Raw genomic sequence first — 285,254 nt, 5'->3', positions numbered from 1 at the left:
AACCAAACAGCAATAGCCAGTCTTTATTGTGTCTGCTGCTGTGTGTGTTTTAGGAAGTTGGGCGGCATCCCTAGCTTCAACCCATTAAAACCAGAAGCATCCCCCACTTCCCCAGTTGTGACAGGCAAAACTGTCTCCAGATATTCCCAAATGTCTCCAAGGGAAAAAAATAGTCCTTCCCTGTTGACAACTACTGCCTTATTTCATCGTGTTAAATGTACGCATACCCGTCTCCCTTTAACTGTGGGCTACCTGAAGGCACAGGCTGTGTTGTCTGTACTCACCTCTCTAATCCCCCAACCTGGCAGCACACAGCAGAGACCTTTCAATTCATGGCAGCCACTTAAAGAACTACTGTTCCTAGGGTTTGTACTTCACAGTCCTGGTCCCTTGGTGGTAGTTCATTAGAGAAAAGATGACTCCTAATTCAAACTCAGCCAATCAGATTCTCCCTTGTGTTGGAACTGAGACCAATGGACTCTATGTCAGCACCAGGGCTCATTTTTTACACAGATGAGTTGGGAGCTGGGAGCAGCCTTTTGCATTATCACGTGAACTGAGACACAGAGAAAGCCAATCCTACAAGAAATAAGAATTAAACACATTCAAGCAGAGACTAGGGAATAGAGGAAGAACTTCTGGGTCCATGATGGTTTTGTCAACACTGCCTGATGGTTTTTACAGTCCCTTCCCAAAGCCTGGCTGCCTTCCTGCTCTTGGGTTCTAGGAAACATCCCTCCATCGATATGACGAACTGCTTTTTTGGAAGTAAAATGACTTGACTTGGATTTTGAAACTTGCAATCAAAGAAACCTTACTAATACAGGCGATCTGGTACTGGGTAGGTAGTCAACAAACTTTGTTTAATTAATTGATGAATTAATGAATGGGCCAGCAGCCAAAAATAAAAAGTAGTAAAAGCAGCAAAGGCTTTCTCAGTAGCAGCAGCACCACTGGTTACCTGAGTCCACTGGAATGGAAAAATGGCTCATTTCCCTAGATGGTGCCTGGCCCTGCCTGGAAGCAGAGGCAGATGTAGAAACTGGAAGAGAAGGAGTTCCATGGTAGAGGGAGATGTGCAATAATAAGACTTGATAGAGTGTTGACAAGAACTCAGTCCTCTGGGATTCTAATTTGAACCATCTTTGAGTCTTTCCAAGCTGGGCCCACCCTGGGGTAACAAAGAACTGGCCTACAAAGAATCTAATCATTCACTCAGCCAAGCTGCTGCTCCTGAAGCATTTCAAGGGAACTCCCATTTTTTTAGTCATCCACAGCACAATGCAGTTTTGTTCCCAGATCCCTGAGGGTCTTCCAGGATGACCTGAGATTTCTTCTGGATGTGGGTCTGCTGCAGACTGGGATCGAGGAAAGTTCTCTCGACAGGATAACATGCAGCTCTAAAAATCTAAGGGCAGTCAGTGAGGGGACAAAGCTGAGGTCTTATGTGACACTGAAGTCAAGCCACACCCCTGCATGAAGTCAGGCAGGAGAGACACAGAAGATCCCTGTCCTGCTGAAAGACCAGCAGGTGAATCTGAGTGGTGTGACAGATTCCAGCTGTAACCAGCAAGGCTCCACATTATTAAGTAACAGGAGCTACTGACTGTGGCATCAAATAAGTGAAGTCAAAACCACGATGGCTAACATAGAAAAAGGTGCTCAACATCACTAGTCATTAGGGAAATATAATTCAAAACCACAGAGAGATCTCGCTTCACATCCATTAAGATAACTACTATTAAAAAAGAAAGAAAAATAGAAAATAACAAGTGTTGTTGATGTGGGGAAATTGAAACTCCTGTTCATTGTTGGTGGGAATGTAAAATGGTTCAGCCACTATGGAAAACACCATGGCAGTTCCTCAAAAGTTAAAAATAGAAGTCAGTATGATCCAGCAATTTCACCCCATGGTATATATGCAAAAGAACTGAAAGCAGAGTCTCAAAAAGATATTTGGACACTCATATTCACAGCAGCATTATTCGCAATGTCCAAAAGGTGGAGACAACCTAAAATGCCTATCGGCAGATGAACTAATAAACAAGTGTGACAGAGCAGCAATGGAGACACAGACACTGAGAACAGATTTATGGACACGGCTGGTGAGGGTTGGGGGAGAAGCAGAGAGTGAGATGCGTGGAGGGAGTAACATGGAAACCTACATTACCATATGTAAAATAGATAGCCAATGGGAATTTGACTCAGGGAACTCAAAGTGGGGCTCGACAACAATCTAGAGGGGTGGGATGGGGGGAGAGCTGTTTAGAAAGGATATAGTTTCTGTTTTGTAAAATGAAAAGAGTGCTGGAGATTGGTTGCACAACAATGGGAATACACTTAACACCACCAAACTGTACACTTAAAATGGTTAAGTGGTCAATTTTATGTTATTTTATCACAATTTCCAAAAAACAACCACAGTAGCCAAGGGTGTCACCAACATGCCAACGCTAGAGAAAGTAGAGAACTGACATCTGCTCACTGAACAGATAGCTCTTTGTGAAAGGCTCATAGCATACGGCAAACAACTGCCAGCTCAGAGTTCCAGGAGAGAGACTTCTCTGCCTGGGTAGTCTCTCTTGGACAATGTTTTCTCTGTAAAACCTCCAAGGCATTTGTGCAGCATGTTTCTGAGTCCATGCTTGCTGATTTATTGTACCATCTGAGGCTATCTCGGGAAGCCGTGACTCAAAGGCAACCCCAGAGGGTATGTAATCCTCTGTTAGTCTTGTAGGTATAGGTTATCTCTATCAACAGAGGATCCTAGGAGTTGGGGGTCACGAAGACAGATAAGCAAACTTTGACAATAAAATTGTGGACACCATGAGATCCCAGGGTATCAAGGGAGATGCTACCATTTCTGTACATTAAGGAGATAAGTTTTGGTTGTGAAAGCAATCTTTGGTGGCTTAAAAGAGTTACCCATAGGAAAGTGGATATCTCCTTAATAGGGACTACCACCCAGAACCAATGATGGCTGGAAGCCAGTGGAATACGCAATCACCCACAGCCCCACTGCACCTTGGGCAGGAGGATCCCTCCAGGAATTCCTCCTCTGCTCAGTCTTCCTGGAACGGAGAGTAAGTCACTCCTTCCCAGGGATCCCAGCACTTTCAAATTCAACAGCATCTGGCTTTTTCCTCAGGAGGGCTTCCCACATGCAGACACAAGTTCTACACATGTCTGCTGCAGAAATGAAACAATGAGGAACACAGGTCCTCGCAGTGAGGGACACATGTTGAGGGTGGGGAGCCTCAGCTCCCACAAAGGGAATCACTCCAGCTGACCACAGTGAAAGCCTGGGGGCCACAACACAATTTTGAAATAAGCATCTCTAGTAAGGCAAGCAATGCAGTGGTAAAGAATCTACCTGCTAATGCAGGAGACTTATTGCAAGAGATGCAGGTTTGATCCCTGGCTTGGGAAGATCCCCTGGAGTAGGAAACGGCATCCCACTCCAGTACTCTTGCCTGGAAAATCCTGTGGACAGAGGAGACTGGTGGGCTACAGTCCATGGGCTCACAGAGTTGGACAGGACTGAGCACACACAGGTGAAGTGATCCATACAATGTGGCATCTTCACCCCAGCATCGAAGCCAAGAACACCAACCGTTGAGCCACGCATGGCACAGGAAGCCCCCAGCGTCCAAAAGAACTACATCCCCAGCCTTTCTGCCTCCATTCTGTAGTACTCTCCACAATATAAACTGAGTGTATGGCAGATACTGTGCTTGATGCTAGGAAACCAAGGGCAAGAAGGAGAGAAGGTCCTTGTATCACGGAGCTTATACTGTTAGGTAGAGCATATTTCCCCAAGGAAAGGTAACTGAATAGGGGACAGAGATGCCCGATATCATTACACAGAGTGTTCACAGTCCCCTTCAGTTTTCTGATTAATAAACCTGAACCTGAGCACAGTGCCCTATTATTAAGAGGGTTATACCAGTATCATGCTCCACACATTGAGGGTTCCTGGTAACGAAGACTCGACATCCCTTCCTAAAGGCCTGTCTTCTCAATATAGCATCCTAGGAGCCTGCCCTAGGGAGAAAAGTTGAGTTCCCCATCCTTGTCCACAAAGAAGCTAGTCTTTTAGAAGAACGATCACAATAACTCAAATCAGTGTTAATGTCACATTAACTGAAAGCAATGACTTTTAGAGTCAGACAGCTTGATTCCCCCACTTACTGGCTCTATGAACTCAAGCCCCATCGTGACTCAGTTTCCCTATTCGTAAAATGAAGATAATAACAGTAACCTCCCAGAATTTCTAAGTACATTGAAAGAGGGCTTGTATTTAAAGCCCTTGCATCAAGCCCACCATACAAGACTCTCAGCAAATTCCAGGTTTCCCCCAACTCCTTGGGGCTGACTCTCCCTCCTCTCACCCCCGTCTTGTACCCCATATGGTCTTTGAGAGCACCCTACACAGGCTTCCTTCCCCTACCAGTATAGTAGTTGTTTCATCTGAATTAAAATTTCCCCAGTTTCTGTCCACAGATAACCATCAGGATCCACAGTATCCTTTTGGCCACAGATCTATGAGTCCCCATTACTTACCAGTAGACTCCACACATAAAGAGGAATCTCCCAGAGGAGGATGCAGGTAGTGTGGAACTTGATAAAAGAATACTGGGGCTAAGGAGACCTTCAGAATCTTTCAGGAAGGGAGATGCCCACCCCATAAGCACAACAGGACAACTTTAGCAATGAAGTCACAACGCAAAACCTTCCACTGCCAGGCCAAAATGATCAATTTTCCCTGAATTTCCTCTCTGTCATCCTCCTTCTTCCAAGGCAGCACTTGAAAGTGGATGAGCTGCCTGTTTGTACAGTAGTGCCTCCCAGTTTTATTGCAAATTAAACATGCACACATTATAAACAAACAATAGATGTCTCTAGAGCAAATATACAGCTTTCAGACCCCTCATAAATTCTTCAAGAGGAGCTCCTTGCAGTTTATAGCCTCAACACAATTTTGAGTGAGTTACAGCCCTAGGAGGAATGTCAGGAAGGAGACTGTTCACTTAGAACTGAGACTAAGACTGTCCAGTCTCCCATCTTGCTGCAAACTTATTCAGGGTTACAGTGTGGTGATGTTCCAGCCCCACCCTGGCCCACACTCACCTCCCCATGCGTTTTGATTTCTTATAAGATTCTCCTTCTCTAGTAAGCTCAGAATTCACCTCTGCTCACCAAATACGAGAATTCTGGAAAAACTGTATCCACTCAACTACTTACTGCTTTAAAGTCTCATGTTGGAAGACCAGGGCCCAGGGAGATTAAGAAACTGACAAACAAGCAGCAGAGCCAAGACCAGAACACAGATCTTCTGACTCCCAGCTCAGTCCTCTTCCTAATCCACTGTGGGTCTAGGAATCTGACTTAAAAGAAGGAACTTGGAATACTCAAAATTCTGGATGATCCTGTGCTGTAAAGGGTAGGGAATCAGGAACTTCCCTGGGGGTCCAGTGGTTAAGAATCTGCCTTCCAATGCAGAAGACACAGGTTTGATTCCTGGCTGGGGAATTAAGATCCCACTTCCCACAGGGCAACAAAGCCCAGGCCCTGCAATTACTGAGCCTGCACTCTGGAGCCCATGTACCACAACCAGAGAGCCCGAGTGCCACAACTACGGCGCACGCACACCACAACCACAAGTAGAGAGTCTGTGAGCCACAAGGAAATTCCTGTGTGCTGCAACTAGGGCCTGACACCGCCAACTAGACAATTAAATCAATTTCTTTTAAAAAAAGGAAAAATCAGGAGCCAATTGGAGGGAGCTGGATGGGATCAATGTAGCCAGATACTCATTCCTGGGGGAGGACAAAGGAGACCCATGCAGGATCAGTCACAAGTAGGGAGCTGGCCAGGAAGCACAGGGAACTTCCAGCTCTGAATCCACACAGTGGACAAGCGGAGCATCCGTCACTCCCACTGAGTGGGTTTCGTGTCCTTATAGAATCTCTACCTCACACCAACAATTTGTTCTCCGCCATACAGCAAGTCAACAGAGGTACCACTCAAGCAGGTACTAAGGAAGCTCAAGTGGGTGATTTCCATCTCAGGACATTCTGGGAGATTGCCAATCTCACACAGAGGAATGGGGCAATCTCGAGGTTTCCTGTAAGCTGCATGCGACCCTGGCAGGGGCAGTCTCCAACAGTAGACGTTTGGATATTATCTCTTGCCCTACCATGTTCAGATGAGGAAACTGAGATTGAGAGGGGCCAACTTGCTGAAAATGGCACAGGTGGGAGCAGGAAGACTCCCTACTTACTGCTGGCCTTCAGATCCCCATTCCAGTGTTCCTGCACCCTATCAATCCTCCCCTACACTACCCCCATGGCCTTCCTGCTTGCCCGAGTTACATGTTGTCAGTGATGATGCTGTTTCAGTTCATTCAACTTTACTTTCTGCGGATGTTGTCAGTGTTACCGTACCCCTGGAAATCACTGCCAACACTCTAGAAAATGTCTCTCTCTGGTCTTCATGTGCACAGCATCTGTGGAGGGGTGAGAGAAAAGGGGCAGTGGTAGAGAGCAGAGGTCAAGGCGAGCCAGCAGAGGTCAAGGCGAGCCAGCGGCTTTCCATGTGCTGTGGTTGCCTGGCGCTTCCCCCGCTGCTTGTGGGAGACAAGCAGCACCATGAGCTAGTTCCTTTTTGTCTCCTTGTTCTCTCCCTGGGTGTCCCTGTTTGACCCTAGACACTAGGACTCTCTTTTCCATAAGGAAATAACCTGTAATAGGGAAAAAAGCAAAAAGAAAGAAAGGATTCTAAATGACCAAGAGTCAAGAAAATCATGTCGTGTTATTACCTAGGATAACATGTAGCTATTATAAGTGGCATTTGTCGCATTTATAAAGTTCATAGGCAGGAAAATACAGTCTGCAATGTCTTCAGTAGAGAATGTAGCAACCACATGAGAACTAGAAACTGAGAACTTTGAGTAGGGAAAAGCCCTGATTAGAAGTGTACCTAGGGGGCTTCACTAGTGGCGCAGTGGTGAAGAATCTGCCTGCCAGTGCAGGAGACATAGGTTGCATCCCTGACTCAGAAGGATCCCACATGCCATGGGGGAACTAAGCCCGTGTGCCACAACCATTGAGTCTGTGCTTTAGAGCCCATGAGCCACAACTACTGAACCTGTGAGCCCTGGAGCTTGTGTTTTGCAAGAAAAGCCGTGAGAAGCTTCTCATTGCAATGGGAAGCCCCCACACCACAACTAGGGAATGTCCCCCACTTGCCACCAGAGAGAAGCCCGTGTAGCAACGAAGAGCCAGCACAGCCAAAAATAAACAAAATTATTTTTACAAAAGAAGTGTAACTAAATAGTAACTATGGATTGTCTGAGTAGTAAGACTGTAAGACATGGTCATGACTTATGTCCTGGCTGAATGTTTGTATCACCCCTTGCCCTGCCTCCTTCAAATTTATATGTTGAGATCCTCATGTGATCTAGTAAGAGGAGCCTTTGGGAGACGATTGGGTCATGAGAGTAGAGCCTTCAGGAATGGGATTAGTGCCCTTTTAAAACAGACTCCAGAGAGTTTTCTCATCCCTTCCTTTATGTTAGGACACAGCAAGAAGATGAACCAGAAAGCAGGCTCTTTCCAGGCTCATCCACCAAATCAATGGATGCCCTGATCTCAGACTTTTCTGACTCCAGAACTGTGAGAAATAAACATCATTTGAGCCACTCAGTTTATACTATTTCTGTTATAGCAGCCCAGCCATATTTTTCTCTACTTTCTGTTTCTCTAGTTATCAACTTTTTATAATAAATGTGAATTTTATAACAGAAAAGAGTAAACTTTATTTTTAAAAACTGTCTATTCAAATGGTGCCAAAATTTTAGAGAAAATAGAATATAGTGATTAAGACTTGGGCTCAGATAGACTTGTCTGACTCCGTGGGTTAATTGTTTGTTGTTTATCCCTCTGTGCCTCCGTTTTCTCTTTTGTCCAGCTTGGATTAAGAAAATGCCTGCCTCACCTTGTCATCATGAAGATTAAGTGGGAAGAAATATGAAAAGCACCTTCAACAACACCTGGCACATAATAGATGCTTCATAAATGTGTAGCAACTATGACTGTTGTCAGTGTTGCTACGGTGCTAAGCCAGTGCACGAGTGCCAGCCCAGTGCACGAGTTGGGGGTCAAGAGCACACAAAGGGTCAAGAGCATCCTGGGTTCCGCCTCTGGGTGGACTAGACCCCAAGGATATCAAGTGAAGAAGCAGTGCTAGAACGAGCTTTGAGCATTTCAATTCCTAAAGAGCTACCAGCTGGTCTGCAGTGAGAAAAGGTTCCTGTGCAAAGGACATTTGGTCAGTTAGCAAAGTCACCATTCTGCTTCACTGTGAGTTTCCTGACTTTAGACCTTCTCAAGACCAAACTAGACTTTCTGGGAGGTTCAGCTGTATGTAAACTGAGGGAGATGCATGCAGACAGGTTATGGCAATTCTAAGTGATCCTTCCATTCCCAGCGGGATTCAGCCAGTAACTTGGGAGGAAGGAGATTTCAGCATCTCTCCACCACCATCCCCGGCTGAAAGGGGGGAAAGGAACTGGGGGTAAGTCCCCGCCACAGGGGAGTCTAAGTCATGCACCAGCCATGGAGAGAGACTATAACAAAGGGCATAACAGCCAGGTCACTACATCCAGTACTGAATCAGAAGTGTCAGGACTGGTGGCCCCTCAAACAATCAGAGCTCACTCTTGGCCCTCAGACATCAAGTCTGGGAGTGTGACAACTCCAGGACCCCAAGCAACGGATGTCAGGTTGCTAATGCAGACTGTGTCCTGGTCAGGCATGGCTAGGGATTTATGAGGCCCTGGACCTGCAGGTAAGAGGAGCTGAATGAGGCCAAGACACAAGCGGTGAACAACTTGCAGGCCTTCTCTGACCAGTTTCTACCAAGGATTCAGAAACATGGTAATTTACGCTCAAATTGACCAAAACAGTACATTCTGGCAGAATGATATTACAGGATGGTCTTGGCCTGATTTCTTTTCTTTGTCATTTGAAGGAGAAGAGCAGGTTGTACAGTATCTTCTAGGCAGCAGATCTAAGATCTTGACTCCTTAAGGGTCTAACACATGGTTGTTGAGTAGGCTGGCTGTGTCTTGCTTTGGAAAATCATGCCCAGTGTCAGCTATGCTCCCTCAGTGTAACCAGGCAACCAGAGGATTTTTTCAAGACGGCAAAGGCAGGGAAGCTGGTCAAGTTCCACATACCAGTGCTCAGGAAAAGGTATGTTGGTGGCTTCTGGGAGTAGGTGAGGAGAGGAAGGGGGAAGGAAAACACTCGCAATGTGCACGGCACAGAGAGTAGGAGAGAGGGAAAGAGGAAAAGAGACATTCTCATTCAAGACCACAAATGTCCAGAGATTAATGATGTGTACGTGTCCCGCAGCCAACTGAAGTCTAAAAAAGGACACAGAATCGTTACCCGTCTCTCCTTCCACCATCAACCAACGCTTGAGTTCTTAACGATGATATTCTACACCCACTGTATCAGTTAGGGTTCAATCAGAGAAAGAGAGTTCTCCCAGTTTTCCAAATAGGGAAGCTTTTAACATAAGGAAATAGTGTGCGTGCCTGCAAAGTTGCTTCAGTCGTGTCCAGCTCTTTGCGACCCTATGGACTGTAGCCTGCCAGGCTCCTCTGTCCATGGGATTCCCCAGGCAAGAATATTGGAGTGGGTTGCCATGCTCTCCTCCAGGGGAACTTCCTAACCCAGGGATCAAACCCATGTCTCTTATGTCTCCTATATTAGCTGCCTGGGAAGCCCTGAAAAGGAAATAGACACATAAAAAAGAGCAAAGATCAGGGTAGCAGCTGCCAGAGTTCATGAAATCAAAAAGTGACCACAGCAGGGAAGTAACTTCAGACAATTTCTGTTGTCCACAACTCAAAGCAAATGACATAGAGATTACCAAGCGTGCTGCTAACCTCAGGAGTTGCAGAGAAGCCTCAATCTTAGCTACCTGCAACAGGTGGGTCACGAGAATTCATTTGGAAGCTTCTATATACCTCACCTTTGCCCTCCTCCCATCTACCATGACTGTGCCAGAGAATAATGACTTCTCCTGCCTTGCCACCTTTCAATTGCCACATGAATTTACAGAATCTAACCTAGAACCATTCCAGAAAGGAATTCTGGGAAATGTACTTGCAGACTTCTCTGTAATGATAGGCAATACAAAGATAATGTAGAACCAGAGAAGATGCAGGGTGAACTGCAAACAGTCTGGCACACCCACTGAGGATGGGGGCTTTGCCGGTTTCTATATCCTTGGCGTGTAAATTATAGATTTGAAATTTATTATTGATTCCATTTTGACTCTTACCTCCTCCTATATGGAGTGCTTGAAAAGTGTTAGATATGGTTAGCTTGTTTATTCACTTGTTTCCTATTTGCTGGATTTTCACTCTGAGCCAGGAGCTGGTCTAGATGAACTGGTGAACAAGACAGGCAAGGGCCTGGCCCTTGGAGGCTTACACTCTAATTAAAGATTACATGATCATAATAAAGTATACTGAACTTTACTAAAATACACTGATCAAGGTCATTTCTTTCTTCTCACAGCTCTATTGAGGTATGTTACATATCTTAAGATTCACCCATTTTCAGTGCATAATTCAATGACTTTTAGTAGATTTACTGAGTTGTACAACAATCACCATAAATCACTTTTAGAACATTCCCATAATAAGATCCCTCATGCCCATTCCTACCTCCAGCCCTGCGCCACCAAGAATCTATTTTTCTGTCTGTATAAATTTGCCTTTCCTGAACATTTCATATAAATTGAATCACATCAATCATTTTAATTTGAGGTAAATATGTGATTTAAGTAAACCAGAGAGATGTGATAGAGTAGCTGGGCAGTAGAGAGGAGCATCTTCATTTTGGATGGTGAGAGAAGGCCTCCTTGGAAAGACGACAAGAGTCAAGACTGAGTTGAGATATACTTTTTCAGATAAACTAGGCATATACTGTCAAGAGCATGAAGTAGAGACTATGTTAACTGTTATAAAATATACTAAATATATTAAAATACACCGATACACTAAAATCGTGGTTCAGACATGATGCAAGTATTACATAGCAAAACTCATGCCCAAGGAGGGTGTTGAGGGCACATTGCTGGTGGAGAGAATCAGGAAGAGGTTGGGCAACTCAGAAGAAAGGGAACAAAGTGCTCTATTTCCTCTATAAATGACATGGTACGCAGATTTCATTAACAAATGGGCCCAGTGCCTACTAGAATGTTCAGACATAGAAAGAGATGGAACCAAACAAGGGCATCTGCCTCAGCTCCTCCCCTGCCTCAGGAACTAAGCCAGGTACAGAAAACTTTCAGTCCTTGGAGACACACGGGTTACGATTTGGGGACCAAAAGTGTTTTTACCCTCAGTTCCTACACTTCCTTTGAGTTGTTTTTTTCCTTGTCCACAATATGGGAATAAAAATTAGTCTTTTGGACCTTTGGCGGTATTAAATGTGATAATATACATAAGCAACCAGCCCAATGCCTAACACATCATAGTGAAAGTGTTAGTCACTCAGTCATGTCCAACTCTTAGTGACCCCATGGACTGTAGCCCACCAGACTCCTCCGTCTATGGAATTCTCCAGGTAAGAATACTGGAGTGGGGTTGCCATTTCTTTCTCCAGGGGATCTTCCCTACCCAGGGATTGAACCTGGGTCTCTCACACTGTGAACAGACTCTTTTCCAACTGGGCCACCAGACTCTCTTAACACATCATAAGTCCTTAATTAATGATAGAATTTGTTATTCTGAAGGGACGGGCAGCAGGCTCAAGATCCAGAAAAGGTGATGTGAGGTTATACACTACTTGGTAGATCAATTTGATTTAACCACTCTAGCCATCACATATACATAAAAAGACAGGTACTAGTGCTGCCACCAGGCAGAACTAAGGAAATGATTTATCCCTCAGAAGTAGCCACGGACAGGTGAGACTGAACACAATTCTGCAAACATAGGAGCTTGGAACATAACATGATCACAAGGGTGAGTACCTCAGCCCACCTAGGAAATGCACTAGAATCTTGGGGGAGTCTACTGGATACCTACTGAGATGAAATGAGGATAGAGTCAATCCTATCTTACGGATAAGAGACCCAACAGATGTCAAGGTTAAAGCAGTTATTATTATTACTTCTCCTTCTTCTCCTCCTCCTACTATTAATATTATTATTACTTGTTATTATCATTCCGCTACCCCAACCCAGTTTGGCAGATGAGAAAACTAACCAATAAGAGCTAGGCAGACAAGAAGATTGAAAGTTCAGGGAGTTTCAGGAGGACTTCCCTGGTGGTTCATTGGTTGAGAATTCACCTTACAATGCAGGGAACAAGGGTTTGATCCCTGGTTGGAGAATGAAGATCCCACATGCCACAGGGCAACTAAGCTCACATGCCACAAGTACTGAGCCCGTTTGTCACAGTGAAAGATCTCGCATGATGTAAGGAAGAGCCCTCATCCTGCAAATAAAACCCAACACAGCCAAATATATAAGTAAACATATTTTTTTAAGTTCAGGAAGTTGCAGGCTATGAAAGGCTAAGAAATGAGGTAGGAGGAGCAAAAACCAAGAAGGCCCATGACCTGGAGAGTCTGGGGCATATTCATCACCACATTCATCACCACTTCCCCAAATTCCCTTCCAGAAAACAGAGACAAAAACCTTAAAAGGATTGTCCTCAGCTAGGAAAACCCCAAAACAGGATGAAAATAGTACTGATGGTTTTTGCAGTAGGTCATTGTTCGCATAGAGTCTTACCTCAGAATTCTGCTCAGCAAACAATTCAAATGAAATAAATACAAGGAAATAGCTATCGCTTCACCCTAAGGCTTTCCCAAGGTGATATTAGTTAGTACTGACAAAGAAAAACTAGCCACCAACTATCTTTCTCCTCCATCTTCCAAGGGGGTTGTTTTCATTTCTGTTCCAAGTCTGGAGAAAAGACTTTTCAGGAGGCCTGCCTTGTAAGATGGTGCCCAACTGAGTCTAGCTCTACAGGAAGACAGCCTTGCCTGGCCTCCTCTGAGAGGGGAAATAATTGGGAAATGATCCATGATTAGCAGGCACAGAAGAGCGTCTTATCCCTTTTCAGGAACGAAGCCTCCAGAGTCATCAGAACCAGGTTTAAATCCTGGTTCTGTCACTTAATCAAGTGACTTGATTTCTCTGCTCCTCAGTCTCCTTCTCTATAGACTGGGACAAATAAGAGTTCCTGTATTATAGCGTTGTAGTGTTAAAAGAGATAATTTGTGGAGAGTTGTGGCTAAGATGGCAGAGTAGGAAGGCCCTGAGCTCACCTCCTCTGATGGGTACACCAAAATCACAACTATTCACAGAGCAGCTATCAATGAGAATGGCATGAAGACTACCAGGAGAGATTTTCCACAACTAAAGAGATCAAGAAGGAGCCACAGCAAGACATGTAGGGGGACGGAGATGTAGTAGAGTCAAGACTCACATCCCTGGGAAGGTGACCCACAAATAGGAAGATAATCACAGTTGCAGGGGTCCCCTCCAAGAACCAAGGGGCACAGGCCCTACATCAGGCTCCCGAATCAGGAGTCCTATACTGGGAAGATGAGCCCTCAGAATGGCTGGCTTTGAAAGCGAGTGGGGTTTGCATTTGGGAAAGCCAGAGAACTGTAGGAAACAGGAACTTCACTCTTAAATGCATACACAAAATCTCACATGCTCTGAGTCCCAGTGCAGAGGCAATAATTTGACAGGAGCCTGAGTCAGACCCACTTGCTCATCTTGAAGAACCTCCCAGAGAGGCAGGGTCTCCCCCTGGGAAACAGACACAGGCAGTAGCCAATTATGGCAGTTCATTCTACCACGAGGACACTGATGCTGGCAAGCACTATTTTGGAGTCCTCTCTCTAGCCTATTAGCACTTAGTCATCCATTAGCAATTGGTACCAGTCTTGGGCCCCCCACCCAGGCCCCTCAGAAGCTTCCCTGGAACCAAGCCTCATTACTGGTGGGCTGGCACCAGCCCAGGACCCCACAGGCCATTCAGCCAGCCATGATGGAACCAACCCCCACCCCCATCAGCAGGTTGACAGCCACTGCACGAGGTGGGCCCTGGAAGCCAATGGGGCTGAAAACCAGCCCCACCTGCTAGAGCACCCACAGGCCCTACCTACCACAACAAAAGGCCCACTGAGCCAATGGAGGGGGAACTCACTCCTACAGCATACAGCTCTGGCAACCAGAGGTGAGTGTGCTTCTGTTCCCACAGGGCATCTCCTTTGTAAGGCCACTTTTATAAGATCAGGAAATGTAACAAACTTATCTGATTCATAGAAATATGCACAGAGAATTAGGCAAAACTTGTTCCAAATGAAGGAACAAGACAAAACCCCAGAAGAAGAACTTAACAAAGTGGAGATAAGCAAGATACTCAATAAAGAGTTCAAGATAATGATCTAAAGATGCTCAGCAAACTCAGGAGAAGACTGGATGAACACAGTAAGAAGATTAACAAAGACTTGGAAAATATAAAGAAGAACCAACAGAGCTAAAGAATTCAATAACTGAAATTAAAAAATACACTAGCAGAAATCAACCATAGATTAGATGATTCAGAGGAAAGGATTAGCAAACTGAAAGAGAGAGTAGTCCAAATCACCCAAAGTGAACAGAAAAAAAGGTAATTTTTAATTGAGGATAGTTTAAGAGACCTCTAGGAAAACATCAAGTCTACTAACATTCTCATTACAGGGATACCTAAGGGAAAAGAGAGAATAGGGTCGAGAATTTATTTGAAGAAATAATAGCTGAAAACTTCTCTAACATGAGAAATGAAATTACATATCCAGGTCCATGAAGAACAAAAAATTCCAAACAAGATGAACCCAAAGAGGTTAAAAGCAAGATGTATTATAATTAAAATGGTAAAAATTAAAGAGATGAGAGAATCTTAAAACAAGTGAAAACCTACTAGTTACATAAAAAGAACTATCATAAGGCTATCAATTGACTTTCCAGTGAAAGCTCTGCAGGTCAGAGGGAGGGGCACTATATTTAAAGAGATTAAAGGAGAAACCCTACAACCAAGAATACTCTACCTGGAAAGGCTAAAGATAAAGAATTTTACAGATAAGCTAAAACTAAGAATTCAGCACCCAAAATGAACTTCACAAAAAATGTTAAATAGATGTCATTAGGCAGAAAAAGACCACAACTAGACATATAAAAATTACAAAAGGAAAAATCTCATTAGTAAAGGCAAACGTATAGTAAAGATAGTAGATCAACCACCTGTGAAACTAATACAAAGGTTAAAAGACAACAGTAGTAAAGTCATCTACACCTACAATAAGTAGTAAAGCGATACACAGAACAGAAAGGTGTAAAATATATCAAAAATATTAAACGTGAGGGAAGGGAGTAAAAGTGCAAGATTGTTGGAATGCATTCAAACTTCAGTGAGATAAATCAGAGAAAGATAAATACCATATGATTTCACTTACATGTGGAATCTAAAAACCAAAGCGAACAAACACAACAAAACAGAAAGAGACTCACAGATAGAGAACAAACTGGCGGTTGCCAGAGGAGAGGAAGATGGATGGATGAGCGAAATGGGAGAGGGAGGCTGAGAGACACAAACTTCCAGTTACAAAATAAATAAGTCATGGGAGTATAATACCGTAGGGAATCTAGTCAGTAATATTGTAATAATTTTGTATGGTGAGATGGTAACTAGACTTGTGATCACTTTGTAATGTATAAAATATTGAATCACTATGCTGTACACCTGAAACTAATATAATATTGTAAGTCAATTGTACTTCAATTTTTTAAAAAAATGTGATTTATGCAAAGCACTTTGTAGACTATCACATTGTAAACTCAATAAAAAATGGATTATTCTTATTATCGTTCATGTATTCAAATATAATTGGTTGCTATGTGCTGAGCTGTGAGCTGGGGTCTGGGCACACCTGGTGCAGGGGAACAAAAGTGGGTTTGGGAAAATGAACACCGAGTGTCAATTCTAGCTCTGCCTTTTAGCAGTTGTTCCAACATAGTCTAACCCCTTAATTTTCCCAAGCCTCAGTTTCTCACCTAGAAAATGAGCCATAGTATGTATCCCCAGCATGGTTACCAGAAATAAACAGAGAAATGTCTTTGGAAAGCACATTGAAGGTACAAAAGGAGACACTGCTAGTCATTTGTGGGTTACTTGGGCATTTTGCTTCTCTTTCTGGCTGTATTTGGCCCACTCCTTTGGGGTCTTTTTTTTTTTTTTTTTTTTTTTCCCTATCTTGGTACCAATCAGAAGAGAAGGAAAGGAAAGGGGGCAGATTGACACAAACCTCAGTCCATTTTATCAAGTATTATTCATCCTATAATATTTCTGATGAGGGAAAGCTGAAGATGTGATGGATTCATACACAGGTCTTGAAGAGGTAGTATATTTCCACGGTAAGTAAAGGTTTGTACAAAGAGACCAGGTTTTAGAATCATATCTGCGTTCCAGATCTTAGAAAATTCGTATTCCACTCCCTGTACATTTGCGTGACCATGGATGAATTACTTAACCTCTCTGAGCCTCAATTCCTTCATCTATAAAATAGGGGTAAATATACCTAACATGTAGAGTCGTTAGGTTTAAATATAAAATAGGCCGGATACATTGTCTGCGCACTGTTCAATAAGTGGTAGTTCTTCTAAACTGAAATGTTTATTTCAAGTCTTTCAAGTTCTAACTATGGTAATGCTTTTTAACACCACTGAGATCTTTTTATGAAATACAGTCAAATTCCACCAAGCTAACATCGTCAAATGCAACTTCTTTATCCTCTCCTTCCCTTCAGAACTGTGACTCTTGCCTCCTCAGACATCACTCTCCAGGATCAATGTTCTGTCAATAAAGGCATGCTGGGACTTCCCTGGTGGCCCAGTGGCTTAGACTTTGAGCTCCCAATGCAGGGGAACCAGGTTCAATCCTTGGTCAGGGAACTAGATCCCACATGCTGAAACTAAGAGCTTGAATGCTGCAACTGAAAGACCTCACAGGCCACAACTAAAATTCAGCACAGCCAAATAAAGAAAAGGAATAAAGGCAAGTTGAGTGGTACTGTGTGCAAGCAAGCACTCTGCAAGGCTCCTGGGATCAGTCACCATGGAATGCAGAGTCCCTGGCTACCAAGGGAGACAGACTGTCCACTGTGGCAGTGGCATGGGCCAGGAGCCTGATGGCACAGTGCCCAGAGCTCTGTGGGAACCAGCCCTGGACAGTCAGAGAAGGTGACCTCTAGAGGTCTTGAAGGATAGGGAAGCGTTTGCAGGTGGTCAAGGGAGGGATAGGAATGATACGTGTGCAAAGGCATGGAGAGAGGAATGGCAAGAAGCTGGGGTTGACTGAAACATGGTAGAGCGGGAAAGGGGGAGAAGAGATTGGAGAAGCAGGACAGGAAAAGATCAGAGAGACTCGAATGAGAGCAGTAGTGCTAAAGGTAAGGAGGAGGAAAGGCCAGGACAGGGGACTTTCCTGGTGGTCCAGTGGTTAAGAATCTGCCTTCCAGTGCAGGGGACAGGGGCTCAACCCCTGATTGGGAAACTAAGATCCCATATGCCGTGGAGTAACTAAGCCTTCATGCCACAGCTAAGAAACGACACAGCCAAACAAATTAAAATTCAAAAAAGAAGGTAGGGGATATTTCTGAGTTTGTATCATCAGTTCTTAGCAACCAAAAGACATTGGTTAGCAATCAAAAGAGGGACGAGGTGGAGCACCAAAGAGGACTCTCTATTATCAACCTGGAGGACCGAGTGAGTGGTGGCTCTATCGACGGAGACTCAGTCTTAGTAGAAACAGCATTTAAGTTTTCAGCTCCTCTGGCGTATGTTGAATCTGAGAGGCATGTGGGGACTTTCCAAGCCAAGGTAGGTTCCCGGACAACGATATGTCTAGTATGCTGGCTGAAGTGTGCATCCTTCTTTATGATGATTGACCATGTCCAGTAGCTAATAAATCTGCAGACATGTCTAGGATGGACGGAGCAATCATCTTCAAAACGCAGTTGCTGAAGTCTGCATTTGGGAAGGGGGCGGGGGGCACTGCTTGTACCCATAGCCCCCAGCTGAGGGAAGAGCTTGATGAATCACAGCTACTGTCTTGGCTTGGTTGGCTGTCTTGGCACAGCTCTCCTCCTTACCCATGTCATCTTTTCTATCGTGTTCACATCTTTCTTCATTTCATCTCCTCCAGTTTCTCCTTTGCAGCTCCCAGTGAATGTGTGATGAATCCTGGCTTAGCAAGTAGGCTAAAACCTCCACTTAAAAAACAAGCCTTAGCTTTTATCTTCCTCTGTGGGTTTGGGTTTGCTAGAATCAAAGTAACATTAGCATGATTTGTTTGGATTAGCATGAAGACTTCTAATCCGCTCCTTTGCAATATTCCATATTTTAATAACTTTAATAATTACTCCTTCTTTTTTTTAATTAAGAGCTTAGAGACAGAGACCTTGGAGAGGGACCAAAACAGTGGCATTTAGTATTGTGGAGAAGAGGATGAAACGTTTGCATAGCAGAATCAATATTCACAGCCAGCTAAGAAGCATTTGGATTTTACTTAATTCTGCAAGCATCACTGTGGACAAAGCCCCAAATGCTAGAGATACAGATGTAGCAGGAGATTCTTTCATCCTCTTTGGGGTCCAACTAGAATGCCCCAGGTCCACTCTGACAACAACAGCATAAATTCCAAGACCATATTTCCCTATAATGTTCCTAGCAGTCTTTAGAGCTTAGAAGGGCAGACCACCCAGGCTGACCTCACTGTTTCAACTTCAGGGAGGGGCACTGGTGGCTGAGCAGAAGTTCCTGTTGAGGAGTTCCCTTCTGCCCACAGAGGTGGCTTCAAGTCCTCAGCTCCTGTAGCACCCATGTGTTTCAGGGTGTGTCCTCTCCACCAGAAGCTAACCTAAAGGGCCCAGCTGAACCCTCGGGACCCTCAGGCAAACCTTTTCCCTTTTCCCAGTTCTGCATGGATGTGGAAGCCATAATGAAGGAATGCTCTTGCTTCTGGGCATGGAGAGCCTGGAAGCTCAGCAGAGGAGGGCCTCCAGTAGGGCAAAGTGCTGTGCCTCCAGGCGCAGGGCGCCCTCCTGAAGCCTGGCTGGAGCTCAGAGGTGGAGGTGGGCCTTCTGCTCCTGCACCAGTGTAGACACCATCCTTACGTAGCATGTCTTTCTGTTTGCAGCCCTGATTAGGAATGAGCTGCTCTGGGATGGGTTCTGGGGTTTCCCACCTCTTGGACCCAGAATTAACTCTCTTCCTTCCTGGGACCTGTCTTCCAGAGCTCAGCAGGTATTATTTCAAATCCTCACACACAGGGCTGTGTTAAGACCTTTTCCCTTACTCTTCTAACAAAATCTACCTTGAATGATTTCAGGGGGCTTTGCCTTTCTCAGGGGGACCCTCCAAGGGATTCCAGTGCCACCCTGCTAAGGAATGGTGCCTCAGAGAGTCACAGGTGGCCTTCTGCAACCCTCCCACTGAAGAAGAGGAAAAAATGCACAAATAAAATCCCTAGTGAGCCATTTTGGGGAAGGCAATGGCAACCCACTCCAGTACTCTTGCCTGGAAAATGCCATGGACGGAGGAGCCTGGTAGGCTGCCATCCATGGGGTCGCTAAGAGTCGGGCACGACTGAGCGACTTCAGTTTCACTTTTCACTTCCATGCACTGGAGAAGGAAATGGCAACCCACTTCAGTGTTCTTGCCTGGAGAATCCCAGGGACAGCGGAGCCTGGTGGGCTGCCATCTATGGGGTCACACAGAGTCGGACACGACTGAAGTGACTTAGCAGTGAGCCGTTTCCCCAGCAGGGATTCCAGAGATAAATTTGATGCACCTCTGCCTCAAAAAATCAGGGTCTTTTGAGGAATATAACATGGGAAATAACACATTTATAAGGTAGGAGAGACTAAGTGCTAAATATAGGTTCAAAAAGTACTCACGGGGGTTCTCTGGTGGTCTCGTGGCTAGGATTTGACACTTCACTGTCACGGCCCTGGGTTCAATCCCTGGTTAGGGAACTGAGATCCCACAAGCCATGTAGCACAGTCAGGAAAAAAAAAAAAAGAAGTACTCATTAATTCTGACTTACTGAATTGGGGAGAGTTTCACAGAGGAGGTATTTGACCTCGTTCTTTCAGGATAAGAAGGATTTAATAGATAATAAGGGAAGTGGCATTCCAGGAGGGGGTTGCAGAATGAGCCAGGCAGGAAAACTTGGAAGTGTAAGCTTTACTTAGGGAACAATGAAGGGCTCAGTATTAATAAAGAGCAGAGTTCATAGCAGGTGGAATAGAACATGAAGCTGAACTATATAATGACCCACAAGGCCTTTAGAGTTGTGGGAAGAAGTTGGGTTTTCATTCTGGAGGAACTGGAAAAACCCCATGGCAGGTTTCTCAAGAGAGGAATGATCTGATCCTTCCCAGGATGAAGAAGCTTTATGAAGATCAAAGTTCATGCATGGGAAGGATGGAGAAATTAACAACAGGTCACCAGCTTGGTAGCTACTGCTACTGGCTCAGAAATGAGAGACAAAGGAGGATAAGAGCAGATACACAAAGTTTGGCATATCATTTTGGGAAAATTTATAGGCTCCCTTGAAACTCAACGAAGGTCACCAAGTTAAGACTTCCACTAAAATGGGAGCCATCTGTGCTCAACAGTAAGGCCACAAAGATGAATAAGACATTGTTCCTGCCCTCAAGGGCAGATGCACTCCAGTGAGAGGGATCAAATATATATTCAGACAGTGATACCTCAGCTAGCCAGTTACAGGACCTGCTGTACCACCTCTCCTATACCACATCCTCAAAGGGCTCTGTGACCAAAAAAAAAAAGGTTTTAAAAAGCTGCTCCAGGAATTTGTCACCTTCATAAATGCTTCTTACTCTTGGTTTCTGTTTTCATTCTTTCTCTCAGTACCAACTTCCTATTTAAAAAAAAAGTCAACAACATTAAATGGACACTGGATGTTTTACATTTTATACGTAATAAAAACCCAACATATAAATTCAGCTCTGGGTCTAACTTACGCTGAAACTCCAAAAACCATTTTTCTTGCCCACCCCTGACCTCATTCTCTGGTAATGCATGCCATTTCAGAACCGACTCTCTAATAGCTGATGCTTCTATGCGGATGTGAATCAATTTTAATTTGGACTTTAGCTTCTGCAGCAAGTGCTTTTGAAGACGCTCCTTCCGGAGAATGCCAGCTTGCTCCTTTCAATTACAGCCAGATAATTAGGATGGAGGCTCACCTGCCGCCATTCCATTTCTATGTGGGCAGTGGGGGCCTGATGTGGTATTTCTGAGCAACTGAAACTCTCACCAAACACTGAGAGGGATCACCACCTGAAAAGACTATAATGTTAGACATCAATTATATCTGGTTTTTTTTTTAAAGGACTGTATTGTACAAACAGAGGCTGAAGAAGATCGGGCCAATTCTACATACCAGAGCAATCTGGGACACATGGCTTGGATGCCAAACTGGATTTTCCATGATATCCCAGTGTTTGTAGGGTCTACATAACAGAATATTTAAAGATGAGCTTGGTCTGGAAAATCTAGACCATGTGTTTGCTAGAAGAAAACTGCTTCTGACCTCAAGAAAACATGCAGTCTGGTCATAGAAAAAAGAAAAAGAAAAAAAAGAACCTACTTGACAAAGGAACAAGGAAGTGAATTCTCAAATCAAAGTAAATTATTTAGATAAAAGGAAGAGAGGTTATAAGGAATCTGAGAAAAGAGCTGCTGCCGTGTAAGGCGGGGGGGCATAGATGAGGGGGCAATGGAAAGAATTAGCATGTCAGGCACCACAGACACTCACGTGGAAGGTCATTTCTTTTCTTCTAATAATTAAAGAGTGTGCCAGGTACAAGACCAGGTCATTTCATACATATTTTCTCTCAATCCTCACAACTGTAATTCAGGTAGGGATTATTATTCTCATTTCATCAATGAGGAGGACAGAAGCTCAGAAAGAGTAAATAGCTTTCCCAGGACACGCAGCTCTAAAATGACTGAGCCAAAGCTAAAGCCTAGGTCTGTCTGAACCTTAATGCTAAATTCTTTTCATACCACACATTGTCCCTAACAAAGCTATTAGGACACTGTAGATGAACCTCAATTATTGCACTAAGTAAAAGAAGCCAGGCACAAATGTCACATATTAACTCCTTTTATATAAACATCCAGAACCAGTAAATCTATTGACAGAGAAACCCAGTGGTTGCCAGGTGCTGGGGGAGAAGGGAATGGTGGGCAATTGCTTCATGAATACAGGGTTTCCTTGGGGATGATGAAAATGTCTTGGAACTAGATGGAGATGGTGGTACAACTAATGAATTACTAAGTGCCACTGAATTTACACTTTAAAATGGAGACACATTCATTGTACGTTATGTGGATTTTACCTCTATTTTAAAAAGCCACTGGGAAAGAGAATTCAAGGAGACTAGACTAAGGAAATGAAAACCCACTCAGCATATCTGGGGCAGTCAGCTACCTGAGTCGAGTAGAATATGAGCCAACATTCCATGATGGACCAACATTTTCTTCTCAGTTCAAATTAAAAGATCTGGAAAAAGGTTTGAGTCCCTCCTTAGTTAAGAGTTCCCAAGCACAGACATCTATGTTTCTCAATCATGGTAGACAAAGGTACCCCAGATGATCCAAAATTACCCCAAAGCATTTTGGTGTTACAAAGGGTAAAGTCCACCCCTCGATTGGGTGCCCTGAATTCAAAAGACACAATATTCTGTTTGATCATTCTCAAGTGACCCTACAGGTCCATGAAATATGGTCATTTCTAGGTTGCTTAGGAAAAACTGAGTCTCTGTGAATCTGAAATCCATGGAATCATCTCTTAGCTGGTAACCCAGCCAGTCACCTAACCTCCCAACTCAACTGGCCTTGTTCTTGGCATTGATGGTATAGAAACTCTCATAAAGAGCTGCGGGGGAGAGGGGGGTTACTTGAGATACTTGATTTGGCTTTACTGTCTTTTATGTAGGAAGTCATGGGCACTAAGGCCACCCATGAAAGTGGGGGCTTCAGACACACCCCCTGGCAGTGGTCACTACTAAGCAGCAGAGTGCCTGGTGGTACAACTAGTGAATTACTAAGTGCCACTGAATTTACACTTTAAAATGGAGACTCATTCATTGTATGTTACATGAATTTTACACAGGGCCGCTCTCAGAGCTTCGCCGCTCTTTCAGGCACTTTGGGAATGTTTGCCTTCACTTCATGTTAGCCTCAGAAGTCTTTGTACTATTGACAGGGACTTCTGTTGATCTGGAGTTTCACATGGCAAACTGACCCTTTCAAACCCTTGCAACCTCTCCAAAAGCCAGAGAAGGTGGGGAGTGTGATGGTTCTCCTCCCTTCCCCAGTCTCTGGCCTGCCTTCCTCACTGCTACAGCTAGCTCAAGGAGCCCTGGTGGAAAAGACATGTTTCCCTGGTGGACTTGTAGCTGAGATTCCTCCACAGCACGCGCTCTGTTTCTCAAAGGACTATTGAGAGGTGCCGGATGCAAGAATTAAACTCTGCAGCTACCCAGTTCTATCCACAATCGGGGTCATGAAAGTACTCAGGAAGGTGCTCTTCCTAAGGATCAGTTCAGAGTTCTGCATGCTGCCAATTGTGACACTGAAAGTCACATTCCAGTAAGAGTGCTATAGATTGTCCAACACAGGGGCACACAAACGATTCCATCTAGGGACTTCCCTCGTGGTCCAGTGGGTAAGAATCCACCTGCTGATGCAGGGGACACAGGTTTGATCCCTGGCCTAGGATCAAAGCCTAGATCCTACATGCTGCAGAACAACAAATGCCCCTGCACCACAACTACTCAGATCGCATGCCTCAGAGCCCATGCTCTGCAACAAGAGAAGCCACCACAATGAGAAGCCCAAGCCCTGCAGTGAGGAGTAGCCCCAGCTAGAGCAAGCATACGTGCAGCAGTGAAAACCAGCACAGCTAAAAATAAATAAAAGGATTCCACTAAAGCTTCGTGTAACCTAGTCAAGTGCTCCTTGCAGTATTTGTCCTGTGGCTGAGTGGTAAAGAATTTGCCTGCAGTGCAAGTGATGCAGGTTCGATCCCTGGGTCAAGAAGGTCCCCTGGAGAAGGAAATGGCAACGCACTCTGCAGGCTTGCCTGGGAAATCCCATGGACAGAAGAGCCTGGTGGGCTACAGTCCATAGCGTCACAGAAGAGTCAGACAGGACTTAGTGAATAAATAATAAAAACAAGGTATAATGTGCTGCAGCCTGGGCAACACTGTTCAAGGGTTCTATGCCATGCTCTGCCCAACTCCCCCTGAAATGCTCTGAGCAGCACCCAGTGAGACGTCCAACATGGTGCTACGCATAATGCCTACAGTCCAACAAATGCCCATTTCATGGCCTGCACGGTGCCCAATAAATGGCCTTCAAACCCTAGAGGAAGCCTCTCTCCTGCCCACATTACCCCAAGCAGTCCCCTAGGACTGCCTTGGTAGCCTCTTGATGATTCCAACCCCACTGCAGCCTCTCTATAGGATCCTGGAGTCAGCAAAAAGCCACATAATATCATTTAATCAAAACAAGCAACTTGTTCCAAACCTGAAGACAGCCAAGAATATGTAAAACCCCAGATACTAATATAACAGACTTTGGTTTTATTTTGAGATTCCTTTTTACATTGTTTTAAAAATAGCATGCAATAAATACTCATTGTAAAATAAAACAATACAAGCACAGAGTACAAAAAATCAAGGATAAAGTGAAATTCTCTGTTCTTTTCCTCTCCCTTCCATCTCCCATAAAGCCCTCTTTCTAGAATTAGCCATTGTTCATTTGGCTTGTGTCCTTTCAAATGCGTTCCATGTACTGCTCAACATATATATTTTACGCATATAATTCTTTTCTACACATACTAGATAACACTGATTCACTCTTCTGAAACATTTTTTATTTAATATAATGTGATCATCTTTCCACATCTGTGCATAAGGGTTTACATCATCATCTCCGATTAATGCACATTATTCCATAGTACAGAGATATGATTATTTATTTAACTGGTCCTCTGTTAATGGCATTTACAGCATTCCCCTTTCTCACTGCTACAGACAACATTGAAATGAACATCCTTTAAATTTTGACAATATCACATTACTCTCCAAAAGAGATGATAAGAACCTACACTTGACACAACCGACAAACACGGTGCAAATCTTTCCATTTCTTCTAGAAGGCCGTCAATCAACTTCACTTAACAAGTTCTAGGAGGCAAAAGGTTCACAGCTCAAGTTTCAGGCTGAGTGGGAGGCCCGTTCTCACTGGGATCGGCTGTAGTTTCCATGTCTTACAGCTTGTAAGCTGGAGGCCAGTTCTTGCCACTTGCTCTCAGGCTGGGGTCCGACCCCTCCTAGTTGCCAGCAATGAAGACCTGCGGTCAGCACATAGGAGGCAGGCTTGACCCACATGGCCATCAGGGTCTGAAGTGCTTCTGTTGCCCCCAGGTCTGTCTCCAGAGACCCTGGGAGTGACAGGGCCTCCTCCAGTTCCCACAGAGCAGTCTTTCTGACCAGGGCTGATGTCCTGGTCCGTGGATTTCTCTTCAGTTCCCACTGGGACCCAGTGGCCACGGCTCCTCCCTCTTTTCACTGCTCCTCCCAGCCCTGCTTCCTCCAGCTCAGCCCAGCCCTAGCCCCAGGATCTTCACCACCAACATCGCTGAGATTCTTGAGATGTCCACTTCTCTACCTGCTGTTTTGGGTGAATAAGAATTCACCTCATCCTTTAGAACTGGGGATTTGGACATTTGACTCTAACTCATATCATAGCCTCCCAGGCATCTCTCTGTGTTCCCCTCCCTCCTGCAATTCCAGGGCCTCATGTGTCATTCATTCATCAAACAAATATTTATTATGTGTCATGGACATTTTCTACCAAATTGCAAAATTCCTAAAAAGAACTTATATACACAGGAAGCTCTGTATTTTTATTGCAATATGGATGGCAAGATATTGAAATTTTATAAATGTATTATGATAGCCTGTGTATAACCAATCCTTCTTCTGAAATAGATGCAGTCTGAGGCAGTTACCATTATAGTCCTCCATCCCATTCCATTGAAACTGTAATAATAGCCAAGATGTATTAAGTGTGTTGGTCAGCATATGTTGGTCTTAAATGTACTTACATATCAATAATTCCCCCAACAATAACAACCCTGTGAGATAAGTACTATTGTCATCCTCATTTTATAGGTGAAGATTAAAGCCTGAATGAATCACCTAGGCTTACCCAAGCTATAATTAACAGAGCCAGGGTCCAAACCCAGGTATTTGATACCAGAACCTGCACTCTTAACCACTATGGCTTTCTGCTTCTCCATAGCGGTTTTCTGCAAAAGATCCTTGGGCAAAAGTCCAAAAAGTTCATCAATGGCAGCTTTGGGAGGGCTGAAAGATAAGGGATCTGGGCCTAAAATGAAAGCTACAGCCATGGGCTCTGGTCAACAGAGCCCCTAAGCAGATTTGATGATTTCCTGGCAGTAGGCACCACTGTATCTAGCATGTTCCAAAGATATGATATGATGAGAGAGATCCTCAGAGGCTGATGCTGAGGACATAGAGCTCTCTCTTCTGTTCTGCTTCCAGGGGTCCTGCTGATGAAATGTGGCCATTCACATTTATTTTAAGCCTTGTCATCTCCAGGCTTTACTGCATGGCAGTTAACATGCACTTAAGTTTTAAGGGCAAGGACTCTGGGGTCAGAGTGTCCTGGTCTATCCAAGCCCTGGCTCTATGACTCTTCAGATGTATGACTTTGGGATAATTTACTTAACATATCTATGACTCCATTTCCAATGTGCAAAATGGTGGAAATAATATCTTTCTCAGAGAGTTGTCACGGTTTATGTGATGATGGAATGCATATAAAGTACTTGAAATGTACCAATAAATGTGAACTATTTCCATATGATCCTGAAGACTGGCTGACCATTTGGAACAGCTGAGGCTATGAACACAAAGCCACAACAAAAATATTTGTTCTTGGGTAGGTGTGATGCAAGGTGCCCTCAGAATGGGGGAAGACGGCAGTGGAATGGCAATCGGAGTGAAAATAACTGTATTTGTGTACTAGGGCTGCTTACCAATCACCACAGACTGAATAAACAGCAATAATTTATTGGCTCTTATTTCTAGAGGCTGGAAGTCCAAGATCCAGGTGTCAACAGGGTGGGTTTATTCTGAGGTCTGTGAGGGAAGGATAAGTTCCACAACTGTCTTCTAGGCAAAGATGTATCTGTATATCACCCATCCTCAATGTATGCCTCTGTAACTAAATTCCCCCTTTTTATAAGCAAACCAATCCTATTGGATTAGGGTCCATCTTACTGACCTCAATTTTAACTTGATTACTTCTGAAAAGACTGAATCTCCAATGAGGTCACATTCTGAAGTCGTGAGAGCTAGCATTTCAACATATGAATATTCAAGTGATATAATTTAACCAAAAAAAGCTACTAATGAAAAATGTTACCATTTATTGAATGACTGCCATGTCGCATTATAAATTCCGACTTATTTAGAACCAACAGCAATACAAACAGTTAATGCAGCTCAATTAAAAAAAAAAAAGTGAACAACCCAAACAAAAAATAGGTGGAAGCTCTAAACAGACATTTCTCCAAAGAAGACATTCAGGTGGCCAAAATGCACATGAAAAGATGTTCAACATCACTGATTATTAGAGAAATGCAACAAAACTACAGAGATATCACCTCACAGAACGAGCCTCAACAAGAAGCCTACAAACAACAAATGCTGGAAATGTGGAGAAGAGAGAACTCCCCTACCCTGTAGGTGGGAATGTAAGTTGGTACAGTCACTATGGAGAACAGTATGGTGGGTCCTTTGGAAAACTTCAACTACCATATGACCCAGCAATCCCACTCCAGGGCATATCCTCAGAGAAAACCTTAATCCAAAAAGATACACACACCCATGTTCACCGCAGCACTACTTATAATAACTAGGATATGGAAACGACCTAAATATCCACTGACAGAGGAATGGATAAAGAAGACATGGTACACACATACAATGGAATATTAGTCACAAAAAAGAGCAAAATAATGTCATTTTCAGCAACAGGTTGGACTTAGAGACTGTCATATTGAGTGAAGTAAGTCAGACAAAGACAAATATCACTTAAATGTGGAATCTAAAAATAATGGTACAAGTGAACATTTTTACCAAACAGAAATAGAGTCACAAATAGAGAAAACAAACTTACAGCTGTGTGCGTGCTAAGTTGCTTCAGTTGTGTCTGACTCTTTGCAACCTTATGGACTATATAGCCCACCAGGCTTCTCTGTCCATGGGATTCTCCCATCACGAATCCTGGAGCAGGTTGTCACGCCCTCCTCCAGGGGATCTTCCCAACCCAGGGATTGAGCCCATGTCTTCCACATCTCCTGCACTGGCAGGAGGGTTCTTTACCACTAATGCCCACCTGGGAAGCCCCCAAACTTAAAGCTACCAGGAAGGAGAGGGGGGAGGGATAAATTGGGAGATTGGGATTGATATATACACACTAATATATATAAAACAGATAACTAATAAGGACCTACTGTATAGCACAGGGCACTTTACTCAACATTCTGTAATGACCTACATGGGTAAAGGATCTAAAAAAGAGTGAATATACATATATGTATAACCAATTTACCTTGCTGTACAGCAGAAAGTAACACATTGTAAATCAACTATACTCCAATAAAAATTATTTTAAAAAATTCATAGGAAATCTTCAGCTATTTGCTAAGAAAATCAAGATTCAGATTTTATCCAAGATTAAACACCTAGCTAGTCACCAGTAGATGAGGATTTGGATCAGGACTGTCTGATTTCAAGCTTGTGCTCTTTAATAAATACCATGTAATACTATTCCTTTGCATTGGTTCCTAACTAGCCAGTGACTTGGGATCATTCCTCTGAAGGTGGAAGGGCTTATCTAATCCTGTTCCCACTTCTGGAGCTCCTTTGCAAGAAAGCGGACTTAGTTCTTTTCCCACACAAATCCATAGAGACTTCAGAAAGTCATAGACTAGCAGAGCACAAAGAAGCCTGTGATGTCATTCAATCCATCCCCTGCTTTATCAGTGAAGAATGAGTTACTTGCACAAGGTCATACAGGAAGAAAGGGACAGTATAGACTCTGTTCTCTACCTAATACTGCCTTAGCCATAAAAAATTCTGAACTTTGTTAGATGATCTAAATTATTTAGCAAATTGTTTAATAGATTTAAGCCATTTATACAAAATCAAGAGATGAATCAATTTTAATCAAACAATCTGATACTGTACAAAATAGCCAGGGGTAGGTCTGTATTGCAAACATCCTCCAGCTTTAATTACCAAATTAAATGGAATGATAGCCAGCCCCCCTCATATTTGTCACAAGAAATATTCAGTTTCTTAGATAGTTTATTTTCTATGTCAATGCTTTAGATAATAAGAAAGGGAAAAGGTAATCTGTTCTTGTCACAGGAATTGTTACATAAAAAAATGAAGAAACACATCAAATTTCTATATCCATCCTCCAGACTGTAAATCTGGTGTTTTTCCATAATAGCATCCATCGTCTCTCAATCAACAGCTCTGGGGCACAACCACCTGGCCGGGTTCTGAGGCAAATGTCCTCTGCCATGCTGGCTTTCTCTGTGCCAGAATACAGTTTGAGTTTCTTAAGAACATCAATCAGACAAAATATCAACAGATTTGAGACAGCAACACGACTATAAGGCTGGTGGGGACAGGTGTGATTCCATGAAAAGAGTCAGAGTTCTAGTAGTTCCAGACCCAGCTTCGCCTCTTAGAAACAGTACAACTTTCAGATCCTTTAACTTTCTAAAACTCAATTTCCCCATCTTTAAGATGCGAGAAATATTAATAGTTGCCCACAGGACACCTTGTGAGGTTTAAACAAGATGACTGTTGAGAAAATGCACAGCACAGGGACTGGCACTTAGTAGGAGCTTAAATCTTTTTTTTTTTTAATTGAAAACATATGGCAAATATCTTTGTTTCTTCTAAAACTCATCTGGGGTAATCTATTTCTTCCTTTCTTCATATACAAATAGGAAGGAATTGAGACAATCATGGGTTCTAACATGACCAATCTCTGTTCTAATGCTGCCACCTGCTGCCAAACAGCCGACATCCCATGCTGTTATTTCAAGGGTTGCCCTGAAATAATGGGATGCGACTAGATATATTCCTTGCCAGCATACTTCACTTCATTTCCATCCTTCAGACCTGGACCAAGGACACACTGGTCTTGAACTTCCTTAGCAGGAAGGACTTTTCCGACAGAGGCAGACATTTCCCAATACGTCTCATTTTCCAACACTGGGAACATGAGGACAGCCCTGGGCTGAGCCACACTGAAGTCAAAAAGTTGTGTGTGGGGACTCCCCTGGTGACCCAGTGGTTAAGAATGCACCTCGCAATGCAGGGGACACAGGTTAAAACCCTGCTTGGAGGACTAAGATCCCACATGCTGTAGAGCAACTAAGCCTGTGAGCCACAACTATCGAGCCCACAGGCCCCAACTAGAGAGCCGGTGCACAGCAACAAAAGATTCCACACGACGCAACTAAGACCCACTGCAGCCAAATAAATACATGATTATTTTTTTAAGTGGTACACACCATGCATCTTCTGCTGAAACTGCATAATGTGACCCACACTGGGTTCTATAAAATTCAGATTATCTACCAATGCTTAAATATCACAGTTCACCTGAAAATGTGGACTTTCAGATTGTTAAAAATCTAAGGTTATGGCAACACATGACCCACAGTTAGCTAGAGCTGAGTAGCAAATGCCCCTTTAGCCTGAGCAGGCCTCGACAGTTTGGCACTACCCATCCCCACTGGATCTTAGGCTTGACCCATCTCACTTGGTAAGATTACCTTGTTGACCCCTAGTCCCAGCTCTACCCAAACTGTTGTCTCCCTTACCTCCACCACAAAGTCTTGTGGAGAATAGAGGGGCTAAATAGAGTAGGACTGATTTACACTTTCAAGTAATCATAATGATTAGTAATTACTAAGTATTTTGTTTACATCAGGCACAGAGAAGAGCATTTTGACCCTAACTTTTGACCTCAAAGATATTTTCATCCCATTATGTATTTAGATCTGATGAAATATAAAATCACTAACATCCAATTCATAATAAATAGTACTTGCAGAAATTATCTATCGAAAACAAACACTGCAATGGCAAAAACTTCAAATAAGAAAATATATTATTGATTTTTAAATGACTAAGAGAATCACATCCTGGTGGTCCAGTGATTAAGATTCTGTGCTCCCAACACAGGGGCCCAAGGTTCAGTCCCTGGTCAGGGAAGATCCCACATGCTGAGTCCATAACCCACCTACCCACGAAAAAAAGAATCACTTCTTCTAGGTATTATTGAAAACAATAAAATATGAACTCAAAATTTTATGTGAAAAAGTAGAATTTTCTTCACAAAATGTTAATCTGATCATTTGACCCATGGGTATTGTACTTGTGAAAAGTAATGGCTTTGGAAATTCCCTGGTAGTCTAGTGGTTAGGACTCAGGAATCAGTTTCCATCCCTGGTAGGGGAACTAATCCCATAAGACATGCTATGTGGCCCTCAAACACACACACACACACACGCATACACACACACACACACCCCAGACCAACCAAACAAACAAAAAGCAATGACCAAAAAGAAAACTCACAGTAACAAGTTATAACCAGTCAAACTCAGTAGAAAAAAAAAAAGGGTAATTAGTTGAGTCTTTGTCAAAAAATCTCGATGGAAAAAAATTTACCTTCATACAAATAATTTCAGAAAAATTAAAATTTAACTGGAAAAAAGTAAATATACACCATAGAAAATTCTTAATGCAATATTTGGCTTATTAACTGCCCCCTCTATCTGATATCACAGAAAATTCATGTCAATAACCCAGCACAAATCTGTCCATATATTTCTCCATATTTATATAATGTCACATTCATATTCTCACTGGGGGAAGCTTTTCACTGTTTCTCTTATAGAAATTGGATTTGTATTATCTACATTTCTGGCTAGAGAGAGCATGGAACATTTCATGCAAACATGGGCCCAATATAGGACAGAAACGGTATGGACCTAAAAGAAGCAGAAGATATTAAGAAGAGGTGGCAAGAATACACAGAAGAACTATACAAAAAAGATCTTCATGACCCAGATAACTGTGATGGTGTTATCACTCACCTAGAGCCAGACATCCTGGAGTGCAAAGTCAAGTGGGCCTTAGGAAGCATCACTATGAACAAAGCTAGTAGAGGCGATACAGTTCCAGTTGAGCTATTTCAAATCCTGGAAGATGATGCTGTGAAAGTGCTGCTCTCAATATGCCAGCAAATTTGGAAAACTCAGCAGTGGCCACAGGACTGGAAAAGGTCAGTTTTCATTCCAATCCCAAAGAAAGGCAATGCCAAAGAATGCTTGAACTACCGCACAGTTGCACTCATCTCACATGCTAGTAAAGTAATGTTCAAAATTCTCCAAGCCAGGCTTCAGCAATACATGAACCATGAACTTCCAGATGTTCAAGCTGGTTTTAGAAAAGGCAGAGGAACCAGAGATCAAATTGCCAACATCCGCTGGATCATGCAAAAAGCAAGAGAGTTCCAGAAAAGCGTCTACTTCTGCTTTACTGACTATGCCAAAACCTTTGACTGTGTGGATTACAACAAACTGTGGAAAATTTTGAAGAGATGGGAATATCAGACCACCTTACCTGACTCCTGAGAAATCTGTATGCAGGTCAAGAAGCAACAGTTAGAACTATACATGGAACAATGGACTGGTTCCAAATTGGGAAAGGAGTACATCAAGGCTGTATATTGTCACCCTGTTTATTTAACTTATATGCAGAGTATATCATGTGAAATGCCAGGCTGGATGAAGCACAAGCTGGAATCAAGATTGCTGTGAGAAATATCAGTAACCTCAGATATACAGATGACATTACCCTAATGGCAGAAAGTGAAGAAGAACTAAAGAGCCTCCTGATGAAAGTGAAAAAGGAAAGTGAAAAAGCTGGCTTAAAGCTCAACTTTCAAAAAGCTAAGATTATGGCATCTGGTCCCATCACTTCATGGAAAATAGATGGGGAAACAATGGAAGACTTTGACAGGGAAACAATGATGCAAAGAACTGACTGATGCAAAGAACCACCTGATACAAAGAACTGACTCATTGGAAAAGACCCTGATGCTGGGAAAGATTGAAGGCACGAGGAGAAGGGGATGACAAAGGATGAGATGGTTGGTATCACCAACCTGATGGACATGAGTTTGAGTTTCCTTTGATGGGGAAACAATGACAGACTTTATTTTCTTTGGCTTGAAAATCACTGTAGATGGTGGCTGCAGCCATGAAATTAAAAGATGCTTGCTCCTTGAAAGAAAAGCTATGACCAACCTAGACAGCATACTAAAAAGCACAGACATTGGTTTGCCAACAAAGGTCTGACTAATCAAAGCTATGGTTTTTCCAATAGTCATGCATAGATGTGAGAGTTGGACCATAAAGAAAACTGAGTGCCAAAGAATTGATGCTTTTGAACTATGTTGTTGGAGAAGACTCTTGAGAGTCCCTTGGACTGCAAGGAGATCCAACCAGTCAAACCTAAAGGAAACCAGTCCTGAATATTCATTGGAAAGACTGATACTGAAGCTGAAACTCCAACACTTTGGCCACCTCATGCAAAGAACTGACTCACTGGAAAAGACCCTGATGCTGGGAAAGATTGAAGGCAGGAGGAGAAGGAGATGACAGAGGATGAGATGGTTGGATGGCATCACCAACTTGATGGACATGAGTTTGAGCAAGCTTGGGAGTTGGTGATGGACAGAAAAGCCTGGCATGCTACAGTACATGGGGTCACAAAGAGTCAGACACAAATGAATGACTGAACCAACTGACTGACATTTCTGGCATCTTGTTTTTCTCACTTTATGTTATCCTACAGTTTACAGTGTGCTGGATGGTCCCTGGCTCTGTCTCTTGCTTCAGTGGTGTTTTACTAGAACAGACCCAGCAATGCCCCATCCTCCATCCTCCAGCCCCCCTCCAAACTTTCTTCCAGTCTCAACCTTGGGAACCAACCACTCAGCTCTCCTTAGCCTCCAGGAACAGCCAACACCATTTTTTGAATTTAACTTATTACCAGTCAACCATGAGCTCCCAGATTCCTGAGAATTATTCCACCAAAATGAAGGCTGCTGTCAACCACCTGGGTCAATATGCACCTGCCAACCTTCTACACCTACCTCTCTCTGGGCTTCTATTTCCGTGATGACAGTGTGGCTCAGGACAGCATGTGTCACTTCTTCCATGAATTGGTGGAGGAGAAGCTCAAGGATGCTGAGCCTCTCTTGGAAATGCAAAACCAGCATGGTGCCACATCGTCTTCTAGGACATGCAGAAGGCATCGGCAACGTGAGCAGAAAAACCCAGGATGCTATGGAAGCCGCATTCTCAGGGATAAGAACCTTATCCTTCCCAGGCCCTTTTGGATCTGCATGCCCTTGGTTCTGCCCAGGCAGATCCCACCTCTGTGACTTCCTGGAGAGCCACTTCCTAGATGAGCAGGTGAAACTCATCAAGAAGATGGGCAACCATCTGACCAACTCAGGCTGAGCTGGGTGAGTATGTTTTCAAAAGGCTCACCTCAAACGTGACAGGAGACTCCAAAGCCCAGCAGCCTTTGAGGAACCCCTCTGGTGTCAGGGCTTCTACTTGAAGCTCTTCTCTGTGCCGTTCGGCAGCTTTTTAACCACCCTGGAGCCCTCTCCCAAGCCTTGGACCAAAGGAGAACAATAAATGTTTTGCAGCCACCCACCTCCAAAAAAGACAAAGGGAGAGAACAAAAAAGCACAGTGTCTTACAGAAACCCTTCCAAATCAGAATGAGTTCATTTGTATAAGAGAAAGTCTTTAGGAGGGATTGCTAGATTAAAGAAAAGATTTTTTTTTTTTTTAGAAGATCTCTTTACAAACCGACGGATGTAATTCATATATCTCTTGGCAAAGTGTGCAAGTACCTTTTTCTCTGTATCTCACCACCAGTAGCTGGCACTACTCTTTCTATCAGGTAAAAGTAGTGAATAACCTCATTGTTATTTTAATTTGCATTTCTCTAACTTCTAATGAATTTGAGCGCCTTTTCATATATTTACAGGCAACTGAATTTGTTCTACCACACAAATGCCTCTTTATATGACTAGGCCATTTTTTATTGGATAGTTCATCTTTGCCCTGCCATTGTTAAAGTGTTCTTGGTGTATTTTCATTACAAATTTTCTACCTATCACTTGCATTATAATTATTCTTTCCAAATTTGTCGTCTATTTACTTTGCCCATGATATCTTTGCCATATAAGAGTGTGAATTTTTATATAGTTAAATACAGTTAAGCTTCTGGTTTAAAAGATCTTTCTTCATCCAACTCTCAGAAAATCTAAGAATGAAACCTCCCAGAGTATCTTGCAAGATATTATAGTTTAATTTTTATAGTTAGTTTTTACATCTATCCTTATTTTAAAATATACATAAGATAGGGGGTCCAAATTTTTCTTCCAAATAGATAGTCAGCTTTGCCAAGATCATTCATTATAGAATGAAGCCTTTCCCAGGGAACTAAACCATCAGCTTTCTAATACAGAAGCTGCTTATACATCCCAGGTTCTATTTTTAGAGTATTTATTCTATCTTACTGATCTAACTATCTATTCCTGTGCCACTAAAGAATTTAATTTATAGTATGTTGGGGTGGCACAGAGTCGGACGTGACTGAAGCGACTTAGCAGCAGCAGCATGTTCTATCATCTTGTAAATCCTTTCTCAGTAGTCCTTTTATCATATTTTTCTGGGTCATCTTTGGGCATTTATTTTTCTATATAAACTTTCATATCATTTTATTGAATCCTCCTCACTCCAAAGCCACTGAAATCCTAATTACATTTTTTAAAAATGCATTAAATTCATACATTAATTTTGGAAGAATTAGCCTTTTAATTGTCTTCCCTTTCAAAACCATGGTATTTCTATTTGTTTATATCTTATTTTATGTCCCTCTATAAGACACACAACTTTTTTTTCTAAACATTTTATTTTGTATTGGTGAGTATAGCCTGTTAACAAACCATGTTGTGATAGTTTCGGGTGAACAGCGAAGGGGCTCAGCCATACATTTACATGTCTCCATTCTCCCTCAAACTCCCCTCTCATCCAGCCTGCCACACAACATTGAACAGAGTTCCATGTGCTATACAGAAGGTCCTTGTTGGTTATCCATTTTAAATATATCAGTATGTACATGTCCTTCCTATCGGTTTCCTCCATTCTTCCCCCACTCCCTAGGCAACCATAAGAGACTTCATTCTCTAAATCTGTGAGTCTCTTTGTTTTGTAAGTCAGCTCATTCCTATCACTTCTTTTTAGATTCCACATATAAGGGATGTCATCCAGGATTTCTCCTCCTCTGTCAGGCTTACTTCATTCAGCATGACAGCCTCTAGGTCCACGCATGTTGTTGCAAATGGCATTATTTCTTTCTTTGTAATGGCTGAGTAATAGTCTATTGTATATGTGTAGTATATGTGTCGGAGAAGGCAATGGCACCCCACTCCAGTACTCTTGCCTGGAAAATCCCATGGATGGAGGAGCCTGGTGGGCTGCAGTCCATGGGGTCACGAAGAGTCGGACATGACTGAGCATCGTCACTTTCACTTTTCACTTTTCACTTTCATGCATTGGAGAAGGAAATGGCAACCCACTCCAGTGTTCTTGCCTGGAGAATCTCAGGGACGGGGGAGCCTGGTGGGCTGCCGTCTATGGGGTCGCACAGAGTCGGACACGACTGAAGCGACTTAGCAGCAGCAGCAGTATATGTATACCTTATCTTCTTTATCCATTCCTCTGTCAATGGACACTTAAGTTCCTTCCATGTCTTGGCTACATAAGACACACAACTTCTAATGAATTATTTGCTTCATATAAGTCCTGTACCTTTCTTGTTTAATTTCTTTTTATTTTATAATTTTGTTGTTACTAATTACTTTTTTACAATCCCATTTGTAGTTGTTTATTTTTATAATGGATTAAACTTGCTGATTTTTATATATTTATCTTGTAGCTAGAAGCCTAGCCAAATTATCTTATTAATTCTAAACAGTTTTTTATTACAGCTTCCTGGATTTTTCATGTATATAATTATATGTTCAGAAAAAGAGATTTTTCTTCTCTGCTTTCCCACTGTTTTTACCATTTTATTTATTTATTATATTTGCAAGAACCTCCAAGTCAATGTTAAACAGTAATGGTGAGAGTAGGCATTTTTGTCTAGTTTTTGGTTTGAACTGAAATAATTTTACTGTTTTCCCATTTAGGATAATATTTGGTGTTCATTTCTGGTAAATGATCTTTATTTTATTGAGAGTTTTTTGTTTTGTTTGTGTTAGGAATAGTTGCTAAATTTTCAAATGTCTTTTCAATCGATATGTTAATTTTTTCTTTAATTTGTTGATTAATGGACCATGCTGATAGATTTCCAGAACTGAATGATATTTGCATTCTTGGAATAAACTGTACTGATTTTACTACACTTAGATTAATAATAAATTCTTGCTAATATTTTAGAAATTTTGCATCTGCATTCACATGTGATCATTGTCTATGACCTAAACTAGTTTATAAAACATTTGCACTATATATCCTTTAAAAATGAAGGAAAAAAAAAAATACTTGCTTGTAAATCTGTCTGGTCCTGTTGTCTTCTTCCATCATAGCTTTTTAATTACTTTTCAGCATCTTGTATGGTAGTTAGTACATTCATATTTCTCACTTCCGTTTATTACTTTTGTGGGTTTATGTGCACAGTTACTTTAATCTCCATCATTTCCAATTTTACATATTTTGGGGGCTCTTTTTTCTTTAATCACAGAATCAGGTTTGAACTCGTCTTTCTGCTTCCAGTCTGAGTCCTCAAGCCCCAGCACCATACTACACCCTTGGAGGTTAATTAAGGCTGAATCTGTAAATGATTTTGACTTATTTGATTAAAACAATCAGTCAATTGCAAAAGTTAGATTCCTGCGAAGTTTGAATTATTCTAATTTTTACCTAAAATAGCTATCTTGGCATAAGCAGAATCATCAATAATATAGTCATGCTTGGCAAAATCTTGGAGGATTTGAATCACCTTCATTTGACAAGTAAACTCATTGTTTTTTTCATGCTAAAACTAGTTATTGTTTTTTAAATAATTTTACTTATTCATTTATTTATTTTTGGCTGTGCTGGGTCTTCGTTGCTACGCGGGCTTTCCTCTGGTTTTGAAAATTGGGGCCTGCTCTCTAGCTACAGCGAGCAGGCTTCTCATTGTGGTGGCTTCTCTCGTGGAGCACAGGCTGTAGGACGCACAGGCGTCTGTAACTGCAGTGCGTGCGCTCAGTACTGGCAGTTCCCAGGCTCTAGAGCAGAAGCTCAAGAGTTGTGACTCATAGGCTTAGTGCAACTAAACACCAGAATGGGCTTAGTTGCTCTGGGGCACGCGGAGTCTTCCTGGACCAGGAATTGAACCTGTGTCTCCTGGATTGGCAGGTGGATTCTTTACCACTGAGCTTCCAGGGAGGCCCCTAAAACTAGCTTTTGACCAGCACAAATAATTTCCATAGAAGAAAGCAAAACCCCCTTTATCTGAGACTATGATTACTATTTAATTCTTGAAAATTATGTTCAAACTAGCATGAAATTCCATTCACTTTAATAAAATGCTACCTAATTAGGAAGAAACTTTACTGTTATCTCTAGGGAAATATTAACATCACTAAAAAGAACATACAGTTGAGAAAACTGCATGTACATTTATAATTTTGTTCCCTTCTGAATATGAGAGACTATTTAATTAAGATTATTACTATCTTTAAAGCTTTCTCTCAAAGGAAATGTTCTTCATTCTAAGCTACACATCTTCTTAGGAGGGTTTAAAAAAAAAAAAAAAGGAGTCTTAAAAGAAAGCCTGAAATTCTCTGAGTGCATATGCTCTGGTTACATCTGAAGAAGGACTTCCTTCCTCTTTTCCTCATTATATTTCTATAGTATAACACAAATCAGGGCTGCTTGATCTGCCTGCTTTCTTTCTCTCTGTGACAATTCTTTTCATGAGCAAACGAGAAATAAACCAACTCGTCATACAGTTCAGGCAAAAACAAAAAAGAGTGTGGGGCCAGGCAGGAGGGTACAGAAGAGTCCACCCTCTGCACTTGGGCATGGATACATGCTACTGCTCAGACGTCCCTTTTGCTTTGCCCTCAACACAAACATTTCCTCTGCCCTTGTGGTCCATCTATTTCAGTTTGTCCCATGCTCTTCTATTTCCCTTCCACCTCAGAGTTCCACTTTCTGATTCTGCTGTCTTATGTATAATCTGGTCTCTGCTGAAATGGTTTCCCAAAGGTCAGCTTCCCTATTGCACGTGGAATTATGTCCCCACAGAATTCGTATTTTCCAGTACTAACCCCCAGTAGAACTGGGGTGACATTATTTGGAAATAGGGTTGTTGCAGATAAAATTAGTTAAGATGAAGGCATACTGGAACAGAATGGGCCCATAATCTAATATGACCAATATCCTGATAAAAAGGGAGAATTTGAACACAGCACCCACACAGGGAACACACCATCTGATTGTATTTACAACCCAAGGAATGGTAAGACTGCAAGCAAATCACCAGAAGCTAAAGAAGAGGCATGTAACAGATTCTTTCTCACCTGCTCAGAAGGAACCAACAATGCCAACACCTTGATCCTGGACTTCCAGCCTCTAGAATTATGATTCACTACATTTCTGTTGTTTAAGCCATCTAGTTTGTGGTACTGTTAAAGAAACCTCGAACACATGCGTGCTAAGTCACTTCGTTGTGTCCAACTCTGTGCGACCCTATGGACTGTAGGCCCCCAGGTTCTTCCGTCCATGGGATTCTCCAGACACGAGTGGGAGTGGGTTACTATGTCCTCTTCCAGGGACTCTTCCCAACCTAGGAATCAAACCTGAGTTTCTTACGTCTCTGGCAATGGCAGGAGGGTTCTTTACCACTAGTGCCACCTGGGTAAATCCAGAAGCCTTAGCAAACTATACATTCTCCTTCCAAATTTAATGGGTTTGTTTCTCATAATATTTTTTATTCACCTTTGTCCCTCTATTTTTTTTTATGATTATCTGCAAAGTTGTGCTAATTTCACTTAAAACACCTACCTAAGTTGACCGTAGGTTTCCCAGGTGGCTCAGCAGTTAAGAATTCACCTGCAACACAGGACGCGTGCGTGAGTGCTCCATCACTGCAGTCGTGTTTGTGATCCCATGGAGTGGACCCCCAGGCTCCTCTGTCCGTGGGGTTTTCCAGGCAAGAAAACTGGAGTGAGTTGCCATTTCCTCCTCCAAGGGATTTTCCTGACCCAGGACTTGAACCCACTGCTGCAATGCTCACCGCCTAAAGAACAAGATCCTAACTTCCTACACAGACCATAAGGACCCCTATGATCTAGTTTCTATCTATCTGACCTCTTATGGGCACTGAACAAAACTTGTGGCAGTCCTATACACACCCAGGCTTTTCTGCCACTTGGCATGCCCTCTACATCTCTAATCCTTTAAGTTGAATGCAAATAATTCTTGCTCTAAAAATTTACTTCAGATGGTTTGCTGATTAATGAATCACTCTCCCTATTCTGAATTTACTTTACAGTTTATTTATATTTATCTTGAATCATTATCATTTTCCACCATCTATTTCAGTTACTGATCCATATGTCTCATATCTCCTATAGACTATTAGTTCCTAGAGGGCAGGGATCATGATTTTTCTTAGAATTTCCCATAGCACATAACACAGTATTTAGCAAATTGGCTTAATTTTTAAAGTCTCTAAGTGAATCAATGTATTCACCTAAAAGACAACTAAACTTCACAAAACTCAGAGCAGGTAAACCTTGAAAGTAGATAAAAATCACCAGGAGGCCCAGCTCAACTGTCTCACATCCCGATCCCGTCAAAGGTTGTCATTAGGCACAGCCATCCTGCTTTATGTTTCTGTGGAACACTCCAGGCTAAATCACCTCACCATTCCCACCACACCCTGGAAATTCACAACATGTCATTATCCTTCAGGTCTCAAAGTCTACAAGATGCTAGGTGGATGCCTAAACCCCTTTGCAGTGATAACAAGATAACTGGTGCCAAAGGGCTTTGAACTCAGCAACGTCCATTTACCTAACAGGGTTATGAGCATTCCCTCGCCAAGAGGCCGACTCTGGGAGACTTCTACAAGTTCCTGAAGCCTGGATGTTTAGCAAGTCCTCAGGAAAGATGAGAGAAAAACTTCAAAGTCTTGATTTCCAATTCCAAGACACGGGAAAACTTGGCCATCTCAACTGACCATTCACCTGGGTGTACAGCCAGGGACAGACTCCCAGGGCCCAATGAGAAGTGAGTGCTTTATCTTGTGTCTGCAGATCTGAGAATCACTGGAGTGAAAATTATGTGAATGGCAATGTTTCCAGGAAGGAAAAGGGCTAAAGCAGAGGCTCAGAGAATCAGCTGGTAGTCTGACTTTTTAACCAGATCTGGTTACTTTCTGAAATGCAAGCAGTCAAGAAGCTATCAGAAATCCTATACCAGCTTTACAGTATTATTGTGTAATGTTGTTAATATTAACTGGGCTAATAAAAATAAGTAGTTTGTTGTTGTTGCTCAGTCACTATGTTGTGTCCAACTCTGCAGCCCCATGGACTGCAGCACAACAGGCACCTCAGTACTCCATCTCCCAGAGTTTGCTCAAATTCTTGTCCACTGATTCAGTGATGCTACCTAACCATCTCATTCTCTGTTCCACCCCCTCCGCCCCCCATCCGCCCATCTCCTCCTGCCCTCAATCTTTCCCAGCATCAGGGTCTTTTCCAATGAGTCGGCTCTTCCCATCAGGTGGCCAAAGTATTGGAGCTTCAGCTTCAGAAGCAGCCCTTCCAATGAATAATCAGGGTTGGTTTCCTTTAGGATTAACTGGTTTGATCTCCTTGCAGTCCAAGGGACTCTCAAGAGTCTTTTCCAGCACCACAATTTGAAAGCATTCTTCAAATTCTTCAGCACTTAGCCTTCTTTATGGTCCAACTCTCACATCCATACATGACTACTAGAAAAACCATAGTTTTGACTACACAGAACTTTTTGGCAAAGTGTCTCTGCTTTTTAATACACTGTCTAGGTTTGTCATAGCTTTCCTTCCAAGGAGTGTCTTTTAGTTTCACGGCTGCAGTGACCATCTGCAGTGATTTTGGAGCCCAAGAAATTAAAATCTGTCACTGTTTCCACTTTTTTGCCTTCTATTTGCCATGAAGTGATAGGACTGGATGCATGATCTTAGCTTTTTTTTTTTTTTTTCTCTTGAGCATACACTACATACCAGACGTGTACTTTATTGTCTATATTTTACACCAACGGATCCTCATGCTGCCCTGGTCAAAGATTATGATTATTAGGAAACTAAGGTTCAGAATGATAAATAATGTCCAAAGGTCACACAGCTTCTAAGTGTCAGACATTCCAAGGTGGAGTGTCTATTTCGAAAGAAACAGCAAGGCCAGAGAGGTGAAGGAAAGCAAGGTATTTACAGGGACCTACAAGCACCCAGGTGTTCCTGGGGCATAAAACATAGTGCCAGGAGAGAGGAGTTGCCCTCATATTCTGCATTAGGCAAATTACTATCTTGCAGACAAGCAGGAGAGTAACACATCAGACTTAGGTCTTGGAAACTGAGGGGAAGAATGGATTGGAGGGGACAGATGGAACACAGGGGGATGCACTGAGAAACTGTAGAACTGATTCTGGAAAGAGACGATGACACCTTTGTGACTTTTCCATCTTTTTGATGATGGAGGGAAAGCACTGGAACAGAGAAATACTTGCAAGATAAATTAGTAGCATTAGGGAAGTATTACATAAAGTTTCAGCTGATGACATCATAACCTCTTCTACTGTACTTCGCACTTACATATCCAGTGTCTTATGGATGACTCATGAGTATTATGTCAAATTATGCAGGAGACACAAGAATGAACAAAACAAGGTTTCCAATCGCTTTCTAGTTGGGACAGATAATGCCAATCAACATAAAATTATCTGGTAGATAAAAATGTTATGGAAACAATTAAAATAAGGTGATATGATAGGCACCTTTAGAATGATTGATCAGGGAAACCTCTGTGAAGAGATGCCATTTAGGCTTTCTAAGACCACATGAAAAGTCAAGGGAAAGAAATGGCGTAAGTTACTGAGCTGGAAGAATCCAAAGCAGGCTAGTGCAGCTGGAACAGAATGGGCAAAGGAGAAATGGAAACAAAAAGATATCAGAGAAGTAGACAACATAGGACTTTAAAAGTAAGGTTAAGAAATTTAAGTAATCAAATATCAAGGGAAGCTGATACTTCCCATGATAGGTAGAAGATTTTAATCAAGGGAATTAGCAAGCATGCATACATGCTAAGTCACTTCAGTTGTGTTTGAGTCTTTGCGACTCTATGGACTGTAGCCCTCCAGGCTCCTTTGTCCATGTGATTCTCCAGGCAAGAATACTGGAGTGGGTTTCCATGCCCTCCTCCACGGGATCTTCCCAACCCAGGGATCGAATCTTCTTAATTCTCCTGCATTGGCAGGCGGGTTCTTTACCACTAGAGCTACCTGGGAAGCCCAATCAAGGGAGTATTCTTACCTAATTTAAGTAGCTAAGTAAGCACTCTGGCTTCTATACAGAAAATATAGGCAGGACAAATATGAAAGTAAGGAAATTTTGTTGTTCATTGAGAGATGATGGTTTGGAGAAAAGAGAATAAATTGAGGATTTGTTCTGATAGATTAAACATGGAAGGTAAGAAAGTAACAATCAAAAATGACTATTCTTTGCTTAAGCAAGAATACAGAAGACTGTGACAGAGCAGTTTGACAAGAAGAAATCAAGAGCTGGGTTTTCAACATGTTGAGTTTGAGATTTCTTTTAGAGACCCAAAGGAAAAATTCTATGTAGGCAGCTGGAAATACAAGTCTGGAATTCAGGAGAGAATATGAAGATAGAAATGTACATTTCAGAATGATCAGCCTACAGATGGTATTTAAAGCCATGGGACTGAATGAGACGTCTTAGTGAATAAGAGTAGAGGAGAGGTCAAACTGAGCTTGGAGATGCTCATTTAGAAGTCAGAAAAAAAAAGAGGAGAGGCAGAGGAGGGAGATTGAAATGGAGGAGCCAATAAGTGGCAAGAAACCAAAAGAGTGTAGTACTGAAGCCGAGGAGCACCCCCTGCGGCCCTCCTGGGTACAAGTGTCCCCCATTTCTTGCTTGTAGGCAATAGGTTTCATTCAGCCTCCTTGACCTTCCCTGAGTATCAAAGGGCAGATTCTAACAGTTGCTAATAAAGGAAGGGAGGAGATACAGAAACAGGGCAGGAACAGTCAAGAAACTAGAATGTAGCCTCAGAGCAGAAGCCTGGCTCCTCTTCAAGGAATATATATAACAATACCTTTGACTTCTTCTGCAGAACTAAGGCCCCCAGGGGGAAGATGACTTCAGGCTGAGCAGAGGATTTCTGGAGTACCACCCTGTTATCTCACCACCAACCAATCAGAGGAAAATCACACATTCTGCAGCCCTCACTCCAAAATTTTGCCTACAAAATAAAACCAACAGGGAGTCAGGTTTTTGAGCACTAGTCACTCGTTTTCCTTGCTTGGTTCTGCAATATACTTTTCTCTGCCAAAAAAAAGAAAAAAGAGAGAGAGATTTCCCTGGTGGTCCAATAGTTAAGACTCTGAGCTTCCAATGCAAGAGGCACAGGTTTGATCCCTGGTCAGGGAATGAAGATTCCACATGCTGTGTGGTGCAGCCAAAAAAAAGTGATAGGAAGAATTACTTTCCCTGCATATCTTTTTATATCATTTGACTTTTTATTATGTGCATACATGACCTCCATTAAGTGAGATCCAACGGAATACAGATCCAGAGAAATCTGTATGCAGCTCAAGAAGCAACAGTTAAAACTGGACCTGGAACAATGGACTGTTTCCAAATTGGGAAAGGAGTACATCAAGGCTGTATATTGTCACCCTGCTTATTTAACTTATATGCAAAGTACATCATGAGAAATGCCGGGCTGGATGAAGCACCAGCTGGAATCAAGATTGTTGGGAGAAATATCAATAACCTCAGATATGCAGATAACACCACCCTTATGGCAGAAAGTGAAGAGGAATTAAAGAGCCTCTTGATGAAAGTGAAAGAGGAGAGTGAAAAGGCTGGCTTAAAACTCAACATTCAAAAAACTAAGATCATGGCATCTGGTCCCATCACTTCATGGCAGATAGATGGGGAAACAGTGGAAACAGTGGCTGACTTTATTTTGAGGGGACTCCAAAATCACTGCAGATGGTGACTGCAGTCATGAAATTAAAAGACACTTACTCCTTGGAAGGAAAGCTATGACCAATCTAGACAGCATATTAAAAAGAAGAGACATTATTTTGCCAACAAAAGTCCATCTAGTCAAAGCTATGGTTTTTCCAGTAGTCATGTAAGGATGTGAGAGTTGGACTATAAAGAAAGCTGAGTGCTGAAGAATTGATGCTTTTGAACTGTGATGTTAGAGAAGACTCTTAAGAGTCTCTTGGACTGCAAGGAGATCAAACCAGTCAATCATTAAGGAAACCAGTCGTGAATATTCATTGGAAGGACTGATACTGAAGCTGAAACTCCAATACTTTGGCCACCTGATGAGAAAAACTGACTCATTGGAAAAGACCCTGATGCTGGGAAAGACTGAAGGCAGGAGGAGAAGGGGACGACAGAGGATGAGATAGTTGAATGACATCACCGACTCAATGGACATGAGTTTGAGCAAGCTCGGGGAGTTGGTGATGGACAGGGAGGCCTGGCATGCTCCAGTCCATGGAGTTTCAAAGAATCACCCATGACTGAGCGACTGAACTGAACTGAAAGAAATACTCTGCCAAAAGGCCATATACGTGGAGTTTCTTGTGGCACTGCCATCTCCCCAGCAAGGAGGAGAGCCATCTCACACAGAAGGGGTCCTCTGGGTAGCCACAGAATTGAGCAAGGGGTGATTCTTGTGACATCCACACCCTCTCCACATCTCCCCCAACTCTGCTTCTCCCCCAAATAGTCTTAGATCATCAAGGGCTGCAGCTATGATCTTCCTAAACTGATTGATGACACTCAGGACCTGCGGGGCTATCTGCACTGAAACTTTCCTTTGTCCAAACTAAATAAAAGTAAGACCACTTCCCAGTGAGACAGGAAGGGAGCAGACAACCTTTAAAAGAATGACATAGCCCAAGGACAGGATATAAATTGATTAGAACCAGCTGGGTTCAAGATGGTGGATCATTTGGCTTCCAGCAAAACTTGAGCCTCAGTATACGCTCACTGTAACACATGAGCAAGCTAAACGACATACCCAGAAGTGCCATGACAGTCCAATGCCGATTATAAACAGTCAAAAAGTGGGCAGTGGCCCAATCCCTGGAAATCCCCACTGCTTCCTCAAAATAGCTGGAATTCTCCTCTCACTCATTAGCATATGAAATTACCCAGCCCTATAAAAACTGACAACCCCATACCCTGGTGCCTCTCTTAACTTCCAAGATGGCCCGCACTCTACCTATGGAATGTGTATCTCCCTGAATAAACCTTCTTTCTCTTTGCTATGCTCACTCTTGAATTCTGTCCTGCAAAAAGCCAAGAACCCACACTTGGCTGCCATCCAAGAGACTCACCGGAGACCTGGGACGTGACCATTATCTCATACCCCATCTTCTTTCCTGAAACACTAAGACTCAACTATTCTTCTCAAAAGAAAAGAAAAAAGCAATCCCCAGGAGACCTTACTTTTATTCAGACACATGGCACATTCTTACGCCTATTAGCTTCATACCTTTTTTGCCGCATCCTTCTCTATTGTTTTCTAGTTTGGTTCTGTGGCCATGCCAATCCAGGGGGTGATTTGTAGGGGATGATACAGCTTCTCAGAAGGAAAAGATCACCTCCTCCTCAAATGCTATTTAGCAAGCTTCTGCCAGCAAAATAAACAGGAGGGATAAGACCTACCTGACACGTGCAAGAGGGGCCTGTGAGGGCCCACCATCACTCTTGCTTCTGGCTAACACACTGGCCAATCATCCCTGCAGCACAGAAAGAGCCTGTGGGTGCCACTGCTCGGTGTTCACAGCACATGCACATGTGGCCAAGGACTCCCGCCAAAAGTGTTCTTTGCTGATTGCGGCTTTTCACTTTTCATACAGGCCGAAGGACTCAAAGCCTCTGTGAGCAAACGGAAATCCAGGCATAGTAAGTGCTACCTTGAAATGACTGTAGAAGAAAAGAAAAGGAAAGACCCATAACTTTATCTCTTTCAGAAGCTTCATTTCAAAGGAGGTGTGACAACAAAAGTTATTATCAAGTTTTTAGAAATGAGTGTTTAGCATAATCAGAGGGTCCCTTCTAAACTGTATTAACAGCCAAAAACATCTGACAAATAGTACATTCTACAAATGGAAAGTGCTTTAGTCAGTTTTCCAGTGAGTTCCCAAAAAGAACATTTGTGCACCCCTCTAAACTGTCTTAGTGTTTATGAATGTAAACAGAAAAGTATTATATATTATGGAAAACATAAAATAACATTTTAAAAAAATAATAACTTCCCTATAACAGTTAAGACTATGTACGATGATATATCTTGTTGTCAAAGGTAGCTGTAAAATATTGTTTATTATAACACATGAATAATGTACGTATAATATTTAAGATACTACATTCCCAAACAGTGAGTTTTAAATCTTTAAAGAACTATTTGAAGTAACATAAATTTTACTGCTTAAACAACAGCGAAAAAAAAAAGCCTAGGCAATATAATCATCAATTTATGCAACCATCTATTTGTCTAAAAGTGCCCATATTTCTAAACTGCATAATGCTTTCAAATAAACACAGTATTTAATTCAATAGCTAAGGGCCAAACTCTAGATTTTGATTAACTATTTCTCACATGGTAAGGAAACCTAAACCCAGAGTGTCTATAAGACACTGAAACTTCTGGAAAAAATAAAATATGGTCATTTTTACATTTGCCAAACTCTCTCTTTGTAAGCCATCAATGAATAACTTTTTACTATTCATTTAATTGTGTCCTAGGAATAAACAGTCACACTGGAGATTATTACATTTTAAAAAAAGAAAACTTCTTTCCTGGGAAAGTGGCAAGCAACATTACTATTTTCTAATCTTATTCAAAATGGAGTTCAGTTGACATTGCCTTATCTAAATTTGCTGATAAGTCAGAGCTAATATCCTAAGAAACTGCTGTTTCCCTGTTTCTACAACCGATTTTCTTCAATTTAGAACAACAACAAAAAAATGCTAAAATTCAAAATTATGTAAATATATGTATGTGCATGTGTGTATATCATAAGAATTCTTTTATTTTCACAGTACAAAAATAGCATAAGCATAAAAGCTGAAAAACTGCTTTGCACTTTGGATTAGCTCATGAAAGTGTTAGTCACTCAGTCGTGCCCAACTCTGCGACCCCATAGACTGTAGCCTGTCAGGTTCCTCTGTCCATGGGATTCTCCAGGCAAGAATACTAGAGTGGGTAGCCATTCCCTTCTCCAGGGGATCTTCCTGACCGAGGGATCAAACCCAGGTCTCCTGCATTGCAGGCAGATTCTTTACTATCTGAGCCCCCAGGGAAGCCCACCAGGATTAGCTCAGGTTCCTAGGTAATTTCTGGGTTTAAACATTTCTCTTTATCTCGATTTCTATTCTCACTAAGGGATCGTCAGGAATAAAACTGCTCACTTTCCAAGAAAAAAGAGTGAATTCAATTTTGTCTGAATCTATTTTATCTCATTTGTTTCTTGCAACTTGTTGCAATCATTTTTTCCCAACAGGCTATAATCACCAAAGACTTCAGTCACTATACCTGAGTCCCCATTACTGTCTTCTTTAAGGCTCACAGTCTCCAAGACGTTTCTTAAGAGTCATGTGAACTCCATCGCTAACATCTAGCATGTTACAAAATACACTCCCAGATCCTTTCAGCCAAGATTTGCTTCCTCTAGTCAAACAAATCCAATGTCTGTCCATCTAAACCTACTTTCTTTCTAAAGAGCAAGGAGATAACTATGGCTGAGGAACTAAAGAAAATCTTTATTCTGCATTTGAGTCAGTTCTAATGAGGTGATGAAACTGAAATCTATTATACAGAGTGAAGTAAATCAGAAAAAGAAACACCAGTACAGTATATTAACACATATATAGAGAATTTAGAAAGACGGTAATGACAACCCTATATGCAAGACAGCAAAAGAGACACAGATGTAAAGAATACTTTTGGACTATGTGGGAGAAGGAGAGGGTGAGATGATTTGAGAGAATAGCACTGAAACATGTATATTACCGTATGTAAGATAGATGACCAGTGCAAGTTTGATGCATGAAGCAAGGCTCTCAAAGCTGGTGCTCTCGGACAACTCAGAGGGATGGGGCAGGGGGGGAAGTGGGAAGGGGATTCAGGATGGGGAGCACACGTACACCCATGGCTGATTCATGTCGATGTATGGCAAAAACCACCACAATATTGTAAAGTAATTAGCCTCCAATTTAAATTAATTAATTAATTTAGAAAAAAGAAAACTTTTGTTTTGACTGGCCTTCTCTTGGATGTTGGATGCCTACAACACTTCTGATTCTCTTGGAGAATTTTAAATTCCTCGGGGTGAGATGGCTCTAATTTGAACTGTTTTTCCATGTGAAAATCTCTGGCCAGTTTCTATAGAATCACCAAATGCTGATTCCCTTCTCTATTGCTTTCTCTGACATGCTGAGGAGTTGTTAAAGACAAGTAAGTCCAGTGACTGCTGGGGACAAGTCCAGAAAGAAATGTTTAAGTCTTTTGAGTTAGAAAAATCTCTTGACTGTGATCAAAACTGCTGCCTGTTTTTTGAGAACTTGAGAAGCCCTCTTATCTTGCAGGCTCTGCACCCAAAATTCATCTTCTGAATTACATGTTTTCAATTCCAGCACAGATGGATTGGATGACAAAGGAAGCTCTATGCTTTGAGGACAGCTGTTTATTTCAGAGACGGCAACTCCTAATACAAACCCAACAATGATTTCCTTGTGTGCCTTTTCTGCTTTTTGGAATCTGCTAGGATCCCATTATCAAAACAGTATGAGGCAGTTTTAATATCTTCATTGCAATTATCTCTAGAAGTACTGGCTACCTGGTGGTAACTATGTTCTTCTGGAAAGACAAACAGATAAACATTTACACAGGTCTTTTGGCTTTGTCTTGATTTCACTTTTGTGGGGAGAGACGAGGTTTCTATGAAAGCTTTTACAAGTTATGCCTAACAATGAGTCTTGGCAAAGACTTTCAGAACATGTTTTCCTCTTCTTTGTTTTCTTGTCAACAAGAGACAAGGATAAAGATGAGAGAAAAGGTTGGATCCTGATAAATACAATCTTTTGTTAGTTTGATGTTGCCTAGATCCTTTATTCAGAGAATGGCAACCCACTCCAATACTCTTGCCTGGAAAATCCCATGGACGGAGAAGCCTGGTAGGCTGCAGTCCACAGGGTCGCTAAGAGTCGGGCATGACTGAGCGACTTCACTTTCACTTTTCACTTTCATGCATTGGAGAAGGAAATGCAACCCACTCCAGTGTTCTTACCTGGAGAATCCCAGGGATAGGGGAGCCTGGTGGGCTGCCATCTATGGGGTCGCACAGAGTTGGACACGACTGAAGCGACTTAGCAGCAGCAGCAGATCATTTTTGGCATATTTAAAATGTTTATGTCTAGGAGTTTTACTCTTTTTACAAGACAAGGCCTAGGAAATGTTAGAGATGTTTTTCAAAACCTTCAGATTTCCTGAATGTAGCATCGTATATTCATTTTTCCTTACATAGCTGAAACATATTTTGATGAGTCATGGGCATCTTCCATGTCTTATTTGATTTTCTAGCTGTATCTTTTCTGTAATGATGACTTGTTCTGAATTTTCCTTTATAGTCACCAGTTTTCACACTGGTGCTCATCTGGTTACAACTGATGATACTTAAAATAAGACAGACAACAGTAACTCCATTCGTTCATGTAATAAACAGTTTAAGTGATCACCTATGCTAGGTATTATCTATGGTCATACCTCAGTGAGGTTTGTTAGGGAAGGGGAGACATAGGTCCTTGAAAAGAAAACAGTCAGCACTAAATGAGCAAAGCATAATAGGTGGTAAGACTGAATCTGTTCATCTCAGACTGGGACTTGAACCCAAGTGACTGAGTGTCAAACACGGCCAAGACCCATGGTCTTCCAGCTGGAATCACACACCTGTTTTCAGGACCTAATGAAGCCCAGGTTATTGATGGCTCATGCCAGAAAGAATTCAGTGGGAAACAAAGTGATAGGTAAGAAGAGGATTTATTTAGAGAGAAACACACTCCACAGAGAGAATGTGGGCCATCTCAAAGGGTGAGTGGGGCCTCAAAATGTAGTGTTGTTAATGTTTATGGGCTGGGTAATTTCACAAGCTAATGAGTGGGAGGATTATTCCAACTATTTTGGGGGCGGGGCAGAGATTTCCAAGAATTGGGCCACAGTCCATTTTTGGTCTTTCATGATCGGCCTTGGAATTGTCATGGCTCACCTGGGTGTGTGATTTAACTTGCTGACATGTTACAGAGAGCATAAACTGAGGATAAAGGTCTAGTTGAAGTCAACTCATCCATCGTCTTAGAACCTAGTTGGTTCTAATCAATTTACGGCCTGCCCTTAGGCTGTGTCATTCTTATATATAATACACATTACAGTAATTTGATTGCAGTAAAAGTGGTATTAGGTGCATGCATGCATGCTCAGTTGTGTCCGAATTTTGCGACCCCACGAACTGTAGCCCTCCAGGCTCCTCTGTCCGTGGGATTTTCCAGACAAGAATACTGCAGTGGGTTGCCATTTCCTTCTCCAGGGGATATCCTTGACCCAGGCATTGAAACCATGTCTCATATATTGGCAGGTGGATTATTTACTGCTGAGCCACCTGGGAAAGCCCAGTATTAGGTGGCACAGTGGTAAAATAATCCACCTGCCAATGCAGGAGGTGTAAGAAATGTGGGTTTGATCCTTGGATTGGGAAGATGGTTTGGGAAAGGAAATGGCAACCCACTCCAATTTTCTTGCTTGGAAAATTACAAGGACAGAGAAGCCTGACAGGCTACAGTTCATGGGCTCGCAAAGTGTCAAGACACGACTGAGTGACTGAGTACACACATTAATCGTATTGAATTAGAAAGCATCACTATGAACAAAGCTAGTGGAGGTGATGGAGTTCCAGTTGAGCTATTTCAAATCCTAAAAGATGATGCTGTGAAAGTGCTGCACTCAATATGCCAGCAAATTTGGAAAACTCAGCAGTGGCCACAGGACTGGAAAAAGGTCAGTTTTCATTCCAATCCCAAAGAAAGGCAATGCCAAAGAATGCTCAAAGTACCACACAATTGCACTCATCTTACACGCTAGTAAAGTAATGCTCAAAATTCTCCAAGTCCTGCTTCAGCAATATGTGAACTTCCAGATGTTCAAGCTGGGCTTAGAAAAGGCAGAGGAACCAGAGATCAAATTGCCAACATCTGCTGGATCATCGAAAAAGCAAGAGTTCCGGAAAAACATCTATTTCTGCTTTGTTGACTATGCCAAAGTCTTTGAGTGAATCACAATAAAAATTGTGAATAAAAACTGGAAAATTCTGAAAGAGATGGGAATACCAGACCACCTGACCTGTCTCTTGAGAAACCTATATGCAGGTCAGGAAGCAACAGTTAGAACTGGACATGGAACAACAGACTGGTTCCAAATAGGAAAAGGAGTACGTCAAAGCTGTATATTGTCACCCTGTTTATTTAACTTATATGCAAAGTACATCATGAGAAATGCTGGGCTGGAAGAAACACAAGCTAGAATCAAGATTGCCGGGAGAAATATCAATAACCTCAGATATGCAGATGACACCACCCTTATGGCAGAAAGTGAAGAGAAACTAAAAAGCCTCTTGATGAAAGTGAAAGAGGAGAGTGAAAAAGTTGGCTTAAAGCTCAACATTCAGAAAATGAAGATCATGGCATCTGGTCCCATCACTTCATGGGAAATAGATGGGGAAACAGTGGAAACAGTGTCAGACTTTATTTTTTGGAGCTCCAAAATCACTGCAGATGGTGACTGCAGCCATGAAATTAAAAGACACTTACTCCTTGGAAGGAAAATTATGACCAACCTAGATAGCATATTGAAAAGCAGAGACATTACTTTGCCAACAAAGGTCCATCTAGTCAAGGCTATGGTTTTTCCAGTGGTCATGTATGGATGTGAGAGTTGGATTATAAAGAAAGCTGAGTGCCAAAGAATTGATGCTTTTGAAGTGTGGTGTTGGAGAAGACTCTTGAGAGTCCCTTGGACTGCAAGGACATCCAACCAGTCCATGGTAAAGGAGATCAGTCCTGGGTGTTCATTGGAAGGACTAATGCTAAAGCTGAAACTTCAGTACTTTGGCCACCTGATGCAAAGAGTTGACTCACTGGAAAAGACCCTGATGCTGGGAGGGATTGGGGGCAGGAGGAGAAGAGGACGATAGAGGATGAGATGGCTGGATGGCATCGCCAACTTGATGGACATGAGTTTGAGTGAACTCCGGGAGTTGGTGATGGACAGGGAGGCCTGGCGTGCTGCGATTCATGGGGGTGCAAAGAGTCGGACACGACTGAGCGACTGAACTGACTGAGCAACACAGTAAGGTGATAAAGCTATAGGGGGCAGTGAGTTGATGTACTTTAGGTAGAAATGGTTAGTTTCCTAAGCATGTGCTCTCCAAAGTGCAAAGAAAAGAAGGGAAAAGAAGGTTTCTGTTGTCAACTTGCGAACCTAGTGAAGTTTAAGAAGGGAATGTTTGTTTCTGTTTTGATAAAGTTTATCAACATAATATGTGATGTTTTGATTTTTTTTAAAAGAATGAAATTTATTTACAAAACAGAAAAAAGATGCACAGACTTAGAGAATGAACTTACGATTGCCAGAGGGTGATGATAGGGAGAAGGGACAGTTAGGGAGTTTGAAATCGACATCCACACACTGCTATATTTAAAATGGATAACCATCTTACTGTATAGCACAGGGAACTCTGCTCAGTGTTATATGGCAGCCTGGATGGGAGGGGAGTTTGTGGAAGAATGGCTACCTGTATAAGTATTGCTGAGTCCCTTTGCTGTCCACCCGAAACTATCACAACATTGTTAATCAGCTATACTCAAATATAACATTATTTTTTTTTTATTTCAGTGAAAAAACAAAAGCAAAGGATCAACGATGAAACTTCATCTGCATCTAGGAGAAAAGCCATTTTAAAACTATAGACATTTCAGGTCACCAAAACTTAACAGTGCCAATACATAGTAAGAGGCTCTATCCATCTAACACTGTATCATAAAACCAACAAAGCCATGTTCTGCTGCTAAGGTATTGAAAGTATCTACATAAACTTCCCCCAAAGAACTGCATATTATCCATAATAGCAGTTTACACTGGCATAGTGTGTTTCTGCTTTCAAAATACTTCACATCTTAGGGCAATAAATGAGAAAGGATGCTATGCGATATACCAGATGCAGCTGTAATGTAAATCAAATAGGAGAAATGTCTGGACCATTAGGCACTGGTTGCATGCAGAATAACTTTGTCTTTCGCACATTATATTATGTGAAGATAAACCCCAGGCTATGAAGCTGGGCTCTAATCAAAACAAAATCAAATAACAAATCCAACTCAAAGACAAGTCAAGACAAGCACAGTGGGTATGCGAATCAAACCTCTACCCCTTGACCTACACAATAATAGAGAAGTAATGAAAATAGAGCACAGGTCTAGATTCCCCTGGTTAATTTAAACTGCTCATCAACCCATCTTTAAATCTTCCCCTCCAACTCATGAGGTTGTTGTTGTTGTTGTCCAGTCTCCCAGTCGTGTCCGACTCTGCAACCCCATTCACTAGAGCACACTAGGCCTCCCTGTCATGGGGTTGGCAACATGTAGAGTGTGGTTTACAGAAAGGACCAGGTAGGAAGAGGAGAGAGAACAGGCTAAGAATTGACATACTCACTAAGTCACATGGCACCACTCCATAAACAGAACTGATTCCAGAAGAAAATAAACAAAACCCTGTGAAGAGGGTTAAGGCAATCTCTTTCTTGGGTTCTTTTTCACCCTTATTATCCCCCGTTTATAGTTCTTTAGTCTCCCCACCTGAACTTCAATTGTTCATACTTCCCCGTCCCCAACTCCCATGCCTTGGAAACATGAAAAGATCTTTAGTCAATCAACTGAAGTTAGATATTCTTAACGAGAAGTTAACACAGAGAATCAAGTGTCTGGAAGTCACCTTAAAAGTCTTTTCCCCCTAATTTTCCACCCTCTGCCTCTATTCTCCTATAATAACCCCCACACACAGACTCCAGTCTCTAAATAAACACCTCCCCTGGTTGTAAATCAAGACCTCCTGGAGCAGCTCATTCCATTTCTGGACTGCTGAGATCATTAAAGTTTCTCAGTCATGCTAGCCCAAATTAGCCCCCTACAGTTTCTCCTGACTTGAGAAATATGAAACAAGTCCTCTGCTCCGGGCAGCCTTTCACTTGGTTTGAAGGCAGCTGTCACTTCCCCACTGAGTGCGATGCCCCTGCAGTTGGCATATGCCTAAGTGCTCCTCCTAGGACATGATTTTAAAGTGTCTAATCATCTTGCTCATCCTCTCTTGGACATGCCACCGCTTTCAATAAAGTCCCTCTTCAAAAGTGTTTCCCAGAATGGAACTCAGTATTGCAGGAATGGCCTAAATATGGAATGAGAATCTTTGTCTATGTTAGATCTAAAGACAGCAAGGATCATATGAACAGGAGAAGGGCTTCTGTTGTAACTACCAAAGTTTGGTTTGGTTTTTCACCTTGGGTTTTGTTTAGTTGGAGTTTTTTGTTTGTTTGTTTTGGAGAGGGGTGGTTGTGAGACAGGTGGGGAAGAGTTCACCATGCTTTTTATTTGATGATTCTAGAACTCAGTTTAAAAATACAGAGGAGACTCTGCTACATGTGTGGCTTTCTGCTAGGGACTTCTGGAGAAACAAATGAGTAAGATCCAGCCCTGAAAGAGTCCACATATTATTGCCTGACCCTTGTCATCTATCTTTCAGGCAAATCACAAGTACACAGCGCTTTCTGATGAGGTGGGCTTGTATTAGTCATCCATGTTAGAACCCTGGTTGGGAGTAGGGGACCCTCACAAAGACGTATTTGACCTGGCCTCAGAATAGTTGTTGATAGTTGTCAGAATAGTTGTCTGTTCCCTGGAACCACGGAAGTACGTCATATACTTGCATCACTAGTCCCAGTGACACCCTCACCACACCAGCCTGGCTCTTTTGCATACTCTGTCCTTTCTTCCCAGTCTGAGAGCCCTCCCTGCCTCTAAAAACACAGCCTCCTCCTTTTTCCTCTGCTTAGATCCTGGGATACTACATTCTAGGATCCATTCTCCCTTACTTTGAGGTCAGGAATGGGCTTCTCCAGTCCCTGCCAATGAGAGCTCCTGAACAGAGAGCAAGTCTTGCCACCACACTGGCCCAAACACCTCTAAATCTCTTTGCCACAGTAACTGCTGCCAAAGGAGTGGGAGGTTTGCAGCTATCACGTGTGATTAAGGGTACACAAACTGAGGCTGTTCAGTGCTACTAGACTGCCTTTTATAAAATCACAGACCTGAAAAGTCTTGGAGATCATCCATTCTACAGTTGACAGAATGGGGGAAGCCCAGAAAGTTCCCTGACGTGTTTGAAGTAACAAAGGGACCCTATATCTGAGAACGTGGACTACCTTGACTCCTGACTCAGTGCTCTTTCCACTGGAGGATGGTTTTGAAATCTAAATACATTCTGTGTATTTAAAGTGGCCTAGGAGTGGATGCAACCCTATCTCTTCCTCTTGATATTTTAATAAAGACATTAAAAAAAAAACTGAACACCCACCACACTTAAAAGATATTTCCCTTCTTTGCTGTGTATCAAAAGCTGTGACAGAGTGCTGGTCTACCACCTCTTCCTTGGCCAGAGAGCAGGGAATCGTAGCAGAGAATTTGGTTGTCTTAGATTTTCTGCTCACTGGGGCCAGCCAACGGCCTGGGCTCACTAGCCCTAAAACCAGGGGAAAGAGTTAGAGGGGCAAAGTTGGGTCTGACAGCCTGTGGCCATGCCCTTCTTGCTTACCCGAACCAGGCTTTCTAGGGATAAAGGAACACACTAGTTCAGGAAGGAACTTGGAGCTCTGACTTCACCAAAAGGACACGCACTGGGTAAGGGGAAGAGGCTGAGCCAAAGGACCCAGGACCAAAGGCCTCCTGCCATGCCCATCCCAAGCCCCGTCCCCGAGTCCAAGCAACCTGACCCTCTTTCCCCCACTCACCCAGCTGTCCTGCTCTTGCATTCATTCCTGCCCCATCCTTCCTCCCCCAACCTGCAGTACTCCCCTCTCCCAGTGTTACCCCACAATCCCCAGATACTCCCTGGCCTCCCCTTCTGCCTCCAGGCCCAACAGAAAGGGTTAGAGAGCCCCACCATCACTACTGTACTGACAAACCGGAAGTCAAACTCTGCTCTGAAAGTTTTTGGTTTGAGCCCCTTGTGATAAAACATTTGTATCACTGTGAGTAGATAAATATAATAATATGAGCTAAGACTCTGTTCTAAGTAAATTGCCAGTATTATGCCCACTTTACAAACTGAGAGACTGAAGAACAGCATGGGTTAAGCCGCAGCACTGACAAGCCTGCATGTCACAACTAAAGAAAAACCCATGAGGCAACGAGGATCCAGCACAGCCAAAAATAAACAAAGAAAGAAAAACACTTCATATTTTAAAAAATGGAATATTTGGCTCATTTGTGTTTTTTCTGTTTACACAATACATCATAGTTTTTAATCTATTTTATTTATTTTTTAGGCCATGCTGTATGGCATGCAAGATCTTAGTTCCCCAAACCAGGGATCAAACCTGTGCAAACCTGTGCCCCTTCCATTGGAAGCGTGGAGTCTTCACTACTGGACTGCCAGGGAAGTCTTCCTCATAGTTGTTTAAATGTTTGAAATATTTATATAATACAGTTCAGTTATAAGAAAACAGTTTGAAGTATTTTTAATACTGCTTGACCAGTGGCTTGAAAAGGGAGTTAACAATGATCAGTCCCATATGCTGACCTTTTGTGAGACAGGCTCAAGGCCTTTGAAGAGTAGCGATCAGAGAGTCCATGGCCTCTGTGGTGTGACGTTCCTAACACCGGTTTGCATAGGTAGGAGAACTGTGTGTTGTGGTATTCAGCAAAGCCAGCCCCCAGTGTTGGCTTTCCAAACCCCATACTCTGGCTTGCAGGACTTGAATCACAGTGACTGATGGAAAGAGGGTGTTGCCTGAAAGTTAAGGGCTGGTAGGCTAATTAATGGCCTCAGCATGAAGCTGTGGACCTCTAACCCTGACAGATCATTAGCTCCCAGAAAATGTTCAGCCTCTGGAGGTCATGGTTATTATTACAAACTAATAAATACATGAAAACATAAAGCAGAGCAAATGGCCTTTTTATATGCTGGGGATATTTAAAAGCTAAGCTGCATATTTCCATGCGTACAGATTCCTGTTGATAGCATAAATCCAACCTTAGCTTTCACAAAGCAGGAGCAGGGACCATTAGAAGAGCCATACCTCACCATTAATGTTGCATTAAATTTTAACCATTACAGTCATGGTTAAGAAGGTACTGTCATTATAATCTGGTATTCTCAGGACTTTACAACTTAACCTAGTTCAACACTGTTTTTTAGCAAATTGATTACATGCATGTTGATTTCTCACTCAAAGGATGTCTTAACTTTGATAAAAATAATCAGCCTTTAAGATTATTTAAATGATAAAAATGATAAAAGCCTCAGATGCAGAATAATAAATATCATATGGGAAAAATATTAAACCCCTGTAGGAAGGAAACATTATTTAGTCACTGTTTCCTTGTTATTAAGTACAATATGTTCCAGTGAAAAAAACATAAATAGTACCTCTATAAGATGATAGTATAAAAAAAGGAAGCTAGTGAAGGGCATCATGGTCTAGTTCTTTAATTTCTGCTTTATATCGTCTTGAAAAAGAAATATAAATGGGCTAACATAAAAGCACAAAGAGTAATGGGGAAAAGATCAAGGAAAAAAGGGGCAGAAGGCAAAAACCACCACAATATTGTAATTAGCCTCCAATTAAAATAAATTAATTTTTAAAAATTATTCCAATAAGAGGGCTCACTTCAGTTATTGAGATGGGCCCAGGGATCTGTACTCCCTGTACTAAGGCCCAGAGGGAAACTAGATAGCTGCGCAACTGTCACCAGAAAGAAGAAAATGTGAGTGGAGTCCTCCAGAAAAACAAGCGATTAAATTTTAGAAACCTGTGAAACGTGAATTGTGTCTCGTTCTCTTTGGCCATTAAACTGTGTCTCCTTAGTGACACTCTGCTATGAACTGAATTGGGTAACCCCCTCCCCCTGATCAAATTAATGGGCTTCCTGGTGGCTCAGACAGTGAAGAATTTGCCTACAATGCAGGAGACCTGGGTTCCATCCCTGGATCAGGAAGATCCCCTGGAGAAGGGCATGGCTACCCACTCCAGTGTTTTTGCCTGGAGAATTCTATGGACAGAGGAGCCTGGCGGGCTAAGTCCACAGGGTTGCAAAGAGTTGGAAACAAATGAGCAACTAACACTTTCTCTTTACCCAAATTAATATTCTGAAGCCCTTACCCCTAATGTGACTGTACCTGGGTAGCGTCTTGAAAAGGTGCATGTATGTGATGTCACTTCAGTTGTGCCTGTCTCTTTGCGACCTTATGGACCATAGCCTGCCAGGCTTCTCCGTCCATGGGATTCTCTGGACCAGAGTACTGGAGTGGGCTGCCATGCCCTCCTCTATGGGGTCTTCCCAACCCAGGGATCAAATCCCTGTCTCCAGCATCTCCTGCACTGGCAGGCAGGTTCTTTACCACTGGCACCACCTGGGGAGCCCCTTGAAAAGGTAGTCAAGGTTAAATGATTTAATAAGACTGGGGTCGAATTCCAAAGGACTACGGCCTTATAAGAAAAGAAAGAGATTTCCCCCACCCTTCTGTCTCTTCACCATGTAAGACACAGCAAGAAGGCAGCTGTCTGCATGCCAGGAAGAGAGTTCTCACCAGCATCTGACCATGATCTCAGCTTCTAGATCTATGATAAAATACATTTCTGTTGTTTAAGTCATCCAGTCTATCATATTTTTGTTATGGCAACCCAAGCTGACTTTGGCCCTAACCCACGCTATCACCCTAAAGACATGAGAACACAGTATGCAATCAGGTGTCAGGAAAACTGGATCTGATCCTGGTTCCGTATCTCCTTCCAAGACTTGTCAGTGTTGAAGACAGTTAGATCAAATCAGGCATTTTCACTTGTCCAATAAACTGCAAAATATCAATAATTGATAAAAAATTTGACTCTTCCTCAATGTCATGTAGTGAAGTCATGAGTTTCTTTAATAAACTATATGGTAAGTCTATTTGTATCAGTCTGTTTTTAACAAGTTAAGAAAAGAGCAGGGAATCTAAATAGATGTTCAAAAATAGGAGACTGGTGAATTAAATTATGGTGCTTTGACTACATAACTCTGAACTCTTGTTTTAGGAAATTTTGAAAAATATTTGTGATGTAATATTAAGTAAAAAATTAAAATAAAAAAGATATTATGATTAGAATGACATTAAAACTATAAGGGTAATGTAAAAATGAGAACAGTAATAGAATAGTAACAGGTGATTGAAACATGAATCACTTTTGCCCTACATTTTATTTTCTGAAATGTTGCTAAATTTATTCTTTTTTATTATTTACTGTTTCAAAAGTAATTTGAAAGCACCTATGGAGAAGGCAATGGCACCCCACTCCAGTACTCTTGCCTGGAAAATCCCATGGACGAAGGAGCCTGGTGGGCTGCCATCTATGGGGTCGCACAGAGTCAGACACAACTGAAGCAACTTAGCAGTAGAAGCAGATGGGTTTCTTCTGTGGGGAACTGATTGTGCCTTTTGTTAGTTATTGAAGATTCCAATTGTGATTAAAATTCCATTTGATTGATAGGAGTACTATTATTTTAAATAAAGAGTCAAAAATTACTAAATTGAAACAACCAAATATTTTGATTTTAATGAGTCCTGAGAGCTCTAATTTAGCTAAAAGCTTTCAAAAGACAAAGTCAAGATGAATGTTGTGGTGATTAGATATATTCATCTCACTATAAATATCAAGACTGACCAATGTTTCAAGATGAAAATGAGATGGTATTCTTGGAAACATTGAAAGCATTCAACCGCCACCAAAACTGGATTCTGTTCACTAAGCATGAGTGAAAAACAAAGGCCTGTTATGATTTATTCATTCATTTAGTCAATTAACATTTACTGATCACTTATAGGGTAGTGATTTAAGGCAAGGGCTTTAAAACAAACTGTCTGGTATTAAAGCTTCACTCCATTACCTGCTAGAATTCTGATCCTGTATAATAGTCAGGGTAAGTTAGGTTTGTTACCATGTTTGAGCCTCTTTGGGCTGTTATAACAAAAATACCATAGACTGGGTGGCTTATAAACAAAAACTGTGTCTCAGTTCTGGAGGCTGGGAAGTTTAGCTCAAGACACTGGCAGATTCAGTGTCAGATGGGAGACTGCTTTCTAGTTCACAAACAGCTGTCTTCTTGCTGAGTACATTGAGGTACAGAGCCCTCCTCTGCAAGGGCAATAATCCTACTCATAAGGGCTTTGCCCTCATGACCTAATCATTTCGTAAAGACCCTACCTTCATATAACATCACCGGGGGATTAAGTTTCAATATATGAATTGGGGAGGCAGGTACTCTACCAATCTCAGTCTGTAGCAATTGTAACAGATCAAAACCAAAGTCTCAGTGGTGTAAATCATGAGGATTTACTTCTCATTCATACTACACTTCCATTGTGAGGTAGAGAGAGCTATACTCACATAATCACTCAGAGATCCAGAATGGTGGGGATTCTAGTGTATTGTAGCTGTGTATGCACTTCAGATTTTGATCCCTGAAGAGACTCATGTTGTTGTTGTTTAAGTCACTAAGTCAAGTCAGATTCTTCTGATTCAGATCCATGCCGTGAACTAGCCGGCAAGGCTCCAAGGTCCGTGGATTTTCCAGGCAAGAATATTAGAGTGGGTTGTCATTTCCCTCTGCAGGGGATCTTCCTGACCCAGGGATCAAATGCACCTCTCCAGCACTGACAGGTAGATTCTTCACCACTGAGCCCTCTGGGGTGCCCACACCACCTGGGAAAGGTCTCATGCCAGGAGTTAAATGCTTCAGCAGACGAGTGACCCACAGCATATCGATTCTATTCTTAGCATACTGACCCTTCCTAGTCACAAAGCTATGTAACTGCAAGAGGATAGGAAAATGATTTCCCCACAAGCTTAGACAGGTAAGAGACCAGGGAAAGTGGCCACTCAGCTTCTATGACATCTTGGGTAAACTGCTTCACCTCTTTGTGGCTCTGTTTCTTCATCTATAGAATGAAGATAATGATAGAATCTTGCTTATAATGTTGTAAGGATTCAGGTAATACACAAAAAGCACATTTAATACCTAATATTCCACAAATACTATTATTAAGTACCAATCATTGTGCTAAGAAATAGAGTGGAACGTAGGCTGTGGAATCAAATTTTTCTTGGTTTGACTCTTGGCTTGGCCACCTACTGGATGTGACTTAGACAAGTGGCTTGACGTCTCTAAGCCTCAGCGTCCTTCCTATAAAACCATGAACTCAAAAACATTCACCTGCAGGTAGTCACAAGGATTAAATGTGAAGCAGGTAGCATAATGGGTAAAATACATAGTTCAATTAATAGGAATTATTATCTAGAACATATTCTTCAACATCCTAGACAGAAACTGTTTCTACTGTTCTATTCATTTCATCAATAAACATGCACAGGGTACCTATGTGCTTATCTAAACTCACTGGGGAAAATTAACTTTTTCAGATTACATCAGTTTAAAGAAAAAATGAAAAATGAAACAAACAAAACCTTACATTATCCAGAGCAATACATTTCTTGATCCAACCCTCCCCTTTCTTTTCTTGCACTCATTCCCTCCAAAATCTAGCCCCACTCAGATTCTTCCCAATCATTTTTCAAGACCCCAATGGGCATATTGTGGTTTCCCCAATAACTAGTGGTCTTTCCTTCATCTCTTTTCATCTTCCTGCTTTGAACCACTAGAGAGGGCTCCCCAATTCCCACCAGCTTCATTGCAAACCGAGAGAAATGAATAAGATGGTGCACAGAGGGGATATTCTGTTGTAAATCAGCTGTTGAGCACCTCTTTTAACTAATTTTTAATTTGCAAACAATAAATTCTCAAGCCATACACCATATTCCTATGACTACCTGTCTCTGGTCAAGAATATTCACTATAATCAATCTTTTCTTTTACATAGTAGTACAGATCTTAACACAATCAGGATTAGCATTCACTGTTAACTAAAAGTTAAGTTACAAATCTGCCCAACCAGCTGACCCCACTTCTACTACAGGTTCAGAAAAACAACTTCAAGTACCACAAAAAGATAGACAGTTGGTATTTTCCTTAAATGTGAATTCCTAATAATTATCCATATACTTTCCTACTGTTCTAACTCTAATATCCTACAGACAACCAATAAATACCTGCTGCTGCTGCTGCTGCTGCTAAGTCGCTTCAGTCGTGTCTGACTCTGTGCGACCCCATAGATGGCAGCCCACTAGGTTCCTCTGTCCCTGGGATTTTCCAGGCAAGAACACTGGAGTGGGTTACCATTTCCTTCTCCAATGCATGAAAGTGGAAAGTGAAAGTGAAGTTGCTCAGTCATGTCCAACTCTCAGCGACCCCATGGACTGCAGCCTACCAGGCTCCTCCATCCATGGGATTTTCCAGGCAAGAGTACTAGAGTGGGGTGCCATCGCCTGTGACAGCTTATATATAGTGGTGGCTGAGGGAGAAAAGTTTATAATCTCCCCTAGCTCTAACCCTGGGCATTGATACACAACAAAAGACCCCACATGTTGCTTCTGCCTGATGTCCTTGGCCACTCCTCCACAGCACAGTGCTGCTCTGGGGCTGCACTGTGCTTAATCTGGAGAGAACCCCAGGCTTTCCTGGTCTCAGAAATCTGATATGTCCCAGGAAGGTTTATCTGCCTCTCTGCCTTTTCAGTGTCAGCCAAATTCACAGTGACTCTCTTCTTGTCTGTGAGAGGCAGCTGGAGGACCCTCTAGGAGAGAGGAGCCCCAGTGTACTTGGCTAGGATGAGGCTGTGTCTCCTTTAGTTAGTTGCTGACCAAGTCTTCAACTACTCAGCCACCTGATCTAAGATATTTTCTGCTTCCTTCCTAAAAAAAATCTCTCTCATTGGGCCTGCAAATGTTTTCTTTTCATCTTGTGTGTGTGTGTGTGTGTGTGAGAGAGAGAGAGAGAGAGAGAGATACAGAACATGTGTGTGACTGTGAGGTTCTATGTGCATGTGTTTTAATTTAGGGTGATGTCTAGTTCCTGTTTCTCAGTATTTGTATTATGTTCACTTAAAATGTGAACTCATGATTGAATTTTCCCTTTTATAACACACACCTTTGATTTTTAAAATTATTCTTATTTATCCATTCAACAGATATTTATTCCTGCCAATACTGTGACAGTGATGGGTAGAATAGCTCTTATAGAATTTATATTTTATTGGGGTTAATAAACATTAAATGACTAAACATAATTATTTAATTATAGTTATGGTAAATATCAAAAATGAAAATGAATTGCTAAGAGAGAATATGACACAGCACCTATAAGGGAGGAAAGTCTTTCTCTCATCAGGAGAAAGTCTTTCCTAAGGGATGTACTGATGGAGCTGGACTCTGAAGGGTAAGCAGAAAATAACTGGGCAAAGAAAGTGTGTGGGGTGAGGAAAAGTGCAGCAGCAGAAAGCATATTCAAGGAAGTTGAAACAGCGTGTGCAAAGACCCTGGGGGAAGGGAAAAGCTGGCTCATCTCAGAAACTGAAAGAATGTGGCTGAAAGACAAAGATTTAGGAGCAGAGTGCCCAAGAGGAAGCTGGTAAGCAAGGGCCAGATCATGAGGGGCCCTTACTTACACTAAGGACTCTGGTCTTTACCTTATGGGCTGTGGGGAGTATGAAAAGATTATAAGCAAAAAAAAAAAAAAGTAGCATGATTCTTTTTAAAAAAGATTATTCTAACAATTGGGTGGGAAAGATATTGCAGGAAGGGAGTAGAATTAAAAAGCTATTTCATTAATTCTCACAGAGATGATAGCCTGTGACAAGGGAGATGAAGAAAACTGAGGTGTTTTGAGATATATTAGACAACAATTAAGGCTTGAAAACTAAAAGTAGTAGATATTTAATTTGAAATTTAAGTGCAGAGTTTAAAAGGGGGTGGGGAAACAAGTTTCAGGATGTCCTTATTTAGAAAGGGTGGCTAGATTACTTCAAGAGAGTAACATTTATGCAGAAGTTAAAGGGTACAATGGCAAGGTCAAACTATATATATATATAATATATAATCATAGATATATATTATATATATATCTATATATAACATAATCATAGATTATACATTCATATTATATATCTTCATATATACATGAAAATCTATTCATATTATATTGAGAATATATATATTCAAATATGCCCTTAAGAACAAATAAGGAACTCTGAGATGTTCAGGTCATACTCCTATAGAACACTGGGCTACACAGAATGGATCACTCAGCCCAGCTGGTTTGCTTGAGAAATAATGGATGAAGTTAGAGTATGCATTTATATTACATAATTTAAATTGTGCCTACAGACTTAATGTTACTCCCCCTCTTCTTCATTCCTGAAAGAAGGACTTATAGCCATTGAAACCACTGCTTTTGGGGAAGCCGGGCACATACGCAGCAGCTGGAGAGAAAAACCTCTAGCTGTCTTCATTTCCTTCAGGCTTCTGGAATCAGAATCTTTCCTGGCTCGTGAGAAGGTACGAATAGTGAAAGATGATTGTGACCATCTGCTAATTCTGGGAAAGTGCCATCGGATTGTGAAGAAAGCACTGAGCTAAGAGTTAGGAAATTAGAGTTCACATTCCAGTTCTAGACCTGGCCCTGGAGTGCCTTGGGCAAATTACTTGCCCTATCTGGCCCTTGGTTTTCCAGCTATGGAATTTGGACTAGTTTATATCTGGGGTCCCATTCTCCAAGCCAGGCTTCAGCAATATGTGAACCGTGAAATTCCAGATGTTTAAGCTGGTTTCAGAAAAGGCAGAGAAACCAAAGATCAAATTGCCAACATCCGCTGGATCATCAAATAAGCAAGAATTCCAGAAAAACATCTACTTCTGCTTTATTGACTATGCCAAAGCCTTTGACTGTGTGGATCACAAAAAACTGGGGAAAATTCTGAAAGAGATGGGAATACCAGACCACCTAACCTGCCTCTTGAGAAACCTGTATGCAGGTCAGGAAGCAACAGTTAGAACTGGACATAGAACAACAGACTGGTTCCAAATAGTAAAAGGAGTATGTCAAGGCTATATATTGTCACTCTGCTTCTTTAACTTATATGCAGAGTACATCATGAGAAACGCTAGGCGGAAAGAAGCACAAGCTGGAATCAAGACTGCCGGGAGAAATATCAATAACCTCAGATATGCAGCTGACACCACCCTTATGGCAGAAAGTGAAGAAATAAAGAGTGATGAAAGTAAAAGAAGAGAGTGAAAAAGTTGGCTTAAAGCTCAACATTCAGAAAACTATCATGGCATCTGGTCCCATCACTTCATGGTAGATAGATGGGGAAACAGTGGAAACGGTGGCTGACTTTATTTTGGGGGGCTCCAAAATCACTGCAGATGGTGACTGCAGTCATGAAATTAAAAGACGCTTACTCCTTGGAAGCAAAGTTATGACTAACCTAAACAGCATATTAAAAAGCAGAGACATTACTTCGTCAACGAAGGTCCATCTAGTCAAGGCTATGGTTTTTCCAGTGGTCATGTATGGATGTGAGAGTTGGACCATAAAGAAAGCTGAGCACAGAAGAATTGATGCTTTTGAACTGTGGTGTTGGAAAAGACTCTTGAGAGTCCCTTGGACTGCAAGGACATCCAACCAGTCCATCCTAAAGGAGATCAGTCCTGGGTGTTCATTGGAAGGACTGATGCTGAAGCTCAAACTCCAATACTTTGGCACCTGATGCGAAGAGCTGACTCATTTGAAAAGACCCTGATGCTGGGAAAGATTGAAGGCAGGAGGAGAAGGGGATGACAGAGGATGAGATGGTTGAATGGCATCACTGACTCAATGGACATGAGTTTGGGTAAACTCCAGGAGTTGGTGATGGACAGGGAGGCCTGGTGTACTGCAATTCATGGGGTCGCAAAGAGTCGGACACAACTGGGTGACTGAACTGAACTGAACTGATGTCTGGGGTCCCATAGTACTCGTTTTATGATTTGAGTAGAGAATATCAAGCATCCTACCTAATATTTCACAGTTTCTCTAATCATTCATTAATTCATTTGACAAATGAGAACCACAAAGACCTGTGGTATTATCACAAGTAATATAACATCTTCAGGGAAACATGCTCATAGGATTTATATTCTAGTGTCTGTAGTGGCTTTATACAAATCCTAGGTCATTGGCAATAGCATCTTTAATAAACAGTTCAGAGAACTTTCTTGTTTGTTTTGTTTTTTAACATTAATGGAGGAAGGTTTGTTCTTTCAATACTTATTTCGGACTTCACCTCCTTACTCCAGGAAGCCTTTTCTCTGAAGACTCAAATGGGGCTGAGTAGCTTCTTCTTCTGTAAGTCAGAGCATTTTGTGCTGTGGAATTTATACATAACTTGTACACGTATTCATATATTAATAGACGTCACACCTATTGAAATTTTACATTGGTGTAAATCGTCTCAATCAGACTATAAACCCCTTGCAGAAGTGACCACTTACCTTCAGACCCACAGCACAGTGCTGGGCCCCTGAAGGTGCTTGGTGCACACTGGCTGGTTGGCTCTGAGCTGCGGAAATACAGACGGGCTGAAACACTGAGGCCTCACTGACTTGCTCAGAGTCCTTAGACCAGGATTATGCCCCCAGTTCAAACTTGACTTCTAGGCTTTTGCTAGGTTTTCTTGCTCTTCCTGATGCTTTCCACCATCCCAGGGCTCAGCCTTGCTAGGGTCTTGCTTGCACCACTGTAAGCTCTCCACCGGGTCAATGCCTCTATTCCTGGAGATGCAGCCCCAGCACAGCTGGCCCCAAAGTGAGAGCATACATTCCAGAGAATACCCTAGAAAATGCCCTGAGGTGTGAGAAAAAATAGAACACACACACATACATATTTACTTTTTATCCAAAAAATAAGAAAAATTAAGATTTACTAACATGCTATGTGTGGGTGACATCCAAACTCGCTCTTGACTCGCATCTCTGATGGCCTCTCAGCAAGTACTGTACCTGGGTCACTTGGAGGGGTTGATAGGGGAGCTTCCAAGCAGAAAGGGTCACTGAAGGTTCAATAAGGTAGCAGATTATGTCATTGGTTTTAACTAATCCGCCCTCACAAAATAGAAAAGTGGCTTCAAAGGATTCCTACAAAAAATGACAGTGGGAATATAATGTCAATGATATCAAGTACTTACATGGCATTTACTACACACCTAAGTGCTTTATTAATGCATTTAACCCTCACAAAACCCTGGGAGGAAGGGATGACTTTGTTCCCATTTTAAACTTGAAAAAAAAAAAATACAAGGTCACAGAGAGTTTAAGTAAGTTGCTAGTCGACAGCAGAGCCTCAAGTCACCCCACGCAATCTCTAGTACCTGTTTTAATGTGATGGTCCTTGAAAACATGACCACACAAGAGGATGGCAGATCAAACATATTTCCTCTTCCTGGTACAACACTTCAGACATCCTATGAAGCTAGAAGACTGACCAGTGTAATCATTAAAGGTATTTGAAATACAGATTTCCATTGACTATCCATCTATTTCTGCTTTATTGACTATGCCAAAGCCTTTGACTGTGTGGATCACAATAAACTGTGGAAGATTCTGAAAGAGATGGAACTACCAGACTGCCTGACCTGCCTCTTGAGAAACCTATATGCAGGTCAGGAAGCAACAGTTAGAACTGAACAGGGAACAACAGACTGGTTCCAAATAGGAAAAGGAGTATGTCAGGGCTGTATATTGTCACCCTACTTATTTAACTTCTATGCAGAGTATTTCATGAGAAAAGCTGGGCTGGAAGAAGCACAAGGTGGAGTCAAGATTGCTGGGAGAAATACCAAAAAACTCAGATATGCAGAAGACACCACCCTTATGGCAGAAAGTGAAGAGGAACTAAAAAGCCTCTTGATGAAAGTGAAAGAGGAGAGTGAAAAAGTTGGCTTAAAGCTCAACATTCAGAAAACGAAGATTATGGCATCCGGTCCCATCACTTCATGGGAAATAGATGTGGAAACAGTGGAAACAGTGTCAGACTTTATTTGGGGGGCTGGAAAATCAGTGCAGATGGTGATTGCAGCCATGAAATTAAAAGACATTTACTCCTTGAAAGGAAAGTTATAACCAACCTAGATAGCATATTCAAAAGCAGAGACATTACTTTGCCAACAAAGGTCTGTCTAGTCAAGGCTATGGTTTCTCCAGTGGTCATGTATGGATGTGAGAGTTGGACTGTGAAGAAAGCAGAGCACTGAAGAATTGATGCTTTTGAACTGTGATGTTGAAGACTCTTGAGAGTTCCTTGGACTTCAAGGAGATCCAACCAGTCCATTCTAAAGGAGATCAGTCCTGGGTGTTCTTTGGAAGGGCTGATGCTAAAGCTGAAACTCCAATTCTTTGGCCACCTCATGCAATGAGTTGACTCACTGGAAAAGACTCTGATACTGGGAGTGATTGGGGGCAGGAGGAGAAGGGGACGACAGAGGATGAGATGGCTGGATGGCATCACCAACTCAACGCACATGAGTTTGAGTGAACTCTGGGAGTTGGTGAATGACAGGGAGGCCTGGTGTGCTGTGATTCATGGGGTCGCAAAAAGTCAGACATGACTGAGCGACTGAACTGAACTGATCCTTAGTGATCAACTTTGCCTTAAGTTGTTTATTATGTCTTAGGATATCAGTCAATAATACTAGAATGTCAAGGAGCAACAGTTAGAACTGGACATGGAACAATGGATTGGTTCCAAACTGGGAAAGTAGTATGTCAAGGCTGTATATTGTCACTCTGCTTATTTAACTTATATGCAGAGTACATCATGAGAAATGCCAGTTTAGATGAAGCACAAACTGGAATCAAGATTCCTGGTAGAAATATCAATAACCTCAGATATGCAGATGACACTACCCTTATGGCAGAAAGTGAGAAAGAGAGCCTCTTTCTTATCAAGAACTAAACAGCCTCTTGAAGTGAAAGAGGAGAGTGAAAAAGTTGGCTTAAAACTCAACATTCAGAAAACTAAGATCATGGCATCTGGTCCCATTATTTCATGGCAAATAGATGGGGAAACGGTGACAGATTCTGTTTTTTTGGGCTCCAAAATCACTGCAGATGGTGACTACAGCCATGAAATTAAAAGACGCTTACTCCTTGGAAGAGAAGTTATGACCAACCTAGACAGCATACTAAAAATCAGAGACATTACTTTGCAGACAAAAATCAATCTAGTAAAGGCTTTGGTTTTGCAATTAGAGAAGGAAACGGCAACCCACTCCAATATTCTGGCCTGGAGTATTCCATGGGCTATCCACAGGGTCACAAAGAGTCGGACATAACTGAGCGACTTTCACTTCACTTCATGGTTTTTCCAGTAGTCATGTATGGATGTGAGAATTGTACTATAAAGAAAGCTGAGTGCCGAGGAACTGATGCTTTTGAACTGTGGTGTTGGAGAAGACTCTTGAGAGTCCCTTGGACAATAAGGAGATCAAACCAGTTCATCCTAAAGGAAATCAGTCCTGAATATTCATTCAAAGGACTGATGCTGAAGCTGAAGCTACGATACTTTGGCCACCTGATGTGAAGAACTGACTCATTGGAAAAGACCCTGATGCTAGGAAAGATTGAAGGCAGGAGAAGAAGGGGATGACCAAGAATGAAATAAATGGTGGATGACATCACTGATTCAGTGGACATGAGTTTGAGCAAGCTCTGGGAGTTGGTGATGGTCAGGGAGGCCTGGTGTGCTGCAGTACATAGGGTTACAAAGAGTCAGACAGAACTGAGTGAGTGAACTAAACTGAAATATATAAATAAATAAATATCAACACATATTAGTGCTTTATTAAATAAGCACCAGGTCAAAAGGAATTTGGAGATCACTGCCTTATAGACTAGCAAATAACTACTTGCTCTGAGGACCCAGAAGCTTAGAGTCCACATTGTTCATTATAGTTGCTTTCTAGGAAACGAGATTGTATACACAAACCACTCATAAGATAAACTTTCTTTCTATGTATTACCTTTAGACTTAAATATTACTGGCTTTTCCCAAGCTATCATATAATAATGTATAAGGAAAAGTTAAAGAACAAAATTTATGTCTTTACCAACAACCCCAAAATGCCTAACTTCTCAGCATGGGGTTTGATCTTCCATGATGTTTGTGACACACTTCTCCAGCTAGAAATGCCACCTCTTGCTTTTGCTTTCCAGGAATCTCTTCTCCCTGAAGTCTCTATTGGGCTCTCAGCACTCAGCTTCCTCTTTGGTCATTATATTAGGCATGTGACACAGTCTGGGCCAATAGTAGACAAAGGGGTTCTTTTTCCTTCACTTTTTTTCTCATCCTATCAATCAACTGAGGTCAAATGCCATGATCTGGGGGAATCTACTTCCCTAATCACTCAGGACTTTATGCATACTCTATTATATCTTTTTAACATTTGTTTTAATTATGAACAGGGCTGCCACATACAATTATGCAATTGTATGCAATTATTGTATGCAATTGTGTGCAAGTTATGCAATTCACAAAGATGTCCAGCTAAGGGTGAATGGAGGCTGAAGTCTGCCCATGCACTGCTCACCAAGCTCTGAGCCCCAAGAAAACTCCCCAGGAGTAGAGAACATTCTTGTTCATCTCTCTAGCACAGCTCCTGGCAACACGCCTTGTCGGAAGACTCTCAATAAATATCTGTTGAATTGAATTTCAGAGTACATTTTCAGACATAAAACCCTTACATGCCCCATCATTTTTAATCTTCATTACTCAATTATGCAGGAAATCAGTCACCACACTGACTGTATGCTCTCCTAAGCATCTATCATAATGTCAAGCACCTTAGGGATATTTAGTAGAGGTTAATTTATTATGATAAATGACACTTGCTCATTTTATGTTCTTTTCATTACATTAAAAAATCTATTTTATGATCTACTTTCTAGGTTTTATTTATTATATTTTATCCCCCAAAGAGACTTGTATGATTGTAGTGCTCAAACACATCATAAATTTTTAAGTTTTTGTGGTTAAATCAAATGAGACATGGAGCCTGATAAGAATTTTGCATTCCTCATAAACTGCTTTGTATAAAGCAGTGCCATGTACATTGCAGGAACCCAATAAATGTTGATTATTGACAAAAAGTCTGATGATTATTGAGGTTAAAAATTTACACTGTCTGCAGTTAAGTAAATGAGGTAATAGTTGAAGTTTCTGAATTGTTTTTAAGTTAAAAAAAAAAGTGACCTAATCCATGCATGTAGAAAATTCTATGAACAACTAACATCCAAGTATCAATTTTAATTTTCCCTACCAATGGGCTCATGTAAAGCAATGAAAAAATATTCCTTTACTCACTTGTACTGGTCTTTGAAAGGTCTTGGTAGACAAATCTTGATGAAAAACTACCTCCTGTATAAAAAGAGAAAACAAGAGGAAAAGTAGGAAAAGAATAACTGCTTTATATCTTTATTTGGGGGCCGGGGAGAGGGATGCGGGGGAAAGCAACGAATCCTAACCACTGGATCCACCAGGGAATTCTACTTATCTTTTTAAAGAAAAGATTCACTTTTAGTATTTGTAGAAAGAGATTGATAATCTTTAATGAAAGAATAACTACAAGGATTAAATAGCTAAATTTTAAAAAAAAAGTTTAGAAAGTGGAATAATCTAGTGAAAAATCATTAAATAATTGAAAGACCAGTTTAAACATTTAAAATGTGAAAGATCAAGCAGCAAAAATTATTTGTTGGAAAAATTTTTTAAAGGCCCAGAGATTTTGAATTACTAACTTAGTTAAAAATTAAAAGCAGATTGAGATTCCCTGGTGGCTCAGTGGTAACCATCCACCTGCCAATACAGGAGACACAGGTTTGATCCCTGATCCAGGAAGATCCCACAAGCTGTGGGGCAACTGGGCCTGTGCTTCACAACCATCAAGCCTGTGCGCTAGAGCCCGGGAGCCACAACTACTGAGTCCACGGGCCACAACCACTGAAGCCCACACATCTAGAAACCATGCTTCATGACAAGAGCCTCCACCACAATGAGAAGCAGCTATCCATTAGCCCCCAACTGCCACAACTAAAGAAATCTGCCTTGTGTAGCAACGAAGACCCAGAGCAGCCAAAACAAAAAAAAAAAACAGAAAGGTGGTGATTCATTGCTTTGTTCCACTGAAGGTAAATTATACTTATTACTTAATCAGGAGCAAAGTTAAAATATATTCTATTAAAATATTTTTCTGTGTTAAGATATACTCTATAGTATCTATAGAGGCAAACTTTACCTGTAATGAATGACTTTAGAGTCAGACTTCTTGGGTTGGAATCTTGGCTCCACCATTTATTAAACTAGCGACCTTGGCAAGTTACTTAACTTTCTGGTTCTTTTTTTAATTGTTTGTAAAATGGGGATGGCAGTTGGACCCAACTCAGAATGTTCTTGTAGGGAGTAATGCGATGTTAATACTATGTGTAAAGTATTTAACACAAAGCCTGGACCATGATAAATAATCAATAACAATTTGTGATTGTTATAGAGATATAGTAAAGGATTCATGAACTAAAGCAGACAATAAAAGATCATAAAAGTTTTCAAGCATTGAGCATCTACAGTGTTTTAGTCACAATGTTAATCAATTCCATACCTTATTTTTAATTTAGTTGTATTAAAATTATATAAGGCAAACATGTCCCACCCTGGTAAAAGAATTAAAAGAACACAGTGATTTAATGTGAAGGTGAAAAATAAAAGATCCCAGCGAAACCTGACATTGCCATTGACAGCCTTTACTCTAGGCACTCAGAGATAACTAGTATAAACTTCCTTTTTGGTGGGGTAGGATCATATGCTACTAGAGATTTTGATGTCTAAATAGTATATACATACATAGCCCCCATCTTTTAGTATACAAATGCTATATGTATTATCTGCAACTTGTTTTTTTTTCATTTATTTGATCTTGATTTTCATTCTATTCCACTTTTTTAAAAACATGAACTTTTCATTTTGGATTTGTAGAAAGTTATAATATGAGCTTACATGAAGCATGCGGTGTTAAACATGAAGTATGAGATATTATATAACCCAGGTACATTTGTCAAAAATAAGAAATTAACATTGGTACATTAATATTAACTAAACACTAGACTTCATTCAGATTTCACTAAATTTTTGCTAATGTCCTTTTTCTGTTTAGGATCTAGGCCAGTACACCATGCTGCATTTTCCATATCAGTTTAAATTTTCCACCCTACTCTATTTTAACAACTACATAATATTTTACAGTATGGGTATACCATAATTACATATCCTACAGGCAGATTTTCATATTGCTTCTCATTTTGAGTTATTACAAACAATACCACAATGAACATTATTATGTGTATAGCTTTAATAATTTGTGCTGTAGGAAAATCTTACAAATAGAATTGCTGAATCAAAAGATGTATACATTTTGTGTATAATATATATGTATTTATAGAGCCATATTTCCTTCAAAGAAGTTTACATTAATTCATATTATACAAATTTAAGAGAATTCTTATTTCCCTATAAATCTTGCTCATCTGAGAGTAAAGATGGCAGTTTGTTACATTTGCTATTCTTTAACGATGAGTAAAGTAGAATATCCTTATGGACGTTTATTGGCAATTTGTATTTCATTTTTTATTACCAATTTATCTTCTTTATGCATTCTTCTGTTGGATTGTTCACCTTTTCCTTATTGATTTATAAGAACTCTTTTATATTAGAGAAATTAGCCATTTGTCATATTTGTTGCAAATATTCTTCAAGCTTATATTTTGTTTTTTTGACTTTATGTTAGTATTTTGTTATTCACAGGTTTAAATGTTTAATGACCATCTTTGTACCTCTGAGTTTTTTGTTTCGTGACAATATCATAAAATATTCACCTTTGTATCCATTATTCGTAATCCTCACAATTCTGTAAATTACAACAATGAACCCCTGAGATTCTCAAGGAATACTGAGATCTATTCAAACACCAAATTTATACATACTACTCTGTCGCAAAGATCTTGTGAAACTGATGCCTAAAGCTCAGCTTCTGTGTTCATCAGTGCCAAATCAAATTTCAGTGAAATGGAAAAGGATAGCTTTATTCCTTTGTCAGGCAAAGGGGGACACTGTGGGCTCATGCTCTCAAAACCATGTGTCCCAACTTGGAGAAGATGGTAAGAAGTTTTATACTAATTGTCCAAAGAGGGCATGATCAGTTCATGGACATTCTTCAGATGGGTTGGTGGTATCGTAAGTAGGAGTCAGCATCATCAACCTTCAGGTCCAACTGATTGGGGGTCTACATGTTTGTGGGCAGCATGCCATTATTAACTGCTAACATCTCCCACCTGGAGGGGGTTTCCGTATCTGCTAAATGGCTCAAAGATATTTTTGTGTGACGCCTTTGATGGGGAAACAGGACCCTGCCCCAAGGCTTTTTCTTCTTGGTCTCCCAATCCCTTCCTTCTCTAATTAACAACTGTTTGAATCTGCCCATTGGAACTCAGGGAAGGTCATGGAGTCTGAGTGAAGGTTGTTTCCTATAATCACAGAAATGGGGGACACAAAGGCTGTGTGCCCAGGAAGCCCCATAGTGCCCAACACACCTCCAGAATCACTTCAAAAGATTAATGCCATGGCTTCAGCTTCATTAGATTCCTCCCTTTTCTTCGACCTTGAAATCTGAGCATTTGCAGAGCCCTAGAGAAAGCTTCAGAGAAGGCAATGGCACCCTACTCCAGTACTCTTGCCTGGAAAATCCCCTGGACAGAGGAGCCTGGTAGGCTGCAGTCCATGGGGTCGCTAGGCGTGGACACAACTGAGCGACTTCACTTTCACTTTTCACTTTCATGCATTGGAGAAGGAAATGGCAACCCACTCCAGTGTTCTTGCCTGGAGAATCTCAGGGACAGGGGAGCCTGTGGGCTGCCGTCTCTGGAGTCGCACAGAGTCGGACGCAACTGAAGCAGCAGCAGCAGCAGAGAAAGCTTGGATGTATCACGGGCAATTTGTTTTTGCTTGTTGTAAGCTCTGATATTCGTGTCTCCACCTTCTACGTGTTTGTCAGGGTGTTTTCTGTTGATGTGAGTCTCTTTTTATGCTGTTGAACACACTGACCTATAAACCTTTTCTTTCATGAACTTCTTCAACTTAGAAAGAAGCAAGCACTTCTGTGGCAGTAATTCTTTTTTAGTTTGTGTCAATGGAAAATGCTACTTCAAGCCCTTGAACAAAGCTTTCTTTGAGGTCGAGGTAGGTTGAGAGCTCCACTAACGTCTTTACACTATTGCTTAATAGAAATATTTGTACAGCTTCCTAGGTTTTTTTCTGGGTTACATTTTCTAGAGCATCATGTTTTCTGCTCTCTTTTTATAATAAGTTTATTTTATGCATTTATTTATGGCTTGTGCTGGGTCTTTGTTGCTGCGCAGGTTTTTCTCTAGTTGCGGAGAGCCGGGGCTGCTCTCTGGTGTGGTGCACAGGCTTCTCATTGTGGTGGCTTCTCCTGTTGCAAAGCACAGGCTCCAGGGTGCACAGGCTTCAGGAGTTGTGACTCCAGGGCTCTAGAGCACAGATTCACAGGCTCAGTAATTGTGGCACACAGGCCTCGCTGCTCTGGGCATGTGGGATCCTCTTGGATCAGGGATCAAACCTACATCCCCTACCCTGGCATTCCTCACCACTTCCCTGAGCCACCAGGGAAGCCCACCTGCTCTTATCTTTACACTAAAAGTTATCTTTTCAGTGTTTACTACATTTCTTACTTAGTTAATGACTTTTTCCCCACAGTGGTGAAAACAGTCACTGAAATAAGTTCCAAATTGCTTTTTCATGTTTCTTTAGTGATGTTGTCATTTCCATTACAAATATAAGCCCTGGACATGGAACAATAGACTGGTTTCAAATAGGGAAAGGAGTACATCGAGGCTGTATATTGTCACCCTGCTTATTTAACTTACATGCAGAGTACATCTTGAGAAATGCTGGGCTGGATGAAGCACAAGCTGAAATCAAGATTGCTGGGAGAAATATCAATAACCTCAGATATGCAGATGACACCACCCTTATGGCAGAAAGTGAAGAGGAACTAAAGAGCCTCTTGATGAAAGTGAAAGAGGAGAGTGAAAAAGTTGGCTTAAAACTCAACATTCAGAAAACTAAGATCATGGCATCTGGTCCCATTATTTCATGGCAAATAGATGGGGAAATGGTGACAGATTCTGTTTTTTGGGGCTCCAAAATCACTGCAGATGGTGACTACAGCCATGAAATTAAAAGACACTTACTCCTTGGAAGAGAAGTTATGACCAACCTAGACACCATCTTAAAAAGCAGAGACATTACTTTGCCAACAAAGGTCTGTCTATTCAAGGCTATGATTTTTCCAGTAGTCATGTATGGATGTGAGAGTTGGACTATAAAGAAAGCTGAGTGCTGAAGAACCGATGCTTTTGAACTATGGTGTTGGAGAAGACTCTTGAGAGTCCCTTAGACTGCAAGGAGATCTGACCAGACCATCCTAAAGAAAATCAGTCCTGAATATTCATTGGAAGGACTGATGCTGATGCTGAAACTCCAATACTTTGGCCACCTGATGAGAAGAACTGACTCATTTGAAAAGACCCTGATGCTAGGAAAGATTGAAGGCGGGAGGAGAAGGGGATGACAGAGGATGAGATGGTTGGATGGCATCACCGACTCAATGGACATTAGTTTGAGCAAGCTCTGGGAGTTGGTGATGGTCAGGGAGGCCTGGTGTGCTGCAGTCCATGGGGTTACAAAGAGTTGGACATCGACTGAACAACTGAACTGAACTGAACTGACTAGTTTTACATTTCACTCTCTAACTTAGCCAGAGAACCTAGTTCATGGCTAAGATCCATCACTTTATTAGTTTCTTCAATCTCATTGCTAAATGTTGAATTTCTTTTCAGAGTTTGTTTTTTTTTTTCTCCCTACACCATGCAGCTTGCAGGATCTTAGTTTCCCTAACAGGTATTGAACCTGGGCCATGGCAGTAAAAGGGTTATGTTCAACCACTGGAGTGCCAGGGAATTCCCAAGGTGGAGCTATTATTATCTTTATTTTACAGATAAGAAAACTGAAGCTTATGAATTTAAGAGATTTAGCCAAGGAAGGCCATCAGTTAATATTAACAGAAGTAGGATTCAAATTTAGGTAAACAATTTTCAACTTCATTCTTTCAATCATACAGCTATAGTGTCTCCTCTCCTTGGCTAATGTATAAAATCCAAATTTTCTCCTTGGCTCAATTATAGAGTGCCATATGTCATGAACTTTTCTGGTCAAAACTGCAAATGTTACATTGGTAAATGCCAAGAGTCTTCTTTATTCTCTCATTTTCTAATTGAGAACAGAGATTCCAGGAGGTTTTATATGGAGAAAGTGACAGAGCTGAGTCTCAAAACAGATCAGTGTGGCTCCAAAGTCACATCACACTGACTAAAGATCTTTTTACCCCATTAAAACAGAATCAAGGCGAAAACCTCCATTCACATTTACAAAATATATTTAACAGTATTACTAATGGTTCCAGTTATAGGGAACATTATCACTAGCTCTTAAATTGTATCATATGATTTTGACCTTGGGGCTTTTTAAAAGTCATTTAAAACAGTCAATGTATGGCAAAACCAATACAGAACTGTAAAGTAAAATAAAAAATAAATAAATAAATAAATAAAATAAAATAAAATAAAAACATAGAAATGCTCACAAATGGTCTTGAAATATGAAAGAGGACAGAAATACCTGAAGTATTACCATGAACATTTTTAAATACACTTTTTATCTTGGAATAATTTTAGAATTGCCGAAAAGTTGCCCGGACAGAACAGAAAGTACACATATACCTCTTCCAGCTTCCCCCCTGGTTAACATCTTATGTTACCATTGTATATTTGTCAAAACTAAGAAACTGATATTAGAACATTAATAACCAAACTACAGATTTTATCTGGACTTCACCAGGTTTTCCATCAATGTGCCTTCGGTTCCAGAAACCTATCCAGGGTACCACATTGCATTTAGTTGTGATGTCTCCCCAGTCTCCCCTGGTCTATGACAGTTTCTCCGTCTTTCATTGTTTTTCTAGAGCTTAACTGTCTTGAAGAATGCTAGCCAGATATCCTGTAGAGTGTCCTCCCATCTGGATTTTTCTGATGTGTTTGTTATGTTTTGACTGGGGTTATATGAATATTTTCAAGTGAATAGGAAAAGAAAAATAATCCAAAAAATGTTATAAAGAAAAGTCTTAGTACATTTTTAAAAACATGAATCTCATGTAAAAAATGTTATTAATTCAACAAAAATTTATGAAGCATCTATTATGTGCCAGGCACTGAAGAGTGGTTGTTAAAGCCCTCTTTGAGCAACTGAGAGAGCCCCAAATAACAAAGCAGAACTAGATAAGAGCAAAGACTTGGGGGAAGAACATCTTAGAGAAAGGAAATAACAAGGCAAAGGATTTATAGCAGAGGTAAGCAATGTATTTAAAAGTTTCAGTAAAGGCAGAGCAGCTGGGTCATTGGTGAAAGCAAAAGAGTGGTAGATGAGATGAACAAGGAAGACAGGGCTAGATAACATTGGGTTTTACCAATGACCATAGCAAGGAATATGGATTTTATGCTGAGCGAGATGGGAAGAAAGAGATACCATCTAATAAATTTTTTAAAGACCACCACTGTGGAGTGCTGCGTGGAGTATAAACTCTTGAGGGAGTGGGGGCAGAGTAGAAACCAGGAGCCAGGAGTTAGGAGACAAATGCATTAGTTCAGGCAAGAAAAGATGGTGATTAGAGTGAGATGGGCAGCAGTAGATATAAAGAGAAGCCGTCAGAGACTTCAGTGGCTGAGACTCCATGCTCCTAAAGGAGGGGGCCTGGATTCAATCCTTGGCTGGGAAACTAGATCTTACATGCTGCAATGAAGACACACACAGCCAATTTAAAAAAAAATGGTTGGATTGGGATATATTTTATTTCAGAGTGAGAAGCAACAGCACTTAGTAATGAATTGAATGTAAGATGAAGATCCTCAAGATTTTGGTTTGACAGACTGAACTGAGGATGGTGTAGGCTATTGAGATGGGGAGAATTGACAGAGTAAATATTGCAGGAGGTAGGTGGGAGACTTGGAAATCAAATGTTTTACTTCATTCAAGCTAAATGTGAGACATTTTGAGTCATCAAAAAGGTAGATGAATGCATGCATTTGGAGCCCCTGAGAGAAGTCAAGGCTGGAGACATAAAATCTATACGTAAAATAAACACATATACATGTAATAGTAATAATTTTATTTACTAGAAAGGTAGCCATACCTATTTGTTCATTTATTAATCAATTCTGCATTCATATATACTTATCCACAAATGTTTATTGTATACATACCAAGACATCAGGCTCTAGTACATTCATGCCAATGGCATTTAAAGAGAAGGGTGCAACCAGAGATGGTGGGTGGTGGAAAGAAAATAATAAAACTTTTAAAAATATTTATTTTTTATCTAAAAACAAAAAAGTTAAGTCTTTCAAATATTTAATATATAGATTGACACTGGCATCTCACTACTGAGTGAAAAGTGTGAGACAACATGGAAAATAATTTGGAGATTTCTTCATTTTCTTTTGTCTTAATATATTGTGATTTCCTCTAGTTTAGGTGTGCTGGGTTAAGCAGATTTACCAATTATATTGTTATTTCATTAAATTAACCCCCACAAAAATGAAAGTAGCTAAAAAAGATTTCTGGAAAGAAAACATGAGTTGGAGATAATAAAGCAGGCGTAAAGGGGAAGATGATAGAGATGACATACCTGCTTCTAGCATGAGCTCTACAGAAGCCATCTTATTAAGTAGTGGGCATGACATTTTGAAATCAGAGGTTTGAGAATATTTCCATTATGTGATTTTGATGTAAAATGACATATTGGGTGCTATCCAAGACTGGATAGTGAGGCAAGTGAGGCATTCACTTCAGGCCCAAAATTTAAGAGGATGCCCCAAAATCAGCAATCAAGATGAACATCTACATGCAATATTTTAAAAAGTCACAATGGATGCAAAAATCTATGATACACAAAAATCAAAAATTTAAATACAAGATCAGTATTCAAAAAAAAAAACACCTTATACATGTATACTAAAACTTGAAGGCAGAATTTTCCAACCTGTTAGAAGAAATCTTCCAAGCAATGCATTCCAAAGAGTTTTGAAAATATATAAAAATGCAACATCTTCTGACTGACATCAGGGAAGATAGAAAGTTACTAGCTGAGTTTCAAACAAAAACTTTTCATGGTTGGTGGATGGAAGTGACAAAAAGGGATACTTGCATTAGTAAGAGCCGCCAAAGATGTATTTCTTCCATTAGGATTTACATACCTTGTGAGTTATCTTTTTCAGCTTATGACAGCCGTTAAATCGAAGTACAGAAATAACCTGAACGTTGAATCACATATTTTAATAACTGTTTCATAAAGTATTACAGATTTTTTAAATCACTGAGACTTAAGTCAATCATATTGCTTTCACTAAATATTTTTAGTGAAAATAACACGGATTTTTAGAAGATAATGAATATAGAAAATAACTCTTAGCTACTTTAAATGTTTGTTTCATCTTTATCCTTTTTACACTTTTAAAAGGCTTTACCTCATACACAACAGGACGTGTCTAAACTTACGTTTAAGTATAGAGACTTTTTGTAATACAGAAGCGCAATAAAAAAAAAAAAAAACGTTTGGAGAGCACACCCAGTTTAGACAGGTAGTTGATACTGTGGGTGTTAGGAACGTATCAGAATTATATTATCACAGAGTGCGAAAACATCGCTGTACCACAGAAGTCTTCAAGAAGGACATCCCACCAGGTTTTCCTAAGGGAAGTTTGAGGAATGAGCAGGATTTAGAAAAATAACCATGGCAAAATTTGCTGCCTATAAAACAGTACAAATGCTTACTGCCAGAGATTAACGTACTTTAAAAACATTTTAAAAAGAGGATCCTAGGTCCAAACTGCAGCCCCACTCTCTGAAGCTATCTCAGTCCCAGACTTGAACCTGTCCGAGGAGGAAGTTCCCCGAACTGGCCCAGCAGAGTGCCGCTCTGATGGAGGGGGGCTGGAGGGAAAGTGATACCTCTTTCGCGAGCTATGGACTTGTCCCCTCCCCAAGCAGGAGACCAGACTTGAGGTCTCTCGAGCCGGGCCCTCGGGAGGGTGGGGAAAGGGGGAAAGAAAACGCAGACACGGCTGGGACCGTGTCTGAGGGCGGAGGCCGGGAGGCAGTCCGTGATGCTTTCTCTTCCAGGCAGAGGCCGGAGGTCTGTGAAGAGAGGAAGAGTTCAGGAGCTCCTCTAACAGGGAGGGCGAGCAGTGTTGGTAGTAGGGCCAGAGGTGAGGCTTTAGGGTCGAGTCTCTCCCCGGTGGGCGGAGAGTCCGAAGAGCCCTGAAAGGCATGGAGGACCTGAGGCCTGGGCCTTTCCCTGCCGGCAGAGGGAGTCCCGAGATGGACAGTCTGGAATCCCTCTCCGAAAAGCGTTTCCTTGGCCGCTCAACCAATTTTATACATCTCGAAGCCGAGTGAGAGCCGAGGTAATTAACTGCGAACGACAGCTGTCTGGGTACCTTGGGCGCCAGGCGCCGGGACCGAAGCCCGACGGTCCGAATTCTCGCGAGAGCGGCCGCCGCCATTTTTCCATTGATTGCGGCCGGCGGGGGGAGGGGCCGACGACGAAGGCGACGGCGACGGCGGCGGCGGAGCCTTGGGTCGGTGTCTGCGCGTTGGTGCCTGAGGCCCAGGTTGAGGCCTCCGCGATAGCCCGAGCGCGGGCGGTGGAGAGGATGACTTCCGCCGCCGTTTTTCTCCTGAGCTAGAGAGGCGCCGCCACCCTCCCCCTCCTCCGGCAGGGCGGAGAGGAGCGGCCGGGAGTCTGAGCGATGGTGCCCGGCGAGGAGAACCAACTGGTCCCGAAGGAGGTGAGGGGCCGGCGGAGGAGGCTAGGCCCGAGGCCTGCGGCCGCTGCGAGCAGCGCAGGCCGGGGGCGAGGGGCGGGCTGCCGGCCCAGCTCGTGGGCTGGCCGGGCCGTGGGCGAAGGAGGAGGTGTGTGGTGCGGGGTTGGGGGCTGGTGCATGGTGGGTGCGGCGAGCAGCTGGGAAACCGGGCTGCATCTCGGGGGTCGAGGGAGCGGAGACCTCTCCCCTTGGATTTGTGGTGCTGGACAATAAACGGAGTGGACTGGAAGGAATCTGGTGTTGCTCTAGGGGGAGAGGGTAGCTTAAGTATTTAACATATTTAGCCAAGGTGGAGAGGTAATTTCAAAGAAAAAATTCTGCAACAGTGGCCGATGTGCACGACAGGGTGACGGTGCTGCTTCTGGTTTTGACAGTGGCATAGCTCTCAGGGCTTGTGAAATCTACGCCCAACTTGAGCTTTGTGCAAGGGCAGTTAACTGTTACGACTTTTTTGAACTCCTGTTTCTTACTTGGTGGTACTATGGGCCTGCCTAAATGAGGCCTACCGAAGACCGTTGAAAAGTAGCAAATGTGACTTTCAAGTAAAGGTAAGAGGTAGCGAAGCATTACCATATGGAGAGTTGAACTACTTTTTGTAGTTGGGTTGTGTATGCCAGTTTGGGTGACTTATTACATTCTTAAAAGCAAGTGATATGAGAAGGCTTGACTTCTTGGCTTCTCTTGAATAGCAGGAGAAGATTAATGATAGAATCCAGCGCTGGCCAGTGAATTTCAATATATTAATAGTATCTCTGTTGGGTTTAGAAATATCTTCAGGGTGTCCAAATGTGTATTTTTAACTGGCTGATCATCAGGCGAATGCTTTGGATTTTTATTTCTCGTATACCTCAAATAGATGCAAGTGTTGGTTGAAATTAGCTATATCGGATCTTGATAGTTGTGGGTGATCTTAAAATTTTTTAATTCTTTTTTTTCTTTTTGCCTTTTTTGTTTGCTTGTAGCTATTTGTTGCTACTTGAGCAAGCTCTGACACTGCAAAAGTATTATTGGAGTTGTGTATAAGTGATAGGAATATTTTCCCAACTTTATCAGATGATTGTTTTGCAAGGACAGTTTTTTAAAACTCAGTTCTTATGGGTCAGTATTTATTCATCAAGCACCATCTGCACAGAAAATAATAAACAGATGAATTAATCAGAATTCTTGCCTTGGGAACTTCTAAGGCTACTAAGAAAGGTAACACTAGTATTCGTTGAGCTCCAAGTAGGGGCTAAGCAATTTTCTACAGAAGTAAACTCTTAATCAAGGATGAAAGTGATAGATACTATGAGATAGATATTAAAAATGAATTTTCTTTTAGAGCTACACAGTGCTGGTTTTCGTTTCCATGAAAAGCAAAGTTAGTCCTTTCTTAATTTTTTGACCATTAGAAAATATTTGTGGAACTTTGCTTTATGAAAGCTCAATATTAGGTTTATTTCCCTAATAATTTGCTTTATAGAAAACATGATCCAGAGATACTGCCACAGGAACATACCTGCAGTGCTGCTTTTACCTTTTGGATTTTAGAGGTTAAATGCCTCACTGATGGGTGGGAAGAGATTTGGGGTGGGTAGGGAGATCCAAGAGGGGAGGGATATATGTATACATACAGCTGATTTACTTCCTTGTACAGCAGAAATTAACCTATACTGTAATAAAATTTTTTTTTTTTTTTTTTAAGATTGAATGCCTCTCCTTTAAGACTAATCCCTTTACCTGAGCCTTCAAACTCATCCTGAGTTCTGACTTTTTTGTTTCTTACTCCTTCTGGATCACATGCCTTTATTTTCTATTCCCCAGACTCATCTTCAGTCTTTTCTTTTTCCCTGACTCCTTTCATGATTCCTGGAAGCGTGCACAGTACTCTCAAATCTCAGGTCTGTCATTTTTTTCACTAGTTAAGTGGTTCATTCTTTTTCGATGGCCATACTCCTCTTCTTTGCTGCTTCTCTTCCTTGAGTTTTCTTTTGCATTTGATACTTAAAAAAAATCCTTGATTTTAGTAATACTGTATTTTGGGCCCTTTTTCTCATACCTGTTTGTCCTGTCTGGTCACTCATTTGGTCAGTGTCTTTCTTTTTTTCTGTGTCTTTAATTATCACTTTTGTCTGATCTTTGTCATCCTCTGTCTGGTAGAAGTAGAATTATATAGTGTTAAAGCTGAGAGAGCACATAGTGATATGATCACCTGGTATTATAACTTACGCCCCTTCACTTTTACAGATAAGGAAATTAGGGCCAGAGGATTGAAAAGGACTTGTTCAGGGTCACATAATGAGTAAATAAATGACAGAGCTAGGACTAGAACTCACATCCTCTTGATTATACTCTTACTTTACACATCCCTCCATGTAACCTAGAGGCTCTGTAAGAATGGTTTGTAACTCTCTAACTATATTTATTATGTGAAAATAAATTACAGGATTTTAAAATGTCTTGGTTCTGTTCTAATGGCTTATTACCAACTATATGGAGAGCTTTATCTTTTTTTTTTTTTAAGGGAATCTCTGACCCTTACTAGATTTAGATATATTGATGAAGTGTGTGCATTCATGTGTGTGCAGTTGTTGAACGAATAATATATTATTCTGGTCCTAGAAGCTCAAGGACAAAACTGTACCTTAGACTGCTGAAGAAGGCAGCTAAGTGTCATGCAGGGCTTGGCAAACTATAGTCCCTGGGCCAAATTCAGCCTGTAGCGTGTTTTGTTTGGCCCATGATTTAAGAATGATTTTTACATTGTCAAATTGTTGAAAAATATCAAAATAATAATAATCTGTGATACATGGAAGTATATGAAATTCAGATTTCAGTATTCATAAATAAAGTTTTATTGGAACACAGCCATGCCCATTTTTTACTATTGTCTATGGCTATAGTAAAGTAGTTGATACAGATGCTGTATACAGGATACATTTGAAGTTACTTAGCTTGGCGGTCAAGACTTAGTATTGATACAGTTTGATTCTGGCCACAATCCGCCCTTTCGGAAAGCTTATCTCTTCTCCTTCAAAGCAAGTTTTTAATGTAGCCAAACAGGTTTTTCTTTAACTTGCTTTTCACTTCTATTTGTGCTGCCTCTTTCCTACTTCTGCCCACCAATTCAGAACATTCATACACATCTTTCCTAAGTATCTCATATCTCATTTATTCTTAAAAAACGTTTCTGACCATTTAACCTTAAGGATTTCTCCTCCTTAGAAGACTTATATATGAACAGAATTCATTTGCCAATTAGTACAAATAGTATCTATTATGGGCTTCCCTGGTGGCTCAGATGGTAAAGCGTCTGCCTGCAATGCAGGAGACCTGGGTTTGATCTGTGGATTGGGAAGACCTCCTGGAGAAGGAAATGGCAACCCACTCTAGTACTCTTGCCTGGAAAATTCCATGGATGGAGGAGCCTGATAGGCTACAGTCCATGGGATCGCAAAGAATCAGACACGACTGAGCAGAGTCACTGGCTCACTGGTCATTATTATAGTCTCAACTGTATTTTATTAGTATTCATGATGGATGTCTTGACAGCAGAGATCTTTGTGTCTCTCTCACCCGTGCCCTTTTTTTTTTTTTAATATGTACTATAGGTTTAGGTTTGTCTAGGTTTGTGAAGATATAGGTTAGTACCTTGTCTAGGTTTGTCTAGGTCTGGTTTGTCTAGGTTTGACAGACCTAGACAATGTATTAAAAAGCAGAGACATCAGTTTGCTGACAAAGGTCCATAGAGTCAAAGCAGTGGTTTTTCCAGTAGTCATGTATGGATGTGAGAGTTGGACCATAAAGAAGGCTGAGCACTGAAGAATTAATGCTTTTGAATTGTAATGCTGGAGAAGACTCTTGAGAGTCCCTTGTACAGCAGGGAGATCAAACCAGTCAATCCTAAAGGAAATCAATCCCGAATGTCCATTGGAAGGACTGATGCTGAAGCTCCAATACTTGCCCACCTGATGAGAAGAGCCAGCTCATTGGAAAAAAACCCTGATGCTGGGAAGGATCAAGGGCAGGAGGAAAAAGGGGTGACTGAGGATGAGATCGTTGGATTGCATCACTGATTAAATGAACATGAGTTTGTGCAAACTCCAGAAGATTGTGAAGGATAGGGAAGCCTGGTGTGCTGCACTCCATGGGGTCCCAAAATGTCAGACACAACTGAATGACTGAACAACAACTATAGGTCTAGGACAGTGTCCGTTCTGAAGCAGATCTTCAGCAATATTCATTGATCTGGTTACAGGGTTGCAAGGAAACCAGTTTCTAACCAATTTCCCCTGCTTGGATGTTTTTCATAACATCCTTGGCAAGCTGTTTTCCAACCTCAGCTTGAATACCTTCATGACATCTCGGGTAATATCTTTGTCTTTTAAGAGATCTGTTTTAAGTTTTTGAGCTGAGAGAAGTCTAGATCTCTATAACTGCCATCTTTTGATTGTTGGCTCTGGATAGCAGAGAAATTTTAAATCATTTTCCAAAGGATAGCTTTTTTCCATTGTTGAACATGGGGGAAGGGAGTAGGAGGATCAAGCTCTGTTTTAAAGTCTGAGCCTCCTCAGTTCTCTTAAGTGTTTCTCAGCTTGCTCTGTTTAGGACATAATCGAGTGTTTTTAGTATTTCTCCTAGTTGTTGTACCCAGAGGAGAGCACAGACAGTGTGGTCTGTTCTGTATGGTTAACAATAAACTTTTCCCCTCACCTTTTCACTCTACTGTATGTCTTTGAATTGTTGTATGTTGATGTTGACTCTGAGATCTTTTGCTTTTAATATTACAATTTTTATTTATTGCTTTGTTGCTTTTATTGTTTCTTTATAAGGAATTTGTGACATTAATATTTGTTAAGTACTCACTGTACATTGCTGTATGCTGGCATACAGGGAACATTTAGAAATAGTAGAAAATTATTTTTTCCTCAAGTATCTTCTGGTATAATTAAGAATATTACAATGTACCTAGTGGTTTTAAAATAATACTTTCACTGCAAAAAGTGGTGTCCAAGGAGAATATAAATGTAGAAAGGATGGAAAAGTGAAAGAAAAGAATATGTGGTTCCATATCTCAGTGGATTTTTTTCTGCTTCTCTTTAATAATCACTACTTCTCTTATTGTGGAGCACAGGCTTAATTGCCCCACAGCATGGAAGTCTTCCCAGACCAGGGATTAACCCATGTCTTCTGCATTGGCAGGTGGGTTCTTAACCAGGGAAGTCAATAAACACCACTTCTATCTGGAACTAATGATGATACTAATAATCCAAAATTTATTGAGCATGTATTAAATGTCAAATACTGTTGTATGTGCTTTGTGTGTATTAACTCATTTGAACTTCACAATGACCTCATAACTCTATCAGGACCATTGATACTGAGAGCCCCCAAAACATTAAAACAGCTTGTTTTTCATCTCTAGTGTCCTTTTTTTTTTAAATCAGTTCCATCAGTATCTACTATGGAGCATGTCAAATGAATATTCTTTTGATTTGTATGGCTTCAACCTTTGATTGTAATTTACATGTTTTTAATATCTCAAGCCCTTATCTCTCTTCTAGTTTCAGACTTCCACCTGCATACTGGATATCTGTAGTTGGTTGTACTCTAGGACCTATAGATTAAATACGTGTAGTATCAACCTCATTTCTCTTTCCTCTCTTCTTAGTCCTCCTCCCAGCATAATTCTTTGTATTCTCTTATTCAGTTCGTGTCATCATCTTCTGTTTGCTTAAGTTAGAACATTTTTTTAACAACTCCTTTTTGCATCTGTAGTTAGACCATCACTTGCAAAATGTCTCTTGTATCCTATCTTTCTCTTTTTGGCTCTGCCTCTATCTATTGTCTCATTCCAATATAGGCTCTTTAAATGGTCTCTGTGCTTCTAGGCTCTTTTCTTTAGGAACTGTCTTCCCCACAATAGCCATTACTTTCTAAAACACATGAGATTATGACTTAGCTGTTTTAAAATTTAGAATTATTACCCTCTGATTGCAAATCAAATACTAGATACAATTTATAAACACTTTGTGCCAGACACTATTAAACAGTTTACACTCTTTTCTCATTTAATGCATATAAAGCTCTTTAAGGCAGCTCTTTCACTGTGTATTTTGTAGATAGATAGAAAGTATGCATAAAGGGTAAATAAATACCTCAGAGTTGTTTAGCTGTTTGTTTCTGAGTCACTGTGGCCTTAAGCAGTAGGAAAGTCCTTCATAATATAGTCTCAATTGATTTGTTTTTTACAATTAATTTTTATCAAAGTTATACATGCACATATTTAAAAGAGTTGAATAGCTCTGCTGTACAGATTCCCCTCCCCTTCCATTTCAGGCTCTCCAGAGGCAACCACTTTCAACTCATTCTTCAGATATTTATCTCCACATTTCAAAGTCGTGTTCCTGTCGTTTTCCTTCGCGATTTTTTCAGTTGAAGAAGTTGTCTACTGACCTCCCACGATGGAAGTTTGGGCTTACTACTATCCCCAAACACAGAGACACACTTCTCATTTCTGCCCAGTCATCCCAGTATTGTCAGATTGCAAGTTGTTCGGATACGTAAAAGTTCAAAGTTTATGTCAATGTGACTATATACATAGTTGAGCTTTGTAGTTTATAGTGATTATTTTCCCTTCCTGTGTAGCATTTTGTGTTTTCCATGAATTAATATTTTCTAAAAATTTGCTTTTGCTTAGTTTTCTGTGTACTTATCATTAATTTCACCAGGTGCTTCTCAACTAAGGATATTGGCGATGTTGGGTAGGTGAGCAAAGGCAGGAGTGTGCTTCTGATGTCTAGTGAGCAGAAGCAAGCTATGCTGCCAAGCATCATCCTAACTGCACTAGACAGCCTTCTACAGCAAAGAATTATGTGGTCCAAAATGTCAATAGTGCTACTGTTGAGAAACCCTGAGTTAGTCCAAACTCTAAAGTGTATAAATCTTCTCGTTATTATGTTCAAACCTACCAGTTTCTTTGGATGAATTTTCTTGAATTGCAGCTGTTGTCTTAGATTTACGTTTATAATCATCTTAGTTTCCCGCAGGTCTGTCTAGGAGTTCCTGGTTCTGAATCTGATGCCTTCATCTTTCTTTGTGTTCTCATTTTGGAGGACCACTTTCAATAGCTTTCAGGATGGGCTGTAATTTTTTGAGACTTCACGTGCCTTAAAATGTTGTTTCTATTCTCTTTGTAGATAGTTTGGTAGGCAGGGAATTCTCTGTCAGAAATATTTTTTCTCAATTTTGAAAACATTGCTCCATTACTATCTTTTTTTCAGTGTTGCTGTTGAGACATCAGATGCCTAGAAGATTTTGAATTTTATTTTTCCTCTGGAAGCTTGAAGAATCTTTTCCTCTAGAGTTCTGAAATTTCTGGATTCTGTGTAAAGGTCTATTTTTCTCCATTTCTGCTAGATTCAGGGTAGTCTTATTCAATCTGAAATTTATCTTACCAGTTCTAGGAGATTTCCTTAAGTAATTTCTTTGGTTTCTTCCCCTTTGTTTTCTCTGTTTCTCTTGAACTCCTGTTGTTTAGGTGTTAGGCCTACTGACTGGCTTATCTAATTTTCTTCTGTGTTTACATCTATTTTCCATTTCTTTCTTTTTCCTCTGCTTTCTGGGAGATTTTTCTCAACTTTATCTTATAATTCTTCTACTAAGGTTTTATTTCTGCTATTATGTTTATAATTTCCGAGTACGTTTTTTTCCTAAAAAAGTTTAAATGATAATATTCTTTTGTTTCATGGATATAATATCTTTTCTCTCTTAGGAAGTTATTGATATGTTTCTTCTCTGAATATTCTCTTTTCTCCAAATTTCCTTTTTCTGTTTGTTAGCTTTGGGCTTTGTCTTTTATATTAGATGTTTTTTTTTAGATGTCTGGTGTTCCTTGGAAGTCAGTGCTTATTTAGAAGAGTGCCCTTACAAAGCTGAATGGAAGCTGTGCTAGTGAGTGATTATGGTTTTCCCTGTTCATTGGATATGTCTGGATAATTTCCTTAGACTCCCAGTGACAGGTTTTTCTCTTGTGCTGAATTGATTTCCCAGAAAAGATTTCTGGTCTGTTCCTTGAAGAGAACAGGCTTTGGAGTTGAGTACGAAAAGGGAATGTGGGTTTTATCATGAAGTACACAAGTACACTTCATTTAATTCTGCAGTTTTCAGTATGCATGCCTGCTGAGTTGAGTCTGACTCTGTGGCCCTAGACTGTAGCCCGCAAGGATCTTCCTGTCCATGGAATTCTCCAGGCAAGAATACTGGAATGGATTGCCATGCCCTCTTCCAGGGGATCTTCCCGACTCAGGGATTGAACCCAGGTCTCTTAAGTCTTCTGCATTGGCAAGCGGGTTTTATACCACTAGCACCACCTGGAAAGCCACTTTCCAGTATGGCAGCCTTCCAGTTTAGTTGCACCTGGCGTCCTCTTGTCCAGAGATACTTTGTTTTATACTCTCCTGAGATTGTTTAGTCTCTTGCCAAGAAAGGGTCAAAGAGTAGGAAAGAGAGGATCTGGAAGTTTTGACTGTTTCTTAAGCAGACTTTGATCTCCTATTCTAGCTTGGACCTCACTCTTGCTCCCAGAGTATCTGAAACAGCTAGTTCCTGAGCCTTTTAGGTTTTTCTTTTTTTTTTTAAATAGAAGTCTTGAAAAAGGAGTACACGGAGTTCCCGTATACCCATCACCAAGCTTTTTCTTATGATAGTCTGTTTATATAAATCATAGAACACTTATTAAAAGTAAGAAACTAACCGTAGTACAATGCTATTTACTATAGAATTTATTTAGATTTAACTAGTTTTCCACTAATGTTTCTTTTTAGTCCAAGGTATAATACCAGAATAATCAGAATACCTCATTAAATTTTGTTGCCATGTCTCCTTAGTTTTCTTTATTTGTGACACTTTCTCAGACTTTTCTTTTTCATGACTTTGACATTTTAAACAGTACTAGTCATTTTTGCAAAATGGCTCTCAATTTGGGTTTGTCTGATGTTTTCTCAAGATCAGACAGAGGTTGTTAAAGAGAAGGATATCACAGAAGTGATACGTCCTTCTCAGTGCTTCATTTGGAGGGGGGTGGAGGTGACATGATGTTGATGTATCCTACTGGTAATATTAACCTTTGATCACTGGGTTCAGATGATTCTGCTAGGTTTCTCCACTGTAAAGTTACTATTTTCCTCTTTAATAATTACTAACTACTTTGAGACCATGCAGATATCCTGTTTCTGCTCAAACTTTTGCCCTCTAGTTTTAGCATCCATGTATAGATCTTGCTACTGTTAAGATTTTCTCTTTCCCTCATTTCTACATTTATTAATTGGAATTCTTAAGTGAGCAGAAGCTGTCCCTTCTCCCCCATTTATTTACTTATTTATTTATATTAGTGTAGACTTAGAGATTTTATTTTATTCTTTGTATTATAACCCCAAATTATTGTTACTAATTTTGTTGCTCAGGCTTTTGCAGTCTTGGCCAAGGAAGCTCTTTCTGATTGGCATCTGTGCCCATCCTTGCTTTTTGAGCACGTCTTTACTTTGTGACACCACATAATGCTTCAGCCCATCTTCTCTTGGCGCTGCCTCAACACTACGATGAAGCACTTCTCCAAAGAGTTTAGAGGTCTGTTGCTGTAAATGTAAATGTGGTATTAGCTATAAACCAGGTGTCTTTGTTTTTTGTCTAGGCTAATAATATAGGTTTCAACCTTCTCTGGTGTAGAGTCATTACCACCTGTTCTGCTTTCCAGCTTCTAAAATCGTGTTTTTGGTTTCCTATGGATTTATGCTCTTTGAAAGTTTTCTGTATTCTTGTTTCAGAGATATTTTGGGAAGCTTTAGAGCTAACTGCTTGCATTCACTCTGTCCTCTTTAACCAGAAATTCTTAATGCTTTTGTTGTCTCCTGCCCCAAGCCAATTTTGTTTTAGCCACATTCAGCTACATTAGTGGCTATTCTCTGATGTGCCATATGCTGTCCTGTGTCACTTGCCCTGAGTGAATAATACAAAGTATTTTTGTAACATCTGTTTTTTAGGGAGTTTTAAATGGGTGAACTTTGATTTTTACATGAAAACTACTATTTAAGTACTTTCTTAAGTACATTGTTAGGATTGTTGCCTCTCTTTAATTTTCCGTTCTCTGAATTAGTCACATAAATGTTTTGTTTCTTAGTACCAGATATTGTAATTTTTTGCCAAAACAAAGGGGAGAAGCACAGTGTGTTTCCAGAGGACTTGTGTACCATCACCACCCTAGCCCAAATTGAAGAAAAAGATTGGGTTGAAAATAGGGAGTTGTGAAAAACATAGCATTAAATTTATTTTCAAATACCTATTGTAAATTAAGGTTCCAGAAGACGTCTACTTTAAAAACCAATTCATTGGTATTGAGGATCTTACTTAGTTAAGACAGCGTAATAGGTGTCATGATATGCAGAGGCATGTTCTTTCTGAGGCTTATTGCACAGATTTTAAAGTGTTCTATTCAAGTATTGCTGCTTACAATCTAATTTTCTACGAACCTTCTCTGTTGTTTTAGAAAAAAAAGTCTTGGCAGGACTTCTCTTCGTGGTCCAGTTGCTAAGACTCCGAGTTCCCAGTACAGAAGACCCAGGTTTAATCAGCAACTAAGACCCGCCGCAGCCAAATACATAAAAATCAACATTGAAATAAAAATTTTTTTAAGTCTTTGGCAAAATGTTTGTGACTGGCAGTGATGGCAGATGTTTGGCAAAAACGATGTGATCTTTTAGATCAAGATTCTTAATGTATATTTTTCCTGAGCCTGGTTTTCTGTTAGTATAATGGAAGAAGGGACGGATATAGTTGTAGTGTAAGTAAACAGATGTCTCCTCTCTGCTGCATACTTCTGTTTACTTTGTCTCAGGTTTGGGAACAGTAGTAATTGCACTATTCTTTTGTTTAATGAAACTAAACTGAACCAAGCATACATAAAGTAGACATAGAGGGAATTCCTTGGTGGCCCAGTGGGAAATACTTTGCCTTCCCATTAATGTAGGGAATGGTGGTTCGATCCCCAGTCAGGGAGGCGTAATCCCAGATGCCTCATGGCCAAAAAAATAAAACGTAAAACAGAAGCAGTATAGTAATAGATACAACGAAGCCTTAAAAAAAAATAAAGTAGCCATGGATATGAACATTTTCATTGATATAAGACTGTCACTGAAACCTACTGTTGAGAGTGTTGAGAGATTACTCTTTGTATGGAGATTACTTTTTGTATGAAACTTACTGAGATCTGTGTCTTGAATTTGTTGTGTTTCTTGTTTGTTTGTTGTTGTTGTTGTTTTGGCTATGCCATGCTGCTTGCAGAATCTCAGGTCCCCTGCAGCTGCTGCTAAGCCGCTTCAGTCGTGTCCGACTCTTTGCGACCCTATAGACAGCAGCCCACCAGGCTCTGCCATCCCTGGGATTCTCCAGGCAAGAACACTGGAGTGGGTTGCCATTTCCTTCTCAAGTACATGAAAGTAAAAAGTCAGTGAAATCGCTCAGTTGTGTCCTACTCTTAGCGACCCCATGGACTTTGCCTACCAGGCTCCTCCATCCATGGGATTTTCCAGGCAAGAGTACTGGAGTGGGTTGCCATTGCCTACTCCTAACAAGGATCAAAACTAGGCCCTGTCAGTGAAAGTGCTGAGTCCTAACCACTGGACTGCCAGGTAATTCCCAATATGTTTACATTTTATTTTTAAAATTAAAAAAAAAAAAATGTTTTTTGGCCATGCCATGCAACTGTCTTGAATTTTTTATGCTTTTTAAAAGCAAGCTGTTAAAATGCTACCTAAACAGCAAAATCTAGCCCTTTTTATTAGTATAAGAAACCTTTCCTGATTTTCCTCTTCCAATCTAATACCATTTTTCTAACCCTGAAATGCCATAATGCTGTAGCTTTTGACATTTGAAAAATTACACCTCTTTATTATAAGTTAATTCAAAGTCAAGCACAACAGTCAGAGTGCCTCGGTTCAAATACCAGTTTTGTGACCTTGGGCAAGTTATTTAACTTCCCAGTACCTAAGTTAAATGTGGATACTAGTAACTATCTCCTTGGGCTTTTGGGAAAATATAATGAGTTAATACATATAGAGTGTCTTTTACTTAATAAGCATTTTTATAAAAGTGTTATCTGTTAGAATAAATGTTACTACCTTCATTATTGTTATTACCTTCATCCTGTATTGGTTTAGGGGCCAGCATAATATGCTATATGTGAATATGTATCGATTAAATAAAAATGAAATCATGTCTTAGTTATTAAATATGCTTAGTTGTTTGAAGTCATGGATCTGATATGACCTGTCAGCATAAATCCTAAATGATTGTTAGATTTGATAGGTTTTTTTATATTGTCAAGTAAGACCTGTTTTTACTGCTTTTTAATAATTGAAACGTAACAAAGTACAGCTTTTAAATGAAATTTTTTAGTCTAATATCCTAAGAAAAATTGATTTAGAATATATAGATATTTGTTGAAATAACTTACTAGATTAACAGGTTATTTATAAGATTCACTGTGAAATGTTATTTTAAAGTGGGATCCATGTTAAGAATGTTTGTTTCTGGGAGAACTTAATGTGTTTGATAACTCTGACTTTCGAAAACTCTGGAGTATAGCCAGTTGACATGAATAGAAGAACCAGTTAACTTGTCTTTTCTGTCAGTTGTATTACTGATTGTGGGCTTCCCAGCTGGCTCAGTGGTAAAGATTTTGCCTGCCAAGCAGGACACATAGCTTGGATCCCTGGGTCAGAAAGATCTCCTGGAGAAGGAAATGGCTACCACTCCAGGGCTTCCCTGGTGGCTCAGACGTTGCCTACAATGCGGGAGACCCAGGTTCGATCCCTGGGTCGGGAAGATCCCCTGGAGAAGGAAATGGTAACCCACTCCAGTATTCTTGCCTGGAGAATCCCGTGGACGGAGAAGCCTGGTAGGCTACAGTCCAGGGGGTCGCAAAGAGCTGGACACGACTGAGCAACTTCACTTTAACTTTCCACTATTCTTGCCTGAGAAATCCCGTAGCCAGAGGAGCCTAGTGGGGCCACGGTCTATGAGGTCGCAGAAGAATGAGGCACAACTTAGTGACTTAGTTCAGTTCAGTCACTCAGTTGTGTCTGACTCTTTGAGGCCCCATGGACTGCAGCACTCCAGGCCTCCCTGTCCATCACCAACTCCCGGAGTTTACTCAAACTCATGTCCATTGAGTCGGTGATGCCATCCAACTATCTCATCCTCTGTTGTCCCCTCCTCTTCCTGCCTTCAATCTTTCCCAGCATCAGAGTGTTTTCAGATGAGTCAGTTCTTCGTATCAGGTGACCAAAGTATTGGGAGCTTCAACATCAGTATCAGTCCTTCCACTGGTGAATATTCAGGACTGATTTCCTTTAGATTGGACTGGTTGGATCTCCTTGCAGTCCAAGGGACTCTCAAGAGTCTCCTCCAACACCACAGTTCAAAAGCATCAGGTCTTCAGTGCTCTGCTTTCTTTATAGTCCACCTCTCACATCCATCCATGACTACTGGAAGAACCATAGCTTTGACTAGACGGACCTTTGTTGGCTACACAACAACAATATGACTGCTTTAAATTTGATGCTGTGTGATTGCCATAAGACTTGCAGAGTTGTTCACATATTAGCAGAAATACAGTGGCTTTCCAGTAGAGAAAAATTAATGGCTAAGTGACATAGTTAAGAAAAAAGATCTGGACTTAAATCTTTCTGTACAGCAGGGGTCCCTACAAACCCCAGGCCAGGGACAGGTACCAATCTGCAGCCTGTTAGGAACTGGGCTACATAACAGGTGGGGAGTGCCAGGTGAAACACAGAGTCTCCCCCATGCACCCCTCCCTCCCTCTGTGGAAAATTGTCTACCGTGAAGCCGATTTCTGGTGCCCAAAAGGTTGGTGACCACTGGTATACAGTGAGTCTAGCACCTTTGGTTTAACTTTGGGGAAACCACGCCCTTCATTTATTTACCTAAGTGAAATTCTCTAGTGTAAACAAAGCATTGTAGTTTGACTATAAATATCTTTCCTGTTTCAAATGATATTACCTGTTTTTATTTCATCATAAATATACTTTAATTTTTCTCAATGTAGATTTCTGTAGCTCCTAATACTGTTGAATTCATTCAGTTAAGCACTGAGTTAGTAGCTGCCATGGATCAGAGAATCAAAGATGAATAAGAAATCTGACCTAGTACTAGATGCTAGTCTAATTTAGTCTAGTTTGGGAAACAAAAATTTATAAAGAGACAAATGCATAATGTGGAAATAAAGTGGGACCCTAAGGGAGGGAGGCCAGCTTTACTTAGGGGGTTCTGTTAGAACACTTAAATTGGGTTGCAAAAGATGACTGCCAAGTAAAGAGAAGATAAGAGCTTTTAGTTAGGAAAAATAACATTTCAAATACTAACATCTATAATGCATTTTAAAAGTGACAGAAAGTTTGGGGTAAATGCATGGCGTGCCTGGGGTGAATGAGAGAAGATGGTTCTGCAGATTGTGTCTTAAAATTCTAAAGGCTTTGTATGCATAAAAGAATTTAGGTTTTTATTGTGTAGACATGAGTGGGCAGGAATTTTTTTTTTTTTTTTTTTGGCAGAAAAAGTTAACAGATTTGTTTATGATTGTTATAAGCAAATTCATTGAAACTGGTTCGTTGAAACATTGTTTACTTGCATGAATGTTTTGTGTCCCTGCATTAGTATTAAACATTTACACACATGAAAATGGGGCAAAGTGGAATTTGCTCTAATACCTATTCTCTCACCTGCTTGTTTTCACACCCCCCCCCCATTTGCAGTCATATAACTAGGTACTTTTTTTTGGTTGGTTGTTTTTTTAAGAATAAAATGTTTGCCTTTGTAATGCATCTTAAGTGCATTCTCCACATATGAATCATGCTGGGTGCATATCCTTTGGCATAGTAGTTACATATTTGATACGGATAACACGCAGGTAGGCATTTTCAAATAGGCTAACTAGATAGGTCTCATTTGCCTCCAGAAATGTGAAGGTATCTGCACTTTGGTAGTGTAGATTTGGTTTGAAGTCCTGAACATTTTCTCACACTTGATGCTGGAAGGGAAGTTTGCAAGTGAGAAGTTACATGTGCTTCCAATCTTCAGCGACAGCCACTGTATGATGCTTATGAAAATGTGGTTTTTTCACCTTTTCAGTATAAGGCATGTTCTTGTGAGCTACATTTGTAGCTGGTTGCTTTCTTGAGTGCTTTACAGGCATTTGTCTTGGTATGTATGTATGTGAAAGTCGTTCAGTCGTGTTCAGCTTCTTGTGACCCCAAAGACTGTAGCCTGACAGGCGACTCCCTCCATGGGATTTTCCAGGCAAGAATACTGGAGTGGGTTGCCATTTCCTTCTCCAGGGGATCTTCCCTGTCCAGGGATCGAACTCAGGTCTCCTGCACTGCAGGCACACTCTTTACTGTCTGAGCCGCCAGGGAAGCTCGAGGAGCCCTGTATAGAGAACTCCCTATTTACCTAGCTTTTTTCCAGCAGCTTTTCTAGGCTAGAAGTGGTACTGATACTAGACTGTTGACTGGTAGCAGCCACCGCAGCAGCAGCTAAGAACACTAACAAGGAATGTTTTTAATTAGGGAATTAATTAAATCTTCCCAAGGGTTTCCCCAATGCTCCAAATAAAATTTTACCAGAAGGAGCTCTTGATTACAACCCCAGTTCCAGGTTGCATTAAAAAGTAGAATTTTTGTATGACTTATCCAACAAAAGATATGTATGGCTTTTGCAAATACACGAAAACTCTCTATGAATTCATGTACATTTCTTCTATTTTATAGCTAAAAATGTCTACCCTTTTAGGTGTTTAGGTATTTTCATTTTGTTGCCTTTAAGTTTACACACAGTTGTGTAATTTATTACTTTGTTTATAGCACTTTGTGATAATGAAAGGAAATAGGTGAAAAATTAGATACATAACAGTGAAATCTCTTATTAAAAGACATCTAAGAAATATCTTTGCTTTAATTTTGACATTCTAAATTCACATCTTGAAATATTTGTTTACTATTACATGATTTACCATTAACATAACCCAAATGTGATTTAAAGAATTCTAAGAAAAATAGACATTGATACAGAAAATTCTTCTACACCTCAGAATAGGATTTAACACTGAAAGGGAGGTAGTAGTCAGGTATTACAGATCCTTCATTTTTAGGGAAAGAAGCATGAAGGCTATAAAAGCTCCATAACTTAATGTCTCAGGTAGTGGAAGAGCTAGAATGAGACTTTTTTAAAAAAGTCAGGCTTATTGATGTATAATTTATATACAGTAAAATTTGCCCCTTTAAAAGAATGTACAGTTTTATGAATTTTGACAAGCTTACACAATTGTATAATCACCTTCACAATCAAGATATAAAACATTTTCATCACCTTAAAAAAAGTTTTCTCATGCCTCTTGTAATTAACACCATCTGCCACCTCCAGGCCTTGCAACCGCTGATGTGTTTCCTGCCTTCATGTTTTACCTTTCCTTATGTAACTGGAATTCAAGTAGTATGTAGCATTTGGGGCCTGACTTCTTCCTAGCATAAACCTATGAGGTTTATCTATGTTAATCGCTTGTGTCAGCAGGCTTCCTTTTTATTGTCCAGTGCCACAGTTGTTTATCCATTTATTAACTGACGGATATTTGGGTTATTTCCAGTTTGGGGTGATTGTGAATAAGCTGCTACAGATATTTGTGTACAGCTTTTCTTTTGGTAGACAAATGTCTTCTTATGGTAAGTGCATGTTTAACTTCATAAGAAACTCCCAAATTCTTTCCTGAAATGGCTGTACCATTTTGCATTCCATTCAGCAATGTATGCACGTTCTAATTGCTCTGCCTCCAGGGTGGTACTTGGCAATGTCAGTATTTTTCTGTTTAATTTTTTAACCATTCTAGTTAGTGTGTAGTGATCTCTGTGGTTTGAATTTGCGTTTCTATAATGACTAATGATGTAGAGTATCTTTTCTTGTGCTTGAGGTTTTTTACTAATTCTGATTTTTTTTTTAAAAAATCATATTTTAATTGAATATTACATATTTAAAGTTTTGCTAGTACTGCTAGGAGAGAGAGGAGTAAAAAGAGTACTTATTCTTAAGAGAGTTGGTAATTTACATAGAGAAAACTAGCCATTGTATTCAAAGTATGACTAATTTTGATAGACTCCTTAAAGAGGTTCATATGTTAGCTGATTGGTAGAGAGAATAACAGTTTGGGAATCAGAAAATTCATTGGTTTGACTTTGCCTTATTAATTGCTTATCCTTTCTGGGTCTTTTCTTCTTTTTTCTTTATCTCTGAAATGAGGGATTTGTCTCTAAATTATGGACTTTGCTGCTGGCACAAACAGAGAAATCTACTTGCAATGCAGGAGACCCAGGTTCAGTCCCTGGGTTGGGAAGATCCACTGGAGAAGGGAATGAGGGATTTGTCTCTATAAATCAACATAAATTTTTCGGTAGTAGGGTTTTTTGTTTTTCTTTTTTTGCTGCTTTTTCAGTAGTAGGTTTTTAAACTTTGTAAGAAGGCTGTGCAATCAAGAAAACAAAAGATGCTTGGAGATTTTCCCTGTCTGATGAAATTTCTGTTACTCAAAAAAGATCTTCTGAAATTGTAAATAATATAAATCATAAGTATTTTTGTTGTTGAGAATTATATAGTAAGTCTGTTATAAGGAGGGTAACTGATAGTTCTAGGATAATATATTTTGTATGATTTTATGATATATTTTATTATTATAATTTATAGAGCATTTTCAGCATATTCTCTCTTTTGATTTTTGGTAAAACTCTTTGTGGACCCTGCGAGTCAGAATAAGTGACTTGCATAGGATTACACAGCTAAAAGGGAAGTAGCCACCTTGACTTAAGGGTTCTAGACTAGCGTTTTTGCATCTGCACCACATTACTCTGCACTGTAGACTAGTCCAATAGGAAATAAAGTCTTTAAATAGTATTAAATAACCTTAATTTTTTTTTTAGTTGACAATTTCATGTTCAGAGTATTATAAAGTTTATTATCCATGCTTCTAAATAAAAAGCATGATTACAGATAATATAACAAGCTACTCTGATTTAGTAATAATGCAGTGGAACATTTCAAGACTTGTAAACAAGTCAGCTGTATCACAAGCTGAGTCACTGCTTATCAAAACAGCCTACTCACAGAAGAAAACTTAGCTGTAATCAAAAATAAAGATAACAGGAATAGTAAAGGACAAACTGTACATCCTCTAGAGAGTAGTTTGTTTAGTTTCTGAGGTTACCAGAACATTAGTGGGTTACCAGTTAACAGTAGTATAACAACAATTAAATGAGTATGGCAAAAGTGGGAGTAGTTTAGGATAAAAGTGAGAGGAAAAATACTGCTATTATAATTTTAATGACACAAATATTTCAACATTATGAAGTCATCAGAAAATTTGTATTTCTTAAGAGATCTGTGTTCGTATGGGACCCTAAGCATGTCACTTAAGGTTTCTGAATTTCTTGTACATCTATAAAGTAAAGAGCTTGATCTGATGTCCAAAGGTCCATCCATCTTTAAATATGTATTATAGTTCCATGTTGTGTGTGGTGAATCATCTGATTGATTGCCTCTTAACTGTCAAATTAAATATATTATCAAACTTCCTTTTAAATAGTTAAAAGCCCTTGCAATAAAGAAATTTTTTAAAATCAGTTCGGAAACTTTCCAGAGTTTACAAAATCAATTCAACTTTTAAAAATTTACTTACAAGTTTTAAGAGCACACTGTGCTTCCAAAAGCATCAGCTATAATGTATTATGAAGTTATTTTCCTGAATGAATATATTTTGTTTAGAGAATTCCCTATAGGACTTAGAATAGGAAATGTGGTATATTTAAATGGTAACTATTAAAAATTTCAGAATACCTATATATACATGAGAAGTTGCTGAAGAACTCAGCACGGTCGTTAGGCATTTGAAGCAAATTGGAAAGGTGAAAAAACCTGATAAGTGAGCTGACGGAAAATTAAAAAAAAAAAATCGTTGTTTAAGTTGTCACCTTATTCTGTGCAACAGCAATGAACGACTGATTTCTTGATTGGATTGTGAAGTGCAACAAAAAGTGGATTTTATACGACAGCCGGTGGTGACCAGCTCAGTGGTTGGACTGAGAAGCTCCAGAGCACTTCCCAAAGCCAAACTCGCACCAAGAAAAGGGTCATGGTCACTGTTCAGTGCTCTGCTGCCCGTCTGATCTATGACAGTTTTCTGAATCCTGGTGAAACCATTACGTCCGAGAAGTATGGTCAGCAAATCTCTGAGATGCACCAAAAACTGCCAACACCTGCAGCTGACATTTGTCAGCAGAATGGGCCCAATAACTGACTGCATGTCACACAACCAGTGCTTCAAAAGTTGAAATTGGGCTGCAAGGTTTTGCCTCATCCGCCATATTCACCTGACCTCTCACCAACCAACTACCATTTTTTCAAGTATCTTGACAACTTTTTGCAGGGAAAATGCTTCCACAACCAGCAAGAGGCAGAAAATGCTTTCCAAGAGTTCGTCAAATCCCAAAGCACAGGTTTTTAATGCTATAGGAATAAACAAACTTATTTCTTGATAGCAAAATTTGTTGATTGTAATGGTTCCTATTTTGATTAATAAAGATGTGTTTGAACCTAGTTATAATAATTTAAAATTCATGGTCCAAAACCACAGTTACTTTTTCACCAACCTAAATATCGTTGTTAGTCACCAAGTCAAGTCACCTCTTTTGTGATCTTTTGGAGTGTAGCCTGCCAGGCTCCTCTGTCCATGGGATTTCCCAAGCAAGAGTACTGGAATTGGTTGTCATTTCATTCTCTAGAAGATCTCCCATTCCAGGATCAAACCCATGTCTCCTGCATTGCAGGAGGATTTACCACTGAGCCACCAGGGAAGCCCTACATGTATGTATATATACACTCAAATTATTTGAAAATCCTTAATCAATAAGCAAAAATAAATTTTTTGTTGTTTAAAAGAAAAAAATAGGAATTAATTTCATGTTCATATATATTTACATATATCCATAATATATTTCATGCATATTATGTGTGTAATACAGAACCATTGGAAACCCAGTTTGCAGACAGTTTTTGCTGCTTCCACAATTTAGTCATAATTTCTCTTTTAATTTTATATTTTAAAAAATTGTGGTAAAATGTACATAGCATAAAATTTCCCATCAAACATTTTTAAGTGTACAATTCAGGGATATTAAGTACATTAACGTCATTGTGCTACTTAACATCATCCATCCACAGAAATCTTTTCATCTTGCAAAACTGTGCTCGTTTAACAATAACTTCTATTCCCCTACTCACTTCCCCTTCTCAGTCTCTGCCAACCACCATTCTGCTTTCTCTCTCAATGAATTTGACCATTCTAGGTACTTCATGTAAGTGGAAACATACTATATTTGTCATTTTATGACAGAGTTATTTCTCTTAGCATAATTTCCTCATGGTTTGTCCATTTTGTAGGATATGTCATATTATTCCTCTGTTTGTATGTATTACATTTGTTCCCACTTGTCCACCGATGGGACTCTTGGGTTGCTTCTACCTTTTGGCCGTAGTGAATAATGCTGTTATGAACATGGGTGTACAAATATCTGAGCCCTTGCTCTCCGTTCTTTTGGTTATATATGCAGAAGTGAAATGACCAGATCAGTAGGCAGTTTTAGCACTCATAGAAGGTCACATTTTTAAAAAAACTTTGTGAACCAAAATGTTGTAGGTTAAATTTGATTTTGCAGCATAGTTAGTGGAATGACAGGAGACTTGACATCCATGATGTGTAGCTTTTTATGGAAACAAGCCAACCATCACATTGAGTCATTTCTGAATCATTAATGTAGTTTAGAGTTTCGCACGGGTGTTGGCGGCACTAGTGGTAAAGAATCCACCTGCCAGTGCAGGAGACATAAGAGACTCAGGTTTGATCCCTGGTCAGGAAGATCCCTTGGAGGAGGGCATGGCAACCTACTCCAGTATCTTGCCTGGAGAATCCCGTGGACACAGGAGCCTGGCAGGCTCCTTAGGGTTGCAGAGAGTCAGACGTGACTGAAGTGACTGAGCATGCAAGCATGTTATCAAGGTAATACTCTAATTACTTATATAAAATAGCACATATATTATCATAGAATATGCTATTCGTATTTTATTTTAAATACAAAATGACTTCTTAATATTCTAATCATTTCTGTTTAGAGAACTTCCTTTAGCAGTTCTTCTAGGGTAGGTCTCTCCACAACAAATCCCTTAGTTTTCCTTCATCTGAAAATGTTTTGGTTTTCCTGTCATTCCTGAAGGATATTTTTGCTGGAAACAGAATTCTGAACTGGCAGTCCTTTTCTTTCAGCACTTGGAAAATATTGTATCTCTGTCATTTCTGATGAGAAACATGCTGCATTTGATTGTTTTGCCCTCATAGATGATGTTTCTCTCTCACTACTTTCAAAATCTTCCTCTTTGTCTTTAGTTTTCAAGGAGCTTGATTAAGATGTGTCTTTCTGTAATTTTCTTTGGGTTTATCCTCTTTGGGATTCACTCAGCTTCTTGATTATGTAGTTTTATTATGTCTTTTGCATTTTGCATTTTTTCTTTTTGGCCATACTGTGCAATTCTTGGGATCTTAGTTTTCCCAACTGGGGACTGAATCCAGGCCCAGACAATGAAAGAGCCAGAATCCTAACTATTGGACCACAGGGAACTCCCTGTCTTTTTCAAATTTGGGATGATTTCGGCCATTACTTCTTTGAATGCTTTTTTAGGCTCACTCTCTTCTTTGCTTACAGGACTTGGGTTATACAAATATTAGATCTTTTGTTTGCAGTCCTGCAGTGACAGATCTTTTTTCTAGAAATTCTGTTTGGTGCTTTTAGAAGTCTGCTAATTATCCATTCGTCTGTTGATGGAAGTCTACATTGCTCCCGTGTCCTGGCTATTGTAAATAGTGCTGCAGTGAACCTTGGGGTACATGTGTCTTTTTCAGTTATGGTTTTCTCCAAGTATATGCCCAGTAGTGGAATAAAGAAGTTGTGGTATATGTATAAAAATGGAGTATTACTCCATTTATAAACAGCTGTAAAGAGGAAGAAATTTGAGTCCGTTCTCATGAGGTGGATAAATCTGGAGCCTGTTATACAGAGTGAAGTAAGTCAGAAAGAGAAAAGCAAATATCATATATTAACACATATCTATGGAGTCTAGAAAAATGATGAACGTATATGCAGGTCAGGAATAGAGATGCAGACATAGAGAACAGACTTGGGACACAGCAGGGAAAGGAGAGGGCGGGCCAGATTGAAAGAGTAACATACACATCACCACATGTGAAATAGAGAGCGAGTGGGAAGTTAGCCATGTAATCCAGGGAGCTCAACCCAGTAATCGTGACATCCAGAGGGGTGGGATGGGGTGGGACATGGGAGGGAGGTTCCAGAGGGAGGGGACATATGTATACTTATAACTGATTTACTTTGTTGTATGGCAGAAATGAACACAACATTGTAAAACAATTATCCTCCAGTTAAAAATAAATTTTAAGAAAAGTCTGCTAATGTCAACATCTACTCATGAGTTCAAAGGTCTTTGTTATTTCTTGAAACCTGTTATACATGTTTCTTTTTATAATTTTTTATAATGTTTTATAATGTTGAAACTATCAAGTTTCAAACTTTCTTTTTTTAAAATTTATTTTACTTTTTGGCTATGCTGGGTCTTCATTGCCACACGAGCTTTTCTCTAGTTGTCGTGAGCAAGGGTTACTCGCTAGTTGCAGTGTGTAAGCTTCTGATTGCAGTAGTTTCTCTTGGGCTCTCGGGTGCACAGGCTTCAGTAGTTGTGCCTCCTGGACTCTAGAGCACAGGTTCAGTACTTGTGGCCCTCGGGCTTAGTTGCTCTGTGGCATGTCAGATCCTCCCAGACCAGGAATAGAACCCCTGACTCCTGCATTGGCAGGTGGATTCTTTACCACTGAGCCACCAAGGAAGCCCCTGTTGCTGATAGTTTCAATATTGAAAATGTTTTCGTATGTCATGGCTGTGTTTTATTCCTTGCTGACCCTCATGATTCCTTTTTCATTATATATTTAGTGGTTTAAAAATTTTTTGGAGCTGTTCATTTGTCTTGTGATTATGAGAATACTTTAAAAAAATTTCTTTCTTTAATTTATTGGGCTGTGCTGGGTGTTAAGTGTGGCATACAGGATCTTTGGTCTTTGTCACATCACGTGGGGTTGTGGCATGTGGGATCTAGTTCTCTGACTACAGATCGAACCTAGTCCCTCTGCATTGTGAGCACAGAGTCTTAGCCACTGGGTCGATAGGGAAGTCCCAAGAATAATTTTTATGGAAATTGTTTGAGCTCTGGAATACAGATAGCTTCTTCCAGAAGAAAACTGTGACTGTTTCTGCCATTTATCTCAGAGTACTACAATTCTAGAACCATTTTCAAAGTAATTTTTTTTTTTTTTTTTTTTTTTACTGCCCAGATAGTGTGAATTGGGATTGTAACCAGCCTGAGGGCCACATTCTCAGGAGTAACACCCCTGTTCCACTCCAAGATAAAACAGGCCATCCTCTTTTAGTATCTAGGAAAAGAGAGGTAGAAGAGTAGTAGAATAGGCAGGTGTATTATTTTTAAATTAAGCTTTCAATTTAGAGTTAATTGTCGATTCACCTGTAGTTCTGAGAAATAAAAAGGAGACATTGTGTACTGTTTACCCAGTTCCCTCTAATGGTAATATCAAGTAAACTGTAGTACAATATAACAGTCAAGATATTTGCATTGATACAGTCAAGATACAGCACATTTTCATCTCCCCAGGGTCTCTCACGATGCCCTTTTACAGCTACACTCACTCTTCTCCCAGTCCAGCCCCTTTAATTCCTGGCAATCACTGATCTGTTTTCCATTTCTATATTTGATCATTTCAAAAATGTTGTATAGGTTTACAGTTGCTTGTCCTTTGTATTTCTGTGATGTCAGTTGTAACTTCTCCTTTTTCATTTCTAACTTTATTGATTTGACCCCTCTCCTTTTTTTTCTTAATGATTCTGGCTAAAGGTTTATCAATGGCAACCCACTCCAGTACTCTTGCCTGGAAAATCCCAGGGATGGAGGAGCCTGGTAGGCTGCCGTCTATGGGGTTGCACAGGGTCGGACACGACTGAGGTGACTTAGCAAAGGTTTATCAGTTTCATTTATCTTTTCAGAGAACCAAGTTTTAATTTCATTACTCTTTCTGTTGTTTTCTTTGTCTCTAATTCTTTTATTTTTGCTCTCGTCTTTATGATTTCTTTCCTTCCACTAGTGTTTGACTTTGTTTGTTCTTTAGTTGCTTTGGATAAGGGTAGGTTGTTGATTTGAGATTTTCCTTGTTTCCTGACGTAGGATTGTATTGCTGTGAATCTCCCTCTTAAAACTGCATTTGCTGTGTTTCAGAGTGTTTGGATCATTGTGTTTTCATTTTCATTTGTCTCCAAGTATTTTTTATTTCCTCTTTGATTTCTTCAGTGACCCATTAGTTGTTTAGTAACATGTTGTTTAGCCTTCATGTGTCTGTTTTTTTCTGTAGTTTTTTTCGTTTAGTTGATTTCTAATCATTAGTGTTGTGGTCTGAGAAGATGCTTCATATGATGTCAGTTTTCTTAGATTTACCGAGATTTGCTTTGTGGCCCAGCATATGATCTATCCTGGAGAATGTTCCTTGTGCACTTAAGAAGAATGGGTATTCTGCTGCTTTTGGATGGAATGTTCTATAATGATCCATTAGTCCATCTGATCTAATTCATCATTTAAAGCCTGTTTTTCCATATTGATTTTCTGTTTGTATGATCTGTCCACTGATATAAAAAGCCCCCCACTATTATCGTGTTACTGTCCATTTTTCCTTTTATGGCTTGCCTTATATATTGAGGTGCTCCTGTGCTGGTTGCATAGATATTGATGATTTCTGATTTATATCTTCTTAGATTGATCCCTTGATCATTATGTAGTGTCCTTCTTTTTATCTCACAATAGTCTTTATTTTAAAGTCTATTTTGTCTGATTTGAGTATTGCTACTCCAGCTTCCTGGAGCTTGTTCTTGTCCCTCTGGTGGGTATGGCGTGTTAGGGGGTGTGTTTAGAGGTGGCTGTGCCTTCAGGACAGACTTTAGGCAGCCTGTCTGCTGATGAGTGGTACGGTGTTCCCACCCTGTTGGTTGTTTAGCTTGAGGGGGTCTCAGTACTGTAGACTGCAGGCTGTTAGACGGGGTCAGGTCTCTGTGCCAAAATGGTGACCTACAGGAGAGTTCACACTGATGTATATTCCCTGGGGCCTCTGCCACCAGTGTCTTTGCTCCCGCAGTGAGCCACAGTCAACCTGCGCCTCCCCAAGAGAGCCTTTAACATCTGCAGGCGCATCTGGCACAGGCTCCCAGGGAGTCACTGCCTTGCCCTGTTCTAGTGCATGTGAAATCTTGTGTGCACCGTCCAAGAGTGGAGCCTCTGTTTCCCCCAGAGCCATGCAGCTCCTGCATTCAGACCCTGCTGGTCTTCAAAGCCAGATGCACTGGGGGACGCGCCCAATGCCAGACCCCCAGGCTGAGGAGCTTGATGGGAGGCTCAGAACTCACTCCTGTAGGAGAACCTCTGAAATACAAGTATCCTTCGGTTTGTGGGTCATCAAATGGTCGGTATGGGATTTAATTATATTGTGAAAGCACCCCTCTTACCATCTCACTGTGGCTCTTGTTTGTCTTTGGATGTAGAGTATCATTTTTTTTGTAGGTTCCAGTCTTTTTTGTCGATGGTCATTCAGCAGTTAGTTGTGATTTGGGGTTTCCATGAGAGGACGTGAGTGCAGTTCCTTCTACTCTGCCATCTTGTCTCCTCCTGAGTTGAATCTTTAATATATCTTTCATTTGTTTCCTTTTACATACTTCCCTGTGGCTTCTTAAAATACAGAATATAGTTTAAAACTTTTTATATTCTTGCCTACTAATTATATCATCTGTATTATATCTGGGTTGATTTTTATTGATTTTTCTACTCATTAGGGATGGGTCATCATTTCCTACTTTGATGCATGCCTCTTAATTTTAAATTGGATTCCAAACGCTGATTTTTATGTTGATGAGTGCTGGGTATATTATTTCCATAGATATTCTTGAGCTTTGTTCTCTGACAATGTGAATTTACTTGTAAACATTTTGAGCCTTTTGAGGCTTGCTTTTTAGTATTTTAAGATTGACCCAGAATAGCCTTTATTGTATTTTTATTTTTTTATTTACTTTTGGCTGTGCTGGTACTTTGTTGCTGCTCCGGCTTTTCTCTAGTTGTGGCAAGCAGGGGCTACTCCTCATTGCAGTTTGTGGGGCTTCTCATTCTTGTTGCGAAGCACGGACTCTAGGACACGTGGGCTCAATAGTTGCGGTTCTCAGGCTCTAGAACACAAGCTCAGTAATTGTGGCACACAGCCTTAGTTGCTCTGCAGCATGTGGGATCTTCTTGGACTAGGGATTGAATCTGCGTCTCCACCATTGGCAGGCGGATTCTTTACCACTGAGCCACGAAGGAAGCCCCCCAGAATAACCTTTAGATTAGGCCTGATTTGGTTCCACTGCTGAGACAGTACTCTTCTGTCTGGTCTTATCTGATGCCTGTGTATTATGGTTTTCTTTTTACTCTGGCTGGTGGGAACTGAAGTGAGCTCAGGGATTCTTTCCTTGGTTCTTTGCCTGGCCTAGGTAGATTCTTCACATGTATATGTTGATGAGTACTCCACTGAATACTCAGGGAGGACCATTACATATCTCTGGAGCATGCCATTTGCACATCTTTCATCTCTTCAGTATTCTGCTCTGTAAATTCTCGCTGAATTGGCCCGCTTGAATTTCTAACCTCTTCTTTTCAGCTCAGGGAGATTGCTGAACTCTGGCTGGGTTCTTCTGCCAAAGTAGTTTACCTTGTTTGTTTCTGTTTCCACAGGGATCACTGTCCTGTGTTATCTTTACTTAATATTTTTAAACTATTGTTTCATATATTTCATCTCTTCTTTTTAGTTGTTTAAGGTGGAGAAGGTTAATCCAGTCTGCTGTTTCATTTTGGCTCATAGTGGAAGTTTTTTGGAGTTAACAATAAATAATAACATAAATATATCAAGTGGCTAAAGTGCTGTGGAGAAACCTGAAGCAAGAAAGGGAGGTGAAGAGGATTGCAATTTTAAATTGAATGGTGAGAACAGAGTTTGAGAAATTGGCTCTTTTGATTATCTTTTGCGCACCCACACACTTAATGACTTTTGCTCATGGATGTGCAACTTGGGCAAACCTGGACAGGGACAGCTTGTTCTGCTCTGCTTGGCGTCAGTTGGGGCATCTGAAAGTCTGGGGGCTGGAATCATCTGAATGCTTCCTCACATGTATGGTGTTTGATGCTAGTTGCCAGATGGCATCTCAGTTGGACTGTGGTTAGAACATCTACACATGACCTTCTCATATGGCTGCTTGGCTCCTACACAGCATAGTGGCCAGATTCCAAGGATGAGCATCTGAGGGAAAGCCAGGAAGAAGCTTTACTGCCTTTTCTAACCCAATCTTGAAAGTAATGTTATGTATCATAGAAAGTCACACCTGCTAGCCCATATTAAAAGGAACTGGAATTAGACCCCTAATCTTGCTGGGAGGCATGTCAAAGAATTTGTGGACCACCGCACATCACTTCCTGGCCTTTTGGGTAAGATCAAGTGTAAAGCCACCACAGTGATAATTTGTGAAAAGAAGGTAAGGTTATCTAAAGGAAGAGCATCACATGTACAGTGTACAGAAATAGAAAGATTCTGAGGCTAGTGGTTACCTGATGCCTTAGATTTGTTTATTGCTGAATTTCCTTGTGCAATGTCCACTCCTTGAAGGCAAGGGCTTTTATTCACTGCTATTTTCTCAGCACTTAAAACATTGTTTGACAGATAGTTGTAGTTTAATTCTTATTTGTGGAAGAAATACTCAGCCTATTGGTGCCAGGTATCAAAAAATCATAAAAATGAATATGTAATCTTTGATATACTAATTCTTTCTTTAGGCCGTAATCTTCGGGGAAAACTGTACAAATAAGCAAAGCAATAGCGGAAATTTGAAAGTGTCTGAATGTCCATTAACAGAAGAGTTAAATAAATTTTGATTGGACTGTATAATGGAACACTGCAGTTTTCAAACTCAGTGTTTTGGCCCAGAAAGATGAGTGAGTGTTGAGGGGAAAGGAACAGAATTTAAATGATGGTGTTCAGAATGATTCTTTTGGTTAATAGTTTTTAATATGCGTAGAATGGAGAGGATCTAATAGGATGTATATCAAATTGTTAATAAGTGCTATAGGAGTTATTTTAGACTTGCTTGTCAAAAAATATGTACTACCATTATAGTAGAAACATTTCTATTGTAAAAGAAAACAGTAAAAATTTTTAATGATGTAGAATAGTATCTAAGCTACTGTGAATGCCCAACTCTTTGTGATCCCATGGACTGCAGCCTACCACGCTCCTCTATCCATGGGATTTTCCAGGCAAGGATACTGGAGTGGTTTGCCATTTCTTTCTCCAGGGAGATCTTCCCAACCCAGGGATCGAACCCAGGTCTCCTGCACTGCAGGCAGATTCTTTACCGACTGAGCTACCAGGGAAGCCTGTGAATGATAAAAAGCACCTTTTGAAACAATATGTTGGTTTCCTTTTATTAATTAAAGAAGGTGGAGAAAAACAAAATTGATACAGAAAAAGTATGGAATGTTAAACCAAGATTTTTCAAGAGATTATGTCTTGATTATAGGTTATCCTATAGACAACTGGTATAGACTTCTACTTATAAGTTCTGAATGTAATATACAGTGTGATAACTGTAGTTAACAATACTGTATGGTATAATGGAAAATTGTTAAGATAACAGGACTTAAAAGTTCTCATCACAGGGATAAAAAAATTGTAACTATTGTCAGATAATAGGTATTAACTAAACTTACTGTAGTAATTAATCATTTTGGAATATATACTTTTATCAAGTCATTATGTTGTACACCTTAAAACTGTTACAGTTATACATTAATTATATCTCAATAAAACTAGGAAAATATGTGACTTAGAACATTTGATTTATACACAGTTACAAAGCTACCACTCTTTGTTAAAATGTGGTTGTTTTCCATGTTAATATTATATTTATCACCATAACATAGGCTTTGAGTAACTTTCAAGAGTAATTGAGGCTTAAGATTAAAATTACAAATATAATTTATGCATAAAATCTTAGATGGTGTAGTAATACTTTAATTCACACATTTTGCTGCAAAAATGCCTTTAGGTTAATTGTTCTCATTTCACTGTCTTATCTTTTTATTTTAAAGAAATGATTTGTAATTTATTTTGTTCTTATATACCATAGGATGTGTTTTGGAGATGCAGACAAAATATCTTTGATGAAATGAAGAAGAAATTTTTACAGGTAGACTGCTGATGTAATTGCTTTAGTGTGATAATCAGCAGAGCAAGTAACAGCATGTTAGTATTTTTGTTTAATAACAAGGCATGTCTGAAGTTTTTTGGTTGCCTATTTTACTTCTACCTGATTTTAATAACAAGTCACCTTAAATGAATATATGTCTGATAGCACCTTGTCTTTAACAAATGAATGAGGTGGGAAAATGATGTAAAAAACTATAGAACCCTTTGTTTTGACTTTTGGGTATAGTAGTTGTCTGTTCTATATAGATATATTTATTTTCTAAAATATTGATAGTGCTGAGATTAAGTCATTTAATAATTTACAGAGTCAAGACCCAGAAATCTTAACTTGAAAACTTAAATAGAAATTAAAAACAACCTGTATGCACTGGAAACTTAAACATTCCTCTGATGTAGCATCCCATTCTAACCTTTACTTAATACCTCATTTCACTCAGACCCCTTTATCTCTAGGCTCAAGGTTCTTTATTTAATTTCTTCTATTCTCTCCAGGTGATCTGTGGCAAGAGACCACTTAGAAAATACATTAGAGTTTGGTGGGGAGTTGGAATAAAATGGAGGGAAGATCTTAAAAATAATCTTTTTCTCGTTTAAGACTCCCAGCACTATCCCAGGAATTGTTACTTGTTAAGTTAGAAACAGACAATCTGAATGAAGCTGATAAATTTAATAAATTTCAGTCAGCAAAAATATTTACACCATCAGTTGTTTTTTCCAGTTTGTGGCAGTGTATTAACCATGAACTGTGGATACCCAGAAGGGTAATTTTTTAAGGCCTCATTTCTTAGTTCATAGCAGTTTCTTTATCAAGAAGTAGAAAAATGTACTCTGTGTGTGTGTGTGTATGTATTTTTAAGTTTATAACCATAGTATAACATTGAAAAGAAGAAAGTCCTCAGAGAAGATGGGTTGACAGATTTAGAGGTGTAGAGGTCCTTTCTTAATATTTTAAAATTCTTCATAAATTAGTTTTTTTTCTTAGAAAAATCTTAATCTTGATAGCTTTGAATTTTGTTTGATATTAACTTTTCTGTGTGTGAACACCATTTTGAATATATGCATTAATTATGCACCTTGTTTTGTGTTTTTTAGTAAGAAATACGTAGGAGTTTTTTTTAATGAAACAAATATTATGATATTAACTTCATAGAACACAGATTTGAACTTAGAACTGTTCAGAATGCCAAGAATAGGAGATAAGATGACATGAGAGGCACACATCCCTTTAGCAGACTCAGAGATTCTTAGGCAGAAGGACTGTCTGTGTCGACCACTTCTAGATGTTCCGACAGTGATCCTTAATCTTTGGACCATATGTCTGCAGTGTTTTTATCCCAGTATATTTTACCTTTTGTAAATAAGACTGTCATTTTTGTTTGTTTTTTTAAGAATTCTTTTTTTCAGGCTTTGCTAGGAAATCTGTTTCTACAGAAAGCATAAAGACAGATCACTCTCTTAGCTTACAGTATTAATATAACTCCTGTTGACTCTCCCCTTTTTCTCACAAATGTAATGTTACTGTGAGTTGCCCACAAAGTAAGTAGTCTTAATTTTATACTCTGTACCTTTTTTGTAATTGACTAGATTTTCTTTATAGAGAATTTTATGCCTCTAATAGCTCACCAGATATAGATGAAATATTTTCTCAAGTGGGACATGCCTCAGGCTTTTCTGAAACTCTGCATATTTTTTCCTTAACTGTTGTCTCTTATTCATTATAGAACTTTCACTAACTTGAAAATTGTGCTCCCTTCCCTAAATTAAGATGTGTGTTCAGATACTTTTGCTATCACATATTTTTCCCAGCCAGCGCTTGCATGTGCTTGAATGTATTTCTGTTATCTATTACTATGGAACAGTCTACCCCAGAACTTTATGGCTTAAAACAGCTAGTTTATTTGTTCACAATTCTTTGAGATGGGATTTGGGCAAAGGCTTAACCAGTCAGTTTTCCACTCTACATAGCATTATTGGGAGGCAAGAGGAGGAAAGAGATTTTGCTTCAGTGTAATTAGTGTTGGCATTCATGGTAACAAAAATTCACATGTAATCCATGGATGATATCCATATAGTAGATTAAGTTCGGACTGAAAAATGGACCAGGAGGTCGAGTATAAAGTAATAGAATTTACTTGTGGCTCTCTTAGAACTTTAAAGAAGACCAAAGCTTGTTCAAATTATCCTAGAATTGAATTTAAAAGCCATATGTGATTGACCCAGAAATTCTTATAGGAAGCTTAAGGAAACAGAAAAATGCACAAAATTTTATATAGTTATTCATCATAAAATTATTTCTAGAGTGTAAAAAAAAAGTCTAGCTTAAGAGTCAGTAAAATAAAATTGATGGAACAAATTATTATTAATCCATGTAATAAAATACTATTCAATTGTTAAAACGATGAGTTAGAAAAAACTTGACAAGGAAAGATTATATGTATATAAGTGAAGAAAGACATTTCAAAAGAGCATATATATTCTATCTGAACATTTGTGTTTTAAAAGCATGCATGTATGTATCTGTTTGTGTATGTGTAGGAAAAATATTTGGAAGAATATAGACCAAAATGTTCACAGTTACCTGTGTTATGAATTATAGTTAATTTCCACTTTTTCCTTCATACTCTTCCTATTTTTTTGTAAAGGAACAAAAATTCTTAACATGCAGTGCACAGAAAAGAAAGTTGTTGTTATTAAAAAGAATAAAAGACATACATAAAATTAGCTTTTTTGTTTACTACAGTACATTTAGCCTTCAGATGAGATTCCACTGGGGCTAATTTTACCAACATCTGGATGTGGGAGAGGAGGCTGGAGTGCCTGTACCTTGTATTCACTTAGGGAAGAACCAGGAATTGTTGATGGCCATATGATGATGTCATATCACCATTCTTAGGTATACTGCTATGCCAGTGCTTCTGATTCCTGAATTGTTAGGTAGAGTTCTCTTCCTTGGACCCTTAACTCGAACTTATCTGAAGCTTTAAAATCTTGCCACAATAGTGCTTTTCACTTGGAAGACTTGAGTCTACCTCTGAAGTATACTATTGAAACTGTAAAAGCAGATCTTTTGTAGTTGAAATTGTTTTTGAGTTTCTCCTTCCTTTATTGTAAACCAGAGTTTAAAAAGGGTCCATTTTATATTTCTCAGTTTGACATTAAAATACGTAAAACCATCTATTGCAAGTGTTAATATAACATCCTAAGTTTCCAGCTGAAGACTTTTTATTATCCTGTTTATTTGATTAAAAGTGTATTTTTCTTTGTTTTTAAAGGGGTATTATTGGTAGTTAAATATCTTGTTTTGTGTGAAATACAGTGCTAGCCAATCTTAAACAATATACTTCTTTTATGGCCACTTACTTCTGTTCTAAACTATCTGGATTAACCTTAGTTTAAGTAATCTTTTACAAATCCCGAGTTGTATTGATATATGGCAGAAATTAATTACCATTATATTACTTTACCAAACAAAAACTGTGGCTGTTCTGTCGACAGTACTTGTCCATGATAATAAGTATTCTTATTTTAAAATGGATAATATAAAAGCAGCAAAAGACTGAGGTTGATATTATTGTGTGGTTTTTTTGTTTGTTTGTTTTTAAGAAGGAAAGAAATACATTCTTGTATACAGTACTGGTTCGTACAGTTCACATATTTGCAAAAGTCTTTTGTGGGAATGGTGAGAGGAAATAACTGCCTCACTAGACTTTGAGGGAAAGGAAGAGATTTACATAATCAGATTTGCATATTAAAATACCGTTCTGGATTGAAGGAAGATAAGAGTGAGAGAAACTATTGCCATATCTGAATGTAAGATTCTGGTTACTGCAGGCAGGAATAAAGAGGAAAGGAATAGTTCAAGAAATAATCAGATGGTAGAAATGATAGAATTTGGTAGTTATACAAGGTGAAGAAGAAGGAAGAAGTGAAGAATATGCTTACCTGTCTGGTTTCAGCAGTCTGTAGATGATGGTACCCTTCATTGAGTTGGGCATTACAGGAGGAGGGAAAGAACTTATTTCACAACAGTGTCTGATGTAGCCAACTATCCCTGTGGAAGATAGGAAAAAAGTCTCCTTTAGCAGCTTGAGGGAATGCATAGCTTCCTTAAGAAAATCTTTTTCAAAATTTTTCTTCTCAGATTTACAGACTAGATGAAAAAGAATGAAAAAAATTTGTGACCCTAATTCCTTATACATTGATAATAGAAAAGTATTTTTTTCCTGGCTTACCTTTACCCCTCTGCTGGCTAGTCTCTTTGGGTAAGCTTGTTAGCTCCTAACACACTGATAAACGGGGTAAATGGGGTTTTTGGACATTCAGTCTTCAGGTATGACAAGGACAACATAAAGGTCAGGATGGCTGATTGCTTATATCCTATAGTTATGGATTTTGCAGTCTGAGATAATCCTCATTGCATTTCTATACAGTTCCCTTTCTGTTTCATTAGGAAACCCAGAAATGCTAGATATAACCGTATTAGCTTAGTGACACATTTTTAAGGATCAGATTTTGTTGTTTTCAACTGAAAATTGCTCAGGTAAACTGTCTTTATGGGCTTGTTGGTCAATGATTTGCAGTCTTAAAAGGTGAAAGCAAATATCCATAAGAACAACGGCTTATTCTAATATATGCCCCAGTTTTCCCAAAACAAACATACATGGTGCTTTATATGTTTGACATATCCAGTAGAGTTTCAGACATAAAACAGTAATATTCACACAAAGAAAATAGTATTTTGTGTTGTTTTGCATTTAATAGTAGAAAACAATAATAAAACTTTTCTTTAAAGTTAAATAATATATTTTTTAAAATTTCAGATAGAAAATGCTGCTGAAGAACCAAGAGTCTTATGTATAATACAAGATACTACTAATTCAAAGACGGTGAATGAACGGATCACTTTAAACTTACCAGCTTCTACTCCACTCAGAAAGCTCTTTGAAGATGTGGCCAACAAAGTAGGCTACATAAATGGAACCTTTGATTTGGTGTGGGGGAATGGAATCAATACTGCTGATATGGTAAAACTCTAAACTGAAAGCATCTTTTCTTAAGCTGCTAATAATAGTATAGTTGTTGTTATTATTAATGAGTATATTAAATCCTGGAACCCTTCTTGATATCATAAGCAAAACTGTAGAGTGTATGTGCAGCTCATCCCTTTACCTTCATTTGGAATTCAGCATTTGGTTATCTTAAAGTCTGCACAGTGTTATTTCATTAGTTTTTTTATTCATGTGAGTTGATTATCACAAGACTGTGTCATCTATGGAAAAATTTCCAACATTTACTGAATGGGATAATACTCATTTTAAATATTTAAGTGAAAAAAGCAGGTTATAAAATCTTATGTATTTTATAATTAATGTTTTGAAAAGGAGAAAAAAATGTAATATATAGAAAGAAAAAGGAATAGAAGGACTTGGATCTGCAATGTAACAGAGATTATGTACCACATAGAGTGATGAAACACCTGATGAGGAAAGTTGGTGGTACCATGACTTCTCTTTCAAAGATCTCACAGTAAAGTTGTAGAGACAAGTACATAAAAATAACTACGTTAACATGTTTCAAGTATTATTAAGTGTTATTTATGAGTCTGCTCTAAGTGCAGAGAGGAGGCGCTGATCAGTCTTGCATGGGACAGTAGCAAGAAGACTGTTGAGCTGGATCTCATCTGTATTTTAGGATCGTATGCCTTATAGTCTTTTTTTTTTGCCCCCTGACTCTCAGTCCAAATTCACCCTGTGTACTACTGTTAGAATTATCTTCAGTCATCTTAAATCGTAGTACTCCTGTCATCTTCCAGTTTAGAAATCTTTAATGACTGCTCACTGCCCACTGATTAAAAATCATATTCCCTAGGTTAGCATTCAAGACAATTGGTCCTTTAATCTTAATGCACAGATAGGACTAATTTATTTTAACATAAAATTTTATACTTCTTCATCTCCATGTTTTTGCTTATGTTAACCTCTTCCTGTCCTATACCACTGTTGCTCTTCAATTTCCCAGGAAAATACCTTTAATAGCAAATGAAGTTGAATGTGTATCTTCATCATATTTGGAGGGTATGGTCTTAATTGGCTCTATAGAAGAATAAGAGGTGTTGGATATTGCTTGATTTTCCTTTAAAATTGATGATATTTTACCTTCTATTTCATAATGTTTTTTTTTATATAGAACTAGTGTTTTTAAATGGGAAAAGGATCTGAAAAAATAATAGCTATATATGTATAACTGAATCACTTTGCTGTATGCCTGAAACTAACACATTGTAAATCAGTTATACTCCAATATAAAATAAAATTGTTTTTCAGTGTGTACTTACAAAAAAACCTAGTGTTTTAAATTAACCAGCCTTTCCCCTGTGAAATTGGTCAGTAAAATTGGTAGTCCCCAACAGGTTATACAATGAGAAATGATATTTAATCTGAAACTTTGAATATTCTGTTTTACATTACTATGTAACTTCTAGTGTTGCTGTTTTTCAACTTTAAGGAGTCCTATACTACCATATACGTTTGCCTAAGTCCTGTTTATCTCTTAAGAAACTTTACTTGATGTTTCCTCATGCCACTTTAAAAATAATCTTTGTCTTTGTCCTCTTATTGTGCTTTTTCTTCTGCTATGCTACTTCTATAGTCTTTTTATTATGATTGTTATTCATTTATGTCTTTTCACTTGATAGAACGTATTTTGATGGCTGGGACCTCAGTATTAGTTTGTATCCTCCAAAGATATTATCCCTAGGCACTCAAAAAGCGTTTGTTAAATGAACATCTGCAGTAGTTTCAAATAGCACTGTGCCAGGATTAACAGTTTTTCTTTCTTCAACTGTAACTGTTTTTAAGTACTTCATTTTTGTGCTTTAATTTGCGTACAAGTATACTCTTACCTTACTGTACAGTGCCGCATGTATGCTTCTCTAAAAACATAATTCATTTATCTACTCACCCTTTTATACACACAGACTCATTTATTAAGGTAAACCCTCCCTCCCCATGTGTTCTAGCTATATTATCTCATCTTTTATGCTTAAGAGATGCTGAGCGTTCTGGTTCCTGTCAGAATATAAAGGAACCAAAGATACCTTTTTTCCTTTCTTTTCTTTTCTTTTCTTTCTTTCTTGTGGCTTCTCTTAGCTTCTGGTTCTCTGTATCCTATTTTTCTCATGGATTTCTACATGTGAGCCAAAGTTAAGTGAGTTTTAATAAATTTATTTTATTATTTAACACTTACTTTGTGCTTACTATGTGCCTAGTTTTGTTATGATACTAGACTTTATACAAATATAACCTTATTTAATTCTTTTAACCACCCTATGAGGTAAGTGCTATCACAGCTTTGTATTAGGGTGAGGAAACTGAGTCATGGGGAAGTGAAGTAACTTGTGCTAAGTCACACAAATAGCAAAGTGGCAGAATCTCTTGAGAGTTAATTTTTTTGTCCTTAATACCTATACTTTTATATAATGTTAATTTTCTAAGAAATAAAGGCATCTCCATAAAACAAGGCCTTCTAAAGAGAGAATCCTCATGTCTTTGAAATATTAAAAACATCTCTTAATGAACAAAAGTTTTTTTTTTAATTGGTGGATAATTGCTTTACAATTTTGTGTTGGATTCTGCCATACAACAATGCGAGTCATTAATATATATATATGTGCTTTCCCTCCTGAGCTGCCCTCTCCTCCCCCAATCCTGCCCCTCTGGGTCATCCCAGAGTAGCAGGCTGGCTCCTTGTGTGATTTAGCAACTTTCCACTCCCTGTCTATTCATGTTTAACACACGAGGGGTATACATATCACTGCTGCTTTCTCAGTTTGTCCACCCGCACCTTCCCCCACTGTGTCGACAAGTCCGTTCTCTACCAGCTTCACAAAGTAGTTTTTAAACAAAAGAGTATCCTTCATTTTTCTCAGCAGTAGACTGGAGTGTTGGGTTAGTGACTGATCACTTCTATCTCCCTGGGATTTTCTGAATCCTGCCAGTAGACTTGAAGTAGGTATCGTTTATTAGGACAGGCTTTTCCTTCATTTCTAAAAGTGCCCTTTTTAAAATATTACGAGATTATATAAGTTGGGTTGCTTATGCATAGTGTTTCCTTATATGGGAATTCTTATTATATTCCTATATCAAAACATGTTTTTAGTTATATAAAATATTCTTTAGTTTTCATGAAAACCCATTGAATACTATATGCATACATTTTAGAGAACATTGAAACATAAATGCTTATAATTCTTTTCCGTGTGTAGCACTTCATTTTTTTTAGATGTTGGAAATGTGAAAAGATTGGGTACCTATCAGTATGTACTGGGCTTAGCCATCCCAGTTTATGAATAGATGAATGAATTCAAACCTAGATTGACAGAATTTATCAGAATCTTCATTTTTAAAAAATACTGCTTACACCCAATAGTAGATATGTGCCTGTTTACATATTACTTATTTTATTATTATCATTAATGTTTCTCATTATCTGAGTTGCTTTTTATTTTTTTTAATACCTGTAGGCTCCGCTGGATCATACCAGTGATAAGTCTCTTCTTGATGCTAATTTTGAGCCAGGAAAGAAGAACTTCCTGCATCTGACAGATAAAGATGGTGAACAGCCTCAGATACTGCTGGTAAACTATTCAGAAAGCCCTGTACTTGTAATTCTCGTGCACTGTCACCTACTGTTTGGAGAGAGGAGAGATGTGGTTTGCACAGCTTGTGTATAATGACTAACTTCTCTGTGTTCTGTTGGGTTGCTGTGAATACATATGTTAATATGGCTGCACTGGGCATCTGCAGCCCCTTGGTGTGCAGTCTCTTGCCACGCTGGCCATCACCGCTACAACAAGGTGGGGATGGGTCTAGGGTCTCTTACTGCATTTCAGTGGCCTTTTTTTTGGTTAAGCGTTTGCTTGTCTGCTGTAAATCTTTGGTGATTTTGCCAAGTTTTCTGGTATTTTGGTAGAGAAACAGACCCCCAGAGTTAGCTACTCTGTTGTTTTTGCCCCCACTCCCGCCCCTCCCCTTTTTAGAATGACTAGTTTGTAAAGTTATGTGATTTATTTCTGTTCTTTTTAGTGTTTGCTGCAATTCATATTTCAATAGGATTTCCTGTCTAGTTCAGTGGCTTTAGTGATCATTGAATCTAGTAACTCCTAATTTGAGAGGCATTCAGTGAAAAAACCTGGTCTGATTTAACTTGCTGTTTTACAGACTGAGTAAACTAAGGCTCACAGAGTTTATGGACTTTTTCAGAACCCTTCTCTTTAATGAAACTTCCTCAGGAAAAGTTCTTCTGTTTGATGCTTTTCATTTAGGAGTCTGTTGTGAATTATTAGAGTGCCTCTCTGGATAGTAGACAGTAGTTAAACATAGGGCATCCATTTCAAAGCAATACCAGAAAATGTTCTGACCTACTTTAATCTCACTGTTCATCTTTATGACATCATGAGAAGATTTAGGTTAGTCTGAGTAACATTGAAACTAAACTAGCTATTAATTTGGGGATTCTTGTTTTAAAATTCTTAGTAATTACTCTTCAGCTCTGTCTTCGTTGCTTGTGCTGATTTTATATCCTTTATTCCCTTTGTACATTTTCTTCATTGATAGGAAGTTTGTTATTGGAGATAATAGGAACCTTTCCATTTCATTCAATACTTATTGAGTATTCCCTACCTTCCAGGCCTACTTAGCAAAGATGATAGAAAAATAAATGATAAACTGTCATCAACGAGTTCATAACTGTAAATCTCTCTCATTTAAGCAAAATTGAAAAAGAATTAAATTTGAGAAAGTAAGAACTTTGGAAGGAGACATAAGCATTTCTCTAAAGTGTTTTATATTGGGCATGTTTCAGATCTTCCTGTAGGAAATAGTCAGGGAATGTCTTGATGGTGCTGGTAATGCCTTGTCTTTTTTTCATTGCCTCAGGAATTAGTATGCCTTTTTTCACTGTTTTAGCAGTATTTACCACTCAGTAAATATTGGTTATGCTGTATTTTAGGAGGATTCCAGTGCTGGGGATGACAGTGTTCATGACAAATTTATTGGTCCGCTTCCAAGAGAAGGTTCTGTGGGCTCTACCAGTGATTATGTCAGCCAAAGCTACTCCTATTCATCTATTTTGAATAAATCAGAAACTGGTAAGATTTATGATTATTGTATTTTCATGAAATCATAGGGCATTAAACCTAGAATAATCTTAGCAATCTAAACCTAATCTTCTCATTTTATGGATTAGAAAACTCAGACCTAAAATAAAGTCACTAGTGAGCAGAAGCAAAGTTAGAACAAGAATGGTTTCCCTTTCCCTCATCTCATTGTTATCTTTATTGTTACTGCTACTGTTTAGTAAAAAAACAAATTGGATTTTGAAAGAAGTCATTTTTTTGGATAATTTTTTATCTTGAATTTAATCTTAAGTTTTTGAAGTTTACTTCCTCTGGAAAGGGATGTATAGTATCTGTCTGTGTGGATTACAGTAGATTTACGGAGATAACTTTTATATGGAAACAAATGGGTCAGGCTTATATTATTAGAACTACTGTGTTATGTTCTGCTTTAATCTAATCATATGTTAGACATTAATCATGTAATTAAAAAATTCATGCTAGCTTATCTCTGAATGTTATGTTTAAAACTAACAAATTTTTGAATTTTCTTCAATTTTTTGAGCTAGTAGAATTGCTTTATTTATGCATTTTTTAATTTATATATAAGACTAGTTAATTGGCTGAAAATGTAATCTGAATCATTTTACATATCATTTTGCTTTTGATTGTACAGCTAGTTAATGTTATTTCATGCTAGGTATGGCTTCAGAGTGTTTACTCTTAGAACTTCAAAACAGAGATGATTGTAAATATAACACACAATTATCTAGTATAAAGGCTTCCCTGGTGGCTCAGCTGGTAAAGAATCCGCCTGCATTGCGGGAGACCTAGGTTCGATCCCTGGGTTGGGAAGGGAGTGGCTACCCACTCCAGTATTCTGGCCTGGAGAATTCCATGGACTGTATAGTCCATGGGGTCGCAAAGAGTTGGACACGACTGACTGACTTTCCCTTTCACTTTCATCTAGTATAAAAAGAGAAATATATAATTACATGTAGGTTTTGTTTTAATGTGTTCTGTAGTCTTCCACTTACTATATTTTGTATTGAAATATAGAATAATTTACTGACAGCTAAGCATTTGTACAGGCTTAATGGCATATTTGTTCTGGAAATAGTAAAAACTGGTCAGGTTTGGTATTTACGATCAATTTATATAAATAGAACTTTTTGCAGCAAACTACCAAGCATAAAAGAGAATGCAAAAGTATCTTTTATTTCAGATGATAGCAAATAAGAAAGCTACTTCTCATTACACTGTCAAGAGTAGTGATTCTCAAAATTTTATTTCTTTAAAAATCATTTTAGGATACTTGTTAAAAATGTAGGTTCTGAGGCATTACTCCCAAAATACTGATTTAGTTACTGTTGAGTAGACTGGATAAATTGCATTTTGTTTTAAATAAATACTCTTAGATTTTTATAAGATAGTTGAAATACTTTGAGAAAGTTCCAGATTTAACAAGTCAGGATTCTTGAAATTTTTGCTATGTATTCTGACAACCAACACAGTCCTTATGCAAGAAGTATTTACAGAACTCCTGCTTTGTACTGAATAATGTATAGCTCTCTGATGCCTGTAAATTCCTAGAGACTAAAGTATACGTTAAAAAAAAAAGTTCTCTGATTGTATGAATGTAATACATGTTCATTGTCATATTGTAAATGAAGAAAGTGGAAATTTCTGACAGTACAATTAACAGAAACTGCTTTAATGATTTTGCTTATTTTTGTCTTCTTTTTCCTTCATCTGAATGCTTTCAAGAAAATGAGGAAATTGTTATGAGCAGAGTTTTAATTAGTATTTTTCATGTAATATATGAGGAGCATTTTTCAGTGTTATTAAGTAGTATTTTAGTATGGGTTTTAAATGGTTAAAAAGTAGTGTTTCATTATATGATTTAGATATTTAAACTATAATTATTACTGATGTTATAATGAATATTTTTGTAAGTTTTTTATTTTCATCTGTGATTATTTCCTTAGGGTAGGTTTCTAGAAATTGGATTACTAAGTTGAAATTTACTAAAAATATTTTTATAGGACTTTGATATACATTGCCGTGTAATCATAGTCTTCATTTCCAACTGTCGTTTCTCACACAGTTCTACTCCACTCTTTTCCCTACTTGTACATTTTCCTTCAGTGTTCTGGAGTACTGCCTTTCTGAATTAGAACAGTCTATATACATCCAAACGAATTGATGTTCAAAAACTGTTAGTGACTATTGAATTGGCATTTTACTTAAGAATTTATTGAAATGCACAAAATGTTTTCATTGAAAAATGCTTTCATGATTTCAGCTCAAAACTGCAGGAACACTTCTCTCCATATTTCAGTGAGGTTGGGGACTTACTCTTTTTTGTCTCCTTGTCTACTAATTCCTTCTGGTGGCCAATTACTGTTAATGGGAGATGGTTGAAAGTGGGGGGCACTTACAAAATTAAGGAGTGGATTGAAAGCTGATTGGACTCACAGATGATTAAAAGTGACTGAAGTGTTCCATCATTTAAATCTGAGATATCTTTCCTTGGCCAGTTTCTTTAACAGTTCTTTGCTTTATATCAACTTTGAGTTGGCCAGTTTCATTCTACTTCATTTGGCCTCGTAGAGTTCTCCTTCATTTCTTATTTGTTCTGTTCAGGATCTCTTTCTGTGTTTGCCTTGTTATTGTTCTATACAGAATGGCATATGTTCTTATGTTTTCTTCCCTTACTGACTTATACTTACGATATTGACTCATGACTATTTCAGATAGACGGCCTACTTGATAATAGTTGTCCCATTTGAAATTTTTTGATTTAGACAATTGATAATGACAGAAGATTCCTATTAGTTCTGTAGCATTTTATCTTTTTAATCTCACTAAAACCTTCATACTGTTGGAAAATTATAGTACTTTTATTTGACACACTGGTCATTCTGTTAAATATGGTACTAAATGAAGTACAGAGACCATACATTTCTATTTGATTGTTATTGCTAGTGGTAAAATAAAGAACAGTGGAAAAAGTGTTATTATCCCTCCTTCCCTTAAACCCCTCCCCCTGCCACTCTTTTTTAAGCCCGGGGAAGGGAAACAAGGTCACAAATAAATGGTATATGATTGATCTTAGGGTACACAAAAGACAGTAGTACCTTGATAGTACCTTGCCTTTTAAGGCTACTGGTAGAATGATTGTCCCTGACTATTGAGGAATTGGGAAAGGAGGTGGAAAAGAAATCCCAGGCAGCTGAGCAGGTGCAGAACAACTGGGTCTCCTTGTTCAAGTGCTGTTGTTTGTAGGAAAGAATCCATTATCAGTTCAAGTAGCTAACAGATTTGTGTTGCTTATAAGGCATATTCCCTTCTCCCTCATGGATACCTGCTGCTGTGCTAAGTAGTAGGATAGAGAGAGAGATTAGATTCGACCCCTCCCGTCACTGTTGGGGAACATATACAAATAAATAAACAATTATAGATCAGTGAATTAAAAGCTCTAATAAGGATTAAGGACAGTATGCTGTAAGAACAACTCAGGCGGCATGTGTTGATTAGGAATTGAAGCAGTTTATAATTATATAGCAATGTAGAGTAAATATATAGACATGTGTTCACAGTATTCTTAAAGATGAAGGCATTCAAAATCAAAGCTTGAACCTTAGTCCAGAGTAAAAGATAGTCAACTACTTGGTCTTGGAATTTTACAAGTGCAGATAGTGGAATCTATTCCTCTTTTCCACAACTGAACCAAAAGTCATTCTGCATTTGTTGATCTTTTTCATCACCTTAGTTAGCAATATTGTTAGTATACAAAGTTTTCCACTATCTTATTAACAAAAGATATTTTTGTTAATTCTTGGAAAATTGAAAAATGTATTTCTGAGAGCTTCAATGAATGCCTTTGGCATGTATTGAGAAAAGCTTTAAGTTTTTTTGAGATAACTAAGTCTTTCAGTATAAAGTGGGAGTAAATAAATTTAATTATTAGGCAATGTGTTTACCACATTTTACTCAAATAATAAGGTATAATAAAATGATGAGGCTGATATGTTTGTGTGTGTGTGTGTATACCTCATAAACTGGGCCTAAAGCCTACTTCAAAGAAGTTCCAGAAATATTCTCAACAGTGGTAACCATTTCTAATTAGGTACGTAAAGTTAAGTACTTAAATAGTTCATTTGAATTTTAAATGCATCTAAGTTACTCCTTTCCTTTTCCCTTTCCCTCATTTCTCTTCTTCTTCCATCTCTGAGCTCCGTTCTTACTTTAATAGTCACTCTTTGCATGGCGTGCTAATCTACAGGGTTTCATACTTCATGGGTGTGTACAACAGTGGAAGTCCTCTGAGTTTGTATACAGTGAATTTATCTTATGTTATTGATTATTGGTAGAAATTGGTTTATTGGGCCTGGTGAACTGGTTTAGTACTGTCTTCATATTTTGGGTCTATATGATATTTAAAGTGAATATGTATATACTTTTTCCATTTTAATACACAGCTTTTAGATTTGGGGAACAAAGATTTATTTTTGTCACAAAATACTATATTAAATGTAACTCTCTTAAAATTTTATTAAATGCTATGTAACATCTATGTATATCTCTGGACATATAACAGCATGTCCAGAGATCCTGACTTTCTCTGAGAAATAGAGTTTACATAGTGCATATATTGACCAAAGATGTATTTCTTAGGTATTATTGAAAAAAAATTGAATAATTTCCAATTATAACCTTAACCTCTTAATTTTTACTGTGTATTAAATTCTTGTTAAGTTTTCTTTCTGTTAATTTTTTTACATAAATGCTGATTTATATTTGTGTATTTGTTTTTTTAAGGATATGTGGGATTAGTAAACCAAGCAATGACTTGCTATTTGAATAGCCTTTTGCAAACACTTTTTATGACTCCTGAATTTAGGAATGCATTATATAAGTGAGTATTCAAAAAAATTCTATCAATAAAATTGATTTAAGAATGAAATACAGCTTTTAACTAATTAAATCTATTTACCTTCTTGCACTTCTTTGTTAAGTTTGGGGCATTTCTAACTTCTTAAAACATACCTTGAATAGTAGATAAGAAAAGGGTTTTATGGGAGGCAGGCATATGAAAAATTTGTGGGGAGAGAGAATCAGAAATGTATAGACAGCAACAGGATAAAGTTGATAAGATTTATGTTTAAGATAAATTATTATATTTAAGCTTCCCTTGCTTTTAGCTTGAATGCCTTTATGAAGAAGTATGTTATCTACTTTTGGAGATAATCTGAATTTGTAAACCATATTCTTTTTTTCCTCCACATCTCAATTTAAGAAACAGAGTTGCCTTTTTAAACTTGCAAATTTTGTTTTTAATTAAAATATAATGCAACTGTTCTGTGTTTTATGTGTTTGTGTATATTTTAAAAGACTGTGTGTATATATGTTTGTATATATCCATATTTAAATAAACCCTAAACTCAGACATTTGTTTTTATGAGTATCCTATTATAATACATATAATACACTCTTGTATATTTCTTTACAATATCCATAACTTTTATTTTTTGACATTTTAAAGTACAGATAAACATTTTTTTCCTCCTCATTGTGTTACTTTTGAGAAACACCTTTGTAATTAAAGTACTAAATAAATACAGTATCTACTTTTGGAACTTTTGATATTACAAACAACATTATATTACCATTAAATTCATATGTAAGCTCACCATCTGAATTTACTTGAAAAATTGACATAATTTTCATTCAGCAGGTATTTGTTACCCAGTGTTTATATGGAGGTGCTTGACAGATAAAGTTAGAAATAAGGTCTTTGTTCTTAAGTAATTCACAGATCTCTTCACAGTAGCAATATGTATATTTTTTAAAGTAGTTGAAATAACATTTAAGGATGACTTAATGCTATGAGAGTTTAGAGAAAAGAGAGATTAACGAAACTTGGAGAAGTGGCTTATTTAGCAGAGCAAGTAGAACTTGAGGTAGTCATGAAGATAGGTATCGTTTGGCCAGGTAGAGAAGATTAAGAGGACGTTGGGGACTTTCAAGAACAAAAATGAGTAAGTTCATCATGTAGAACTAAAGAAGGGATGGCTCCCTTAAAAGGCTGGACTTTGCTGGACTACAGACAGGATAGCACTAGCATGAAAGATAGGGTTCCGTTTGTTTATTCTATTCACTTGTTATGTAGCAGCCAGAAAGAACCTACCACTTTAGGTATGTGGGCATGAATTATGGAAAATTTCCAACATACTAAAAAAAATATTGAAATGGTATAATGAATTCCTCTGTACCCATCACCCAACTTTGGATATTATCAACTCATGATCAGTCTTTTTTGTCTATAATCCCCCATTCTGATTATTTGGAAGCACATACCTAATCAGATAACCTGTAAATTATATTTTAGGTCACTGCTAAAATTTCCCTGATTGCTTCATAATTTCTTTTTTAAACAGTTCAAAGCAGGATCCATACAAGATCTGTGCATTGAAATTGATAAGACTTTTCACCTGTTTAATCTATTTTTTATTCCCTTTGATCTTTTTTCACATTGCAGTTTATTCCTTGGAAATATATATGTGTATCAGAAACTGATGGCATTTGTCCTGTAGTTTTCCACAGTTTGGATTTTGATGGTCAAATGCCATAGTGTCATTTAATATTTTGTTACCTCTGTTATCTCTGAGTTAACAATTGGGACAAGAATCTTGACCAGGTTCACGTTCAGCGATTACTCTTAAATAACCTTTGCCTTTTATTCATGTTGCCTAAATTGCTTTCTAAATTTATGAATTAGAATATTTCATTAGATATTAATTGCTTCAGTTAATACCCAAGCTCCGTAAAATCCCCAGAGTTAAAAATTTACATTTGTTACAGTCTTAATGTTAGTTATGCTCTAAAGAATAAAAATATGTTATGAATAATTCTCAAACATTTCATTCCAATAGGTGGGAATTTGAAGAATCTGAGGAAGATCCAGTGACGAGTATCCCATACCAACTTCAGAGGCTTTTTGTTTTGTTACAAACCAGCAAAAAGAGAGCAATTGAAACCACAGATGTTACAAGGAGCTTTGGATGGGATAGTAGTGAGGGTACTAATTCTCTTATAATGATAAGTATTTGCAACAGTCAGAGGAATTCTGAGAGACTATTATAAACAACACATTAACATCTTTACTTTAAACCTTTTCATTGCTTTTTGGTTGATGTTTTAAAAATAGCTTATTTTTAAAATTTAAGCTCCAAGGCATAAGTTTTTGATCCATTAAAACTATCTTGTAAAATAAGTTTGGTTATACTCTATGTACTTAAACTAAAAATTTTTTAATGTGTTAGCTTAGATTTTTATTAACGTATTTCTTGGCTCTACAGTGAAAAATAATAAAAATGGCAAATATTGTAGCACCATAAAGCATATGCTGCTTATAAATGTTGAGCTCTCTTGATTCTTTTTCATATGATTGCCTTTTTATGACTCTAATATATATTTTGTGTTCTTTTTACATCTAGCATTATTTTGTGTAGATTTTCCCATATTTCTGACAGTTTGCTTTTAAACAACAAACTAATATTTCATTACACTAAGTTAATAGCTCTTTTTAATTAAATTTTATCTTAAAATAGCTTGGCAGCAGCATGATGTACAGGAACTGTGCAGAGTCATGTTTGATGCTTTGGAACAGAAATGGAAACAAACAGAACAGGTAATTTATCTCTCAAGTTGAGAGTATTTTCTAATAAATTATTAATTCCTTAAAGTGACTTTATTTTATTGGAATGTTTTAAAACCTGGGCATTAGTCCAGTTGTTAAAGTACTGAGAGTTTCCTCATCTTTAAGGAGGTTGGGCCCTGTGATCTAGATGGTCTCTTTTTAGCTGAAAACTATGTAATTCGTGTGTGTGTGTGTGTGTTAGGGATGATTTTTGAACAGTATTTTCAGTGTGTGTGTGTGTGTGTGTGTGTGTGTGTGTGTGTGTTAGGGATGATTTTTGAACAGTATTTTCAGATAGATGCTAAGTAAATTCAATGTCTTATCTGTAACACATAAAGCATACATTGTAAAGTATATTCATCTAGCATTACCTTCTTTTTGACCAGTGAGATATATTCATGGTTTTCACACTTAGTGAAAGTGAGACATACTCGGTCGTGTCCGGCTTTTTGCAACCCCAAGGACTATATACATTTCATGGAATTCTCCAGGCCAGAATACTGGAGTGGGTACCCGTTCCCTTCCCCAGGGGATCTTTCCAACCCAGGGATCAAACCCAGATTTCCTGCATTGCAGGCAGATTCTTGACCAGTTGAGCCACCAGGGAAGCCCTTTCACACTTAGGATCCTTATTAATCTGACCCTATTATTTTATTTTTTTTATTTTTATTTTTACTTTATTTTACTTTACAGTACTATATTGGTTTTGCCATACATTGACATGAATCCACCACGGGTGTACATGAGTTCCCAAACATGAACCCCCCTCCCAAATCTGACCCTATTCTTAAATCCAGTGGAAGGAGGAACAGATTAAAAGTGGGAGAACTTTAGATATATCACTGGAATGAGGCCTAAGGCTGAACTGGATGAGGCTCAGGACTCAGGCGGGTTTATGCTAAGCGTAGTGATAAAAGATCATTGGAGGCCAAAAGAGGACAAGTCTGGAGGGTAGCCCGGAGGATGTACTGTCTGATGGCTTGGACTAGAGTTTTTCAAACTGGATTGCAGTCCATTCATTTATGAGATAAATTTAGTGAATCTACACAGCACTTTTTTTTTTTTCAAAAAGGAATAAAATAGAAAAATAGAAGCATCACATAGTAAGGGTAAGTATTGTTTTATGCCACTTTTGTTACAGTTATATGTACTAGGTTGCAGTGTAAATTATTTTCTTACTGTGGGTTGCTAGCAAAACTCTTTGAAAAATGCTGGATTGAAACACTTAGAAATGCCCTCTCAGAGAAGACAATCAGATATAGCTGGAGCAGGTTAATGAAGAAGGCTTCATTAAACAAACAATATTAACGTAGATAGTTATGGTGGATCCTAGTTTGAAGGCTTATAAATCCTCAATACTTGAAGAGGTATAAATTTATGAAAGAGGCAAACTATGATTTCCTTCTTAACCTATTCTTAAGAAATATTGAAAAAAAATTACATTCATTTAGTGATCTAGATTTTCTATATAATCTATAGGATTGTATTTTTGTAACCTTATGCAGAAGGTATTAGGGGATGTTTCTTTTTCGTAGGTCTGAAGGTACCCTTTATCCTCGTTAACATCCGTTTGTGGGTCAACAATTTTAAGACCAGCTGGGGCATTCCTTCTGAGTTCCCAAGTTTTGGTACAGGAATCTTGAGGCAAGACATTCATATGGAGGGTCCTTACTTAGGGAGTTTCCTGTCTTCTTTGGGTCAGAGTAGCCCCCAGTTGACTTAAGTTTGGGGAGTAGGTGAGAGATTCATTCTTTTTAGGTGAGGATATCTTGAGGGAGATGGAGTTTAAGGTTTCTTTATTAATTTCTATTCATTTAAAGTACAGTATATTTTTCCTTCAAATTATTTTATGTGTATTACTGAAAAAAGTTTTTTTGTACCTTGAGATAGAGGATATGATTTTAGAAATCAGAATATTGTGAAAATAGTGATATGTATATGTAAAGCTATAGAGCCAGTCATTTAGCTGTGTGATTATCATTATGCCTAAAATGATGGATTGTTTTGTCTTTGTTAAGCTTTGATTTTTTTTTTCCTATAGAATTTTAGATTAGATAAATCTTAAAGCTTTCTAAAACTTCAACAGTAAGACTCAATATCCTTTTGAAACTCATTCTGAAAGGCATAAAGTATTAACTAATTTTAAAGGAACCCTTTAAAAATTCGAATGTTCTTATTTTTAGGCTGATCTTATAAATGAACTGTACCAAGGCAAGCTGAAGGACTACGTGAGATGTCTGGAATGTGGCTATGAGGGTTGGAGAATCGACACATATCTTGATATTCCATTGGTCATCCGGCCTTACGGGTCCAGCCAAGCGTTTGCTAGTGTGGTGTGTACCTTTCAGCTGACTGCTTGTGTATCCATACACAGAATACATAATAGCACAGTGATATAATATATCCTAAGGTAAGTATCATCCTAGATACACCTTCTTGGGTTGTTAGTCATTCCTGCATTTAAACTAGCAAGATCTAGAAGATTTTTGACCCTTCAGTGAGTCCTAATAGTGCATGTTTAAGAGAAGTAGTATACAGATGTACTGCCTCGTGGCTCAATCTTTTACTCTTTTGTAGAAGTGACTAGATTATTTCACTTTATCTTTTTTTTAACCTCTATAAACAGTCTATTTTATAAATGCTACTTTTTAACATTTATTTTTGGGGGACCTTGCCAGGTGGCTTGGGGGGTCTTAGTTCTACCAGTCAGGGATTGAATCTGGGCCCTTGGCAGTGAGCATGCAGTGTCCTAACCGCTGGACTGCCAGGGAATTTCCTATAAATACTGCTGTTGTTACTCTTTTTTTTTTTTGGAAAGTACTTTTTTGTTTTGAGAGCACTGTTTTGTTCCATATACTTTTGTGAGAAGAATAACCTCTAGTTATTAAGACAAACACAGACCATATTTTTTGAAAAAGCATTCCTCTTCTAAAATTTAATTTTAAAATGACCCAGGCATTTTATAAACACAGGTAATTTGAAGAATCAGAATTATATATAATTAGCTTATTTATATATCATCAAATTGGGTGATTAAGATTTTCTCATTTCTCCTTTTGTTCTCTGTTTTTAACTGCTTTTTGGTAATTTTATTATTGTATTCTTACATTTGCGTATTTAATTGCTTATACAAAAGGAGAGTCATGGAAGAAGTTAAATTGACATTTAAAATTAGAATTTAGAAACATTTATTCGAACCTATTAGGAGTCAGGGGAAACTTTCACAGCTAATATATCTGAAAAAGTCAGATTTCATCATGATAATCTTACTTATGCTGCAGTCAGGCTGATGGTGGCTTGCAGGTAAAATCAGTGTTCTTAAAATTAGTCCATACTTTAGCCTCTAAAATAGGGTTTTAACTGTTATTTAGTAGTCTCTAGGACAATTGATACCCTTTGCTTTTTACTCCTATTTTTATATGACTGTCAGGCAATAACAGCAAGAAGTTATGGGATCAGTCAGTGGGAATCCAAAGTAAAAGGCCTTTCCGAGATAGGGGAAGATTTGGCCTCTTTTGCTTTAAAAGTGCATGTTTTTCTTTTTATTGAAGTATAGTTCCTGCACAATATTATGTAAATTACAGGTGTATGATATAGTGATTCAGTCAGCTTCCTGAACAGATTAGAAAAATTCTGTTAAGTACATAATAATACCCTTGTAAACTTCCATTCTAGGTATATGAGATTGGCCTTGGCTTGAGTGGCTAGTTTTATTTTTCATTTTTGTTTTGTTTTTACTTTATCAGTTTAAGGTAGAAGAGACATAAAAATTGTTAAGGTTTATCTTTCAGTGGTTTATCTCCTAACTGATTTTAAAACTTTGGCATTTCTTTAAGGAAATGTACGAGGGAAGTGCTCAGTAGTCCCAAGTGATGTATACTATTTTTTCTACTTTATTTATGAAAATGTTTTTATTTAAGATTTTTCATGAACATGTTTAGTTTTTTTCTTACATATTTATTGAATTTTGAGGAAGTTAATTTTATTTGTGTTATGTTGGAATATAATATTTGAGTATTCAGCAAATATAATACTTGAGTATTCAGCTATTAAAAAAATAGCTAAATCTTTTTCATTATTTGCCTGCTGAATTGATACCACTCTCCTCAGTACGTTACCGACATAGCAGTGAAGTGAATTGGAGGATATTTTTGGAGAAGTGAAAAAAGTCACATTTCTGAACGGAATTCTCCAATTCTGTCCTACATTGATATATGGATGATGGTGGTGGTGATTATTCGGTGGAAATTGAAAATTACATCTATGAAGCAGGATGTAAGCAGGCTTATACACACATGCGCTAATAGGGCTTACAGAAGGGAACCTAAAACTTCCTAGATTTTGCTGGAGTCTCTTGAGGGAAATTACAGCAGGTGAGACTACCCAAGATAGGAGTTCTAAGGAGGATACTACCTTCAGAGAACTTTAGTTAGAGGTAAGTGATTTCCCTTTATTTTCTGAATTCAAACTTACAACCTACACTTAAACTGCAGAAATCATCATATAATATCTAAATTTAATGTTATATCACTGCTTGCCATTGTGTATTTTGTTAGTGCTATGTGTTTTAAAAAGAATTTGGTATAAATGTGGATTATAAATATCTAGTTAAAAGAAGCATTATAAAATCTTGTTCAGACTATTATATATTTGGCCTTAATTTAAGTTGAACTCTTTTAAAATTTATTTTCTTACTCTTACTAGTGGTCTTAGTATATTTGCCTTATTGGCTGTTTATTCATACATACACAAACATGCTTGACTACATATATATACACACATATATACACACATATACTTACCTTCATACACAGCATTGATGGTTATGTGTTTTGCTTATTACATATTCTGTTTACTGAGCCACAGTACTATAGTTATGTGTATTCACTGTGGTTAACACTTGGTATTTAATTTCAGATCAGTAAGTATGAAATTCTGTTAAAAATAAGAGGTTTTTTGTTTGTTTGTTTCTTAACTTCGTCTGAAACACCCAGTTTCTGAATTGTTTTATCTCCATATTTAAATAAATTAACTTGAGAGTAATATTTAAAATTAAATAAGAATGGAGTTGCCACTTAGTTAATTTATCATTATAACATCTATATATAACTTTGGTTATTTTTCAGCATGATTGATAGCAGACTAATTTTTAAATAAGAGCTAAAAATTGCCTATACAGTTTTTTAAAACAGCTTTTCATCCCACTGTTTGCTTTATTGAACTGTTTCTTAGTTGCTGTAACTGTAGTATTTATTAAGTTTCTGGCCTCCGTTTTATCTCCATTTCATCTGTGTACAGGGCTCTGCTGCTGCTGTGTCTCTCACAGTGCGTTTTGTTCAGCACTCGTCTCCAATAGATTTAATAGATGTTTGGAAGAAGACTTCTGATTAAATAAAATTGGGAAACTGTGTAACTGTAATACTCTTTGGGAAGTTTACAATGCACATTTAATTTTAAATGCCCTCCGTATTCCTGTAATAGAGAAATTAACCAACCTTTTCTGTGTGGGACATCTGTTAGTATTTCAAAGGATACTAGAATTCTGAGGAACATATTCACAAAATATTCTAGGATATTTTGTGGAGCTCTGCATTAGATTAAGGTGATTTAAGGAAATCTCTACTTTGTTACATTAACATTTATGTCCTTGTAACTGTTGAAGGGAGTGAGAATACTAAAATAATATGTTTCTAATTTCCTGTTATTTTACATGTCTTGTTATTAATCCTGAAAAAAATAATATCAGCCAAAAGATTACTTACATTAATATTTTAAAAAACTTGATTCTCGCTGATTAATTAGAACTGTCTATATAAAATCAGTCTCTCCGAACTTTATAATCAAAGAAATCTTGAATCTGCTTATTGCCAAGCATATTTGAGAGTGTATTATTTTAAGAAGATCTAAATGGTATAACCTCATATGTTTGACATTAACTAGAGGAGAGCATTCTACTTAATAGTAAATTTTAAACACTGTATTTTTATAGGTGGTTTTATTGAGTTGCTTATTCAGTGGTAGGTACTATTCTAGGCCATTTTTATTAGTATAGTTTTATTTTCTTTGGGGGAAAGTACATTTAAATATCTGTTTATTATGTCAAAATGTGTTCAAAAGTCTAAAACTGGATTTGGCTGTATGGTTCCTTGTAGTGTCTTGGGAAAGATCAGATTAGGTGAAAGACCTTTTGTTCCCTAAATAAACACAAGTTAATGATCATTTTAAAGTTTTGAATAGAAAATTGTTAAATTCATAAGCATTTGTGAAATCATAAGTGTTCCAGATATTTAGTTTATACACGTTTATATCATAAGTGCTACCCTGATTTAACAGGTAATTTGGACATTCTTATATGGCTGGCTTGGTCACATAACTCATTTGGTTGGTAGAGTAGTCCAAATTTGTCCAAATATGTAAGCATCACGTAAAGAAAACTCTCTTCCATGGACTCTACCCTCATTTTTCCAGGAATTTGTGTGGTTGAACATAGTGGGAGCCAGTTTAAAAAGTGGGGACTTTTGCTTTCAGGATGATGGAGTAGATGTACATTGCCCTATTCCTCCCGCTTAAACAACTGAAAATCTTGAACATTATATATAAAATAAACATAAGAAGACTCTGAAAGGTGGAGAAAAGGCATAAAGACTAGGGACCTCAGGACTCAAGGAATGACATGGGGTGAGTTCCCTGGGTTTTCTTTTTGCCTAATGTATCCCAAATTTGGAGCTGAAGATGCTGGCAGGCTGGAAATAGCAAATAGCACAGACTAATAAGTCTGCTGTCTCTAGCCAAAAGACTGGGGAAAGGACAGCCTGGCAAGGCACAAAACTTAGCCAGTAACTGCTGTGCTGTAGCCAGACACTACCAGAAAGATTGTTGCCCTAACCCATGTCAGCCAAGGCTCAGTAGGGAGCCTCAAAGTTGTAACAAGGTGTTCCATCCCCCTGCCGGGGTGATTTCAGAGAAGAGTGACTAGGACCAGAAGTTTCTTCCCTCCTGGGCAGTACTGAACCTCTCCACTGCCATTCTCCTTTTACTGTGGTTAATTGTTGTTAGAGACCATGTGGGGAGCCTAGCCTTACACTGCCACCTAATAGTAAAAAGGTGTTCCTTTCCCTTCCCACTGGAGTAATGTTAGAGGAGGCCTAGATGAGAGTCAGGACTTTAACCAATTCCTACCTCCTGGATAGGGAGGCTATCCCCCTTCTACCTGTGGTATCAGTGGAGGCCACAAAGGGAGCAGTGAAAGATGTTAGAATTATCTGACAAATATTTTAAAGCAACCATCATAGAAATACCTATACATCAGTGAAAGTTCCTAAGCCCACTTGAAACAAATGAGAAAATAGAAAGTCCTGAGGAAGAAATAGCAGATATAAAGAAAAAATGAAATAGAAATTTAGAACTGAGAAATGCAGTAACCAAAATTTAAAAGTTAATGGATAGGCTCAACACCAGAATGGAAGAGACAGTGTATAGCGAACCTGACAATAGAACAATATAAATTGCCCAGTTTAAATAACAGAAGAAGTACAGTGGGGGTGAAAATCCTTAGGGACCCATGGGACTATAACAAAAATTATTGACATTGGCGTCATTGGAGTCCTGGAAGGAGAGGAAAAAGAAGACAGGGCTGAAAAAACACTTGAAGAAAGAATGACTGAAGACTTCCCAAATTTGGCAGAAGGCATAAAGCTGCAGATCCAAGAAGCCGAGCAAACCACAAACAAGCCAAAAGAACTTTACATCAACTTCAATTATAATTAGACTTTTGAAAAGGAAAGACAAAATATCTTAGAAGCAGTGAGTGAGAAAAGGTACCTTTTTTATGGGGGAAAAACAATCTGGTTTCTCATAAGCAGATCTGTCATCAAAAACTCTGAAGGTCCGAAGGAAGTAGCACATTTTTCAAGTGTTGAAAGAAAAGAGCTGTCAACTAGAGTTTTATACACGGCGGAAATATTATTCAGGAATGAAGGGGAAATCAAGACCTTCTTGGATGAGGGAATCCTGAGAAAATTTGTTACTAGTAGACCTACCTTAAAAAAATGGCTAAAGAAAATTCTCTAAATGGGAAATGGTAAACGGAAGGCATATTAGAACATTAGGAATGAAGAAAGAACATGGTAAGCAAAACTTAGGGTAATACAATAGGCATTCCTTCTCCTCTTGAGTTTTCTAAATTATCTTTGATACTTGAATCAAAATTATAACACTGGTGCGATTCTAAATATATGTAAAGGAACTATTTAAGGCAATTATATTACAAAATTGGAAGAGGTAAAAATACAGGAAAGGTTTCTGTACTTCACTTGAACAGTTAAAAGAATGGAACCGATAGACTAAAAGTTTTGTGTAATTAATATAACATGTAGAGCAACCACTGAAAAAGAGATACACTCAGTTCGGTTCAGTTCAGTCGCTTAGTCGTACCCAACTCTTTGCGACCCCATGAACTGCAGCACGCCAGGCCTCCCTGTCCATCACCAACTCTTGGAGTTGGTACACTCAGAAGCACTATCAGTAAATCGAAGTAAAGTTTAATTCAAAAATTATTTTCAGGTTATCCATAGGAAGGCACAGAAAAGAAAACAAACCAAAACATTAAAATAGCAGACTTGGTTGCATGTAAATAGTCTACATGCAAAAAGGGCATCCCTGTTGGCTCAGGCAATGAAGAATCAGCCCGCAGTTCAGGAGACCTGGACTTGACCCCTGTGTCGGGAAGACCCCCTGGAGAAGGGAATGGCAGCCCACTCCGGTATTCTTGCCTGGAGAATTCCGTGGACAGAGGAGCCTGGCGGGCTACAGTCCATGGGCTCACAAAAAGCTGGACATGACTGAGCGACTAACACACATACCAAGTAAAAGGAAGAGATCAGCATATTAGATTTAAAAAATGTGACCCAAAATATGCTAGGTACAAAAAACAGCTTTTGGTGTTTTGAAATAGGCAGGTTGATAATAAAAGGGTTGAAAATTATATATCATGTAAACATTAATCAAGAGAAATGAGGCATGGCTATATTAAAAGGAGATAAAGCAGATTTTAAAGCAGAATTACTAGAGATAAAGAAGGGCATTGTCTAATGATAAAAAAAGGTCAGTCCATCAAGAAGACAGCAATCTTAAATGTGTACAAACTAAGTTACAGAGCTGCAAAATATGTGAAGCAAAAGCCTTTCAAAAATAAAAGGAGAAATTGACGAATCTGCAGTTACGGTTGCAGACTTCAGTGCCCTTATCAATAATTGATAGGTAGAATCTCTGGACAAAAAATTAACAAAGATATGGAACTTAACAATATCATCAGCCAACAAGCTCTAATAAATATAAAACCGTGCACTCGACAACAGCAGAGTATACATTCTTCTCAGGTGCCTATGGACCACATATGAGGATAGACCACCATATCCTGGGCTGTAATACAAACTTCAATTTAAAAGAATTAAAATCAGAGAGAGTGTGTTTTTCTGCCACACTGGAATCAAATTGGAAATCAATAACAGTTAACTGGAAAATCACCAAACATTGGAAAAATAAACAATGCACTTGTAAATAATCCATGAGTCAAAGAGGGAAATGTCAAGGCAAATTAAATATATATATATATAGAATGGAAATGCAGATGTATAACATCAGAAATTTTGAGACCCAGCTGAAGCAATACTACAGAGAGGAAAGTGTTAGTCGCTCTACCCCATGGCTCCTCTGTCTGTAGAATTCTCCAGGCAAGAATACTGGAGTGGGTAGCCATTCCCTGCTCCAGAGAATCTTTCCAACCCAGGGACAGAACCCCTGTCTCCCACATTGCAGGCAGATTCCTTACTGTTTGAGCCACCACGGAGAGGAAAATTTATAGCTTTAAATGCTGGCCTTTAGTATAAATTCTTCCATAAGAAAAAAGAGAAAATGTTATGTATTAATAATGCAAGCTTCCACCTAACCTGGAAAAAAGAGCAAAAGAAACCCAAAGCCAGCAAAAGGAAGGACATAATAAAAGAGCAGAAATCAGTGAAATTGAAAACAGAAAATCAATAAAAGCAGTTATTTGAAAAGATCAATCCAACTGATAAACCTTAGCAGGACTGACAGAAAAAGATAAGATAAACATTTCCAGTATTAAGACTGAAACTACTACTATTAACAAACCTTATAGATATCAAAAGGATAATAAGGAACAATTCTGCACATATAATTTGATGACTTAGTTGAACCAGTGGCTTGAAAAGCACAAAGTACTCATCTTACATGGCTTAGATAATTTTAGTAGCCCCATAACTGTTAAGATATTAAATTCATAATTTAGAATCTCTTAAGAAAATCTATTAAGTTGGAAAGTTTTCACTGGGGACTTGTACCACATATTTTAGCACAGTGAGCACCAGTTCTTCACAACTCCTTTCAAAAAATAGAAAAGGAAGGAACCCTCCCCAATGTGTTTTATGAAGCTCCTCTTATCCTCATACCAAACCAGACAAAGGCAGTTAAACAAACAAAAAAAACCCTCAAAATTATGACCAAGCCAATTTCCTTAATGCATATAGATGGAAAAATCCTTGTCAAAATATTAGTAAATAGAGCTAAGCAATATAATAAGGAGAATTATATACCATGACGAAGTAGAGTTCATTCCAGGGATTCAAGGCTGGTCAGTATTTTAAAAATCATTGACTGTAATCTACCATATTAACAGAGACAGGAAAATTGGCATGATCACATTAATTGACTTAGAAAAAGCTCTTGACAGAGTTCAGTAATCCACTCATGATAGAAACCCTAAAAACTGGTAATAGAGGATAATTTTTCTTAAACTTACAAAGAACATGTTCAAAAACTTACAGCTAACATCATACTTTGTGATGAAAGACTGAATGTTTTCTGCCTAAAACATTAAGGTTATCTCAGCAAGGATGTCTGCTCTTAAATTCATTTTAGTACTGGAAGTCACAGCCAATACAATAAGGCAAGAACAAATAAAAGGTATACCAATTAAAGGAAGAAATAAAATTGTTCCCCCTTTTTAAATAACACCTTTTTTTTTTTGGTATAGAAAACCCCAAGGTATTTGCCAAAACAAAGCAAAACCCTGGAAAACTAATAAGTGATTTTAGAAGGTAGCCGGATATAAGATAAACATACACACATCAGTTGTGTTTCAAAATATTAGCAAAGAACATGTGGAAAGTGAAATTAAAAATACAATATTGTTTACAGTTGTGGGAAAAAAAAAATCCTTAGGTGTAAGTCTAACAAAATATGGCCTGGACCTATGTATTGGAAACTATAAATTCTGAAATAATATTTAAATGGAGAAACATACTCTGCTCATTGATTGAAAGATTCACATGTTGAAGATGTCGGTTCTCTCCCAAATTGTCGGTTCTCTCCCAAATTGTGTAATTTTAATGAATTCCTTTCAAAATCTGACAAACTTTTTCAGCCTCATTCTAAATAACATAAAATAGCTAGAATAGCTTTAAAAATTTTGGAAAAAGAATAAAGTAGGAGAAATCTCTGTCTAGTTGATTTCAAGAATTATTATATACTTACAGTAATCAAGGTTTTCTGATATTGGAAGAATAAGCAATAGATCAGTGGAACATAATAGAAAACCCAGAAATAAATCCACACAGATAGCCCAGCTGATTTTCTAGAATTGCACAGTGCAGTTCAGTACAAGAAGGATGGTCTTTTCAACAAATGATGTTAAACAGTTGGGTACTCATATTTCCAAAACTGAACCTCTACTTAAACCTCACAGCTTGTACAAAAATTAGCTCAAAGTGGATCATAGACTTAAACATAAAATGTAAAGTTATAAACTTTTAGAAAAAAAATAGGAAAAAATTCTGTAGATACAGGGTTAAGCAATTAATTCTTAGATTTGATACCAAAAAGTACAGTCCACAAAGGGAAAAATTGAGAAGTTGTATCTCTACATAATTTTTAAAACATTTGCCCTTTGAAAGCCAAAGTGAGGAAGATAAAAAGAGAAGCTACAGACTGGGAGAAATTATTTGGAAAGCACATATCTGACAGAGGACTAGTATTTAGAATACATAAAGACATCTCAAAACACAGTAATAAAAAACCCAAACAGTCCATTTAGACAGTAGGCAAAAGACAAAAACATTCCATCTAAGAGCATATACAGGTACCAGATAAATACAGGAAAAGATATTCAGCATCTCTAGGGAAATGCAAAGAGCCGGACATAACAGCTGAACAGCAGCAAAACAGAAATGCAAATTCAAACCTTATGAAGATAACACACTACCAACAGAATGGCTAAAGTAAAAAGTAACGGCAGCACAGAAAACTGGCAACAGTGGAGAAACTGGTTCACTCGTGTTTTTGGTGGGAATGTGAAGTATTATAGGCGGTTTCTTATGAAGCTAAACATGAAGTGACCATAACCTCCAGTAATTACCACTCTTTTGATTATCCCAAAGAAATGAAAACTAATTAGATGTTCATAATGTTTTTATTTTTAATATTCCAAAACTGGAATCAGCCCAGATGTCTTTCAGCAAGTAAATGGATTAACTGGGGTGCATACAAACCATAGAATACTGCTTATTAATAAAAGGAACAAACTGCAGTACACACAGAAACCTGAATGAATCTTCAGAGAATTATGCTGCCTGACAAAAGCAAATCTCCAGAGATTACATATGATTTCATTTACATAACATTTTTGATACAATAACACAGTTTTAGAATTGAGAGATTAATCATTGCCAGAGCTTATGGAGTAGCTGAACCCAGGGGAAGGACGAGTAGGTGGTTACTGTAACAAGGCAACATGAGTGATCCTCGTGGTGTAGGAACTGTTCAGTCTCTAGACTATGGTGGTAGATACATGAGCCTGTACAGGAAATAACATTATATAGAACTTACTGTACATACATGCACAGACAAATGAATACACTGAAACAGAAAATTGGAATCATATTGGTGGGTTATAGCAATGTCAGTATCGTGATTGTGATATTATACTATAGTTTTGCAAACTAGTTACCTACCATTTGGAGGAATCGCACCATGTAGAGGGGGCTCTGTATTACTTCTTATAATTGTATATGAACCTTCAGTAATCTCAGAAATTGCAATTAAAAGTAGATAGCGTAAGTAAAAATAGAATTTTTTTTCCTACTTTAAAGAGAAATAAACAACGTATATATTCTGGGAAAGATAGTTGACTCCGTAAGGAAGACATAACTGCACATCAGTAGCACAGAATTGCTGAGTATATTAAAATCAGTTAGAAAATAGTTATCAGTGGTAGTTCTAACTTATCTTCTGTGGTTCAGTTTGAAAAATAAAATATAAAGTAGTGAATGATGGAGAAAGAATTTTATATGTAAGTTAAGAGTTAAATGAAGATTTATAGGCAGTACTGTTTCTTGGTTCTATCTTTTGATTGCACTGTACCTAGATTTTCTATATTTCTTAAAGAACTAAGGATATAAGAATTCTCTATATTATGTTCTGAATGCTGAAGATTAGGGTCTAAAAACCTGTGTACAGTTAACACTGTGTAATATATAAGGAGGTGTAAGTGCTAGAAAATAAAACTATTATCTTCACTCTGGAATGATAAAAAAATAATCATAGTCAACCCAAAGCTAGTTTGGAAACATGACTCAAAAATAGTTTAACATACTCAAGAGGTTCCCATGAGCTTATCACATGAGTGTGTGTATTAATAATGGCACAGTGTTTATATTTTATTCTATTTTTATGATCCATAACTTGTTTTTTAGTATCTAAAATATAGTTAGCATGATTTTATTGTCTCATCACATTAAGTGAAGATAAATGTATATAACCACATTAGCCCATACATACTTTATTTGTTGAATGAACAGATGAATTTAAACTAATCTTTATGGCTGGCTAATCTTTATTTGTAATTATTCTAGTGGCAACTTTTTAAAAAGTGAATAGGAAACTAAAGAAAATTATTAGTATAGCTTTGACTGGTTTGTAAATCTAAAGGATAATTTCAGCTGTCTGAATCTACATAATCCCACATGTCTTCCCCAAACCATAGGCAAAAAGGAACACTAACAAAACCCAACTGACCTGTACCTTTTGGATTACTAGGAAACAGAATAATATGAACTTTAAATTACAAAGCAAAAATAGCAAAATTATCAAGTTCCAGGAGACCTTCCAGTATTGTTGCAAGTGTGTGTGTGTGTGTGTGTGTGTGTGTGTGTGTGTGTGGAGAGTATGGAGTGGGACGCTTTACAGACTCCATGAAACAGGGAAGACTTGAATGAAGATGAAATACGCTTAAATGAGAAAGTACAGCAGTACGTGCCAAAATAGTGAACTCGGACTGGGACTTGGTAGTTTATAGCACCAGCTACAGAGAAGGAGTTTTAGAGTGAGAAGGGTTAGGAAGTGACAGCTTTGGAGGAATTTTGCTTCTAGAGAAAGAGATAAACCAAAAAGGGATGATGCATCTGAGTCACAGCAGCGAGGAGAAGAGAACGATTCTGAAAAATGAAAGGGGACACCAACCTCTTCTTCACCATTTCCTATTCGCAAAATTGCACTTCACTAAGTTAACAGAACATACTCACAAACTAAAGAACACCATCCACAAAGTGACTATGGGAAAAAATCAAACTTGCACAGCTGTTGAAAGAAAACAGAATATATATATTAAAGCGTTTCAGCTGATGAACAAGTCTAGACATACACACACAGCCCTGAAAAAGGAAACCTCAAAAAAATAACCACAAAATAGGATACACAGTACTCTGGACTGTTAAGTATTCTCAAGCAAGCAGAATAGAACCTGGCATCCAAAAATTTAAGGAGAGAAATGGGTTAGAAAAACAAAACAAGATATGCAGTGTGAGCTGATCGAACTCAGGAAGGAAACTGAAGAAAAGATGAAGCTACATTAGAAATGAAGAACTAGTTATAAAATACTAGAGAGAAAATAGGAAGGAAAAGCTAAGGAAGAATATATAAAATGAGATCAAGTAAAAATTAGGATCTCAAAGCAAATGATTATAAAGGAAGACTGGCAAATGAAATCCGATATAATTGGACTATGTGAAGAATAAAAACACGGTAGAGCAAAACTTATAAACTATAATCCAGGAAAACTTTCTGGGAATTGGGGAAGTTTAATCAACTTTTTGAAAGATTCCTTTGGGCCCCCACCCACCCCCAACATGCCTGGAAAAACAGATCTGGAATGATCAACTCTGAGACATATTTTAATAGACTTTTAAACTTGAAGGATAAATTGGACTGGCATCATATTTTTGAAGAGCAACATGCAAGTCATAGCAATAGAATAGCAGTTTCAAGGAAGTAAAAATTGTAAGCCAAGAATTTGCTATCTAGCCAAATTTTACTTCAATTATTATGGCAGTAGAAAATCAAACTTTGAATATTGGGGGACTCATTGATGATTTTATCTGTAAACCTTGAGTTTATTAGAGGGTGAGCTCCACCCATCCAAGAGACCACTGGGGAAGCTTCAGCAAAAGGACTGTGAGCATTTAATATGTTGTAGAATTAAGGAATAAACTGAACTGAAGGACTAAATAAAACAAGGGTGAGGACATGATAGAAGAAAGTATGAAATACTGTATCTTAATGTACAAAGAATGCCTCTTAAAAAAGGAAAAGAAAAAAGAAAAGGGGATATAGAATGAGGTCATAGACAATTAAATGGGGGAGACCAGGGTACCATTTAAAATTGGCAGTCTAGACACTAAAAACTTAAGGAAAAGGAGGAGGAAGGGTTAAGAATACTAGCAAAAGTGTATATAAATAAACTGAAACAAAATTACTAGCCTTCTTAAATACCAAAAGAAAATGTAGAAAAACAGTGAAGAAAAGCACCATGTAGAAAAAAACAATAAACATTAATGGAATAATTAAAATACACAATAGTGACTGAGATGGAGCAAACCATTGGTCCTATTAGATATGGATGGGCTTAAATTCCCTATTAAAAGTAAAAGATCTTCAAATTGACTTACAAAACAAACATTAAAATTTGGGTTAAGCAAGAATCCAATAATGGATTGGATAATTGGATTGGATTACAATCCAATAATTTCCACCTTGCTAAACCTTACAGATTGCTTATTAGTTGGAAAGAGGAAAAAGTAATAACTATATCGTGAAGAAGCTGGGCAACGCCTTGACCAGGTGATTGAAGTTAGTATCACCAACAGGGATGTTAAGGACATCATGCCCTTTGACTGTGATACCCTTTGAAGAATACATCATTACTTACGTAGTAGTTTAGTAAGGAAGGCATAAACTGTATCTAACCGTGAGGAACATCAAACAAACCCAAATTGTGGAACATTTTATAAAATAACCTGGCATCTTCAAAAATTGTTAATGTCATGAAAGAAAGGCTCTGGAACTGTTCTGATAAAATGAGTCTGAAGAGGCGGTCATCCAAATACAGACTTTGTTCCTGGATTTGATTCTGTACTGGATGGAGAGAAATACTGTAAAGGACATTATTAGAATAATTGACAGAATTGGAATATGGACTGACAAATTACCAATATTAAATTTTCCTGAATTTGATTAACTCCTTTGTTTTTATAAGAATATCCTTTTTCTTAAAAAGTCACATTGAAAATTAACAGGGAAAGCGTGTATGAACCTGCTGTCAAGTGGTTTGGAAAAACACATAATGTGACTGTAGGTGGGAGAATGATGAAGCAAAGGTAGCAAAAAGTTAAAAGCTGGTGAGTCTGGGTAAAATGTTTAAGGGAATTTTCTGTTGTTCAAACGTTTCTCTGGATTTTAAATTTTAAAAATTATAGCTCTGGCTGTGAACTATAAGCCAGAAATCAGTACATATGTATAGTTTCATAAAGTAGAATTTGAGTTACATAATTTTCTCACTCTCCCCCTTTTTAAAAAATATATCAAGTGTTGTACTAATTCAGTTTCCATTTGGAAAGCTCAACTGATTTTTATCAGTCTGTGTTAAGCTGTAGATGTGATTGCTCTTAAAGCTTCTTTTGCTGTTATGTTTTTGAAGAATTTGCCTTTTTCATACTTAAAATATGCTCTAGAAGGGGAAAAAATCATTTTCTAAATGTGTTCTTTTCTATGACCTCCTGTAAAATACTTGAATATATGGAGAAAAGCCAGCTATTGGGTCCCCCTCCCCCACCCATTAATGCTTTGTGTTCTGAGGACAAAATTGGAGATGGGTGAAGTTAGAAGCATTTTGTATATTTTTTCATATTTTTAAAATCGTATTCCAAAACGAGCTATACCAGGCGTTGTGTGAATTTTATATACTTGGTAGCTGTTTTTACACTAACTCCATTTTGCCAGATCAAGCTCATTTATCTTTTGAGGAACAACTTGTTCTATAGCAAAAAAATTTTTGAAGATATTTTGTCTTAGTGATGGCACTTCTTTTTCTTTATATGTAATAAATATTGTCAGACCATGTCCTTAGACCATGTGTGAGGAATAAAGGTGATATCAAATGAAATTGTGCAATCCAACCTTATATGCTATACAGTCCATGGAATTCTCCTCACCAGAATACTGGAGTGGGTAGCTGTTTCCTTCTCCAGGGGATCTTCCCAACGCAGGGATTGAACTCACGTCTCCCACATTGCAGGCAGATTCTTTACCAGCTGAACCACCAGGAAAGCCCAAGAATCCTGCAGTGGTTATCTAACTTATCCCTTCTCCAGAGGATCTTCCCGACCCAGGAATCAAATTGGGTTCTTCTGCATTGCAGGCAGATTCTTTGCCAGCCGAGCTACCAGGGAATCCCCAATCATATATGTTGTACTAACTGAAACTTTTTTAATTGCAAAAAGTCAATGATGAAAAATTGAAAACTTATGCAGGTTTCTGGCTTCTGTGTTAAAGCTGTATGGAGAAAAAGAGAACCACGTGGTTCCGCTAGGTGAACAGACCAGGAGCTCTCATACATTTTCAAGTGGAGCAGTATCTGACAAGCAGAGATGGCTGCACAATGGTTTTCAATCTTGCTAATTAGTACAGTGGCGAATTACTAACTGACCCTAAATATAGTGATGAAAGAAAATTATTAGATTTTTAAGTGTATAGATAGTGTACACTTCAGAGCACTGTGTTTTTAACTGTGCAGTTTTAAATAGTCTCCTTTTACAAGAAGAATGCAGTGAGGTATGCAACTGCTTTTTTAAGTGTGGAATTACTTTTTAATCTAAAGACTGAGGATCTGTTAGATTATTTAGCCAAAAATCACAATGTAAAGTCTATGAAAATTAAACAGATGACTGATGTGCAAGACCAGGAAACAGCACTCATACAGAATGAAATAAAGTAATTTTTTACTGTTTTATAATGATAAAATCATTTGTTGTTGATACTTTTTACCCTTTTTTGCATTTGAATTCTTAATTTTCTAGCCATTCTGTTTATGAGTATTTTGGTAATTACAATTTTTTTATATTCAGGACTTTATCATTAACATTATAATATTTCACAATAATTATACAACAATTTGTTTTCTAACTAGGAAGAAGCATTGCATGCATTTATTCAGCCAGAAATCCTGGATGGCCCAAATCAATATTTTTGTGAACGTTGTAAGAAGAAGTGTGATGCACGAAAGGTAGATGCCATGTAGAAATTAATAATTATCTGAGATATTCAGTATTCAGTAGATTCTCCCCACTTTTTTTAGGGTCTAATTATCTGAGATAATATTCAGTATTCAGTAGATTCTCCCCACTTTTTTTTTAGGGTCTTCGATTTTTGCATTTCCCTTATCTTCTGACCTTACAGTTGAAAAGGTTTGACTTTGACTATACAACCATGCACAGGATTAAATTGAATGATCGGATGACATTTCCTGAGGAACTAGATATGAGTACATTTATTGATGTTGAGGATGAGGTAAATACTTAAAAATTATACTTCACTTTTGATCAGAGTAATGTGATATTCTTTGAAAAGAACAAGGATATTAAACTCTGGAATTATTTATTTGAGTGAGAATCTTATGTTTCATAACTTTCTCTCTTTTTAAAAAGCATGTTTGTTTATTTGACTGTGCTAGGTCTTAGTTGCAGCATGTGGGATCTTTGATCTTAGTTACAGCGTGAGGGATCTCTAGTTCCATGACCGGGGATCGAACCCAGGCCCCCTGCAGGAGGAGCTTGAAATCTTAGCCACTGGACCACCAGTCTCTAATATTTCATAACTTGCTTAGTTATTGAAACATAGCAGTCTAGAGATGGGCTGCATTTGTGTTTCTGGTACATGATAAACAGAGAACAAATACAGTGTATTGAATGAACAAGCAAAACGGGTAATGTGGCCTTAAATTTCTTGTTTTGTCTTAGTGACTTTTTCAAGCATTATGTTTTCTGGGTTGTTCTCATTTAAGGTTTTGCTGTTGTTGTTTAGTCAGTAAGTCATGTCCGACTCTTTGTGACCCCATGGACTGCAGCCTACCATGCCCCTCTGTCCATGAGATTTTCCTGGCAAGAATACTGGAGTGGGCTGCCATTTCTTCTCCTGGGGATCTTCCCCACCCAGGGATTGAACCCATGTCTCCTGCATTGGCAGGCAGATTCTTTACTGCTGAGCCACCAGGGAAGCCACTTAAGGTTTACCAGCTCATAAATTGGCTAGGTTATAAACCTAGATAATAAAGATATTTTTAATTAGTTTTTTAAATTAAAACTTTTAAGATAAAGAATTTAAAATTAAATACAGTTTGAGAATGATACTTTGATAGCTACAGATAATGCTAATTGATTTCTTCTACTCATTGACGTCCCCAAATTCTCTGGTTCCTCCGTCCTTATCCAGTAAAGGATTCATAATATCCCACTCTATTCGTTTGGAAACTCCTCTGATTTAGTTATTAGGAATATGTACAGCCATTTAACATAGTTGTTACAGAGTGATCAATCTTTCTTATTCTCAAAACTGCCATAAAGCATTTTTTTCTGATTGGAATTCATCACAGTAGTTTAAAAATGCCTTTTCCCAGAGGCTCAAAAATAATTTCAAACATTCTCAAGTTTTATTTATGCTCTTAAGTACTAAGAGTCAAATTATTTTCTGAGCCTCACTTTCCCTGTCTGTAAAGTAAGGATGGTAATTGATTTTTATAGCTTTTCTAAGAAGAGATTGCGTTAGATAGAGTATAGTACTATAGATAGTACTCATTGAATGGTACCTGTATCCAGGTAATATTTTGAAAGGTTTAATTTGAAATAGTATCTCAAACACTTGAGCGTAAGCTAGGAAATCTATCCATAGTATACCAAACTTTCAAAGGAGATTTCCTACTTGGAGATCAGTATTAGATTGGTCTTCTTATATTCCTAATGTAGTTCTTGTAAAAGGAAGTATTTTCCAAGAGAAAAAAACTGAGATAGAAGGTTTGACAGGAACTTTGAGGATATTATAGGTCCATTTCTTGAGAGAAGAGTAGGTGTTCTGGCTTAGTTAAAAGAGGTTTGGGGAATGATCTCTTTGAACTTCATGTAGAATTCTAAAGTTGGTTTTCATTTCCATTTTTCCTTGAACCAGACTTTCTTGAAGAATGAAGACTATATGTTAGATGTAATCCTTACAACAAAATTCTTGGCAAAAAGTTGGTACTTACTACATATTGCTTGGTTAATTCAAGAACTTCTATGCAGCACCTTAAACATATCAAGGGCCTACATTTTAGAATGTAGAGTTTAAGAGAAGAGTTTTAAACTATGTATTTAAAATATTTAAGGAGAAGGGAGGAAGGAGTTGTTTGAGTATTTCTAGGAAGAATTCTTTAAGTTAAATTTGTCTGAAAGATTTAAAAATCATAAAAGCATGGAAAAGTATTATTTACTGTTGCATTTCTACCTCCTATAACTGGAGTATAAAATTCTTGAGAGAGACAGTATATTGTTTTTCTTTCTAATTGTCTGTAATACCTAGCATAGTGATAAACTGAATTGAACTTTTTCTTCAAGAAAGGAGATGGTATTCTTTTGGGATTTGAGAACAACAGAAGCTCACTTTGGAGCTTAGGTTCTCTGCTTTTATGGTTTTTGATGAAAGAAATGGTAGTTTTATACTGTTACTTTGCAACTGTAAGCATAAATGAGGTTTAGTAGAATTCTGAATCAATAATTTGTTAATAGAGGATGTTAATAAGGAGGTTAACAGAAATGGTTTTAAAATACACTTTTTTGTTTAAGGTTTCACTTTTTTAAGAGAAAATAAATTTGCTTAAAGTAGAATAAGTATTTTTTATTAGCAATAGTATCTTAAATTTTGGAAAAAAGTTCACAGCATTTAAATTAAAATGTTTATATTTTCCCTCTGTTTGCCTTATAATTGTAAGATAATTATGTTTTATTAAGAAATCTCCTCAGACTGAAAGTTGCACTGACAGTGGAGCAGAAAATGAAGGCAGTTGTCACAGTGATCAAATGAGCAATGATTTCTCCAATGATGACGGTGTGGATGAAGGAATCTGCCTTGAAAACAATAGCGGAACTGAAAAGATTCCAAAACCTGGACTTGAGAAGGTATTTTATAATTTGTAGTTTTTAGTTGAAAGACAGAATAAAGTAATTGCTGAGCTGCTATTATAATTCTCTTTAAAAAATTTAATTGTTACTGTTTTTAGGCATATATGATCAAAATTAAACTTTAGGGAAGACTGCCTGCAGGTGGGAGCGTTGACTTTGAGACACTGAACTGTAACTGGCGTTTGAAGTAACAGCAAGGCTCTAAATCTTACATCAGAGTTTTCTCATATAGCAAATGGAAAGCGTTAGGCTAGATTTGTTAATTTAAAAGATTCTGGCTGTAGCATCCTTTCTGAAACAATAAGAGAATTAATTTTTTTTAGATAGGGAACCCCTCAATTTTCCTCCCCTGCCCTATGACAGCCCTTAAGGGACTTCAAAAAATGATATAATTCCATGGATTATAATTTTAAAACTACAAGACTGAATAATATCTAGGATAGAATTATTTTTTGTTACTAGGTCAGTGATTTTTAAGATTTTTCAAACTATTTCACATTTGTGTAATTTACTTTTTTGAGGGTAGAATTACAGATCAAATGTATTGAGCATGGTGTGAATAATGAATTGCCAGTGTGAAGACTGATCATGAATTAAAATATTAAATACAGTCATATTAAATACAGCCTTTTTTAAGAGTTTCACTTGCATAAATCTGTTTTTAGACCAAGAGCATTATTCTCATCACCATTACCACTACTCTTTACCTTTTAAAATTATCTGTTTCTTTCAGGGCAGATAGATGAGTGTGAATTGCTGTGATTAATAATGTAGCAGATATATCATAACTTGGTATAAAGATCATTGCTTTCAAGCAAGAGTTGGAAAACTATGGCTCAAGAGCTAAATCCACCCCTTGCCTGGTTTTTCTACATAGACAATTGCGTCTTCTCTTTTTTTTTTTCCCTGCTTTGTCTTATTCCACTGCATAGGATTTCCCATACCGTGTTGAATGGGAATGGGGAGGGAGGACACTCTTGCCTTGTTATTCCCAGTGTCAGGAGGAAAGTATTCAGTCTCTCATCATTAAGTATGATATTGGCTCTTTCATAGGTTTTATGGGCTTTTTGTAGATGTTCTTTATCAATATGAGGATGTTCCTCTCTTCCTAGTTTGTTGAGAGTCTTTATCATGGATGGGTTTGGATCTTGCCAAATGCTGTTCTGGGTTCAATTGATGATGATCATATAATTTGTCTTCTTTAGCCTGGTTTACATTGGTTGATTTTCTGATGTTGAACCAGCTTCGCATACCTGAGAGACATCAAATCAATAGATTAGTGTATTACATATACTATGTAAATACACTAGAAGATGTTAAAAATCATCTTATGTGAATTTTTTAAAATGTTAGTTGAAATGTATTGATTTTGATGTGCATATCAGAATAGTCTCGTGTTAAGCATCTGCTTCTAAAAGATCTGCTTCAGACTATTTCCTTCTTTTTAGATAAATATATAAATTTATATCTCAGTTATGCATTGTTCTAAAGGTTATAGCATAATTAAAATGTGAAGGAATATGTTGAATGAAACTTGTGGTATATAAAATTATGTGATGAATTACCATTTTAATGATCTTGGGGAAAAGTTGATTTGCCATAAATACATAGGACAACTAACATACTACCTCACTGTGTTTTAGTAGAGAATAAGAAATATACAAATTATGGTTTTGTGTTTCTCCTCTGCTCTGAGCTCCTTTTTTTTTTTTCCTTAGAATTCCTTGATCTATGAGCTCTTCTCCGTTATGGTTCATTCAGGGAGTGCTGCTGGTGGCCATTATTACGCTTGCATAAAGTCTTTCAGTGATGAGCAGTGGTACAGCTTCAATGATCAACATGTCAGCAGGGTAAGGAGGAATTTTTTAAGATTATTATTCTGAAAGACAAGAGTAGGGATGTTTCTCATCAGTAGAAGGGTTTGTTAAAAATGGGAGAGAGTCTGTTCAGTGAAGCATTTGAAGACACATACCTAATCAGTCTTTTGTTTTTGTTTTCAGTAAATTTCCTTTGTTTATTGTTGTTATCTCCTTGTTTTGTTTTATTTTGAACTTGTTGAGTGTTGTAGAGATAGATTCCCAGTTTTCTTCTTGGCTTAAGCCTTCATGTGGGCTGCCTATTTAAGAGGACTAGAAATGACTGGCCATTAGTAGCCACTGATTATGATTACATTTTGAGAAATGGTATCTGTGTGGTCTATTTAACTCTGAGGTTAAAACTTGAGTTCATATTGACATAAAGGTGTTAGATCATACCAAAAAAAGTAAGTACTGTAACAATTTTTAGATAACACAAGAGGACATTAAGAAAACACACGGTGGATCTTCAGGAAGCAGAGGATATTACTCCAGTGCTTTTGCAAGGTAAATAACTTGCTGGTTTTACTGTTCATAAATTAGAATTACAAGCTTTTCAACATTTTATGCATTAAAAAGGTTTAACCCAGGGGTCGACAGGCTGTAACCTATGGGCCAGATTCAGCTTGCCTGCAGTTTTTGAAAATAGTTTTATTGAAACACCACCATGCTCATTGGTTTAAATACTGTATGTTCATCTTTTCCCACCACAACAGCAGAGTTGCCCACAAAGCCTATGGCTTTTACCATTTGGCCCTTTTCCATAAAAAATTTGCTGACTACTGGCTTAACTGTAGCAGTCATTCAAGAACAAAGGTTTTTTGAAGATTTTACTATGTTACCAAAAGAAGACAGAGGATTTTCTCGTGAATGTGTCAAAGTAGTCTTTTTTCCTGCTGCTGCTGCTGTTAAGTCGCTTCAGTCGTGTCCGACTCTGTTCGACCCCAGAGATGGCAGCTCACCAGGCTCCCCCGTCCCTGGGATTCTCCAGGCAAGAACACTGGAGTGGGTTGCCATTTCCTTCTCCAGTACTTGAACGTGAAAAGTGAAAGTGAGGTCGCTCAGTTGTGTCCAACTCTTAGCAACCCCATGACTGCAGCCTACCAGGCTCCCCCGTCCATGGGACCTTCCAGACAAGAGTACTGGAGTGGGGTGCTATTGTCTTCTCCTAGAATGTTTAAATCTGAACCTGTTCAAGAATACATTATTTTTAATTGTTTGAAACAAAAAACTTCTATTTAAAGTAAAAATTTGATGCTAGGAAATGGAATCTTTACAGTCAACTTTTTGTCCCCATTAATTGTTTTTATGTTTTTACTAGCTCCACAAATGCTTATATGCTGATATATAGACTGAAGGACCCAGCAAGAAATGCAAGTATGTTAACATATAGTGACTTGATTTTTGTCTGTGTTTTAAACAAGGTGTTTTTTTTTGCAAGCTTTATAAACCCAGATAACTACTTTGATAGGACTATTAAATTTTTTATGTGTAGAGAATTAATTATAAAGATAGTTTTGAGGTAATACTACCTGGTAAAAGTATTTGGGAAAAAGTTGAACTTTTTTTTGTAGCACACTAAGAGACAAAACTTAACTTACTCTGCATTATGTACATTGGATATTTATTTCCAATAAGATTGTATTCTGTGTAGTTTGGTGCAGTGATGACAGTCCCTGATGTGTATAGCCATCATAACTCACAATTTGCATGTCCCAGAGGAAATTATTTATTTAACTTTTCTAAGTCTTACTTTCCACATATGTGAAATGGGGATGTTATAGTTTTTTTTTTTTTTTTTTTTTTTAGTATTTTATAGCATTGTTATAGAAAATTGAGATAAAATTTTAAGCATTTAGTTTCATACTAGAGTTAAATATTTTTGCTTATTTGCTTAAAAAGCAGGTAAAATTTTAAGAGTTGAGTATGCATTCTTTATTATATTTTAATTTTATTAAGAATCCTAAAAATAATGCTGTATACAAAGCATGTGGATTTGCCTTCCTTTTTTTCCTTTTGTAATTGCCACTTTAAAAAATTACAGTTCCTATGTTTTCTTGCTAACTCTGATCTTGACAGAAACAGTATTTGCAGATAGGTGTATGATGTGTGTGTGTGTACATAGAGATACATAGACGGGTGATGTCTGCTCATATTTTCACAATTAATTATTGTCTTTGATTTAAACATATTTCCTTTGTTTAGAAATTGCCATTCTGTAAGTAAGTCTTTTAAGCAGTCTAATTCATGTTTACATTTTCATAAACCCTCATGAGATTGTGAATTCAGTTGTTGTAAGGCCTAGGACTTATTTATCTTTTCACCAATGATATGATTCAGGGACTGCTGTATAGGAGCTGTTCAGTAATTTACAATGTAATTATAGGAAAGAGAAAAAAGAAATTACAATGAGAACTCATTTCAGAATAGAGATTTCAGAGTAGAAGTGTTCATTCTCACTTTACACATAAAGAAACTATACCCAAAGAGTGACTTGTCCAAGGTCATAACTGTCTGGAGGTAGGACCAGGATTATAGTTCATGTATCTTCTGTGGCACTCAGTATCCCATATGTTTTCAATAGTGCAATAATTCAACTTTCTTTTGTCTGCTCCCCCCAACTCTAGTTTTGTGATAAAGCACCAGGGGACACTCTATGTATAATGCAGAATATTTTTAAAATTAGAGCTCATTTGTAAAGACAGTGGATTTTTACTTTCCAAAGAGGAGTGATTATTTTTTTAATATAAATTGTTCTCCCTTTTTAATCCCCAGCAATCATTGGCTTTATTAAACAGTGTCATAATCTCATACTGTCACTTTTAACAATTTGAGTTACATTTGAAGTTTTTTTATTAGAAGGGAGCTGGGAATTTGCCTGATGACACAGTGGATAGGAATCTACCTGCCACGGCAGGGGACATGGGTTCGCTCCCTGGTCTGGGAAGATTCCACATGTCATGGAGCGACTAAGCTTGATTGCCACAACTGTTGAGCCTACACTCACATATTGCAACTACTGAGCCTGTGCACGTGCTGCCACTATTGAAGCCCGTGCACCGAGAGCCTGTGTTTTGCAACAGGAGAAGCCACCACAATGAGAAGGCCATGCACCACGAGAAAGAGTAGCCCGTTTGCCGCAACTAGAGAAAGCCCACGCAAAAAACAAAGACCCAGTGCAGCCAAAAATAAATAAATAAATTAAAAAAAAGAATGGTGCCTCCCTTATTAAAAGAGGCAGCTAAAAGACTACTTTGACAACAAAGGAAAGATGATCATATTGGTGAATAATAATAAAATAAATACCATTTGTAGTAATAGAGTATCAACAGTATTTATTACATTTCATTATATCCCAGGTAATAACTCTTTGTGGTAGGTGCTATTAATAAGCTGAGAAAAACCAAGGTTTGGAGAAGTAAACCTGTCTAAGGTTGCACAATTTCCTGATAGCACTATTTGAAATCAAAAGTGCTTTTATGTTCAAGTTTAAGGGAGGCTTTTTCACTCCAAAAATCTTAATTTACCTGCTAGAGTTGTCAGGAGCCAAGAGGTATATAGCTAAAGATTTGGCTCTTTTGAGACCTAACCTTGTGTTATTATTAGCAACCTCTTCATCCTTGTCTGGAAGAAGTTTGTGTTCCACGTTGAAAGATTGATGTAATTGAAATAAATTTTAATAACAGCTGTAGTAGAAGTATATTCTCTGGAAATATAGTAGAATAAAATTGTATAAAGGAAGCTCCGTCTCAGTGGCACTGTTTTACCCTGTTTTTACTATTAATAGAATTTCTAGAAGTAGATGAGTATCCAGAACATATTAAAAACTTGGTGCAGAGAGAGAGAGAACTGGAAGAACAAGAAAAGAGGCAACGAGAAATTGAGCGCAATACATGCAAGGTTGGATTTCCTAATTTACTTTTAATTAAAAAGTGCTGTTAAACTTTGCTTAACTGCATTTCTCAAAACTTACTCATTGAGTTGTGTAATCATTAAGCAATGTAACCAACTATATTACTGAGGTAAAGTGATTTTATTTTATGCATAAAAAAATAGTAATGTAGTGATAATAGTGCTGGTAAGGTTACAATGAGATGAACTTTGTAACATTCTTCTATAAGAATAAATTTATAAAACTTTGTCTGGTATTTTCGTTACATTTATCAAGAGCCTTAAAGCAAATTTATATTCTTTCATATGATTCTCTTGAAAATATTATCTACTGAAATAATTACAGTCCAGTAAAAATTTCGACTACCACGGCATTCTCCACAGTATTTTCCAAATAAGGGAAATATTGAAAACAACTTGAATATATATCAGTAGGAGAGTGATTTCATAAATTGTGATACATGCTTATAGAAACATATAGTTGTTAAAATGAGTGATTTTGAATTTTTGATAGCAGGACAGTATTAGTTATTAAGTGAGATAAATAGACCCGAGGAGCTGCTGCTAAGTCACTTCGGTCGTGTCCGACTCTGTTCGACCCCATAGACGGCAGCCCACCAGGCTCCCCCGTCCCTGGGATTCTCCAGGCAAGAACACTGGAGTGGGTTGCCATTTCCTTCTCCAGTGCATGAACGTGAAAAGTGAAAGTGAAGTCGCTCAGTCGTGCCCGACTCTTAGCGACCCCATGGACTGCAGCCTACCAGGCTCCTCCGTCCATGGGATTTTCCAGGCAAGAGTACTGGAGTGGGTTGCCATTGCCTTCTCTGAGACCCAAGGGAGAGTGATCTCAATTACATGTTTTAAGAATTATAATAATTTGATATAAATACTGTCTACAAGAGAAGTAATTTGATTTATGACTTATTGAGTTAATGATGATATTTTACATTTTCTAGATAAAATTATTCTGTTTGCATCCTGTGAAACAAGTGATGATGGAAAATAAATTGGAGGTTCATAAAGATAAGACACTAAGGGAAGCAGTAGAAATGGCTTATAAGGTATGTTTAGTTTTACTGTTGGCATTTAATTATTGATATCTTAGATAATGGTACTAACATTTTCCCAGGTTTTTATTATAGTCAATAGTAGTATAAGCACTTGCAGTAGCTTTTTTTTTTTTTCACTTGCAGTAGCACATTAAATCCTATCAATGTATACCTTTTCTTTGAAATGTGGTTCATTGCTTTTGAGAACTTTCTCACTCTGAAAGCCAGTTAAGCTTTCTAGAACTCAAAAATAGAATTAGAAACAAAGATATTTGTTTATTCTTTTTTTTTTAATTCTTTATATTCAGATTGTTTTTGTTTTTTATTGCTAAGTCACTTCAGTCATGTCCTCCTCTTTGTGACCCTGTGGACTGTAGCCTGCCAGGCTCCTCTGTCCATGGGATTCTCTAGGAAAGAATACTGGAGTGAGTTGCCATGCCCTCCTCCAGGGGATCTTCCCAATGCAGTGATGGAACCTGTGTCTCTTATGGCTCCTGCATTGGCAGGCAAGTTCTTTACCAGTAGCACCACTGTAGCAGATACTTATTGAATGACTACCGTATGAGGCATAAGATAACTAGAATGAACAAGATAACATGAAGTGTTAGAGGTACCAAAGTGAGCAAGATAGGCTCACTGCCTTCATGAAGTTTATAATCCCCCTTGGGGGAAAATGGACAAAATATTTAAACACCACAGTATTTAAATATTTAAAGATAATTTGCAAATATCTTATTGTTTAGATGCTATGAAGTAATTCAGAAGTATATTAAGGTTATTTAATCTGAGGCTTAAACCATGAGAAGGAGACAGCTGTGCAAGAAACTAGAGAAAGAGTGTGTGTAAAAACTAAGGTGAAGAAGTGCGTGATCAAGAAGCTGAAAAAGGAGGCATTGTTTTTAGAATGTCTTAAGTGAGAAAGAGTTCAGTCGTGTCCGACTTTTTACGACCCCATGAATTGCAGCACGCCAGGCGTCCCTGTCCATCACCAACACCCGGAGTTCACTCAAACTCATGTGCATTGAGTCAGTGATGCCATCCAGCCATCCCATCCTCTGTCGTCCCCTTCTCCTCCTGCCCCCAATCCCTCCCAGCATCAGAGTCTTTTCCAATGAGTCAACTCTTCGCATCAGGTGGCCAAAGTATTGGAGTTTCAGCCTCAGCATCAGTCCTTCCAAAGAACACCCAGGACTGATCTCCTTCAGAATGGACTGGTTGGATCTCCTTTCAGTCCAAGGGACTCTCAAGAGTCTTCTCCAACACCACAGTTCAAAAGCATGAATTCTTCAGCGCTCAGCTTTCTTCACAGTCCAACTCTCACATCCGTACATGACCACTGGAAAAACCATAGCCTTGACTAGACGGACCTTTGTTGGCAAAGTAATGTCTCTGCTTTTCAATATGCTATCTAGGTTGGTCACAACTTTCCTTCCAAGGAGTAAGCATCTTTTAATTTCATGGCTGCATCACCATCTGCAGTGATTTTGGAGTTCCAAAAAATAAAGTCTGACACTGTTTCCACTGTTTCCCCATCTATTTGCCATGAAGTGATGGGACCAGATGCCATGATCTTCGTTTTCTGAATGTTGAGCTTTAGGCCAACTTTTTCACTCTGCTCTTTCACTTTCATCAAGAGGCTATTTAGTTCCTCTTCACTTTCTGCCGTAAGGGTTGTGTCATCTGCGTATCTGAGGTTATTGATATTTCTCGCAGCAATCTTGATTCCAGCTTGTGCTTCATCCAGCCCAGCATTTCTCATGAGGTACTCTGCATATAAGTTAAATAAGCAGGGTGACAATATACAGCCTTGACATACTCCTTTACTATTTGGAACCAGTCTGTTGTTCCATGTCCAGTTCTAACTGTTGCTTCCTGACCTGCATACAGATTTCTCAAGAGGCAGGTTAGGTGGTCTGGTATTCTCAACTCTTTCAGAATTTTCCACAGTTTATTGTGATCCACACAGTCAAAGGCTTTGGCATAGTCAACAAAGCAGAAATAGATGTTTTTCTGGAACTCTCTTGATTTTTCCATGATCCAGCAGATGTTGGCAATTTGATCTCTGGTTCCTCTGCCTTTTCTAAATCCAGCTTGAACATCTGGAAGTTACAGTTCACATATTGCTGAAGCCTGGCTTGGAGAATTTTGAGCATTACTTTACTAGCGTGTGAGATGAGTGCAATTGTGTGGTAGTTTGAGCATTCTTTGGCATTGCCTTTCTTTGGGATTGGAATGAGAATAGAGTGGCATAAAATGAAATTAAATGATTTTCTCAGGATAGAAATTTTATTTTATTCTAAGAATGCTGCTTCTGCTAAGTTGCTTCAGTCGTGTCTGACTCTGTGCAACCCCATAGATGGCAGCCCACCAGGCTCCCCCGTCTCTGGGACTCTCCAGGCAAGAACACTGGAGTGGGTTGCTGTTTCCTTCTCCAGTGCATGAAAGTGAAAAGAGAAAGTGAAGTTGCTCAGTCGTGTCCGACTCCTAGTGACCCCATGACTGCAGCCTACCAGGCTCCTCCATCTGTGGGATTTTCCAGGCAAGAGTACTGGAGTGGGTTGCCATTGCCTTCTCCAACAAGGGTATAATGTAAACCAGTTAAAATCAGTTGGGTCCAAGATGACAAGTCAAATTCAAGTACTTAATCCCCAGTCTATAAGCCAACAGACACACCCAGAGGTGGCAGGACAGCTCCAAGGCAAGGTCAAAAGAGGGAGGAGTGGGTGGGTCCCCCATGGTAGGGATGATCCTCCCACTCATTAATTCCACCCCCTCACAACCTAATTCTGAGGCCCCAGCCCTTGCCCTTGTCGATGGTTTACACCCTGGAGTGGCTTCTCTCTGGATGTAACAAATCCACCTCTTATGGCTTTGTCTCTCAATGAGTTTTTGCAATGAGACATCAGGGCCTGAGTTTCATTAGTTTTGGCCGAGCTTGAGTCCCCAGAGAGAGCTGAAGGACAGGAGGAAAAAGCAGTGGGAAAAAACGTGCCAAGGAATCCCCTTCATAGCCTGCCGGAAAATTTGCTAAATATCTGACTGGTGCTCACAGTTTCATTGGTCTGATCCTTGGCACAGAGAAGAGAAAGGACAGTAGTTCAAACCTAGAGAAAAAATTGCATGCTGCATCATTTCATTTATAATTATGAATAGAACCGATGAAAAAAGTAAAAATAATTCATAAGATCACTGGCATTTATTCTCAGAGTGCTATGTGTAACCCAGCACAACTTGCACCAGAATCACATTCCTATGAAAAAACTAATTCTTGCAGATAAATGTGAACTTATGTTTTGGCTCCTGGGATTCATGCATTTTAAACAAGTACCTCAAGTGGAATTTTTGGACACACAAAATTTGAGAACTTCTGTTACATACCTGGTCTTTCATAGCATTTCATCATTATTGAAAATTTATACTTAATTGTGACTTTTAATTAGTGTTACTGTCCCTCAGTAAATTGTAAGCACTTAACAAGAGTGAAGAGTGCCCTGGTTTTGCTCACAGTTGGATTTCTAATACTTTTACCTAGTCAAAATTGGATGAGTATAGTCATGAATAAAAAATAAATGAATAAATGTCTCTGGTTTCACCTGATTAAAGTAAAAATCCTTTAAACATAGTGGTAGACTGCAAGCAAAATAATAGTGAAACCAAATTAGACTAAAATGGAGAAAATATCTAAACAGGTTTACACAGGTCAGTCAGTGATAGTGGTAAGGGCAGTTTACAGTCCATCAGTTTTTTTTTTTTTTTTTAAACTTTTATTGAAGTATAGTTGCTTTATAATATTGTGTTAGTTTCCATTGTACAGTAAAGTGAATCAGTTATATGTATTACATGTAGCCCCTCTCTTAGATTTCCTTCCCATTTAAGTAACCACAGAGCATTGAATACAGTTCCCTTTGCTATACAGTAGGTTCTCTTATTCCATCAGTTTTTAATGTAGGGGGGAAAAAATCTTGTCTTAAAAATAGAAAGTAAAAGCTCACAAAGATAAAGAGTTAAATAGAAAAGAGAAATTGATCTTACATAAGAAAGGTAAAACTCCATTTTCGGGGTGTGAGTGAGTGAAGAGTAGAGGGCAGTAGAGACAAACCAAGGTTTATGCACTTTCTTTAAAGTCATACTCACAAATCTTAGATGAGTATTAAATACTTCTAAGCAGTCCTACCCTGTGTTGCCGGGAGGTTCATGCTGTGCTCTGCCTGGTTGCTCAGTTGTGTCCGACTCTTTGTGACCCCTCTGACTGTAGCCCGTCAGGTGCCTCTGTCCATGGGGATTCTCCAGGTAAGAGTACTGGAGTGGGTTGCCATGCCCTCCTCCAGGGCATCTTCCCAACCCAGGAGTTGAATCCAGTCTCCCACATTGCAGGCAGTTCTTTACCCATCTGAGCCACCAGTAAGCACAAACCTTGGATGAGTATTAAATACTTCTAAGGAGCTGTACTCTTGTTTCTCTGAGAGATTCAGTTCCCACTTAAGTGATATTGCATGGATTGTATGCCGTCTACAGGTGACATGGAATAGAGGGAAAATTGTTGATAGAAATTCCTATCCCTGATTTGTTGGTGTTTTGTTGGCTTAGATTGCAGGGGATGGTTCAGAGAAGAGTCGGGTAGCACCTGTGAAGACAGGAAGGCCCTTGTGGTAGCTCAGCAAGGCATGCTGTCCTCCTGTGCTGAGGAAGATCACTACTAGATAATGAATTACCAGTTTTTCTCCAGATTGGATTAAGATAACAAAAGATGCATGTTCTAGTTGGTTATTTTCCTCTTATGTTTCCAGTTTAGTAGTTATAAAGCAGTAGCTTACAATGTATTAATTTTGAATGCATCTAAAATTTAGAATGTTAACTTTTTAAGTCTTTAAAATATATTAGTATATAGGTTGTATAATTTGAGGGATAATGAAATATGGTTATTTTAAAATACCATTTAAGTCATGCCTTTGAGCTTTAATGTAAATCATAAATATATATGGACTTTATTGTTTGTTAGGACCTCTTGTTAGTACAGTTACATATCAGATTAAAAAAATTTTTTTTTCCTTTTTCCTTGGGTGTTGTATTCTTTCAGATGATGGATTTAGAAGAGGTAATACCCATGGATTGCTGTCGTCTTGTTAAATATGATGAGTTTCATGATTATCTTGAACGATCATATGAAGGAGAAGAAGATACTCCAATGGGTCTTTTACTAGGTGGAGTCAAGTCAACATACATGTTTGATCTGCTGTTGGAGACAAGAAGACCTGATCAAGTTTTCCAGTCTTATAAACCTGGAGGTAAGCATTTTTATGGTATTTTGAATTGTAAAGAACTTACATTTTCATAAAGTTTTTTGTTTATAGAAATTATTTTTAAATTTTTTACATGTTCTCAGAATGTATAATAATTCTGATAGGTTTTGAAGTAGTGAGCCACAAACCTGGCATTAAATTCTAGACTACTTTCAAAAAACTATACACAAAATTTAAAAAACAAATAACAAAGCAAAAACAAAATTAAAGTCTTCAGTAGGATTTTTCTTCTCCAGTACTAAATCATCCTCCCTTCCTCCCTCTGCCTCTGCCGCTGCCTCTCTCTTTATAGAGAGGACCGCGGCCCAAAACAGTATAATTCTCATAAAGTCTCAGAAGTAGAGTCTTTCAGAGTCTCCTTGAAGACATGGTTCCATAACTCTTTCAAATTCTGTTCTTCTGTGGATCTTCCACACCTCCTTTTTTTGTAGCCTCCTCTTTCCAAAGTAGATTAAGTATGGTATTCTTTCAAGAGCTTCTTCGTCATACTCCGCTCTATCCATAAAGAGTCCCTTTGGAGCATTTTCTTTCAGATTATTTTTGAACTAGACTGTAGAAATTATGATAAAAGTATTGGTCAGCAAAATAACTCACTTTTTAGAAAGAGAACTCTAAATGTTGTTGTGTATTATGACACTTATAATCTCCTTTATTGTTTAATAATCAATACTTTAGAATAATATTCAAATTTAGATTAGCTTCATGGGGGGAAATGGAAGATTGACATGTACTACATACGAGAGATTAAAACAGTTAAAGCTGGAGAATATCTGCCAAATCTGGTGGTTGAAGATCATTTATTTTTCTGGTGACTGAAAGTTAAGTTATATGTGATTTCCTAAAAACAGGAGAGAAGATGGCATTAAGTTATAACATGAAACTTTTAAGTCAGAAAACAAACATGTAAACCAAAAGCTTTTCTGTTGAATTTTCCATAGAATATAGAGAATATTATTTTGAGAAGAAGTCTTTGATTATGAACAAGGTCTTGAATTGTTTAGTGAATGTTGTGAAAAGCAAGTAGGGCTGCTATGTCCCCTTCAGTATTTGTTTTCTCTAGTTATTTTATGTTAGTGTTGTGGTTTTGCTCTATATTTTAGAACTTTGGATATGTATTTTTACGATGCTTGAAAAATTTGACAGGGGTGGTATTAATATTTTAGAAGGAAACAAAGCATGTATTTTTAAAAATCACGTTTTGACTTTTGCCTTGTTTAGAAAGATCTATAAGAACCTTTTTATTAGCTTTATTTTTTAGTTCTTTATATATATTTGTAGTGTGATAAATTGTGAAAGAAGTGTTAATTTTATTATGCATGTTAACATACACATCTACCATCTTGACAATTAGAAAAACATTATCTTTGCTATCTATTAGAAACACATTTAGAATGCATTGCTAATGTGAAATGCCTTTTTAAAAAAGAACCTCCATATGTGTTTCTGTGTTTTTCAAATGTGACAGAAGTAATGGTGAAAGTTCATGTTGTTGATCTAAAGGCAGAATCTGTAGCTGCTCCTATCACTGTTCGAGCTTACTTAAATGAAACAGTTACGGAGTTCAAACAGCTTATTTCAAAGGTAAGTTTTAAAATTGGTCAATGAGTATTTTTAAATGCCTGCTATGTACAAAGCACTGTGTAATAGTTATAAGATGTAGGAACCAGTATTTACCTCAAGAAGCCAATGTATTTATAGCTTGGAGATGACTATAGTTGAGAGAAAAGGACGCTTCATAATGGAAGAAACAGACTGACCTGAATGTGAAAATAAGAAGTGTGAAGCAAGAGCACGTAGCAATGACGTGTGTGTTTGGCCTGATCGTTGTAAAGTAGGTACCTGGAAACACAAGTTCACTCTATCTCATGGCAGGTTTTTAAATGTAATCAGAAAAGTTGGACTCTGTTTAGTATAAGCAGCAGGAAGTAAGTTGGTTGGTTGGTTGTTTTTCTTAGTACAGCAGTGTTATGATAAGAGAGCTATGCTGTAGTGTGGTAATTCTGGCAATTCCAGACTAGCGTTCCCAGTGGGCTGAGGGAGGAGCCAGGAACATATTAATAGATGAGGTTGTTGAAATAATTTAGGTGAACACATATGACCAGAAATGAAAAAAGTGGAGATTGTAAGAGTGAATCTATAAATAAAATTGGCAGCACTTGCAGTTGCTAAATATTAGAGCAAGCAGGAACACAGAAGACCTGAGAAGTTTCACATTGGGGTAACCAGAAAGATAGTGATAAATGAATAGAAGTAGAAGAGTAAGCTGCTATCAATCACATTATGTGAGTTAATAGTAAAGAGCATAGGCTTATTCAGAATTTTTGAACTGAAAAACATGATGAAACATTCAGATTTCCTTGGATAGAAAAACTGTTTCACTCCAGAGAAATGATTATAATCCTTTCAGGCGTCTTGTATTCTGTAGAACATTGAGCACACAAATATAGGCAAAATTAACCCCACTTAGGGTCCTTTGGGGAGGAGGCAGTGGCACCCCACTCCAGTACTCTTGCCTGGAGAATCCCATGGACGGAGTAGCCTGGTAGGCTGCAGTCCATGAGGTTGCGAAGAGTTGGACACGACTGAGTGACTTCACTTTCACTTTTCACTTTCATGCATTGGAGAAGGAAATGTCAACGCACTCCAGTGTTCTTGCCTGGAGAATCCCAGAGACGGTGGAGCCTGGTGGGCTGCCGTCTATGGGGTTGCACAGAGTCGGACACGACTGAAGCGACTTAGCAGCAGCAGCGGTAGGGTCCTTTGGAGTGGTGGAAATTGTTCAGAAATCACAAGTCAAAAAACTTCCAGTTTCCAGTCATTTCTAGTTATTCATTTTATGGTAGTATTGTCTTTTATCTCATCTGGAATTTTTTAATGCCTATTTTAACAGGGTTGTTGTGAACATGAGTAAAATAAGTAAATGCTCTTTTTGTGAAAATAAATGTGAAGTATTATATAGAAGTTAGTTATTATTACTGTGTTAAAAAATTAGTTCTAACACTTTTGCCACAGTAGTCATCGGAGGAAATAAATCATAATTTGAAGTCATAGTTTATGATTAACTGCTCTGTTTTATAGTTTAGTCTAGAATATGAGCACTGAGGTAGAATACAAAAGAAACACATGTGTTTTCTTCCCTGAAGCTTATAATTTTGTTGGGGAAAAATATGTCTGTATAGACAGCAAACAGGATGCCAAGAAATTTAGTGTTTATAACTAGGATGCCTCAGAATTAGTCATCATTAACTATACAAATGAGGCTTTGTAAAATGTAAATTATTTTTATTTGCTTGTTTCATGAGAAATTTCTTAAGTGACACCAAAAATTAAGGACATGGAATTTTAAAATTTACCTACTAATTTAATCTCATTTTACACAGAAAAAAAATTGATTTAGTAGAAGTATTAACACAATACAGAAGACCTGATCAAAAGTCAAGAAGTTAAGTGGTTTGACATCAGTTCTCACAGTCAGTTATTCAGTTTCTCTGGCAGATCACCTCATTTACTTCATGAGTTTGGGAGAAATAGAACTTTTAGTGAGTAATTGTTACTTTTAAAATAGTTTCAGAGCATACATTTATAAGTGATACTCTGTTCTCCTAATTTACAGCCTAGTTAGTGGATAGGACTAATGTTTTTTTTTAATTTGTAAATCTCTAGTAAGATTATTTTTCTCTTAATTTTCTTTCTGCTGTTTTTAAGAACTCAGCAGTGTCTTATTTTCCCAAATGTCCAAGTCAAGCATAGATATTTTGAAAAAGTACTTTTTAATTAAATCGCTTTGATTTTAGGCCATCCATTTACCTGCTGAAACAATGAGAATAGTGCTGGAACGCTGCTACAATGATTTGCGCCTTCTCACCGTGCCCAGTAAAACCCTGAAAGCGGAAGGGTTTTTTAGAAGTAATAAGGTATGTCTTTTATTTTCTCATTACTATTTTCTATACTGCTGTTCACCATTTGTCTTGAAATTTACCTTTTAAATTCTCACGTCCTTCCAGGAACTACCTGTCTTTATCGTCAGGTCAGATCATGCTTCTTTGTCTTCTAAGTGAGTCTTGCTGGTTCTCCTTTTTGCCTTGTTCATGTGCCGCCCCAACATGTAGTGTTTTCCCCCATCTCCCTACATTTATTTTTCAAGCCCCCGATTAGTCCTGCCTCTCTGGTGGAACCTTGATGACTACTTCAGGTCACAATGATTATGTCCTCTGAGTTTTGTTCATTCTTGAGCTCCTCCCATAAAGCGGTACTTCATGGTGAGTCTGAAGCATGCCTGGTATACAGAAAATTCTTATCTTGGGTTCACCCCATGTTATTCTCTTTGCCTACTCATTTATCTCTAGAAGGAAAAAGAAAGTTCATGTTGGTCTTTTTGTTGCATCCCTTGGTATCATTATGTTTCCATCATATCATTTTTCATGTGTTTATTCCTAATGCTGTTGGTTTACTCTGGATAAACTGTAGCAAAATTTCCTCGATTACCATCTTTTATTTATCACTATTTCCAGTCTCTTTCATCTTAGGAAAGCTTGATCTTTTATCACATTTAGCCCTTTTTTTATATTGTTCTATTAATTTTGATGAGTAATTTTTAATTCACCTCTAGTTTCTTCCAGTACTTCTGTGAGGTATTTATATATAACATTAAAATTTCTAATCTACCCTAATACTGTTTTAGGATAAGGAGTGGGAAGGATCTAACTTAATTTTTTCCCTTAAATGGTTAGCTTATAGCCCTCATTTATAACATTTATTGAATAACATTTATACAAAATTCAAAATGCTATTCATAATTGCCAGATATATATATATATGCATTTCAGTTTTTTAAATTTTATTATAGAAAATTTTGAATATATGCAGAAGTGCAGAAAATAGTGTAATGAACCCTTATGTACTTATCAGCCAGCTTCTATAATTATTATGTCTTGATTCATCTATATGTAACTAACTACTTCCCCTCGATTATTTCAGAAACATCCCCAGCATCATATCATTTCATCTATGAGCAATATGACTGTATATTTCTAAAAGATGAGAACTCTTTTAAAATAACTACAATTATATTATTACACCTAAAAAATTAACAGAAATGCCTTAATATTAACCAATATCTAGCCAGTGTTCAGATTTCCCCGATTATCTTAAAATTTTTTTTTCAATGAAATTTGCTCAAATCAGAATCTGAATAAAGTCCGTAATATCTCAAGTGTATTTTAGTCTAAAACTTTCTCTTCATGTTTGTTTCCTTGCAGTTTATACATTTTTTTATAGAACTTGGATTTTGGTGTTACATTGCCAAGATGTTTTTATGAATGTTCCAGTAAGCAAGAGATTTTACAGGCACACACACACATGTGTGCCCCATCTATCTTAGGACAGTTTATGGCCAATTAAAAGGAGATATGAACATAAAGTTTATTTTAGTCTCCAAAAACAATATATATGTCCTTTAGAAACATTATCATCTCAAATTTTATAATCTATTGTGCACTATCTTATATTGATGTGATATTATTCTTACAGTGAATGAGGTTGTCCCCAAAATTAATGGTGTAATATAACTCTTTAACTTACTGTTTAGGTGTTTGTTGAAAGCTCTGAGACTTTGGATTACCAGATGGCCTTTACAGACTCTCATTTATGGAAACTCCTGGATCGGCATGCAAATACAATCAGATTATTTGTTTTGCTACCTGAACAATCTCCAGGATCTTATTCCAAAAGGACAGCATATCAGAAAGCTGGGGGTGACTCTGGGAACGTGGATGATGACTGTGAAAGAGTCAAAGGACCTGCAGGGAGCCTAAAGTCTGTGGAAGCTATTCTAGAAGAAAGCACTGAAAAACTCAAAAGCTTGTCACTGCAACAGCAGCAGGAGGGAGATAATGGGGACAGCAGCAAGAGTACTGAGACAAGTGACTTTGAAAACATTGAATCACCTCTCAATGAGAGGGACTCCTCGGCCTCAGTGGATAATAGAGAACTTGAACAGCATATGCAGACTTCTGATCCTGAAAATTTTCAATCTGAAGAGCGATCAGATTCAGATGTGAATAATGACAGGAGTACAAGTTCGGTGGACAGTGATATTCTTAGCTCAAGTCATAGCAGTGATACTTTGTGCAATGCAGATAATGCTCAGATCCCTTTGGCTAATGGACTTGACTCTCACAGCATCACGAGTAGTAGAAGAACTAAAGCGAATGAAGGGAAAAAGGAGACATGGGATACAGCAGAAGAAGACTCTGGAACGGACAGTGAATATGATGAGAGTGGCAAGAGTAGGGGAGAAATACAGTACATGTATTTCAAAGCAGAGCCCTATGCTGCAGATGAAGGTTCTGGGGAAGGACATAAATGTATGTACTTTAAAGAAAAAGGCTGCTTCTTGAAACAGCCTCAATCTTTTCTATCAGTTCATTTAAATTTTTAGCTGAGAAGAATCAGCTAAGAGAAATGCTTTTTCCTAAGATTACCTGTAGCATCCTGGATTATAAGATTATCTTCTCTCTTCTTTGCTTTCATTTTTGATGAGTTGTAGTGAGCAGTGTTCTTAGACCTGTGTTGGAATGATGTCCAGACTCTGGTGAGATGATTGTTAAAAAGAAAGAAATTAAGAATATTTTTAAAGGAAAGAATTATAATAGTACAAAATTTTAAAAAGGAAAAGAAATAGTTTCAATGGCAAATAATACACAAAAAAAGGCCAGGCACTTTAGAAAGTTTTATATTCAGTGCCTAGAAAAAAATTTAATTTGTGCGTTCTTTCCCTTTCTTCCATCACCTACTCCAAGGTGCACCATTCCTACACCCCCTAAAAAGTACATAACTAACTGGGAAAGTCAGAGAAAGAAAAGGGACCTTTTCCCCCACATTTCTTTGAAGGAAGCCTCAGGCAAGATATAAACTAAAAATTCTGAATTGTATGATCTCAGAATGGAAGTGATTTGGGCACTTGGACAAACAACAACAAAAACATAACATTGTATGAGACTTAATAAAAGAATTCATAAAATATCAAACTAAAACCAGCCAGAGAATTAGCAGGACAAACAAGTGCAAGATACAAAAATATTTCTTCAAGTTTAAAAGGGAAATAGCTGAAAACCTAAATACTTTGCATTAGTCTGAAAGGCAAATATTAATATTACCCCTTATATTTTTATATTTTAGTTTTCAAAGCACTTGTTTGGTCTCACCTGAAGCTTCTGTGAGATTAATAAAATAGACATTGATATTCTCTGATGAGAAAGCTGAAACTCATAGAGGGTGAATGACTTTCCCCAAAACACATATATGGCTAGTAACTAGTAACTAGTGGGACCATATGGCTAGTAACTAGTAACCAGCGGGACCATTACTAAAGGTTAAAGCTCTAATATGAATGCACTTGCTCCTCTTAGTTTGTAAGAGGGTCCCACTCTTCATCTCTCCATTTGTATGCCTCCACAGCTAGTGGCTCAGAGGTTAAAGCGTTTGCCTCCAGTGCGGGAGACCCAGGTTCAATCCCTGGGTCGGGAAGATCCCCTGGAGAAGGAAATGGCAATCCACTCCAGTATTCTTTCTTGCCTGGAGAATCCCGTGGACAGAGAAGTCCATGAGGTCGCAAAGAGTTGGACATGACTGAGTGACTTCACCTTGCCTTACCTTATAAGCTGTAACCAGGCCCTATGTATTTGTTAGAAGTAGGGATGATAAAAAGTGCAACATTATGCTTCATCTTATGGAGAGAAGGTGCACAAAAAACCACTATATTAGCTAAATGCTATGATGCTTATAGTCTGAAAATTGGATCTTTTAAAAGGAAGTGATAGAAATTATGAAGTCAGTGGTAAAACATAAGTTTGTGTTTTTAAGTAGGTTCAAAAACAGCATAATTATTTGACATCCATACCTATATCTTAAGAAACTTGAGTGGGAAAATATGGATTGGTAGATTAAAATGGAGACAGAGAAAATCTATCATAGTAATACTTAAATTTTAATTTTCATGGATTTTTTTTCCTTACAGCTCTCGTTAACATGTTATTTTATTTAGTTCTCAGCAGCTGTGTGAAATTGATATTGTTAAACATATCTCACAGATGAAGAAACTGGCTCATACAAGTTAAATAATTTGCCTGAGGTCACACAGTTAGTAGATCACACTACTGGGATCAGATTCAAGTATTCCAGTTGCAAGCCTAGTACTCATTTCTCCACCTTCTCACTGCTAACTGCTGTTTCTTTTCTCACATCATAGTAAAGGAAAGATAGCTAGTACCTACACTGCTTTCTTATCATTCTCAACCCTTCAAGAGCATTGCAGAAATTAAAAACAGCTTCTCTATGGAAAAAGGTTAGAAATTTCTTTCAAGGAGTTTGTTTTTGAATGATGTACTGGAAATTTGACTGCATTCAACTGTAGGAAAGGAAAGATTCAGTGGGGATTTTAGAATTAGAGTTTGAAGGGTCTCATTTCCATCTTAAAATGGTTAATGGAATCTTTACAAAGGAGCCTGCTGACCATTTTAACCTTTTTAGAAATACATTGTGGGCTAATTTACTAGCATTCGTGGAAATAGTAAAGCATGTGATGAAGAGAAATCATCTTCTATGAATTATTTAAGTGTTCAGAAGCTATACAGAAGGTTTTTTGAGAAGAAAAGGGGAAAACCCTGCAAAGTGCCTTTCCGTGTTTAACAAACTGGCTTAGGGGAAAGGGAATGGGGCTGATAGCCAGCAGCCAAGTGTTTCAGGAATCTGTACTACGACTGCTTCATCACAGTTCCACAGGGAACTGAAAGTAGATGCTTGGGAAATGTGGATGACAAGTAAAATACAAATTCTCCAGAATGATGAAATGGCAAGGTAGAATGGGTAAACAGAGAATTTGATACCTGAAGAGTGGTATGCCCTGCACTGTATAGGCAATTCATTTAGGTAATAACCAAATAACACTTAAAATGATGGTCTTGAAGCAATTAGTTATAATCCAGGAATTGTTTCAGGGAGTACTTATAGACCTCTTTGAAAATACTGTCCCAGTGTGACCCAGTTGTAATCTGCAGGCAGTAGGTTATAAATAGGAAGGCCAGAGTAATAAAAATGGTCATGTATTTGCACTGAAACTCTTTGTACAATTTTGGTTACCACCTCTTTCAAGAAATACATAAAAGAATGAAAAAGGAAAGCTTTTGAGGGCACTTTAAAGTTGCAGCTGTGAAGAGACTGAACTCTTCTGTATGAAGGCATAGATAGGAAAATCGATATGATGGTGTTCTGTAAAACCACTAAATAATTATAGCTCGTCAGTTAAGCTAACACTTTGTCAGTGCTGTGTTAAGCATTTTGCATGTATTGACCCCCAAACACATTTTGAGATATAAAGATTGTTATCTTTGTTTTATAATAGAGATCACTGAAGTTCAGAGAAGTTAGTTGAAGTCACAAATCTAATATGTGAAGGGGAACAAGAACTTCATTCCAGCCAGGCCATCTAACTCCAGAACACTTGGTTCTAACCACCATATTGGACTATATCAATAACCAACGAACATTCATGTCTTCCTGTGATAACAGCATTACTAGGAGTTACGAGAGAAACCAAAATGGCAGTGATAGCTTTTATTTGAGTAATGCCTTAGAATGTACTACATTTGTTGAACAACAGTCAATGAGACTGGGTAATAATCCCATGAGAAAACTTAAGGCTCAGAGATTGGATAAGTACCTATAGCCATTTATCAGACCAAAGTGGCAAAACTGAAATCCAGCCATAGGCTGCTCATTTCTAATCAAGAAATTTTTTCATTACACCCTTCTCTCAAGAAATTTAACCCCTCTCTGGTTAATAAATAGAGGTTTGTTTGCCAAAAGCTAGATTGTTAATATGTAGGAACATTCCTTAAAGCTTAAAAATAGACATTTTAAACAAAGTAAAAGATATACTGACTCAAAATGTATATACAGTAAATAAAGTTCATCACTGTATGTTTTCTGCTAATTCATACTTGTCACATTTTCTCTAGTGAACCAATATTTTATAACCGGGAAAATAGTAAATAGACATTATATGAAAAATCCATTCAGAAAAATTCATCAATCCTAGTTGGGATGACTTGAAAATGGAAACCAAGAGTATATAAAGGTTTCATCCTTCACCTTTCATGTAAATTTCACAGAAAACTTGTGGTGTGCCCTACAGAGAGCCTTAGGGCTGCAGAGAAACCATGAGCCTGAGACTCTATGGCAGCTTTTGCATTCGGCACTGTCTTACTATAAGAGAAAGAGACAACTAGTGATGTTTTTGCTCTCTAATAGAATATGAAGATCAGAGTAAGAAATATATTCCAGAAGTCATGAGTATATTCCAAAAGTATCATCATGAGTGGCTTATAAAATAAAAGACAAAGATTAAAATAATAAGCATTAGAAAAAAATAAAGCACATCAAAGATAATCCTACTATAATGCAAAAAAAAGTGAAAGTAAAGTCGCTCAGTCGTGTCTGACTCTTTGCCACCCCATGGACTGTAGCCTACCAGGCTCCTCTGTCCATGGGATTTTCCAGACAAGAGTACTGGAGTGGGTTGCCATTTCCTTCTCCAGGAGATCTTCCCAATCCAGGGATTGAACCTGGGTCTTCCATGTTGTAGGCAGATGCTTTACCATCTGAGCCACCAGGGAAGTCCATATTGTAATGGAAAGAGAGCTTAAATTGAAGCTTAGAGGAGGTTGGAGTTTCTGATCCATGTAGGTATTTCCACAGTCCAGCCAACTACATGATAAGACAGACATCTTTGTATGCTAGTCTTGACATTTTTAGTAGAAATCCCAGAACTAGATTTACTAATTTTTTAATAAATCTAAAAAATTAGATTTTGAGGTTATTACTATTATGAAACTATTCTAAATGCATGATTAACTTACTAACCTCACTGAATTGACAGTAAGATACTATGAGATAGGTACTGTATTATCTCCATTTTTCAAATGACAAAATGCAGGTACGGAGGCTGGTGACTTGCTCTGTGTCTTGACAGCTAGTAAGGAAGCAGAAGAGGCAGGGGGTGAGACGCAGCCAGAGCCTACACTGCTGCTGTGTAGAACTAGAAATGTATGTATTTGAAAAAAATTCCTGAAAGCTTGATTTTTAAATTAGTGACCAAAATGAATAAGCAAATATCTCACACTTAAATATCTCAGAATATTTAAAGCTACCGGATTATACGTAGCATATGCTGTGTCCATATCCGTTCAGTGTAGTACATTAGCTAAAAGTCAAGTACCTGAAAAGGGGTGCTTTTTCCTGCTCACAGTGTAGTTAGCAATCTATAATCTGCTATATTTATACTCTTAAGAGGTTTCTTTTACGTTTTTGTTTCTGTTTTTTTTTTTGGTGCGTGTCTGTGTGTTTATGTGCTTAGGGTTGATGGTGCATGTTGACAAAAGAATTACTCTGGCCACTTTCAAGCAACATTTAGAGCCCTTTGTTGGAGTTTTGTCCTCTCACTTCAAGGTCTTTCGCGTGTACGCCAGCAATCAAGAGTTTGAGAGCGTCCGGCTGAATGAGACACTTTCATCGTTTTCAGATGACAATAAGGTTGATAAAAATAATTCTGAATAATTAGAGTCTGTTTTAAATGATAGATTTGAGAACATCTTACACTACTTCCAAGTAAGATGAAATAGATACCCTAAAAGGATTATTTAGTGATTATTGGGGTTTTTGTTATTGTTTTCTCCATTCATCTAACAAACATTTGTTAAATGTTAACTGTGTGTCAGTTACTATTCTAGCCATTGGGGAATCAGAAGTAAAAGATACACCTGTTCTCAAACAGCCCAGAATCTAGAGAACTGGGGGGAGACTCCTAAACAGTTGGGGTGAGAATGGGTAGTTTATTCTACTGGGACAGTACATCTTAAAAAGTGTGTTTAATTTGTAGATTACAATTAGACTGGGAAGAGCACTTAAAAAAGGAGAATACAGAGTTAAAGTGTACCAGCTTCTAGTCAATGAACAAGAGGTAAGTAACATACTTACAAGCAATGTAAGGTCACTTTGGGTAGGTATTAAAAACATGCAGTGTACAGATTTTATTACTAGACATTTCTTTTTATCTCTCTAAAGAAGAAAAGGGCTTTCCTGGTGGCTCAAACAGTAAAGAATCCACCTGCAATGCAGCTTCCTTACTAGCTGGGTTCTATCCCTGGGTTGGGAAGATCCCCTGGAGGAGGGCATGGCAACCCACTCCAGTGTTTTTGCCTGGAGAATCCCCATGGACAGAGGAACCTGGCAGGTTACAGTCTAAGGGGTTGCAAAGAGACACGACTGAGCACCTAAGCACAGCACAACACACAGAAGGAATATTTCTTTTTAGGGAATGTTTCAGTTGTGCAGGCCATACTCTCTCTGTTGTAGCTACTCTGTGCTGCCATTATAGCACAGAAACAGACAGGCAATACGTAAGCCAACAGCAGTGACTTCCTTCCAGTAAAATGTCACTCAGAAAAACAGGCACCAGATCATGGCCCTCAGACCATTTTTGTCATCCCTCTGATCTGAAGTGTTGATACAAATGCTGGAATGGCATACATTTTCTGCTTTTTAAAAGTGGATTTGTTCATGCTTATTTTCTGGGAATGATTGTATAATGATACAGAAGGATGACAGCTGACCTGTAGAGTATATACTTTTTTAGTTCAGAGAGTCATTTTTTAACTAGCATTATATTTAGTGCCTCTTTGTTCTCTAAGTGCTTACAGATATTAACTCCTTTAATCCTCATCAGTTAACTCTATTATAAAAGTACTATTATTCCCACTATATAGGTTAAGAAACATAGGCGCAGAGAAGTTAAGTAACATGCCCAAGTTCATACTGCTTTTAAACGGTGGATTAAGAATCTAAACAGACTATGTTCTAGGGGAGTAATAAAATATTCCTGTGATATTTTAAATGGTGGTAAATACCCAGAAGAATAAGTCAAAGACACTATTTTTAAGACATTTATAACGTCTCAATGAAGACCTAGACAGATGTGAAAAACAGCAAATAAGCGGGTAATGTTTTCATAAAATGCCTTCATTTGTTCAACAAATATTTTATTAGGCATCAGTTATATCTCTTATGTGTGATTCATTACACTCATTTTGACTTATCTTTCTTTGGAGTTTGTGGATTCTGTATCTCTTTTGAGACAATGGATGTATTTGCAAAATTAGTAATCATTTCCCTCATTTTACTCTATAAAGGTGATGATCATTGTATTATAAGAAGATAAATATGAATGTATTACCATATCTAATCTTCACAGTGACTCTGAGGAAGATACTGTCCCTAGTTTACAGATGAGAGAACTGAGGTACAGAAATGTTAAGTAAACTTGTTCAAGATAATAGGGTTAGTAAGTAATGGAGCCAAGATTTAAATATAGGAAGACAGACTCCTAAACCCAGTCCAGTAATTGTCACACTATAAAGTACAAATAAAATGTTTTGTTGATCCTCATTTTAATGTGTAATTCAGGGTGTGGTATAATTGTTTATCTTTACATCCCTAGCCATGCAAGTTTCTGCTAGATGCTGTTTTTGCTAAAGGAATGACTGTACGGCAATCAAAAGAGGAGTTAATTCCTCAACTCAGGGAGCAGTGTGGTTTAGAGCTCAGTATTGACAGGTAAAGTAAAATTACAGTGTCATCGCAATTTGAAGAAAGACAGTGTGGTCACTTGACATGGATTGGTATGATTTTCTAAAACGGAGAATTTTAAATTCCTGTACTGTTCAGAATTTTGTACTGTAGATTAATATGATAGAACTAAGCAAAATTATTTAGGAATTGGTATGAGCTTCCTTTGCAGGATACTCAATTTGATGTCTTGAGATCATTTCATTATATTTTCCCAAAATTTTAATGAATAACCACTTGACTTTTGTATTTGAACATTTCATTTTTTCCTTGATGTCAGATTCATGTTACTTTTTTTAAGTTAAGAATTTCAGAGTATAGTAGTTTAAAATATCTTATCACATTTGTAGGTTTCGTCTAAGGAAAAAAACATGGAAGAATCCTGGCACTGTCTTTTTGGATTATCATATTTATGAAGAAGATATTAATATTTCCAGCAACTGGGAGGTTTTCCTTGAAGTTCTTGATGGTATTATCATTATTTCTGTGGAGAAATATCAGAAGTTCTCTAGAAATAATAGAAGACTGTAGCTTTTCTCAAATAATGAGCTGCTTCTATCTTTTCTCTGGGCCCCATTTGCCTTTTAAATATTTCTTCTTTTCTCTAATTTTAAGAATATGAATTCCTCCTTTCAGGGAAGTTGCAATTTCAAAGTTGTATTTTTAGTACTTTTTACTGAAAGTAAACATTTCTTAGACACGTTTGTTTTTTAGTATCTTGTTTCATTTTGGTTTATTTGCTTTGAGGATGTGCTATTACTTTTTCAGAAATTTTGAGAACAATATTAGTTTTCTAGGCTATCACAATGTATCACAGACTGGGTGGCTTAAACAACAGAAATTTCTTTTCTCACAGTTTTGGAGGCTGGGCATCTGAGATCAAGACGTTGTCAGGGTGGGTCCCTTCTGTTGGCGGTGGGGGGAGTCTGCTCCACGCCTCTCTCCTGGCGGTGGTTTGCTGGTAGTCTCTTGGTCCTTGGCCTGTAGATAGATGCCTTGACAGTGTCCTGATCTCTGCCCTCATCTGCACGCAGTGCGCTGTGTGTAGGTGTTCCTATCTATGTGTCCCAGTTTCCTGTATAACTGTGTAACAGTGACCTAGAAGAGCAATGTGTGTTACCAGTTATTCCTTCTCTGAGTATTTGGGGCCTTACAGAGTAATCCCTGTGTCTGGGTAGGCCAAGAAGAGATGAAGGACATAGACGTCACCCTTGTTAGGAAGGAGTATATATTGGCAGAGATGAATTAGCCAGAATATGTCACTGAATGGTGGATCCTTGCATCAGTATCATTTCAGTATATATTTTAGCATCAAAGTACTTGAGTAAGATTTAAGTCATGTGATTAAATCTAAGAAACATTGGCCTGTAATTTGCCAGACATTCTGACCCATGGTGCTGCAACAGTGAATAAAGAGCAGTGGTTGCCTTCGAGATGCACAGTGTATGGGAAAACCAGAACTACAAACCTGTCATTCCAAAATGATAGGTGCTGAGAAACACATCAGTGCAGTTGGCTCTTCTGTACATCAAAGGGAAAATTGAGCTGGGTTTTGAAGAATCAGCAACTTTGGGAGTAAAAGAGAAGGATTAATGATAGCTTGAATGAAAAAAGAAGATAAAATGAAGGCTGTTTGATTATGATTTTAGATTGTGGGGTGATAGGAGCCAACAGAAGGGCAAATATTAGAGGTCCAAAGATGAGAGTAGCTGGGAAAACAGTGTCCAGCAAGACTCACGAGAGTGAAATTAGGAGTCCTGGTGGAAGGAGAGCTTGTGGGGTTACGAATTATCTTCTGAGACTGGAGTGGGGAGAGGGAGTATTTTATTCTGAAAACCTCCTTGGGATAACTAGTTTCTTTTATGCCTGCTTTTTAAGAATAATGCCTGAAGGAAATTTTTGTTTTTGAGGCAGTATAAGAAAAGGCATATTATGAATCTTTAGAGTAAATGGAATGATGGCTTACTCTTGCATATTCTTAGGGGTGGAGAAGATGAAGTCCATGTCACAACTTGCAGTTTTGTCAAGACGGTGGAGGCCTTCAGAGATGAAGTTGGATCCCTTCCAGGAGGTTGTGTTGGAAAGCAGTAGTGTTGATGAGTTGCGAGAGAAGGTAAACTCATTTTAAACAAAATGAACTAACATACATTTTTTTGTGTGTTGCATAAGAAAGACCCTACAAAGTAAGCGCCAGACACTGATGCGGCAGCCTGTCTGTTTTCAGTCACACCTGTGCCACATGGCCATTGTTTCTGAGGGCTGCTGATGCTTTGAAAAATTATGTTGACTTCTGGCCATCCAGAAGTGAGCCCCCGCTTTCTATTACTTGGATCAACTTTGCCCTAAGTAGTTAGGATTAGAGTTACTAGAGTAAATTGTTATATATATTTTAAAAACCAGATGAAGTATAATTAAATAGAGAATCCAGCTGAAGGTTAGGGTTAGCAAAGGTGAGAATCCTAAAGATCCCTGGAGAAAGGTACAAAGACAGTTGGCATTTTGGGAAAAAATGTATTTCCATATTTCATACCAAAAAATTCTACATGTATTAAATTTATATTTAAAAATACAGTGAAATGATAAATGTTCTAGATGAATATATTGAAAATAAGTTTATAATCCCATAGAGGGAAAAGTATTTGTGAGTATAATACCAAAAGCCAGAAAAGGAAAGATAGGCAATATAAAAATTAAATCTTCTGCACAGCACCCCCTCAAAAAATATTTTTAAAGCAACGCATAAATAAAACTAAAAGAAAGGGGAAAACATGAAACATATGTGAGACATGTCCAAATTTAAAAGGAGATACAAATTAATAAACTGGACAGTCTAATTTTAAAATAAGCAAAGAACATGAATAGGCAATTCATAGAACAAGAAATACAAGTTAAAACAATAACAGCAGCAAAAAAAAAAAAATAGAAGACAATAGTAGCACTTTTTTACCTCTTAAATAATGATGAAGATTTAGAAAATAAAAATATCTAGAGCAACAGTCCCCAGCTTTTTTGGCACCAGGGACCATTTTCATGAAAGGTAATTTTTCTTTGAACCAGGCAGGGTAGGGGAAGGAGGATGGTTTGGGAATACCTCTACCTCAGATCATCAAGCATTAGATCTTGGAAGTTGGTGACCTAGAGTCATCATGGCTTGGGTAAAACAGGCAATATCGTATACCTTCGATAAGTGATTAAATTGACATAAGTTTTTCAGGGTTCAGCTTGACATTGTTTATAAACATCTCACATGTGCAGTGTACATCTAAGAATTCAGTAAAAAGAAATTTGTAGAGATATGCAAGGAAATATATACAAAGTATACATACTGTATAGAATTGTAACTGGGAAAACCTAAAAACATGCTCAATGTCCATCAATTGGAAATAAAATGGTATATTTTTCAACTAGTGAAGAGAATGAGGTTACTCTGTATGCTGTTTTTTCTAGGTTATATAAAGTTATCATAGATATATTTCATAGATGCAGCTTTATGTATTTTATAAATGTGTATATAGTTTATATATGCATAGGAAAAGGTCTGGAAGGAATATATTAATACTAAATTGATATTTTGAGACATGGCACTTGCAGGTGGACTGGGGAGACAGTTCTACTTCCTGCTTTCAAAAAATTTTATATCAAACATGTTACTTTGGAAAAAATCAAAACTATTTCTTTGTTCACAAGGTGAAAAGAAAATTGCTTGTTTCAGCAAACTTAGTTTTTAGGTGAACTCATGTAAAATGTTTCCTCTTACAGCTTTATGAAATCAGTGGAATTCCTTTAGAAGATATTGAGTTTGCCAAGGTAAGACCCTGAGAGTGTTTAAATCTGGGTACTAGTGCTAAGTAAACACGGCCAACGGTGACATTCATTCATTCATTCTTTTTTCCTTAGGGTAGAGGAACTTTTCCCTGCGATATTTCTGTCCTGGATATTCATCAGGATTTGGACTGGAATCCCAAAGTTTCTACCCTGAATGTCTGGCCTCTTTATATCTGTGATGATGGTGCAGTCATATTTTATAGGTAACATTCACAATGTTTTGGTTATTTCTAGAGATACCACATTTTTGTTGTACATCTTATTTTTCATAAACAGCTTTATGATTGTTACGATACAGAGTAGCCCTGACCAGTAGAAATACAATACAAGCCGTATATTGCATTTTAAAATTTCTAGTTAGCCACATTTTAAAATGTAGAAAGGTAACATTATTTTAATAAGTATTTCTAACCCACTATATCCAAAATATCATTATGACATGTAAACAATATAAAAATCATTTCTAAGATATTTTGCATAATTTTCCTTGTAGTCTTAGAAATATTATGTGTTTATTACACTTGCCACCCATCTCAATTTGGATCTTACATACTTCAATAGACACACATGGCTAGTGGCTACCGGATCTGTCATGGTACATAGAGAGAGGAAAAAGAGTAGTCAATGGAGCCTGGCAGATATGTATCCAAAGTTAGCTTCGTTATTTATTTACCTAGGTCCTCATTTGTAAAATGGCATCAGTAATGTCAGCCTTGCAGGATTTTATGAGAATTTGAAATACTGCATTTAAAAAAACTGGCCTAATGGCTGTTATAAATAGATGTTCAATAAATGATAGCCATTATATACTAATAGTAACATGGAAATTATTCTATGCCATTTTTTTTTTCTTTTTTTTTTTTTTTTGTTTCTATGCCATTTTTAGAAGTGAGTGCTGTGTTAACATAATAAACACATTAGAAATCTAGGACATCTTAGTATAAGTTATATAACAAGTGGTGACAATCAGATTTAATTTTTTCATTGAAGAGCATTGTAGCTTTTAAACATAAATTAAAGGAGGTAGATGGTATGTATACTGGTCTAATGTGTCGTTAATATTTTAAATGTAGGGATAGAACAGAAGAATTAATGGAGTTGACAGATGAGCAGAGAAATGAACTGATGAAAAAAGAAAGCAGTCGACTCCAGAAAACAGGACATCGTGTAACATACTCACCTCGGAAAGAGAAAGCACTAAAAATTTATCTGGATGGAGCACCAAATAAAGATCTAACTCAAGACTGACTCTGCTAGTGTAGCATTTTCCCTGGGGGATTCTGGTTTCAATTAGACGGTTCACTGCTACTGTGTAGTGCCATGATGGCCGGACATGGTTGGGGGTAACCCAGTGACACCAGCACTGATTGGATGGCCCTTCACCAATCAGAAGCTCAGTGCCCAGTGGGCCACTGTTTTGACTTGGAATCATGTTGTGCACTATAGTCAAATGTACTGTAAAGTGAAAAGGGATGTGCAAAAAAACAGCAAAGCCTGCTACTAGAAAAGTGGGACGGGGAATGAGTAAACTTCTTTTCTTGCGGACAGATGTGCACATAGCCGCTAGTAAAACCAGCCTCAAACAGGATGCTCATAGCTTAATAATAAAAGCTGTGCAAAGGCCATGAATGAATGAATTTTCTGTTTATTTCACTGATACACACATTACCTCATTGACAATTCAGAAGTAAATGCAACGTGTGTTGACTCTTGGAAAGCAGCAAAAACAGGAGCTGAAGAAAGAAAATCTTAGAACCAGCCATAACCCAGTAAAGAATTGTGAAGTTGTATTTTTATTTTTTTCATTTTTGGCAAAGTATTAAGAACATTATTCTAGAACATCAAAACATTTCCCTAGACTGCTCCCAGCAGGTGGCAGCTCAGATTGCTGCAATGTTGTAATTATAACTGATTGTACGTAAGTTATGGATGTAGAGAATTCGTTTCACTCGTTCATTCAGCATGTAAATAAAATTGCTCCTATTGAGTTACCATAATTGCAGTTCAGCTATTTCCCGTGGTTATTCCTTTTGCATATCATTCATGATGTACATTTATGTACATTGAGAGGTATAGCAGTCTATGTAAATGTAACCCTCAGTGAGGTTCCTCAGCACTGGGTCCCATACGATTGTATTTGCCCTTGTTAATGAGGTTTTTCTGTTCAGTGGCTTCAATTTTTATTTTGTACATTTATTTTTGAAGTTTTACTTCAAGTTTGAATCTTCTAAAACCTTGTAAGTCCCAGTTTAATTTTTGGAGTTGACACGTAGTTACATGTAGTTTAACTTTGGGGAAACGTCTTAACATCGTGTTGAATAAACTTGCTAGGAAGTCAGGTCATGGCACAGGCTAATAGAGTCACCATGATTTCATTGCAGAGTCTGTTAGAATCAGCAAATTTGCTAAATACAGCTATTCAGTGAACACAACTCTACGTCAATTTTGAAAATGCCATCTAATTTATAAAAATCAATAAAAAGGTTTTGGTAAAACTTTTTCATGCCAGATGCTGTTTACAACAATGAACATGCCAATAAAACATTTGTTCATTCTGTGGTGGTATTTTAGTCATTAAACTTTTGTGGATGAAGAATCTGGGTTCAGAAGAGATTTGTTTTCTTTCAGTATAACATTTTGTAACATATTGAATAGTTAATTCTGTGATAATGTATGTTTACAGTAAAGTTCTCGTAAGAGAGATGAAAAGATGTTAATATTTAACTTTGGAGGATCCTGTCAATATTTCAAAATCAAAAATTTACCTTTTTTCCCTTTTAAGAAAGAATTAAAAAATAGTATTAACAAAGGTTGCAGTTTGAATATAATGATTGAGAATTCCATAATATCTTAAAAGTCTCCACAAGGGGGAGAAAGAAATCTTTTCTAAGGTATTTTTGTGGCTAATTTTTATTCCATATCGACTATGTAGCATTCTGCTAAATTGAATGGCAGTACTATTCTGGGTTTGGATTAGTAGACTTGATGGTATTCTCAGAGGAAAATGTTAAGCATTTGTTAACGAGTTGTCTTTCGGATCACTTAGATTTTCTGGTGTAACATGATGGCTACTTGGTTCTGGTACAGGCCTGCTTACCTGGGATACAGGGGTTAGTAAATGTGGTTTCTGCTTTCAAGGACTGACTGTGGAACAGAGGAGACCGATTTGTTAACAAAATGGGTTTGGGGCCTTGTTTGGTTTGGTGTTCCTGTAAGAGTAAATAGTAAACTTTCCATACTGCTCCTCATCCTGTGCCTTCTACCCATGTTTTGTTTCGTGTTTGCTGCTTCTAATTGCAGGCATATTACAAACACCAAGAGTAAAGAAAATGTATATTTCATTATAGAAAAGAAAAAGCTTTTTGCTCCTCAGTGCCATGTTGCACTTTAAAAATCTCAGTAGAAAGGAATGGTGATTTCAAACTGATTTGTGGCAATGGAAGCAGTAATTTGTGGTGAAGAGATTCATGTGTCAGCCTTCCTCAGAGAATCAAGTGAGCACCTCTAAGCCAAGGGACAGTGGAACCTGGTGATCACTCTACTGAATCTTCTGAGGCTGTGGCAGGCCACATGCAATAAAGTGTGACCCTGCCCCCCATGACATACGCCAGAGTTTTGAAGCGGTTTTACCGTGGGGCACATGAGTTTGTGTCAGCCAGGCACACTGAGAACCAAGTACTTGCATATCTGTGGCAGGGGCTGAAGGTCAGGGGTGAATTCTGGCCAAAGAAACAAGAGCTATGTTTTCACTACTCTGCCTTGGTTATTTAGCTGGTCTGTACAGAGGTTTGCTAGATAAATGTCTGCTTCTCAAACTAAGGGATAGCAGTCCATAACAAGATAAAAAGGAGTGAGGGAAGGAACTCTATACTACAGTGTTTGGTAATCTCTTTTGTAACGGAATGGAAAGTATCGATCCTTTAACTTTCTGAGAAAATGGGAGTGAATTCTGCCACAGTCAATTAGCTGTTGTTTGCCAGGCTGCACTGCTGGGAATGGTATCTAGACAGCTACAGCTACAGATTTCCAGCATGGTCTGAGCTGGAGAGTGCACAGTATCAGAGCACTGTAGTGTTATTGCTAAATCTGGAAGTGACCTGTGAATGTATGGAATACAATAAAATCTTTTATTCTGGTTCATTTGCTAGTTTTTCCTTTTCAATTGGCTGCTGTTCTGAATTTTGTCCCTTTGTTTAGCATAAAAAATAACCAACTCTTGCGCTTGTGACTTGCAAATTATAGTCTAGACAATATGTAATAGATAATCTGAATTCATAAGATTTTTCTTTTCTAAATGTATTCCATCTAAGCAATTTCTAATTTTTGCAAAACAATATTTTGGTCACTAGCAGTCGAAAGCCTTCTAGGGCCAAAAATCCTTAAATGCAAAATTGTGTGCATGTATAGTTTTCTAGGGGTCTAATAAATGCTATTTTAAAAGTCAGGTTTCCAAAGGAGTTCACCACCTAAATAAAGTTTCTAGTCACATAGGCTTGGTGTACAGGCCATCAGAAGATGCTCCTTCAGTGTCCTTGGTGGGGAAGGGGGTGCTATGAGCATCTGGTTAGATACAGTGTTAATTTTCGAACCTTTACTCTCAGAAACAATACTTGCCAAATTCGTGAGTGCATTAAATCAGGTTTAACCGTTTAGAAAAGACTAGGGGCCAAGTTAGGGCAAAAGAGTTCTGGGGAGGGCTGTTCTGCCTGTCCTCCATGATAGTACCACCACCTACTTCCCTCACTGGTCTTAACTGGTCAGGGCCTGAGAATTTCCCATGTCAGGGGATCAGTGGGCCCCAGAACCTTGCTTTAAAGGTGAGTACCATGTTCTGTCTCTGCTTCCTTTGTTCACAACCTATCCCTTCCACCAGTATAGAGGGCATGCTTCATGTTCAGCCTTTTATAATGCTAAAGTAGCCAACTGAAGTATCACCTTTTTGAGATACGAATAGTAGAGTGGTTCTGTTTTTCTGGTAACTGTGCCAGCTGTGTTTTATTGAATACAGTTTCACATTGGAAGAGGACTCGCAGTTCTGTAACTTTTAAGTCACTTTGCATTATTCAAACAATCTGATGTTGAAGTTTTTCAGTCATCTGATTCAAAGGTCTCCACCCCTCAGCACACACACAGTGCCTGCTGGATGTGATGCTCTCTGCTTAGCAAGGGAAGGAGGCAGTGGTCAACACTCCCACTCCCCACTGGCTCTTTCTGCACTAGCTCTATGGATGGTGGCAAAGGTAAGGAAGAGGGCAAAGAGCAGCCTCCTGTTGGTGGTGGTGAGGTCACTGTCACACACACACATGTACATACCATTATGATTTATCACAGGATATTGAATCATTCGTTGTGCTATACAGTAGGACTTTGTTTATCCATTCTGTATATGCCAGTTAGCATCTGCTAATCCTAAACTCCCAATCCTGCCCTACTCCCCTTCTCCTTGGCAATCACCAGTCTGTTCTCTGTGTCCATGATTCTGTTTCATAGGCTCATTTATGTCATATTTTAGATCCCACATCTAAGTGATAATGGTATTTATCCTTCTTACTTAACTTCACTTATGATTATTTCTAGTTGCATCCATGTTAGTTTTATTGCCTCTGCCTCAGGAAGTCAGAGAGAAATAACCTATTTTCCAAACACTGTGATCTTCCAAAAGGGGATTTCTTACCCGCTCTTTTGTCAATTTATGTAAGGCAGTTGAACACCTCTCAGCAAGCCCTACGAGGAGATGCCTAGCTCCACGGCTCTCGGCTCTCTGCCTTTAGAAACCCGGTCTGACTATCAAAACATAATCTCTAATCTAGTCGGCTTTCTAGACTCTGGTGCAGATGCACAGACCCCAGGAGTACTTCCTCCCTGTATCCCACTCTTCCACCACAGCAGACCACCTTGTTTCTCTTTTCAGCTCTCATCCTGCCTTACACCCCTTTGTCCTGAGTGTATCAAAAGCCCAAAGAAACAGGGTAGGGAGGCTGGAAATGACTTGGAGGAGTAAAGAGAGGGAGCAGGAAGACAGTATGAAGAGGAAGCTGGGAAGAATCCGCAGCAATCATTTTTGTTCCATTATACTCCTCCTCAGTCTAAGACTGGGTGGGTGGACAAGCCAGCCACTTACCTGTGCAGAAGGTGGGGCTCAGACTCAGAGCTTGTACCAAACACCCAAACCCTTCATTTTCTAAACTTGCTTTCCCATTGCAGGCTGGAAAGCAAGTGGGTTGGGATTCATAAAGCTATACTTTGTTCGCCTTTTGCTTGTTTTTCATTTCAAACAACATAGACTAACAGCACTTGATCTGTCTTGTTTGTGGTTGACTTTAGAAGGAGTCCAGAAATAGCTGACGGCGGGACTGCGTTCCTTCTCAACGAATTCAAGGGCCCAGACATTTTCCATTCTGCGGTAAGCAGAATAACAGCCCCCAAAGGATACCCATATCCTAAACCCCAGACCCTGTGAATACTTCCCTTACGCGGTAGTCTGGCACTCGCATCTTCCTGCCTAACCGTTCCTATTCCTTCTGCCCTCCTGAGCAACTGTCATCTTCGAAAGCCAGTTCCCGCTCTGCTCCTCCCAAGCCGTGTGCCCCTGCAGGCTCCTGCAACACGGCAGATGCAGGGTTGATGGCTTGCCTTCTGCCAATGCTGCATTCAGTGTCTCTCCCTCACTCGGCTGGGACACCTTCAGGGAAGGGACCCTGTCTGGATCAACTTGGTACCCCTGGGGCATATCGCAGCACCTGGGCCTGAGTATCTGGTGAGTAATAAGGGTGCAGAGTGGTCTTGATGGTTGTGGACACTAAAGAGAGAACAGCTGTGTATCGCATCTTTAAATTATCAATATATCCTGGGCATACTGTACTAGATAACTGTTTTTGTTTGACGTCTCTTTCACTTCAGCTTTTTGAGTCTCCATTTCATCTGCTAAATGAAGAAAATACTCTTCATGGATTTAATGAAGATTGAGTTAATATGTGTATACTGTCTAATCTGGTGTCCATCACCCATATATCACCCTGACCTTCATATATAGTAGCTTCATTACTATGAATTATGGTCCCTGAAGACCTGTGTTCGGTCTGGAACTACAACTGATTAAAGCAGCCTCCCCTCAAAACGGGCGTGTGCTGTGTTGTGTGCTTAGTCGTTCAGTCTTGTCCGACTCTTTGCAACCCAGTGGAGAGAGGAGCCTGGCAGGCTACAGTCCATGGGATTCTCCAGGCAAGAATACTGGAGTGGTTGGTGTTCCCTCCTCCAGGGGATCTTCCCAACCCAGAGATTGAACCCAGGTCTCCCGCATTGCAGGTGGATTATTTACCATCTGAGCCACCAGGGAAGCCCAAGAATACTGGAGTGGGTAGCCTATCCCTTCTCCAGGGGATCTTCCTGACCTAGGAATTGAATCGAGGTCTCCTGAATTGCAGGCAGATTCTTTACCAGCTGAGCTTCCAGGGAAGCCCCAAAAAGGGCTTACACATTCCATTCACTCCTCCAGAGACAGTGAAGCACTGACACTCTTGAGGACTAATTCCCATCCAAAAATGGTTAACATTTCTAAAATATTTTGATGCTTCAGTTGCCTGGAAATTTTGCATTATGGAGGAATTTTTTTTTCCTTTTTGGACAATGCAGTTCATTTTTTTTTTCTGGCTGAAAGGGTTTTCTATTTATTAAAAAAAAAAAAAAGTCCAAGAATTACAAAAGAGTAGTTTAAGTGATTTATGCTTGGTTTCTAAATGCAACATATGTGTTTATACATAATTTAAAACTCAAAGAAAGCATGCTTATACAATTGTGACTTTAACATTTAATAACTCTGGATGCATACATGATGGAAACAGTCCATGACACCTGAAAATATCATTTATGGAACAGCATACAATTCAGTGCTCTCAGCTTGGATATTACAAGCATATATCATAGAGCCTTGCTTGGTTTGATTTTCTCCATGTGGCTGATAATGGTCTTCGGTTGTTGGTAAGTGATTTTACAAATTTCATTTATAATCCTGGCCCTACGATTACCTAAGTACTGTTTCTGGCAAGTTAACGTATATTATGCTCCAGTCATGTGTACCTTCAAAGCTACTGATGTGACTGACTGCCACAGGGGACAGTGTTAGTACTTTCTGTCTCTGCTAGAATGACAGCCACCCCCACAGCAAGCATGCTGTATTTTTAACAGTAGAAGTTCAACCTTACAGGGATATGTGAACTAGTTTGACTTTCGTTCCAGATGTGCCTCAAAAAAAAGAGAAAAATCTCGTCCTCCTCATAGTGGGGACTTTTGGCACACGGAAGCTGATGGGGAGCAGTAGGGAGAGCACTGGGCTTGGAGTCACACCTGGGCAGTCTGCTCTGGTCTTCACTAGCTGTGTGACTTGGGCAAGCAAGATGACATCTCTGAGCCTCTGAGATCCTGACCAACGAGGAGACCAATACCCCCCTTCAGCAGGCTGTGGTGAGAGGACGTGGACTGCTGCCCTGGCACAGAGGTAGGAGCTGAGTAACACTGCTGAGGACGAACGCAGGCAACGCGGAAGACATCTCCCCTGCAGCAGCTCAGGGCAGCGCGTGGTGCCTGTGCCCATGGCGGGAACAGCATGACAGATTCACTGGTTGCATTTTCACAGGTTTACGTTTGCAAAGCAGGGCATCCTTCTCCACGTGTCTGAGAGTCAACATTCCCCTAAAACCCATCATGGGGAAATTCTGCATCCTCTTCCATCCCCTCCCCGCCCCCAATAACACTCAAGGCAATGTCAGACAAAACGAAACATGCCATCTGCCAACCAGCAGAGGCAGAGCCGCCAATACTTTGGACCAGTTTAGCTGCCCTGTTCTGCTTCAGCCTCCCACACCCCAGTCTTCCCCAGGCACCAGAGCTGTGAGGATGCACAGTGAGGCGGGGCGTGCTGGACAAGGGTGCAGCCCCTCGTTGTTTCAAGCCAGAAGGAAAGTGTACTGGGAAGAGGCCACAGAAAAAAGCCTGGTGAGCCCACACCTAGGGAAATAAATTAGCTACTCTATTGCACATCTACCCACACAACAGGCCTGGGTCTAAATCTCCTCTCCCTCCAGCAGCTCAGAGGCAGCCCCGGGCTCCCCGAGAGCCATCTCCACTGACAGGCTCCTCTCCAGGTTCTCCAGCTCCCGGCGCACCTCCTCCATGAAGCTGCCATCTTCATACTCATCAGGGGCCTCTCTGGGCACCAGGCTCTCCCCGTCCTCATCACGGCCCCCGACGAAGGTGGGCTTGCACACATACACCAGGCTGTGGCTGTGGAGGGAGAAATGGGGAGCCCTCAAACTAAGGCCTCGCCCTCTGCACGACCCCAGCTCAACTTCCCCTAACCCCTTGCCTTCGAACACCCCAATGGAGGGACACCTGTGAGCAGGTGTCCTCAGAAGGCAGCTCTCCTGTGTCTAGCGCAGGTCTGTCCTCCTGTGACTGACCCGCTGGGGCAACCCCGAGGACTCTGAGGTCTGACAGTTTACAGCCCCTTGCCCGCCCAGGCCCCCAGGCAGAAGCAGCCCCTGAGAGCTCACCCACTGTGCCCGTGGGCTAGACCCAGAGTTCTATCTACCTGCCCAGCCACCCTGGATTCTTCTGGGAAAGAAGGGCAGAGCAGTGGCCGCTGAGTGAGACGCACACTGAGAAACCAGCGTCCAGCAGGCCTGACGCCTCACATCCCTCCGCGGCCTCTAACTCTGCTGGCCACTCTCCCGGGGCCCCTCCTGCCTCTCTGGCTGCACCTTCTGTCTCCTCTGCCCTCTTCTCTGGTTGTCATCATGATGGGCCTGGGAGCCCTCCCCACCCAGTCTTTTTAAAGGCATCTACCCAGGAGGCTTCAACTCCCCAACTGGATGAGCCCAGATCTGTGCCCTGGCCACACCTCCTGAGCCCTCATTCTAGAGATTGTCATTGGGCCCTCCATCTGGAAAACCCAAGGACACCTCAAACTAAACCTGTCTTAAATCCACATCTCCCCCCAGCTTCTGTTCCTGGGTCCCCACTGGGTGGCACCTCCTGTGCTCTCGGCCCTCGACAGGAAGGACAGGTGGGACCTCACCTATGGGGCTGGCAGAGGAGGCCACTGGCACATGGGCACCGGTCCAAAGCTCCATCGGGCTCCAGCTCCCAGGTGATAAGGTCCAGAAGCCGGCTGGCAGGGTCATGGCAGAGTTCACCCTCCACGGGCAGGGGTGTGCACACAGGAAACAATAGACCTAGAACCGGCCGAGAGTCACCTCTGCGTGCCCAGCACCCGGCAGGCAGGCACCAAGAGAAGGATCAGAGGAATGGGTGCGGCCCCCCACCTTCCACTGTGAACCCCAAAGTAGAGGTTAGGATTGAAGACATGGAATGGTAGGAAACAAGAATACCAGCATGGGCTCGGAAGGGAACAAACTGAGAAGGCTTGAGCAGTTAGGACTGCCTGGAAGAGATGGGCTGGTTCTGGGTTTTGAGGCCAGAGGTCTGAAGAAATTAAGACTAGAAAAGGGCATTGAAGTATTTTTGGACAGGTAGGAATTACTGCAACAAAATACATATATGTGTGTTCAAAGAAAAACAATCTGAAAGGATATAGATAAGACTTATCTGTACCTTCTAGTCTTCCTACATTGAAAATATATTTGTATAATTAAAATATGAAAAGTATATGTGTATGTGTGTGTGTGTGTATAAAGAAACAGAAAAACAGGAAAAAAGGTGGGTGGGTACACAACCAACAAAGGCCTGAGGCTGGGCTGGTGAGAAAGGGAGACAATGAGATTTCCGAAAGACCCGAGGAGTGAGTGGAGAGAAAAGGAGGTCAAGTAAGCTGGACCCAGCAAAGGCCTTGGAAGGCCAACTGAAGGGTCTAGTTGAAGTGACGGGACAGGAGCAACCACTGCTCCCAGAGGAATGCTACTAGCAAGCCATGTCCCTGAGGAAAAGTGCTGGGGCAGCGGGCACCACTGGACTGGGGCAGTGGAGGGGCTGGGGAGCACTGAGCCAGCCTCACCTGGGGGGGTAGTGGAAAAGGGGCCCACTGGCAAGAAAGTGGGCGGGCCTGGGGATGAGGAGTAGGGTGAGGGTCTGCCCTCATCCACACATCTGGGGGTGTCCCTCCCTCAGGCTCATGCATCCTGAAAGAATTAAGTTTCTAGGCATCACAGCACCCCGCCCTAAAAAAGAGACAGGGACACAGAGAGCTGGCCTTCAGTCCCAGGCAGAGGTCGTGGGGCTGGAACACATACCAATGAGTACTGGGGACCCTGCCCAGGAGGGGGTCCCTAAAAAGGTGTGATGGCGTGGGCAGGGCCCCAGGAGGCCCGGTGTATTGGTGTGTGGGGCGGGGCCTGCCCAGCACCCAGAGGGGAGCCCGCGCACCTCTCTGGAAGGCACAGCACAGCCCCGGCTGGCAGTCCCTCTGGTTGTCACAGATGGTCCCGTTGCCGCCTGCGGCGGGAGTTTTGCTGCAGCGACCCCACACGCATAGCTGGTCTCCGCAGCACTCACTGTCTCGGGTGCAGAGCTGCAGGAGGAGGAAAGATACACGATCCAGCTGCTCACAGACCTGGGGGAGCCCAGTCTGTTCCTACTCCTGATCCTGGAGATAGCACAGGTCAGCGAACCCACATCCTCCTCCCATTACAGACAGGAGGAAACCAAGCTCCTAGGGATGCCAAGGGGATGGAGATGAGAGCTGGGCAGGTGGAGGGAAACATGGCATCTGCAGGAGTCCTGCACAGCTCGAGATTTACAAAGGATGGTCGCACCATCTCAGCTCCCCCACAGACCTGGACCTCGCCTCCTTTTATTAGGTAGGAAGATGGCTTATGGCTTACAGACACAGGCAGCAGCGTGAATCTGCCTGCCTGACTAAACTAAGGCCCAAGCCTGGGCAGCCCCGTGGATGGGCGGGCCCTGGGTGCCTCGGCCCTGGAGTCACACAGAGAGTGTGGCGCCCAGCAGCCGCCCAAGCACAGGTAGGGCCAGGTGGGGCAGCAAGAAGCCCTCGACTTCCTAAACTTGTTATGAAGGAGGGAGGGAGTGTTAGTTGCTCAGTCACGTCTGACTCTTTGGGACCCTGTGGACTGTAGCTCGCCAAGCTCCTCCATCCCAGGATTCTCCAGGCAAGGGTACTAGAGTGGGGTGCCATGCCCTCCTCCAGGGGATCCTCCCAACTGAACCCATGTCTCCTGTGTCTCCTGCATTGACAGGTGGGTTCTTTACCACTAGTGCCACCGGGGAAGCCCTATCAGGCCATGTGATTGCCTTAATAACAGAAAGGACAAGAAAGCCTATATATGGCCTGGTCCAAAGCATCTGTTGGGCAGAGGGAAAGTCTCTCTTCCCTGGCTTCCTGCTTCTTGGTGGAACCTCCAGCTGGAATATGCTCTGGCTTTTTTGTGGGCCCCCTTCTACCCCCTCAGAGCAGACTGGGAGGAAGATGTGGGGGGTGAGTTGCCCCTTCCCTGCCCAAGGGCTGCCCTGCTGTTGCTGGCTGGGATGGGTCTTCCCCAGGGAAGGGACGAGGTGGGGCCTCCTCCTCAGCCCTCTCCCCCCATCTCTGGTATCTATGAGGCAGGCGATGGGCCCAGAGATCACTAGGCGGGCAGGGTGGCAGCATGTCTGCAGACGGCTTCCTGATCACCCCAGGAGTCAGCCCCACCAGGCACCATGGACTAGCTCTTTCAAGTGTGGACATGCTGGGGCCCTTTAGGAGGCTTTTGGGAAGCCCAGCTGCAAACTGTGGGCTGCTGGCCTCCTCCCGCAGGTGCCCTTGCCTGGGCCCCCATGGCTCAGGTGCTGCTGCCCCGGGGTCTCTGGGCACACTCACTGTCTGCTGGTCCCGGCACGGCTGGCAGGAGTATTCGAAGCTGGAAAACTGGCAGTACCTGCTGGGCCCGCAGTCCTCATCAATGATGCACTCCTAGGCGGGGAGGAGGGAGCAGCTTCGTCAGTGACGGGCAGAACAGCTGACCCATGCACCCTGGACGGTGCACTTTATGCCAGTCTCAGCCCGCAGGATTGGCCTCCAGGCTGGCAGGGCCCTCACCCACCCAGCAAGCCCAGGCTGCTGCCCTGCAGGGTGCCGCACCCAGCGCACACAGTGGAGTCTGTGTACAGCCCTCCCCCTCACATACCCGCGGCGGGAGCACGGAGACTCTGGGCCATTCTTCAAGGCAGAGCAGATGGATTTAATAAGAGCTAACGAGCTCCAGGCTCAGGCGGCTGCACAGGAGGGGCTGGGGTCCAGGCCCAGCAGACCCCGGCTGATGGTGAGGGAAAGGGCTGCAGAGGCTGTGCAGTGGGGTGGCTGCAGCGGGCCCTCCTGGGGGTCCTGGTCTGGGGTCCAGGGCTGCCTGGCAAGGAGCTGCCACAGTGTTGAAGGAGAAGGGTGTGTCTGGCACCCAGCCCTCCAGCCCAGGTGCCTTCTCAAGGCTGCCAGCCCTGCTCGGCAGGAGAGAGAGTGAAGAAAGGGAGAGAAGGCATCTCTCCACCCCGAGGCCCAGAAGAGTGAGGAGGCCACGGGAGAGGCCGCTGTGGCCCAGCCAGTCCCCCGTCACTGCAGGAGCATGGCTGCTTTAGCTCCAGACCTGCTGTCAGGCTCAGGCCTGGGGACTGGCAGCTTCCGAGGGAAAGAAGGGCAGAGGAGGTGAAAGGCCTCGGATCAACCACTGACAACCACTCACAGTGCCAGCCCCGTGGGCTCCATGTCCCACCTCCCTTCATGACTCCACCACCAGGCAGCAGGGAGGGGTTACTTGCTCCACGCTGCCAAGCTGGAAACTGAGGCTTGGAGGGCAAGGGGCCCCCTAGGACAGTACTGTATTCAGGGCAGGGGCTCCCCTCCACCACCAGCCCTTGGCTGAAGGGGCTCCCAATGTGGCTGTCTGAGACCCACGGAGAGAAACTCTTCTGAGGCACATGTTCGGGGGCCTCAGCAAACCTTATGGAAGAGTCGAGGGGAGGGAGGGAGGGACCTGCCTTCTCCTTCTGCCTGGGCATGCACCATGCTGAAAGCAAGCGTGGTGCCAGACCCAGAGAGGCCCAGACGAGCAGGCCCTGGCCTGAGTGCTCTTGAGCTGAGGTACCCAGGGCTAATGGGTGTGGACAAGAGACTATGAACAGAGTCTTCTAAGGACTCCCCCAGGGCGAGAGCATGAGTGCAGGACTAGGGATCATCAGGGAAGCTATGGCCAGGCAGCCCAGGAAACGAAGCTCTGTTCCTGGGAGCGACAAGAGTGTCCCCTGGTCAGCACTGCAGGGCTGAGAAGGGCATTCAGTTCAGGGCAACTGTAGGTTTGGCTCCTGCACAGGACAGCTGTAGCCCTGGCCTGGCACTGACCCCCAGCCTGGCACACCCCAGAGCACAGGTCATGCTTCTGTTCACCAAGCAAGGCTCACCCAGCAGAGAGGACCATCAGTCCCACTGGACGCCATCTCCCTGCAGCCGCTCTGAGGGATGGCGAGCAGGAGGCCAGCCTGGGGATATGGTGCAAGTCACCCGCATGTGCCAGGCTCTGCACTCACCAGGGGCTCCAGGAGGGACCAGGGCTCTGACACCTCTGAATAAGTGCAAAGTGATTGAAGACTCTTCTGTCACTTCTCAAAAAAAAAAAAAAAAACTGCCCAAGTGTAACCGAGCAGGACCCTCTGGGGCCTCCCGGGGACAGACCTCCTTCCCCTGTCCTCTGTTTGCCTCTTGTTGGTAGAAAAACTTCAGCCTCTTCAGGCCTTCCCTGAGTTCCAAAGAACGATTTAATCAGAGAGGTGAGAAAATGCAGAGCCATAGGAAAACACTCAAGCAAGACAAACTAATAATAGTTTAGCCATTAAACAAAGTTTAGGACCTTTAGCCCCTCCTCCAGGACTACAGACAATATTCAGAGCCATAGCCTTCAGCTGTTTGACAGACGCTAAAACCCCCACCAGGTGGAAGAAGTTACCCATATGCTGACCACAAACATACCCCAGAAGAGCTAGGACCAGAAGCTTGATGATGATGACTCCTGATTACCTCGCCACCAACTCAGAAGACTGTCCACGAGCTGATCAAACACAGGTGCAACTCTCTCCCTCTTCTTGTCTTGAAAAACACATTGCTGTGCTCTACAGCAGGTTCTTATTAGTTATCTATTTTATATATAGTAATGTGTATTTGTCAGTCCCAAACTAATAAGAATCTGCTGTAGAGCACAGGCAACTCCACTCAATACTCTGTAATGGCCTATATGGGAAACTAATTTTAAAAAAAGAGTGGCTGAATGTAAATATATAACAGATTCACTTTGCTCTACCCCTGAAACTAACACAACATCATAAATCAACTCTACTCCAATAAAAATTAAAAGCAAAAACCCTTCTCTGAAATCCATCAGGGAGTTCAGGTCTTTTGTGCTCTAGCCACGGGTACCCCCTGCTTGGCCTTACAACAAATGCTGCACTTTCCTCCACCACAACCTGGTGTCAGCAGATTGGCTTTACTGCATGTGGGCAAGCGGGCCCAAGTGTGGTTCAGTAACAGAAGGAGAGCACGCTGCCCATCACCTGCAGAACGACCTAAAACTGCTCTTCTCTGTGTCTCCCCAGAGTCCCACTCATCCTGGCCCAGCAGCCCACGCCTCCATTTCCCACCCACGGCTCCACCCACGGCTTCCATCACCATGGCAAGTGCAGCAGCTCAGCAGGCAGGGTCTGCCTTTCAGAAGGAGTCACCCTTGTCCCTGGCTCCCAACACAACAACCCGAAAAGGTCAACAGGCCACCACTGTTGTTCTTACCAGTGAGAAAACTGAGTCTCAGAGACGGTGGAAGAGCCTCCTGAATCAGGGGCTGAGCCAGGGACAGGACTCTCAGTCTGTGTGACCCCAGAGTCCATAAGTAAAGCACTCAGCCACCATGCCTTCCTGGACACAGACTCAACTCAGCCAGTTCAACCAGAAGCATCTGAGATATTTTCCAAAACGGAATAGCAAGAACTTGGTGTGGGAGGGAGGGAGAGAAAAGCAGAGGGCCCACAGACCCCAAGGCTGTTCTCTGAACCGGGCTACATTTTGAAGCACTGAGATGCAATCGTGAATATGAGAAGGCCCTTGCCCTCAAAGATTTATCATTTATAATTGAATGATAAAAAAGGGTTAGAACAGACAACTTACTACCAGAGAAGCTAGTTTGTTTTTCTCACACAGAAAAGATATTTGACCTCACCAATAACCAAGAAGACACAACTTAAAAGAGCAGGGTACCATGCTTTCACTTAGAGCAGAAACAAAAAGTCCGATCCTATTTGCAGAAGGCAGGATACTGGCACCCTCTGCACAATGTCCACACCCTCCTCCCTGGGAGCTGTGGACACGTCATGTTACATGGCCAGGGCATAAAGTCATGGGTGGAATGAAGCAGGCTAATCAGCTGACCTGATGTAAGGAAAGAAGCCCAGGTTATGCAGGGGCATCCAGTGTAATGGTATGGGGCTTTCTGCATGGCAAGGAGCAGCAGAGTCAGTGTCAGAGCAAAGCCATGTGCAAAGACCCCACCCACCCAGTCATCCAGACCTCACTGGCACTGAATATGGATGTGCCATGGGCCACGGATCACTCTCTCTCTAGACCTTCCAGAAGGACCACAGCCCAGCCAACACTTTGATTTCAGTCCAGCCTTGGACTTCTGACTTACGGAACCATAAGATAATAAATTCCTGCTGTTTTTAAACCAATAAATATATGATAGCTTATGATAGTGGATATGGTAGCAAGGAGCTCAAACCAGTCAATGTTAAAGGAAATCGTGAATATTCATTGGAAGGACTGATGCTGAAGCTCCAATACTTTGGTCACCTGATGTGAAGAGCCAACTCATTGGGAAAGACTCTGATTCTGGGAAAGACTGAAGGCAGGAGGAGAAGGGGATGACAGAGGACGAGATGGTTGGATGGCACGACCGACTTAATGGACATGAGTTTGAGCAAACTCCAGGAGATGGGGAAGGACAGGCAAGCCTGGCATACTGTAGTCCATGGGGCTGCAAAGAGTCGGACATGACTGAGCGATTGAACAACAACAAATACGACTGAACAACAACAACAAATATACAGTAAGTTGTGATAGAAGCAATAGGAAACTAATATAATATCCAGTGTGGGTAGGGATTTGAGAAACTGAGCATTGTCAGATGGTAATTTGTGGGTTATTAAGTAGATATGCTTTGCAGGCAAATTCATCAGCATCTATCAAAAATGTAAATGCATATACATCCTTTGAGCGAGTATGTCCACTCAGGTGGCTATCCTCAGAAACACTCATCCATCCATATGTGCAATATCCAAGTACAGGGATGTTTCAGGCTACACTGGTATAATATTTGCAATCCAGAAATAATGGAAATGCTCCAGAAGAGGGGACTGATTAAATTATTGTACAACCATTTCAAGGGAAAATGGCACCAGGCAGGCACTAAAAAGGATGAGGTGGTTCTTTGCTCTGTGATGTTTATAATCCATCAGTAAATAAAACAAGCAAGTGGGGAAGAAGCATGTAATGCCACTTTTGTAAAGCAGAATAACAATGTGTAGGACACGTGTCTGGACCCAGCCCAGTGCCTTGCACATGGGGGCACTCGATGGATGTATATCAAGTGGATGGAACCACTCGTCCATTACCAGAGCAATCCAGCCTACAAAATGCTGACTGTTAGCAATGATTTGGGAACGGAAGCAAGAAAATATGCACTTTCCATTAATTTGATTTCTCATTCTCCAATAATCCTATATGGAATTTTCACTATATACTTTCTCTTCCAGATCTTTAATTAAAAAGATAATGTGCTGGGAACTTCCTGGTGGTAGAGTGGTTAGGACTTGGTGCTTTCAATCCCTTGCAGTGTGGCAGAAAAAAAATAAATAAATAAAATAAATAAATGAGCTAAGACCCTTTCCTGTTCACAGCTCTCCATCAAGAAAAGAACAGGTTCATCCTCAGGAATATCTTCCTTTCCCTGAACTGACTCCTAATGCAGAACAAAGCAATCCCTGCAAAGTCACAGCAAAGCAATTAATTTTTTTTTTCTACGTATGGAAAAATTTTCAGCATGGAACTTTGCCAAACACTTCTGAAAAATCCAAATACACTAAAGAGATGGTTTCCTTTGCTGACATGTTTCTGCTACCTCCAGAGGCTCTGGCAGGTTAGTTCAGCATGACTGCCCCCCAAGAAAGCTCAGTGCTCTGTTAATGGTCTGCCAGCTTGCTTGTTGTGGCTGTGTATTTCCAGCAGCCTCTAGAAATGCTCTTTGAGAATTGTGATCATACGGGAAACCTTGGAGCTTCAAACTGTGAAGTACCCCTAAAGGCCACAAGAGCAGAAACAGAATTCTGATTTTGCCACTTCATAGCTGTGACCTATCTCACAGCGCTGTGGTGCCGAGTTTGTGCTCTGTTAATGTAGCCACAGCAACAAAAGACAGGGCATCCTAACCCCATCGTAGTCATAGCAACAGAAGACTGGGGATCCTAATCCCCACAGTGCCTGATTTCCCCAGGGATCCCCCTTGCCAGGGGACTCGCTGTCAGCAGAAAGGCAGGTCTAAACAACTGGGGCTGATGCCTCCACCAACAAATCCCTATCTTGACGCCTCCCAGCACTTGGGCATTTCACACCTAATCCTGACCAGTCTCTATCCACAGAGTGTCACCAAGAGTAGGCAGCTGCCTGGACCACTTGTAGCAGTGAAGCGTCTCCAGCAGAGTGGCCTCTTTTTCGGGCTCTCCATATGGTAAGGCTGTAAGCTGGGGTCTCTCCTGAGGACCCCTTAGTGGTAGGGGGCAGGGTCCCACCTTCCTTGGTGTTAGAGACCTGGGAACAGGTCGGGTCCCCCTGCCTTAAACAGAATTGAGCTAGATGGGAGGGGAAGAAATGGATTGGTGCTCCCAGAGCCAGGCCTAATGTTGAGAAATCCAGGATTTCATTATTTTTAATAATTCTAGCTTCTTTTACCAGTGCTCAATGGCTATGTTCATATTTGAGCAGAGATTTTAAAGGTGTCTCAGTACTCAGCTGGACATAGCGTGGCTGAAGAGGTGAGTTCTGAAATGAGAGGCCTGTGAGTGGGGAGAGAGGCTCGGTGGGTGTTCTGGGTTCAGGGTACCTCTCAGGTCACTGGGTCTGCAAGAGAGGCTCCATGCTACACCCATGAGGTGAAATTAAAGATGCAGAATGAAGGGTCATCCGAGTACCGCAGAGCAGGTGGGATGAGGTGCTGGGCCCAGAGGACAAGCTGGGCCCATACCAGCTGCCCGCAGCATCCAAGCACCAGCCCCAGGCACCGTAGAGCCATCGCTGCCTCCACCCTGCACCACTCCTCCTGAATCCCCCCAGTGTGGGCCTTAGAATCCACGCTTCCCAGACGTGGAAACTGAGATTTAAGGTGAAGAATCTGCCCAGGGTCACCCAGCCTAGATGTGGCGTCGTGAGTCCAGGCCAGTGGGTCTGACCCTAAAGACAGGATCTTTCCGTCTCCTGCTGGGAGGATCACCCTTCTTCTCTCCCTTTAGCACCGACCAGTCTCCTGACCCTCAGTCCCGGCTTAGCAGAGCCGGCCTGGGACAAGGCCTGGGCCCCACACATCGTCAGAGACAGGAGGCAGGGACTCAGGGCCAAGGCCACAGGCGTCTGGGCCTCACGCGTCACAGAACCAGCTTCTTCGGCGGCTCCTCTGGTCCTGGCCACTCCCTGTCTGTCGCCGTTCCTCTCTCCCATCCTGCTGGGCAGCCCAGAGGCCTGCCGTCAGGCCAGATGCCACTCGGGGGATCGGGGCTTTGTTGCTCTGAGGACAGAGCTATATTTAGAAGGCTCTGGCCAGAGGCCTACACAGCACTCAGCTCAGATGCCGGCGGGGAGGCGGGGAGGCCGGGAATATGCTGGAGATTTGGCAGGATGCTGGGCCGGGAAATGGCCCTCGGGCTTCAACACTATCATGAAATAGTGGAAAATGGCGGAGGAGCCATCCTGTGTCTTTGAGTTTCCATTTCGGAGTTTACCCAGGGGAGGCAAAGGAGGAAAACAGCACAAGAACCCTGCAAGGCTCCCCTCGGCTTCTATGTAGGCAAACGAAGGGGGCACAGCATCTCTGACCCTCCTGCCCCACACTCCGCTTCTCATGCTGGCCAGGGCATGCTGCCTGCAGTCCCCAGGAATCCAGACTCTCCTGCATCATGAGGCCCCTGGCGACCCTGCAGGGGCTGTCCACAGCCTCCTCTCAAGCCCAGGGCTCTGAGAAGCAGCCCATCTTCAGGGCCATGGAATGAGGGCCCAGGGGCCCTGCACCAGCTGCAACGCTCTGGCCCTCAGGGCGTCTCCCACTGCAGCAGGCAATGTTCAGAGAGCACCTGCTGAGGCTTCCAGGGCTCTCTCTGGCCCCACGGCCCCATGAGGTCACTTCCCGTCCCCCAGCATGTGCCTGGAGAAGTGGAGCTGTCCTTCAGTTGAAAATACACAGATAAACTGAAGGCCAGACTCCACTTCGCAGGCAATGAAACCGAGGCTCAGAGCCCAAAGTTATCAATATAACTGGAAACTAAGATTTAAACTCAAATCCATCAGACCTCCAAGCTGAGACTCGCTGCTTCCATCGCGCCCTGTTGCCTCTAAAAGCGCAGGTATGGACTGCATTATGCTCTCCCCCAGTTCACACGCTGAAGTCCTGATCCCGAGCATCTGGACTTGGGATACCGCCTGTCCTGTCAGTAAACAAAGATGCTTCAGCCGTCAAGCCATCTCATGACAGCAGCCCCGAACTGTGAGCCCTGAGGGAACTCAGGATGGAGACAAACCAAAGGGGCTGCCCAGTGCCGAGCCCTCAGCCTCACCCCCAGCTGTGCTCCCCGAGGGAACTCAGGATGAAGAAAGCAGGACGTTAGCTGCAGATAGCTGAGGTGCATATCAAAGCAATGATTTCAGTGAACCCACACTCTTTCATCTTCTCATACACAGAAAAGCACTAAATTCCTTAACATGAGATGTCTGGCTTTCTTTAATTAATAGTCATCTTGTGATGTTCTGACTACCTGGTCTTTGTTACAAAAACTCCTATGCACCCTGGCTCCCCCCACCCCATGCTTGCCTCTTCAGAACAGTCCCTCAGAGTCATCTCAGGGTCCCATCTCCCAGGCTTGACGTCCTCAGAATGCCCATGGGATGACATGAAACTCTCACCCTGCAGGTTGTGCTTTTTTTCAGCAGACATGTCTCAGAATGTGACTGTATTTAGAAACAGGGCCAGTGCAGATATAATTACTTAAGATGAGGTGACTAGGGTGGGCCCTAGTCCGATATACCCAGTGTCTTAATGAAAGGGGGAAATTCGGGCACAGAGATAGACACTGGAGGAAGGAAGACATTGTGAAAAATGGAGAGAAGATGGCCATCGACAAACTGCTCCCTCCTGGCCCTCAGAGCACCCTCCTCGGCCAACACCTTGACTTCGGGCCTCCAGCCTCCTGAGCTGCAAGACCACACACTTCTGTTGAGTCATCTGGTCACCCAGCTTGTGGTTCTTTATTCTGGCAGCTCTAAGAATCTGACACCCACAGCCCCCAACAAGCCTGTGGCCAAATCTCTTCTCTTCCAGTCCTTCCAAACATGTCCAGCCTCTGTTGCTGAGCTTCCAATCTCCCTGGGCGAGGTGATGGAAGAGATGGGGTCGGGGGAGAGACTGCTTGTTCTGAAGGATTTTGACCCCAGCAACCAGAATAAGGTCTCCTGGCTGAGCCCCCATCAGCCAGGAAGTCCTGGCTGGTTTGGATGGATGCTCTTCTGCTGGCCCGGGGTGTGGGGTGCTGATGCAAAGCCCTGAATGCTCCTGGGATGCGAACATAGTACAGTCTGAGATAAACGAATGTCCCCTCCAGCCGCGGGGCTGTTCTCTGACCCCCAGCCCTCCTGAGCAGAGAGACAGGCCCACAGAGAAAAGGAGACCATGGGCACAAACTGTCCTGTTGTGCCCAGGATGGGGGTGCTTCTCAGGACGTAGGTCCTGCGTTGCCGACACTGAGAAAGCCCTGGGCACCCCGGGAGCACACCCCTAGACCTCTCTCTCCTGTTGCTGCACTCACCACACTGCTGGTTACTCTGTGTCCTCCAGCCCCTCAAGGCCACATGGCACCTGTGTACCTGGGGCAGCATGAGCGGGATAGACGCAGGCTTTGGGGCCCAAGTCTGGATTTGAATATGGGTCCACCTACAAGCTGGGTGATCTTGGGCAAATTACTAAGCCTCTGTTTCCTTAACTGGACAATGGAAAACCTCACGAGGTTGCTGGACAGATGAAAAGAGATAAAATCGGGCATGCACTTGGAAGAGTGTCTGGTCCTCAAGACTCAACGCTCGGGGCTCAGCTCTGTTTGCAAAGCTTAACTCATTGCAGGAGCTGAAAAGGTGACCATAGGAAAGCAAGCTTTGAGCTTAAGTTTGAACCAGGGGATCTCATTCTACAGTGAATACCTTCCTCCTGAAAAGATCGAGGATGTCAGATGCAGCCAGGGCGCTCAACCCATCACCACGAGACAACCTTCTGCTTTACCCTGGAGGAGCCCTTGGCTATGGAGGAGATACAGGCAAGGAGGACAGGTGTACAGAACTACAAGGGGGCCAGGGATACAACTGGGCATGCAAGGGGCTGGGAAATACATGATTCAATTTCACCCTGGGTGCTAGGCACTGTCTTCCAAAGTGAGCAAGAGAAGCTCAATTTTACAGACGAGGAAACCAAGACAGTGAAGTCACTTGCAGAGGTCATGGGTAAGAAGTGGTAGGGAGGGCCACTCAAGCCCAGGAGTTTCACCGACTCCAACCCAGTGCTCTAGGGAGATAACAGCAGACCCCAGGGGCCCAGGCAGAGAGGCAAGAGGGAGACGTGTGGGGCAGGAGGCCTCCGGGGGAGGCGGGGAGCCGCCAGCTCTACCTCCAAGGGAAGGCAGGGTCCCCAAGTCTGTAGCATGAGAAGTGATGCTGAGAGCGTGCAGCAGGCAGTCTCTCCTTCATTCTACAGGGTTTCCCGGCTCCCCAGCGTCCTGTGACCGGGGCCAACTGCAGGAGCCTGTAAGACTCCTGTGCCATTTGTCTCCAGCACAGCGGGGCCCCTAGCCTCTCCTGGATGCTGCCTTGGAGACTTTCAGCCAGCTCAGGGCAGGCAGGGGCCACAGACCTCACCCAGGGCTCTGGCCTGGCCCACAACACAGAGACCGCCCTGCCAAAAAACACCGGCCAGAGCCAGGAGTCAACGCCAGCTGTCATTACCCTAAGCCCTGGCATCTGCAAAGGCCTTGGGGCTCCTGGCGCTGCTCTGCCAACCTCTCTTCCCCAACCACACAGCCCGTGAAAGAGGAAAACGCAGCCCCACTGGGCTGGCAGGCCAGGTGCTGAGAGCCACACGCTGAGGCCCTCCGTGCCCGTGTCACTTGGGACCTGGGCCCCGAGACCTCCTCTCCCCCTGCCCCACCACCCCCACCCTGGGCCCTCGGGAGATAGATCTTCACACCCACAGGTCTTCAGGATGGAGAGCAGGTATTCCAGACTGCAGCCGGGACAGGCCACAGAGTTGGCCAGGCCCACACTCCGGGAACTACCCAACACATTCTTTCAGCCTGAGCCACGTTTCCTCTGGAGAACTGGCAACCATATCTAATTCCAAAAAAGCTTCTAATTCACCTGACTGAGTTGTGTTTAACCAATGGAGTGCTGTCAACCACCACGGTTAGAAGCAGTCGACTGAGCCCCTCACCCTAGCCACATTTCTGAGGCTTTGAGTTTGCATGGCCTGAAAAAATAAAAAAAAAACAGACTCCGAATCAAGCCTGACCTTCACCCAAGGCACACAGGACACAGTGCAGAAGAAACCTACGGCCCGACTCATCAGAAGCCTACTCATAATTGTTCTGAAAGCTGCTCCAGCAGACGGACCTGGAGAAAGCTGAGGTTGGACTAATTCAATCAATGTCAAATCGGAGGAGACAGGCGGCCCTCCAGGCCCAGGGAGCAGCCAGACTGCATCTGTGATGGTGACATAATAACTAAGTGTGACAAGGGCAGAGGTGGATAAAAACAGGTGTGTCCCCCTGTGACCTGAGACAGGGGCCAGAGAGTCCCTGCCCGGGGAGGCCTCTGCCCTGCCTGCACCAGGCAGACCTAGAAAGGTGGACCGCCCCCTCGGCTGAAATTTCCACTTACCCAGCAACCCTCAGATAACCCACCCAGCTCCCCAAGACCCTGACACCAGATGGGAGGACCCTGATGGGTTCTCAACATTCTTGCCACCGGAAAGAGATGCTCCTCACCCCTGCAAACTAAAAACTGCACATCAGTGAGGTCCGAGCTCAGTTAGCAAGAGGGCCAAGGATGTTCAGTGTCTGGATCTGCAGGGCTCAAGGATCAGGGACTCTGGATTATTCACCCAGGCTGTGAGTTCCCATGAGAAGGTCTCTCTGAGGATACTCTACCTTGTAACTCACAGTCTCTCCACCTTCCCTGCCAACCATGACCCGAGTCCAATCTCTGCATGGCACACAGTTCCCAACCTGCTTTCCAGTCCAGGTTCCTTACCTCCTCAAGGCCCAGCTTTGATCCCTGCTTCTTGAATGCCCTCACCTCCCCACTCTGCCAATTCACCTTCAAGAAGCAGCAGTGTGTCCTCCTCAGAGACCTTCCTGACCCTTCCCAGTGGGTAGTGAGGGCCTGTCTCCTGGGTGACCCCGCCCCCAGCATCCATCCCCGTGATGGGTGGAAAGAGGATGACGTTCAGGTTCCAAAGACCAGCAGGATTTATAAGACTTGCTGAGCCTGACAGTGGAAAAGCCAAGATTCAAGACTCAAGCTGGGGGTGGGGAATTGGTTCTAGCGTCTGTAAATGGCTTTCCTCTCTGAGGGATGACCCCGTCCAGCATCAGCCCAGGTGACCGGTGGCTGGCTGGTCTTTGGTGTCTCTAGGCAACCCAAGGTGGGTCCTCATGACTCATTTTCCAAAGCTCTCTTAGATCTTTCACTTGAGTCACCAGCCTCATCTCACCAGAGCACTTCTAGCATCTTTGGACTGTTTCTTGAAATAGGTAGTTGGAACAACAGAAAGGGCAGTCCCCTCAACCATCCTGTCTACCCTCAAAGAGCACCCAGGCTCACTTTTAACGGATCAGGTGCAGTGATGCTGGGTGACTTTCAGGGTTAGGTCACAGGCAATACGGCCTTTTCTTGGCTTGCTCCCTCTTCAGATGCTTGCCCTCTGAACCAAGGCTCTATGCTGGGGGGATGCCCTGGCTATGTACATGGAGAAGCCACAGCACCATGAATGTCCCAGGCAACAGCCAGAAGCATACATGTGAAGAGTATCTAGAAGATTCCCGCCTTAGCCACTAAGTCATCTGGCTTCGAGTCAGAGCTCTCAGACTATGGAACCGACATGAACCATCTCACCGTACCTGTCAAATTCCTAGCCCCTAATCCACAAGCATTCCACAGGCATGGCTGGTTGACACCACTGAGGCTAGGGTAACAGATCACCCGAGCAACCCTCTTGGGGAGAAGATGGGCCCTCCTAGCCAGAGGGATCTGGGTGTCATGGGAGATCTCCCAGGAGCTGGCTGCAGGGAGTTGTGACAGGAGTGTTTATAGGAAGGCACGTCTTGGTTCTTGTTTTCATAGTCTTTTTTTTTTTTTGCTGTGCTGGGTCTTTGCATGGACTCTTTGTTGTGGCATGCAGGCTTCTCAAGTTGAGGTGTGAGGGCTCAGTATTTGGGGTACTCAAGCTTAGTTGCTGTGAGACAAGCGGGATCTCAGTTCCTTGCCTAGGGATGGAACCTGCATTGGAAGGTGGATTCTTAGCCACTGGACCACAAGGGAAGTCCCTCCACAAGGTCCTCAGCGCTGGTCCCCACAGCTGCCTCTGCCGTCCTCTCAGCCAACTCAGGGAAATCTCGTCCCCTTCCTCTCCCTCCTCTCCTGGTTCAGGGCTGAGACACTAACAGCTGGTGTGGCTCACACTTTCATGCAGATTCTGCATCTGCTTCTCTCCAGTTCTGCTGAGCCTCAGCCACTTTTTGTGATACTTGCAACCAGAATCAGATGTCCCCTCTGTGCTGGCATCTACCCCAGATGCTCCCATGTGGCTGCAGCGGGGGTGGGGTGTCCACTCAGGGCCTGTGGGGGCCACAGATCTGTGTCCCCAGCCTCACACAATCCCTCATACAGGCCCTAAGGAGATCACCTCATGCATGCATGCGTGCTAAGTCGCTTTAGTCGTGTCGGACTCTCCTCGACCCCATGGGCTGTAGCCCACCAGGCTCCTCTGTCCATGGGATTCTCCAGGCAAGAATACTGGAGTGGGTTGCCATGCCCTCCTCCAGGGCATCTTTCTGACCCAGGGATTGAACCTGCATCTTTTGCATCTCTAGCACTGAGAGGTGGGATTTTTTCTTTCTGTTTCTTTACCACTAGCACCACCTGGGAAGCTCACTTTCAAACAAAGCAATTCTGAGGATGAAACTTAAATGACATCTACACTCACCTGCCCCCTAAGCCTGGTACAGCTCACACGACTGGCTGTGTGATTCCTTCTTCATTCATTCAGGGAAAGAATAATGTGGGAGATGAACCAGGAGTGGAGTGGGTTTCAGGGACAGTGTACTAGTGTCTGCTCAGGCTTTCCAAAAGGGACACTAAGTAGGTTCTGAGAATGTTTTTACTGCTAAGTTACACTGGATTCTCCTTGCTGTCCAAGGGACTCTCAGGAATCTTCTCCAGCACCATAGTTCAAAGACATCAATTCTTTGGTGAGGAGATTAAACCAGTCAATCTTAAAAGAAATCAACCCTAAATACTCACTGGAAAGACTAACGCTGAAGCTCCAGTATTTGGCCATCTGATGTGAACAGCTGACTCATTGGAAAAGTCCCTGATGCTGGGAAAGACTGAGGGCAGATGGAGAAGAGGGCATCAGAGGATAAGATGGCTGGACGGCATCACTGATGCAATGGACGTGAGTTTGAGCAAGCTCCAGAAGATGGTGAGGAACAAGGATACCTGCCATGCTGCAGTCCATGGGGTCACAAGGAGTCAGACACGCCTAGGCGACTGAACACCACCACACTGGATTCTACTAAAGATCATCCCCCTCTCACTAGGGAAGGATGGAGTTTCTCCATATTTACTCAACTGCTTGCTTTTTACTCTTTTCACATGAGTCTATGAGCTGACTTGGTCCAACCCAGCCCCTTCAAATTATTCTTCCTTTCCCTTAGGAAGAAAGTCGTGAAAGTGTCATGTCCTGACAACACCCTTAGCCCTGGAGAGACTGTCTACATAAGATCTAGTTTCTCAAGACTTCACCTTGATAGAACTGTAGTCTTTAATACACTTTATGGCTTGCTAACCAAATTCAAGAAGTTTCTATATATTTTAAGAGAACACTGATATCCATTACCAAATAGTTGATGCTTGGATAATCATTTTTGGAAAATTATATTTTAGTGAAGAATATGACAGTACTTTGAGTCACTCAACTCCATAATAAAATAACATACATGATTAAAAAAAAGATCTAGTGTCTCAGAGGGAAGCATTCTGAGGCTTGGTCCTGAGGCACACGTGCTGGAGAGAAGTGGGGTGCTGGAAACTAGCCCATCTTCCTTCTCTTCTTTGTTCATCTCAGTGGCTCGGGGCTGAGTCTGCAGGGCAGCAGGTCAAGTCTTCTCCAAGGAGAAACGGACTCCGGGAGGCAGAGGGAGCCCTCTCAACATGTTATAAATCTCCAATGGGACATGTCCTGTGTCCTCAAGCTGAGTTGCTGGTGAAACAGGACTCAGAGGGAGACGGAGGTCAGGAGACACATCAGGAGGTGACTCGGGCCGCCAAGCCCCAGCCAGCGCCTTCCCAGAGGAAGACTCTCCTCCCAGGAGTCCTAAGCCATGGGGCTTTGCAGGCTTCCCTGCTGGGCTGCCTGGTGTTAAGTGGCAGATCTGGGACCACTGCACATTCTGACCCTGAGGTTGGCCTGAGCTCTGCACTTTCAACCCTGCACTTGCAAAGGCGGTGATCCAAATTTTTTCAAACTTCAGTTTCCAGTGAATGGGTCTATAGAGTCTTTAGGCTTCAAATCACCTGAATGGAGGCCGGCATTGCTGGGGTCTGGGGGTCAAGTCCCATCTACAGTGGGGGTGCAACTGACACGTCTCCAGGGAACACAGCAGACAGCTCTCCTTCAGTATCCTCCCCTCCCCTGGGGAGGCCACGTCTACATCTGAACGACTACGAGGCCCCAGTACAGGCACTTGCCACTGTAAAAACAGGGAGGGAACTTAACATGTTTCATGTCATGGACTCTCATGGCAGCTGAACAAAGTCTATAGATTCTCAGAATTACGCATGAGGTGAATAAAGAAAGGAAAACACACAAGATAACAAAGGAAAATGACTGCACTGAGATGCCATTATCAACGTATTTTGAGATACAGTGTTTTATGGACTTCTTTACTAACACACTGACCAGTAAGATTTACTGGCCAGTCTGACAATAACCTTAATTTCTAAGCAGCAGTGAGTGTAAATGCTGTTTCAAGTCATCTGCAACAGAGGCAAGAGAGCACAAAAATACGCCTGACTGCTTCTGGAAACAAGGGAACTGCTAATGATACTGTGGTTGGCTGTCTACTTTCAAGACTGAAGGAAGTGCTACTTGAATATAAAAGCTGGTGAAAACCAAAGTGCATTTCTTTTCCATGAGTTCGGTCCAGATTAAGAAGGTGATTCTAATGTATATCCAAGGTTAAAACTTCTGCTTTAGAGTCTCCCATCTAGCACCCTTTTTAAAAAATACATCTCAGGACTTCCCTGATGGTCCAGTGGTTAAGCCTCCAGACTTCCACTGCAGGGAGTGTGGGTTCAATCCTCAGTTGAGGAACTAAAACTCTACATGCCATGTGTTGCTGTTGTTCAGTCGCTCAGTTGTGTCTGACTCTTTGTGACCCCATGGACGGCAGCACACCAGGCTTCCCTGTCCTGCACCATCTCCTGGAGTTTGCGCAAACTCATGTCCATTGAGTCAGAGATGCCATCCAACCATCTCGTCCTCTGTCATCTTCTTCTCCTGCCTTCAATCTTTCCCAGCACTGGGGCCTTTTCTAATGAGTCGGATGCCGAGCGGTATGGCCAAAAAAAAGAAAAAAAACTCAAAGAATTCCTTCAACTTTCTTTAGGAAAATAAAAAGGGAAAGATGAAGAAAACATAAGTCAACAGGAAGCAAAAACAAAGTTGGTTCCCCCATTCCATGCTACAAAAGTCACTTTCCCAGGAGACTGCCAGGCTGCTGGGTGGGGAAGCAGCCTGGCATCTACCCCGGGCCTCGAATGGGTTTCCAAACCCCTTGGTCCTGGCCTCTTTCCTGCCGTCAGCAATTATGCTTTTCCTCCCCACAACACTCCCCGCAAAGTTCACCACAGTAAGGACTTAAAAGGGGACTTGTGGAATTGTTAAACCTTCCAAGTCGAACCATTTGTGCTAACGAGCTTGGAAAAAGCTTTAATATGTTTCAGTCATGGAAAAACATATGCTCTGGTTCTGCTCACAAGTGGCCATGTCTTATTTTGCTTCATCTTCGTGTGATGGCAGGGGGCACAGAGAGCTACAGCTCCAAGGCGGAGGATGTGGGCCACAGTCTAGGGAGAGTGGTCGAGGCACACCCAGACAGTCTGACATCATCATGATGGCCCCAGGTTGCCAGCCGGGGTGCCCATACCGAGAAGTCCAGCTCCATCACCAGGCCTGATCCAGCTCTCCAAGCTGAGACCCAGCCACAGGCTATAAAAGGACCCACCATATGGGCCTCCCTGGTCATTCAGGCAGTGAAGAATCCGCCTGCAATGCAGGAGACCTGGGTTCAATCCCTGGGTGAGGTGATCCCCTGGAGAAGGGAATGGCTACCCACTTCAGTATTCTTGCCTGGAGTATTCCATGGACAGAGGAGCCTGGTGGGCTACAGTCCATGGGGTCACAAAGAGTCAGACATGACAGAGCAACTAAGCATGCGCGCATACCCCTACAGCGGTGGGTCCTATAGCTTCCTCCTCAATTCTCCTTGCTGGGCAAATCATTCAGTGTCACTGGACTACAGTTACCTCATTTGTAAAATGATGACAAAAGCAAATCGATTATGTTGCTATGAAGACTGAGTGATAAGCACGTCCACATATCATGGCCTGGACCAGACCTTCAGTTACTATTAGTGACCTCCCCTTCTGTAAAGTAGTATACTTAGAAGAAGGCTAGGCTTTGGAATAAGACAGACCTATTTCCAGATCCTAACTCTGCCACTTACTGGCTGTACAACATTGGCAATTCATTCTGTGCATATCTTTCAAGAAGGGCTGGGTCCCCCTGTTATAGGCGGATTTGGTAAGAGTGAAGGAAAACTGCTTCTAGGAAATGGTTCATAGTACCTGGCACATAGTAGGTGCTCAGTGAATGTTCGTTCTCTTCCTTTCTTTCACCCTCTGAATCCCAGCAGAGCTGTCAGGGGGAGGGGAGCAGCTCCAACCATGACTACTGGCCTTTGATCCAGCCTTTCTGCTGCGGGGTGTGGATTCTTTCTGGGGAAAGAGGTCCAGCAGACATGATGGGGAAGAAAGGACCCCAGAGCAATGGGAGAAGCAAAAGTCTACTGAACTTGGAGGAGCTGACCCAAAGGGCTGTTGCTTGCAGGGCCTGAAGGATGGAGTCTGCCGGGCCCCACCCACCTGGAGCTGCCGGGGACCCACTGGGGACCCATCTGTGAGGCAAGATGTTTTTCCATCCTGACCACTAATCTCCAGGCAGTGGGCTCTCTCTGCCTTTTGTACCTGCTTCCTTTTCTGGGAGGCCAATAATGAGACTATGGACAATTCAGACTGTGGCTCTATTTTCCACATCACATCACTGAAACGTGTCAATGGCCAGACTTCAGATACAGACACCTGCCACCCACTTACAATACTCCTCCTCGGTGGTTTAGAATGTTTCCCTTCAGGGACATGGGTCTCACAGCTGACCAATGGTGAGAGCTTAAGGAAGTGGATGAGAGAATCCACAGTTCCCTAACCCAACAGCCTCTCCTGGTGACCCCAAGGGAAAGACCCCCTGGGTTTACTGCCATGCAGTAGTCCTTTTGTGATTTTGGTTTTTCATTTTGAATATTTTGGGGGAAGAGGGGGCATTCAATGACTCTGGATATAAATGACAAGAAAGCTACTAGATACTGAAGGCGTCATGATAACCTCTTCAAAACCACCCCAAATTATGGCTGCAAACTTCCATGACTTTCCCTATCAGAAATATATCTTTGTGTTGAAAAGGCCAAAGTTTCAGAGGAATAGGAACCCATTCTACTGTTAAACCGTCTACCATGGCTTCAGGAATTTAACTTCTCTAACTCCAGTGTCCTCACCTGTAAAATAACACCCACCTCTCAGCATTATAAAAATTGAAGAATAAATGATGTAAAAACACCTGGTATCCAGCCCAGAAAATAGTAGGTGCTCAATAATATAGATGAACACATGAAGGCAAGCTTCCCTGGTGGCTCAGAGGTTAAAGCGTCTGCCTCCAATGCGGAAGACTCGGGTTCGATCCTTGGGTCGGGAAGATCCTCTGGAGAAGGAAATGGCAATCCACTCCAGTATTCTTGCCTGGAGAATCCCATGGATGGAGAAATCTAGTAGGTTACAGTCCACGGGGTCGCAAAGAGTTGGACACGACTGAGCGACTTCACCTCACCTTACCTCACCTTCATGAAGGCAAGAAAAACAGAAAGGACCATTTTATTTTTCCAAGCAAATAAAAACTCATCTACATATTCGTTGCTCTTTGCTGAATCTTATCTTCAAGGATGGCTGCTTCTGTTCATAGTCCCCAGCTTACTCCTTGGTCATATAACTTTCATCTGTTAAATGTTTTCACTCAACCACAAAGCGCTGACCCCGTGTTGATATAGAGGTGAGCACGACAGACAAGGCCCTCTCAAGTTTCTGTCTTCTAGATGCTTCTCCTGGGCTACCACTTCATCAGCTTCTGATGTTGCTCCCTAAACCTAAGAGGACCCCTGCCCATTGGTCATCACCAACTTCTCAGCATTAGGCAGACCATCTCCCTGGTTACTAATCTCAGATATCACAAAACGATGACACAAGGCCCTGCTTCCCGAACAGGAAACTCCAGGTCCAGAGTGTATTAAAAACCCAACTAAACTGTCAGTTCAGTTCACTCAGTTGTGTCTGACTGATTGTGACCCCATGGACTGCAGCACTCCAGGCTTCCCAGTCCATCACCAACTCCTGGAGCTTAGTCAAACTCATGTCCATTGAGTCAGTGATGCCATCCAGCCATCTCATCCTCTGTCGTCCCCTTCTCCTCCTGCCTTCAATCTTTTCCAGCACCAGGGTCTTTCAAATGAGTCAGCTCTTCGCATCAGGTGGCCAAAGTATTGGAGTTTCAGCTTCAACACCAGTCCTTCCAATGAATATTCAGGACTGATTTCCTCTAGGATGGACTGGTTTGATCTCCTTGCAGTCCAAGGGACTCTCAAGAATCTTCTCCAACACCACAGTTCAAAAGCATCAATTCTTTGATGCCCAGCCTTCTTTATGGTCCAACTCTCACATCCATACCTGATTACTGGAAAAACTATAGCCTTAACTAGACAGACCTTTGTTGGCACAGTAATGTCTCTGCTTTTTAATATGCTGTTTAGGTTTGTCACAGACGACTGGATATGAGGTCCCAGCTCCACCAGTTGCATGATTTGGAGAAAATTACGTGCCCCCTTCCAACCCCATCTCTGTTTTCTCATCTGTACAATGAGAGATTTTGTCCACAGCAGGAAAGGGAAATAGATTTCAAGAAGAGTGCTTTTCCAGCTGGTTAATAGCTGCTTGAAGTGCTATGTTATCTCAGGTTCTGAAACTCTGGGCTCATTCGGAGATAATCACAACTGACTAGTGATGTCTGCCATGGGTGTGGCAGTGGGGAGGATGGCAGTGTACATGCCCATGTTCTCAACTCTGGTCTACAGGAGCTCAAAGACCCTGTAAATTCTGCCTTTTATACTTCTAAAACTCAGTGAAATCTCGCTTTACTTTATCTTTGACACAGGCCTTTCTTCACACACAATAACTTTTTCATCTGTTTGGTCTAGCACCTGAGAAAGTTTCTCAGTTACTGGGTTTCAAGGCACAGAAATCTTGCAACAAAATAAACATATGTACTAATTTATCACCACCACATTCGGTAAATCACTGCTTCTGGACCACAGAGGCCCAGGAAATTAGGCCAGAAAGGAAAATCAACATTTATTTAGTTCAGTTCAGTTGCTCAATTGTGTCCAACTCTTTGTGACCCCAAAGACTGCAGCACGCCAGCCTTCCCTGACCATCACCAACTCCTGGAGCTTACTCAAACTCATGTCCATCAAGTTGGTGATGCCATCCAACCATCTCATCCTCTGTCATCCCCTTCCCTTCCTGCCTTCAATCTTTCCCAGCATCAGGGTCTTTCCAAATGAGTCAGTTCTTCACATCAGGTGACCCAAGTATTGGAGTTTCAACTTCAACATCAGTCCTTCCAATGAATATTCAGGACTGATCTCCTTTAGGATTGACTGGTTGGATCTCCTTACTGTCCAAGGGACTCTCAAGAGTCTTCTCCAACACCACAGTTCAAAAGCATCCATTCTTCAACACTCAACTTTCTTTACAGTCCAACTCTCACATCCATACATGACTACTGGAAAAACCATAGCTTTGACTAGATGAACCTTTATTGGCAAAGTAATGTCTCTGCTTTTTAATATGCTGTCTAGGTTGGTCATAGCTTTTCTTCCAAGGAGCAAGCGTCTTTTAATTTCATGGCTGCAGTACCCATCTGCAGTGGTTTTAGAGCCCAAAAATATAAAGTCTGTCACTGTTTCCACTGTTTCCCCATCTATTTGACATGAAGTGATGGGACCAGATGCCATGATCTTATTTTTCTGAATGTGGAGTTTTAAACCAACTTTTTCCCTCTCCTCTTTCACTTTCATCAAGAAGTTCTTTAGTTCTTCTTCACTTTCTGCCATAAGGGTGGTGTCATCTGCATATCTGAGGTTATTGATATTTCTCCCAGCAATCTTGATTCCAGCTTGTGCTTCATCCAGCCCAGTATTTTGCATGATGTACTGTGCATATAAGTTAAATAAGCAGGGTGACAATATACAGCCTTGATGTACTCCTTTCCTGATTTGGAACCAGTCTGTTGTTCCTTGTCCAGTTCTAACTGTTGCTCCTTGACCTGCATACAGATTTCTCAGGAGGCAGGTCACGTGGTCTGGTATTCCCATCTCTTGAAGAATTTTCCAGTTTGTTGTGATCCACACAGTCAAAGGCTTTGGTGTACAATAAAGCAGAAATAGATGTGTTTCTGGAACTCTTTTTCTTTTTCAATGATCCAACAGATGTTGGCAATTTGATCTCTGGTTCCTCTACCTTTTCTAAATCCAGCTTGAACATCTGGAAGTTCATGGTTCACACACTGTTGAAGACTGGCTTGGAGAATTTTGAACATTACTTTGCTAGCGTATGAGATGAGTGCAACTGTGCAGTAGTTTGAGCATTCTTTGGCATTGCCTTTCTTTGGGATCAGAATGAAAACTGACCTTTTCCAGTCCTGTGGCCACTGCTGAGTTTTCCAAGTTTGCTGGCATATTGAGTGCAGCACTTTCACACCACCATCTTTTAGGAGTTGAAGTAGCTCAACTGGAATTCCATCACCTCCACTAGCTTTGTTCATAGTGATGCTTCCTAAGGCCCACTTGACTTCGCATTATTGGGCTTCTATTGAGGGCCAGATTCTTCCCATGGCTTATCTCCTCTTTCTAAACACCCTTGTGGAAGTCACTAAGTCCTCCTTTCACGGAGCAGGAACCAGTGCTCAGCGCAGTGGGGGAGATTACCCAAGGAGCAGAGATTCCAACCCATGACACTTCAGACTCCAAATCCCACTGCTCTGTGCTCCCATAAGACATACCCAAACGTCTTATTCATTCTTTCTCTTCCAGGAGGTGGAGGTGAAAAGTGAAACTGACAGTGGGTCTAGACAGAGCAATGAGATCTGGGCAAACATTTAGATGACTCAATCCTCATCCATCATTTTTCCTACAGTCTGCTGGGGATGGGACCAAGAGAAGATATTCCTGCCTGATTTGGGAGACCAGCTCAGCTCATCAGGTTTGGGGCATGACTGTGAATTCCCTGAGAGCATTAAGTACCTACCTCTGCATCCCAAACCTGCATCCCGAGTCAGTTCCCTTCCACAGGCTCTGCCTCTGATCCCAGATGCCTTGGCCTCTGGCCCTCCTCCCAGAAAGCCCTTCCAACCACCAGTGGGAGTTTTAAAAAACTGTGAACCACCACAAAACCGTCTCCGTGGAGGCCTGAGCCCCTACCTGAGCTCCCAGGAGTCTGCAGTGCCCTGACAGGAAAGAGTTCCCCAAAGCCTCTGGGATTCTTGTAGGAGACATGCTGGGGGATCTCACAAAGGAGGGCGTGGATGGGGCGTAGATTCCTAACCATCAGGAAAACCACATCTTTGGCTCCTAGAGATGAATTGCCAAGGATGCAGCCTGAGCATGCCTACACCTAGCTGGTGAGCGAGCGGAGGTGGAAACGGTTTTCAGCAAGTAGGCGACAGGCTGGGGCTGTGAGTTAGTGCTTAGCTATATCTCTGCTTAGTGGTATCAGTTACACCTCAAAGACACCCCTGAGACTATGGCTGCCATACTGCAGAGGCTGCTAGTGGGACCAGTGTTGGGAAAGCACTGTCTTGACCTAAGACAACAGAGCCCAGGGGTTTTTGTAAGCCCTTCAGCTTACACTGGGCCCAGGAGTTCTCTAGTGTCTACAGTCATGGAAACCAAGAGGTAACACAACATCCTAGCTCAGGCTCCACTCGTGGCAATGTACACTGGCATAGCTGCCATGGAAAATAGTACGACAGTGCCTCAGAAAATTAAAAATAGAATTATAATATCATCCAGCAATTCCACTCTGGGGAGACACACAAAGGAATTGAAATCAGGGACTCAGAGAGATTTGTACACCCACACTCATCGCATGATTCACAACAGCCAAGAAATAGAAGCAACCTAAATGTCCACTGATGGCTAAATGAAAATATACACACAGAGAAGTACTGTTCAGCCTTAAAAAGGAAGGAAATTCTGACACATGCTACAATATGAATGAACCTTGAGGACACAATGTTAAGTGAAATAAGCCAATCACAAGAGGACAAACAGAGTATGATTTCATTCATATGAAGTATCTAGAATAGTCAGATTCATAGAGACAGAAACTAGAAGAGTAGTTGCCGGGGGAGGGAGGACATGGGAGCTATCGTTTATTGGCCACTGTGCTTCAGTTCTGCAAGATGAAATGAGTTCTGGAGACAGGCTGCGTGGCAATGTACATGTTCTTACTACTGAACTGTATGCTTAAAATGGCTGGGGACAGTAGATCTTATGTTATATATATTTTGTGTGCATGTGTGCTCGTCGCATCTGACTCTTTGCAACCCCACAGATCATAGCCTGCCAGGCTCCTCTGTCCATAGGGTTTCTCAAGCAAGAACACTGGAGCAGGTTGCCACTTCCTACTCCCGGGGATCTTTCTGACCCAGGGGTCAAACCCACGTCTCTTGCATCTCATGCAGTGCCAGGATGGTTCTTAATCACTGCGCCATCTGGGAAGCCCCTACATATAATTTACCACAATTTAAAAAATGTTTTATTAAGAACATGGGTTTTGGAGGCTTGGCAATTAAGTCATTTGTTTTGTTTTTTTTTCTCTTAGTACTGGCTCTCTACTTAGCTCTGCTATTTATCTTTGCTGAGCCTCAGTTACTTCATCTATACAATGGGGTCAAGAGGGTATGTGCCCTGCATGGTTGTCATGAGGCTTATGTGAAGGGAAGCTGGGCAGATCTCAAGCAAGAGATCTTGAGCAAGAGCCCCATAAGCAGCAGGTCTTACGTTCATCATCATCTGTTACTAATATTTTCATTTTGATTGAGTCACTGCACACTCATTCACATCATAGCACTGACCGGTTGATCTGAACTGTTACCAGGATTTACCCGGGAAGAGAGAAATAGGTGGCTTTGGAGAAGGGATGGTTAATCTGGTCACTTTCTGAGTCACACTGATCAAATGAGGCAATGTGGTCTTTGATGTTATTTTAAAAATAAAACAAAATAGACTCACAAGCTCTGTGAGTTTTTCAGAACTATGCCAAAGATCAAGAAAGGGCAGAGCCACAGATCTTATAGTCCGACTGAAAAGGTCCCAGGCTAGTCTGGAAGGATCTCCAGGCCCTAATAGCCCAGGACAGTCAGCTACCTGCACAGGGACTTCTTCCGCCCGACATGCTCAGGCTACTCAGAAGCCCCAGAAATCAACTTGTTCTGTAGCCGTCAGCCTAATGAGATTTCAAGTTTAATCACTGTCATTTATTTGGCCTGCCTATTGGCACCAAGCAAAAGCAGTGTGTTCTAAGTAAAAGTTTCCAGATTCCAAGCCCTGAAGCCAGACTCTTTGTAGGACACAGATGACTGGCCCTTGACTTTCAGCAGGATTAATCAAAATCCTGTCCCCACCAATGCCTATGCCATCCAAACCACGGCTTCCTGGCTCTTTTTTCTGGGGATTGCGTGGAACCTCCATACCTTATACAGACGCCTGGTATGTTCCTAACAGCATGAATTTCCAACTCCTTGGCTGCTCTCGAAGCCCCTTATGATCTAATTCCTGCCTCCCTGCAGGCTCATCTGTGGCTCCCGCGAGTACACCTCCAGCTCTGGCATTCTAAACTACGCAGTGTGCCTCAGACATGTTCTGTTTCCGCACGCCTCCCTGATCGCGAACAAAGAATGCTTCTGCAAGGAATGCCCTTCCTCCCCACAACTGAGAACTCCTAGACACTGTTCAAAATACAGCTGAACTGCCACCTCTTTCACGAAGCCTGCCAAGATGTGTAAAGAGGCTAAGACTTTACTTACAAGGTGGTAGGTGAGCTGGTCACAGTTTCATGGCTACCAGCAGAGACAAGAGACTCCTGGGGCAGAGACAAAGGACTTTACCGCTGACAGCCCAGAAGCAGCATGAGCTTCACGTCTGTGACAGTTCCCCTTGCCCCCCAGTCCCAGGGGGCAACGTGGAGGGGCCCAGGCGGATGCAATGTGAGTAGCAGGCGTGCAGCTGCGAAGTTGTCAAGCTTAGAGCACCAAATCTTATGTAATGGACTGCAAGCAAACCCGCCCTCTGCCAAGAAGGAGAGCCATTTGCTGTACAAACATCCTTGAAAAGATAGTCTGAAACCAAAGGGCAGCTGGTACTTCTGCTCATAAAACCTGCAGAAACTCCAGAGACCAGGAAGGATTGTTTCCTAACAAAATCTACCTCATCTGACACTCACACAAGGCTCCCACCACGCTCTGTCCACCTCTGCCTTAGGAAATACATATGAGTCCTTGTTGTAATGACCCATTTACTTTTTTGTTCCACTGCTATCCTGGGTCCTCTCTGCTGTCAGGGACCATCTCTTACATTTATTTGCCAGACACACATAAAGTGCTCAGTGAACATGCAAATAAGTGGATGAATTGAATAACTAATACTTGGAACTCTGACTGCCACTGTTTGGAGGTAATCAAATAATGATAAACACCGAGAGTTGACATTTACTGACTGCTTATTTGCACATTCTAGGCGCTGTATGGTTTTGTTATCTGGATTGTGTTGTTTTATCCTCTTGAAGCACCATACACAAGGTACTTTGACGAATCTACTTTACATATGAGGAAACTAAGGTTTGCAGCAGTTAAGGGGTCTCACTAGTCACACAGCTAACGGCAGAGGAGCTGTACTCCAGGCTGGCTTTCCCTGGGCCCAAGCATTACCCAGCCCCCGAAGTGCTCCTCCTCTCAGAGGGCACCTAAGCTTTGGTTTGGGGTGTTTGTGGAAGTGGCCAGAGAAGAAAGGAGGGAGAGCCTGTCTTTTTGTGTTCACAGGGGTGGCGGCAGTAGCCTGCACATCATCACCACCTACTCCCTGGTGTGACACCCACAGCCTGGCAGCCACGGCCATGGAACACACAGACAGTCCCCGCTGGAACGTCACACCTTCCTAATCTGTCCCACACTGGGCCAGACGGTATCTGGTCTTGGGAGCAGCCTGGCATGCAAACCTGAGCCTTCTTCCTGAGGAAGAGGAGGGATGAGATAAATTTGCAGAGAACTCTATGTTGCCTACAACTTACAATTCTCAAACAGCTATTCTCCTTGACCTTGCTAATAATCAAAGAAATGGAAGCAAAGAGAAGACACAAGTGGTCACCCACTATAACACCCATTGCAGGTGAGGAGAAACTGGTGAAGTTATTTCAGAAGTTGCTGCTGAGAGCAAAAACAGTGCAACCGTCTGGAGGAAAATCTGGTAACATCTCTCAAAATCTTACATTGTACACACTTTGACACAGCAATTTAATTTCTAGGATTTACACAAAGAAAACCTTGCAATATTGTTCAAAAATATAGGTAGATGTCTACAGCAAAACTGTAAACAGTTCACAAACTCTTTTTAAAACATTCAAAACATATAGAATTCTATAGAGGAAAAGTCTCTGCAAAGTTAATTTCTCCCAGAGGTAACTACTAGTAATGATTTTGTATACATTTTGCCAAGTGTTTTAATGTATACTTTTTTCCTCTAAAAAATGAGATAAACTGTATGTATAAAATATGAGCTCTCCTGTGGCTCAGAGGTAAAGAACCCGCCTGCCAGTGAAGGAGATGTGGGTTCAATCCCTGGTCAGGAAGATCCCCTGGAGAAGGAAATGGCAACCCCCTCCAGTATTCCTGCCTGGGAATTCACTTCCATGGACAGAGGAGCCTGTGGGCTACAGTCCAGAGGATAGCAAAGAGTCAGACATGACTTAGCCACTGAGAGTGCATGCACGTATATCAAGTATATCTTATATATACCGTCATATATGTAAAGCAATATATTGCTTTACAATTGCTTTTTCCTCACTTAATGTTTCACTGAAGACATCCTTTTATACCAACATATATGAAACCTGTGTGAAACTGGCTTATGAACTTCACAGTATTTTGATTTTGCATGTGGAATCACAAATTCCTTCTTGAAGGATATTTAGGTTGAGGAGAGTACAATTTAATATAGCCAGGTTATAGCTCAAAAAGAAATGCCTACTCCTTAAACACTGCTTACTTGGATCAACTTTATTTATTTGGGGACTGCTTATCCATTTTTCTGAATGATTCAGAGCTCTTCAATTTTCCCTATAATTTTTTCCTACTGGATGAAGGCATAAGGGCCTTATGCTTGGTCAGAAATTACTAAGTCAGTGCAAAATAGAAACCTAGACACACAAAAGGACCCAAGTATCTGGTTGCAGGACTGTGGAACTGCACATTCACAAGAGACTACGCCATCACTCTTAGACCCACAAGCATGTTGTTTTCTATAGAAACCAAGATGCATCTTGCCAACCTGGCCCCATCCGGGATCTTGTTAGCATCTGAACATCACTTATGCTTCTTCTCATTCATTAGGCCCATCTTTCCTTCTGTTTGTATCGCCAATACCCAAACAACTCACTTATGACTCATAAGAACAAGAAGTGCAGGGTGAGTCAGGCTCAAAGCAGGGAGCAGAAGCTTCTAGCAAAATGCATGACTCAGAGGGTGAGGCATGGCTCTAGAGAACTTAGCCCCAGGCCACAACATCAGTGGGAAGAGGCCCATGGAGTCCTGAAACACATCTCCAGCTTCCAGAGGAATTCCACTTTTGCAGTAGGTTCCTGGGACCCAGGGGAGAAGCCAGTTGGGACCCAGGAGAGAAGCCAGTTAGAACTCAGTGTTAATTACTTTTTGGTAATAATGAGCCTCACACAAAGAGCTTTATAAACCTCTCCTTAAAGACTCTCACCCAGTGTTGTGAACCAAGGATGGTTAGCTTCACTGGATGAAGAAAGAAATAGAACCACAGAGGACAAAGCGTGTGAGGGTTAGGATAGGTTTGAACCTAGGTGAGCCTCACACCTTGTTCAGACTTCACTCTGCCCCCAGACTGACAGATAGAGAAGGGCAACATCTCCCGGGACTTGGCAATGCACCCAGCCCCCCAACATACATCCAAAAGAACTCTCCAGGAGGCTGAACCTTTGGGTATTGACCAAAGTTCTCCAAGGCAGGGATCCCTAACCTCCAGGATTTGATGCCTGAAGATCTGAGGTGACACTGATGTCATAATAATAGAAATAAAGTGCACAATAAATGCAATGCATTTAATCATTCCAAAACCATCCTCCCCCACCCTGGACCATGGGAAAAATCGTCTTCCATGAAACAGGTCCCTAGTGCCTAAAAGGTCAGGGACTACTGAAACGAACCTGTGTCTTCCGCTAATGCATTTCTGCTAAAATAAACCCCAATGACTGGTCAGCATGGTGCCCTCTGTAATTCCATCAAATCTATAAAGGCAACTTCAGCCTCAGACATCATGGCAGAGGGACCAGACAAAGCCAACCCCTCACCTGCAGTTACTCTGTGACAAATGAACGAGCTGGGGGCAAGGAAGAACCCAAGGTCTCCTGGGGAAAGACGCCATTCAACACACTTTCTCTGCCCACACTCTTGCTGAGTCTCTCTGGGCTTTGAAGTAACAGGATGTTTACTGTTCAACAAGGAACAAACAAATCTTGAAGTCCAGCCACACTGACCATCTGTCTTCCCCCAGACTTGAACACAAATAACAAACAAAGCATCTTCACAGCAGAGAAGGCGACACTGAGTTCACACTGGTGGAGAAGTCCATCGCCATTTTCCACAGTCTGCCGTCTACCCTGATTGTTCTCTTGGACAAGGAAATCACGGGATTACTCAAATCATTACTATCTGGACAAATCTGGTAGTGAAATTTATCTACCTAGCCCTCAGAAGTTTCAAGAAGTATCTTGGAGCTGGTTGTATGTGATTGAAACAGTGGGTTCCAATAAGGTATGTTCAGCTGGAGAAAATACCTTATTATGTAGGATATTTTAAATCATACTCTAATGTGAAAGCAGAAAAGACAACAGATGCACAATGTGCTGAGCTCTGTAGTTCTGAGGATATTTTAATGAGAGTACATGTCCCTTCAAAGTGGTGCCTTGGGTAATTGGGCCAGATGCTTCATATTTGGAGACACGGTTATAAACAAAAGCCTTGTATGTGTGCATGATGGCTTATCTGCTCTCCGGCTTCCAACACACCACTTCCCTCCTAACCCACTGCACGAAAGTAGCACAGCCGTGGTCAGCCCACCCAGGGGCCCATCAAGGGAGACAGCAGACGGAGGGCTCCACACAAAAGCCTCACAGAAAGACGTCAGACCATATTACAGTCGCCCGTGCACTCAGGTGAAATAACGAGCCGCCACGTCCTTCCCCCTTTCAAGCGAGAAAGCGAAACAGACCAATGCCTTGCATGCACTCTGCTAGGTTTTCTAGACGGCCGCACAGTGTTGCTGTCTGTGAATTTCCATGGGCCTGGTCGGGTTACCACACGTATGAATACACATCCCAAAGTCTGAAGAAAGGAAAATATGGCGTGTTTGGTGGTTATGTTTAATTGAATTCATCTGGGAGCTTTAAATCCTGAGAATTCAGCCCCTATTTATAGTAGTTTAAGGTCTGAACAGCTTATGATTTTTTGTCCCTTTGAGAGGCAAGCCTCCCTTTTCCATCCCAGAGAATGCTTCATCGGCACATAACGCGTTTTCCAGAGCCACCCGTAGAAACCATTAAATTGCCAAACTATGGAATGGGACAGTGGTGACGATGTTCAGCCGTTCTCATGCCTCTGGAGGCAATCTAATCTTTACGGCTTCCCACTCAGACACAAAGAGGATTCGAAAGCAAGAATGCTGTGGGCATCTGAAACCAGACCTTGTCTGTCTGACTCTTGGCAAGACACTCGACAACAAGCGAGGCTCTGCGGTAACATACCATTGTTCTTGCCACATGACCTCCCTCTCACAGGCGCCTTGTAAAGTCTCTAGTCTGTTCTCTCCAGACCCCAGGCAATTCAGCAGGCAACTGCCAGTCAAGCATCAGATGCTCCAGGTTACTCTCCTAATCAGTCAAATTGGAGTTTATTCACGTAGAAAAACTTGCTGAGTTAAGATCCCAAGGGCCTGTGCAGGAATCTGGAAAAACTCAGTGAGTCTCCACCTCCTGGGTTTCTTGGATGTGTCTCCTCCTGTCACCCTCCTGAATTCTCAGGACCATCATACACAGGTGTTCAGGTCATGCACTGCCCAGGGACCTGCAGGTCCTCCATCTCACAATCAACATGTGGACCTGCAAAAGCAGCCCTGGAAATTCTGGGCCGCCCAGCTGAGCCCAGAGCAGGGACACACAGGCTGTGCAGCCTCCGGAAAATGGGCACACACTTGGAGGCTGCAGCACACAAGTGCAGGCAGCTGCCCTCTGACCCTTGTACACTCTTGGCATCTTTGAGATCTTGTCTCTCACCGACCTGCCAGTCTCAGAGCTTGGTTCCCCCTGCCACAGTGCTCCAAGCCTGACACAACGGCTTTACTTGGAGGGCAGAGCAGGGAGCTTGGGATGTATATCAGGGCCTCCAGCAGCTACAAAGATGCTCACAGCGGTGCTGCTGCCCTCTGGGCTCCGGGAGGCTTCCCATCATACAATCATACACCTTTTTATCTTGAACACAAAAGCTTTTTTTGTAATCCACATCCCTGAGAGTTGTGTTTCCCCTGTTCTCTCCCAGAGACTTAAATCTGGAATACTCTAAAGTTACTTTTCCCTCTTGGTACCACCTTTTTGTCTGTTTTTTTTTTTTTTGTCTCCTATTCTCTTTCTTTCTCTCTCTTCTCCCACCTTCAAAAGCTGGCCTTTCCTCTCTCCTGACCTTAGTCAATCCTATCTTTGCTTCACAGGCTTCTGTGCTTTCAGAGTTGGGAGAGATGGTGAAAATCATTGCCTCATTAAAAGATGGGGGGAAATGAGGTGACCTAGTTTATAAGTGACAAACTCACGCTTCCAGCCTGTGACACTGGGTCTCTTTCCATTTCTCCACATGGCTTGCCCCCATCAGCTCCCAGTTCCCTTGAATGGGGGGTCAGCACTATCATACAAAGCTAACTGGACTCCCCCTGCCTGTAGCAAATGTCTGAGTACTGTGTCAAAAACAAGCAAAAAGAACCCATCAAGTTAGCAGAAGCAAGAAAACAATAAAGATTAGAGAGGAAATAAAAGAGAAATTTTTAAAAAATAGAAAAAAAATCAATAAAACCAAGAGCTAGTTCTTTGAAAGGGTAAATAAAAATTAACAAAACTCTGGCCAGAACTGCCAAGATTAAAAGAGAAAGAACCCAAATAAACAAAGGAAGAAGTCAAAGATGAGAAATCACAATTGATAGTGCAGAAATACAAAGACCATAAGAAAATACTATGAACAATTATATGCCAACAAATTGGACAGCTTAGAAGAAACAGACAAGTTTCTAGAAACACATAGCCATCAGAACTGAACTGAAAAGAAATAGCTAATTTGAACAGATTGAGCACTAGACATGAAAAAGAACCTGTAATTGAAAAAAAAAAAAAAAAAACAAACACCTTCCTGCAAACAAAAGCACAGGACCAGATGGCTTCACTGGGGAATTCTATCAAGCATTCAGAGAACTTAACACCGATCCTTCTCAAACTCTTTCAAAAGACTGAAGAGAAGAGAATAGCCCTAAAGTCATTTTATGAAGCTACCAACACCCTGATACCAAAATCGGACAAAGACAATACCAAAAAAGAAAATTACAGGCCAATATCTTTGATGAATATAGACGCAAAACTTCTCAACAAAATATTAGCAGACCAAATCCAAAACACAGAAAAAGATCCTACATCATGATCAAGTTGGATTCATCCTAGAGTCATAAGGATGGCTCAACATCACAAATCAATCTATGTGATATGCCATATCGACAAAAGAAAAGACAAAAATCGCATGATCATCTCAACAGATGCAAAAAAGTATTTGATAAAATTCAACATCCATTTGCAATTAAAAAAACTCTTACCAAAGTGGGTATAGAAGGAACATATCTCAATATAATGAAAGCATGCCTACTGAAATTAATCTTCAACAAGGGAGACAAGAACATACAATGGGGAACAATAGGGGAAAGAAAATCTCTTCAGCAAGTGGTGTTGCAGCAGCTGGACAACTGCATGTAAGTCAGTGAAGTTAGAGCACACTCTCACACCATACATAAAAATAAGCTCAAGATGGCTTAAAGACTTAGACGTAAGACATGACCATAAAATTCCTACAAGAGAATATAGGCAAAACATTCTCTGACATAAACTGTACCAATATTTTCTTAGCTCAGTCTCCCAAGGCAATAGAAATAAAAGCAAAAATAAATAAATGGGATTTAAACTTACAAGCTTTTGCACAGCAAAGGAAACCATAAACAAAATGAAAAGGCAACCTATGGACTGGGAGAGAATATTTGCAAACGATGTGGTCAACAAAAGCTTACTTTTTAAAATTTACAAAAAGTTCACATAATTTAATAATAAAAATAACTCAATCAAAAATGGCAGCAGACCTAACTAGACATTTCTCCAAAAAAGATATACAGATGGCCAAGAGGCACATGTTCAACATCTACTTCTTAGAGAAATGCAAATCAAAGTTACAAGATACCACCCTCAGCCAAAAAAAGAATAAAATAATGCCATTTGCAGTAACACGGAGGCAACTAGGGATTATCATACTAAGGGAAGTCAGAAAGAGAAAGACAAATACCGTATGATATCACTTATATGTGGAATCTAAAATATGATACAAATGAACTTATTTATAAAAGAGAAAGAGATACACAGTCATAGAAAGGAGAAAGGAGGTGGGGAGGGATAAATTAGGAGTCTGGAGTCAGCAAATACAGACTATTATATAAAAAGACAAACAACAAGGTCCTACTGTATAATGCAGGAACTATATTCAATATCCTATAATATACCTTAATGGAAAATAATATGAAAAAGAATACATATATATGTACGTATAACTGAATCACTTAGCTATATACCAGAAACTAACACAATACTGAAAATCAATTATACTTTAATAAAAATAAGAAATTTTTTTTAAAAGAACCCATTGACTACCAACCACAGTAACACCACCTCCCTAGTGGTTATGGGTACACTGCTTCTCTTATGATAAGGCCACAAAGGGTCAGGTTATATCCCTGATCCCCTTGGAAGGCTGGGGATGCATTAGGCACCGCAGAGGGAGAAACGTGTGGTGGGAAGTTTGCATAAGGCTCCTGGGCACAGAGAGGCCAGCCATCTCCAGCCCCACAGAGGAGGCGCTTCATACAATGGACGGAATCACACGGCAGCCACCCTGTCTGCTCCTCACCGGGCCTCTGCATCTGAAACCAGCCACCTCTTTGTGAAGACAAGGTGCAGCAGAGTCACCTCTGGTCTGGAAGTCTGGAGACCAGTGACATCCTGGGTCACCCTCCAACCTGTGCCAGGCCTTCCTTCTGTGAAATGAGCCCCCTCTCATCGTTCAGAATCTATAATTCTCTAAAAAGCAGCCCACCTCTGGACTAAGCAACAGGCTACTGAGTAGCAAGTGCAAGCATAAGGGGCCCAAGCATGAAGGCTGGAGCAGAAGGACACCTTTCTGTTGGGCCACTGGGTTTCACTTGAAGTGAAGTTTTCTTGCTCTCAAACTGCCAGCCCAGGCCTGGGATCAGAAAGGGTGTGTGTCTGGCCAGCAGCTTTAGGGGATTTTCAGGTTAGAGGCACCAGGTCTTATTACCAGAAACCCCCAACCAATACACCCGACCCTTCAGTGTTCCCCTTTCAAGGCCGAGAGCAGCCGGCCAAATGATGTCCTGCCATTTCTGAGGCAAAGTGCATGGAAGCAGAGCCTGTTACTGGACTGCATCTGTCTGGCCAGAAATGTAGGAGTTGGGGAATCTAGGCAGATACATGGAGAAGGCAATGGCACCCCACTCCAGTACTCTTGCCTGGAAAATCCCACGGACGGAGGAGCCTGGTGGGCTGCAGTCCATGGGGTCGCCAAGAGTCGGACACGACTGAGCGACTTCACTTTCACTTTTCACTTTCATGCCTTGGAGAAGGAAATGGCAACCCACCCCAGTGTTCTTGCCTGGAGAATCCCAGGGACGGTGGAGCCTGGTGGGCTGCCGTCTATGGGGTCGCACAGAGTCAGACACGACTGAAGCGACTTAGCAGCAGCAGGTAGATACAAGGCAGGAGAGGCGCACGGAGCTCCCCCACTTCTGCCCATGGTCTGAAGTCTGGGTCACCTTTGGCAGGCTCAGCAAGGGAATGTGTGCATCGGGATACGAGAGCAAGGAAGACGACAACTCACGTGGCTCCTTTTGCCTTCTTCATCTCCCATCGACGTAATGACTGTCTCTGAAAAGACCATCTGTCCAGTCCGGTTGTTTGTGATCTACAGGAGAACAGGGACAGTGAGTGTGAAATAGAAGGGATTCTGGACAAATCCCACAAGTTGTTGGTTTTTTGTTTTGTTGTTTTCTATTTTCTGAAGCAGGAGCATCTGTCAAAGTAGACAGAATGCCCACTCCTCCCTGTGTTTCTGAGCTCCACCAGCAGCATCAGATAGTGATGAAGAGACAGAGCAGAGTCTGCAGCATGGGGCTGCCAAGGGGAGGACCGAGGAAGTCTGTGTAAAGCACGCAGCACACAGCCTGTCACCTCGCAAACACTTAACACTAGCTATTTTTATCATTCTTGGGGCTTATTCATTTGAAGCTCCAAGTCAACTTTCTTTTCAACAACTACAGGCCTGGGTAGTGAAGGAAGCAGGTTTTAGCTAGAGTAGCCGCTCCCTGATTCTGGGGAATTGTTTTGTTTCCTCAAGAAAGTGCTTAATTATATGGCAGCCTTGATGGGAGGGGAACTTGGGGGAGAATGGATACATGTGTATGTATTGCTGAGTCCCTCTGCTGTCCACCTGAAACGATCACAACATTGTTAACTGGCTATACTCTAGTACAAATAAAAAGTTAAAAAAAAAAAAATCAAGTGCTTAAGTAGGCTGAGAGGAGGCCTGGCCCCGTATTCCTTTAGCTACTGTCTGCCTGGCTTCTGTAACCAGGAGTGGGCACCTCAAAGCTGGAAGCCTGACTGAAACTCAGGCCACTCTCACCCCATCCAAGGCCATGTCTAACCCTCATGTTGGTGATAAAAGAACAGAGAGAACTTCAGGAGCTAGGGGATCGATATTCTTTGATCCCTGGCTCAGACACCAATGACCGTCTAGTATGTAACCTGGACCAAATCATTTCTGTTCTCTGATTCACAGTTTTCTCATTTCTAGGCCATCTTTAAAGTTCCTGCCAGCTCTAATATCACAGGCATCTGCAGCCAAAACAAAGTGGAAACTCTTAGCCTAACGTCCAACAGTGGATCAAATTCCAGTTCTAGTTCCAATTCTGGAGCATAAGGATCATGTCTTCACCAACATACTTCAAATATTTGATGTAAATAATTTCTCTCTCCAGCAAAGAAATAATGTCTTCTTCCTTTTATACCAGATTTTCACAAGATTAATCAATGCTATGTATTTTTAAAATTATACAGTCCTATATGTAAAGATCCAGGGACTTCTCTGAGGTTTTATTACACTAAGGTGCATTTTTGTATCCCTAGGAAGAGAAATATGTACAATGTTTTCCAAACATGTTTCACCACTGAGCTCTTCTTTTATAAAGCACCATGCAGGACAGGAGCTCCATGGAACCCACTCAAGAACTACTATACCGTGCAGATGCCATAACTTCACCATAACAACAACAGTAATATGAACAGTAAGAACAATTTGCTGCTGTATGGTGCTTAACAGTTTACAACAACTCTCATACACTTTAAGTCATTTGGCCCCCACGACACAATAAGGTATTCTAGATGCCAATCTTCCTATTTTCATAAACATGGTTAGTGAGGGTCACAAAGGTGAAAACCATACTCATTACTGGCAGGACACATACTTGGTTATTCTGATATTCACAAGGAGCAAACTGAAGAAGCAGCCAAACCTATTGGCTAATTATTGTCAGAAAGGATGACTGAATATTGGTTTTGACAGGAATAAAATAATCACTTTTGGAGACAAAGACCGGAACTCTCCAGTCTTCAGATGAGCAATGCTAAAGGATTCTGTTTGGCAGGTGGCTCATTCATTTCTGTGGGGGGTGTGCTCTGGAGCTGGGGCTGTGAGTATGCAGTGGGACTAGAGCCACACAAAGGCTACATTATAGTCTAGGCAACGGCCCATGAGAATTGACCCTTTAATCCACTATGGCACAGAAATGCTATTGTGTCAGCTCAGTCATTACCTGGACACTTGAACAAAAGCAAGGCTCTTTTGTGAGAATCTTCACGGCCTTGTGCATAGGCCTTGAGATGAGATCAGAGGTCAATTTTACAGCCTCCAACAATGATCCAAACATCTGCACACCAGACTCTCTTTAAGAGAAAACAGGCCACATGATTTGATCTCCAAAGTCCTACCAAAGTCACCCTGGAGACATCGCATGCTAGGGGCAATGTTTTCCTTCTCAAATCAGATTGAGAACAAACCTGCTCACTCCTCATGCAAGATTTTGGACCAAGAGACACTTAGACATACGGTAGGTTGGAAAATAGGCCACTGTAAAATTTTGAATGGATAGCCAGCAAACAGATGAATGTTTCATCTTGTGGCAATAGAGGTTTTCCATTCTGAAGACTTGAGTATATCACATCTGAGCTCCTCCTAAGGAGATGGTGAAGATCTATTCACTGCAACATGAACTCTATCTCAACTCTCTACTGAATCACAGATAAAAACCTGTGAGATAAATTCAATACTGGGAAAGTCTTTCTCTAAACACTTATTTGCTTCCTTTTTTCAAGTAATAAAAATCCCTGAACATTCCTTTGCAATTGGACTGGCAGGAAGACTAGAGTTAAATTTATTGCTTCAATGCAAAAGCAATTTATGTTTTTGATACATATCTTTCCCCTTTAAATAATCTCCCTCACTCCCTCTGGCTTTTAACTTGTATTTTACCATATTTATGTGTATTTTTGACTTGTGTATCAACTTTGTAAACATCTGCATAGCAGACTCTCTTAAAGAGAGCACAGGCCACACCTTATTCCTCTGATGGGACGGGCACTGAAGAAAGGAGGAAGCGCTGGCCACGACTTACCTTGTGAATTTCTCGGTGGACGTGGATGGTATTATTTCCCACCTTGGTTTCTGTGTTGGTCTCGTTGTGGTAGCTAGGAGGTAAGTGTGCTAGGGTCACTTCTGATGATGTTTTAGCAGCAGCCTCTTCAGCTTCCATCTAATTAAATCAATGAATTTAATGAGCAATATTGTTTTCTCCTGATACCTATCAGAGTCCATTAGAAAAAAAAACTACTCTTTTCCTCTTCTGCAATAACAATGGTGTTATTGCTGATAAGTACCAATGAGAACTGAGTAGAACAAGATGTTGTTCTAAATGTTTTCATATATTATCATCTTACCTCTCACAATCTCCCTATGGGGTGGGTGTTAATGTCCCCATTTCACAACTGGGGCAACTGAGGCTCAGGAAGACTAGGTAAGTTCTCAAGATTCCCAGGGAAGGACAGAGTTGGGATTTGAGAATGCCCCCACTGAGCAATCTTGACCCCTGAGAGATGCTCTTGGCGCTGCTCCCATCTCCCCATGTCCTAATCAGGAGGTCACTCACATTCAATTCCCTTACATGCCAGCAACCAACTCTGTTTCTCTTTGAGAGCATTCTCTGACTACAGAAGTGTGTTCAGTCTGCACAAGCACCAAGTGTTAGTAAGTGAACACCCCGGGGACACCTCTCAATCAGTGAAGAACAGCCTTTGAGGGTAAGTACCCCAGTGCCCTCTCTGCTCAGTGGGACAGTTTCTCTTTCTCCGAGGACCTCAGAGAGATGGAAGCCTAGTTGTCCCTAGAAGTCACCTGCTCATCAGCACAGCCTTTGCTGCCTTTTTCCTTTTCCATCTCACTCTACTTCCTCCTAGTGTTTCTGGGATCACATCACAAATAAATTACATGCATGCTAATTCGCTTCAGTTATGTGTGACTCTTTGCAACCCTACGAACTGTAGTCCATCAGGCTCTTCTGTTCATGGGGAGTCTCCAAGCAAGAATACTGGAGTGGGTTGCCACGCCCTCCTTCAGAGGATCTTCCTGACCCAGGGATCAAACCTGTGTCTCCTGTGGCTCCTGTACTGCAGGCGATTACTACTACTGAGCCACCGGGGAAGCCCCGCAAATAAATTATTTGCTCCCAAATCCTTGTTGCAGGGCTGAGTGGGGGTGGGGACCAACCTAGCCCCTTCCCCATGACTGGTAGGGTCACAGTTATGAGTCCTTCCCCATCCACCCTCTGAGTACGAGAGACCCCTGTAGAGGTTCAGATGACTCATTTCTTGGTACACCCTTCTGGCCCTTCTTACACAAGTGTTCTTTAGTGATGTCAGGTTTCTGAGGCCACTATCCTCAAATCATGGGCCTCCATGACATCTATACCAGACACATCAGCCAAACGGAATCTGTACCCACTTCCAGACCCAGACTTGATGAGTGGGCAGGTGACCACTGGACCAGTCACAGCTGATTGGACTTAAACAGAAGCTACATCATGGACTAGTTGAGCCAACCAGACACTCTCTCTAGGAATTTAAAATGAGAGACACAAAGAGAAGCTGTCACTGGTGGTTGGCAATTTTCCAACAGTGCAGTCTTGACTCTTGGCTATTTTTATTCCTTTAAATGAATCCTCAAAAAGGATTTTACTATTTTTAAAAAAATCACTGTTCTCTATTCCCTTATATACTATAAGAGGCCCATCTTTTCCAATCTTTCCCAACCAAGTTTGCTGAGCTGGGTATACATGGGGAAAGAATTCCCATGCCTCAGTGGAGCACAGAGATACTGCACTAGAAGTGTGAAGAACCCCTAGTCCACATAAAGGCCCAGAAAACCAAACAAGGACTTGGTCAGCAGCCGCCGTGCACTGTGCTTGACCCTGAGATTACTCCTCACATATCTGAAACCTGATCACTGCCTCCATGCCTGGGCATCAGCTATGTCTGAGCCATTGCACCAGTCCCTTCCATATCTCCTTGTGTATTCACAGCAACTCTATGAGGAAGTATTCGCCTCATTTGCAGATGAAGAAAATGAGGTTGACGAAAGTGGAGAAATGTCTAAGGTCATCACATTCTAGGGAGGTGGCAAAACTTAGATTAGAACTCAGGTCGGTCTGACCCCAAATTATGTGTTTTTCCTAGTGTAAGATTCTGCTTGTGCTTTTACTGGGGAGACAGGGCATCCTCACACAAGCTAGTTTGAGGATGATTACATAAGTCTCTAGAAGTCAGTCAGGTTCAAAGAAGAGAGGAAAAAGGCTTCCAGGTGGAGGCGAGCCATGATTGGGCTGGTCTCAAAGGACAGATATGAGCTGGATAGAGAGGAGCATAAAGGAGGCAAAACGGTGGCAGCCTGGATGAGAATGGAGTGTCATGGGCTAGGGCAAGGGGTCCATGCTGGACCCCAAATGGATAAAATGATGGATGATGAAGTAGAGACAGACTGACAGATGGATCCAGGGTATACTTCTAAAGCAGATGGTGTTAGCCTAGTTCTCAACCAGAAGGGAACCTCAGAGTCATGCCCAATGCTTTAAAAAATATCTACATATCTGGAGCTGCCAAATTAAAATGTCTGGAGGGGGCACCCCACAAAACAATGAGTTTTCCAGATGATTCTGAGATATTCCCTCCCCTATATTCACCCCCAGGTAAGAACCTCTGCACCAAGCAATGGGGAGCTGCGGCAAGTTCTGGAGACTAACTGGGACATAATACAGAATCGAGAGAAGGAAAAGAATAGAGTCAGAGAACTAGCTAGAAGCAGGCTGAGAGTCAGAAGTTGTATCTGGGGAGGGCCTTCTATTTGGAGGGGCCTCCAAATAAATCTAGAAGAACTCAGGCTTCTGAGAGCTCGCCACTAGATTTGGCAAGAAGTTGCCCCCAGCAGTATCCGAAGACAACAAAGTAGAAAGTACCCAGATTCTGGAGTCAGGGAACATGGGGTCAAGTCCCAGCTTGGCCACAAAGCAGCCACGTGACCTTCGGCAAGATACCAAATACTAGGGTGGCTAATGTATAACACCTTACAGAGAGACCCAAACGATCTTTTTGGTCAACCCAATATCTCTAAACCTCAGCTTTCCTGTTTGTAAAATGATGATGATTCTACTTTATTGGACAAATGTAAGAATTAAAGCTCATGAAATCCGAGAACTTGATCCAGTGTCTGCAATTCTGCAAAGGTATAATAAAGAAAGCAGTTTTAGAAGAAGCTAGTTTGCCAGGGGATGTCTGGGTAGGGGTGGAAAAGGCAGAAGTAGATAACATATGTTTGAAGGGTTTGCTAATAAAATAGAGGAGAAAGGGATGAAGTTAAGAGAGGAGACTTAAGACGAAGCAAAAGGCTTTATAAATTTGTTTTAAGGGAGAGATCCTGGGCTGTTTCGTGACAGAAGAGGAACAGCTGGGAAGGAGGAGGAGTCTGGGGATGCTAGAGGGACTAAATCCAGAAGGAGAATAGAACATTAGTGCTTTTACAATTCCTATAGGAATCAGACTCCTCCAGTTTGGCTTACATATAATTGACTAGGTACCAAATTTAGAATTTGCTCTGGGCTGAGCAGATAGTCTTTATATAAAGCCATTTCCCCCTCAACCAGTGGTTATTCCAACAGAATGAGCTAAACTTCTTTCATGGCACCACAAACTAAAAGTACAGCTTACAATGGAAATTTCAGCCACAACTATTACTGCTGCTAGCAAGAGAAATTTAAGCCTGAAGCAACAGGACTTGTTTCATAGAGGAGGAATGTGAATATTATTTAACATGGCACTCACAAATTGTTAACTCTGTGTTTGTTAAAGGAACAGAGTAAGAAAAACTGGAGAGAGAAATTCAGGCTTGGTGTTGGCATTCTTCCTAGGAATAATGAGTTGATAAGAACATTCTATTGTAAAATATGCCAATTACAGAAGTGGTAATGAAGGGCTGGGGAGTGGCTTTATCCTCAAAATATGTTTATCAGTAATAAACAGCCCAGACTGAACCATTTGAAGATTTGCTTCCTCTCAATAATGATCCCTATAACCAGAGTTAACTTTTTTCCCTTAGGAGAAATCAGCAGCTTGAAGTCAGCTGGAATATTTTACATGTCAGGAAGTTACTTGAAAGCAGATTCATGGTGCAACTATGTAAACAATTAATGCATCTGGCCGCAGGTCCTTTTCTGTTCTTTACTGGGACCGTAAGTAAACAGCAATTATCTTGTGTTTATGAGATTTAAGGGGCTTTCTGGCAATCTCTTTTTAAAAATTAATACTAATAGCCCTAATCCATTGTGATTCTATTATATATCAGACACTGGTGGTTCTTTCGTTATCACTCATACTAGTGCTATTAATATGATGATAATGAGTGTGTTTGTGTGTTAAGTCACTTCAGTCGTGTCCAACTCTGCCACCCTATGTGCTGTGGCCCACACCAGGCTCCTCCGTCCATGGGACACTCCAGGCGAGAATACCGGAGTGGGTTGCCATACCCTTCTCCAGGGGGTCTTCCTGACCTAAGGATCGAACATGGGTCTCATGTCTCCTCCACTGGCAAGCAGGTTCTTTTCCATTAGTGCCAGTGAGAGCCATTATTTCTTGAGAATCAACAATTTCTCATAGTCCTTACAACAGCGACATGAGGGGGCAACTTATATTGCACCAATTTTACTTAACCCCATTTTATTTTTTGGCTGCACTGCGTGTCTTGTGGGATCTTAGTTCCCCAATCAGGGATTGAACCCAGGGTCACAGCAGTGAAAGTGCTGAGCCCTAACCACTAGACCACCAGAGAAGTCCCTACTTAACCCCATTTTTGACAACCAGATCGCATGCTTTACTTGCATCCTTTCATTGAATTCTCCCCTTCACCCCAGAGGTGGACACTTCCTCCACTTTGGAGCCTGGATCCCATCACTCATATGTGGCAGAGCTGGAATGAGATAAGAAAGGTTGGCTCCCACTGAGTTGAGTGGACGTGGCAGCCAATGTCTCCCTGGGTAGCAGACTGCAGAACTCAGGTAGAGCCACGTCTGGAGCAGGAAGGTTGGGGCCCAAGCAAAGGCAACGTGGCCAACTCCCATGGAGTGAGCACCCTGGACTGCTGGGCCCCGAACGGCTCTGATCAATGAAAAGACTGAACAGGCCCCCTCGGTCCCCTCACCAGGAGCTACCAGCAGAGGACCGCACTGTGTGGTCAAGTTCACACTTGAATAAAAACAGGGAGGTGACCTGATGAGTCTCAATGGGAAGCCGTGGGCAGGAGGGAAAGTCCTAGAACCCAGTGAAGGGAAGCAGATGACTTGCTCTGGAACCAAGGATCACATGTTCAGTTTAATCAGTGAAGGTGCAGAGTTAAAATTCACTAGGGCCTGTCTGACACCCCTGCCCCTTTCATTGTTTTGTGTCAGGATTCTCTTGATTTCACAGGAAACAAAGTCTATATTTGGAATCTGGCCTGTCCAGTGGATGTTCAGGTACAGCTACCCAGCCAACCACCTTCCAACCCAGTGTCTCCTTCACCAGTGTCCAGGGTCCACCAGGTCGACTGTTGTGGGAAGGAAGGGGAGCGATCCCCAGACTAAGCAGGTGTGGGAGGAAAAAGCCACCTCACCTAGTAGACCAGAGCCAGCTTTGGAGGCTTTGCCCAAATGTAGTGTGGAGAAGCAGGGACATAGAGGCACCTGACCTACCAGCCTAGACATCTGACCTCTCACTGACTCCTTCTCTGGGATGGTTGGCTTCTCTCCAAAGACAGGCTGCAGCCAGAGTCAGGCCCAACAGGGGCCACGCCCACCCATCCCAGGCAGCAGAGCCACCTGGCTGGGCAAGCTGGACCATCTGCACCTCCTCTCCAGGCAACCCTGGCAATGCTTGCGTGCTGATCACAGAGGATGCCATCCACAGCGTTTGGACCTGGGAGGCGACGGAAGCAAGAAACAGGCAAAGTTTTGCCAAGATGTCTGGCATCCGATAACTAACAGCTGCTATATATGCACATCTGTTATACTCCAGGTGCCACACATATCACAGATTTAATTCTCATGGAAAATTGAGGTAAAGGATGTTAAGGGATTTGGCCAATGCCACCCTACGGTGAATGGCAGAGGAGGGCCCTGAGCCCAGGATTGACTCCAAAGCACCCTTGGAAACAAGGTGAGGGGTGGCCTTCCACTGCCCCTGCTCCTCTTGCCCAGCACCTACTGACACTGATGGAGATTCCCAGGTTCCTTCTTTGCCCCCCATGGCGTTTGGGGAAGTCCAGACAGATTACCAGCACAGCTCAGGGCTTTTTGTCCCCATATGGAGAAGGGGATGACAGAGGATGAGATGGTTGGATGGCATCACCCACTCGATGGACAGGAGTTTGAGCAAGCTCCAGGAGTTGGTGACTGGCAGGGGAGCCTGGCGTGCTGCAGTCTATGGGGTCACAAAGAGTCGGACATGACTGAGCGACTGAACTGAATGGCACCCTAATTGTCTCTTGGGAAGATGGCACAAGCTCAAAGCCCAACAGACAAGCTAGGGCTTGAGATACCTGGAGCCTCCTCTGCAAAATCACAGTGCTCGAATACCAGGGGCCTTGCAAGCATCCGCTTAAAACAGGATGAGGCCGACTGCACACCTGAAGTTAATTGGAAGATGATGGCCGGCAGCCTGCAAGCAGGTGGTGACCCCAGTTGTCCATGGGTGGGTCCAGCCGGTGTCTCTAGGTGGACAGCCTCAGATCCAGAGCTTTTGGAAGGAACCAGGTGGGACTTGGGATCACCCCCGCACTGCCTCCAGATAACTCGAAACCTGCTGCCGGCTGTGCCCAGCCCCTTAGCGGACTCGAGGACCCTGGCCAGCGGTTGGGGCACTGCTTCGCCAGCCCCCACTGTCACCCGCCTCGCGCTTCCCGGAGCGCAGGCCCCTCGGGCGCACCCACCTCCTCCACCGCGCTGCGCAGTTTGTACTGCGTGTCCTCCATCAGTTCCTCAACCTCGCGGAACATCTCGTTGAGAGTGGCCTCCTCCTGCGGGTAGTTGAGAGCCGGGCCGGGCTCGATCGGGGCAGAGGTCACCGTCGGAGCCGGCGCGGGGGCCGTGGGGACCGCCGCCGCCAGCAGCAGGCAGAGCAGGGTGCCCCCGAGCCGCCGCATCTCCGCCGCCGCCTGCGCGTCCCAGAATGCGGTCAGAGGCGCGCCGACCACCCGCTCGCCCGCGCCGCCGCCCCGCCCCGCCCCGCCGCCTCCGGCTCTCACAGCCTGGCCCGCCCCCTGCGCCCCGCTTCCCCGCACCCACCCCCAGAAAGAAGGAAACTGAGTCTCCGGAGGACGCAACATCCCCAGGCCGGGAAGCCCGCCCCCACCCCCACTCCAGCCCCGCGCCCGGATCCTTTCCGTACCCCCACCCCCATACTCCAGCACACGCCGCGCTCTGCTACGGCCCCCAGGGATAGCTCCCTCCTGCGAGCAACAGAACTCAGGGGCCCCTACGCTTACACCCATCTCCCCCCAGGGCCCTACCCCCGCCCTCCCCGCTCCCCCACCCCGCCTGGGTCTCGGGTTTGAGCCCTGTTCCCTTCTCCACCAGGTCAGAGCGCAGCCGTGCTGCGGCGACCCTACTCCCCCGCCCCCTATTTGATCCCCCATCTTGAGTGGTCAGAGAACTCAACACCCCCACCCCCGGGTCTGGAACCAAATCCGACGCCCCGTCCTCCTCCACCCACCCCGGAGGGACCGAGCTGAGCCACCCCCTTCCCCGCCGCCGCCCTTCCCCTACCCCAACTGGACCGAGCTGCGCTCTGGTTTGGACCTGCCAGGCCTCGCCGGGGTCTGCCTCGAGGCTGCGGAGCTGGAGCTGCCTGGTGGGCGGACCGCCGGCGCTAGGAGCTCGGCAGGGATGCGGCAGCGCTGGTACCCCGGCGAGCCCGCAGCGCTCGCCCCGCCCGCCCCCGCCCCTAGGGAGGGGCTGCGGCCCAGCCCGCCGCCATTGGCCGGCCCGGGCGCCGGCGACCTCCCACCCCAGGCTGGCCTCCTCTGCCCGCGCGCCTGGCCCTGCAGGAAGCTGACCCCTTCTCTGCATCCCGTTGCCGCCCGGCATCCCAGGGCGGCATTGTCATCTCTGGCCCAGATTCTTGCCACACTTTCCATGAGGTGTTCTTTCTGTGTCCAACCCTCGCCACCTTGCCTTTTCCAGGCTATTCTGCACCTGGCAGGCTGGCACTCAAGGCCCATCACAAACTACTGGTCATAATCCCTTTGCCATGGTTGACTCCTACTCCACCCAAGAAACCCACCTGTAGCTCCAACAATAGGTCCTAGGTCCTGAGAACGTCAGCAAGCTCGTTAAGGGCGGCAGAGTGGTTAAGACCAGACTCTGTAGTCAGGCTCCCTGGTATCAACCCCAGCTCTGCTCCTTAGGACTTTAAGGATCTGGCCAAGTTATCAGATTTGTCTCTCCCCAGTTAGCCCAAATGTAAAACGGAGTTTGGAGTATGATAATTAAAAAAAAAAAAATGTTGCTTGCCATCTGGTTCTATAGGAATGAAGTCACTAACCCCTGAAGTTGCTGACCTTCAGCATACCCTGAAAGGAGTTCGGGGCAGAGATGGCGGCTGAGGCATTCTGTGCTCTGGGAAAATGGCAGAGCAGGCGTTCAGATAGTTAAATTTCCAGGAGGGAGATTTATGAACCTGAACTCTTGCATCATCCCATTCTTAGAAAAGCACTAAAACTACTAAGTAACACATGCGTTCCTCATGACTACCAGCCACGTTTTATTGAGATGTGGCCTTGGCTGCACTTATCCACTTTGCCAGAATCATGGATATGCTGACTTTCCCCCCTCCACCTTACCTCTTTGGAGCAGTTCCACAGAGCTTTCTGAGAGGCTGTCTCATGGGCTATCATCCTCAGTAGGTCCCCAAGGAAAACTAAAACTCACAGCTCTCTTGTTGTTTTTCTGAATTCAGTTGACAAGTAGTAAGGGTACCTTGCAGGTAAGGAGGCTACTGGACACAGGGAAGTGGGGTATAAAGGTCAGCGATTGTAATGAGAACAGAACTTGGTCTGTTCACAGCAGTCTCCTTAGGGCCCTGAACAGAGAGCACTCACATAATTTTTGAAAAACACCTGTATTTTATTTGTCAAACTGCCTCCTGTTTTTTCCTGTTACCTTTTCTGTCTGGACAGCCTTCCCTTCTCCCCTCAGCCAGACTAACTCCATCCCATATTTCAAGACTCAGAGCCTCTTGTTACCTGGCCCAGCTCCATCTCCTTTCTCCTCTAGGACCACCACACCCACCTCCCCTCCACCCATGTCCTTCCCCATGGAAGCCCTGACTTGCCATGATCTATAGGTCTGGTCACTGGCCCAGGAGCTCCTAGGAGGCAGGGACCAATTTGCTCACCTTTGTGTCACCGGGGCTTCAGTTATATTCCATACTTGGTCACCAAGAAATGGATGGACTGGTCATTCTATCAGCTACTATTGATATATCAATGTAAGCAATAACACTACTGAGAACTTGCTATGTGCCAGCAACAAGTATCAACTCATTTAATTCTCAAACAATCTCTGAGGTTGGTACTACTACTTTTATTCCATCTCACAAATAAGGGAACTTCCCTAAGGTCATGTAGCTCCTGTGTAATTGGTTGAACTGGGATTTGAACACAAGAATCTGGCTCCAGAGCCTTCGCCCTTCGTTGCCAAACTCCTCTCCTATAATCCTGGTCAGGAAGTATGGGAGGACTTGGGAGTGTGAGATAAGCAATTTCTGCAGGTGACCACTTAGAAAACACATGTTTAGAGGAGAGAATTCAGGACATGCCTCCCCAAAATATGCCACTTTGGCACATTGACTATTTTGAATGGAAGGTGCTTGAGAAACAGTAGATGCACCTGCACTTTTCTACCTAAAAATAGGCCATAAAATTTCTCAGGAGAGAGATGCCCTCCATGTACCGAGGAGAGAACATCCTTATCACCAGAGAGGAAGTCAATGCCAAAATGGATCTGTACAGACACACTTACTAAAATAACCCTTATCTTAGATTTGCCCCATATCACTCCCAGTCACTTCCCCACAATTCACTGTCCCTAACCCAACACCCTTGGCCTTGTCAGTTCTTCACAAATCTATCATTTCTTTGACTAAAAGGTATATAAGCTTTCTGCTCTAGGTACCTTCTCAGGTCTTCATTTTTCTGAGAAGTCTCCCAGGTAGATGTAAAATACTTTTGGAGTGGGGCACGCAGCCTGTGGGGTCTTAGTTCACCAGCCAGGGATGGAAGCACCAAGTCCTAACCACTGGACCCCCAGGGAAATCCCTACATGTAAAATTTTAATAAAATGTGGATATTTTTCTCCTGTCATTCTGTGTTTTGTCTGTTTGATTCTTAGGCCCAGCCAGGGACTCTAAGAGGGTAGGGGAGAAACGTTTCCCTCCCTTCAAGGACCATGGCCTCTTTGGCATGTTCATCCAGCCAAGTCCACAGCAGAATATCTATCAGGAAGAAAGCATGTAGGGGCCTTCTTGGCATCAGGCATGGTGCACACCCCAAATCTGTAGTGAGGGATGGGACTCAGAGAAGTCAGACCCTCTGCCCAGAGTCAGACAGCAAGTGAGAGGTTGGTCTGGAACTAGACCCCAAGTGTGACTGACTGTAAAGCTGGCGCTCTTAACTTTCCTTCTCATGATTGTCTTTGCACATGTCTTCAAATCACTATATATCACCAAGATGTGGCTTCTAGCCATGTTCTCTTCAATTTCTGGGCCTTTGGATCAAGCCCTGCTAAAAATCCAGGGAAAGCCCATTCGCCCCCAATATCCCGTGCTCTGCAGCCCTGGCTCAGCTATTCATCAGCTTTCTCAGGGTGGCTCATCCTGTGCAAAGAGCCTGGAATGCAGTCTCCCCCACCTTGCCACTCCAGGCACATACACTAGGAAGAAACTAAAGCAGAATGGAGACACTCTGGGGCCAAGACAAGACTTGTGCAGATTTACAGAGCAAACTGTGGAGTCCTACTCCGAGGCCACTGCAGTGGAGCCCAGAACCAAGGTCACCTCCAGAACTGACTGAGACCCTTTGTAGCCATTGCCAAAAGCCCCCTCTTGATCATCACCAACAAGCTTCCTGACCCCACATTAGGCCAACAATGCCCACCCCAGTACCTACCCTATAGCACCCTATCCAATCACCCAACGCCAACCTTCCAAGAGGAATTTTCTTTGTCTTGAGGCTATAAAGATTGGCTACTTGCCCATGAAAAGAGTCTGCTGTCCCTTGAGCCGGGCTGCTATTCTAACAGTGCCCCGTGGACTCTCTCTGGCCTGTCAAGAGGTGTTGGCCTGCTGTGCTTCCGGTGCCCACATTATCTCTGCTCTTTGTTCTTAATAAACTCACTCCTTTCTGCAATACTCTGTGTTTGGAAATTCTTTTCCAAACCTCACTCGGACTGCCTCGACACAAATCATGGTATTCTATTCCTCCATGTTGCTGACTTAAGAGACGAGAATTTTCTCCAAGTAAGGATTGTCTTCTACCTTATGTCTTTTGCCCTGAATTCTAGAGTTCTGGACTGTTAGACTCAGCGTTTAAAAAAAGAAAAATTTGAGCTGCCCCCAAGTGACAGGTGAAGGACTATGCGTCCCCTCATATGAGGTCTAAATTTTGTACCCTGAAATGTAGGAATGTATCAATAGTGCCATTATTAAGTGAAAGCGGCAAAAAAGAAAGAGATAAAAGGGAAAAAAGAAAGGAACGTTAAGAAAATCTACTGTCCTCAAATGTAAGTGCTCCCCGGGCCCAGCCTGGTAATATAATCTTATCACCAGCCTGAGGCAGGAAAACTCGTGGGGCACGGGGGGGGGGGGGGGGTGAGGGGTGAGGGGGGTGAGGGGTGAGGGGGGTGGGGGTGTGTGTGTGAAGCGGGAGGCGGAGGGGTGGAGGGCGTGGAGGGTCGGGGCAGGCGAGTGGCCACAGAGATGGTCCCAACCAGACCTGTGTATATTCTGGGCTCCAAGAAGCTTAGGAACAAGAGTGGGGGGAGCCCTCTGGGTTTGGGGTCTGACTTAAGAAAGGGTCACAGTCTGGACGTTCATTGTGAACAGACAGGCCCAGGGGCACACAGAGCAGGCAGAGCCGTCCAGATTGATCATCTTTAGGGTAATCAACTTGCTAAAACACCACCATTTCTTTTATATCCCTGGTCTAAGCTCTATATCCATCAAGGACATTGTTTTCTTTCTTTTAGGGTGTTGGAAGCACTTCAGAATTATCATTCAAAATTTTTCTAAATCCTCACGTTTTCTCTCCTGGGGTCTCATTTTGTGATTGAAGAAGTAGAAGCAGAGAGGTTGTCACCTGCTGGAAATTACATACTAAATCAGTACCCACACAACAATTTCAAGTGTAGCTATCTCAGACGTCTGTTCATAGCCATGTGCTTGAAAACACTTCTTAGTGTCTTTAGCAGAAGTATGGGCAAACAAATTTCTACAAACAACAAAGAAGAAAATGGCAACCCACTGCAGTATTCTTGCCTGGAGAATCCCATGGACAGAGGAGCCTGGCGGGCTACAGTCCATGGGGTCACAAGAGTCAGGCAGGACTTAGCTGCTAAACAAGAGTTAAAGGTATGGACCAATATTTCTAGGCAACAATGTGGTTACATTTTGAAAGACAAATGTGGCAATTTTCAAAATGAGATGACAAAATGCTTTTTGTGCTTATTTTAAAAACTCAAAACAATTATCTACTGTTTTTGAAAGCTACAAATAAGGGAAAAATAACAGAAGTGGGCAGGCTGCCTCTGAGGTGGAAGTTAGGGGAAGAGGTGGGGAACATCTTCAGTCACATTTCTAACATTTTATTTCTTTAAGAAAGAGAATGTGGCAACGTGGAGTTCTGAAGCAGAAGCGTCCAAAGACAAATGACTATAGTTGATGAACAACATGTGGGTATATGGATGTGTCTATTGTATTATTTTCTGTATGTTTAAAATATACAGAATATTTAATATACAGACTGTATTTAAAGTAGTTTGTGAATAAATTGGTGACTCAGTGGTAAAGAGCTCATCTGTCAGTGCAGAAGACAAGAGAGATGTGAGTTTGATCCCTGAGGCAAGAAGATCCCCTGGAGGAGGGCATGGCAGCCCACTGCAGTATTATCCTCTGGAGAATCCCATGGACAGAGGAGCCTGGCTGGATACAGTCCATGGGGGTCACAAAGAGTTGAACACAACTGAAGTGACTTAGCATGTGAATAAACTGAAATAAGCAAAAACTTAAAAGGCAAGCACCCTGACCCCAACCCCCCACCTCTATCCTGCACCCCTTGAAAACAAAACAAAGCAATACAACCTCTTAGAGCCAAACAAACTTCTTAGATCTGTTCCTGGCAGGAATGCGCTCTTCCTCAAGGCCCAGCAGTGGCCCCTACTGCTATGAGGTGAGAGGGGAGGAGGGGAGGGTCCACACCAGACCCAGTAGAAGAGGTCTTTCTCTTCATAAAAGGCCCTTTTGTCTGTTCCAATGCTTGGAAGCTTTCCTTCTGTAGTGGATGGAAGGGTAAGGGGAGCTGGACTCAAGTAATGACCCTGGGGACTGGATGGGGCTTATCTGTCAAACCCTCCCCCAACTCACTGCCACCACCAAGATAGGGTAGAGTTTGCAAACAAGGAAACCTCAGACTTCCACAACTTAGAGCCGCACAGTCTGGATAGGTGACTATCGTACCCTGATTTTTAAAACTTGAACCATTTAGAATAATTAATTAAACCAAGGAAGGATTTATTCCACATTTCCCTTTTTCTTTCCCTTCCATCTTATTAATAGACAGGCTACACTGAACATAATTTGGAAACAAATGTGAAGGGTTGGCTCAGAGATCAGGTATCTGCATGACTATTTGGTATTTAGTAGCTGTTTGCTGGAATGCAGGCCCCGTGAGATTGTCCAGGATACCGGGCTCTGCAACCACCTCCTGTCCTGTCCAGCAGGCAGTATGTAGGGAGTTTGCACTCAATAAGGAAATTCTGAATGAATGTGGGCCTGTTAGGGACTGGAGTCCCCACCCACAAGGAGTCTATAGCATATAAAGAAACGGAGAAGTAAACAGATAATATCAGGGCAGTAAGACGGGAAAAGACAAGAGAAATTGATTCTTTTCAGAACATCCATAGGAGGTGAGAGGAGTCCACCGCGGTCCAATTATCTCTAGGGAAGTGGGCAATCCCGTGGTATCTGCATGGAAGACCCACCTCTCTCACCCCTTTGATTGGATCAGGATGGATACCTGTCTGAAACCCATCTGTTTTCCACCTGAATTTTAAGGCTGGAGGTGCCATTGTTCAGCTGCTCGAGGATAAAAGCCAATGCAGTAAAAAATCAGAGAGAGAGACGGAAGGAGAGACACAATTAGAGAAATGAGATTCTATGAGTGTGAGAAAGGGGGTGATGGGGAGAGGGGCAACCTCACCCCATGATGTCATTCTGGTTCTTGGTTCTAATTTTTCATGAGTTTGAAACCCAGCTGCCCTTAGACTCTGAGATGTTTGGGGATTCTCATATATTTCCCTTTTGTTCCAGCTAGGTTTCATAACTTTCTTTTATTGGCTACCAAGCTGCCCTAAACGTCTAGGGTGGGGCTGCCTATATTTTAACAAGACAATCTGCATCAAGGAAATTTGCATCAGAGGAGGTCCATGACCAAGAGATAGAGGGTCACAAGGCTCAGCAGAACAGGGAATGGTCAGCCAGGGGTCTCCTCCTCTTTGCTAGCCACTCTGACCCACGGTGCCAGTCACCAATTTTTATCGAGGCTTCCCAGTTCCTGTCTGTAAGTTATGATTGTTATGAAGAAATTGGTGCCAAGATTTTTCTGAATGGAAACTCCATCTGGCTTTGGAAAGAGTGTTCATGTGGATTCAAGGTTTCCATGAGTAACAGCTACTGAATATCCAAAACATATATTTACTGTGCCAAGTTTCCATGGGTCCGTGAACAAAAGAGACCCAGAGGGCCACATTCCTGGCCGTCGCCCTCGGACTGAGATACTGGAAGGGTGAGCCCCAAGCCTGGTTGTCTTACTTTGCTACTTAGCAGGTGGATTCATGTGCTCTGTATATTCTCGCATGTGTATCTGAAGAGGAGGACGACAAAGGACCAAGAGAATTTTGGTGGAGGCAGTGACAAAAAAGAAAGAGCAAAGAACTGATCTTATCAGGCAAGCACAGAGGAAGACTATAGATGTGTTTCTACCCAGTTCTTTGCATTGCTTTGGGTCAGAATGGTGTGCTTATTTCTTCCCTGGAGCAGTTTTCAGTGCTGGCTCCATAATAGAATTACCTGGGAAGTCTGCTAAACAATTTTTTTGAGCTCCAAAATCACTGGAGATGGTAATTGCAGCCATGAAATTTAAAGACGTTTACTCCTTGGAAGGACAGTTATGACCAACCTAGATAGCATATTAAAAAGCAGAGACATTACTTTGCCAACAAAGATCCGTCTAGTCAAGGCTTTGGTTTTTCCAGTGGTCATGTATGGATGTGAGAGTTGGACTGTGAAGAAAGCTGAGTGCCGAAGAATTGATGCTTTTGAACTGTGGTGTTGGAGAAGACTCTTGAGAGTCCCTTGGACTGCAAGGAGATCCAACCAGTCCATCCTAAAGGAGATCACTCCTGGGTGTTAATTGGAAGGACTGATGTTGAAGCTGAAACTCCAATACTTTGGCCACCTCATGAGAAGAGTTGACTCATTGGAAAAGACCCTGATGCTGGGAGGGATTAGGGAGAGGAGGAGAAGGGGATGACAGAGGATGAGATGGCTGGATGGCATCACCAACTCCATGGACATGAGTTTGGGTAGACTCTGGGAGTTGGTGATGGATGGGGAGGCCTGGCATGCTGTGATTCATGGGGTTGCAAAGAGTCGGACATGACTGAGCGACTGAACTGAACTGAACAGATGCCTGAGAGTCTTTTGGAGATACTGATTCAGTACTTAAGAGAGAGGGTCCTTCAGGGTACGTTCTGGAATGGTCCTCACTGAGAATTAATTTTCCGTTAAGTGTCACCAAAGATCTCTTCTCTCATGCCATCAGCCTGTCCCCTGACCTGTACAATAGCCAGCAGCACTTGCTTCCCCCTGGATGTGACTGGAAGCTGCTGGAAAGGTGGCTGGACTTGGAGCTGGATAGTGCTGAATTTAGGTTTGGGCTTTTACCCTAACTGCTGTGATGTGAATATCCCAGGACTCTCTAGCTTATGGGCACATCATACCCAAACCACAGGGCTTTTAGCCCACACCTGCTGTCACTGAGATCATCTGGGAAGTCCCCAAGACACGTGACTCAGTTCTGGTTTCCAGTCACCTCCACTATCACCATCTTCAAAATTGTTGTTCCACCTTGAAGATAATGAGTCAAAACTTAACAGGTGAAGAGCTCGACAATGTAGCCTGGTGTTTCCAGTGGGTGGCTGCTGTTGGTTTTTACTGCATTAAGATCTTCGCTGGTCAGCAGTAAAAAGGAATGAACTACTTACACACACAACAACACAAGTGTGTCTCGAATGCATTATGCTAAGTGAAAAAGGAGCCAGACTCTAAAGGCTATATACACTGATTCCATTTACGTGATGTTCTAGAAAAAGCAAAACTACAGGGACTACCAACAAGGCTGCGGTGGAGGGAGGTGTTGACCGTTAAGAATCACAGGGACCTTCAGGGGATTCTATACATTGATGGCGATGGTAACAGACACACAAAGTTAGTATCCTTTTGTCAAAACTCGTAGAACTGTCCACTAAAATCTATGAATTTAATATATGCAAATTATACCTAAGCTAAAAGAAAATGAGGGGAGGGAAATATGCAATTAACTTGCCCAAGGTCCGAGCCAGGGATTCAAACAGGTGTGTGATACCCCTGGATCCAGACTTTGAACCGCTTGGCAGCGTGTGCTCAGGAACCTTGGGCAGCTCGAGAGGGAGGCACACCTCTCAGGAAACACTGTCCCTGGTCAGGAATATCAAACAAAGAAGTTCCAGGTGGGGGCACCGTAGTGTGGGGGAAAGTGTTCCAGTCATGGTTTTGCTACCTTCTAGATTTATTGTTATTATTTTCAATATGAATTTTTTAAAATAATTATTTATTTAGGCTGTGCTGTGTCTTTGTTGCTGCGCGCAGGCTTTTTCTAGTTGCGGCAAGTGGGAGCGCCTCTCTAGTTGTGGAGTGAGGGCTTCTCACTGAGGTGGTTTCTCTTGTTATGGAGAATTGGCTCTGGGCATGCAGGCTTCAGTAGTTGTGGACTGTGGGCTTAGTTGCCCTGAGACATGTGGAATCTTCCCGAACCAGGGATCAAACCCTTGTCTCCTGCATTGGCAGGCAGATTCTTAGCCACTGGACCCCCAGAGAAGTCCCCTTGTAGATTTATAATCTTGGATTAGCTAATTTCTCTTTCTAAACCCTAGTTTTCTCATCTTTAAACTACTTTCTCCTTTGCTAGAGGCACTGCTGTGTCATTGTAAAGAGAAGGAGCCTGGGAGCAACCCCAACTCTGTGTTACTTTCCAGCCAGGTGACTGGGACAAGCCTCTCTGAGACTCTGAGCCCCACTTTTTGCATCTATAAAAGGCCCAGGCACTGCATCGACCTCATGGGACTGATGAGAGCCTTACAAGAAACACCTCCTTAAGGCACTCAGCAAAGCGCCCAGCACTTAGCAGGCATCAGTGAATATGAACTATTAAGATATGATCACTTCCACATCGTTGCCAGGTCCAGCCAACAAAGCTCTTGCAAAGCGAGCTGGGAACAGAGCTCCCTTTGTGTACACTCAGCCGGGGCTCCAGGGAAGCCTGAGTGAGGGGAGTGTCCACAGCAATTTTGCTCAGACCGCGAAGGGTTGTGGAGGGTCTTGTGCAGACAGCTCTTCTCTGTTTATGCAGGCAAACCTTTTGTCTGCCTCGGTGCACAGTGCCGCCAGCATGGCTGGGTCAGAAGAAGTTCACATAATAAACACACTCTGTACTCAGAACACGCTCCCATCCATGCTTAGGTCCTGCAGCTGAGGCGCCTACAGTTTAAACTCTTTTTCTTTTCTCGCTCATGGTCTGCAGACCCCTTCCTGCAATATGATTTCCATCCAGTCCCCTGATGACATGTGAGCAAGAGTCGAAGTCCAAAGTCCCATTGTTAACAGGGGAAAGACTTTCTATGATTGGAGCAAAACTGTCTTCTCACTTCTATCCCTCTGCACGGTCACTCTTGACTCCTTGATCTAAAGCAAACGCTTGGAGTGGGTCTATTTGCTTAATGTCTCTGCAAGGCAACAGCCCCATGCCAGTATGATTGGACCATTTTGGAAATCCACCCTGCTGGCCCTGAAGCTGACCATTGCTGCTGGACAGCACCTGTCATCTTTTTGGCTGGTGTCCTTAAACCTTAGCAAGCATCAGAATTGCCTGGAGGCAGTGGCGGTGGGTCTTAGACTCCCAGATGAGGCCCTGGGCTTTGTGTCTCTAACAGTTTTCTAGGTGATCTTAATACTCTGTCTGGGGACCAAACTTTCAAATGTCTATTCATAATTGTTGGAGGAGATGCTGAGCTTCACCAGAGATCAGACGATGGTGGCAGTGTTGCTGGTAGCACTCCAGCCCAGGTAAAAGAGAGAGCACAACTGTAGATAAAGTCAAAAGGGGAACTGAAGTGCTTTCCAAATTTTTCATTCTATTTTCTGCCAACAGCTATCAGCAAACATTCTTGATGGGGTTCAAATTAAGAACCAAGAAAGGAGAAATGGGTGAAAGATTTGCTCAAGGAAATGGACCATTGAAACCCAGAGGGACAGAGAATGATGTTTATAGAACACAACTGATAACTGAAGAGCCAAGCTGAAAAGAACAGTGTTGAGTGTCATAGCCAAGGTAAGATGAGGTCAGAAACAGGTAGACAACAGAATATGTGCAAATTAGAAACGGAATAGAATACAGTACTTGCCACAGGTTATGGCAAGCAGTGCAGGCTCAAGTCTGTAAGGGTACGTGGGGGCTGGTGAGTGGTCTGTGTTTATGAACTGATGGCTATATAAATCCTGGTGTAGATAGCTGATTGTTTATGGGGCCAGACAGGGCTGAACAATTCTCTTAAAACGTAACTGCTAGATGGCCAGAAACCTTGTGCTTTAAGAATCATATATGGTAAAACTACCTATCAAAAGCATGAGGTTACCTATCTTTTCTCATTCATTCACTCATTCATTCATTCATCCATTTTATCTCTTGGGTGCTTCCACATGCTACCCTCTGCTCTAGGAGCTGGAGAAGACCCTGAGGTTGGGAAAGATTGAAGACAAAAGGAGAAAGGAGTGGCAGAGGATGAGATGGTTAGACAGCATCACTGACTCAATGGACATGAGTTTGAGCAAACTCCAGGAGATAGTGAAGGACAGGGGAGCCTGCAGTCTATAGGATCGCAAAGAGTTGGACACGACTTAGCAACTGAATAACAACAAAAGGAACTGGGAATAGAGATGGAAAACACAGCAAAGTATCTGTCTTTGTTGAGTTTTCATCCCAGATGACAGAGAGAGACCTTCAAACCTACACAGACACACACACACACACATAGAATATTTTATATTTTAGGAGGTGATAAAATAAAGCCCAAATAGGAAAAGGAGTACGTCAAGTCTGTATATTGTCACCCTGCTTATTTAACTTCTATGCAGAGTACATCATGAGAAACGCTGGGCTAGAAGAAACACAAGCTGGAATCAAGATTACCGGGAGAAATATCAATAACCTTAGATATGCAGATGACACCACTCTTATGGCAGAAAGTGAAGAGGAACTAAAAAGCCTTTTGATGAAAGTGAAAGAGGAGAGTGAAAAAGTTGGCTTAAAACTCAACATTCAGAAAACGAAGATCATGGCATCCAGTCCCATCACTTCATGGGAAATAGATGGGGAAACAGTGCAAACAGTGTCAGACTTTATTTTTGGGGGCTCCAAAATCACTGCAGGTGGTGACTGCAGCCATGAAATTAAAAGACGCTTACTCCTTGGAAGAAAAGTTATGACCAACCTAGATAGCATATTCAAAAGCAGAGACATTACTTTGCCGACTAAGGTCTGTCTAGTCAAGGCTATGGTTTTTCCAGTAGTTATGTATGGATGTGAGAGTTGGACGGTGAAGAAGGCTGAGCACCGAAGAATTGATGCTTTTGAACTGTGGTATTGGAGAAGACTCTTGAGAGTCCCTTGGACTGCAAGGAGATCCAACCAGTCCATTCTGAAGGAGATCAGCCCTGGGATTTCTTTGGAAGGAATGATGCTAAAGCTGAAACTCCAGTACCTTGGCCACCTCATGTGAAGAGTTGACTCATCAGAAAAGACTCTGATGCTGGGAGGGATTGGGGGCAGAAGGAGAAGGGGACGACAGAGGATGAGATGGCTGGATGGCATCACTGACTCGATGAACGTGAATCTGAGTGAACTCTGGGAGTTAGTGATGGACAGGGAGGCCTGGCATGCTGCAATTCATGGGGTTGCAAAGAGTCAGACACGACTGAGCGACTGAATTGAACTGAACCGAACTGAACTGAAAATGAAGCCAAGGACTGAGAAGAATGAGGAGAGTTGCTATTTTAGATGTGCTATGGAGAAACCTCTGATAAGGTAATATTTGAGCAGACACAAAGAAAGTGAGGAACGGTATCTGATAAAGGTCTAGCATGTGGAATAGGGAAAGAACTCTTGAAATGTGAAAGCAAAAAGACAACCCCACTTATTAATGGACAAAGGACTTGAGTAGACATTTCTCTAAAGAAGATAAACAGGTAACAAACACATGAAAAGACACTCAACAGCTTACACCTTACACCTAGAACCATTAGTCCCTGGAGAAATGCTAATCAAAGTGACTTCATACCCATCAGAATGGCTATAATAAAAGAATAAGAAATAACAAGTATTGGTGGAGAGGTTGGAGCCCTCAAGTATTGCTGATGAGTCTGTAAAATGGCTTAGCCACTGTGGAAAACAGTTTGGTGGCTTCTCAACGGGTCAAATATAGAATTATCATATGACCCAGCAACTCAAATCTTAGAATTGAAAACAGGGCCTCAGAACATATATGTTCATAGCAGAAAGGCAGAAGCAGCCCAAAGTCATCGATGGATTAACGGATAAACAAATTGTGGTATATTTACACAATGGAATAGTATCAGCCTGAAAAAGGGGTGAAATCCTGATGCATGCTACAACATGGGGGAACCTTCGAAACATTACGCTAAGCAAAAGAAGTTAAACACCAAAGCTCACGGATCATATGATTCTACTTAAGTGAATACCCAGAATAGACACATCCATCCACAGATCTGTTCAAGACAGAATGCAGGCTCTGGTTACCAGGGGCTGGAAGAAGAGCTGAATGGGCATAAACTGCTTGATGGGTAAGGAGTTTACCTTTGGAGTGATGGGAGTTCTTTGAAACTAGATAGAAGTTGTGGTTGCACAGCACTGAGTGCATTAAGTGCCGCAGAAGTGAAGTCGCTCAGTCGTGTCCAACTCTTTGCGACCCCGTGGACTGTAGCCTACCAGGGTCCTCCCATGGGATTTTCCAGGCAAGAGTACTGGAGTGGGTGCCATTTCCCTTCTCCAGAGGATCTTCCCCACCCAGGGATCAAACCCAGGTCTCCTGCATTGTAGGCAGATGCTTTACCGTCTGAGCCACCAGGGAAGTCCTATAAATGCCACAGAAACGGTTGACTTGGACTTTTCCTGATGGTGCAGTGGATAAGAAGCTGCCTAACAATGCAGGGGACATGGGTTTGATCCCTGATTCAGGAAGATTCCACATGCTGTGGAGCAACTAAGTCCGTGCGCCACAACTATTGAGCCTGTGCCCTAGAGCCCAGGAGCCACAGCTACTGAGCCCACGTGCTGCAGCTTCTGAAGCCCTTGGGCCTAGAGCCTGTGCTCGGCAACAAGAGGGGCCAGCTCAGTGAGGAACCTGTGCACTGCAACAAGGAGTGGCCTCTGCTCCCCGCAGCTAGAGAAAGCCCCCACACAGAACAAAGACCCAGGGCAAACAGAAACAAAGGAAATAAATGTTTTTAAAAGTGTATGACGGGGTGAAGGGAGATGGGTTATTTTAATAAAACGACAATTTAAAATAAAATAAAGTGGTTCACTTAACATCTTGTGAATTTCACCTCAGTTCAGTTCATTCATTTAATCACGTCTGACTCTGCGACCCCATGGATGGCAGCATGCCAGGCCTCCCTGTCCATCACCAACTCCCAGAGTTTACTCAAACTCATGTCCATTGAGTTGGTGATGTCATCCAACCATCTCATCCTCTGTCATCCCCTTCTCCTCCCGCCTTCAATCTTTCCCAGCAGCAGGGTCTTTTCCAATGAGTTGGTTCTTCACATCAGATGGCCAAAGTGTTGGAGTTTCAGCTTTAGCATCAGTCCTTCCAATGAATATTCAGGGCCAATTTCCTTTAGGATGGACTGGTCAGATCTTTTGGCAGTCCAAGGGACTCTCAAGAGTCTTCTCCAATGCCACAGTTCAAAAGCATCAATTCTTTGGCGCTCAGCTTTCTTTATAGTCCAACTCTCACATCCATACATGACCACTGGAAAAACCATAGCTTTGACTAGACGGACCTTTGTTGGCAAAGTAATGTCTCTGCTTTTAATACGCTGTCTAGTGGTCATAACTTTTCTTCCAAGGAGCAAGCGTCTTTTAATTTCGTGGCTTCAGTCACCATCTGCAATTTCAACTCAATCCATTATTAAGGGGAAGAAAGTATAGACTAGCATGATCCCCCAGATAAGCTGCTAGGTCAAAAAAGGAAAGTACAAAACAGTATGTGTATGATATTGTCTGTTTATCAACATGAAATATCCACTATTAACAATTCTGTACCTGAAAAGTTTCTGTACAATTTCTGTACAATTTGCAAATTGTCCATATACTACTCATGCAAAAAATGACAAGTGAATTAATGAACTGCTTTTAAACACAGTGCTGACCTCAGAGTCAGACCAGGTTTGAAATCTCAACTCGAACAGGCATCAACTGAAAACTTTGTGTTACTCTCAGTTTCAGTTTTCACTTCTGTTACGGAGGCACAATAACTGTACCTACTGTCTGGGGGGTTGTCAGCTACATTAATGAGATCATGAGGGAAAGGACCCACTGCTCGGGATTCTGTGAATGATGAATGAATGGTGGGAGTGTTTCCTACTCAGAGCACTTCTGATGTTGACTACGTGTCCTTTTCCCACACCACCCACCAGTTCCACAACCCTTAGACACTGACTGGGTGTCTTAAAGCTCAGTTCAATCCTGATGCTATTCATTCAAGGTTAATGCAGACTCTCAGGTTAAAAGCTCAGCTCCACGAGGCTGTCCCCACTTCTGATGCCAGTCACGGGTCCCAAGTTGCCACTGGTACTTCTGACTGACTAGCTGTAAATTGGAGGCTCCCATGCCTCCCTCCTTCAGATCTGATAATTTGCCAGAAATGCTCACAGATCTCAGAAAAGAGTTTTCCTGGCTCTTCCTGGTTTATTATAAAGGATACAACACAGGAACAGCCAAACGGGAGAGATGCATACGGCAAGGAATGTAGGAAGGGGTGTGGAGCAGCTTTGCTCCATCTAGGCATGCCTCACTCCCAGCACCCTGAGGTACTCCCCTATATGGAAGCTCTCTGAACTTTGTCTTTTAAGGGTTTTACTGGAGGCTGCATTATGGAGGCATGATTGATTGAATCAACGGTCAGTGGCGATTAGCTCAATCTGAACGTCTCCCTTCCCCAAAGATCAGGAAGTCGAGGAGAAAGTTCCAACCCTCTACTCAAGTCAGTCTTTCTGGTGACCTCTCCCATCCTGAAGCTATCTAGGGTCCTCCAGCCTCCAGTCATCTCCAGAGCATACAAAAGACACTCTCAGCACTCCAGAGATTCTGAGAGATTTTTGGAGCTGTATGTCAGGAACTGGGGGCAAAGACCAAATATATTTCTCCCACAGGATATTAAGCAGATCCTTACAGAAGAAAGAACGAGAAAGAGCAATAAAAACATGATTTAGATCCTGCTCCCCAGATAGAGCATGCTTTCTCACTTTGGCTAGGTGCTCTGGGGGAAGAGCCCAAGAAGTTTAACATGCCAAGGAGGGAAGGTCATGCATTAGACACACTGCAGCGATGCGCCCTGAGGCTGAGCAAGGATGGTGGCCTGAGGTGCTAGGGCACATCGGAGTAAATGCAAACCGTGGCCAGGTGGACACAAAATTACTGCAAAGAGGGACCGAGAAAGCCAGCTGGCATTGCTCTAAACTCAACTTATTTGTGGCCCCACCTGGCTATCCTCCTGAAGCCCAAGGTGGGTGCCTGGGCCCGCCTCGAGGTGCAGCCTGCAGCTTCTGAGCACAGGTCCGTCCTCTGCCTCCTGCCCTCAGTAGTCTGGCACCCAGAATGAGATGCTTCTGCAGCCACCTGGCCTTTCCCCTGGGCTGCTGAATCAGTTTCCCGGGAGTCACCTGAAAGAAAGTTGCGCTTACCCAGCAGCTCAGGAGAGGAGTGGTGAGGGTCAGGAAGGACACAGTCAGTGCAGGCTTGGGCCCCTTGGTGGCTCCTGAGAGCAGGTACAGAGCAGGTACATAGCTCCTCCTCGCCCACTGGTCTGGCAGGCTCTTACTTCAAATACAAACGGCCACTCCATCTTAAATTCCTATTGCGATGCTTGGCTCTTGTCCCTTGGTGGCTTTCCCAGTAGCTCAGATGGTAAAGAATCTGCCTGCAGTGCAGGAGACCTGGGTTCAATCCCTGGGTCAGGAAGATCCTCTAGAGAAAGGAATGGCCTCCCACTCCAGAATTCTTGCCTGGAGAATTCCATGGACAGAGGAGCCTGGAGGCTACAGTCTATATGACCACAAAGAGTTGGACATGACTGAGTGACTAACACTTGAAATTTTATCATTCTTACTGGGCCATGAGCATCTTGGGGGCAGGTGCCTCTTTTTATCATCATTCAGTCCATTGTACAGGAAGGCAAGGCTTCCCCATGAGCAGTGTCACCTCTGCAGGGCAAGAATTGGTTCTGGGGGGCAGAAAAATTCTTATGCTTATATATAAAGCACAGAAGTATATACAGTATGTATACAGATATATTGGAGAAGGAAATGGCAACCCACTCCAGTGTTCTTGCCTGGAGAATCCCAGGGACGGCAGAGCCTGGTGGGCTGCCGTCTGTGGGGTCACACAGAGTAGGTCACGACTGAAGCAACTTAGCAGCAGCAGCAGCATACAGATATATAGTGTGTGTGTGGTACTAAAATTTGATGGGTGGAGTCAGTTAGGAAACATTGCCTAAGAAGGCTGGTAAGGGAGAGACATGTGTATGTATGGCGGAGTCCCCTCACTGGTCACCTGAAACTATCATAATATTGTTAACTGGCTATACCCTAATACAAAATAAAATGTTTTTAAAAAGTCTGCGAGTCCCTGGAGCAAGAAGTCAGAATGTCCACTTCTCAAGATGGAGCTCTTAATTCCTTTCCCTTGTCCCGTTGTGAGCATTAAATGCGGTAATGGGAGGTACAGAGCACAGCAGACACACAGCACACGTAAGACCTATTCCACTCTGGCGGCCGCCTGAGAGGGCCACTCTCCCAGAACCTGGTCTTTCACAGTCTCTTTGGCTGCCTCATCAGCTGCCTACCTGTGTGCCTGCCCATTGGCTGCTGCAGGCACAGGTGAAGTTGCTTGTCATTTGGGCTTAGCCGCTGCTGCTGCTGCTAAGTCGCTTCAATCATGTCTGACTCTGTGCGACCCCATAGACGGCAGCCCATCAAGCTCCTCCGTCCCTGGGATTCTCCAGGCAAGAACACTGGAGTGGGTTGCCATTTCCTTCTCCAATGCATGAAAGTGAAAAGTGAAAGTGAAGTCGCTCAGTCGTGCCCGACTCTTAGCGACCCCATGGACTGCAGCCTATCAGGCTCCTTCGTCCATGGGATTTTCCAGGCAAGAGTACTGGAGTGGGTTGCCATTGCCTTCTCCATTTGGGCTTAGTAGGCCCCTGCAATACACAGGTGAGGCAGATCCACGCAGAACTAAGAAATGCAGCCCTGGGCCCCTCTCCACCACTGACTCCACGGACACAGCTCAGTCCCTTTGCAGGGCTACCTATCCCCCTGCTGGCTGGCCATCCCTTCTATTTGTCCAGCTCCACAGAAGGCAGGAGAAAAAATCTCTGACCAGAGCACTCTCAAACGGGCTCCTGTGATCAAAAAGACAGATAATAACAAGTGTTGAAGAGGATGGGGAGAGATTGGAGCTCTCACACACGGCTAGTGGGAGGATATATAACATGGTACAGGCACTTTGGAAAAATGTCTCAGTTTCTCAAATGGTTCAACATAGTGTTAGCATATCGTCCAGCAATTCCACTCCTAGGTATGTACACAACCAGGAGAAATGAAAACACGTGTCCCCACAAAAACTTGTACATGAACGTTCATGGTGGTATTAGTCATAACAGGACAAATGTGGAAACAACCCAAATGTGCATCAACCTTTGAATGGAGAAATAAAGTGTAGTATATCCGTAGGTAGAGGTGCTCAGTCATGGGTCACTCTTCAACCCCATGGACTGTAGCCTGCCAGGCTCCTCTGTCTATGGGGATTTTGGATTTTACCAGCAAGAATACTGGAGTGGGTTGCCATTTCCGCCTCCAGGGGATCTTGCCCACCCAGTGGTGGAACCCTATATCTCCTACATTACCAGGTGGATTCTTGACCACTGCGCCACCTGGGAAGCCCCAGTATATATCCATACAATGGAATGCTGTTTGGCATTGAAAAGAAAGAGAGTCTTGTGACCCGTTACAGCATGACTAAATATGACACTAAGTGATTATTCCGTGCTTGTCTTATCCCATCTATCTGAAGGAAGTACTCCAGTGAGTTGCCTTCCTCATCCCTGTTTCTCTACTTACCGAGCACTTGTTAGTGGGCAGATTGCTGCTGCTGCTGCTGCTAAGTCGCTTCAGTCGTGTCCAACTCTGTGCGACCCCATAGACAGCAGCCCACTAGGCTCCTCTGTCCTTGGGATTCTCCAGGCAAGAATACTGGAGTGGATTGCCCATGGGCAGATTAGGGTTTAGGAAATTGTTACTAGATTGAATTACTAGTATTGCTTCCCCTGTCCCCACCTATACTATGAGTCAGCACTTGTTCAAGATCACGAAGCTAGTTTCCCTTTAAATGTTTCCACTCTGAATCTAAGTCCTGATATATTAGACTATTAAGTATATAACCTGAATTTCATACACCTTGGGACCTAATTCATTGTTATCCTTGGCAGGTGGGTAGAAGACATTAGCTGAATGTATGGTTTGGACAATAGAAATGCTGCAGGAGCCCAGCACCATTTGAAGCCTGCCTTTCCCCAGGGGGTTACTGTTCAGCAAGAAAACAGTAACAGAGTTACTGTTCAGTGTGTTCAGGAGAAAAAGGCCACAAATCCTTGTGTGCTGTGAGCTTTCCTCCTCTCAAGACATCTGCCCAGGGTTTCTGTCTGTGTGGATTGGGAAATGATATTAACATTTGCAGAATCTTAATTACTTGTCTCAGGAGCCAAGTGGATCTATTTATATGCCTATATTGCATTTATTTATTCATTCAGTGACTAGCTAGAGACTTACCACTTATGATGCCTGGCTCTGAATACATAAAAGTGAAGAAGTCAGGGTCCAATGTCTAAGGAACAGAGACTTGTTTTCACCTTTTCTTTTCATCAGTTGAGAACCAATATCTAACAGCCTCTCCACCCACCTTTTTTTTTATATAGCATTTTCCCCTTTATTATTTTTAAAAAGTGTTTCCCACTAAGCCTAGAATAGACTCAGCTCTAGACTATTTTGCAGGCTTATTGCAAGAGTCCTGAGGGTTAGTTTTTTACTTTTTTTTTTTTTTGACACACACTCACTCTGTACTTAAGGGCAAGCCAGGTGGCCTTTCCGGGCCTTGGTCTGTTTCCAGATCTGTGAGGTATCCTCTTAATGTTCCCCAGCTCTCAGGGATAGTGTGAGGGCCATGCTGAACCCTGGATGCTGAAAGGGCTTGCTGCAAGCAGAGATGGATGGGCGTGTCATGCATAACCCTCATTCTGCGCTGCCTGAGCCATCATCACAGTTTGAAGAGAATCTGGGCAGAAGTTAGAGAAAAGAGAAACTTTTTATTTATCAGTGGAAACACCTGCCTTTTGGGACATGGATTTTAAAAGCAGCTGTGTGATCATAAGTCATGTCTCCTTCCCGAGTCTCAGTGTCCTCATCTATGAAGTAAGGCTGTGGGACTAGATGGACAGGTTTCAAATAAGGCTCCAGAAAAACACTCACTGGCAAGAGACTCGTCTATCCCCACAACTGCAGACATAATTTTAAAAAATTCCCTCTCATTTTACATATTTGGCTTTTATGTAGGTTTTCTGTTCTTTTTTTTTTAATAAAAAAATCCTGGAGCTAACACAAAAAGGAAAATAAACCCTACTGCTAACTAATCTATGAAGACTGTCCTCTGGCTCTGGCCATCCTTCACACACACACGTGGACCCATGTGCTACTGCTCAGCACGTGTGCGTGCCTCTTGCGTTAGGTGTGCGGCCGGGCCTCTGGGTACTGAATTCCTTTGTAGAGGAGAACTGGCATTGATCGGCGGTCTGTGCTCCACTCAAAGATGACCATTTTCCATAGCAGCATTCCTGAGTCTGAATAACCTGTGGCAGCTAAAGGCCAAGAAAGAAATTCAACAACTGGTCCAGGGGAAAGCTTCTTTTTCCAAATGCTGGAAATGTGTTTTAGTTGCAGGGGACGGGGTTGCTGGGGAGTTTGTGGGGACAGCACCACCTTGTGGTTCCTGTGGCCATTTTCTGGAGCAAGGACTGGCAGCTGCTAAAGCCTGGATCCTGGAGGAATGCACTCCTGGAACTGGGGATTTTGAATTTACTGGCAAAGGTCTTTCTGGGACCACAGCCTGGGTCGAGTCCAGGTTCCGTTCAGGCATCAGGCCCAAGGACCTGACTCTAAAGCCCTTCTCTGGAAGCCGCTGCACTGCTGAGGCCTGTGAAGGTCATGGGGCAGATGTGCAATTTCTGGGGAGCAGTATGCTGTTGCTGATGGGAGAGTGTCTGGATCAGGAAGATAAGGGCAAAGCCTGAGAGGCTATGGGACAGCTGACGGGGCTGAGGACAAGTTGGGAAGATGGTCCACCAGGAAGTACATAGAGGGAGGGTAGGAGGTGGCAACCCCCTGTCCAGAAAGAAACTCAAGATTAATGCAAGGAAGAGAGGACTGTATCCATCACCTTGACCTCATTCTGACCCCAACCCCGGACCCTGAGTGAGCCCTCTTGCTCTGCCCCTCTCTCCCTGCTGGGAAGATAAACAAAATTTAAGAGTTTAGCCCAGCGCTCGGCATATGAAAATTCCTATCCCTTGTCTGTCTCTACCCCAGTCCATTCTGTGGACTATACCTAAGGATGAGAGCAATGAGCCCAGCCCAGGCAGTGTAAGAACTCAAGCCTGGTACAGCGCTGTCGGTTACAAATTTAACACATGCCACAGATGCCAACTGCTTACTTATTTAAAAAATTTTTTGTAACTACATGAAAAGAAGGGGGGAAAAAAAGGTGAAATTACTTTTAATAATATATTTTATTTAATCCAGTATCTTGTTATGTCAACATGTAATTAAAATAATAATCAGTAATGATATATTTCACATCCCTTTTTTCTCTGCACTACAATTCTGTCTGTATTTCACACTTGGAGCATGACTCTCTCTGCCCTCCAGTATTAAGAGGCTGCGAGAAGCACTATTTACTATAGCTAGAACATGGAAGCAACCTAGATGAATGGATAAAGAAGTTGAGGTACATATACACAATGGAATATTACTCAGCCATAAAAAGGAATGCATTTGAGTCAGTTCTGATGAGGTGGATGAACCTAGAACCTATGATACAGAGTGAAGGGAGCCAGAAAGAGAAAGAGAAATATCATGTTCTAGCACATATATATGGAATCTAGAAGAATGGTACCGAAGAACTTATTTTCAGGGCAGCAATGGAGAAACACTCAGAGAATAGACTTACAGACATGGGGAGAGGGGAGGAGAGGGTGAGATGTATGGGAAGAGTAACATGGAAACTTACATTACCATATATAAAATAGATAGCCAATGGGAATTTGCTGTATGGCTCAGGAAACTCAAACAGGGGCTTTGTATCAACCTAGAGGAGTGGGATGGGGAGATAGGAGGGAGGTTCAAAAGGGAGGGGATATATGGATACCTAAGGCTGACTCATGTTGAGGTTTGACAGAAAACAACAAAATTCTGCAAAGCAATTATCCTTCAAAAAAAAAGAAAAGAAAAGAAAACAAGCAAACAAAAGGAGAGGCTGCTAGAACTTTCAGGGCTCCCCCAAGGAGCTACTTCTCCTTCACTCAGTCTCCAGTGTGCCCTTTAGCCCAGCACAGGTCACTCCCTAATGTGGGGCTTGATGTCCTTTCCTATGAAATGCCAGGCTGGACTGCTGACCTCTGACCTTCTTCCCCGAGGGAAGTGTTGCTGTCAGCAAACGCAGCCTGACCCTAACCCAAATCCTACCCTGCCTGCCCTGCCTGCCTCAGGTAAGAGGCTTGGCTGTGCTTTCCAGTGAGAGAGTCATGCCTGTTCTGGTGGCCCTGCATCTTAGCTTCCTAAGGGTTGCCGTTCTGACTCCACCCAAAGGCTCCAGCACTAACGATGCTGCTGACTCTGTAGCCCCCTGAGAAGGACTCCCGGGGCTCATCTGATGGTGTCTGGGCTTAGGAATCTCTTGGGAAGAAACCTGCAGTGGGAGACTTCCCTGGTGGTCCAGTGGTTAAGATTTCACCTTCCAATGCAGGGGGTGCAGGTTTGAACCCTAGTTAGGAAACTAAGATTTCACATGCCACACACACACACACACACACACACACCACAAAGAAAGAAATCTGCTGTGGGCTCCTCAGGTTTTTGTCGCTAGACAGAGCCCCAGACTTCCCCCAGCACCTTGACATGAAGGACCCCCTTGGTGGAGATGACGGAGAAACAAGAGACCCCTCCCCATAAGCCTCTGAGGCTCAGCCGTGTGCCTGACCCTTCATGAGGGCCTATTTCCCCCAGCTCCCTTGCTGAAGAATTCAAGACTCGGTGGGCTTCATTCAGCTGCACAGAACTGGAGAAGGGCTGCAGAGCCCCACCCACACCCTCCTGGGCAGCGGCTATTCCCCAGAGCATGGCTGTCTCCACTCCTCACGCCCTTCCTGTGCTCGGGGACTCAGACTGGTTAAGCCAGAGTGATGGACACCATCAGTCAACTCCTTTCTGTGGAGGCAGCTACGGCCAAGAGAGAGGAAGAAGGTTGCCGGGTCCCAGCACTGGTCAGCGGCAGAATGTCCTGTCTCCCAGCCTGGGCCTCTCTCCTCCCGCCACCCCCACCCTATCTCTAAGCCATATAGCTTCTCCACTGTACTTGCCAGCTGCTCCAGGGTCATGGGTAAAACCACTCAAACTCAGAAGCCCCTGCGTGATCTGGATCCTGCGGCTCCCTCAGCCTCACCCCAGCCCCCTTCCCTACACACAGACCCCACTTTCTGGCCACCCGGAGCCACTTCACTTTCCCCAGAGGGTCTCCCTTCTTCTCACCTCCTGGCCTGAAGCCCAGGCGGCTCCCTCTGCCAAAAAGTCATTCCCTTCCCCTTCTCTGGGTGCAGCCAACCCTTCCCATCCTCAGAGACCAGTCCAGACATTGCCCTTCACCCTGCTTTCCGCAGCCACTGCATCACAGCCACTGCCAAGCTCACGTCTGCTCTCTCCTGGTATATCCCCGGCCTGGGGCAGTTTAGCGATGAAGGTGTGAACGAGGTCCTGGGTTCCGGAAGGTACCCATTCCAAACTCAGGTCGAGCTTGAGCTGTCTCCCTTCCCCTTGCCCTGGCGCTGTGGTCTCGCCCTCCCTTCCATCCCAAGATGTCCTTCCCCAGCAGGAAGGGAGTGGACCCTATTGCTGTCCCTCAGCCTGGGACCAGATGGGGCCCGCGAGGTCTCTGATAGCCGCCAATGGTCAGCAGAGGCCTGGCCTCGCTTCCCCCCAGCCTACAGACACTCTGCAATCTGCCCAGGAGATGGCGCCAAAGTGCTGCCTGATAGGTTTCTGGGTCCCTGGGCTCCCCTTCACCGGGCCAGAGCCCACCTCGGGTTCTGTGGCGGTGGCCAGGGTGCTGCTCCCTAATGACCATGGGCTGCAGGCTCCTTGACCATGAGGACCAGGAAGGCTCACTGCCACCCCGTGCTCAGTGAGGCTGGCCTCTGAGCCACCGTTTGCACCGTAGCCTCACCCCGGAGCCTGGCACCAACTGTGGGGAATGGAGGGGTCAGAGACCATGTGAAGACTGATAAGGTCCCATGCATGACATCACAGTGACTTCGGTGTCCTAGGCTTGGAGGCTAGAGCTGACCGGGAACTCCTCATTATGAAGAGCCGTTGTGCCTGGAATGGGTTCCGCGTTCATTGAAAACATTGACCCTCAGGGTCATAACTCTTGGGGTGGCTGGGTGGGACCAGGAGGGCAGGACTCCTTGAGCTAGTTGTCCCCAGTAACAAGCACCTCACCCACTGTACAATTATTATTATTTTCTGCCTTTACTTCGTGTGAACATGGTTGGGAAGCAGTGCTCCAGAGACACACTGTCTAATATGCTAGCCACTAGCCACAGCCACTACTTACAATTCAGTCAGTTAAAATTAAGGAAGATTTAAAATCCAGTTCCATAGTCACACTAGCCACTTTTCAGGTCCTCAGTGGCCACACGCGGCTGGTGTCTATCCTATTAGACAGCACAGAAATGAGCATTTCTCTCCTTGTAAAAGTTCTGCATGCACGCTCGGTCATTTCAGTCGTGTCTGACTCTTCGGGATGCCATGGACTGTAGCCCAACTGGCTGCTCTGTCCATGGGATTGTCCAGGCAAGAATACTGGAGTAGGTTGCCATGCCCTTCTCCAGGGGATCTTCCCAACCCAAGGATTGAATTTGGGTCTCCTGCATTGCAGGCAGATTCTTTACCACTGAGCCACCAGGGAAGCCCAGTAAAAAGTTCTACTGGACAGCATTAATCTAGTGCTTGCTTTAGACTCTTTTCTACATAGGATGTTCTTTAGAATTTCAAAAAGTTCTCGACTTCTTAGTACACTGCCTTCCACTGCTATGGTTGCTGCAAGGCAACTGAGAAATGGAGTGAGACCAACCTAGGGTTAAATCCTGACTCTGGCATTTGCTTGCCTTGTGGCCTTGGAGAAGTCATGTGTCCTTCCTTATCCTCTGTTTTCTCGTCTATGAGATGGAGATAGTATTACCCAATTCCCACGGTTATTGGAGGATTAAATGAGGTAGGGCTGGTGAGTCACTGGGCACAGTGCCCGACACAGTTTTATGGCTTGACCACCCCCAACCCCAACTTCATCTACTTGTATCCACTCACCTACAAGCCCTTATCACTGGTCTGTATTGTGTTGAGACCTGCGTCGGGTTCCACGGCTTATTCACAGGGAGCACAGGGCTCGATTCTAGAAGGAGATTGCGATCTAGGTGGGAGGGCAAGATAAGTGCCGTGAAGCAACTTGAAAACAATTCTTGGGCAATTCATGGGGCGGTGTGTCATCCAGTGATACAGGGTCTGACAGGAAAGGCACTTCAGGATGGGAGATTTATCTGAGAAGGACTCGTAGGGGAAGGGTGGGAGTCCAGCCAGTCTGGAAGGAGGCTCAGGGTGTGGGCTGGCAGAGCTGATGGCAGAGAAGAGGCAGAAGAAAGGGGTTGTGGCAGAGGAACAGCGGAGTAAAGACAGGCTCAGAGGTGGATGGAGGAGGGGGGCCAAGCTAACCCACAGCAAGGTAGCCCTGCCAGGGTTGTCCTGAAGAAACCAGAGGGTTTGCTGAGAAAAATCGCTCAGCTCTTGGAAGCTGAGTCGTTTGAGTTTGATGAAGCTGATGCTTCCCTGGACAGGTAGGGCCTTGAGCTCAGACATGGGCAGAGCTTGGGGAAGACTGTAGTGAAAGCGCTAGTAGGAGGGTCTGTGAGGGAGATCCTGGAGGCAGGGTGACCCACAGTGAGGTGTGAAAGGAGAGGCCTTCCTGGGGCAGCAGGAGGCACCGTTTTCCAGGAGCTGGTCACTCACTGTGCGCTCAGACTGCTGGGTCCCAACGTGACCGGCAGCCCTGTGCAAGAAGCTCACGTCCGACCAGGAGTAGTGGGCAGGGGGTAGACACTGAGAGGACATGGAGGAAATGTACTTACAGCGTATCAGAATCTGAGCCCCAGCTCCTCATTCAGGTGAGAAAGAGAACAGGATGGGGGCTGAAAGAAGAAGTAAGGAGAGAGGAAAGTGTGTACAGAGGGGCCCGGATGTCTGTGGAGCAGGGCTGGGTGCAAAAGCATCAGGCAGAAACACACACACACACAGAAGCGCACATGCACATGCCTATTACACACACGCACATATCGGTTTCTGCACACGTAAGTACACGTTTAACCCCCAATATACATCTGCATGCTAACTGTATACAAAGATCCATAAGGAAATACCCTACGTACCTCTGTGCAAATGCACGCTCACGCACACGTCCAGGCACACATCAACACCCATGTGTGTATACACATGTTCTCCTTCATCCCGGCCTGGGGTGGGGTTTACAGTCACCAAGCCAGAAAGCATCTGTCCTCCTGGGCACTGAGCGTGTTTCTGATGGAGGCTTCCCCAGGCTTTGCTTGTAAACACTATTTATTTTGGAAAACCACTTCTCTGTTTGCCAATAAAAAGTTGGGACATGTGGTATTGGATTTCCCTGATCTGACATTGACCTAGAAAAATGTGCTGGCGGGAACAGAAAATGCGATGCCCCACTGTGCTGGCAGGCACAGGGGAGTTTCACTCCTCTTGGCTTTGATCGCAAAGGTTAAGATGCAAGTGAGGGGGGCAGGGCTGTCTTCCTGCCTGAGTGGCTTTCTCACTGCAGAGCTGGGGGGAGTGGAGGTAATGCCGGCTGGGGACTTCCTGCAGGCCTGGGTATGCTCATGGCCTTGAAAGCAGGTTGGCAGGGGGAATCAGAGCAGCTGGAGAGGGGCTCTGGAGAGGCAGCCTGTCCTAGAGGCCAGTGATGTGGAGCACAAGCAGCTCCAGCATGTACAGACTATGGATGGGGCCAGGCTCTGACGGTCCCCAGAGCTGTCATCAAACAAATGGGCAATGCAACCTCAGCTCTGGGTGCGGTTTGAAGTGAAGAAGGATAGGCTCCTAGGAGGCAGAGTGACCACAGCCAGCTGCAGGTGAAGGCCATGGTCTGCTGCAGACCTGTGGGGACCTGGGTACTGGCTGCATAAAGTAGAAGCAGCACCTGAGAGGAAGGTCTGAGGCAGGAACCCTGCATTATGGTGGGAACCAGAGCCCCCATGGTATCATGGGGGCACAGAGTCATTGTCTGATCAGCATCAGAGGAGACCCAAGAAGCAAGATGCAACCCTTGCCTCAACCAAGCCACAGGATCCCTCAGCTGAGCTAGCGACTTCATTCTGGGCCTGTTAAGGCCAGGGTTCATGTTCCACCCACCTTCCTCAGGGCCACTCAGAAGGATGAAGTGGCATCAGAAATGTTAAGGGCCCAGCCAGGGCCAGCAACAAAATAGTGCTCAATAAATTTGAGTTCAAATCCCAGCTTCACCACTCACTAACCGTGTAGCCGGGGTCAGGCTCCTCATCTGTCCTTTAACCTCCTCTTCTGCAGATGCAGAGATAATAACATGCACCTTATGGAACTGTTGGGGGTGAAATGAGGTAATGTATGTACAACATTTTTGAATAGTGCCTGACCCTGAAGAAGCACAGTTACTGTTTACTAGGATATTCAATCTTATTCTTAATAATTCGTTCATGTATTCATTCACCTATTCATTCAATGAGTGTCAGATACTGTTCAGGCCCTGGGAATAGACCAGTGAAAAAGAGACAATAAGTCCTGTGGTGGGAAGAGTGCAGGTCCCCCAAGGACATCCATATCCTAATCCCCAGAACCAGCTGGCAGTTAAGATTGGTAATCAGCTGACCAAGAGATAACTTGGCTATCTGGGTGGCCCAAGATAGTCACGAAGGTCCCTGCAAGTAGAAGAGGGAGACAGGTGAGGCAGAGTCAGAGAGGACATATGATGAAGCAGAGATCAGAGTGGAGTGATTTGGGGTTTTGAAGATGGAAGAGGGTCAAGGGCCAAGGAGTGCAGGCCACCTCTACAAGCTGGAACAGGCAAGGAAACAGATTCTCCCCAGAGTATCTAGAAGAGAGTAAAGCTCTGCACTTGATTTTAGTCCAGTGAGACTTCTGACCTCTAGACCTGTAAGATAATAAACCTGTGTCATTGTTGTTTAAAGTCTTTATTGAATTTGTTTCAATATCTCTTCTGTTTTATGTTTTGGTCTTTTGGACCCAAGGTATGTGGGATCTTAGCTTCCTGACCAGGAATCGAACCTGCAACCCCTGCCACCCCTGGAAGGAGAAGTCTTAACCCTGGACTGTCAGGGAAGTCCCAAATCTATGTTGTTTCAAGTTGCTACATTTGTGGAAATTTTTTGTAGCAGTAATAGGATTACTAACACAAACGCTCCATAATGGGCTTACATTCTTACAGGGAGATAGACAATAAGGAAATAAATGAATACATGGTTTGTGGGATGGACATTTTCTCTCCCTCTGGTTGGGTGGTGAGCCAGGCTGCTGAGCATAGATGTAACAGAGGGAGCAGGGGGCGGAGCAGGCTGATCAGTTGATGGTCCCCCTAGCCAGGGGTGCCACCCACTCCTTTATATGCACCCCGCTGAGGGGCTTGAAAGACAGGGCTGCTCTGTCCCAGTGCTTCTAGGCTCTGGCCTGCCACACAGCCGAGGCTGGGCTTCTGGGCTGGGGAGGGGGCGTGTATGCAATGTCTGAAATGTCTGCAATGTTGGGCCCAGGAGTGGAGTGGGTGGGGCCTGCTGCCAGAAGCCTGGAGTAATTAGCATGTTCTTCAGATGCCTGCTGGTGGGGAAATAAGTACATGTGATTTGTCAAAGTGAGTCAGGAGTGAAAGCCAAGGCCAGCCGGCCCGCCTTGGTAAGAATCTCTTTGGGTTTCTGTAATTGCAAGCTCTTGATTGGGCATAATAAGAAGTACTAAGAATCCTCCCATTAGGAGGCTGTAAAACACCACTTGGACTTGGCTTTCATCTTGGCCAGCTGCTTACTGAAGCCTTCCTCTTTCATCTTGAAGGCCTGTAATTGGCAGCCTGAGCCCAAAGAGCTACCTTAGGAGATGGCTGTGGCCTGGGGTGGATTCTGGCCCCTGCCCCAACCAGGCCCTCCTACTCAAGCCCTTCAAGTCTCTGCTGCATCCTTGAGCCTAGGCTGAGCAGGGCTGGGAGGTCTTGAGGAGTCCAGCCCACCACCAGGTGGGGTACGGATCATAGATCTTGAATGGACGTTGCCTTGCAGCCTATGTTCAGGAATTCAGATTGTGCACTACTCAAGGGAGCTACATCTAAGGGGCATTGTCCACATGGGAGACACACACTAATTTATGTGGGAGAATACTAATGGTACAGAAACTCTGGGTCTCCAGATAGGTAGCAGGGGAGAGCCACCTTTGACCTGAATTCACAGTGGCACTCTGGTCTGGGCAGAGACTCTCTGCACGCGCATGTGTGTCCTGCCCCACCCGCACCACAGCTGCCCTATGCAGTCTTATCCCCTGGTGCCCTCTTGTGCCTGATTCCCAGGCCCTTGAGCCTTTAAACCTGATGTTGCCTCACCTGATGGGGGCGGGGTGGGTGGGGTGGAAGAGTGGTCCTCTGAGTGTGTGTGATGTTGGCCACAACTGTGATTCCATGGCTTGTGTGTACATGGAGCCAAGGTGCTACTCACCCTGATCCTGCGTTTTTATCCTCAAGAAGAGACATCTTTGCCTAATTTGCACAAAGGTGCTTTATGGATCCACCAGGTCCTTCCCTGGACACAGCCTTTACTGCCACCACATGTGTGGTGAAGATTCACTCTCCATGTCTCTGGGTAAAAGTGTCAGCTCTCTAGTAGCTCCAGGTCTGCTCCCAGGATCAACACTGATCTGGATGCTGACTTGCTCATCTTATCTCTTAACTCTGGGGCTGGACCCGGACCTGCGGCCCTGTCTGGTGTCCACTGTGTCCGAGCCCACTGCCTGAGCCTGCAGCCTACCTGCCCTTCAGAGTGTTCAGCCAGGGCAAAGGCAAAGTCCCTTGTCCAGCCACAGCCAGCAGAGAATTAAGGTGGGAGAACACTTCTGAAACCAGATCTAGGGGAGTGTAACGCAAGAGCAATTTGCAATGTGGCAGCCTTTGACACAGTGGTAGGAAATCTGTGCTTAAGAAAATCAAGGATGTGTGCATAGCTTTTGCCAGAAGGATGTTATCTGAAGCATTGTTTGTTCTAGCAATAGTTGAAAATAAACCAAATGTCCATCAAGAGAAGCAGTAATTGATCACAGGCCACCCTCTGCTTTCATACATGGTGAGTGTTCCCAGAAATTTATCCATATGTCAAATGTTTGAAAGTTGGACACCTGCTTATTTTTAAAAATGACAATAGCTTTTAAAGTTATGAGAGATGTTTATACTCCCTACTAACTCCCGAATTAAAAGCATTATCAAATCACTAAACATGTCTAACCTTTTAGACACAATCTTTAACAATATGTGTCTTATTTGGGTTTTCCCAAAAATAACACCTGAGACAAAAAGTTGCATGCAGGTGGTCTATTCGGGAAGTGACCCTAGGAAATGCTGCTTTGGGTGGCATGTTAGGGAAATGAAAAAGGGAAGAGAGAGAGCTAAGAAGGGGAGACTTCTCCAGAAAGTTACCACTGTGGGCAGCTGGAACTTGCCTCCCCTGGGGTCTCTGGGAAACTGGGCAGAACGCTCCTGTCTCAAGAGGCAGAGGAGCGGGGGTATTTACCCACCACCTCCCATCAATCATTGGTGGCAACTACTCCCCAGGGCGCGGCTTCCCAGCAGTGCCCAGAGAAAGCAAAGTCTTAGGGGCTGAGGTGGGAAGCTAAGTGGAGTGCCCCGAAACGGGAAATGCTAAGGGGATAGGCGGGCACTGGTGGAAATTGTTATAGTACCTTTCTGGATTCCTTATGGTGTTTCTCTTTTAAATCTGTTCTTTTCTTAAACAATTCAACCTACAAGTGACAAAGAAATCCAGAGGATATTTGAGAACAAAGATTTCTTGCTTGATTTCCGCATCTTTGTCACAGTTTAATAATGATTAGCACCAACACTTCTACATGTCTATTTCCCACTGGTTTTTATAAAAGAGTAGTACCATACGCAGTCTCCAGTTAAGTGAACAAAGAAGAATAACGATGTCTAACACATACAGACACATACTGTGGGCAGGTTTACAATATCCTTGCAACAGTGCTACGTGGTAGATATTACGACTGTTACTGTTATTTTACAGATAACAATCCGACTCTTTGTGACCCCATGGACTATACAGTCCATGGAATTCTCCAGGCCAGAATACTGGAGTAGGTAGCCTTTACCTTCTCCAAGGGATCGAACCCAAGCCTCCTGTGTTGCAGGCAGATTTTTTACCAGCTGAACCACCAGGGAAGCCCAAGAATACTGGAGTGGGTAGCTTATGCCTTCTCCAGAGGAGCTTCGGACCCAGGAATCAAACTGGGGTCTCCTGCATTACAGCGGATTCTTTATCAGCTGAACTATCAGGAAAGCCCATATGTTATGACTGTTATTGTTATTTTATATATGAAGAAATGGAAGCCCAGGAAGATTAAGTAATTTGCTCAAGGACACATAGCCATTATGGGACAAAGCCTGACAATCTTGCTCCAGAGGGCATGCTCTGCCATGTGACTGCTAGAAAATTTCCCCTCCCCCCTACAGCTGCCTGATGAAGGCTTGAGCATGGTACAAGATAGGCAGTGGGGGCGGGGGCAGTCAGTATTACTGTAGATACAGTAGAATTTTCAGACTTGGATATATCAGCACCACAGTGGCATAGAATGGTTTATGACTGTAACAGGTACAAATTTAAATCTGTTCACTCAGTTGGGTTAGAAACATCATTTCATCTTTTCCATGGCTAGAAGAGAATTTTAAGATACATTTCATCCAATGAGAGAAGTTTGCCTTAGTCAGCTAGGGGCTGCCTTGACCCTTTCCCAAGGGGTAAGGAGGTGTTTAGTGTCAGCCATTAGTCTGCGTGGCCGCTTTGCTGTTCGTTTGTCAGGCCCTTGTGAACACCATCTCCTCCATCCTGCCCCGGGACCCTCTTTGGGGAGCTGGCTCTGTAGCAGTACTTCCATGCCCCTTAGAGTCAGGAGCATCATCCTCTGGCATGCTTGAAGACTTAGCATCCCTCTGCTTTCTGAGATCAATGCCTGCATCTTTGTGAGACCACCATCGTGTCCCTCGCCCACCTCCACATGTAGGGACTCTGACTGGGAGAGGGAGGGGAGGAGGGGAGGGAGCTGGAGCCCCTCCTCAGGAAACCAACAGTGGCTCAACTCTTGTCCTGGCCACTTTATTTCTCCTTTTTCCCATGGAGGAAATTTCTCTTTCTTTCTCTCTTCCTTCCTTCCTCCCTCCCTCCCTTCCTTCCTCTTTTTTTTTTTTTTTTTTATTTTGAGAGTGAGAACAACAGCTCTGCTAGCAGTTGTATATTTGCAACTCCAGTGTATTATACAAGAGAAAGATTCCTTTCTCTTCCCACTGTTCTGGTTATCTACTGCAGCATAACAAACCACTTCCAAAACAGCCATATCAAGCATATATTTTCTTTTGGTCTAGGATTGCCAGATAAAGTACTATGGATATTTTACCTCTAAATACTATACCTATTTATCTTTAAAGTTAAAAATGATAACATTTATCTTTGTGTACTATATGAGTAAAAATTTAATCCCAGTTAAATTTGAATTTTAGATCAGCGATATATATATTTTTTAGTATAAGTATGTCTTAGCATATTTGAGAGATACTTGGACTAAAAAAGGTTACTCATCATTGATCTGAAATTCAAATTTAATGGAGCGTCTTGTTTTTCACAATTTTTTAAAAAAATTTGGGAACCCTATTTTGGTTCCAGTTTTGTGGGTCAGGAATTTGGGTGGGGTTTGGGGCAGTTGCAAGGTGCTTTGCTATGAGAGGTGCCTCATCTACGTGTCTGCTGCCTAGGTGCCCCTGGCCTCACACTCTCCCTTCAGGTGATGGCTTATCCTCCAGGGCTTTTGCATGCAGTTAAGGACTCTCACAGGAGGGCAGCCTCAGGTGGCCAGACTTCCTACATGGAGACTCTGAGACCTGACTCTGAAAAAGGAAATGAAAACTGCCAGTCTCTTGAATCTTGGGCCTGTCAACTAGTTCAATATCACTTCTGCCTTATTCTATAAGTCAAGCAGTCACGAAACCAACCTGGCTTCCACAGTGGGGGACATAGACCTCACCTCTTTGGGGAGCAGTGATGAAGAATTTGCAGTCATCTTTAATCTATTGCACCCACTAAGAAGGAACAGATTTTCTGCCACCTGAAGATTGAATATCGTGTTTCTCTCTTTCAGCATCCCTTTCTTATTGAGAGATACTTGGACTAAAAATACTACTCATTGTTGATCTGAGTACTGGTACAAGTCCAAGGCAATGACAATGGCTCATTTCAGCTTCTGCCTGGTTGGAAGAAGGGCATTAGGAAAAAAGGATGCTCAGAAAGGTAGGAGAATTGTGCTTAGTGTTTCAATATATGATTCCTAGGGTTGAATAATATATAATAATTCAGAAAGATTATTAAATTGTTAATGTGACTTTTGTCAAGTGACAAAAGTGTGTTTACAGTATGAAGTTTTTCTTAAATGTTATTATACTATATAAATCGGAGAAGGCAATGGCACCCCGCTCCAGTACTCTTGCCTGGAAAATTCCATGGACAGAGGAGCCTGGAGGGCTGCAGTCCATGGGGTCCCTAAGAGTTGGACACAACTGAGCGACTTCACTTTCATGCATTGGAGAAGGAAATGGCAACTCACTCCAATGTTCTTGCCTGGAGAATCCCAGGGATAGGGGAGCCTGGTGGGCTGCTGTCCATGGGTTCCATTGAGTCGGACACAACTGGAGCGACTTAGCAGCAGCAGCACTATATAAACGTTGGATAGCTATATGCAAAAATATTAGCAGTGATTCATCTGTAAAAGGTGTGATTCTGGCACATTTTGATCTTTCTGCTTATAAATGTTTTTGATATTTTAAAAAATGAATATGTGTCACTTTTATTTTAGATAAAAAGAGGTCATCATAAAATAAGACAAAAAGAAATACCCACTGTCCTGCTATTTATTAACCTTTCATTATTTGTACAAATCCTATTGAGCATCTAGCATGTACTGGTTACTGTACTGGGGATTCTGCCATAAGCCAGACAAAGTCTTCTCCAGAATCTCTGGAAAGAGCATGGCCCTGACAGTGCTTTCGCTTTGGACTTCTAGCCTCCTAGATGACTAGTGGTAAAAGAACCCCCCTGCCAATGCTGGAGATGCAAGAGATACGGGTTCGATCCCTGAGTCAGGACGATCCCCTGAAGGAGGGCACAGCAACCCACTCCAGAATTCTTGCCTGGAGAGTCCCATGGACAGAGGAGCCTGGCAGGCTACAGTCCATAGTGTTGCACAGTCAGACATGACTGAAGCAGCTTAGCACAGCCTCCAGAACCTGAGAAAATTTTCTGTTTTTTTTTTTTTTGTTTGTTTGTTTGTTTGCCACCCACATTGCAATAATTTGTTCTGGCAGCCCTGGGGAACTAAATACAAGCCGTTTATTCCTGGGTATCTTATTAAGCAATGATGGAGATTTCCGTTTTGGAAGCAAGTAATCTAATTGTTCCCACTTTACAAATCGGGAAACTGAGATTCTGTAAAGATCCGTAGTTTGTCTCAGACCCCACAGAGCATGGCTTCCACAGCAGATTCAGGATTGAGACTCTGGTTTCTCCATTACCAGCGTTTAGGCTGTCTCCATGATGCGGCAGCTTGTAGACCTGGGTTTCCAGCAGTTTAAGACTCACGTGACTGTTTCTGAGATCCTTGCTCCTTGTTCTGTCACCCTGCAATAACAAAGCAACCAGCCCTGGGGCCTCTCCAGAGCAGGAGCATCTCCTCCTCTTGGCCAATGAGGGGAAAGTGTCCTTGCATCAGCACCTGCCCTGTTCCTTCATCTCTAACTGGCTGTGAGTCCACGCTAGGATGAATGGGACCCAGACAGCTGTTTCCAGGTGTGCTCACTGCCATTCATGCCTGCACGTGCTGATAAGCCCTCTACATCCTTTGGTTGAGGCCAGGGTGTACCCCTCACTCAGGATACCTCAGCCTCTCCTCTGACCGTGCAAGGAGGGACTGCCATGGCTTTCCTTCCTTTAAATATTTTCTTTCCAGATTTAAAAATGAATACATGCTTTTTGGAAAAAAAAGATACAGAAAGATAATGGAAGGACAAAGAAGAAAATAGAAATGACTTATAGGCACCAGCAGTTTCCTATTTATAAATGTGCAAAAGGAAAAAATAACTATATCAGATATGCCTCTGGTTGTGCTCCATATGTAGACAAATCCATTCACAGAAAAAATTTAGCTATGTTTAAAAATGAACATTTTTATATAGATTCTTTTGGGGGGGGGAGCAGCAGAAATCTGGCCATAAGAACAATTTTATAATCCTAAGCATTTCCCCAGATCATTAAAAATCCCTTGTAAATACCATTTTTAATGGCTGCATGGTATTCTATCAAGTGGATCATTGTTTACTAAGCATTTATTATCTATTCTTAAACATTCAGAGTTTTTTCTAATTTTTCTGGAGAAGGCAATAGCAACCCACTCCAGTAGTCTTGCCTGGAAAATCCCATGGACGGAGGAGCATGGTAGGCTATAGTCCGTGGGGTCGCAAAGAGTCGGACATGACTGAGCGAATCCCCTTTCACTTTCATTAATTTAAAATGCTCTTATGAGCATACTTGACATACGCCTTTGTGTGCCTTTCCAATTATGCCCTTGTCATGAAATTACTGGGTACAAGCTTATGAACATAACATTTTTACAGCTTTATTGAGGTATACTTTACAAAACACAAAATTCACCATTGTAAGTTGTTCATTTAATGAATTTTAATAAATTTATATATCCATGCCAATCACCTCCACAGTCCAGATTTAGAACATACTGGTCATCATAAAACATTTCCTCAATTTCTTTTATGACCAAACTCACTCCCATTCCAGCCCCAAACAACCACTGATCTACTGTATATATAGATTTACCCTTTATGGACATTTCATAAAACAGAATCATACATTAGGTACTCTTTTTCTATATGGCCATGTTTACTTATCATATCATTATTTTGACCCAGTGATGTTGCAGCATGAATTACGACTTTGTTCCTTTTTGTTGCTGAGTAGTCTGTTGGTGGAAATTTGGATTATTTCCAGTTTTCTTGTATTAAGAAGAATATTGCTATGAATATTTACCCACAAGTCTCTGTGTGGACATGTTTTTACCCATTTCTCTTGGGTAGATAGATACCTAGGAGTGGGTCATATGGTAAGCTTATATTAAACATTTTAAAAAATCACCAAAGAATGTCCCAAAACTTTTCATTTTACTTTCTCACTAGCAATGCATAATATCAAAGTTACACTTGTTTCACATCCTCACCAACACTTATTATTTTGAGTATTGTCATTCTAATAGGTAAACACTAATATCTCTCTGTGGTTTGAATTTACATTTTCTTAATGACTAATGATGAACATCTCATGTGCTTCTTAGCCATTTGCGTATCTTCTTTGGGGAAATGTCTATTAGAAACTTTTGCTCATTTTTTAATTGACTTGTCTTGTTGCTCTTTAAACAATCTGGAAACAAATCCTTTTATCAAACATGATTTACAAATCTTTTCTTCTAATCCCTGGCTTGTTTTTCATATTTTTTAAATGTTGTTTGTTGATGAGCAAAAGCTTTTAATTTTGATAAAGTCCAATTTATTTACTTTTTGGATTACCCTTTTTTGTGGCTTGTCTAAAAGCTTTGCCTTACCTAAATTCACAAAAATTTTTCTCTGATATTTTCCTCTAGAATATTTTTGAACATAATTTGAAAATGATTTTTGTTTTTTCATTTTGAACAAAATCCATGGTAATTTTTTTAAATTAGAAAATATGGGTGAACAAAAGGAAGAAAATATAGATCACTCAAAATCAGACTACCCTAGGTGGGCCACCATGAATGTATTGCTGTGTATGTGTGTATTAGTTATCTATTGCTATGTAACAAATTATCCCAGAAACATAAGTTAAACATTTATTTTCTCAAAGTTTCTGTGGGTCAGGCATCTGGGAGCACTTTACTGGGCACCTTTTTCTCGGGATCACTCACAAGGGTGCAATCAAGGTGTCATTGTGACAGCAGTCATTTCAAGTCTCGACAGAGAGAGAATGCATTTCCAAGCTCATTCATGCGGCTGTCAGCAGCCCTCTAGTCCTTGCTGGCTACTGGTTGGGGACATCAACTCCTTGCCATGTGGGTCTCTCCACAGGGCAACTAGCAACACTGGCGCTGTCTTTCCAGAGAGGAAGAGAAGGAGGAGGGTGCTCATAAAGAAGTCATAGTCCTTTCGTAACCTGGTCTTGGAAATGACCTTCCATCATTCTGCTCCTGTTCTATTCGTAGAGGTGAGTCACTAGGTCCAGCCCACTCACAAGGGGGACAGATTACACAAGTGTATGAGTCCTAGGAGGTGGGGATCTTTGGGGCCATTTTGGAAAGCTGCCACCGTGTCTTTGTTTGTTTTCTATTTTTCTTATGAATTAGGTGGTGAATGTTTGCCTGTGACCATAGAGATGCAAGGGCCCCTTTCTAGATGCTAGATTCCACTGGGTCAGAATCTCCATGGGAAATGCCTCTTTCTGTAAGCTTATTTTTCAAAAACATCACAGGTTACTCTAACAGGATCCAGGTTGAGAGTCACTGGCAAGCATAAATTTAAGTGTTTCCTGACATGGCTTACCACTGTGCATGTTGTTTAGAATTGTGTTCTGTTCTCCCCCACAGATAGGCTTGAAGATAAATGTGCCTCAGTTCCCAGTGTGGGGCTGCCACATTTGCCCCTCTGCTTCCTTGGAGCCACATCTGAGGGGCTGTGCCAGGCAGTCACGACCTTCACTTCTAGGAGCTTCAGGGAAGTCGAGTGGGTGGCAGGGACTGCCTGCCTCCGTGTTTGGCTCCAGAGCAGTTCTGACATCAATTCATCAGTCCAGAGGACACTTTTAGACGCAAGTCTGCTGGTGTGAGGACTTTATGAGAACAAGAATCCCTGGCTGTGAAATTGCTGGCATTTCATGATGTGAAAGAAGATTTACAAGCTCCATGCTGTGCTAAGCTATAAAACCAAGCACAGCAGTTATGCAACCAAGCCTGTGAAGCAGGCAAAACGCAAGGAAGTGGCAGGTGGAAATAAGGGAAGCCACCACCTCACTGTGCCTGCGACCCCATGGTCCCAAACACACACCCATGGGGGAGTCAGGTCAAGGTTCCTTCAACTATGTCCACCTTCTGGGGAGGCTCACCCAGTAGTCAGTCATTAGGGAACAAATGGCCAAGTAGCATTATGTGAGATCCCCACGGACTCAGAATGGAAGGGGTTTCAAAGGTCCCTAGCTGATACTCCCTGAACACCTTCCTTGCCAAGAGGCCATTTTGCTTCTGCTTGATATTCACCCTGCGACCCAATTCAGGGGAGACACTTGGAATGTACTCTCCCATAACCGTATTTAATTTTTTTGTATAGTTAAAAAATTTTTTTGTCTTCCCCACAAAAATGTAAGCTACCTGATAGTAGTAACCTTGCCTGTCTGGCCCTCAAAGTGTAGCTGGACCACAATGCATATATGTTGACAGAATAAATGAAAGAATGGATATTTGGATGCTTCTGGGGATGGGGACCTCACTACCTTACAGGTCAGCTGTCCCCGGTCAGGATGGCTCTTGAGTCCTGGCTGTCCCTCACCTGGCTGCCATCTACCTCCATGTGGCCTTCCTTCATTGTCCTCGCCTGTAGGGCCCCCTTTGAGCAAGTCCGCTTCTCTTCTCCACTGGAGCCATCCAGAGATTTGAAAACAGCGGCCAGCTGCATGCTGTTCAAAATAAAAGTCCCCATTTCTTTCAGCTGCTTCTCGCCTATCAGTGTCATCTTAGCCATCCTCCTCCAGAGGTCTCTCTAATGGGGCACTTCCCTCAGTAAGTGAGGTTAACTCTTTTGAGATCCTTAGCAAGCCTTGGCAGTTTGCAGATTTGAGATTCTTCTGCCCCAACAAACATATAGGTCGCTTATATCTCAGAGTTTTTAGATATAAAAAGAGTCAGTGGATTGAAGATTGATGCTGTAAGCCAGTTGACTCGGTTCCCTTGCTCAAAGTTTCTTGAGAACAGCAGTCACAAGTAGGGGGCCCCAGATTTGAGGGGAGCAAATGGCTCTACTAACTTTGCCCTCCCACCCCCCTAACTCTTAGGACCAGGCTGAGGGGTATGGAACTGAGGGCAGAGTGTTTTGTGTGCTGCCATCGAGCAGAGGAGGAGGGGAACCGTGCTTTCTCGTCATCAAGGGCAGTGCTCTCCTCGGGGAGCAGTGAAGAAGTTGGGGGCTTGGACCCTTAGGGGATGCTACCAGGGTCTGAGATGGAAGTTGTGTTTGAAAATGAATATACAATATTTTTATTATTCTCATAATTTAACCTGTGGGTTAAACTTCAAGTTTTCTTGCTTGCTGGGGAGGTAAAACAAAGTGCTCCGGTGTTATTGGGGAGTGAGTTTATAAAGATTGGGAAACTGGCTGGGACTCTGGAAGTGCTCAGATCCCCTGTTTGGGGCAGTCTCCCCACGCTGATGTCCAGCTGGTGTGTCGATCCTGACCGCCCCTCCTCCTGCTGGCCGTGGTGGCCCTTTCAGTCATAGGTGCAGGACCCCAAGGGCATAACAGGAGTGAGCCCCTGCCTCCTTGGTGGGGTGCTCTGGGAACCCATGAGGGAACCATGTGGCTGGATTTAACAATCCAGGTGGGGAAGGGCTGGTGGCTGCTGTGGGTACCTGGCCCATGTCAACCGCTGCTCCGGCCGGAGCCTCAGGTGGTCCACACCCCCTCAGCATGGGGCTGAAGCCTGAATGTGTGAATGTTTGGGTGAAGTACATAGGATTCCTGGACATTATTTTGCAGGAGACCGGAAGAGGAAAGGGAGGAGTGAGGATCCCTTAGATCCATTGCTTGGTGATAATTTTACTCATCCATCCATCCACCACTCATTCAGTTAACAGGTGTTCCGGACCGACCATAGCCAGGCCTTGTGCCTCTTCCTTCTTTATCCTTCTCTCTTCCAGCAGCCCCACCCTCCTTTTCTAAGGAATTCATGGAAATTTCTAAAGAAAGCATTCAACAATAAAACTAAATGCCCAGATAAAGCAAGTTGTGTATAATGCTAGGTAATTTTTTAAAAATTTAAGTAATAAAGTACCAAAAACTGTAATTTTGGAGAAGAGCCCACATTCCCATCAATCAAACTCCAGTCTGCTAGAATATCTGTGGGTCATTTCTCTGCACTACAGCGTCATCCTGAGATCATCCTGGCTCGATCTAGCTTATAGGCGAGGGTTGAGGGGAAAGGGGTTTGGGCAGCAGCTTTGTTAAAGAAAGGAGCAGAGTGGGTTGCATCCTCCGTGGAACTCCTGTTGGGCAGCTGGGACTTGGGTAGCCGTCAGGGTCACTTAGAAAGCAAAGGTGACCTACAATCTCACACTGCCACCAAGCAAACACACAGCAAACAGACACTTAGGAGGCTGGTAGTTTGGGGGCTTGTGAAGACCTGCATCTGCCAGTGCAAGGAAGGGAGAAGCCCCGTTCCATGCCCACGGCCACGTGAGAATATGAGGTGCCTGCTCTGGTAGGTGAACCACTAGATTTGGGAAGTGGATGAGGGCCTTTTGTACCATCAGTCAACCCCTTGACATCTAGAACTTAACACTGACTATACACATGTGGCTCACCTGGTCCACACCTGGCAAGGTCCACCCAGAGGTAAAGTCAGTATTTTACTGGGAAGATGATTGTTACTCCTGTCGTTCAGTGGCTAAATTGTGTCTGACTCTTTTGTGGCCCTGTGGACTGTAGCCCACCAGGCTCCTCTGGCCATGGGATTTCCCAGGCCAGAATACTGGAGCTGGTTACTATTTCCTTCTCCAGGGGATCTTCTTGACCCAGGGACAGAACCTATGTCTCCTACATTGGCAGGCAGATTCTTTACCACTGAGCCACATGGGAAGCCCCTGTTATTCCTATATACCACTATTAATTGGAGCTCACTGATGGGCTTCCCTGGTGGCTCAGCTGGTGAAGAATCCACCTGCAATGTGGGACACTTGGGTTCAACCCCTGGGTTGGGAAGATCCCCTGGAGAAGGGAATGGCTAACCACTCCAGTATTCTGGCCTGGAGAAGTCCGTGGACTGTGTAGTCCATGAGGTCGCAGAGTCGGACACGACTGAGCAACTTTCAAAAAAAAAAGAATTGGCGCATCAGATATTTAGTGAACATGCCTGGGGACCAAGGCCTACCCGTTTATCACTCTCACTAGTTTTTGAATCCTGATCTAGGCACACACCTCTTGGTGCCTCAGTCTCCTCACTTCTACATGATGGTTACAAGGTGATTAACCCTGGAAAGCTCATAGCCGTGGCTGTTGTGTAAACAATGAGAAGTTCAGAGTGTTCTGAGGGCCCCTGCGCTGTTCCAGGAGGCCTGTGTCACTGGACCTGTGAAATCTGAGGCCCTAAATGCCACGAAGATGGGAGCACGCTGTGCCCGTGGCCCCGGCATCTGGGATGAGCGCCACCAGTGCACACCGCGTACCCTGGCTTTGCAGCTTCCTGTCTCACTTGGTGCTGGTCAAGATCAGCGGTTTCAGTCCTGGAACATTCACAGCTTTCATTGTGGCACTGAGGGCCACAGTGCCTGCTTCTTCTGGTCCATTTCAGTCAGAGTCGAGTTCAAGAGGGAAGGGATCCCACAGCGGTGGTTTGTTCTCAGACACCTCAGCAGGTGTGCTCTTGGGACTGACTTCCTTCTCCTATGACTGGATCCCCATCTCTAAATTGGGGATTAAAAGTACCTGTCCCACAGGGTGGTTGATCAGCTGAACTATATGTAAAGAGCAGAGCATAGAGTTTGGCACAGACTATGTCCTCATCGATGGGAACATCCTTCGTCCCCCAGCAGGTCCTTCCTGGTGGGCTGCCCAGGCTAGTCGACAGTCCTGGGCTCCCCAGTGGTGACACAGCTTCATGCTTGCCTTGCTTGTTTGTTGGCTAGGCTTTCAGAATTTTCTACATCTTTTGGTACCAGAGGCAACAGGGTCTTCTTAGGACCCACCTTCCACCCAATCCCATTGAGATACAGACCCAATCTCCCAAAAAGTGTCATGGGTAAGATACTGATCACTGCCCAGAAGTGACTGCTCTGGGGTTCCAGCCCTCCCCAGCCTCTCTATCAATGTTCATATACATCAGTGCTGGGAGTCCCAGGCTCTGTTCTCTGTAATTATGCTGCTGCTGCTGCTGCTGCTAAATCGGTTCAGTCGTGTCCGACTCTGTGCGACCCCATAGACTGCAGCTCAGCAGACTCCCCGTCCCTGGGATTCTCCAGGCAAGAGTACTGGAGTGGGTTGCCATTGCCTTCTCCCTCTGTAATTATAGGGACCCTCAACTCTTACTCTAGTGAAACACAGAGCAATCTAGATGTGGGACTCTCCCATCATTTGCCCAAAAGGACCATTTTGGAAAACAAGTTACATATTTCCAAGGTCATAGGCTCTTCCTACCTACTCTTGCCCCACTTCTCCCCATTGTGCATATGTAGACACACACTCCTGCTTCTCTGCCCATGAAATCCTTAACTCCAGTTGCCTGACCACTGGGCTCATATCTTGTTGTTCTTATTTGCCTGGTTTTGGTTTCATTTATCCTGCAGGTTTTGAGTAAACTGTCTTTGAGGCTTTTGAAAATAAACAACATAAAAAAAAATCAGTGTAGAAGCTCTCCAAAACATTAACTTGTTTCTGTGCTAACCTCAGAATCAAACTTTTCTGGGGATCTCTGTTTAGTGAAGAATTTCTGGAGATCACAATAGATTAAAACACACTGGTTTCCACTTGCAGTTATCTCTTTGTGCTGATCAGTGTGTTAGTCATTCAGTCATGTCTGATTCTGAGCAACACCATGGACTGTAGCCTCCGAGGCTCCTCTGGTCCCTGGAATTCTCCAGGCAAGAATACTGGAGTAGGTAGCCATTTCCTTCTCCAGATGATCTTCCTGACCCAGGAACTGAACCCTGATCTCCTGCATTCCAGGTATATTCTTTACTGGCTGAGCTATGAGGGCAGAGCTAATATCACACAAAGAGGAGAAGATTGATTGTTGTTTAGAAACCAAGTAGTTAGGGCTGTCCCTAGCTTCTGCTGGGGGATCTTTCTGACCTAGGGATTGAACCTGGGTCTCCTGCTTGGCAGGCAGATTCTTTACTGTCTGAGACCCAGCAAAGCGCAGAACATAGAAATCTGTCAGATGCAGAAGACAGCCCACAGCTGAGTAGCCTGATTCCTGATTTCACTTTTTTGTGTTTATCAAGTAACCTTCTTGTTCAGTCCATGTCATTGATCAACTTATTATAATAAGTAAATCTGATATGTACTTATAAAATTGAATACCATATAAAATACATGAAATGCATTTATACAAATTCTTTTAAAGTACATTTCTAAATCTGCAAGCAATAAATGCTGGAGAGGGTGTGGAGAGAAGGGAACCCTCCTACACTGTTGGTGGGAATGCAAACTAGTACAGCCACTATGGAGAACAGTGTGGAGATTCCTTAAAAAATTGCAAATAGAACTGCCTTATGACCCAGCAATCCCACTGCTGGGCATACACACTGAGGAAACCAGAATTGAAAGAGACACATGTACCCCAATGTTCATCGCAGCACTGATTATAATAGCCAGGACATGGAAACAACCTAGATGTCCATCAGCAGATGAATGGATAAGAAAGCTGTGGTACATATACACAATGGAGTATTACTCAGCC

The 285,254-nt window shown here is 41.7% G+C and overlaps 2 protein-coding genes and 1 pseudogene across 3 annotated transcripts; 2 read left to right on the top strand and 1 right to left on the bottom strand.

Moving 5' to 3' along the window:
* Nucleotides 1-34,379: 34,379 nt before the first annotated feature.
* Nucleotides 34,380-34,946, top strand: LOC120875868 (annotated as a pseudogene).
* A 46,654-nt stretch (nt 34,947-81,600) lies between these two features.
* On the top strand, nt 81,601-186,713 carry USP47 (ubiquitin specific peptidase 47). 2 transcript variants are annotated; one of them, XM_040258370.1, is made up of 29 exons: nt 83,766-84,015; nt 113,520-113,579; nt 118,420-118,623; nt 122,121-122,234; nt 123,608-123,746; nt 128,538-128,634; nt 130,652-130,797; nt 131,330-131,409; nt 133,602-133,751; nt 149,954-150,049; nt 150,181-150,333; nt 152,802-152,969; nt 154,691-154,822; nt 155,259-155,335; nt 156,150-156,205; nt 158,616-158,728; nt 159,676-159,780; nt 164,846-165,053; nt 166,534-166,649; nt 168,863-168,982; nt 170,656-171,433; nt 176,482-176,657; nt 177,004-177,084; nt 178,621-178,736; nt 179,099-179,217; nt 180,731-180,861; nt 182,508-182,555; nt 182,646-182,776; nt 183,647-186,713. In XM_040258370.1, the coding sequence occupies exons 1-29, from the start codon at nt 83,977-83,979 to the stop codon at nt 183,819-183,821; spliced, it is 4,128 nt and encodes a 1,375-aa protein (XP_040114304.1). In that variant the 5' UTR covers nt 83,766-83,976; the 3' UTR covers nt 183,822-186,713. The 2 variants fall into 2 exon arrangements, with proteins under 2 accessions (XP_040114305.1, XP_040114304.1); XM_040258371.1 differs by lacking the exon at nt 113,520-113,579 and having other exon boundaries at nt 81,601-84,015; nt 183,647-185,128.
* A 3,555-nt stretch (nt 186,714-190,268) lies between these two features.
* Nucleotides 190,269-240,846, bottom strand: DKK3 (dickkopf WNT signaling pathway inhibitor 3). Its single transcript, XM_040258369.1, has 8 exons — nt 240,684-240,846; nt 239,849-240,073; nt 232,962-233,099; nt 230,111-230,194; nt 195,403-195,495; nt 193,950-194,094; nt 192,646-192,802; nt 190,269-191,852 (listed from the first exon to the last, which is right to left on the bottom strand). Exons 2-8 carry the CDS (start codon nt 240,059-240,061, stop codon nt 191,633-191,635), a joined length of 1,050 nt encoding a protein of 349 aa, XP_040114303.1. The 5' UTR covers nt 240,062-240,073; nt 240,684-240,846; the 3' UTR covers nt 190,269-191,632.
* Between the last annotated feature and the right edge of the window lie 44,408 nt (nt 240,847-285,254).

Source organism: Oryx dammah, unplaced genomic scaffold (genome assembly GCF_014754425.2).
Source record: "Oryx dammah isolate SB20612 unplaced genomic scaffold, SCBI_Odam_1.1 HiC_scaffold_17, whole genome shotgun sequence".
Taxonomy (NCBI): Eukaryota; Metazoa; Chordata; class Mammalia; order Artiodactyla; family Bovidae; genus Oryx; species Oryx dammah.
The sequence above is the reverse complement of the archived record's forward strand: the minus strand, read 5'-3'. Positions and strand labels throughout refer to the sequence as shown.

Excerpts from the sequence above, each read along its gene's own strand:
- USP47 (XM_040258370.1), top strand. The coding sequence starts at position 83,977 with ATGGTGCCCGGCGAGGAGAACCAACTGGTCCCGAAGGAG. Across the intron at positions 150,050-150,180 it reads AGAAGTGTGATGCACGAAAG|GGTCTTCGATTTTTGCATTT; the intron begins GTAGATGCCATG and ends CTTTTTTTTTAG. Across the intron at positions 179,218-180,730 it reads TTTCCTTGAAGTTCTTGATG|GGGTGGAGAAGATGAAGTCC; the intron begins GTATTATCATTA and ends GCATATTCTTAG.
- DKK3 (XM_040258369.1), bottom strand. The coding sequence starts at position 240,061 with ATGCGGCGGCTCGGGGGCACCCTGCTCTGCCTGCTGCTGGCGGCGGCG. Across the intron at positions 233,100-239,848 it reads TGCGCAGCGCGGTGGAGGAG|ATGGAAGCTGAAGAGGCTGC; the intron begins GTGGGTGCGCCC and ends TGATTTAATTAG. Across the intron at positions 194,095-195,402 it reads CGTGCCGGGACCAGCAGACA|CTCTGCACCCGAGACAGTGA; the intron begins GTGAGTGTGCCC and ends CTCCTCCTGCAG.